Here is a 263,389-nt window from a genome sequence, read left to right on the forward strand (position 1 = left end):
CCTATGTCACAAATGTATCAGTAGTACTAAATACCTATATGTCCCTATGCCATAAATGTCATGTATGTTGTGTATGTCATAAATGTCTATATGAATTGAAAATGGGGGACCCTGATGGAAACAAGACAAACGTCTTTCTCAGGTCTGCATCCCCTTAACAATTGTATGTATTGAGCCGTACTGTATTGTACCCATTCTGCAATCTGTTAAATAAAGTTTTCATTCATTCATTCATTCACAGCCTAGCCATCGAGAAAGGCCACCATAGGCAGACTGTGTGTGTTAGAAAGAGAGAGAGAGAGAGCATGTGTGTTTGTCGTGTGTGTGTGTGTGTGTGTGAAGATCAACACTTAAATCCAAAGAGAGAGAGAGAGAGAGAGAGACACATTGGAAAGAAATTGAAATGCTATTTGGCCCTAAACAGAGAGTACACAGTGGCAGAATACCTGAGCACTGTGACTGAAGATCCTTGACTAGGTACAGACTCAGCGAGCACAGCCTAGCCATCGAGAAAGGCCGCCATAGGCAGACTGTGTGTGTTAGAAAGAGAGAGAGAGAGAGCATGTGTGTTTGTCGTGTGTGTGTGTGTGTTAGAGAGAGAGCATGTATGAGAGATCCAAAAGGACAAAGATCAACACTTAAATCCAAAGAGAAGAGGGTCTATACCAGAGAAAACAAAGCAGCAAGGAGCCAATGGCCGACATCAGCTAAATAGGCTAGCCAGGTACTGTGACACCAGGCCACACACAGCTTTGGCCAATGGCCCAACGCTACCCAAGCTACACAAACGACCAAGACATTCACACACAGCACATGTCATATCTCCAAATGTTGTGAAGTAACATATGTTTTGCCTGGAAAAAAACATCGTTATTAACAAAACATTCGGGAGGGGAAGGAAGGAAGAGTGGGGTAATGTCATTACATTTTCATTCATCTTACCTGCACCAAAAACGCAGGGCGAAAGGCCGCAACACAGGTCTCCACGTTGACGAAAGGCCTCTCGCTGGCGGGACAAAAAGAAGCTATGCTATGGCCGGAGCCTTGTCATGGTGCAGGCCCGACTACATCTTCTGTCAAAGATGATGTCGTAGTCAGAGTGCCAGAACCCCCTGCTATTCTCACGGCTAATGTCAATGGTCGTAGCACAAGCTAACAGCTAACTCTAGGCTAACTGATAGCATCAAACTAACGTGCGCAGCCGGCAGCTAACGTCGTAGCTAAACAGCTAACTGGCTAACAGTTAGCTCAACCCGGCTATCGCTAACCATTAGCTAACGCAGAAGCAAGCTATGCGGCTACCACTGAAACTGTACAACATGAGAAAAGCAATACAGGTGCCGACACCAGGCCACACACCGTTAGCTACTAGTACTACAACAGCTAGTCGGCCAGTTTGGCTCCAGAGAGAGAGAGAGAGAGAGAGAGAGAGATCCACGGCGGGAATAGAATAGGTTGCATGAACTCACCATAACGCAGTATCAATGGTAAAGTTGGAAGGAGACTTTCTTGGCCCACGGTGTAATTTCTTCTGATCCATGCTGCTTTTGAAAAGACATCCACTCGCTCCTCTGAATAGCGCTGAATTAGATCCCTGTACCTCGTGGGTCCGAGAAGAGCACGGAAACACTATTCTAAAATCTGTAGAGCAGCAGAGCCGCAGAAACCGGAACACTGCAGTCTGCAGAGCCGCAGAGGCAGGAACAAGTCAGACACATTCTACAAACGTGTCTAATGTGAAATATATAAGCATATAAGCAAAACTAGATTTTAGGTCTGTGATGAAAAAGGGCCTTGCGGGAAGGGGGGCCTCGCAATTTTTTTTTTAGACATTTAAAAAAATTTAAAAAAAAAAAAAAAAAAATTGCGAGGCCCCCCTTCCCGTGAGGCCCTGTGCGACCGCACTTCTCGCACACCCCCTGAGGCGGCCCTGGTTGTGGACACTCACCTTAGGCATCTTGTTTGAGCAATGCAGGCTTCAGTCTGTGTCAGTCCTGATTGTTCTTCAGAATGAGATCTTCTGAGAGAATTCTTCTTCTTCTTCTTATTTGAATTTCCGGCAGTGTAGACGCATCGTGGCGTATTACTGCCCTCCACAATTCTTGCTTCGCTCACACTTGAGAAAGTTTACACTCCTCTTCTTCTTCTCATCTTCAAAACACATTTCTATCGTCTCTGTCTCCTTCTTCTCTGCTCCTCTTGTCATACAATCACAATACAAACATCATCTCCTCTCTTCTTCTTCTTCTTATTTGAATTTCCGGCAGAGTAGACGCATCGAGGCGTATTACTGCCCTCCGCAATTCTTTTATGGGCTCTTCTTCTTCTCCTTCTTCTCCTTCTTTTTCTTCTTCTACTGGACCCCGTCATCACCTACATTGTCCATTGGAGTGCAGCTACTGCTGCTACTTCCTGTCTGAGCCCCCCTCCGCGGGATTTCTTATACTACACTAGTGGTGTTCCATCTTTAGGCCTCTTCAACTCACACTTTCTCCTTCTTCTCTGCTCCTCTTGCCTGTCCAATACTAATACATACACTAACGCTATATCCTCTGGTACAACTCTGAAGCATGCAGAAATGTCAGCACTGCCTCTGTGATCAACTGGTGGTTCTCATTATCCATGCCAAAGAATGATTTAAGAGAGAAGGAAGATACTCCCAGCTCTACCAGACTTTTATAAAAGATTTCCCTCTCTTTCCTATACCTTTCACATTTTAGGAAGACATGCCCGACAGTTTCAGTCTCTCCACATTCACACACCCCATCTGGATGTTTGCCCACAATGAACAAGCTACTGTTCAACCCACAGTGCCCCAGCCTCAGTCTACACATCTTCACCCTATCACTCCTTGACCCATATCCCTCCACCTTGATCTTGACCCGAGGCTGCAGAGAGAAATAGTGCCTTCCCTTGGTCCCCCTTTCCCACTCATCCTGCCACTCAGCCTCAACTCCTTTCTTTATCTTATCTCTGAGTTCTACTCTTCCCATTGAAATACCTATCTCTTCCTCCCTTCCCAGGCTCTGTTTGGCAAGGGAGTCAGCCATCTCATTCCCCGCAATCCCAGCGTGTCCCGGAATTGTTCTATATATATAGAACACAAATGTTCTAGAATGTTCTATTATGACATCATAATCAGTAGAGATATCCTCTCTCATTGGTCTATGTTGACCACACCCCCATGGTTCAGCTCCTCCCCTTCAGGGGATTTATCTTGATCCTTAGGCCGCGCCCCCTTTTTGTATCTTTTGAACCGCTTGTCGTAGAGTTGACTGAACCACACTTGTAATTAGTGTGGGTGACACTAATGTTCTAGAATGTCTATTATGACATCATACTGTGACAACACTAATGTTCTAGAATGTTCTATAATGATATCCTACTGTGACATCACAAATGTTCTAGAATTGTCGATTATGACATCATACTGTGACATCACAAATGTTCTAGAATGTTCTATTATGACATCATACTGTGCCATTACAAATGTTCTAGAATGTTCAAATATGACATCAATACTATGACATCACAAATGTTCTAGAATGTTCTATTATGACATCATACTGTGACATCACAAATGTTCTAGAATGGTCTGCCATTCATTCCTTATGGACCAAAAGTTCCAGTTTAAATGGTGCGTTCACGTTAGGTGGGAAGAAGCGGACGAACCAGATGACATCTCGTTGCTACAACTAGGAATCATTCACGCGTTGAACTCGAGGAAACGCCCACATCCAAGATGGCGATCGTAAGATCAGTGTTATTTTTGGCGCTCCTTATTGTTATAATAAAATATTTTACCATCAATTCATTCATATTCATTTTCATATGAAGAGTACAGCAGTATGATTGTATTATTCTGATTATGTGATCAAAGTGATCATTTTGATTTGTATTTACCTTGTATTGCAGACATCGCCGTCAAGCTTGCTGCCATGATGGTTGATACTTCCGCATTTCGGGACGCGAAGTGGGAGATATCGGGGTCTATAAAAAACTCCCATATGACCTAGTAGGAATTACCACTAGGAGGCTGACGTGAATGGATTTTCCCAGTCGGAAGCTGGTTCTTCCGCTTCTTCCCACCTAACGTGAACGCACCAAAAGTCAAACGGTGCGGTGAAACTTTCCAAAAAGTAATAGCAACTCGAGTTGGACCAAAAAAAGCTCTGGCAGGAGTTACTGGACAAAAATCGGAAGCATGATGCTGTTGCAACATGGGCTCATCTTAATCCAGTGCTCAAGTCCATCCGGGAGGAACATCCAGAAGTGAAGCACATCCATTTTATTTCAGATGGACCCACCTCCCAGTACCGCAACAAGACAGCGTTCTATCCGGCCTCGACAGTGCCTTTCATGAGAGGGTTTGAATATGTCACCTGAGAGGCGGCTAGGTGGTGCAGTGGGCAAGGCACTCACCACCAATGCTGGAGACGCTGGGTTCGAGCCCAGCGCTCCACATTGCTTTCAGTTTGGCTGGTCGTCCGCACTAATACAATTGGCAGTATTAGGGGGAGGGAAACTGATGGGTGGGGATCGGACGTTGTGGACAGCGACTCCTACAGGTCGGTTGGTGCGCCTGCGCAGTAGAATCAAGAAGCGACGGGGGCGGCGTCCCTCCAAAGCGCAGACCCCTGACGCTGAAAGATCGCGCTGCGCAGGTGAAAAGATGCGACGGCTGCTACCTCGAGTACCGGAGGGGACTCGTGTAATGTATGGCTTCGTCCACACTGCAGCCGGCTTGAGGGAGGCGTTCGAGACAGGGGAGGGTTGAATTGGACGATACGAAATTGGGATGGGAGAAAAATAGAAAATGGGAGAAAAAGTGGATCAAAAAAAATATGTCACCTGGAACTTCTCAGAGGCATCTCATGGCAAGGGTGCCCCTGATGGGGTAGGGGGTGCACTCAAGAACCTAGCAGACCGGCTTGTTGCTTATGGAACTAGCATCCCAGACACCAACACACTGCATGAGCAACTGGCAACACACTCATCTGTAAGGCTATACATGGTAACAGAGGATGAGATCATTTCGGCCCAGGATTTGATTCCTCCATCCCTGAATACAGTGAAGCTATGAAGATTCACCAGGTAAGTCAATGTGACATGAGGTTGAACAAGTTTGATTGATTGATTGATTGAACACAATAGATTGTAGAATGGGTACAATACAGTACGGCTCAATACACACAATTGTTAAGGGGATGCAGACCAGAGAAAGACTTTCGTCTTGTTTACATCAGGGTCCCCCATTTTCAATTCATAATGACATTTATGACATACACAACATACAGATATACAATGGCATTTATGACATACATGACATACAGATATACAGTACAATTGTGACCTACACGATATGCAAATATACAGTACTGTTAAACAAAGATCCTAACAGAAAATATATACATACGAGGGGGAGGAGACTGTACATTGGGAGGTGGTGGGTGGGGGGGGGGGGGTGGGATGGGATGGGAGGGTTTGGACATTTACGGGGGCCAGTTTCAAATTGCAGCCTCCTGTAGGTGCTTTTGAGAACGGTTTTGAAGGTGGGTAGGGATTCAAAAATTTTTACGGCTGTGGGTAGGGCGTTCCACATTGATGTGGCATAATTGCGAAACGTGTTTAGACTCTTGTTTGTGCCGAATCTGGGTTGAACATGATTTGTGGAACTCCCTCTGGTGTTGTGGTTGTGGTATTCACTGACCTTTGGGAAGTATTTTGACATGTACATGGGTACCTTAGTGGTGTAGTCAGTGTATCTTGTAGACCAGGCCCATTGCAAGTTGCTGTACTCTGTCGTCTACTCTAAGCCATCCTAGGTTGTCAAAGTAGGCAGGGGTGAGGTGGGTTCTAGGAGTAAGGTCAAGCAGTAGTCTGACCAGTTTGTTTTGTGATGTTTGTAATCTTGTTTTTAGTGCCTTTGAGGTGCTTTGGTACCATGAGGTGCAAGCATAGTCGTAGTACCCTTGAATGAGTGCTCCTGTTAAGAGTGTTTTAATTAATTAATGAATTGTCATAAGTTGGCTTAACTTGATTGATTCATATGCTTTTTTAATACATTTATTATTTAATTTCTGCTTATAGCTGACATCTACAAAACCAGGGGTAATCCAGACCCGGGACGTATCCTGCTTTTGTGGCAGTGCTCCTTCATAGGAGCGAATGTGGAGTCAGATACGAAAAATGGAGAGCCAGTACCTGTTTTGGAAGTGGGGAAGTGGGTCCTTGTGGAGTATGATGCAGACACGATGAATTGTGCTGGAGAGAACAAATTCTACATTCCATCTCGGAGGTTCGATGGAGAGAAAGTGTGGTATTGTGTAAATGCGTGTTGTGGGGTGGGGGATTCTACAGGTCTAAGCATGTTTTATACATGACAACCATTTTGTCATGATTGTGTCCTTGTTTTTTTTATTTCATTTTGTACAGGCCTACTTGTTTTTAACCAGAATATACACATTTATCTTAGGCCTATATGGATTGTATTATCTAAGCAAGGTTCAGAGTTGCACATTTTGTGGTATCAGGCCTATAATGATATGTGTGATTGTTTGAGTTATTTTTTTGGTATTTAAAGCACTTTTTGAAGTATATGACCTGAACCAATGATTATTCTATGGAAAAGGTTTTATTTGTTTGTGTTATTATTCTCTGTATATTGATTGCATCTTATTGTATTTTTAGTCCCAGAATGTTGTTAAACAGAATAAAGTTGTGAGTTGAGCTGAACAAATGCATTTTTTTCTTAATTTGATTGAGAGGATATGCAAATGCCTTAGTTGCAATTTTATGAAAGCATCCAGTCACTGCAGTCAGTGAGCGTTGGCAAGCCCTGAAATAATCTCTCATTAAAAAGGTTAACTTGACAAAATAGACAGTAAATTAGAGGTTTTCATAATTATGTAATTTGTTGTTACCTAAATTTTGTGATGCAAGTAAAATTACACAAATGTAATTGACTGCTTTGGTGTTTGTGGCTAATCAGACACACCAAGTGGTTTGCTTTGAATAACCAACAGGCTTGCTCTTAAAGCCCAACCTCTAGGTTAAACCCTACTGATCAATTATGGGTAGTTTACATCATTGGTATATAATTTCATTCTTTATTTTTTTCCATTTGACACCGGAAATGCCACTCTGAAAGAGTTAAAAAGGTCCACGCACGAATAACATGCACGCGCGAATCAAAAAAGCTTATCAAACGCTGACGTCACAACAGGTGCATATTAATGAGCCGAATCTAAAAGCTTATCAGACGCTAGCACCTAGCACGGCTGTGACGTCACTTCAGGAAACGTATGCCTTATGTCCGTCCGGGTCATAGTACTAGATCAATGGTGGCTCACTCGGTGCATCATAGTTAGCCTATATCTCCGCCGTCCCTGCTACACTCACTGACGTTAGCCTATAGCCCGCCGTCCCCGTGGTTCTCTCCTCTTTGTGTGCCCCCGTCCCCGCGGAGGAGCTTGTGGACTCGACAACAGCGGCGGCCGCAGGGCGCCGGAGCCCGCAGCGCTAGTTAGCTCATAGCTATCGTTTAACACCAGCCTTTACGGGCTCGAGCACCCTACGGCTGCCGCCGCCGTCGCGTCCATGGGCCCCCCGGCAGGGCACCCGTGGGGACGGGGGTGTACAGAGAGGAGAGAACCATTTTGGGTCGGCCGTTCATGCCGGCCAGCGAGCCGGATGTCGGGATATGTTGTTAGCACAATAGCTACCAAGCTAAGCTATGTTATCTACTAACGTTATAAACACAATATGTGTACAACGACACAATGATTTACATTATTACAAATATGGTAATGTGGTTGTGGCTTTTACAAATAGTGGTTAGCTTTAGAGATGGATGGATGGCTATAATCACGGAGCAATAGTGAGGTGAAACAGATACGTTTTCATTCGGCTAGTAGTAGCAAGCATATATCTATGGTAGCAAGGCTCTCTGCCTGCCACTAGCTGTGTGACTCTCAGCGCCCCCTGGTGACCCCCCTGGTGCCCTGCACCTGTTGTGACGATCATTTCGATTACACACGCACGTTATGAACCATTGATTAAAATATGCACGTGCGATTGTGTTGGGCAGACAAAATGTTTGATAAAAACGCTAAAACTGGGTCAATTTCAATACTTTTTTTTCCCTTCTTCATGAAAGCCACTGTTGGCCTAGTCCACATTGTTTATTGAACAAAAATACAACGTGGAGGTTGACCTTTAAGCCTCGAGTTGTGTCTGGCAACACTTAGCATACTTATTATCATTACCGAAATCATTAATCTCATTTCCGAAACCCATGTATCATTACCACAACAGCTGTTAATTTAATGTTTATTTAATTTAGTGAACAATTATAATTTGATTCTAAAGGCATGTCCATGATCTATTTGTTATGTGCTTTCAGGTTTACAATGACATTTTAAGACAAATTCAGGTTTCCATGAAATATCACAAAAATGAGGTTGACGACTGCAGAAGGTGTTGCGGTAATGAGAGTAATATGACAAACTATTCTAAAAATTATTATTTAAAGATATATATTATCTCATAGTTTCAGGTATGTGTCTATGACTGTTAATAATCAATTCTTAAAACTGTGAAAATGTATACGCTTTTCTTATTATCTTGAAGTTTTAAGACCGTTGCGGTAATGAGAATTTGAAGGACTTATTTTGGAAAATGTGTTCAAAAAGGTGTTAAATTGTAAATAAATATTTTCTAATTATTATTCACATATACTCCAGACCTGGCTTATAGTGCTTGGAAAGGAAATGTGTTGATGCAAGTTTGTTAGAAATTTTTTTTTGAAATTTTGAAATCAAGATTTCATGAGAATCACCCATATATGCTCTGTAAATAACTATGTACAGATACCAAGATGTCACACCATGTTACCTGTTACCTGTTTATTGCACAATGTTTTTTTTTTATTGGATTCTAGTATATGTTGTACCACTGTATTGCACATCGTTGCGGGCAAGACCACCCGCATTTCATTGTATACTTGTATGCCGTGACAATTAAAACTCTTGACTTGACTTGGTGTCTGTCTACCTTCTTGTCTGACTCTGGCGAATACAGTAAGCACATTTCCCATAATGTTTCTTTAACCATTTCTAACAACAAAGATCTTCTCAGATTCCCTGAGACACAATGTTATCAAATGGGGAAATGTGTATCGACGTGGGCGAAGTCCTGGGCATTCTTGACGTGAAAAAGGTTGAGAATCACTGCTCTAGTCTAAGGTACTCCATACGTTATATTCTACAGTGCTGACAATACTCTTGGCAAACTGAATAGACTGTTGCACCACACTAAACACAGCCACAAGGAAAGAAACAATGGATTGCTGTGGAACAGAACTAAACACTCACAGCTTTAGGCTAGCAGTTTAAGAAAATCAGGGTCAATCTTGTTAGATTAGCCTAAACAATAGTCTACAGAATAAGACAGGTTATGAACAGGACCTTAATTTAAAGCCGCACTATGTGTAGTTTGTAGACAGAAATGTTTACCTCCTGAGAAGTCAAAACAGTAGGGCTGGGTATCGACACCGATTAAACCGATTTACATTTCGATTCACAAGGTCCGAATTCTATTTGGATTTAATGTCGTCTCAATTAGGCCTATAGGTGCTGGTTTCAGGAGGCCAGTACCTGCCATTGTTGTCAAAATAGGTAATTTGGTCGACTGAGTTTCTATAGTAGTTCAGCAGAAACTCAGCTCAAGGAACCCTGGGAGGCGTGCTAGAAATAACATTTAGCAGGAAATCTTCACACATCCACTGAAACAAGGCATAGTAAGATCAATTTTAGGATTGTAAGAATTTATTTTTTAACAATTGAGTCGATAACAAAAACAGGTTCCAAGCATTTGTAACTAATTATTCTAGTCATTCTTTCTTCCCAAAACTACGTAGTGAAGCTTTAACACTCGTCACCAGTCGAATTTTGGTAGATTTTTGCCGTAATCATCCATTCCTATTCTAAGAAAATTATATTATTAGCTTTTACATGAAGTTTAAAAACATCTGGAATGAGGCCTTGTGGTTCTACAGAGTCCTCTTCTCTGTAATGGCACTATAATCTACTTACTGTACATGAACCAGCATAGTGTTTCCCAAAGGCTCAAAGATAAGATACATAACACAACACCTTTATACTAATTGTGTCAATTTGGGTAATCTGCTTGTGTTGGGCCAGTCTGGTGTTGTGTTGGTTTGCCACAAATAAATATTGCCTATATGGATATAATAGCCTGTAAAGGAGAAAATGTACTTTTACAACATGGGCCCCTATAGGTTAACACCTCTCAACTATTCTCTAGAGACCTTAAGTGTATTAATTTATCTTAAGCACTGAACTACAATAACCTCCAGTCCTAATACAGTAGAATGTGCACTTTCACCTTTGGCACTCAGGCCTATACTTCTGTAGCCTATACACTAACTTCAGTAGTTTAGAGTAATGTAGAGTAATAATCTACAAGAGGCAATGTAGTTTCTACGTCAAATGTATATATACACTCTTTTCTGGACACTTTTTGTATCACAAACAGTACTGTATTTGCAAATCTGGTATGTCATAAATGTATAGATGTAGCAGTACTGTCTATCTGTATGTCGTGTGTGTCCTATATATCATGATGAATTGAAAATGGGGGACCCTGGTGTAAACAAGACGAAAGTCTTTCTCTGGTCTGCATCCCCTTAACAATTGTATGTATTGAGCTGACGCTACTGTACTGTACCCATTCTGCAATCTGTTAATAAAGTTTTCAGTCAATCAATCAATCAATCAGGCATTTCTTCTTAAATACTTTTGCAAAATGTTAGCCTACTTCCCCCTATGCCTGGAGCATGCTCTTCTCTGGAACACTACTATACCGTTTTAATAACCATGCTCTTGGCAAACAAACTGAACAGACTTGTCTACAGCGAGACAACAAAACCAAACGAGCGTAATAAGAAGCGGCAGCATGCTGATGTTGTCATAAATTATAAAAACAAACATTACGCTACAGTATTGATCATCACTTTAAAGTTGATGTTGTCATAATATAGAAACTATTAACACGACTAGCAGTGCCCATTTAACTGTGCTTTGTGCTCGGATCATGTTGACTGACCACCGCGTCTATATAGAGCAGCCTTTGCAACATTACAGGACTGTGTGATCGTTGATGAGACAGAACAGAAAGACGGAGAAACATATATAGACGGGCTGACGACAATAATAACAAAACACAGGCGGACAGTTTTGCAATTTAACTACGTCTAGCCTGTACGCACGTCGATATAAAACCGAGAATCGACTAATCGATGGCTATTAACTCCCATACACAACTGACATTCATAATAACTCTCCATGTGGGATAGCCTACCTCTTCGAAGCAAAGAGAATACCAGACGGGTTTTATCTGTTAGTTCGGGAACATTGCTTTTTATAATAACCCGTACTACAGCAGATGCCTGCCAGCGGGCTAAACCCTCTGGTCTAGAGCTGCCGTATGGATATAATGGTGACCGACTCGCGTCAAGCCAGCGGCAGAATCACATCAACTTCTACTTCCTTTTTTTTCCAGAATAAAGGTTCTAAATGACAAACCACTAGATGTCGCACTAGAGCACAACCAGCATGTAATTGATCCAATCAGGTGCATTCTTCCACGTGGGGGAAATGGGAAGTAGGGAGGGGATATATAATGCCAGCATTATGAAGTAAACAACAACATTAATTTTGGACCCGCAAAAAACTTTTAAATTATAAATGCATTCATCAATATTTTTTGTGGTGGGGGGGGGGGGGGCAATACTTTTATTCTGCACCTTTCCAAAAGCTCTGTGGATGTATTTTTAAAGATATAAACGATTACTCTACATAAAATGTTTTATCTATAGCACATTTATGTGTATGGATGAGAAAAAAATAGAAACCATGTGTGTGTTTTGATTCTGAGATTCTTAGATTTTACGTGGTTTTTAAAAGAGATCTTCTCACCGACCCCTGAGCTTGCAATGCTCCCCACGTAAAGCCGCTGTGAGAACCACTGCCATTAGAGCCATCCTCAAGTTATGTTTCATGCCCGTGTTCACCTGTACTATGTGTGTCCTCCTGGATCACAACACACTGGACTTCACTGCAACAAGCCGGCAAAATCACTGGCCAAACCACAGGGTGTGAACATTCAAGCTCTACTATTGATGTTGATTCAAACAAAGCAATTGATGAATCATGTTGGAATCCACCACCTCTATAGAATCAAAGGAATGATGGGAAATGTGCTTACTGTCAGACAAGAAGATAGATACCAATTCACTCTCTGTCTGTTCAATAGAAAGCTATCCGGCTGACTGGAGAAGACGGTAAGCACATTTCCCATAATGTTGGCGTGTTCCTCTGAGTCTAAAACACACATCTGAAACTGAAAGAATCTGAATCTGAATCAGCCACATTTTGAATGGAAGTGTTTTGGTGCTGAACAGAGTAGAGGACAGTATATATAAGCAAGCCTTTTGACTTGGGCACTTGAAATCGACTACCCGAAGCAAAACACACTCATATAGTCTGCATGTTTATTACAGGGGGGTGACGTTGTGCATACTTTATGATAATCTTCTGCAGAGATGTCACTGCATTGATTGATTGATTGAAAACTTTATTAACAGATTGCAGAATGGGTACAATACAGTACGGCTCAATACACACAATTGTTAAGGGGATGCAGACCAGAGAAAGACTTTCGTCTTGTTTACATCAGGGTCCCCTATTTTCAATTCATAATGACATATGTGACATACAGATATAGACAGTACTGTTCAACATGGAACCAAGTCAAAGAGGGGTGCGTGGCTGTGACTGCATTCAACATGGAACCAAGAGGTGGGGGAACTCTTTAATCCCAACCACCATCAGACTTTATAATAGGTCAATCTAATATAGCTCTTGTACTTTGGCATAAGTAAGACTAACTTCTAATTTGACACCAGCATTGTGTGTTTGATTATATACATTGTATACCCTTTGGTTTTTATTGTAGGCCTATATCTGTTGAGCTATGTACTTGATAGGGATTATAAACTAAATCTAGTCTGCTTCCATTCAAAGTTCAAACAGATCCCCTTGGATATTTTGATTTGATCAATGGTTTATTGTAAAACGACAATACCCGTACTTTTATTTTGAAAGTAAAAGTGCACAAACGAACGGAACGCAACATCTCGCCAGTTGCTAGTAACTTGACAATAGGTATGGCGATAATGACCAGTCTGTCGATAGCAACTCCGTCGGCACAAAATCCCGATAGTTTGACGTAAGTGACACGGTCCGCACCGGGCCGCCCATTGTTAAGGCTCAATGTCCAGAGAGAGAAGACTGAGTTTGTATTAACAAATCGGTAGCCAATCGTTGCCTAGGCTGTAGTCTCCACTTCATTATGAATTGAAAATGGGGGACCCTGATGTAAACAAGACAAACGTCTTTCTCTGGTCTGCATCCCCTTAACAATTGTGTGTATTGAGCCGTACTAGTATTGTACCCATTCTGCAATCTGTTAAATAAAGTTTTCATTCATTCATCCAACTAGAGGTCTAACTCTAAGCGATATTGCTATAGTGTTGTGAAAACTGATAAGCACTTAGTTTGATTGATTGATTGAAAACTTTATTAACAGATTGCAGAATGGGTACAATACAGTACGGCTCAATACACACAATTGTTAAGGGGATGCAGACCAGAGAAAGACTTTCGTCTTGTTTACATCAGGGTCCCCCATTTTCAATTCATCTGGACATATATGACATACATGACATACAGATAGTCAGTACTGCTACATCTATACATTTATGACATACCAGATTTGCAAATACAGTACTGTTTGTGATACAGAAGGAGTCAGGAAAAGGGAGTATATACATTTGACATAGAAACTGTACATTGGAGGAGGTTGGGTACACTGGGATATTGACAACCATACTGGGTAATCTACATTGGAGGTGGTTGGGGGGCACACTGTATATACAAGCAAAACTGTACATTGAGGGGGGGGGGGGGGGAGACACTGTACAAAGGACACAATTATTATTAGTTTTCAATACATAAATTAGCATGATATCCGAATCAATTTAACCATCATACACTGCTATCTTTTCTGGTTTATATGGCAAATTAAAATGAATGACCAACATATCCAGAAGAAATAAGCATGTCAGCAATTGGAATCAAATGCAACTTGGTCGAAAATAAATTCAAATATCTTAATGTCTATAAAGTCCATTTGATAAGGGCGGCTACGTGGCCAAGGCGCTCGCCAGAAATGCGGAGACGCTGGGCTCGCCTGTTCGAGCCCAGCGCTCCACATTCAGTTTAGCTGGTCGTTCATACTAATACACATTGGCCGTATTAGGGGGTGGGAAACTGATGGGTGGGGATCGGGCGTTGTGGACAGCGACTCCTACAGGTCGGTTGGTGCGTCTGCGCAGTAGAATCAGGAACTGTCGGGGGCAGTGTGAGGCGTGAGCCTCCCATGCGTTACTCCTCGCCACTGAGATCGAGCTGCGCAGGTGAAAAGATGCGACGGCTGTTACCTCAAGTACCGGAGGGGACTTGTGCTATGTATGACTTAGTCCACATTGCAGCCGGCTTGTGGGAGGCAAGAAACAGGGGAGGGTTGAATTGGATGATACGAAATTGGGATGGGAGAAAATATAGAAAATGGGAGAAAAGGTGGACCAAAAAAAAAATCCATTTGATAGAGATTTCCACTTGATATATTTAGAGCAGATTTAGAGGGATTGATCTTCTGGCCCCAACCTTGGAATGGATGAGCAAACAACTCAACCCAATGAGGAACAAGATACCAACTCATCTTTTAACCAAGAATATTTTATTAACAACCAAGACGGACAGATTTAGCGCTTTCCACCAACACGAGGGGCGTTGACCTTCATGGGCTTTTGGGGCTTGGCTTTTGGTGCAGCCTTGGTGGGGGCCTTAGTGCTTGTGGCAGAGGGCTTCTTGGTCGCCTGCTTGGCCTTCTTGGCCTCCTTGGCAGCCCGGATGGCTTGCTCCCGCTGGGCCTTGCGGACCTCTGGCTTCTGGTTCCTCTTGGCCATGATCTCAGCCAGGGAGGCCCCAGTGATGGCCCTCTGGAACTTCACTGCACGACGCGTGCGCTTCTTTGTCACCTCTTCTGACTGGCCCTTCTTGTGTTTGCGCCTGTACAGAACAGTCCAGTTGATCTGCCTAGGGTTCCTCTTGGCGAGGAACGCAGACTCACACTTGGCATTCAAGAACTGGAACACCTTCCCGTCTATCCTGGCGTAGCGGCGGCCATGGCCGGGGTAGATCTTATAGCCGCTGAAACTGCACAACTCGACCTTCATGATGGCTGCGAGAGAGAGCACCGAACCGGAAAGGAAAGTTGGGACACACATTTTAAAATAGACCCATTAGCTCTTGAATACATAGAAGTGGCCCAGTTGTAATGCTCTTATGAAAGGCTCAACATAGAGAGAACGAGCTGTGTGTCAGTAAAAAAAGCATAACCACTTAAAGGATGTAGTTACAAGTTAACACACACAGAGAAAGAAAACGTGCAAAATACAGAAAAGCAACAATCTGTTTGGAATTGTTTTTGAGTAGAGTAGTGTGCACTCTAATCAAGAACTCGCTCCCTAGTTTCTGATGTCCGTGTCTGCATTAAACTGCCATGCAAATACAACATGCAGGGGTGCTGCAACTATGCTTGCACTGCACCTCATGGTACCAAAGCACCTCAAAGGCGCTAAAAACAAAATTACAAACATCACAAAACAAACTGGTCAGACTACTGCTTGACCTTACTCCTAGAACCCACCTCACCCCTGCCCACTTTGACGACCTCGGATGGCTTAGAGTAGACGACAGAGTACAGCAACTTGCAATGGGCCTGGTCTACAAGATACACTATACGACTAAGGTACCCATGTACATGTCAAAATATTTCCCAAAGGTCAGTGAATACCACAACCACAACACCAGAGGGAGCTCCACAAATCATTTTAAACCCAGATTCGGCTCAAACAAGGGACTAAACACGTTTCGCAATTATGCCACATCAATGTGGAACGCCCTACCCACAGCTGTAAAGGAATGTGGATCACTACCCACTTTCAAAGAACACCTACGGGAGACTGCAATTCGAAACTGGCCTCTGTAAATGTCCTAACCCAACCACCTGCAATGTACAGTAAATGACCAAGTATGGTTTTGTAAATATTTCAATGTAGTTTTGCTTGTACAGTTGTACAGTGTTGTTCCTGGAGAGCTCACTCTCGGCCGTGGTTTCTCAGTGTATAATGTATGGTGCTCTCCCTCAACATGTGAGTAGGGTGAGACAACACCATTCTTTAGTCCAAATAATACCCTACTTTATACTATTATTATTGTCATTCGTTTAATGTAAAGTCAGTCTTACATTGGCACTGCTTTAGCGTTGCATTTACCCATAATCCATTGCTGTATTAGACCCATGTGCCAGTATAACTTTTGTAAAGTAATGAAGCGCAAATGTAAAGTTACTCAATACACAATGAAACAATATCTTTATCTATATCACATGTCAAAACTACTTTAATAAAACAAGATTTCCGTTTTTCATTTCTACTCATTCATCCAAAACAAGACAGCAATTATACTTCTGCATGCACCGGGAGAATTGAGCTCATAGCACAGATTTGGAGTTGATAGAATGGACATTGCTGTTCTTAGGAAATGTTGCACATGGTGGAAATAATGGAAATTAACATTTCTAACATTAACATTTAATGTTTAAAGTTGATACATTGAGGCATGGTAGAATTTCACTTTATATTACAGCAGTATCCGTTTTTAACATTACAATTAGTGTCTGACACTATAGACACATGTTTAAAAGTCAAAGTCAACTTTGTCATTTTCCAATTTGTGCAAGACATACAGACAAATTAAATTACGTGCCCCCCTTCCCACGGTGTATATAGAAAGAGACAATAAACACAAAAGTAACATAGGACACAATATACAACACACAGGACTATGTACAATATAAACAGTACCTACAATAAAATTAATGAATGAATTAAATAAGAGGTAAAAGAGAACTTAGTATAAATATTCCTTAATTTGTGTCAACGTTATAAAAATCCTATTGTATTCAACAAATTAATTATGATACACCACAATGTGCCCTTTCTATCTATTCTAAATATATGGCCTTGCGATTCCACGGCTGTGCAGTGCCGACAAGGGCAGGCGTTCCATCTCCTCTACAGAAACACTGACACTTCCATTCATTTAATGCAGGGATGTACACAGCTTTCAACCAGGTATCTGATTAATTTAATGTAGCAATTAGTAGTTCACCCAGTCCTTGGGTACATACAGGTTTTGACCAGTAGATGGCAGCGACGAGGCAGCTCAGCAGAGAGCAGCTGAGCTCTCCCGTTTTTTCAAATCCCAATGTTGACAGCTATGCCCTGATGTAAACAAGACGAAAGTATCTCTCTGGTCTGCATCCCCTTAACAATTGTGTGTATTGAGCTGTACTGTATTGTACCCATTCTGCAATCTGTTAATAAAGTTTTCAATCAATCAATCAATCAAACAGTGCAGACAGCCTTACCTGTTCTTGACAACAGTCGAGTGACTGAAAGAGCGTTGGAGAGTGAATGAATGAATGAATGAAAACTTTATTTAACAGATTGCAGAATGGGTACAATACAGTACGGCTCAATACATACAATTGTTAAGGGGATGCAGACCTGAGAAAGACGTTTGTCTTGTTTCCATCAGGGTCCCCCATTTTCAATTCATATAGACATATATGACATACATGACATACAGATAGTCAGTACTGCTACATCTATACATTTATGACATACCAGATTTGCAAATACAGTACTGTTTGTGATACAGAAGGAGTCAAGAAAAGGGAGTATATACATTTGACGTAGAAAACTGTACATTGGAGGAGGTTGGGTGGGGGGGGTTGGGTACATTGGGATATTGACAACCATACTGGGTAATTTACATTGGAGGTGGTTGGGGGGGGGGGGGCCGGGGGGCACACTGTATCAACAAGTAACACTGTACATTGAGGGGGGGGGGGGTTGGGTTAGGATATTTACAGGGGCCAGTGTTGAATTGCAGTCTCCCGTAGGTGTCTCTTGAGAGAGGTTTTGAAAGTGGGTAGTGATCCACATTCCTTTACAGCTTTGGGTAGGGCGTTCCACATTGATGTGGCATAATTGCGAAACGTGTTTAGTCCCTTATTTGAGCCGAATCTGGGTTTAACATGATTTGTGGAGCTCCCTCTGGTGTTGTGATCGTGGTATTCACTGACCTTTGGGAAGTATTTTGCCATGTACATGGGTACCTTGGTCGTGTAGTGTATCTTGTAGACCAGGCCCATTGCAAGTTGCTGTACTCTGTCATCTACTCTAAGCCATCCTAGGTTGTCAAAGTGGGCAGGGGTGAGGTGGGTTCTAGGAGTAAGGTCAAGCAGTAGTCTGACCAGTTTGTTTTGAGATGTTTGTAATTTTGTTTTTAGCGCCTTTGAGGTGCTTTGGTACCATGAGGTGCAAGCATAGTCGTAGTACCCCTGAATGAGTGCTCCTGCCAGAGTCTTCAGGGTATTCTTGTTTACCAGAGAGGAGATCCGGTACAAGAATCGAGTTCGTTGGTTGACTTTTTTTATTACATTGGATGCCATTTTGTCACAGGAGAGATTAGCCTCTAGGATGGAACCCAGGTAGGTAATTTCATCTTTCCTTGTGACAATATTGTCACCCACTGTAACTGAGAAGCCGTCGGTCTTGCTGAGTTTGTTATTTGAACCGAAGAGAATGGACTCTGTTTTGCCCATGTGTAATGATAGTTTGTTATCAGCGAGCCATATGCAGATTCTGCCTAGTTCCGAGCTGAGGGTTTTTTCAACCTGTAACTTGTTCTTGTCAGAGACCAGCAGGGCTGAGTCGTCCGCAAACAGGAACAAGTTGCAGTCACAAGCTGACGACATGTCATTTGCATAAATTAGGAACAGTAGCGGTCCTAGTATGCTTCCTTGTGGAACACCACAGCTCACTGTGAGAGGGGGGGATAGGGTACCGTTTACCTCCACCATCTGTTCCCTCCCCTCAAGGTAGGATTGCATCCAGCTCACTGATAGACTATCAAAACCAATTGCTTTTAGCTTGTCAATCAGAATGGAGTGATTGACCGTGTCAAAGGCCTTTTGTAGGTCCAGCATGACCATGCCGCAGTATTTGCCTGCGTCCACCTCTTGTTTGATGTGGTCATTCAAATAGAGAAGGCATGTGTCAGTGGAGTGGGATGTTCTGAAGCCAGATTGGAATTCGTAGATTAGATTTTTTTCCGCTAGGTACTTTTCGACCTGTTCGTAGACTATTTTTTCCATGACTTTCGAGATGGAGGTGAGAATAGAAACAGGGCGGTAGTTGCCTGGGTCTAATTTGCTGCCCTTTTTGTGCAGAGGGGTCACCCTAGCAATTTTGAAGTCCTTGGGGACGTGTCCCTGTTTTATGGAGAGGTTTATTATGTGTGTGATGATTGGGGTGATGGCGGCTGCTGAGTCTCTGAGGAATTTGGAGGGGATGTTGTCATGGCCAGTGGCCTTGTTAGGTTGGAGGGCGCTCAGTTTATTGAGTACCTCATCTGTTGTTACCATTTCCAGCTTGAAGTCGTCCTTGCGGACCCCTAGGTTTTTGTAGTAAGCTACTATGTGTTCTACCCCATAAAGCCCTGAGTGGGAGGGTAGTTTGTTTACCAGTGTTGTGGCTATGTTTGTGAAGAAAATGTTTAAGTAATTGGCTACATCCAGCTTGTCTGTGATGAGCGTGTTGTCCGTTTTTATGTTTATGTTTGAGAATCTGGTTTTAAGTTTTTTACTGCATCCTAGTTGATTATTGAGTAATTTCCAAAGTTCACGTGGTTTGTTTTTGTTTTCCTCAGTTTTGTCATTGATGAAATTCTTTTTTGCAGTTTTGATCATGGAGTTTACGTCGTTTCTTAGTCTGTTTCTTTCTAGTTTGAGTTCAGTCACGTGGGCTTGGAGTTCACTGCTCGTGCTTTTAGTAAGCTTTGACTGACTTTTACGAAACTCAGAGCATTTTTTGTCTCTGGTTTTCATAGCGGCCAGTATTTCGGAGTGCATCCACGGCTCAGCGCGATTTTTTACCCTGGTGGTTCTTAGGGGGGCCATGTCGTTTAGTATTGTTGAGAATTTGGTTTTGAAACCAAGCCATGTTTCTTCAACCAGTGTACCATTGAGTTCATCTGACCAGTCCAGGCTCTCCAGTTCAAGGTTAAAGGCCTCGCTAGAGTAGGTTTTAAGGTCTCTAGATGTGACTGTTTTGTGGCAGCCAGCCTTTTGTTTTAGTTTTTTGCGGGTACAGAATATCATATAATGATCACTTAACCCGCATGCTATAACCCCTTTCTTGGAGATCTTGGACTTGTCGGAGGTCAGAATGAGGTCAATGGTAGTCTGAGTTGATTCACATACACGTGTGGGTTGGGTGATTAGCTGGCTGAGGCCGTGCAGATCACAAAACCTACTGAATGACTTGAAGACGGGTGCATCTTTTCGTTGCATATCCGTGTTCCAGTCCAGCCTTCAGAGACCCATGCACGCCTCCCCTAACGTGAATACAAACGAAACTGCGTAAAACCGACTCCATCCTACAAACTGCTGGTGTCTCGTCATATTTATTGACACATTATATTATCATAGATAGATGCACACACGCAGACCCCGACTTTGGACATACGCGGGATCTATAAATAAATAATTTCCACGACCCGTTGCAAAGTTCTAAGAAGCGGCCATGATATAAAAGGGGAGGTACATGGTCTGCTGCACAATGAATGGACGGCAATGTCCAACTTCACTTCAGACAAACACAGTCTCTCTAGAATGGAAAGTCAATCATTAATTTCACTTGCGGGTTGTCCTTATCCAGCAGTATACTACATTTTTAAAGAAAGTACATCAAGCCAGCGAGGCCCATTTGAACAGTGTGCGTCAATGGGGCAGGGAAGGTTTAGATAATGAAAACTATAAGTGAGTCATTATGTCGAGGACAGTTTCATTAGGAAAAAACTAAATTCATTTCCTGAACCGGAGTGTCATTTCACTGTAAATGGAAATTAGATTGCTTGACGAACACAAAAGCAACTTAACATCCGGGATAGACCCCCCCAGAAGCGTTTCAGCTCCACCCGACCAAGGTTACCAGAGCTGAGGCTAAAACTAGGCGTCACAGGACTTTGTTGACTAATAGATTAGTAAATTGAATTGACACATTTTCATGTATTTTTTATTTCTTTCCCACATATTTAAACGTAGTAGTACTACTTAACAGATATGTTCTTCTTCATTTCGACAGCCATCAGACTTTACACTGCAGCACTGAGCACAGGGTGACAGTTACCATCTTCCTGGACTTTTACTTTTAAAACAACATTGTTCAATATTACTTACTGTAGATTGATTGATTGATTGAAAACTTTATTAACAGATAGCAGAATGGGTACAGTACAGTAGGCCTACAGCTCAATACATACAATTGTTAAGGGGATGCAGACCAGAGAAAGACTTTGGTCTTGTTTACATCAGGGTCCCCCATTTTCAATTCATCATAACATAATGACACACACGACATACAGATAGACAGTACTGCTACATCTATACATTTATGACATACCAGATTTGCAAATATAGTACTGTTTGTGATACAAAAAGAGTCCAGAAAAGAGAGTATATACATTTGACGTAGAAACTGAACATTGGAGGAGGTTGGGTAGGGGGAACTGTACATTGGAGGTGGGGGGGTTGGGTAGGAGGGGTGGGGGACACTGTACAAGCAAAACTGTACATTGGAATATTGACAAAACCATACTTGGTAATTTACTGTACATTGGAGGGGGTTGGGTTAGGACATTTACAGGGGCCAGTTTCGAATTGCAGTCTCCCATAGGTCCTCTTTGAGTGGTTTTGAAAGTGGGTAGTGATTCACATTCCTTTACAGCTGTGGGTAGGGCGTTCCACATTGATGTGGCATAATTGCGAAACGTGTTTAGTCCCTTGTTTGAGCCGAATCTGGGTTTAACATGATTTGTGGAGCTCCCTCTGGTGTTGTGGTCGTGGTATTCACTGACCTTTGGGAAGTATTTTGACATGTACATGGGTACCTTGGTCGTATAGTGTATCTTGTAGACCAGGCCCATTGCAAGTTGCTGTACTCTGTCATCTACTCTAAGCCATCCTAGGTTGTCAAAGTGGGCAGGGGTGAGGTGGGTTCTAGGAGTAAGGTTAAACAGTAGTCTGACCAGTTTTTTTTTAGATGTTTGTAATTTTGTTTTTAGCGCCTTTGAGGTGCTTTGGTACCATGAGGTGCAAGCATAGTCGTAGTACCCTTGAATGAGTGCTCCTGTCAGAGTCTTCAGGGTATTCTTGTTTACCAGAGAGGACTTATGTATATATTTTATATAAATAAAGATTGAATGAATATATTTTATACTAGAATGTATACATAATATACGCAGTTCGCGTACAGAGCCAATAGATCCACAGAGGATGCTGTGAACATGGCTCTGCACTATACACTGGAACATCTGGACTGCGCGGGCAACTATGTCAGGATCTTGTATGTGGACTTCAGCTCGGCCTTTAACACCATCCTTCCACCCATCCTGGAGCACCAGCTATCCCTGCTGCAGGTGCCGGCCTCCACTCGCAGGTGGATTGACTTCCTGTCCAACAGGTCTCAGCGGGTGAGGCTGGGGAAGAGCATTTCCAGCTCTAGGTCCAGCAGCACCGGTTCCCCGCAGGGCTGTGTCCTGTCCCCACTACTGTTCTCCCTGTACACCAACAGCTGTGCCTCTCTCCACCCCTCGTTCAAACTCATGAAATTCGCTAACGAAACCACCCTGGTGGGTCTCATCTTCAGGGGGGACGAGTCGGCCTACAGGAGGGAGATCGAGAGGCTGCAGAGCTGGTGCAGCTGCAACAACCTGGAGCTCAATGCGCAAAAGACAGTGGAGATGGTAGTGGACTTCAGGAGGAAAGCAGCCCTGCCCCCTCCCATCATACTGGGAGGCACTCAGGTGGCCTCCGTGGAGTCATGCCGATTCCTTGGCATGACCATCTCCCGGGACTTGAAATGGGAGCTCAGCATCACGGGCCTGCTAAAAAAAGGCCCAGGGGAGGATGTTCTTCCTCCGGCAGTTGAATAAATACAAACTGCCGAGGACCATGATGGCCCAATTTTACACGCCCATCATTGAGTCCATCCTCACCCACTCCATCATCTCCTGGTTCCCCGCTGCAGCAGCAAAATATCTCGCCAAGCTGCAGCGGGTGGTTCGCTCCGCAGAGAGGGTGATCGGCTCTCCCCTGCCCTCCCTCAAGTCACTGCACGACTCCAGGGCGCTGAAGATCATGGCCGACCCCTCCCACAGCCTCTTCACCCTGCTCCTCTGGGAGAAGGCTGAGGATCCCAAAGGCTGTGAAAGCTCGTCACAGACTGAGCTTCTTCCCCTCAGCCGCCAGGCTGATCAATGCCTCAGGTGCCCCCCCCACCCTTTTCTGCCCCCAAGTGACACTGGCACAATGACACGGACTGCACTAGTCTTTACTCTAACTCTGCACTTTACATACAGTATATATATATATATATATGTATTTAAATGATTAATGCTCCACAGCACTGTTTTTTTTTGTCCCGTGTCTGTGTTGTTGTTACTGTGAAAAAAGAAATGAAAAATGCATACACTGTAATGCCGCAACAATTACCAATGTGTTTTTAGACAAATGGCTTAATAAAGGAATCTGAATCTGAATCTGTATACGAAATGTGAATCCCGGACCGTACTTTATTATTATCTTATTCTTTAGGCAAATTTTTTTTGTCTACCTAAATGTTTACTGTGAGCGATTTGTAGTGCTAAATTTCCCTCTGGATGATTAAAGTATTTTTTTTTGTTTACTCATTCAGCATGTGGGGGGGGGGGGGGAATCATTAACATGACAAATCTACTATAGTGAGTTCTTCTAAATCGACAGAGACCAAACCACTGATTAACCGACTAAGAGCAGCCCTATAAGTCAAAATGACTGCTTCCAAAACAAACTGAAATAAACAAACTAAAGCTAGAAAACCTGTATAACTGAAACTAAGGCAAAATGGGTTGTGAAATCAGATTATGAGCGGCATGGTGGTGCAGTGGTTAGCACTGTTGCCTCACAGCAAGAAGGTCCTGAGTTTCAAACCCTATAGTGTGGAGTTTACATTGTTGTCCCAGTGTTTGGGGAGATTCCTCCCACAACAAGACATGTTAGGTTTCCTGCCCGTCGCCCTTGACCAAGGTACTGGCATTATAACTGGAGCTGGTCCCCGGGCGCCGCACTATGTGTGGCTGCCTCACTGCTCCTAAATAGGTAAGATGGGCCAAATGCAGAGGACGAATTTCCCCAAGGGGATTAATAAAGGTTCAACTTAACTTCATAGCTTTTTCCAAATCAAATGATAGGATTTTGACTATAACTATTAACCTGATAGTAGTGCAATTGTTAATCTTTTTGTTGGACAGTTTCTTTGAAAGTCTCAGGTTTTGTTTTGCAAACTTAATGTAACCAGAAAATGTGTTATTTGGGTTGTTACGTCTGTCAAAGGTAACTAGATCTATCTGTAGCCAAACCTGACAATACAGTTTACTGGCTGGAAAAACTAGATTTCCAAAGTAATTTAGGTATAATTTTCCAAAATATGCTACACCTGGAAAACACCTGCACACACACATTTAAACGGCATGCTTTCCATTACCCTGTCTAATAACCCCCCCACTGGACTACACTACTGTGAGTCTATCCCCTTATAAGAAGGACATGACAGAAATATCTGCAATTGTTTACATCACATGAACTTTATGTATAAAAACAACACACGCACACAAAAGAGCTTTTTATATTCAGTCCTGGGTACAAAAAGACAATGTTGCAACCAGTTGGACGCCATGTCATTCACGCATGTGTGATTGAACAATGGGGAGCCAGTGAGTCCGTTTTGGACATTCCCTATTGTAAGCCGGCCTTCGGCGTCTGGCAAAAAATATATAATCCAAGTTAAAATCCCACATAAGTTTTTCCTCCAAGATTTTTCTTGCATTGAAAAAATCGAGGAAATAATGTCTAGAATGGTCCTTTGATCCTTTTGAGGAGCCTGCATGAAATCTTGTGTCAATCCAACCGTAGCACCACATGGAAGTCTGTGGAACATGTGGGACAAGTAACCACCAGGCTTATGTCAAGGATGTGATCAGGTGGACAACAGAAAAATGCAGGAGAATGGGAATGTCCAAAACTTGAGATCCTGAAAGAAAGTAGTTAAAATCCCCTCGACGACTGTGTGTGTGTGTGTGTGTGTGTGTGTGTGTGTGTGTGTGTGTTGGGTCCCTGCTGTGTCTCTCTCAGTGGTCCTTGTGTTCTCCGTCCTCCTCCAGTTTGCGTATTTCGCTCTTCAGATGGTTGATGTTCTCCCTGCTGGCCTTCAGCTTGTCTTTGAGCTCTGTGATCTCCTGACTGGTCCTCTTCTTGGCAGCCTCTACTTTCTCCCGCGTCCTCAGCTCCAGTTCCCCAACTACACACACACAAAAAACACAAATTAGTGTGTGATTAATCTGAGAAACTCTCAGAGGAGTGAAGCCTAAGCTCAGAATAGTCATTCTTATATATTGACTCATTGAGCTAACTTCTAGTGAATTAAATACCGACATTAAAATCACGGGAACCCCCTGGAACCCCTTCAAGCACCCCTGCGGGTCCCTGGACACCCACACTGCTCCAATGTATTCAACTGTCTGTTTATTTCCGGTAGCTGATCTTAGGGACAAACATGCTGCTCACTATTGTGGATATTACCGAGCCGAATGAATAATGCATATATAAGCACAAAACTCATTATTATGGCTATAATATATAAGTCATATTTGTAAAGAAATTGAAATTGAAGTGTCAAAAGCTCATCATAGGAAGTTGAAATACTTGTCTCGTCTCAAGGCGAGTAACATTCCTGAAACGTTGCAGTGAATGCTCACCCACAGGCCAGCAGGACCACTTATGTGCACAACCCGTCAAAAAAGCGGTGGACATGCCTGGTAATAAGGGGTACGCAGGGTTCCCACAGACATTGCAAAATGAAATTCAAGGACTTTTAAGTACTTTTCCAAGCACTATTTTTCATTTTAAAGGATGTCACTCGAAGGATACAATTCACTTTTAAATGCTGTTTTTTTTAAGCATCTTCTTGGCCTGCTTGCCAGTTAGAGCAAGTTAGAGCATCACACGCGAAGAAATGAGGAAAAGCAGTTGGAGCGTGCGAGACAGCAACTCGTCATATTTTATTAAAACGGAACAAAAAGAAAAATATTTCTTGATTCAGAACAAGGAATTTCAGGCCTCCCCTACATGTATCTGACCATTCCTTCATATCCTTCTCACTAACTCTCATGCTTAACCGAAAGTTCTTCACCCCAACTCAAACCGTCTCACTCAGACGCAACCTGCCCTCCCTATCCCCCTCCACCCTCTCCTCTGACATACTATCCGCTCTACCTTTGAGTGACACCTTCACTGCTCTCCCCACAGAGATGGCAACCTCCACCCTCCTCTCAGCCCTTACAACCTCCTTCGACAAGCTCTGTCCCCTCGTTGAGAAACCTGCCCGCCGTTCCCCACCCAGTCCATGGCTGACGGATCCAGTGAGAGGACAAAGACGGTCCTGAGAGCAGCTGAGAGGAAGTATAGAAAGTCACACCTCACTGCTGACATCGACACATATCACAACCTCGTTAACATTCTCCAAAACCATTACTAATGCCAAAGCTTCTTTCTTTCACCATAGGATCGAGGCCTCTGCCAAGAATCTTCGCAAATTGCATGCTACCATGTCCTCCCTCCTCACTCCCCCCCCCACCCCCTCCTCCCTCATCTTTTTCTGCCGAAGACTTTGCGATCTTCTTTGAGGAAAAAGTGGAGAACATCCGCAGCTCCTTCTCCCAACCCCCACCCATTCCAAACACTGAATCGAGAACCTCATCCTTCACTCTGTCATCTTTCTCTCCCATTACAGAAGCCGAGACCCTGACACTGGTAACGTCGAACATGCCAGCTGGACCAGCTACTCTCCCCACTCCTCCAGACCATAGCACCGGACATCCTCCCATTCCTAACTGCAACCATCAACTCCTCACTCAACTCGGGGGTCGTCCCCACCTCCCTAAAACAAGCCAGAGTCACGCCCCTCATAAAAAAACCAACCCTGAACCCCACCGTCATAGGCAACTATCGTCCCGTCTCTCCTTCCTTTCTAAAACACTTGAACGTGATGTATCCAACCAACTTACTGCTTATCTCTTACAGAATGACCTCCTAGACCCTAATCAGTCTGGCTTCCGGAATGGCCACTCCACAGAAACGGCCCTCATTGCGGTCACAGAGGCACTTCACTTAGAAAAAGCGAAAGGCCTCTCCTCTGTCCTGATTCTCCTAGATCTATCTGCAGCCTTCGACAGTCAACCATCAGATCCTCCTCGCGGCCCTCGCAGGAATGGGAGTGGCTGGATCTGCACTGACATGGCTGACATCATACCTCAATGACCGCTCCTACCAAGTGTCATGGAGAGGGACTCTGTCGGCCACCCACCCCCTGCAGACGGGTGTCCCCCAGGGCTCGGTCCTAGGACCCCTTCTCTTCTCCCTCTACACTAAATCACTGGGTAACATTATCACGTCTCATGGCTTCTCATATCATTGTTATGCCGATGATACTCAACTCTTCCTCTCCTTCCCTCCCTCCACGTCTCTGAGCGGATCTCGGCCTGTCTGTCCGACATCTCCGCCTGGATGATGACCAACCACCTCAAACTGAACCTAAGCAAAACAGAATTGCTCCACCTGCCGGCCAAATCCTCCCCCCTGACCGACCTCTCCATCACAGTCGAGAATGAAGCTGTGACCGCATCCCCGACCGCCAAGAACCTTGGTGTTGTCCTCGACGACCAGTTGAACTTCTCTGCTCACATCACAGCGACAACCAGAACCTGCAGATTCCTCCTGAGCAACGTCAGAAGGATCCGCCCCTTCCTGACAAAAGAAGCCACCCAACTCCTCGTCCAATCAACAGTCATCTCCCGCCTCGACTACTGCAACGCACTGCTAGCTGACCTCCCGGCCACTGCCACCAAGCCTCTTCAACTCATTCAAAACGCAGCGGCCCGCCTGATCTCAAACCTACCGAAGTCGGCCCATGTCACCCCACTTCTTAGGGACCTGCACTGGCTCCCCATTGCTGCATGTATCCGCTTCAAGGCCCTCGACCTAGCATACCGTGCGGCAAAGGGAACCGCTCCCGCCTACCTCCGGTCAATGGTCTCTAACTACACACCCTCAAGACCCCTACGCTCTGCACAGGGGAGGAAACTAACTTTTTGGCTTACCAGCCAACTGGCGAGTATCTGATTTTTTTTACCAGCCAAACAGATTTTTTACCAGACAAAAAAAATCGCTAATTGTGATAATTACTTCTTTGTATGTCAAGCCGCGTCAATGTTGTGTATGCATCTGGGTAGGCACACTGTGCCTTTAAGACAGCACGGTGGTCTTACGACAGTGCTGTGAAGTACCGTCAAGTGTTGTGGTAACGTCAGTTGGGTTGGTGTGCTGTTGACGTTGTGCACAGTGCACTGGTTGAGCTAGCCCCTTTCGTGACTGCGATCTGCAAGCCAGGGGCTTTTGAGCATGAAATAAAATGTCTAACCTTACGTCGTAGTCCGGTGCTTTTTTGGAAACATTATAGTCATAACAGATATACACCTAGCTGGCTGCTTTGAGCACACGGGGCTAACGTTAGCTATATCTAAAACGCTAACTAGAAGCTAACCACTGTATACAGTTCCAGTAGACAACATTACACCTCTGTGATTTAAATGTGTCCTTAGTAACTTATACTCGATGGTTGTACTAGGGTTGGATGCAGTTCCCCGTTGGTCAGTCTGTCTGTTTTACATATTCTGCTGTGTTTAACGTTATCTGTTTGCGAGTGCTCCTGATGGCTAGCCTAGTAGTACCGCGGGACTTTTATTATTATATGTCCGCGGGTTGGCCAGTACTGCGCAAACGTTTATTAAACATTATATGTCCGCGGGTGGTCTTGTGCAGTGCTCTCGTGGCACCGTTTGCCTGTGCAGTGATTGCAGAATGTTTAATTTTTTTGTATACTCGCCAGACTGGCGAGTGGTCTTCATGAATCACTCGCCAAACGTAAAAAATACTCGCATTTGGCGAGTAAAGTGGCCTAATTTCCTCCCCTGGCTCTGCATCTTCTGGCTGCCTCAGACCTACTCCTATCCAAGCTCCGGGAGGGTCATCAAAGAGAAGCCGCCTATTCTCAGTCCTTGCCCCACAATGGTGGAATGAACTACCCACCCCAGTTAGGACAGCCGAATCCCGTCCAATCTTTCGCCGTCGACTAATGACGCACTTCTTCAACCATTATCTGAAATAATGAAAAAAAATATATATAATCTAACCCTAACTAACCTTACTGTCATGCACTTGTCCTAATAAACTAACCTACACTGTAACACGCAACACTTTGATGAACATTGTTACTCAGCTGATAGAGTTGTGCCTTCCTGATGACCTGTCGTACAGAACTTGTAAGTCGCTTTGGATAAAAGCGTCAGCTAAATGACTAAATGTAAATGTATGTTCCCAGGATCAGTTGATTAAAAATTAGAAGTTGTCAGTGAAGAGAGAATATGAGTGTGTGTGTGTGTGTGTGTGTGTGTGTGTGTGTGTGTTACATACACTCTGTTTCATGTTTGTAAGCTCCCAGGGTCAGCTGTCTGGATGTCGTCAGCAGCTGCTGCATCATGGCTGTAGGATCCTGAAAGATCTGAGAAGGACAAACACAGCAGTCAGTGCATCTCTCTTGGCAGTGTTTGCGGGTGGGGGTTTGGGGTATGAGTCCTGGTCGTTGGGGTACGAGTCCTGGTCGTTGCAATAGTGATTCCTACTGTTCAGCGGGGAGGGGGTCTGGGGGAGACAGTGTGAACTAGGGCTGCAACTAACGATTATTTTGGTAATCGACTAATCTGTCGATTATTTTTTCAATTAGTCGACTAATCTAACGATTATTTTTGTCATTCGATTAGTCGACTAATCTAACGATTATTTTTGTCACACCCTCAATCTCTGCTTCCTGTGGGCATGGCTCCTTCTCCAATGCTTCTCCTCACATGCTCAAGTCTGCACACCTGTGAATGTCACCCTGTTGTCCAGTCCCTCTGCCTTAACAGTTAACTTAACATAACATGATGATCCCATAGCAAATTAAAATAATGACTCATGAAACATTTGAATTTGGATCTTAAGCAACTTTAAATCAAAATGTATTTGAACAATACAGCAATCTCAATAACAAGATAAATAAATTAAATAATACAAATTAAAGTGGAAGTGTTTAAATAACAAACAAAAAAATATAGCAGACTTAACATCCCAGGGAACTAATGGGATAACTGGGGATGTTGTTTGCTCCTGACAAGAGTCTCAAAGTCTGGGTGATGGTAGACAAAGCAACTCTGAGGTCATGCTCAATGTCCAATCTGTTCCTCTGCTTTGTCTTCAGCTGGACCAGAGCCGAGAAGCCACTTTCACAAAGATAGGTAGTGCAAAAAAAAAATATATATATATATATATATATATATAAATGTAATTTTAATTTATTTTATGACTAATCGACGCAAAAATTCTGCATCGACAAGTTTTTATGATCGACGTTGTCGATTATGTCGACTAATCGTTGCAGCCCTAGTGTGAACCTCTGCACGCTAAGCTCTACCAGCGAAACTCCTAGCTGTCTGTTGAAAAGAAGCGTCTGGCGACTCCATGCGTGTCAGAGGAGGCATGTGGTAGTCTGACCCTCCCCACAATGACCAGGAGGGAATTTGCATAAGGACAAAATTAGGGGAAGGAAGAAAAAGTGCACACTCGTAAAGAATTATGATGATGATGATGATTTCCAAAACTTGATTTTAATTTTCAAAAGATTTTCTATGACCGTAGGAACCCTGGTCTTACCATTTCATCATAAAACTCAGAGACCACAGTCTTCTTGGGCATGGCACTAGAGTCCGACTGGAACAGCTTCAGTAGATGGTACAGTGTCACCTAACACACACAGATGATACAGAAAGACTCAAATGGATTTTTGATCATAGGGTATTTGCACTTGCAGAATATTTAGAGAAAGCTTGGGATAAACGTACGAAAAGAACATATGTGATGTATTCATTTTGGCCTCTGATGGTGTGCATGGTGTAGTTTACAAACCTTGGGAAGTGAATGTTATATTCAATTATTGTTTTTGGTGTCTTATAATCCCCTAAGAGATGGGTCGTCAGACATGACACAAATTAAATGTCATTCATTCACAGATGAAATGTCACTATACACTTGTAGATCAGTATCTAATCTAGAGGACTCACTGATATGGAGTACCAATACATTGTTGGTATTGGCAGATACCTTCAATATCTTTTATGCCTATTGAAGGAAATCTATGTTTTTCAATGTGTATATAATGTATATATATCGGTGGGTGACAGCATCTACTCAGACGGATCTATAGATCTTAAAAGTAGCTGGCAGTCAGAGAGTGTGTTGCAGCAGACTAACAGCAGCAGATGAGATTCGGGCTGTGCTGTTTAACATCAACAGCTGATAGCCACAGCATCAAGGTCATTGTCTACAGCAGCGCTGGGCAGTCGTCACATAGCAGTGTAACCACAGAGGTGCCATTGCTATAGTGATTTGGGTCAAAGAGCCAGGGTGTGTCACGTAGTAGCGGTTACTAGGGGCGGTCAGCCGTTGCTAAGGACTATAGTTTGTAGCTGTGAGTTTCTTGCAGTGTAAGTTAGACTGAGATACGACGCACAGAGGAGAAGAAGCGTTGATCAGAGACTTTGAAACGATTCCCCCCCCCCCCCCCCCTCGCGGGGAGGGGTGGAGGGGAGGAATGAAGTGCCACGACATCGGGGAAGGCTTTTGGATGACAGCTAGGCCGCAACGACCACCGAGCAGGGTAACAGGAGAGATCATTAGAATAATAATTTAGTTTCTTCAAAGACTTTTCAAGGACAATACAGAACCGTTTTCCATCTGGTACAGAGGCTCTGTTTATAGAATAAACAACGTTTTCCAAGAAAGGTACCATCGTCTGGAGTGTCAAATTCTTATGATTACGGATTGCATTAAAGGGGGATGACATCGATGTACAGCCAGTATAAGAAGGTCGACTTCGGAGAGTGAGATAAACACAACGCAGAAACTACACGAACACAGATAAAGAGGTGATACTGGCTGATTCTGGTCGAAATCTATCACTATAAATTGACAGATGCTGAAAATGTGTGATGTCCACCAACAGCCAGCTGTGTGTGTAAAGTTGCAGCACTTACAGGCCTCTCGTTGGGGTCGATGAAGAAGATCTTGATGATGATCTCAAACTCTCCCCAGCCCGTCTCTGTTATCTCGTAGGGAGGCTTTGTAACCACTGGGAGAGAGAGATACAGAGATGAATAGATGGGGAGACAGAAAGAGAGAGAGATACAGAGAGGGGGAGGGGGAATGGGAGACTTTAGAATTGAAATATTGGACTGGAGGACAATTAATTTAATTTTGCCATTTGATGGACACACCGACTGTCAAATCAGGTGGAAATGCAGGTGTCGTACTCGTAGCAGCATTGGGGAGGGGAGGTACAGGCAGGAAAAAGATGCCAATACAAATCATAATAATATAATAAACAAATAACATAAATGGGTGCTGGCCATACCTGTCTCCCCTCTTTTTTTGGTACTATTATTAGTTGTTGTCTTGTCTAACTTTTCATGCTACCAGGTCTCCCTTGCAAAAGAGATCCTTGATCCCAATAGGATTTCTTTCTACCTGGTTAAATAAAAGTTAGTGAGCAACATGTACACTCAAACCACACACACAGATCAAGTCTAAACCACCCTCACACACACACATTAAATTGCCTTCTTCTTATTGAACATTATTTGTATGTGGTTGAGTCAACATGGTTTTCATTTCAAAAGCAGTTCCACACTATGTGAAAATCCGCCTAAAATATATACCTAGGTAAATGGAATATTGATCCACTTCTACAAGGGCTATTTGCATATTCTTGGTATCTAGGTACATCTATGGACCTCAGGGAATGTATTCACAGTGTCAGAAATATTGTGTCTATTACTAGGCTTGCTTAAATTGTGATGAAACAAAGGAGAATATGAATTATTTTTCTTTGCATCTTTGACAGTGAATAACACCATGATAATAATGACCAAACTTAAAAAACTGCCACTGATCTCGTTCAGTACCCTCTTGAGATCGTGTACAAAAAAATCGAAGGAAATTAATAAAGGGAAGATGATTAAACCGAAGGTTCTGTAGATACAGTACTGAATTTTCCCATCCGGACCAATGCAATTTGAAATATTATTATAGAATATAGAATATGATGCTTATACATTACCTTATTATAGCCAATTCGCACATTTATATATATATACATATTATCTTTCAAATGCCCGAGTTCAATTTGGATTTAGTATCACCAGGCGTGCATAAGAACAGATAATGAAATCTACTGTAATCTAGTGTACTTTTTCATTTTCCCCCAGTGCAACCGTTTTGAAACTAATTTCAGATCTAATTGTTCCTACATGCTAACAATAGGGAGGAGAAACTAACTGCGTTTCAATATTTGTCAAAAACTTTACCTTTTGTGGCTTATTATCGCGAATCATAACAGTTATTGATATGATTCATTCAGAAGGCTGAACTTTTAACCCCCACAGTATCTGACAGGAAGTGTAGTTCGGAAAAATTCCAACGCTGGTCGACAGCTATGCATGTCCTCTACAAAATGGCCACAAAAAGGCTACAATTCCCAATGTTCAAAATTTCCATTTCCGTTTCCGTCTTGGAATAGACTCCATAAAATCGAAAACTTAAAACTATCCAACTATCTTTTTTTGTAATCTACTTTTTCTCCCATTTTTCAATTTTTTTCTCCCATCCCAATTTTCGTATCGTCCAATTCTACCCTCCCCTGTCTCGAACGCTGTTAGGCCATGCCTCCCACAAGCCGGCTGCAATGTGGACTAAGCTTTACATCACGTGTCCCCTCCGGTACTCGAGGAAGAAGCGGTCGCATCTTTTCACCTGCACAGCGCAATCTCTCAGCGTCAGGGGTCTGCGTTTGGAGGGCACGCCGCCCCCGTCGCTTCCTGATTCTGCTGTGCAGGCGCACCAACCGACCTGTAGGAGTCGCTGTCCACAACGTCCGATCCCCACCCATCAGCTTCCCACCCCCTAATACTGCCAATTGTATTAGTATGAACGACCAGCCAAGCTGATAGCAATGCGGAGAGCTGGGCTCGAACCCAGCGTCTCCTGCATTGGTGGTGAGTGCCTTCTACATGCTTTTGTGACATGTTAGTGATGTTAATAGTTGTCATTTTTTGGGTCTGTACCGACCCCGTGGGGTGGAACAGGTATACAGCTTTAAAAAATTAAGAAATACATTTACCAAACATACCGATATCGGAAGAAATAATGTCAGTAAGAGATTCATAATGTTTGTATCAGTAAATTGTTGTTTAAATCAGCCAGTCCTACGTGTGGTGTGTGTAACCGGGCTCTACTGACCTCTTAGTGGGTTTCCATAGCTCTCATGTAGCTTGAACTGGATCTTCTTTACATACGCAGACATGTCCTGGAAAAGCAAGTTTATATGAAAAATTAAATCAGAGCGCAATCAGAATTTCTGTCTCAACATCAATATGTGTAACCAGGGATTTCCCTAAACAAAGGTATAGGGGTGCAGCGCCACTATGACAACACGCCAGCACCACCATGTGTTTTATATATATAAATAAATAAATAAATAAATAATAATAATAATAAACTTTGTTTGCAGTGAAAGCTTCGGGCCAGCTTAGAAACGCATCACTGTCTAATACATGATTGCTCAGTCCTCTGTTCCACTGTGTGTCTGTATGCGTGCATGCGTTTTCGTGTTCAACGTTAAACTATTCTGCAACCTTATACATTTGACTTAAATAACTTATTTGTATCTTACCCTTGTGTTTGCTATTTCATTTGAAATTGAAAACTTTCTTTATTGAAAACTTCTCTTTATTTTCTTTATTGCCTCCTGGACAGGGGGGGGCACAACCCCCCTTCGGACCACCCGCTAGTAGGGACTCAGCACCATCTTATTTGAAAATCCTGGGGAAAGCCCTGGTAACTATGAGAATGAGAAATGATAAGAAAGACATGCACCTCCATCCGACTGCCCAATAGGATGGGCGCTGGATCAAAAAAAAGACCATGCAGAGTTGAACAGAGAGATCTTCTGCACACTAACTAAATAGCTCCCATTTAAAAGGGTTTTTATTTTCTGCTGTGATGTTTCGAAACATAAGACCGAGGACCGAGGAAGAGCCTTGTGCTCAAAACGTCACAGCAGAGGCGGATCTCTCTGTTCAACTCTTAAAAAGGAACACACCAAGATTATGGAAAATGCGCTTGCCATCTTTTCCAGAGACAGACAAGAAGATAGATACCAATTTCCTCTCTGTGCATTCAGCACCAGAATGCTATCCGGCTGCAAGCTAGCCTAGTTTAGCACAAATGAATGGAAGCGGATAGGGACCAGCTAGCCTAGCTCTTGGACAAAAACACCTAATTCGGGTAATCCTGTTGAAGGATAAATGCGGCCCTACCTCGTTTCTGTATGGTTTGACATAGACGGACCACTGATGCGTGTGTCCATCCTCCTCTCTCTTCTTTCCAAAGTAGCGGGCCACGTTCCCAAAGACAATAGGCTTCACAATCGTCACACCCTGCGGGTCACACAGAGAGAATGCATTTTGGACATCAGAATCAGATGACCACAGCCGTCCTCCACTAAAGAAATTCTTAGCCGACTAATAAGACATTGAATTTGTTGACTAATCCAATTAGGCCAGTTGATTCTAATCAACAACAAAAAAAAATGATTGCGTTATACGCAGGATCACTTTAAATCTAGTGCTTATACCGGAGATGTCGTTACATAATTTTTCATGAAACAACTCCTTCATCGTGGAGAAAAACAGCATAAAAAGCCACTAATCTACAAAGTCTTGGTCGTCTACGACCAAATCAACCAATGATTCATCGACTAGGAGGGGGCCCAAATAAATATGTAATTTGACAAATACAAGGCTGGCTGTAATGTGGAAAGGTTGCTGGTGGTAGATTCCAGCTGCTAACTAACTGATGACTGGCTAGAGTGCCAACCATCAGGGCCATGCTGAATGAAAACTTTATTTAACAGATTGCAGAATGGGTACAATACAGTACGGCTCAGTTAAGGGGATGCAGACCAGAGAAATACATTTGTCTTGTTTACTCATGATCTAGCCCCTTTCGTGACTGTGATGCACGGAGTGAATCCACAGTCACTTGCTCCTCAATAGGAAACCAACCTAGATTTACCCTGAAGGACTGGTTCTGGCCGAACCGTTCGTTAAACAAGAATCACAGAGAAGTTTCAAAGGTACTCACAGTTGCACGAGGGTTTCGGACATAGATACGGGATGGTTTGAACGCTCGGCGTTGCTAATAAACATTTTAAATCTTTTTTATAAACTGCTCAACACTGCTCAAAACGGCATTATTTCCGTATTTGGCTGCCTGGTGCGCCTGCGCTGTGATCACAGCGCATGCGCATCATGCACCCAACGCCAGAAATAATGCAGTGTTGACCAGTTTATACAAATTATTTAAAATGTTTATTAGCAACGCCGAGCTTTCAAACCATCCCGTATTTTTATCTGAAACCCTGGTGCAACTGTGAGTACATTTGAAATGTCTCTGTGATACTTGTATAACGAACGGTTCGGCCAGAACCAGTCCTTCAGGGTAAATCTAGTTGGTTTCCTATTGAGGAGCAAGTGACTGTGGATTCACTCGGTGCATCACAGTCACGAAAGGGGCTAGTTTACATCAGGGTCCCCCATTTTCAATTCACGTTTGCTCTTGAGCAAGGGACTGAGCTCCAAACTGGTCATGTGCCAGACCGTGTGTGGGTTTGTCTACAAGGAACAAGGTTATGCCAACAGAAAACAATATCAGCAGTGTGCCACAAAAATAATAGTCGGAAAATTAACGTTACTGCACCTTCACTCGCCCACCGGAATCTGGACCAAATTCAGCCATCCTCTTGAACATAGTACAGTACGTAGAATGTGAGGTAAATCCAGTAGCTATCTCAAACGGACTGTTGTTGTGTCATTTGTCTAGTTTCAGTGTCTATTAGACGTGCCATTGAAGCATCAAAACATTAGTTTTACTCGACCAGCGACTCATTTCAAATCGCCGGCCAAACAAGCACCGGAAATGGCCGCTGTGTTACATGTCTGCTGATCCGATGAGAATACACAACAACACAGATACAAATGTTCCGCCGTGGATTGTATTATGCAGACAAACTCAAGCGTCTGAATGAATGAAAACTTTATTTAACAGATTGCAGAATGAGTACAATACAGTACGGCTCAATACACACAATTGTTAAGGGCTTGCAGACCAGAGAAAGACGTTTGTCTTGTTTACATCAGGGTCCCCCATTTTCAATTCATATTGACATTTATGATCGACATACTCAACATACATGACATTTATGGCATAGGGACATACAGGTATTTAGTACTGATACATTTGTGACATATACGGTATTCAAATATACAGTACTGTTACCCATAGATCCTGACAGAGTATATACATATGATTGATTGATTGAAATTGATTGATTGATTGATTGATTGATTGATTGATTGATTGATTGAAACGTTTATTAACAGATTGCAGAATGGGTACAGTACAGTACAGCTCAATACATACAATTGTTAAGAGGATGCAGACCAGAGAAAGACGTTTGTCTTGTTTACATCAGGGTCCCCCATTTTCAATTCATATTGACATTTATGACATACTCAACATACATGACATTTATGGCATAGGGACATACAGGTATTTAGTACTGATACATTTGTGACATATACGGTATTCAAATATACAGTACTGTTACCCATATATCCTGACAGAGTATATACATATGATTGATTGATTGAAATTGAAATTGATTGATTGATTGATTGATTGATTGATTGATTGATTGATTGAAAAGTTTATTAACAGATTGCAGAATGGGTACAGTACAGTACAGCTCAATACATACAATTGTTAAGAGGATGCAGACCTGAGAAAGACTTTCGTCTTGTTTCCATCAGGGTCCCCCATTTTCAATTCATCATATGACACACACGACATACAGATAGACAGTACTGCTACATCTATACATTTATGACATACCAGATTTTCAAATACAGTACTGTTTGTGATACTAAAAAAATCCAGAAAAAGAGTGTATATACATTTGACATAGAAACTGTGCATTGGGGGAGGTTGGGTAGGTGGGGTGGGGCTGTACATTGGAGGTGGGGGGGGGGGGGGCACTGTACATTGGAATACTGACATACATTTGACATAGAAACTGTACATTGGAGGAGGTTGGGTAGGTGGGGTGGGGTTGGGTGGGGCTGTACATTGGAATACTGACAAAGCCATGCTTGGTCTTTATTGTACAACTGGGTTAGGACATTTGTAGGGGCCAGTTTTGAATTGCAGTCTCCCGTAGGTGTTCTTTGAGAGTGTTTTTGAAGGTGGGTAGTGATTCACATTCCTTTACAGCTTTGGGTAGGGCGTTCCACATTGTTGTGGCATAATTGCGAAACGTGTTTAGTCCCTTGTTTGAGCCGAATCTGGGTTTTACATGATTTGTGGAGCTCCCTCTGGTGTTGTGATCGTGGTATTCACTGACCTTTGGGAAGTATTTTGACATGTACATGGGTACCTTGGTCGTGTAGTGTATCTTGTAGACCAGGCCCATTGCAAGTTGCTGTACTCTGTCGTCTACTCTAAGCCATCCTAGGTTGGCAAAGTGTGCAGGGGTGAGGTGGGTTCTAGGAGTCAGGTCAAGCAGTAGTCTGACTAGTTTGTTTTGAGATGTTTGTAATTTGGTTTTTAGTGCCTTTGAGGTGCTTTGGTACCATGAGGTGCAAGCATAGTGGGAGGGATCGAGGGACTGTACATTAGGAGGGGGTGGGTGGGTGGGAGAGATATATACATACAGTGGGGAGAGAATATATACATACGGTGGGGAGGAGACTGTACATTTGGAGGGGGTGGGTGGGTGGGAGAGAAATATACATACGGCGGGGAGAGAATATATACATGCGGTGGGGAGGAGACTGTCTATTAGGAGGGGTGGGGTGGGGGGGGGTTGGACATTTACGGTGGCCAGTTTCGAATTGCAGCCTCCCGTAGTTGCTCTTTAAGAGCGGTTTTGAATGTGGGTAGGGATTCACATTCCTTTACAGCTTTGTGTAGCAACCTGAAAATATGCCTATTATTCAGATGTGCTGACTTGCCTTTTATCTCCCCTTTGTGCACAAAGACATGTTGACTAGTTTCCATTGATATTCTCACGAACAATGACGCGAGCTCCTCCTTCTTCTATCGCTGGAATATGGATTATGAACAGGGTTACTGGACCATATTCATCATCCTTTTCCCTGTGTGACTAGCAGGCGGTACCAGCAGGGGGCGGTGGCAGGCAGAGAGTGTCCGAGAGAGATGGGAAGGAAATAAATGGAGGCGGAAGAGGGGAGACGAGTTCTCTTCTGTTTGGGATGTTGCTGTGAACGGTCGCAGCTGCAACGGGAGGTGCTTTGGAATAGCCCCGTTAAAGAACCCCCAGAGAGCCCCGCCGGAGCGAGCGACGGGTTATCATAGGAGTATCCGTGATAGTGCGTGAGTAAGAGAGACTGAGCCACGGGACTGACGTCCATAGTTGTCGGGTTACAGTAGCAGTGTGACGGTTTAATTAGCGTGAGGCTAACGGCTATATCGACTCCAGTGCAACCCTAGCGCGAGGCGCTGAAGAAGACCGGTGGTATAGTCAACCACGTTGCGCCACAGTATAATCGTGTAGCAGGTGGGCTGTTTGGGACCCAGAGTGTAGCTTCAGTGTGAGTGAGGGCGAGTTTATATATGCGCGCTGTAACTGAGGGGTTACAAAACCCTGACTGTATTAAAGATTGTGATAGATTAAACCACTGCTAGTTATGTACTTTAATTACTGGCCAGACAGTACATCAAATATAGATGGTGAACACCCACAAGAACACGGCATTGACACAGAAATACTATTGGAGGGTAATTTATTATTATTAGGCAACGTTAGGTTACAGAATGAGAATTAGGGTCGCGCTTGTATGGCGAAGAATATACGTAAAGTCAGTCAAGAGCATAAGTCACTAAGAATAGCAGGAATCCTACGATGGGTCTAAGCTGACGCCACCTGTTGTATAGTAGCAATTATATAGGGCAACACCGGTACCAACTGGAGACAATGGGTTCCCTCCGGGGTGTAAGGCCTGGAGGGTAGAGGAATGTTCGGTTACTCCGTCTGATTCAATGGGGAATAAAGAGACTCCAGGTACAGGAGTCGGTGCTTGTACTCCCTTGATCAGCAGCAAAAGCAATAGTTGTAATCCAAGATGCTCGACAGCATTGACGACAGCTAGCCAGCCCCGTCCACGAGGCAGGCCCGAGTGGTAATCCTCACGAGGTTAAATCCCAAACGATAGTGGAAATCAACGGTGCTCTTCTCCGGTAGTCACGTCCCAAATCAATATAATCCAACCAGGAATGGTTCTGCAATCGCCGGCGCCAACGGTTCTCGCCTAGGACGCCTCGGGTGTGGGCGACGTATTTAGGCCACACAGCCTGGATAAGTGCACTAGCTAAAGACACGACGAACCGATGGGTAATGCTACACACGGAAGAACTGTGGCCGCACGATATACAATAAATGATCGACTATTGACTTCACATTAGATTAAGTCGAACTCAACGTTACTTCATTAAACTCTGACACTTTAACATTCTATTCGCACGCGGTTCTCAATGCTCTATTTAGACGCAAGGTTGCTCACTTCACTGCACGTTGACTCGTGGTGAAGGTGGGTAAGGTTTAGGTAAGGTACTGCTGTTTACACCTGCGCCGTATTTATACTTAAGTGAATATCTAGTCCCAACCTCAGTCCTTGTCTCGTATTACTACGCTGACTCTGGGCATGTTCTGACATGCCTGCAGTTGTCTTTGAACTTGCCGTTGGGGGCTTGCGCGTTGGCGCCTGGGGGCGCTGTCCAATAGGAGAGCGAATATTACTCTGGTCTGTACGCAGGTAAAGGGATATTCCGTGTATATATATATAAATAATATACAAAGTATATCAAACGATACATATATCTATTCAGTTTAATCTGGCCCTTCACAACAGCCGCCTCCTAATTAGTCCGCACCTAATTAGTTAAAAGGAAGACAGATTAATAGTCCAGTCAACTGCTCAATGTCTGTTGTGGGGAGTAGGGCAATCTACAAAGTCAGTGGGTCATGATCGTCATCAAGGGAGTCAGGGAGCCTCGGCAACTCTATCAGCCTCGCCACGGGTCGGGTGTAGCGGTGAGGCAGGTCGGCCATCCTGGGTATACTGGGCTGTGCTCGCCACTGGCGACAGTCTGGTCGAGTCCGCTGGAAGCGACGTACTGCTTCTCTTCCGTTCAGTATCCAATAGCGACGTCGGATCTCAGCGAAGACTCTCTCTGCCCCAGCGTGGTGCACATCCTCGTCGTATTTCTTTATGATGAGCTCAGTGACCTTGTGTCGGCTGTTGAGGACTATAGGAAACTTGACGTCATCCGTTAAGTCCGGGGCCCGTCTCAGACGACCACCCACCCTGATGAGGCCATGGGTGTCGCGCTTGGGGGCCAAGTGGAGCAGTCTGCTGTCTGACGGGACTGGCTTTGTTCCCTGCAGGCAGTCTAGCTCGTCGGGGAACAAGTCTCTTTGGGCTCGCTGTAGCAGAAGGAGTTCTGCCTCTTCGTAGTTAGCTGCGTTAATGTCGGTAGTGGGGGGAACCTCAGGGTGGTGCCACAGGAATGTCTTTAACTGCGCACTCTCAAAGGTGAGGCAGTCGTCTATGTTAGGGTCAGTGGGGACTGGGGTGTGCGTCAACCCACAGAACATAGATTTCTTGATCTCTGCCTCCTCTTGACTAGCCTCCCGAGGGGTGGGGTTAGGCCACTCTTCTTCCGGGAGCTTGAGGAACTCAGGACCGTCACTGTAGATATTGTGACGTGTGAGGTCATCTAGGGACATCCCCCGTGTGATGACATCTGCTGGGTTCTGTTTCTTGTCCACGTACCTCCAGCACGCTGATCCCACTAGGTCTTGGATCTCTGTGATTCTGACTCCCACGAAGACCTTGTATCTACAAGAATCGGACTGGATCCATGTGAGTACGGTCATGGAGTCTGACCACAAGATTGTTCTTTGCACCGGGATGGTGAGTTCACGTTGGATTAACGTGGCGAGTTGCGTGCCTACCAGAGCTGCGCAGAGCTCTAGACGCGGGATCGATTGTTGCTTGCGGGGGGCTATCCTTGAGCGAGCCAGGATGAAGGCTGTGTGTATTTCTCCTCCCTCCTCTCGGGCCCGCAAGTAAGCCACCGAGCCGTAGGCCACTTCTGAGGCGTCGCTGAAGACGTGCAGGTCCATCTGGCACGTCTCCAGCCGCACTGTGGGTGGGAAGTAGCTTCGGCGTATGTTCACATTTTGGAGTGAGTTGAGTTCTCTCTCCCACTCTCTCCAGGTGGAAGCGAGGTGGTCGGGTATGGGGTCGTCCCAGCCCTGTTCCTTGTCCCACAGCTCTTGTACAATCATTTTTGCCCGGGTGGTGTAAGGTAGGATACACCCCAGCGGGTCGTATTGCCTTGCGAGTGTTCTGTATACGCTCCGTCTGGTGGTCGGTAGAGGGGTCGACCTTCCCTGCTCCGTGGTCAGGGGTGTGTATTTGTAATGTAGCGAGTCTGTTTTGAAGCGCCAGACTAGGCCTAATGTCATTTCTTGTGCTTCACCTGGGATGGTCGCCATCCAGGTCTCGCTGCTTGCGCTTGCTGCCTTTGTCTCTGGGGAGAGGCTGCGAAGTACTTGAGGGTCACTGCTGGCCCACTGCCGGAGATCAAAGCCGCCTTTGATCAGTGAGGCGCGGAGCTTGAGTAGGAGGGCTTCGGCTTCTTCTGGCGTCGAGACGCTTTGCAGACAGTTGTCCACGTAGAAACTCCTCTCTACACTTTGTCTGACCTCCTCGTCAGCTTCAGGGTCTTCTGTCACATGTTTTTGCAGTGCGAACGTAGCACAGCATGGGCTGCATGTGGTTCCGAAGGGGAGGACCTCCCATTGGTAGATGGATGGTTGCTCATCTTTGATCCTCTCTCTCCATAGGAACCGCAGCAAGGGCTTGTCCTCCTCCACTAGTCGCACCTGCAGGAACATCCCTTTGATGTCGCCGCTGATGGCCACCTTGTCTTGGCGGAAACGTAGTAGTACGCCGAGGAGAGAGGGGCCGAGTGTTGGGCCGGGCAAGAGTTCTTTATTCAGATTCTGTAGTCCGATCTGGTAGCTGCAGTTGAATACAATGCGATCCTTGCCGTTGTGGTGGACCTTGTGGTGGGGCACGTACCATGATTCGATCGTCTGGTCGGCCTCTTGAATGTCAATTTTCTTTATGTGTCCCGCTGTGATCAGCTTGTCGATCTCAGCGCGGTACACAGTGGCTTGAGTGGGGTCTTTGGCTAGACGCCGCTCGGTGTTCAGTAGATATCGCTCTGTCGCTTCTTTTGAGGCGTGGAGGGTGGGCATACCCTCTCGCCTCAAGAGTGGAGTTGCGTATCTCATCACTCCATTGACCTCGACTCTCTTTGTCCTCTGCTCGAGGAGGGTTATGGCATAAGTGTCTTCCTTTGAGCGAACGAGTTTCTTTTCATTCTTAAAGGACATCGCGTCTAATGTCCATAGCCTCTCGACGTGCTGTAAGAGGGTGGTGTCTTCTTCGTTTATCCTTGAGTGGAGGCAGCGAGTGGCTGTCGGTCGGTTGGAAGACCCGGAGAGGGGGCCTTGTAGTGTCCAACCCAGGCGGGTCTCGACCGCTGCTGGACAGCCTCTGGGCCCGATGTGGACCCGGTCCGTTGGGACGATGAGGTGTGCGTGGTCGGATCCTATGAGCAGGGTCGGGGTGGCGTCGTCGATGAGCGGTATAGGTAGTTGACGTAGGTGCACGTATTTTTCCATCAGCTTTGGGATGGAGTAGGTGTACTGTGACAGGCCTATGTCGTGGCTGGTGAAGGCGTTAGTAATGCTATACTGCTTCTCGGGCTGCCCGACCGCTGCTATCGTGAAGGAGACATTTTCACCCTTTATGGTCTTCAGGTCTCTTCTAATGGTACGGATTGTCATTGTTTCTTCGCTCCCCCGCAGACCCAGCCGGGCTACGGCGGATGCGAGGAGGAGAGTCTTTTCTGACCCATCGTCTAGGACGGCGTAAGTGTCCATGACCTTGTCCTCGTAGCTTAATATCACTCGGACCACCTTCAAGAGCACTCGGGAGCTCCCGCTCTTCGCAGGGTCTATGTACATGACGTTCACTCTCGAGCTGCTTGGGGGTACGGGTTTCTTCTTGTTGCTGTCGTGTAGGACCTGGCATATTTGTACGACTCGTCGGGGACGTCGGACATCATAGTCTCCAAACACATGCGTAATTCCGTGTACTGTGCTCTGTCCTTGCGCGTAAAGTCTGGGAACGTCGGTGTGCCAAGGTACGATGCCATGGATGGCTGGCACATTGGTGAACGTAGGGGAAGAGGCCTCCTGGGCGAGTCTCCCCGTACGTGTGGTCGTGGGTTAGTACTTGGTGGGTACCAGAGGCCGGGTCCCCAGGTGCTGTTCCTCGGTGCTGACTGTACGTCAAACTCACCCGTGAGTTGAGTCGGGGGTTTGTAGTGCAGTGACTCGGGGCTGAAGTCGGGGCTGTACTGGGCCTCCTGGTCCAGAGTACGTTGCTGCTGGTGGGCTTGACATTCCTCCTCTTCCTCTTCCTCTTCTAGGTCCTGGAGTCTTCTAGTCAGTCTCTCGGCGACGTAGGCCGGTTCTTCCCGTTGGCTGGGTCTCGTATGGACCGGTCGGGGAGGGGGGTCGGAGACGTAGACAGGTTCCTCCTGTTGGCCGGGTCCCGGGTCGCTTTGTCGGGTAGGGGAAGGTGCCCTAGACCCTTGTCGTGATGATCTCCGGGAGCTCCGTGCGGAGAGAGGGGGTGTCGCCCTGGCAATCAATTGTTCTATCATCTGCGCCTGCAGCCGGTCACGCTCTGCTTCGCGCTGGGCATTGGCGGCGTCGCGCTGTGCATTGGCGCGGTCTCGTTCGATGTTCTCTTCCGTCTGAAGGCGCCTCTCCTCCAGTCTTATGCGGTCGTCCTCACTCCTTTGCTGCGCCTGGAAGCGTTCTCGTTCAGTTGCAGAGTGTTCGCGCTCACTAAGGGCTTGCGCTTGGAGTTGCGCGTGAAGGCGCTCTCGTTCCGCTGCAGAGTGTTCGCGCTCGCTTAATTGTTGCGCCGTTCCGCTGCAGAGTGTTCACGCTCGCTTACTTGTTGCGCCTGGAGGCGCTCTCGTTGTTCGCGCTCGCTCATCTGTTGAGCCTGGAGGCGCTCTCGTTCCATGGCAGAGTGTTCGCGCTCACTTAATTGTTGCGCCCGGAGGCGCTCTCGTTCCACGGCAGAGTGTTCGCGCTCACTAAGGGCTTGCGCTTGGAGTTGCGCGTGGAGGCACTCTCTTTCCGTGGCGGAGTGTTCGCGCTCACTAAGCGTCTTTGCTTGAAGCCGGTCGCGTTCGGTGGAGGCTGTCAGTGTGGCGATCAAGGCTTGCGCCAGTATCTGGTCCGCCTCACTGGGGGATGACACTGACGGAGGTGATCGGGTGCTGACAGGGCTTGTTGGAGATCTGTTCTCCTGGCGCGCTCCGAGGTCTATCTCCTGGGCGCGGTTCTCTTCTCTTGGTTGTGTGTCGGGTTCTATCCCTGGAGCGCTTTCTTTATCCTGGAGCGCTCCGGGGTCTATCCCGGTGACGCTGTCTGGAGGTATAGTCATGTCATGTCCCACCTGGTCCCCCCCGTGAGCTGAGTCAGTTTCGTTTGAACCCACTGGGGTCTCTACTGGCAGGGTCGCCAAGTCGATAGGATTGGACATGCTTAGACTATCCGCTTTATCCGTATTTAACATCTGTTTAGATAAGCTAGGGGGTAGAACGAAAGCGAATTCCTCCAGATATGGAGGTGGCTGACGTTTGCGCTGCAGGCGTTCTAGCTTAGGAGAGCCGCTTGGGGAGTGTTCACCGCTGGCCATGGTTAATATTAATATTATATTAAATATTACACTGATACCATCCGGCTCGAAGGACCAATTGTAACTGAGGGGTTACAAAACCCTGACTGTATTAAAGATTGTGATAGATTAAACCACTGCTAGTTATGTACTTTAATTACTGGCCAGACAGTACATCAAATATAGATGGTGAACACCCACAAGAACACGGCATTGACACAGAAATACTATTGGAGGGTAATTTATTATTATTAGGCAACGTTAGGTTACAGAATGAGAATTAGGGTCGCGCTTGTATGGCGAAGAATATACGTAAAGTCAGTCAAGAGCATAAGTCACTAAGAATAGCAGGAATCCTACGATGGGTCTAAGCTGACGCCACCTGTTGTATAGTAGCAATTATATAGGGCAACACCGGTACCAACTGGAGACAATGGGTTCCCTCCGGGGTGTAAGGCCTGGAGGGTAGAGGAATGTTCGGGTACTCCGTCTGATTCAATGGGGAATAAAGAGACTCCAGGTACAGGAGTCGGTGCTTGTACTCCCTTGATCAGCAGCAAAAGCAATAGTTGTAATCCAAGATGCTCGACAGCATTGACGACAGCTAGCCAGCCCCGTCCACGAGGCAGGCCCGAGTGGTAATCCTCACGAGGTTAAATCCCAAACGATAGTGGAAATCAACGGTGCTCTTCTCCGGTAGTCACGTCCCAAATCAATATAATCCAACCAGGAATGGTTCTGCAATCGCCGGCGCCGATTCTCCTGTGTACATGTCCAACGGTTCTCGCCTAGGACTCCTCGGGTGTGGGCGACGTATTTAGGCCACACAGCCTGGATAAGTACACTAGCTAAAGACACGACGAACCGATGGGTAATGCTACACACGGAAGAACTGTGGCCGCACGATATACAATAAATGATCGACTATTGACTTCACATTAGATTAAGTCGAACTCAACGTTACTTCATTAAACTCTGACACTTTAACATTCTATTCGCACGCGGTTCTCAATGCTCTATTTAGACGCAAGGTTGCTCACTTCACTGCACGTTGACTCGTGGTGAAGGTGGGTAAGGTTTAGGTAAGGTTTAGGTAAGGTACTGCCGTTTACACCTGCGCCGTATTTATACTTAAGTGAATATCTAGTCCCAACCTCAGTCTTTGTCTCGTATTACTACGCAGACTCTGGGCATGTTCTGACATGCCTGCAGTTGTCTTTGAACTTGCCGTTGGGGGCTTGCGCGTTGGCGCCTGGGGGCGCTGTCCAATAGGAGAGTGAATATTACTCTGGTCTGTACGCAGGTAAAGGGATATTCCGTGTATATATATAAATAATATACAAAGTATATCAAACGATACATATATCTATTCAGTTTAATCTGGCCCTTCACAACACGCGCCGTCGACTCTGCACCGGCTGTTTACAACCGTTCTGCACCGGCTGACTTCAGGCCAACACGGGAGATCGTCCCGACCGGCAGAGGTCGCCAACACCCAGCACACGCTCTCAGCTCACTACTGCTCCTGCTCCAGCCCCGCCTGCTAGCACCCGCGACGAGAGCGCTCGACGCCATCTTGCCACCCGGACGGTGGTGGTGCGGCGCGGCCGCCATTTTGGGTTGAGTACAATGGACCTGTCTCAAAACCCTGCCCTCTTTTCTTGATCCTCCAATCACAGCTGTCGCTTACCTCTGACTTCCTCGTACAAACAAAGTTTGTACGAGGAAGTCGGAGGTAAGCGACAACTGTGATTGGAGGATCAAGAAAAGGGGCAGGGTTTGAGACAGGTCTATTGAGCATCAATGCTCCGGATCTATTACACAGTACACAGTGTGGTGCAGCCTGCGGGCGAAGCTAACGTTGCTAACCACAGTTCTAGGGGTACCCCATTAACAATACATGCCGGCATTAGCATAGGACTTGGTTAGGTATTTGTGGGCCCACCTTGTGATTTCTTTTCATTTTCTTTGAGTGTGATAACGTGTTTGTGTTTAATAATATTTTTCCATCTAATTAACCCTTTCCCTGTGGGGAGGTTAGGTTACAGACCTGGTGTATTATAAATAAAGCCTAGAGAGGTATTATTCTTGCCGTATAATTAAAGCCTGTCAGAGGTATTATACAGGGTGAAGACCCAGACATGGGCGATGAGTCAAACACATTGAAGTATATTATCCCTGATATTAACCCAGAGGTGGGTGTATAATATACGTGTTTATGAGGTATGGAGTTACAAACGGAACTATAGTGGGACTTCAGTCCATTTGGTCACTATTATTAAATCATTGTAACTGACCAGTAGAATTAACATTAAAGAATTAGATGGGAGTTCTGTGTGCATGTCCATTCATGAGCCGTTTAACAACTCTTTTGGTGTGGGTAACGTTAATACAATTAACCCCTTCATACCCAACTCTCCCCTTTTCATTGTAAGGTTTCTAGTGGTCATCAAGGGAGGGTACTGCTTGCGGGAGGGACAAATCTATTTAGGCATATCAGTCACTAGGTGTGGGAGGGCCCAAGGAGGTAATCAGGGAAGTGAGAGCGAGTTGGGGAGTACTGCTGACCGCCCCGGAGAGGCTAGGAGGACCAGAGTACCAAACCAGGTTGGTAAATCCCGGGCCCCATTCACTCCCACTACCGGGTCCCAGGTTGACGCTCCAGGCCCAAAGACGAGGGTGCAGTCAGACGGAGCTCTACTGTGTCCAGCTACCTTGTGACTGCCAGCAACCGTTCCCACGAAGCAGGGATAATCCACCCTGCTACATTTGGGTAGGGCGTTCCACATTGATGTGGCATAATTGCGAAACGTGTTTAGTCCCTTGTTTGAGCCGAATCTGGGTTTAACATGATTTGTTGAGCTTCCTCTGGTGTTGTGGTTGTGGTATTCACTGACCTTTGGGAAGTATTTTGACATGTACATGGGTACCTTAGTCGTATAATGTATCTTGTAGACCAGGCCCATTGCAAGTTGCTGTACTCTGTTGTCTACTCTAAGCGATCCTAGGTTGTCAAAGTGGGCAGGGGTGAGGTGGGTTCTGGGGGTAAGGTCAAGTAGAAGTCTGACCAGTTTGTTTTGTGATGTTTGTAATCTTGTTTTTAGCGCCTTTGAGGTGCTTTGGTACCATGAGGTGCAAGCATAGTCGTAGTACCCTTGAATGAGTGCTCCTGCCAGAGTCTTCAGGGTATTCTTGTTTACCAGAGAGGAGATCCGGTACAAGAATCTAGTTCGTTGGTTGACTTTTTGTATTACCTTGCTTGGATGCCATTTTGTCACAGGAAAGATTTGCCCTGTCAGGTAGAGGTTGGAAATTATATTTCTGAGCCTATATAACGTCGAATGTAATTAAAACAATGGTAACACATCCTGTCAGATAGGTAAAATCCACCATCCGCAATGTTAAAACAATGTGAATGGTAGAAAATATATCAGAATTGGCTAACAACAAAATAATAAAATAACGTTATTCAATATAAACTTGTATTTCATATTAAACGTTATCCTCAGGCCATCAGAATGCTAAATGACAATAACACTATGTAACTAACAACCATCAAATGCACTCACAGCACACACATCCACACACACACACACACACTCACTTTAAACAAACAACTCACTGCAGCACCCACTTTACACACTTTAGACACCTAAACACACTTTATATTTATTGGTAAAGAATTTGCACCACAACCCATACCTCATTACACCTTACTGTAAATTGTACCTCATCCCATTTCTGCACTGTACAGTATATAGTATTGTAACTCAGTTACTTTTCTACTCTGCATTATACATACATTGTATATATGTATATATTGAACACATTTTTATACTTACTATTCTTATTTTATACTTATCTATTTTTATCTAGTACAATCTCTGGAGCAAAACAGAAGGGAGCATTTTATATAAAAGTATTCTGTACTTCTGTATGACACAAATAATAAAAAGAAACTTGGAAGCTGAACTTGAAACAATTGAAGCTTTTATTTTGAAAAACAAATCCGACCGGAAGTCCCCTTCTTGTCCTCGCCGGCGGGACGCGGGTCTCTCTGTCTGCCTGCCGCTCACCGAGAGAGAAGAAGAAGGAGGAGAGAGAGAGAAGGAGGCCGAATGGAAAATGGCGGACGGCGTGGATCACATCGACATTTACGCCGATGTAGAGGAGGAATTCAACCAGGTATTTCACGCAGAATAATGACTAAACCTCCCGCTATGGTGCCGTTTTATTAATACATGAAATGTAAACACGTGCTCGGCCGAGCAAAGGGATAATAATAAGAACGCTCGCTCTCATCCAGTCTCCAGGCCCCGCGCGGCGGCACAGCCCTCTTCGGTTTTAAAAAAGCGGCTGTTGTAAAACCGCCTAACCAGATCTGTAAAGCTTGGAAATTCTGGCCTTCTATTTGTCTCCACGTTGTCGATTATAATATATATATAATGTTTTCATGTGATTTTATAATGTGCACGCCGGCGCTAAGTAGGTGGTTTGGCTATAAGCGAATTAAGCCACCGAGCCATTGTTGAGCCGCGGACTCGAGGCCTCGCGCCGCCGCAGCTGCAGAGCTCAGCGTGGCCTGGTCGGTGTCGGGCGCCAGCTAGCCGTTAGCTCCTGAGCTAGTAGTGACGTCACGTGTGTCAGATGTAGGGGTGCTACTTAATAAACACGTTGGACGAAACCCTAGGTTAGATGCACCTCCTCCAATGTACAGTTTCTACGTCAAATGTATATACACTCTTTTCTGGACACTTTTTGTATCACAAACCGTACTGGATTTGCAAATCTGGTATGTCATAAATGTATAGATGTAGGCGTAGCAGTACTGTCTATCTGTATGTCGTGTGTGTCATGTATGTAATATGATGAATTGAAAATGGGGGACCCTGATGTAAACAAGACGAAAGTCTTTCTCTGGTCTGCATCCCCTTAACAATTGTGTGTATTGAGCTGTACTGTACCCATTCTGCAATCTGTTAATACAATTATCAATCAATCAATCAAGGTAACTAGGAAATCGAAAACAACGTCTCTGTGGAAAAAGTGGCCTATTATTAAAGAGGGCTATCTATAAAAGCGCTAGGATACTGTGTCGTTTTGACCAAACTGTTGTTTTCCCTCTACGCCCCTTCCATAACGCAAGGTATTGCGAGATATTATTATGTTTTTTCATTAGTTCGAATTTCGTGTTATTTAATAGTACAACGCAAATTCTACAATTCTCGGATCACTTTAATGTCTAGGAATGTGTGAAGACCTAGCTAGTAGTAGTAGTACAGATCCGAGCCATTCGTATTGTCGAGATACAATAAACTCCATTAAACAGAGCGAATATACTTGTATCTGTCAACGATCTAGTAAATCAAGTCACTTTGCTTCTTTTCTGCCATGCACATAGCGCTTGGTATGAGATGTACCTGAACTGAAATGATTTAGACTAAAAATAGATAAGGTTTGAAATAGGGATTGCTATTTCTTTTTTTGAATTTTACCAGTGGGCAATGGCCACTAGATAAATTATTTGGTACACATCAGGTAACAGAGTGAGCAGAAGTTGGGGAGGAAAGAGGGGGGGAAGGAGAGAAAGAGGGAAGGGGTGGGGGTGACAAAAAGAGAAGAAGAAAACATAAAAGATAAAATAAAAGAAACAAAAATAAGATTCAATAATAAAAACAAGGACAAAATCAAATTTAAATTAAGATAAAAAAAAAAGGGGGACATCACATAGGGTCAGACATAAGACGGAACATAAAACAATAATACAATATATCAGACAGGCTAGCGGTTGTTCCTGGGGAGGATCCTTTACATTAGATCGTTATTACTTTTAGCAGAAGTCAGATCGTGTGTGTTTGACATATTCTGTCCATTTCGACCAGATCCGGTAGAACTTCTCCTGCTGAATTTGTATTGAAAATGACATCTTTTCCATTATGTAGATGTCATGAGTTACGTATATCCAATCTTCTACTGTAGGTGCCAGGCTCTGGTTTTAACCATCTTCTTGTGATAGCTTTCTTGCTTGCTATCAGAAGTATCTATCAATTTTTTGTCGTTGAAGTCCCATTTTTCAAAGGGAATATTTCCTAGGTATAGGGTGTCAAATTTGAAGGGGATGTCAATCTAAAAAATTGCTTCTAGGTTCTTGTGTATCTCTTGCCAGTATGGTACCAGGGTTTGGCATTCCCAGAATATATGTGAATGATTGGCTTCGTTTAGCCCACAGGATCGCCAGCATTTTTCCCCGGTCCCCTGATGTTTTTTTTGCCATGGGGTGATTGCTATTCTTTCACCTAGATAATTTAATTGAGCTGTAATGAACATAACACAAGGATTCAGTGTCCTCTGGTGACACCACAGGAAGAGATATTCAAACGAAATTAATGTGTGCATAACAGTTTAGAGCCTTGGGATATGGTTCAAGTTTGTTTATTAATTGTCATAGTAAAATACAGAATACTTTATCATGAAATTCTTTTTTCTGTACAAGCCCCTGGGAGTATAAAATAGAAAAATATGTGAGATTATATGCTAAATATATCGCCAATGTGCCTTTTTAATTGATTATTTTCTTTAAAGAGTTTAATATGCAGCTGTACCAAGCTTTCTCATTCAATAACTGACCACATTCTCTTCTCCTGCCCGTTTTGTCCAATAGGAATCCGATTACCCTGTCCACGACCAGATCGACCTGTATGATGATGTCATATCCCCATCAGCCAATAACGGTGACGCTCCAGAGGACCGAGACTACCTGGACTCGCTGCCTACCCCGGGTGGCACAGAGGGGGGCAAGAGTGCTCCTCCCAACGTGGTCTATACCTACACTGGCAAGAGGATCGCTTTGTACATTGGAAACCTGACATGGGTAAGTCACAAAGATGTCTGTTATGTTGCCACGACGTGGTCCTGTTTGGCTCAATGGGTTGAATGCTTGGTACTCTCACTGTCAGGGTTAGAGGTTCAATTCCCACAGGGATCACCGGAAGGTTAGAGAAGTGGGCCTGTGACGGAAGTGGATGAATAATACTCTCCCGTCCCTCAGTACCAACTGCTGTAATGCCCCTGAGCAAGGCATTACAACTAGGCATGCCCGATCACGTTTTTTGCCACCGATAGTCTATGAGCCATATCGGCCGACACCGATAGTTTTTGGTTTTGTTATACTGTAAAAAAAATGGGATTAAGGTTAATTAATATTTATTAAATAATTATTAGTAACCTATACATAATAAAAAAGACTGTGCCGTTTGAAATCGAATTGAGCTGAATTCAATGAATTTGAACCATTTATTAATTACATTGATTTTACACAGTTTTAGTTGAATAAAATTAGCCGAAGTGACGAGAGGACGCTCAGTTTTTACCAGCTGGCAGTATTATACTGTAGGTCTAACACAGGCATTCTAAAAGTCCGCACTCTGGTCCACATCCAGACCGAACCACAACTGTCTCTGGACTCTGAGCAAATGATACTTTTCATATCGCTGCTGGCGGGACAAAACCTCATAACTCTAAAAACCCAACTTTTCAGCAGATGAAAAAAAAACGAACACAGATTTGAGGGCGAATAGAGTTAGGAGATTTAGACAGATGATCGGTTTAATGCTTTCCCATTGTTTAAACTTTGTAAAACCCACACACGCATATGGAGGATGATCTACGGAGTTGATTTATATAAAAAAATAAATAAAAAAAAAAGGTGGAGTTATGAGGTTTTGTCCTGCCAGCAGTGATATGTATTATCTGCGAGACAGCGCCAACATGCAACGAGTCGAAATTCTCCACTATCCCGACTGCAAGCAGGAGCAGCGTCTGTCTGCATGTCGACTGCTCCACTGTCTGTGTGTGTCTGTCAACTCTGCTTTGGTCCAATCACATTCCCCCACCCACAGTCTGCGAATCAGAGGCAGAGTAGGGCGGGTCTTCACGTAGGGCTGGGCGATATGGCCTAAATATGATATCACGATATTTTCTGACCTTTCGGCGATACACGATACGCATCACGATGTTTTTCTTTTTTCCCCCAAACAATTCATTATGAGGCTTACCAAGACAGTATTTGAGTTTGCAAGCTAACATTAAAGACAAAATAAAATACCCATGCATTTAGCATTTTTATATTATATATTAGATTTAGATTATTGGATTATTAGATTATATATTGCATATATTTAGCAATGAGATATTATATGATTTAGATATGAAAGATGATGAATTGAAAATGGGGGACCCTGATGTAAACAAGACGAAAGTCTCTCTGGTCTGCATCCTCCAGTCCACTGTTGACTGTTGTTGTATTGAGCTGTACTGTATTGTACCCATGCTGCAATCTGTTAATAACGTTTTTCATTCAGTCGGCAAACAGAATCATTTTGATTGACAGTCGCGTCTGCCAATTACGTCACATCGCTTGCACCCGCCCTGCTGTTCTTAGCACCAATTGGCAAGCGCGTATTCATTTTTTACTTCCGCCATTGGAGAGCTCAATGACAACAACAATGGCAGCGGTAGCTCGCCGCGGCCGACGTTTAGCTTTTAGCTCCGCAGGAAGACTAAACGACTGGAGGCATAATGATTTTACTGCAGCAACGGATGTTATAATAAAAGCCTTTCCATACATCTGTCTGATTGAAAACGTTATTAACAGACCGCAGAATGGGCACAACCGAGTCAGCACGGGCTGAGATATGAACGACTAATGCTTGCTATATCTAGGTCGACCTCGGTCGTTGCTATGTAAATACGCTGATGTTATTGAGAGTGTAACTATATAACGTTAATGCCACAAAACGAATGCCTTTGTTATCATAAGTAGTCACTTTTGATGCAGTAGTGTGTGTGTGTGGCGGCGCTGTTCAAAAGTGTCAACGTGTGGACCAGATTGACGCGACACAAGCCTCTTGGTCAAAACATCACGATATCCACGATACGTTTAAAAAGCGTATCGTTAATGAACTGTACCCGATATTTATATAATATCGTCATATCGCCCAGCCCTATCTTCACGTTAGGGGTGGGCGATATGACTATATTAAATCCTCCGTGTGTCGCGGTGAAGATGATGTCACGCCGCCCCAGCTACACTGACGGAGGGGGGGGGGGGGGGGTACTGTCTTTATATCTATCTAATCTATGGGGGGTACTACCGAGCAGAGTAGGTACCGTGCAGACTGTGGAAAAGTGGCATAAGGGAGTACTTCATAATGTTTCATGCAATTAAAAAGTAAATATATATATGATGATGATGCACACGCACCTTTACAGTGTTTCGTTTTCCAGTAGCAGGGCTGTACAGTGCGATGATATGATCACAAATTGCCCCCTAATTTGGTCCGTGCGAGTTTAAAATAATATCTGGGGGCAAGCTTGCGAGTGGTGATTTCAACCCTTCATTCGCATTTCACTCCTAAATTAATCCATACAAATTGTAGTAAAACATTAGCCTACAACCAGGGCTGTACAGTGCAATATAATGTTGCGGTTGTAATTTCATTAGACAGACCAGCACGGACCTTTAATAACATGCAATTTAATTGACACGAGCAATGAGCTAACGGTAGCTTCTAACCAAGGTATCCATTAGGATTATGCTAAGCTAACTAGCAATCTCTGCTAACCCTGGAAAACGGTCAAAGCGGACTCCACAAGACTAGTTCCATTCATGAGGAAAGGGGGTGGGTTATATTGACAACGCTTGACAACAGAAGTTTAAACATAACTTCATATTTATTGGTTATTCACTTCTGTATATCATTCAATTTCGATCTCCGTGTGTCTCCATCTCCATCTCTTCCTGTTTACATTCGAGTGTGACGTCATCACCTACGGCAGCTTAGACGATCAAAACGCGAACCTAGAACAAAACCTGAAGGGGGGGGGGCTGGCTCTCTTGTTCGTTCTCGCCCCCCCCCCTCTCTCTCTCTCTCTCTCTCTCGCTCTCTCTCTACATTCAATGATTTAAAGTAGCCAAATGTTACACACAGTATAAATACTAACTGGATAGTTGATGATATAAACATTTAATTTCATTATCTGAAATATTCTAAAATCATTAAGTCTGTGTGATTATTATTTTCTCACAGTAGTGTGTGTGTATATATATAATATATATATATATATGTGTGTGTTTGGCTAAAGTGGATAGAAAACACAGTACTGTGTAAAAGGCAAGAGTTTTTATATAAATTGTCTTAGATGTAAATAATTTTTTTTATTAGTGTGTCAGTAGACTACTCTTAGTACATTTTCATTAAATTATTTTTTAAAGCATCTTCATGGTTTAATAATGCAAACATATGTTGCAGGGACTTATTATAATCATCATATTGGCGTGACTGTATGCATCAAAGGGTTAAATCAAGCATTTTTATGTGCTTTAGAGGAAATGTCAAAATATCGCGATATCATTTAGAGGCCATATCGCCCAGCCCTACTATAATGGTAAAATAGTTATTTAAATATTTGCCCCTAAAAATATTCTTTGCCCCTAAATTTCTCATTTAGGGGCAAGTGTGCCCCTAGTGAAAAAGCTTAGCGTACAGCCCTGAGTAGGATGTTATAACATTGCTGATAATAAAAATCATAAGTCTAAGCTATCAAGTCTCCCGTGATTTTATATTAAAAGTATAGGCGGACCATTCCTCGGTTACATGATTATTTTCTCCAGTAGTGTGTGTATTTTTGGCTAAAGTGGATAGAAAACAGTACTGTGCAAAAGTCTTAGGCACCCAAGAGTTTTTATATAAATTGTCTTAGATGGGGTGGCGCAGTGGGCAAGGCGCTCGCCACTAACGCAGGATATGCTGGGTTCGAGCCCAGCTCTTGGCGTTGCTACCAGCTTGGCTGGTCGTTCATACTAACACAATTGGCAGTGTTAGGGGTGGGAAAGCTGGTGGGTGGGGATTGGACGTTGTGGACAGCGACTCCTACAGGTCGGTTGGTGCGCCTGTACAGCAGAATCGGGAAGCATCGGGGGCAGCGTGAGCCTCCCACGCGTTACTCCTCGCCACTGAGAGATCGCGCTGTACAGGTGAAAAGATGCGACAGCTGCCTCCTCGTGTACCGGAGGGGACACGTGATGCAAGGCTTTGTCCTCACTGCAGCCGACCAGTGGGAGGCATAGTCTAGCAACGTTTGAGACAGGGGAGGGGATAATTGGCGAGGCGAAATTGGGATGGGAGAAAAATAAGGAGAAAGTGGATTTAAAAAAAAAAAGTCTTTTTCTGTATTACTGTGTCAGTAGACTACTCTTTTAGAAACGTTTAAGTAAATAATTTTTTAAAGCATCTGCATGGTTTAATGCAAACATATGTTGCAGGGACTATTTTAATTGTCATGTTGGCGTGACTGTATGCTTTTAAAGGGTTAAATCAAGCATTTTTAAGGGCTTTAGAGGACATTTCAAAATATCATGATGTACATTGTGTATCGTAACATAGCCAAAAAATATCGTGATATCATTTAGAGGCCATATCGCCCAGCCCTACTTCACGGCATGTTTGGTTGTCTCTCCGCAACCTGGGGCAGTGTAGCGCATATGTTTATTATATATATCTATTAGGGTTGTCTTAAATACTTCGAAGTTTAGTTCGATGGGCATGGGATGCGAATATGAAAAAAAAAATCAAAAAAATTATATACATGTATTATTTTGTGTGTGCAAAATCAACTCTGCCTCTCTTTGTTAATTACAACAAGCAATGCTGTTTGTTATTTAAGATGAGGTCAGACTTGGCACTGACAGATTTGTGTTCATTGTGCTGCTTTTATAAAGCCTCAAATTAGTGATGCACGATGTGAAAATTGTGGCCGATACCGATAACCGATATTAATATTGCTCTTCTGGCCGATACCGATATTTACCGATGTCGATATCTCTGTATAGAAAACACTTTTTATGATAATCAAATAAAGAGCTATTTTCCAAACCGCATTTTATTTTTTTATTTTTTACCTTTGTAACTTATTTTCAGAAATGACTGATATTTTGAACCTATTTAAGGCCAAAACATGTTAAAAAAAATATATATATATATAAAAATAAGATTTTTTAAATATCGGCCCTATATTGATATCGGACCAATACCGATGTGTAAAATATTATATCAGCAGCCGATATATCGTGCATCACTACCTCAAATGACGGCTTACAATATTTCATGAAAGAAGTGTTTCGTTTGTCTAAGATTTAAAAAGGTTTAAACTTTACAGCACTGACAAAGTTGAACAAAGTGATGTACAAGTCCCACAACATAAAAAAAATAAAAAAGTTAACCCATTCTCCGCCACCACTTTGATTCGTCCTAATCCATTCTCTGCCAGCTCCATTTGTCTATGGAGATGTTCATCTACTTTGCAGGGCTATAACTTTCTAAATTGTATTGCTAAATTGACATTACTATGGCCCATTCAACATCAAGTATCTATCGTTTAGGATGTAGCAACGTTCTACTTTTTCATTCATACTAAAATACGGTCTAAAGTATAAATATGTTTTTATCGTTTTCTGCAGCATTCTGCAGAACGTGAGTTATAGCCATAAATGCATATATTGATGATCAAATACAGTTTGATAGCGATCAACGCCAGATAAAAAATGTCAACTGTACATGATCCTAGACATTATGACTTATCATCTGATGTTGACCGGAGGGGGGGGAGGGGGTCGTTTATAATTCCGTGACCCACGTTAAATCATTTATGTAGTATGGGTGATATATAGATCAGAGCAGTTTGTATGTATAAAAATAATCAAACACGCTGAAACTCACCGCAGCTTCCTCGTAGTGTTGGGCGATGAGAGTGGAGCAAAAAGATTGTTATTATGGGATGTCGATCTAGGCGACCCAGTTCCAGGTTGTATAATACTAATATACGTCCAATCATGTTTGTTTATCGAGTTATGGCAACGGATCCATGTCCAGTGTGTCAAGATGGAGTCCCGCAAGCGATAGCGAGTGGCCGGACCGAATATGGATGAGCACCACTTCCGGCCACTCACTTCCGGTTTTGGCAACTCGCCGATCGGCCACCAGGTGGCGGTCTTGAACCGTTGGAGAGTTGAGCGGAGATCTACAGGACCAGCCAAGTCTCTGTGGGTGAAATATGATTGCCATGACAGAAATTTGAAATATTGATCTCGATGACGGCGTAATCCGTCATTGGCAGATTAAGCATGGCGAGGAATGACGGCTTAATCCGTCATTGGCGAAAAAAGGGTTAAAAGTAAAAGAAAAAAATCAAAATTTTTCTTTTTATTTATCTCGAAGCTTCGAATTAAAATCGAATCTCGGCCCCGAAGCTTCGAATTCCAAAAAAAATTGTATCCTGAAAGACAGTGGTATCCTGAGGTAACATTAAATACAGACGTTTGCTAGTCGAAAGGACTGGACACAGGGACAAGTTAAACATCAATCAATTAATTTAATACAACAGGTATCATATTATATACAGCAGGGTTAGAAATAAAAAAAAAATTCAAGGGCTTTTTTTGCCCCCCTTAATTGATTTTCGGGGGCATTTTTTTATTTTTTTATTTTCAGGGGCACTGAATTTTTATGATAAACGGTAGGGTGGGACGGTTCACAAAATGGAAGATTCGGTTCGTATCACGGTTTTGGGGTCACGGTTTTCGGTTTGGTTCGATATACGTAAATTTTTATTTAAAAAAAATTAACACTAAAAAATCTAAACATGCTTCTCATTTATTAAAAAATAAATAAAAGGTTTACAGTGTTTACAGCCTTAAATAATGTTTGGCACACAAAGACCAAACTGACTGAAAAATATAGGCTACATTTGTCAAAGTATTAACTTAGTGCAAACAAACCATATGCTCAGCCAGCACTAGACTTTCCTTTCTTTAATATAAACACAAAAAAACAATGTCAACCATGTTTAAATTCCCTGATGGAAAGATTCGTTTTGTGCTTGAAATTATTATGTATCTGTCTACATTTATTTAGACTAACATTATTTAAATATTGAGTGCAACTGTGGTGAATTACGTAATTCGGTGACTTGGAACTATCTATGGGTTGGTGCCGGGTCCCCACGGACATTTTAGCGTCACGGACCGCCAGCTCAGGCAATGTTATCAGCTCCGGAGGAGTTCATAACATCAACATGCAGTGGGACAGCGGCAATAGTCCCGGTTGGAGTTAGTAAAACACAGATGTATGTTAGCCTTCTTGGATGTTGAATAAACACCTATCATTGTCTTTAAACACCCCGCCTCTCAGACTCCCATTTCCTCCTCTGCTAGCTACGGTAACATTTCATTGACTGTACAGTATTAGCTTGCGGGCTGCGTCGGGCTACCATAGTTAAAACGTGCGTTGTGTTGTACAAACTGCTAACGCTATGGCAAGATGTGTGTAGGCCTATGTAATGTTAATGGCTATGTTTTTAAAGTCGTAATGAAGAGTGATTTATATTGTGCTTGCCATTTTTACACAAACTGACTAGCACCTGGCTGCAGTGCTGCTGCTGCCTGCAGCCAGCGCTCGCCTCTCCCGGCTCCGCCAAATGAATTTTTTTATTTGCGCGTCATCTGAACCGTACAATACACAGACACTCCATTACCGGATAAATATATATATATATAATTAGTAAACTGTCGGGGGCATTTTGTGCCCCCCTTAACTGATTTTCGAGGGCATTTTGTCCATTTTCAAGGGCAGTATGCCCCAAGCCCCGTTAATTTCGAACCCTGATATATACGACTTTGACACGCTCTGCTGCCGATTAAAATCCTCATCGATTGCTTGTAGATGCATTTTGCGCATGTGAGCTGCGGTGTCTCTCCTCTCCTTTGGAAAACTAGCGTGCACTCAAAAGCACAGATCCGACGGCACAAGTTGTTCCGCTAGTGATGACACTTCCGGTCGGGGGTTTCAAAATAAAAGAGCGACGTCTAAAACAGGAAAGACATTTATTTTGTACATTTGTGGCACACATTTATTTCTTGAGACCATTTTGTTTTATGGAAAACTTAATAATAAAAAAATGAAAACGAAAAAGATCAAAATAGTTTTCGTCTGGACATGGCCTTACTCTAATGCTTGCTCGCACACACACACTCGCTCTCGTTCCAACTCCGCTGGATCATCATTTTCACTTGCTGTGGTTGTACTGGGCAGCTCCCAGGTGTGGATGAATGTAACAGTGTGAAGCAGGGCTCAGTGAACCTATCCTGGATAAATAAAGGTTCAAAGGGTATAATATAATAATACAGAAAATGTATGGTGTCATTCATAGGGATGGGTACCGAATTCGGTACTTTTAAAGGTACCTACCGAAACACGTCGGTACTACCGAGTATCGATTCACGTGAGATCCACCGGTGCCAACTTTCGGTATAATGCGCAAAAAAAAGTCCTGACGTCATGTTTTGTTGACCGCAAAAACCGAACCTGCGTGTTAACACTTTGATTGCCAGCGTGGCGTGCACTATTTATCGTTGGATGCCACCACCCACTTCAATGATGGCGCTCTAAACGCATAATCGCTGTCTTAAATTATGGCTATGTGTCTAATCTGCCCGTCGTTTATCAATGACTTGTTTGCAGTCGACATTGTCGAGACGGATTGTTTTTTAATCGGTTCATTTAAGTTTTATAGCATTTTGAAAAGCCCTTATAGATTCCGTGATAATCGCCCTTTACTGGAATATTCTGGCATACACAAAAAACATTGTAATTTTTCTGCCTATTTATGAATCGTTTTCAAATAAACACTAGATTATCGATATGTGTTAGGGGTGGGACGATACATCGATCCAGATCGATATATCGATCTATTATCAATAATCAAATAGGATCGATGCAACGTAAAAAGATCGATTCATATTGCGATACTCTTATTTTGAAAATCCGGCGACGTCATATCCGCCCGTGCCCAGTAGTGTGAAACTCCGTGTAGACATTACAGCGCTACAGAGTCAGAGCGTCTATTTTGCGACCCGATATAAGTGTGCAGTCTTTTCCCCGCAACGTGTCAAATGCATCTAACATGCTTTGAATCGTCGCCATTCCTTTATGCGCACGTCGCGTGGGCAGACCTAAATTAACGTTATGTTGGCTGCTTAAGCTAAGCAGCTAACCGTGAGAGAGAAGAGGAGAGGGGGGGGGGAAGTCTACCTTTCTGTGGGGGACTGGGGGAGGGGCATTCTGTGTGTGTGTTACTGAGGATGGACAGATAATGTTGATATTTAAACTACATGAATACATAATAAATATTCATGATCATCATGCAACATAAAACAATTGTAGGAACAGTTTGGGAGAGGAAGGGGTTTTAGCTTGCGTGTTGTGAGTTCCAAAACATTTTACTTAAAGTTTAAAGCTCTATATATAAAAACGTGGCACTTTACAGTGAACAGGAGGTCTATTTGTATTAAAAACAATAGATTGTTTTTCATTTAAATGTCTGGAAGAGCTCAAAAATAAAAAGTCAATTGATATTTCCGTAGCCTTTTTTTAGTTGATCTAAATGTGACTGATTGTGTTAAATGGGCACATAATATCGCCTCATATCGATCGCAGGCACCTGAATCGTATCGTATCGTATCGTGGCAGACTTTGTGATATCGGCAAATATCGTATCGTTGTCCAAAGAATCGATATTGTATCGTGATAAAACTGGTGATTCCCACCCCTAATATGTGTACTTATGCACGCTAGAGAAGCGATTTGAAAAATATATTCTCATTTCCTGATCAGCGCGCACACACAGACACACACACATAGGGCACACGTTGATATATAGGTCAAAATAGATCCGATTACCCCAAGACTGGTAAAATAAATTGCTTACCTCAGATCAGATGTTATCCAAAAAGATTATTCCAATTCCTGATCGCCATTCCAAATATCGATCGCGTTTATTGATTCAGCGTTGGGTACTGGAAATACATAATCCACGCTGTTCTGTGGGTCGGCGATCAACTTGGGTCTCTTGAGATGCCCCCCCAGAGAGAGTCTGCAACACTAGCGTGAGGCTCAATTGATAAAATATGAATTCAAATCGCCAATAAAAAAAAACGACAAACAAACGCTATATGGGGCGGCTAGGTGGTGCAGTGGGCAAGGCGCTCACCACCAATGCAGGAGACGCTGGGTTCGAGCCCAGCTCTCCGCATTGCTATCAGCTTGGCTGGTCGTTCATACTAATACAATTGGCAGTATTAGGGGGTGGGAAGCTGATGGGTGGGGATCGGACGTTGTGGACAGCGACTCCTACAGGTCGGTTGGTGCGCCTGCGCAGCAGAATCAGGAAGCGACGGGCGGCGTGCCCTCCAAACTAGGGATGTCCGATATTATCGGCCGACCGATATTACCGGCCGATATCGGCAGTAAAATGTGATATCGGAAAATATCGTTATCGGTTTAAAAAAAAAAACAATAACAATATTTGTTATATATATATCCAGTGAAATTATTAGTTACCTGAAATTATTCAGTTTTTTGGGGGGGGGGGGGGGGGGGGGGGGGGGAAACCTGCATATATCGGTATCGGTTGATATCGGTATCGGAAATTAAGAGTTGGACAATATCGGAATATCGGTATCGGTAAAAAAGCCAATATCGAGCATCCCTACTCCAAACGCAGACCCCCGACGCTGAGAGATTGCGCTGTGCAGGTGAAAAGATGCGACTGCTGCTTCCTCGAGTCCACATTGCAGCCGGCTTGTGGGAGGCATGGCCTAACAATGTTCGAGACAGGGGAGGGTAGAATTGGACTATACGAAATTGGGATGGGAGAGAAAATGGGAGAAAAAAGTAGATAAAAAAAAAACGCTATATGTCGTTGGTGGCACTCAACTGGCGGCATGAACTAACGACAAATCGCGTCCCTGGCACTCAAAGTGTTAAGGCACAATACATGTTTTCAAACTCTCTTTGGGTGTTTGCAATTCATGGCGACTGGGGAGTATATGTCTCTGATATCTATCTTGGTAGTGGGCAGGTTGTTAGAAAGTGTAGCTCAGTTTCCACATCTGCTCTGTCTGACATGGCTAGCCACGGAGCACCTTTAGAGGAGAGGAGATTGAATCCGGGACACAATGGGACACTGGCTCTGTTCATGGTCACGAATGGATTCCAGCTTCATTTATTTACTACAGATGACAAACGTGTTGTTTCTGTTTTTCTTTTTTACATACTTGCGCCACACGGAACAACTGATCACTACAGCCCAGCATCATATTACTGTAGCCAGTCTCTTGAAACACCACTATCTCCAAACTTCCACTCCGCTCGAAACGTTCTTTTGCTATGTGCTCGCGCTGCCGCGTGGGTTTTATTTTTTATCATAGTCTTACTCCTTCCATAGTTTCACATGTTTGTAACCCATTTGACGTTCTTAAGCTGACGTTAGCTAAGCTAACCGTCGGACATACCGTTAGCTCCTAGGGCTACAGTGCAAGCCGGCACAACTCAGGACAGAAGAGTAGAGGATGTGACGTCGGTAAACAAGCCACACACACCGCAGAGCGGGTCTTCTCCAAGCGGGGGTGGAGCGAAAATAACTGCTAGAATACTCAATCAGCAGCAGCGTAGTTCATTGCTGCTAGATTGTTTGTTTGTTTAATCAGTTGTAAAATACTTTACATCAGTAAGATGTAAATTATAATAAAGTAATAATAATACATTATTTATTTATTAAATATTAAGTTTGGATTTTTTTTCTTTCTTTTTTACAACTGAGGTAGGTAGATACAATTTTGAGACTAAAGTACAGAAAAAAGGTACCGTTGGGTACCGGTATTGATGTACCGGTTCAAATGTGAAAGGTACCCATCCCTAGTCATTCATTTGTGTCCCAGTACTAGAAAAGTGATATAATACAGAAATGCGGTAATTCACAAGAACTTAATGTCACACAAAAAAAAGTATAATTTGAAGGAGCAATGCAAGGGACACGCCATGCTAGTATGAAAATATACATAGGCAGATAAATTGTTACTTTGTGAAATTGTGCAAAAAAATATTTAGGCTATATTGGAAGAAACAATGAGCCTTTGCGTTGATGGTGATGAGCACGATGACAGTAATTCCGGTACTGATCATGATGATGATGGCAACATTAGCGTGTCACTGTGATAATGACTGACGATGAAGAAGATGATAAATTGAACATCTATGTATTGCAGTGGACAACGGATGAAGACCTGACGGATGCCATCCGATCGATAGGCATCAGTGATGTTCTGGAGATCAAGTTCTTTGAGAACAGAGCCAATGGACAGTCTAAAGGGTGAGCTCAGTGTGTGTGTGTGTGTGTGTGTGGAGATTACAACCTGTATATCAGAGGCGCTTGAGCAAAATCGGGCCAATCTCAATGAATGGACGGGTGCCTTTTTTTAATAGCTATTAGTTGTACATTGATACTGATCCCAGTATTGGGTGGGGCTGGGTGATATCAAAGAAATCATGACATATGTCATATAATTTCTTCCGTTATCGATGTCACGATTTCTAGGTTTGCAAAATCCCAAATTAAATAATCCAATTGCTGTTCATAGCATTGATCTGCATGATACTGTGAAGTGTACATGGATGATAAAAAATCATGATAAAAAAATATTCATGACATTTATTTTTAATATATTTTTTCTTTTTACCGGTATATCAAAACGTGGCACTTTACAGTGAACAGGAGGTCTATTTGTATTAAAAACAATAGATTGTTTTTCCTTAAAGTCTGGAAGAGGTCAAAATCAAATGATATTTCCGTTGCCTTTTTGAGTTGATCTAAATGTTACTGATTGTGTTAAATGGGCTTATGATATCGTCTCATATCGATTGCAGGCACCTGCATCGTATCGTGGCAGATATCGGCAAATATTGTATCGTTGTCCAAAGAATCAATATCGTATCGTATCGTGATGAAACTGGTGATTCCCACCCCTAGTAGAGTCCATACACCCAACACCAAATCCCATAATTCCTTACATGTAACGTGTCTGGCTGTGTGACGTCAACTTGTCAGCATGAAAATGACAGCCAAACATGGCACTGCAACTAAATAACACAAATACAATAGGCACATTTGTGACTGTTACAAATATAACATGCTTTATACTTGTGCTACACGTTTTTGGCCTGTGCAATGTGCAAAAAAAGTTAACGTACACCCTAGGGCTGGGCGATTAATCGATTTTATCGATTAATTCGAATGAATGATTTCGGACGATTTTGAAAAATGTAAATAAAAAAATTCAAGGGTCACATTTATTTTACAAAAAGTGCCGTTTGGTGAAAGTTAGATTTGCACTCTATTAATCCCAATAGGGACATTCATCTTTGTTTGATCAAGAGTAACCTTTTATATATATATATATATATATATATATATATATATATATATATATATATATATATATATATATATATAATCTTTTTTTTTTTAAGTGTAGCTTGGTGAAAGTTAGGTTTGCACTTCAATCCCAATAGGGAAATTCATCTTGGATTTATATATTTTTTTGTGTGAAATAAAAACAAAGGTTATTTGAATGATTTCTAGTTTTCAAGAGAAAAAAATCGATTAAAATCGTAAATCGGATTAAAAAATAAATAAATCTGAGATTTTATTTTTAGGCCATATCGCCCAGCCCTGATTTAAGGTTACGACTGACTGTTCTACCATGCATATTTGAAGTGAAAAGGGTTATTGATTTGGGGACAATGGGGATTCTGGCTAGCAAGCCAGCCTTTTTGTCAAACATACTCTTAGAACATGTCATCATATTCATTGTTTGTTAGCCATAGGCAAAGTTATTGACAGGCTTGCTGGCATAAAGCTTTCTGGGTCATTGTCAAATGGCACACGAGAAGTTTTCCTTCAGGGGATTCTGCCAGAAAGCTAAACGAGCACATCGATTTTTACTGCAGTATGTAGAAAAACTCCCCCCAGCCAATCGGAATTGAGTACTCAACCAGGCCATGGTATAACGAAACAATATATGAGTATTTACTCTTATTATTATTATTATTATTATTATTATTATTATTATTATTATTATTATTATTATTATTATTATTATTATTATTATTATTATTATTATTATTATTATTATTATTATTATTATTATTATTATTATTATTATTATTATAATATTTATATTATTATATATATAATTATTTATGACTGAATGTAACTGAACTTGTGAAGCTAGTCAAGCTACCTCTGTGTTACTGCACTACCTTTGTTATTGCACTATTCTGCACATCATTTATTTGAGTTTACGTGGTTATTTTGTGGTGCACCACTGATAAGCTTTATTTTGTTTTGAATTTTGATCAAATGCTGCAATAAGTGAAAAAAATAAGCTATATATATATCCATGTTGGATATAATGGATATACTGTTAAAAAAGCCATATCCATGTTGGATATAATGGATAGTTGGATACTGTTAAATAAAAAACAACGGTAACTCATTCAGCGCCGGGGATTAGCCAGGTCCCGTTGTAGCTATGCCACGCTTTAACCTCTTCCACCCGGAGCCTATTTTCTGAAAATCTGCCTAAATTACATACCTTAGTAACTGGAATATTGCTCCACTTCTACAGGGCCATTTGCATATTCTTGTATCTAGGGACATCTATGGACCTCAGTGAATGTCTTCCCAGTGTCAGAAATATTGTGTCTATTACTAGGCTTGCTTAAATTGTGATGAAACGAAGGAGAATATGAATTATGGTTTTTCTTTGCATCTTTGACAGTGAATAACACCATGACCATGGCCCATGACTAATAATGACCAAACATTAAAAACTGCCACTGATCTCGTTCAGTACCTTCTTGAGATCATGTGTACAAAAAAATCTAAGGAAATGAATAAAGGGAAGATGATTAAACAGAAGGTTCTGTAGATACAGTACTGAATTCTCCCATCCGGACCAATGCAATTTGAAATATTATTATAGTAAGCAGGCTTATAAATTACCTTATTATAGCCAATTTATTCGCACATATATATATATACATACATATGGGGTGCACGATATAGATTTTTTGATAACGATAACTTTCTGCTCAAGGCTGATACCGATAAACGATTTTTTTTTTTTTTTTTTTTAATAATGTATATTCCTGTAGTTTTGACCTAACCAGATTTATCATGACATGAGTGTTACTACTATGAACAAAACAAAGCCAAGACAACAGTTTTGACTGATAAAGTGACCATATTTATTTTTCCAAATAAATATAATTTGAATCAGAAAATTCACAATCCGTCTACAACTTATAATACATCCAACCTAACAAGTCACCTGCAACATCACCACCGCTACAATGGTGTGTTACGATGACGCGCGAGCAGCTAAACCTGCTGTGAATCCAAAGCCAGCTACAAAGGAACCCGCAGCGCTTGTACCTATTGACGAGGCGTTTGCTAAATTAAAGAAGTTTGACAGAAATGACCCAAGGGCTCAAGCCGCTAGCTTTTAAGCAGTGCTTGGTGGTGCAAATTAACCTGGCTACTACGGAGCAATAAGCTTTAGCTGCTCGCGCGTCGTCGTAGGCTTTTAACACACCATCGTAGCGGTGGTGATGTTGCAGGTGACTTGTTAGGTTGGATGTATTATAAGTTGTTGCCCTTTTCCCTCCTCGTGGAACTTCTGCATTGCATTTGTTACAAATAGCAAGCAAATTTTTTCATCTGAAACTATTCCCACACTACTGACGCCATCTTTGTTGACATCCGCGCTGCTTCTGAAACTTACGTGGCTACGTCACAGCCAAGAAAGGGAGCGCTGGATTTGTGTAAAACGCCCTCTTCCTAAACCACACGCTATCAGTCGTACCACTGTACTGGCGAAACGGGAGGAGCCTACAGTAAAAACAAACGCCCTTCATCCCAATTCACCCACACGCATTTCTTTTTTACCAAAAAATATATTATATTATCGTTATCGGAGCTATCAATAACGTTATCGGGTTTATCGGGATGACGTCATAATTGCTGATATCGGCCCGATAATTATCGTGCACCCCTAATATACATATATTATCTTTCAAATGCCCAAGTTCAATTTGGATTTAGTATCACCAGGTGTTCATAAGAACAGATAATGAAATCTACTGTAATCTACTGTACTTTTTTATTTTCACCACAGTACAACCGTTTTGAAACTAATTTCAGATCCAATTGTTGCTGCATGCTAACAATATGGAAGAGAAACTAACTGCGTTTCAATATTTGTCAAAAACGTTACCTTTTGTGGTAGAATTATCCCGAATAATAAGAGTTATTGAAATAATTCATACAGAACTCTGAACCTTGAACCCCATAGAACCTTACAGGAAGTGTAGTTTAGAAAAATTCCAACGCAGATCCATAGCTCTGGATGTCCGCTACAAAATGGCCGCAAAAAAAGGAGGAAAATCTATCTAATACACACTTTAACCTATCCCTAAACTAACGTATTGATGATAATATACATTCTAAATGCTGTTGTGACATGGTTATGATGTTTATACTTGAATACGTTTGAAATAAAAATCGCTACTTTTATCCAAGTCTGGAAATATTGATTTATGACCAGATGTCATTTGCGGTCCGCCGACGGACCGCACGGACGGAAGAGGTTAAAGATAGGAGCGCGTCACCTTGTTTGTAGAGCTATATCTATATACTATATTATAGCTATGGAGACAATAAATACTATAGTCATTTGACACTGACTTTCTTCCGCCCAAGATGCAAAAAATAGATAATTTCTTCATGCATATGTTCACGTGTTATCCCGTGGTAAATATAAGTATAATTTCAGAGTGATCCGGGATCATTCCTGGGAAGCGAGTAATAGGCGCAATGTGAATTCTACTATAAGCGTTGGCGTTTCTTTCTTGGACATGCTACTATTTCCAAACCAAACCACCTGGCAGGATCTGTCCGGTACTGCACCCTCTGCGTCCCAGTATGCCTTTTAACGGCAACATACAGGTCGGTGACATTGAATAGAATATTAAAATCGAAAGGAAAAACGATCAAATAACTAGTATACTTGTTGGCGTTCAAAGGATGGCGCCCAATAACGAGTATAATCGTTGGCGGGAATGAGTTAAAGGTCAACTTGATTGCATTTTTTTCTTTTCTTCTTTCTTAATACATTGCCGAAAGATCGGATCGGGGAAAATCGGTATCGGCAGATACTCAAAATCACATGATCGGATAGGGAGCAAAAAAATTCGATCGGGACATCCCTAATTTTAAGCGTTATTAGCAAAATATGAGTATTAAGAATCTCTGCGCATTGCACTGGAAAACGGACGATTTAGACATGAGAAGAAATCGTTGTAGTCCTAAGAAAGAGGAGACCCAGGGCTTTCGTTAGACTGCAAAATTTCATAAAACTACACTACCCAGCTCACACCAGCCAACTATTTTTCTTTTACAAATATTGATGTGTTTTAGTCTTGTTTATATCTTTATATATTGAACAAACCTCAACGTTATTGCCATAAAATACAACGTATATTGTTTCTTTACCCTTCTGTCAACGTCTAGAGAGAAAAAAATCTGGTAAAGAAATTCAGTACTGTTATCTACCGGTAATAATCTAAACGAATAATCATTTATAGTCTCCTTTGGTTCATTACAATTTACTCAAGCATAGTAGCAGACAATGGGAATACATTCCCTGAGGTCCATAGATGTCCCTAGATACTTAAGAACATGCAAATGGTCCTTGTAGAAGTGGAGCAATCTTCCATTTACTTGGGTATGTACTTTTAGGCATATTTTCTGAAAATATGGCTAGGGCTTAAGAAGTTAAATAGCCTACTTCAGCATTAACAATAAATGCCCCCTTTGGGAACACGAGGCACGTTACATTGGAGTGATTACATTATGGGTGTCTCATATCCACCCGTGTGTTTCCAGGTTTGCCCTGGTGTGTGTGGGCTCGGAGTCGTCGTCCAGGAAGCTGATGGAGCTGCTGTCAAAGAGAGAGCTTCACGGGCAGAACCCCATCGTCACGCCCTGCAACAAACAGTCACTCAGTCAGTTCGAGATGCAGTCGAGAAAAAGTAGGTCTCACGGTATCATGAACACACACACAAATGCACATACTTTCACAATCGGTTTCACACACGCACACACACACAATTCCCAATGGTGCAAATCAATGCACCCTGATGGAATGTTCCATATATATTTCCAGGCAACACAATCGCATACAGTTAAAGCTTGTCATCAAAGTTGTTGCTAGTAGCTGACATTTGCATGACATTTATAAAAAATAATTTAGTTTCAGGAAGTATTGTTATGGCGGCTGGGTGGCGCGGCGGTCTAAGTGCTCGTCACCAAACGCAGGGGACACCGGTATCGAATCCGGCTGTCGGCGTTGCCTCCGGCTTGGCCGGCCGTCATACTGGCTCAATTGGCAGTGTCAGCGGGAGGGAAGCCAGTGGGTGGTATTCTGGTCGTTGTAAACAGCGACTCCTACAGGTCGGTCAGGACGCCTGCACAGCAAAGAAGGGATATGTTGATGGTACTGTGACCTCCCATGTGTTACACTTCACCAATGAGAGTCCGTGCTGGCAGGTGAAAAGAGGTTGCTGGCTGTCTCCTATGTGACGGAGGAAACATCTGATAGACTTCAGGACTCCCTAGACCGACCAGTGGGGGGCACATGCGAGCAACGACCAGGAAGGGGAGGGGGGAAATTGGCATAACGACCAAATTGGTATGGGAGAAAAATCTGAGAAAAAATAGGAGAAAAAGTGGATATATAAAAAAGGGTATTGAGTTGAGTCCTCCTCATTGCTGCAGCTTTTTCAGATGCACAACTTGGAAAATGACATACCATTTTTGTTTGTGTTTTGAGTTTGATGTCCTTATTATAATGTAAATAATCAAATGTAACAGTGCTATAGATAATCATTAAAAAAAGTGGGATAAAAGTATTGCTTTCCCCGCTAAAGTATTATCGATTTAATCATTTAAAAAAAGTGTTGGTCCAAAATTAATGTTGTTGTTTACATGTTGCAGGCATGTATCCTCTCCCCACATGGAATGCACCTGATTGGATAATGCTGGTGCTCTAGTGCGACATCTAGTGGCTGAATGTTATCTATAGCACCTTTTTAATTAATAAATGTTTTGATAATGAAGTGATGTCACAGAAATAAAGTCAAATTAAAGGTTGACCTTGTAATGCCATCAAACGACCAACTCTAGGCAAAAGAGCCTCGCTTTGTTTGTATACTTTTTTTGTTTTGGTCTGATGGAGGAGGGTCGGAGTTCAGTAACTTGGGGGGGAAAGGCGCAGCTTATAGTCCGAAAATTACGGTACTAACACTGTTGTGAAGACGTGCTAGTGAGTATGGTCTCAACGCTGTTGACGTGTGCAAAAACCAGACCATTTCTAAATGTAACCTATTCAATACATTCATAGCAGAGCATTCATAGCAGTCTATTTCATATTAATTGTTAAAGATCTATCTACCCATATTTGCTCCATCACGCCTGGCACATTTCCAAATACCGCCTTCGCCCCGTAGTGAAGTCGTGTCTGTCCACCTCCATTTGCACTTGTATTCATTTCACGTTGTATTTGAACGGACAGTTATTTTTTTTGCCTACTTGATATGAGCAATAAGCAAAACTCTACAATCAATATTGATTGTTGATTGTGCTTTTAAAGCCAATATTATTGGCCAATAACGATTTTCTGCTGATGTAGTAAGTAATCCATTGTTTTTTTCCCTTCCATGTTCAATACATTTGATTTATTTTCCTTATTTGAATAATAAAAGTTTAAAGGTGCTATAGAAAACGTTTTTTTAAAGAGTACCGGTAATAATATATATATAAAAAAACTTTATATTTAGGAAGGTACAGAATAATAGTGTTGATTTCCCCCCCAAACAAATGTTGTTGTTTACGTATTGCGTGCATGTACCCCCCAATTTTCACATCGGTGCATCACTAAATGTAAGCAATTCCTTCCTGTTACCTTAGGATATCCCTCCACGGGTGCACAAGCAGGCCAGATGTCCGGCGAGGGCAAGGCCGGCCCCCCAGGTATTGGCGGCCCCCGAGGGTTCCCCATGGGAGGTCGAGGCAGAGGGAGGTTCCCCGGACCCCCGGGACCAGGAGGAGACAGATTCCCCGGGCCCATCGGACCTGGAGGGCCCATGGGCCCACACTTCCCTGGTCAGTTTGGTAACGCCGACGTACTAACACCACCGGGGAGGAGGTTCAATGAAATAAAGTCATTTATTTTTAATATATATAAATTAATTCAAGTTAAAGAAGAAGCTTTAAATATTAGCAAATATTTTTTTTTTTATTATATATTTTAACTTTTATTTTAACCCAGAAGGACGACTAAATCTAGAATACAAGATACAAGAATGTCGTCGTCCAAAGAGTAAATTCAAACGGGACGTATCGATGGTATCCACTACCAAAATCAAACTAAAGCTGTGAATAAGTCACATCTATTTATTAAAAAAGGGTACATTGAAACTAGTCCCAAATTGAGACCGGACGTAGATTATTTAAGAAACGCTTCTTTCTTTCTTCTAGTTCAAAATGATGTTCACCTCTAGTGGTGATTTGAAAGGAACATTGAGCCCCTCCCCTCGCCGCCGTGATGGATTCTAACGGGACATGGTAGAGACGTCTATTTAGAAGAGTTCTGTCGTCAGTCTTTCTCATCAACTCGAATGGTTCCCGAATTTTATTTCATTTTTTTTTTTTTTTTTTTTTTTTTACTAGTCTTATGTTGCCTGGTAACGGATACTGTTCTAGGAAGCGAACTGGGCAGTTTCGATGACTGAACTCTTTTGATTTAGACGTCTCTGATCCCCTAGACTTGGGTCAATTACTTGTTGAAATATATATATTTTCCAGTTACTAGCAAATGCTTTGCTGCAATGCAAGGTAGGTCGATTGGTCACTTGGTTTGGTTGTGCAACGCATTATCAGTCGACCTTAGATGACCAGGGATGTGATTTCGCAGGTTTTTTCCCCCCTTCTTCAGGAACTCTCATCCACTTAAATTCCATTCCTGCTTCGATTCACTATTCGTCTCCATGTTGCCGAAATCACATCCCTGAGTAAAGAACAGGAACTGAATCCATTTAGACTACTAGCAAACTAATTGAACTAGAGTAATTCGATCCAGGTCTGATTTGATGGGAGAGTTTGGCTTTTACCAAACCTTGGCTCCAGGTTTGACCAACTCTTGTTAAAAGGAACGCTTTGATGTGTTTGGGATTAATTTAGTTATTTTCTTCACCAGGCACTCGTCGTCACATTTTCTTTCTTTTGTTGTAATGTTACTATAAAATGGCTTGCTGGTCATTTTTAATCTTTAGATTTGGCTCATTGCCTGGCATCAAACCGCACTAGTCCAAACCGCTGTGGGGACTTTTAACATGCATACATACCGCTTCTCCATTTCTCATCTGTCTCATTTCAGCTTTACCATTATATTCCAAACTCCAAAAAATACTTGCACAGACATACCTTACTTCTTGCTTCAGAGGCGCAATCCATCATCGTAAAAACAGGGAATAGGATGAATATAACCAATGTTAGCCTGTTCCCCCCCCCCCCATTGAATTCTTTCTCTAGCGTGGACCATTTTAGGTGGTGCACTGGTGCTCCCATTGTTTTCACTAGTTTTAAAGTTGAATTGTATGGAAACCACACTGTGACAAGTGCCTCACGGAGGAGGAGGAGGAGGGGGTAGTGTATGTAACTGAAGAACTAACATTTGAAATGTTATGGAATCAATTAAAATGTTTTACTTTATTTGCATTCATATATCGTTTTCAAATTTAATTTGAATGGCTTGGAATAATTATCTTTTTAAATAAATACATAAATAAAATCCATCGCCTCCTAAGGAGTGATCCAATATTGTAAATGGTAGCATTGATATTTACCAGGAATTCCAAGTTGGGCTTTCTGTGCATGCTGAAGCTAAAGGTGTCATGTTGTGACACATTGCACCACAAGAGGTGCAACCAATTAGTGACATCACACATCATGCAAATCTGATTTCTTGGAAGTACAGAGAAGCTCTTCTTCTCCAGTGGAAGGAGGAGCACTCCGGTGACAAGTTTTGCACAAATAACAATCTGTATACCAGTCAAAAGTCATGCCTCCAGTTAACCATGAAAAAAACATATTTTTGAGTGGAGGGATCTTTTAAGGTAATTATACCAAGCTATCAAATTAGTTTCTATTATATGTTAAAATTCTACCCATAGCTGCTTAAACCTCTGCTTGACTATGTTGGTCTGCTCCTCACCGACAGCATGCTGTCGGCTGGTTGGGCGTGGGGAAGAGTTGTGATTGGTCTGTTTTCTCCCCCTATTAGGCCCGGGCATGAGACCAGATCTGATTAGGCACCAAGATGGCCATATGATGGATATGAATTTCAACCCCTTCCCACCGGGCGGCAGGGACGGGAACTGGCGACCCAGAGGTAAAACTGACTCCTCATCCTAACTCTGAGTCGTCTGTTTTTAAGAATGAGTTGTGGCATTGAAGTCACTTAACACGTTCTTTGCCACGCTTATGTACATCCTTATACCATCCTCTGCCAGCTCTATTTGTCTATGGAGAAGTTCCCCTTCTTTGCAGGGCTATAACTTTTTTAATTGTATTGCTAAATTGACATTACTATGGCCCATTCAACGTCAATTATCTATCGTTCAGGATGTAGGAACGTTATACTTTTTCATTCACATATTCATACTAAAATACGGTCTAAAGTATAAATATGTTTTTATCGTTTTCTGCAGCATTCTGCAGAACGTGATTTATAGCCCTAAATGCATTATATTGATGATCAAATACAGTTTGATAGCGATCGGTGCCAGATAAAAAATTTCAAATGGACGTGCTTCTAGAAGTTACTACTTATCATCTGATGTTGACCGGATGGGTGGGGGGGGGGGTCGTTTATAATTCCGTGGCCAACGTTAGATGATTCAAGTAGTGTCGGTGATATGATCATTAGAGCAGTTTGTATCGAACACGGTAAAAATAAACGCTGAAACTTACCCCAGTCTCCTCGGGCCGTTGGGCGATGAGCGTGGAGCAAACAGATTCCTATTATGGGATGTTGAAATATGCGATCCATCTCCAGGTTGTATAATAGTATATACGTCCAAATCATGTTGTTTATCGAGTTATTGGTAACTGATCGCTATCCATTGTGTCTAGCTCGAGTCCCGGGATCTATAGCGAGTGATCGGACCGAATTTGGATGAGCACCAGTTTCCGCTTTGGGCGATCCGCCGATCGGCCACCAGATGGCGCTCTTGAGCCGTTGGAGAGTTGAGAGGGGATCAACAGTAGATCTCAAGTCTCCGCGGGAGAAATATGATTGCGATCACAGATTTTTGAAATATTGATCTCAATGACGTGTTACGGCGTCATTGGCAGAATTAGCATGGCGGGGAATGACGTGTTAAGGTGTCCTTGGCAATTAAAGTGTTAACACTTTGGTCGCCAGGCTTATATTCTTAATATACCATCCTCCGCCAGCTCTATTTGTCTATGGGGATGTTTACCTTCTTTGCAGGGCTATAACTTTTTAAATTGTATTGCTAAATTGACATTACTATGGCCCATTCAACGTCCTATATCTATTGTTCAGGGTGTAGCAACGTTATACTTTTTCATTCACATATTCATACTAAAATAAGGTCTAAAGTATAAGTATGTTTTTATCGTTTTCTGCAGCTTTCTCCAGAACGTGATTTATAGCCCCAAATGCATTATATTGCACCACATAGTGCCTCGCACACCTCCACGGCCGTCCCGGGTTCGCCTCCAGGGGCGGAGCTAGGGGGTGGCTACCTGGGCTCAAGCCCCGGATGTATTCTGAAAAGCCCTGAATCTATTTAAAAAAAAATATATATATATTTTTTTAATAAACAATTCATCATTGTTACATGAAAATATGTTTGCACCAGATTTAGCAGAAGCTAATTTCCATCTGTGGTCTATCCAGCTGCTAACTGTATTTGAGTGAGTTAAGTCTTGGTGTTATGGTAGACTCAGACCTAAGCTTTAAATCACAATCAACAAGTTGACAAAAACTTAATTCTTCCACCTTAGAAACATAGCTAAAGTACGGCCATTTATAAATCAAAAGGACGCTGAAAACCAGATCCATGCCTTTATCTCAAGCCAACTCGACTACTGTAATGCACTCCTTACCGGCCTCCCGAAAAAATACGATGATAACTATTTTATTGCAATGCACTATTGCATTATTTTATTCTATTTTACTAACTATTTTATTGCACTGCACTATTTTACTTTGTATCAGTGAATCATAGACGCCTGGCCATAAGAGCATTCGGAGCATCTCTGCTCTCCCACTATTGAACTTGGGGGAGCAAAGGTATGATCTTGCTCCACCACTTTTTGATTATATGAAAAATATGATATATCCCCCCCCCAATATATATATAAATATATATATATTTTATTTATATATATATATAAATCTAACCATAACTACGTAATGGTTAACTGAGTTTTATAGTGAAAAGAGCAGCTTTATTGGTCAAGATTGAAGGCTCTATATTGCAGGAAATTGCACGTACAGGTTCATTAAATTCAAAAAAAAAAAATGTCGTGGAGGGGGTCGTGCCTCACTCCCTGCAAACCACCCCTTGCATGCCCCCCCCCCCAAAAAAAATAAAAAATTATCTCCTACAATCCTAAATCCGCCCCTGTTCGCCTCGCGCTCCCGGAGATGATCTGTCGCATGTCCTCCCCACGTCTTCTCCCGTTCTCCCTCTCCTCTGTCGGTCATGTCCTCCCCACGTCTTCTCCCGTTCTCCCTCTCCTCTGTGGGGCATGTCCTCCCCAAGTCTCCTCCCGTTCTCCCTCTCCTCTGTCGCTCTTGTATGGCCATAAAAAGGAAGCTGTAAAAATGCAAAAATAAATCTAAAAAAAAAGAAGAAATTGGTAAATAACACTGAATAGAATGTTTAAAGAGATTACTGAGTAGTAGTAGCATTCTTAAGTTACTACATACAAATCTTCATACTGCATATTATCTATTAAGTAGCATTTTTATTACATACTACCTACTAAAAATTCTTCATACTGCATATTATCTACTAAGTAGCATTTTTATTACATACTACCTACTAAAAATTCTTCATACTGCATATTATCTACTAAGTAGCATTTTTATTACATACTACCTACTAAAATTGTTTGGGGTGATTGTGTTGGAATCCTATAACTCTACGTTTCCAGGACCGGCAGGCGGCAGCCATTATTACCGTAATTCCTCTAATAGTGACCGGTATTCAAATACAAGCCGGGTCTCTATTAATCGCCGGGTGCGCTCTTGAGCTAAGTAATTATAAGCCGACCTCCTAATACAAGCCGGGTTACTAATATACTGAGCTGCATACTGAGCTAGTTACTTGATTTCACTTTGAAAACGTTGAAATGACCAGTGACCACCTGTAATTGCACTGTTTACTATTTCATACAGTACTTGGTTTCAATAAATGAACCCAGTACATTTTACTGGGTTCAAACTGACACAAAATGTTGATTTATTCATTATGATCTGTTTGAAAATTAGAAATATAGGCCTCTCTCTTATACATGCCTCCTCCTAATACAAGCCTGGTACCCGCTACAGTTTAAGCAAATACAAGCCCGGGTCACTATTGGAGGAATTACGGTACATCATTAGAATGTTGAATTCTCAATATTCTTATCACACCAGATTGATAATACACCTCAAATCACATTAGCTAGAATAGTGTTGTTGAACCCTGTTGGGCTGTGCAATATATCAAGGTTCGGATCAATTAACTTTTAAAGCCCAACCTCCAGGTTAAACCCTACTGATCAATTATGGGTAGTTTACATCATTGGTATATAATTTCATTATTTATTTTTTTCCATTTGACACCGGAAATGCCACTCTGAAAGAGTTAAAAAGGTCCACGCACGAATAACATGCACGCGCGAATCAAAAAAGCTTATCAAACGCCGACGTCACAACAGGTCAACAGGACAACAGGTGCATATTAATGAGCCAAATCTAAAAGCTTATCAGACGCTAGCACCTAGCACGGCCGTGACGTCACTTCAGGAAACGTATGCCTTATGTCCGTCCGGGTCTTAGTACTAGATCAATGGTGGCTCACTCGGTGCATCACAGTTAGCCTATATCTCCGCCGTCCCTGCTACACGCAGCCGGGACCACTACACTCACTGACGTTAGCCTATAGCCCGCCGTCCCTGCGGGTGGTTCTCTCCTCTTTGTGTGCCCCCGTCCCCGCGGAGGAGCTTGTGGACTCGACGGCGGCCGCGGGGCGCCGGAGCCCGCAGCGCTAGTTAGCTCATAGCTATCGTGTAACACTAGCCTTTGCGGGCTCGGGCGCCCTGCAGCTGCCGCCGCCGTCGCGTCCATGGGCCCCCGGCAGGGCACCCGTGGGGACGGGGTGTACAGAGAGGAGAGAACCATTTTGGGTCGGCCGTTCATGCCGGCCAGCGAGCCGGATGTCGGGATGCGTGTAGCTTTATGCCAAGCAAGCAGTGCAAAAATTTACCGTAGTGGCGTGCAGTAATGCGCCTTTCATTTTCCGCCGCCCAGCGCCCAGGTCGCGCGGAAATAGGCTGTCTATTGCCATTCTCTTTGACAAACTCTAACCTTAACCAGCTCCTTAACAGCGCCTAAACTTAACCGTTCTAACCTTAACCAACTCCGAAACAATGCCTAACCTTAACCTTAACCTTAATCATGCCTAACCTTAACCGGCGAAAGAATACACGTTAAAAAAAAATCACGTTAAAAAATATTTTCGATGGGATTCGAACTCGCCAGCAAACGAGCCATAGGATCCACAGCCATGTGGCCTTGCCAATTGAGCTATTTCTAGATACTGAATAAGGGGCGGTGACTTATATATATTGAGCTCCGCTCGTGTCGAACCAAGGCGGGATCTCATGCGCATGCGCGGGCACCTCGCGCGAGCACGCCGGCGCACGCACGCACCTGAGCGAGCACGCCGCCGCCGGTGCACGCACGGTAGCATTTGTCTAAGCGGGGCCTGAAAAGAAGGGCGCTTTACCGCACTGGCGTGCGGTGACGAATGCGGAAGCATTTTTGCACTGCTTGCTTGGCATTAAGGAAAACGCTGTCGGGATATGTTGTTAGCACAATAGCTACCAAGCTAAGCTATGTTATCTACTAACGTTATAAACACAATATGTGTACAACGACACAATGATTTACATTATTACAAATATGGTAACGTGTTTGTGGCTTTTACAAATAGTGGTTCGCTTTAGAGATGGATGGATGGCTATAATCACGGAGCAATAGTGAGGTGAAACAGATACATTTCCATTCGGCTAGTAGTAGCAAGCATAATATGGTAGCAAGGCTCTCTGCCTGCCACTAGCTGTGTGACTCTCAGCGCCCCCTGGTGAGCCCCCTGTTGTCCTGCACCTGTTGTGACGATTACACACGCACGTTATGAACCATTGATTAAAATATGCACGTGCGTGGTGATTGTGTTGGGCAGACAAAATGTTTGATAAAAACACTAAAACTGGGTCAATTTCAATACTTTTTTTCCCCTTCATGAAAGCCACTGTTGGCCTAGTCCACATTTTTTTTTTTTTTTTTTAAACTTTATTTTTTAGCGTTTATCGCTTTCCTGGTCAAGCTTGACCGACAGTTGCAGGGTGAAACGGGAGAGAGAGCAGGGGGAGATATTCGGCAAATGACGGCGAGTCCGGGAATCGAACTCGGAGTCAACCAGATCTGTGACGCAGCACGGAGTCCCGCGCGAGCGCGGTAACATGGTGTGCTACTGGAGCACCCCTAGTCCACATTGTTTATTGAACAAAAATACAACGTGGAGGTTGACCTTTAAATAAAAAATTTAGCTGCAATTGTCATTTACTTGCTGCTGATGACATTATTTTTTTTATTTACTTAGAAGTATTTGAATTTAAAGAAAATCCACTTCCTGAATCCATTGAGTTGAGTTGCCTTTGCAGAGGGATGTAAAATGTGTGTTCTTAAATGGCCACAGAGAGGAGCTATGACATCACGTGAGAGTAAAGGAGAATGTATTATGTTGCCCTTAGTTCCTCTTTGGAAGTACGGCCAGTCAGGGTTAGCATTAGCAAGTCTTATGTATGCAGCATTCCAAACATGTGACAGTGACCAACACTGTTTAATGAAATCCAGTCAAGTCAGTATTCCTCACCAACACCATTTTGCATCCCATTTTAAACGGAAGGTAAACGTTGTGTAGTTAAATAATTAGTTTGTTTGTTTTTCAGGTGGTATGCAGGGCCCCCCACGGGGCCCTCCCCTCGGTCCTCCTGGGCCCCCTGGGCCCCCTGGCCCTCCAGGCCCCCTCGGTCCTCCTGGGCAGATCCTCGGTCCTCCTCTTTCTGGCCCTCCCAACCGCGGTGACCGCCCCCCTCCCCCGGTCATGTTCCAAGGCCCGTTCCAAGGCCCGCCCATGGGACCCCTCGGTCCTCCTGGCCCACCTCCCCCGGGTTATGGCCCACCTATCGGCCCCCCGCCCCCTCAACAAGGCCCCCCACCTCCGGGACCATTCCCCCTTCGTCCTCCCGGACCCATTGGGCCCCCGATGGTTATGGCTCCCCCTCCACATATGCCGGGCCCCCCGCCTGGCGGTCCCCCTCCTGCTCCCCACGTCAATCCAGCCTTCTTCCCCCCGCCTGGGAACAACAACATGCCCCCTGGCGATGGCCGCGGAGGACCCCCAGGACCAAACGACCCTTACGGACGGCCGCCACCCTATGAGAGGGGCGAATATGGCCCTGGAGGAAGGTGAGGATGCATGGGGTGGATAGAGGGATGAGATGGAGGAAGGGGTTCTTACTAGGGGTGCACCATATTGATTTTTTTTATATCGATACCGATAACTTTCTGCTCCTCAAGGTCGATACCGATAATATATATATATTTATTGTATTATTATTAAAAAAAAAATTATTCCTGTAGTTTTGACTACCGGTAACCAGATTTATCATGACGTGAGCGTTACTACTATGAACAAAACAAAGCCAAGACAGCCAACAGTTTTGACTCTTCAAATAAAGTGACTACCGGTATATTTATTTTTAAATAAATAAATAAGCTACTGAAACAAGTTCCACACAGTAACAAACAGTCATTTTACGGAACAAAGGATTAATTATATTACTTATAATAATCCATATAAATGACAGTGAGTGAACCCTTTTTTTCCACTAAACTACTAAAGCATTGAGGTTTCAAACTTTAAAATTGTTTTTGTTTTTTTCTCAAAGAGAGAGAGAGAGACAGATAGATTCACGTTTGACCCTGTATTGTTGTTTTATTTATTTTTATAACTCTTCTACTGTTTTTTTTTAATTCTGGTCCAATCAGTGGGAATTATGTACCTGGGCTCTAAATGACGAAGTAGCTAACAGAATCCTTTGTCTTCAACGAGGGAAAAGGGCTGGTCGTCAAGTGCCATCATTTCTGTGATCAAGTTAGAGATCGCTTGAGCCCTTGGGTCATTTCTGTCAAACGTCTTTAATTTAGCAAACGCCTCGTCAATAGGTACGAGCCCCGCCGGTTCCTTTGCAGCTGGCTTTGGATTCCCAGCAGCTTAGCCTTTAGCTGCTCGGCGGCGTCGTAGGCTTTTAACACACCATCGTAGCTAGCAGTGGTGATGTTTCAGGTGACTTATTAGGTTGGATGTGTTCTAGCTTGTTGCCCTTTTCCCTCCTCGTGGAACTTCTGCATTTGTTACAAATAGCAAGCAAACTGTTTTCCTCTGAAACTTTGAAAAAGTCCCACACTACCGACGCCATATTTGTTTACTATGCGTGCTGCTTCTGAGACTCACGTGACTACGTCACAGCCAGGCGTGAGGAACGGAGCGCTGGATTTGTGAAAAACTCCCTCTTCCTAAACCACACGCTATCAGTCGTACCACAGTACTGGCAAAACGGGAGGAGCCTACAGTGAAAACAAACGCCCTTCATCCCAATCCACCCACACCGCATATTCTTTTTAACAAAAAATATATTATATATTATCGGAGCTATCAATAATTTTATCGGGATGACGTCATAATTGCTTGCTGATATCGGCCCGATAATTATCGTGCATCCCTAGTTCTTACCCATTGAAACCGGGAAACACATTTGTGTTTGTATATTAAGGCTATACAGTGGTTTCCATAAAAAAAAAATTGCCGCTAGGTTTTTTTTTTTCTTTTTAAAGTTAAATGCATCAATCTGGTGCACTTTGAGAGCAAAATAAAGAGGCTAGATCTATGATGAACTTTGTGCTCAAAATCGACTAGACTGCAGTGCTTTCTCCCCTGCAGCCTTTTCCTCAGGTCAGTCTTTTACATTAAGCACCCCCCACAGCCCAAATGAAATGATGGGGGGGAAAAAAAAAATATATATATATATATATATATTTTTTTATATATATATAATTTTTTTTAATAGTCTAGTTCATAGCAGCGGCGGTCCTACATATAGGGGAAACACTGGGCTATATAATGCATTATTAGCAGGCGTTTTAGGTCTAAATGGGTTAATTAAAGGGATAGTTGTGAATTTTGGAACCCTAAGCCTATTTGCTACTTAACAATGATGTTCATCGGTGCCGTCCTTCCTCGGCACCATTCCTCTGCCACAAACCATTTCAAAGTCAATGGGGTCCAGAAGCTCCCGTCTACTCTGTACAAACGACTGAAAACTACTTTCCAGACGGGAACCATACTCCATTGATTTTGCATTTGTTTGCCAAAGCTAGTATGAGGAACAGCATGGAGTGGGGCCGAGAAAGAACTCTACAACCATCGTCATTGTTCAAATAGGACCCCAGGGTTCCAAGAATCACAACGCATCTCCTTTTTAAGCTGCTCTTAAAACTAAATTGACTTGACCACCTACACGTTCTGTCTTCTTTCACTCCGCAGGGAGATGGAGCCGTCGCGGACACCGCTGAGCGAGGCGGAGTTTGAGGAGATCATGAACCGCAACCGAGCCATCTCCTCCAGCGCCATCTCCAGGGCTGTGTCGGACGCCAGCGCAGGTAACCCATGTACGCACGCATACCATCACACGCTTCCTACTTTTTATGGAAAAACCCTGGAAAAATGTTATGTTGTTCATAATGTTCATAATCTTTGTTTCCACACAAATGATAAATGTCGAGGCTTGGCTGTTGCCTGTAGATCTACTCGTCTTTCGAAGGAATAATTACCTAAATAATTTGGATTACTTGAGTCCCAAGTGACTGAACTGGCCAAAATAAAGCCTGGGACGTTCAAGTCAACTATTTAACTTATATAATAACTAGGGATGTCCCGATCCGATCACGTGATCGGGATCGGGGCCGATCACGTGATTTTCCGAAGATCGGGATCGGCAAAAAAAAAAAAAAAACGTTTTTTTTTTTTTTTTTTTTTTATAACTTTTTTTTTTTTTATTCAACAAACATGACCATGTTCACGTCTTAAACTCATACTGAGGCCTTAGTTTTGGTTTTAAATTGCATATCATCATTCATTTATTTATTGTCACAGAGCAGAAGAATTTTGCCAAAACAAACCAATAGTATCCAGCTGCAGAACGGCAGACCAGCCACAATCTCAGACCCAAATAATTTTTTTTTATCCCAATTTCTCACATTACATTCACCCTGAATGTTGACGTTATCCAGGTGAAAAGTTAACTTCATAAATCATTTGATGTATAATTAAATCAAAGGAAATGCGTTTGGGTCTGAGTGTGGCTGGTCTGCTGTTCTGCAGCTGGATACTATTGGTTTGTTTTGGCAAAATTCTTCTGCTCTGTGTGACAATAAATAAATGAATGATGATATGCAATTTAAAACCAAAACTAAGGCCTCAGTATGAGTTTAAGACGTGAACATTGTCATGTTTGTTGAATAAAAAAAAAAAAAAAAAAAAAATTGATCGGATCGGGAAATATCGGTATCGGTAGATACTCAAAATCACATGATCGGGATCGGATCGGGAGCAAAAAAACGTGATCGGGACATCCCTAATAATAACTATTAATTTATATATACTGTTTTAACCGACAAATATCTATTCAGTGGCAACTTATGAACTTCATGAATATCATGCACTGTTACCATGTATAATAATAATGTATATCTCCATAATGATGTTCCGAGTGATAACGGCTCCGATTTTCTCTCCTATTTCTTTCTTTCTTTCTCTCTCATCTCTTTCGGTCTCTTCTTCTTTTTTCTTCTCACTCGCACTGTCCCTCTTTCTGTTTCTCTCTCTGTGTCTCTCTCACTGTCTCTCTCATTGTCTCTATCTCTCTCTCACTGTCTCTCTCTCTCTCTCTCTCTCTCTCTCTCTCTCTCTCTCTCTCTCTCTCTCTCTCTCTCACTGTCTCTCACTCACTGTCTATCTATCTCACTGTGTCACTGTCTCTCTCTCTCTCTCTCTCTCTCTCACTGTCTCTGTCTCTCACTGTCTCTCTCTCTCTCTCACTGTCTCTCTCTCACTATCTCACTGTCTCTGTCTCACTGTCTCTCTCTCTGTCTCTCACTGTCTCTCTCTCTGTCTCTCACTGTCTCTCACTGTCTCTCTCTCTGTCTCTCACTGCCTCTCACTGTCTCTCTCTCTGTCTCTCACTGTCTCTCTCTCTCTCACTGTCTCTCTCTCACTGTCTCTCCAAGTTCTTCTCTGTCTCTCACTGTCTCTCTTTCCTGTCTCTCACTCTCTCTCTCTCTCTGTCTCTCTCTTCTTTCTCTGTCTCTTACTGTCTCTCTCTCTCTGTCTCTCACTGTCTCTCTCACTGTCTCTCTCTGTCTCTCACTGTCTCTCTCACTGTCTCTCTCTGTCTCTCACTTCTCTCTCTCACTCTCACTCACTCTCTCTGTGTCTCTCTCACTGTCTCTGTGTGTCTCTCACTCTCTCTCACTCTCTCTGTGTGTCTCTCACTGTCTCTCTCACTCTCTCTCACTGTCTCTCACTGTCTCTCTCACTGTCTCACTCTCACTGTCTGTCTCTCACTGTCTTCCTTTTCTCCACTGTCTCTCTCTCTCTCACTGTCTCTCACTGTCTGTCTTTTTCTCTCACTGTCTCTCACTGTCTCTCACTGTCTCTCTCTCTCACTGTCTCTCTGTCTCTCACTGTCTCTCTCTCACTGTCTCTCACTGTCTCTCTCTCTGTCTCTCACTGTTCTCTCTCTGTCTCTCACTGTCTCTGTCTCTCTGTCTCTCACTGTCTCTCTTCTCTGTCTCTCAACTGTCTCTCTCACTGTCTCTCTCTCTTCTCTCACTGTCTCTCTCTGTCTCTCACTGTCTCTCTCTCTCTCTCTCTCTCTCTCACTCTCTCTGTGTGTCTCTCTCACTGTCTCTGTGTGTCTCTCACTCTCTCTCACTCTCTCTGTGTGTCTCTCTCACTCTCACTGTCTCTCACTGTCTCACTCCACTGTCTGTCTCTCACTGTCTTTCTCTCTCTCTCACTGTCTCTCTATCTCTCTCTCTCACTGTCTCTCTCACTGTCTGTCTTTTTCTCTCACTGTCTCTCACTGTCTCTCACTGTCTCTCTCTCTCACTGTCTCTCTCTCACTGTCTCTCTCACTGTCTCACTCACTGAGTCTCTGTCTCTCTCTCTCACTGTCTCTCTCACTGTCTCACTCACGGGGTCTCTCTGTCTCTCTCACTGTCTGTCGTCTCTCTCTCTCACTCTCTCTCACTGTCTGTCTGTCTCTCTCTCACTGTCTCTCTCTCTCTCTCTCTCTGTCTTTCTCTCTCACTGTCTCTCACCCACTCACTTCCTGTCTCTCTCTCTCTCTCTCTCTCTGTCTCTCTCCTCTGTCTCTCTGTCTCTCTGTCTCTCTGTCTCTCTGTCTCTCTGTCTCTCTGTCTCTCTGTCTCTCTCTCTCTCTCTCTCTCTCTCTCTCTCTCTCTCACTGTCTCTGTCTCTGTCTCTCACTTTCTCTCTCTCTCTCTCTCTCTCTCTCTCTCTCTCTCTCTCTCTCTCTCTCTCTCTCTCTCCTCTCTCTCTGTCTCTGTCTCTGTCTCTGTCTGTCTCTGTCTCTGTCTCTGTCTCTCTCTCTCTCTCTCTCTCTCTCTCTCTTCTCTCTCTCTCTCTCTCTCTCTCTCTCTCTCTTCTCTCTCTGTCTCTGTCTCTCACTTCTCTCTCTCTCACTCTCTCTCTCTCTTCTCTCTCTCTCTCTCCACTCACTCTCTCGTGTGTCTCTCTCACTGTCTCTGTCTCTGTGTGCTCTCACTCTCTCTCACTCTCTCTGTGTGTCTCTCACTGTCTCTCTCACTGTCTCTCTCACTGTCTCTCTCACTCTCTCTCTCACTGTCTCTCTCCACTGTCTCTCTCACTCTCTCTCTCTCACTGTCTCACGGTTCTGTCTCTCACTGTCTTTCTCTCTCCCTCACTGTCTCTCACTGTCTTTCTCTCTCTCTCACTGTCTCTCACTGTCTTTCTCTCTCTCTCACTGTCTCTATCTCTCTCACTCTCATGTCTCATCTCCTGTCTGTCTCTCACTGTCTTTCTCTCTCTCTCACTGTCTCTCACTGTCTTTCTCTCTCTCTCACTGTCTCTCTATCTCTCACTCTCACTGTCTCTCTCACTGTCTGTCTTTTTCTCTCACTGTCTCTCTCACTGTCTGTCTGTCTCACTGTCTCTCTCACTGTCTCTCCTCTCACTGTCTCTCTCTCTCTCTGTCTGTCTGTCTCTCTCTCACTGTCTCTCTCTCTCACTGTCTCTCTCTCACTGTCTCTCACTGTCTCTCACTGTCCATGTCTCTCTCTCTGTCTTTCCTCTCGAGCCTGTCTCTCACCCCCTCACTTCTGTCTCCTCTCTCTCTCTCTCTCTCTCTCTCTCTCTCGGTCTCTCTGTCTCTGTCTCTGTCTCTCTCTCTCTCTCTCTCTCTCTCTCTCTCTCTCTCTCTCTCTCTTCTCTCTCTCTCTCTCTCTCTCTCTCTCTCTCTCTCTCTCTCTCTCTCTCTCTCTCTCTCTCTCTCTCTCTCTCTCTCTCTCTCACTGTGTGTCTCTCTCTCTCTCTTTCTCCAGCTGACTATGGCAGTGCTATAGAGACCTTGGTGACGGCCATCAGTCTGATAAAACAGTCCAAAGTGTCTGCTGACGACCGCTGTAAGGTCCTGATCAGCTCGCTGCAGACTGCCTGCACGGCATCGAGTCCAAGAGCTACGGCTCCGCGTCCAGGTGAGCAGCGCACCGTCCACATCCTAACTGCTTATGGAAAGTCACTGGCGTACACTCTAGGCTTGCCGCGGTAGTTGGTGATACCGGTGTCTTCCACTGAGTAAATTATTACATAATTTCTGTTATTTCTGATTATTACATATTAATAAAAAATTAATTAAATTTAAAATACTAAGTGTTATCAATACTTAGTCAGACAACATTATAAACTGAACATGTCTGTGGACAGCAGATCTATTTTTATAGGTTGCAGTACAGAGTAGCGTAAGTTTCACTTTGATTTAGTGTAGATTTAACTGCGTGAAGGGGCTCTAGAGCAGCGGTTCTCAAACTACGGGTTGCGACCCAAAGTGGGGTCGTGGGTAGGTGACAGCGCATGGCAAGTAAAAAATAAAAAATTTACTTTTTGGCAGCATATTTTGGCTAAATATGCTAGTTTTTATAAATGTGTATTGATAACATAGTGCTGTAATAAAATTTCTAATAAATATGCATGATCAAGTTCAACAACGTGTGCTTTTATTTTGATATTTATTATATTATATATATTTATATATTATATTATATTATATATAAAATGGGGTCCTGGTATAAAAAAGTTTGAGAACCCCTGCTCTAGAGAGACCACATAATGGAGAGAAGTTGAGGACCAGTCCAGACCAGCAACAGTATGTTTGCGCGGTGCTTAAATAAGGTTGCCAGCTACATTGATCTGTCGAAGAAAATTGGCAGAAGGTATTACTGTCCGTTGGTTTATTTTTTAAATTGGAACATAATTGTAAAATGTCTGGTCATGAGTCATTAAAGAATAATATTTATATAAAAACAAAATAAAAATGTCAGATCACCGCGGCAACCCTAATACACACAAACACGCATGTATGTATCTCTGATGTACACACACTTGCATTTGTGCTTGCATTTTGTCTCTTTAACACGCACTGTGCCTAGTAGTGCTGTCGAGTTCCCAGTATTCCTCCTACGGTCATGGGATTACAAAATTGTCAAAATTATTTGGCTTTTATTTATTTATTTATTTATTTATTATTGGGTTGTTGGAAAAGCCAGGGTCAAATTTACTGATTGAAAGAATATTTTGTGAATGAGACAAACGGGAGTAACATCCTGACCTCTCACTGTCTCCGCGCACCCTGATTTCATTATGTGCTGCATCCGTTATATGGAATGCTAATTATTACTTAAAAAGTTCAATTTTAAGCAATAATTTGCTTGAATAATTTGGTGACCCGTTTTAATCTTCCAGCGACCCTCCTCTGCGCCCCGAACACGAAACACGCTGGCTCAGTCCACAGCAGCTGTTCAGCGGAAGGTGAAGCACACTGCCTCTGCTCCCCACCCCTGGCTGTTCAGCCCCCACCTAATTCAGCCCGGCCCCAGCTGTTCAGCCCGGCCCCAGCTGTTCAGCGGAAGGTGAACCACGGCGCATATGGACTGACGTTTCCCCCCCCCTCCCCCATTTTGTGTCTCCCTGAAGACGCGAGCGGTCCAGAGAGCGCGACCACAGCCGGTCCAGGGAGAAGAGCCGCCGCCACAAATCCCGCAGCCGCGAACGACACGAGGACTACTACCGGGAGCGCAGCCGCGAGCGAGACCGCCACCGTGAACGGGACCGCGACCGTGACCGCGAGAGGGAAAGGGAGAGGGAGTACCGCCACCGCTAGAGGCGCAGGGAGGAGGAAGAGGGGGAGGTGTGTATTACCAACGCTGCCTTTTACTGTGTTTCTCTCTCTTTCTCTGTCTGTTTCCGTTTGTCTCTTTCCATCCCCGTCCTTCTCTCCGCTCGTTAATTTCATTCCCCAGAGTCGAGCTGAATTGTGAGGCGAGTTCGGCTGAATAAGCACCAGGACGAGAGAGACGGCGATCATCTTCGTTCCCGGATGTTCTACTTTTGTTTCCTCACCTCGTCTCTCTTGAATCTGACCCAAAGCACATTAGGTTGATGGAATTAGTAACATAGAACATGGGTGTTTGGCACGGCGCCATAGCCAACTGTATTCTAGAACGTTTTCAAGTGGGCTTTTGCACAATGAGCTATTCCTTCTTTTAGCACCAGGTTAGCTAGACCTGCCCTCGACAGGGTTAGCCCCAATTTGGTAGAGTTACGAATATGATTGGTTGGAAACTATTATACAAGAGATGAAGCAGGAAGGTGCAAACGATTTACATAGAATAACGAGATGTGGATCGGTGGATCCAAGTCGAGATACAACAACACAGAAGAGATTGGATGCTAGAACTTAGCCCTATAGGATAACTGGTGCTTTATATATATATATATATATATATATATATACAATTTCTTTTTTAAAGAATATAATATTAATATAATGTAGTTTGAAAATGGAGAGAAGAGATGAGGAAACAAAATGTTTTTTTGCAGACATGGCTCTTCAATGGCTTCAGGTGAGTGTCCGGTAAGTCTGTTCTCTTACATGCGGCTTATAGTGCCACATATCCATCACTGCTGCGTCAATGGTGTACCTTTGTGTTGTCTTGTCAAGAGAATGTGTATTTTCCACACCCATGTATTGTACAGTACTTTGAAATTGCTACTGTGAACACATGTGAGCTTATGTAATCTGACGGTCCCTGTATCAACTCTCCTCCCGAAGCTGGAAACCATAGAACAAAGGTGCTGGTGCTGTCATCAAGAGATTAAAGTTGGGAGCCGCTCCTTTGATAGTGAATTGGAGAAGGACTTTGTTAACTCGTAGAATATTTAAGCTTTTACACCCAAATGAGCTTGGTTTTATTGTAGTGCTTTTACACCCAAATGAGCTTGGTTTTATTGTAGTGCTAATAGTATCAACTAAAAAACTACCCTTTTGGGTGCGTTGTCAAAAAAGCATCATTCACGACCAACGGAACTGCTCCGCGATTTCTCAGTTGATGACATCATCAACAGACATGTCCTCCGGTTTCTAGCTTCGAGAGAGTCTTGTTCACATGCTCAAATCTAAACCGATTACAGTGAAAACACATGTAAATTGTTATAAGGTGGATCTTTCATTTGAACTGTGGTGATGTTTTATACTAAGTGTGTTGGTTCCCTGGTAAAGTGGCTTGCTTTGTCATTGTGTTGATATATGCAAGGTTGGTTCAAATTGGCTGTCAGGTTTAAGATATTGTACAGCATTTTTCTGTATGTTTGTCACAGTACAGGTGAAGCTCATTGCCAAAGTTGAATATTTTCCATTGTTTCTAATTGTACTAATTTATCACAAATGGTCCAATTTAAATCTAGGTAGAAATCAAACTGTCTGGTAGACCAATCTTTTTTTTTTCTCCAATATTGTCAGGTTTTTATTTATACATGTAAGGTTTTTTAAACTACCAGTAATAAATTGGAATGCTTCTTTGAACATGCCTAAAGCATAAGAAGTTGCCTTATGTTTATATGTGGTACAGTCTACATGGAAGCCAGAAAGGTAGCTTAGATTTCAGCTGATTTGTTAGACATTTTTTTTTCTTTTTTGAAAACTTGACAAATGTATTTGTTTGCCATGTTTTGTATTTCTTTCCACCAATTTAAATAGAATATCTTTCATGTTATGTCAGGAAACGGCTATTCGTTGCACCATTATTAATGTTTCATGGTTTGACATGAGTTTTTAGAAAAGTTGGGATATTGTAATGCTACATCCCCATGTTTTGTCGTGATCTGGTCATATGGATCGTTGATTGTTGCTAGTGTCGCCACCGAGTTGTCCTTGTAAGCAAAACAAAATGTTGCTTTCACTGCAACCATTATTTCTGAAGTCCAAAGGGTCGAGGTCCAGTTTAAAGCGAGGTTTTGCGTCCCTGTGTCTGGTCATACCTTGAGCTGAAATCTTAATGCTGGTCTTCCTTGAGTCTTGTAGAAATGCAGGTCACATTGCAACCATTCATTATTTATTCAAAACCGGTGGTTATGGTCATTTACACCTTTTTCTAATGGACTGAATTGACTATTTGAATGTGATCTATTCAATACCAGAGACATTCTTAGGTACTTAAGTACTGAAGGAGCAGCAAAGCAAAAGTGTACTTCCTAGTCTTACATTTTGCCACGGGGTGAACTGATATTTTGTATTGTGATTTGTTTATTATATGGTGCATTTGTAGTGTTTTACTTGGTTTAAGCTTCAGGTGATCAAGTCAATAAATTATAATATTGGAGACTAAAGATGGAACGTGTGTCAGTTACTAATTAAAATCACTTCACTTACTTTGGTCGCTTGCCTAGAGGTCAACATTGGTTTCTGTTTTTAGGACAATCTGATTGGTTACATTTTGTCAAATGATCACAATCAACCCCATAAAAATTATTTAAGCCATTTTAAAATGGTAATTTGATCCAGGTTCAGCTAATTATATATATAACCAAATCTTAATTTAACACTTGCATGTGTCAAGATTTTCCTCACAAAAACTGGTATGTAGATACTTGCGTCTAATGTTGTGATATTAAATTGTGTGTCTGCTATTCTTATTGGTTCTTCGGGGTTCACAGGTTGTTGTATTAGAATGTTCTTTGGGCTAGTTGAGTAACCTCTCAAGTAATCGAACAGAGGCGAACCTTCAAATCTGTTATTTGCCTGCTTTGGCCAAGTTAAGATCCGTTCTGTTGGATCGCACCCAGAAGTCATTTGGTTTGGTTTTGAAGCAGTGGGCTGAGCTCCCATTGTGAATATGTTATGGCTTCCTAGCAATAACAGGCAACACAATGACTAATATTGAATATCCACTTAGGCTGCTTTATTCACAAAATCAAAATACATTTTATGACAATGCTGTTAACTGCAATTTCAGAGACTTAGGTGCTATAGAATAGATGACATTCAGCCACTAGATGTCGCACTAGAGCATCATGTAATTGATCCAATCGGGTGCATTCCACTCTGGAAATGGGGTGTAAGGAGGGGATACATGCAGGCAGTTGCGTTCATTAATACAGTAGGATACAATTAGAAAATATCAGATCCATGTACATTATCTGTAAATGGGAGAACAGAGAAGCAACACAGTGATTACATTCTCAGGACAACATTACTCATACACTATAGCAAGATAGATAAATAACCTTTCACCTGTATTTCTCTCCCAAATTATGATTATAATGCTAGGCTATGTGAATTAAGCCACTGTTCCATTCCTTGAGAGGTTGTTATCTTGTTTTACTAGGCTGTCTAACACGGTTAAGCTCTATTAAGCTGAGTTGGCTTAGTCCAATTCTTAATGGCGCTCCTACAGAAACCTTGTATCTCAAGTTAACAATTGTGGAATTGAGAGATCAATATCCACTATCGATACCTGCATTAGTGACATTTTCCACTACATTAATAACGGTTTCATTGTTGCAAAACATGTCGGTTCTGGACAAAACCCGAAAAACAAAAATGGAGATATAAGTTTTCCGTAGGATGCAAACCTCTTATTACCGATTGCTGTCCGTGATGTGCCTCTTGTGTCCACAGATGTGTTTTAACACTGTTTTATCTGTTCATATAGCCATGGGGGAAGTGTACAGTGTGTGTACCCGCCAGAGAAATGACTTGATGATGCTATCTCTCCAGTCTGTCTGTAGGTTTATGTGTGCTGGGGATCGCTGTGCTGCTGTCCTGACAAAACAAAAACAAACATACCCCTTTGCTTACATCGCACCTGGGTCAAACGGTCTCTGGAGTCCTCGCCGATACTGGAGCCGTTGGTTTAGATTACCCCGGGGTGGCAAGTCGGTTGGATGTAGTCTCCGTTCGTCAGGTTTCCGATGAGTGTCGGAAAACTCGTGTTCATGCTCCTTTTGAGCTCGTTTCCAGCATCTGAAAGGATTTGATGGGACTGTTTGACCCTCGTTTGATTCCAATATGTCTGTCTGTATTGACTGATGACATTGCGACGTGGCTTAATGTTTATTATTATGAATCCCTCACCACTGGTCTCAGCATCCACAGGGCAGCCATGTTGAAATGGGTATCAGCTCTGTGACTTGGATGACTCATCATTATCCTAAAAATGATGTTCTGTTTCGGTAGCTTCACAGGCAAACTGCCCTTTTATACAAACAACCCTAATATGATTGCAGCCGGTGAATGACGGAACGTTGGAAAACCATGTTAGAAATGGTTTCTCATCACGGCTAAACCTAAACATATTTTTTTCTCCCCCAAAATCCTAAGTCCAAATGATGCCTATTGCTCTTGTGTTGCGTTGGATGCTGTAGTGAGATGTTATTTATGCAGTAGGAGCTGGGAACTTCGTTCCCTGTCCGTAATCATGATTTTTCCATTTGCAATAACATGCCATTAACATTGATGATGATGATGATGCTTTTTCTAATTACCTGTACTGTGCATGCTGGAGTTATCCCCTCTTTGGAACAGTAGACCGTAGACACATTATCTGGGTGCTCTACAGTTCTTAACTCCAATCCACATGGAGCCGCTGTGGATCTGGATCCAGGCTTTCCTTCCAACCAACTGACAGGACATGTGAATTTATGTCAATGGGATCATCGGGTTGGATCTCGGTAGTCTAAGCCCCGCCCCCTTGGTATCGGTGATGGTTTCCTCCGAAGGAGCCAATGAAATTGGTGGGAGAAGTATACTGAAATTCAACGTGGACTTTTAAGTTGTTTTGCAGCTAGTTTTCTAGTGCTTGGTTGGAAGGAAATCCAGAATTTGATCTCCACTCGCTCTGTGTAGACTGGACTGCGTTTTCCAAAAGCATTACGATGGTTATTTGGCAGAAAAGACTCTTGGTCCTAAATGCGAACCCCCCCCCCCCCCAATTCTAGTAGAGAAGTCTCACTTCCTGTGTGTCTGTGTTTTAGATCTTCACATGTTTTCTATAGTTTTAGTTTGTGTAGCTCTATAGTCCCTTCCTGTCCATTCTGCCTCTCCTGTTTCTATGAAACCTAATATCCTGATAACTAGTCGGTGGAGTCGCGATCCAGATGGGACGCTCCCTCCCACATTGCCTAGATACCGTGACATTGTGAATTTCACTAGTCTTTTCTGCGCCTGACGCATCTCACAATTTGGGGGTGGAGGGGGCTTAAAGTTTGTCGGCAGATTTGCCTCGCTAAAGTTCCCCCATTCAAACCAATGCAATACCGCAAGCTAGCTTGACAGCTTCTCCGTCTCATTTGGGATAAATGTACAATTAATTTCCCATAGTGTTTGACTAACTGAAATTAGGCTAAAGTTTCATATGACCAGTTAACCCTTCGGTGAACAATGGCGGGGAGCGTCTCAGATTGAGCTGCAGCTGACGACTGCCCTTTAGAGTTCTCGTCCATCTCTATATACGTCACATTCACTCTGGTGTGATGTCCAGGTGGTGTAGTCTTGTCTGAAGTCGATAGCATTTTAGAGATGCAACCACCTGGAAGGTGTCCTCTTCTCCAAATGTAAAACTTGGTCAAACCCAGTTATTTGGTCCCTTCAAATGTAAAAGACCCTGCACACGAATGAGCATATGTCGTATTAGTAATGATTAATGGCTAAATGGATTTTTAATGCAGTTGGGTGTAGGCAGTAGGTGATGTGGTGGACAAGGAAATAGTGGCCCCACCCCCCTGGTTGGTTAACAAGGATGATAAACTTTATTTATCATGCTCTCCATAATTTGGGACTTAGGTCATCCTCCGTCTAATTGTAATTGTACCTTAGGCATATTGATATGGATATCACAAGGAAAGATTTGGACAATTTACACATGGCATAGAACTACTATCTGAATATCACGGCATATAACTACTATCTGAATATCACACGGCATAGAACTACTATCTGAATATCACGGCATAGAACTACTATCTGAATATCGCGGCATAGAACTACTTAACTATCTGAATATCACAGCATAGAACTATCTGAATATCACGGCATAGAACTATCTGAATATCACGGAAGCAATTGGCAGTAAATCAATGTGTAGTGCACGGCACATTGGAGTACATTTCGTTACAAGGTGTAGACGCCACTAAAATTGGTTATATATGCATGGACACCGTTTTCAGTGCAGTTATAAAGTATCCGTTTGTTGGACAATATACATAGCTTCTTGACACTCTACTACCGCTACCTGAGCCAAACCTAGCATGACATGTCTGTCTACTGTCAATGTGAAGTACATGTGTAGTCTTAGAGCGGGGTTTCTTAAACTATGGGCCGTTAATGGTGGGTGCTCAGTTGACACGGGACCTAAATAATGTCTCAAGGACCTTGTGTCCCAGGGTGACGCTTAAAAGGAATGGTTCTTGATATTTGGAACGCTAGCCCCTATTTCTTACTCTCCAATGATGTTGTCGATTGGGAGAATTTTCTTCTCTGCACAATCCATGCTTTTCCCCCTCACACTAGCTCCAGCTAGTTGGCCATAAACCAATGCAAAGTCAATGGGGTCAAGCTCCTGTGTGTACTGTTTTTCAGGCAGCTTGTACAGGCAGGAGCTTGACCCCATTGACTTGACATGGGTTTGTGTCCAACTCGCCAATGCTAGTACGAGGAACGGCGTGGATTGTGCTGAAAAAAGGGACGCTTATCGATCAGCGACATCATTGGGAAAATGGGTGTAGACTTCCAAAGATCCCAACTGTCCCTTCGGGCTCACCTTCCTGGGACTGGTCCCCGGCAACCTGGTACCGTTTTAAGAAGCCCCGGCCTGTTGGGTTTATGGTACAACAAGAAAAGAGTGTTTATTGTTGGGCTGCCTCGAAACCAAACTCCACCCTCCGTTTGACACCTTTCAGCTAACGAAGGGCAAGGGAGGGAAGAGGAAAAGGAAGGAAGGAACTCTGCGCGACACCGACACCACCCGGCACTTCGCTCTGCTCCGTATTGGCTGGAATGGAACACACAGTCAACCACGTCCATCATCCATCCCCTCGACTTCTCCTCCTATCTGTCTCTCCGTCTGTTTGCCTGACTAGGAGTGATTGGACGGGAGCCCCTCAGCTGTGTAAGGCTATGTTAAGAGAGTTGTCTAAAACATCTATACTCAAGGTTAACTAAAGAGAGAGAGAACTTTCCAACACGCTTTTATTTTTCCGATGTTTTATTTGATATAAAAAAAATCCGCGTGGTGGGCATCTGCGATTTTCTCGCAAAGTAACTATAAAATCCCCCGAGATCTCGATCTAAAAAAAAAGAAAAGACACGCGTGCACACACCAACCTCTGGGTTGTCATCCTGTCGTTTTTTTGACTTGCTATAACGTGTACATTTGTCAGTTTAGGAGTTGTTTTTATAGGGAAGCCTCATTTTTGGTTGTATCATTTTTATTTTATTTTCTTCTTTCCCCAGTGTCCAGTTTTATTATTTTTTTTCTCGGTTAGAATAATGTTTGTAAATGTCTTTCTGCTTTTTGATGATTAAAAACTAGATCGTGTTGTAATAAAATGTTTACCGAGGTCCACATACTTCACATTGTGAATTTCTCTCTACATGCTTCTCGCTCATTTATATTAAATGTGTATCCACTGCAAACTTTTTTTTCATTTTTTATTTTTATTTTTTATAATTGTCAACATGTAGGGGTGTATTATCATTTAGCTGTACCGGCAAGTTGCTATTGGTTCTATTTTAGTTCGCTGTTGACCAAATTTCAGCACTATTGACCTAACTTTGCTTTTTGAAGTTTATTTTTTTCTAATTTATTTTATTTTTTATGTTTTTCTTTCCTTCTGATTGAAATGAATTTGGACACTTTAAATTATATGTAACAACCTGGATTCTAGACTGATTCGTGGTTCATAAAGATATTATTTAGTTTTTTGTGCCAAAATCTGTTAATCTATAATTGATTATCCACCTCAAATGTGGCTATGTAGGATTGGAAACATACTTGAAAACAGAATTTCCATGTAAATTGTTTGAATGTGATTTTTAATGCTCGATTCTTGGGAAGTTGCTTTCAAAAGCCCCTTGCCCAGATCATTCTCAGGAAGTTGATTTGAAAAGCCTTTTGCCCAGATCATTCCCAAAACAAATGTCTTAATTTCATGTTTTTGTTTTCACTTTTTGTTTTTATTTTATTAATTAGAAATGCATGCATTCTTATAGTTCTTGGAAAGTCTGCATTCTCGTGGAAGCAACGGCACAATTGTTTAAAAGCCGTGCAATTTGGTTAATTACGAAAATAACATTCATATTTTTACACATTTTAAGGAACAAGTTGGTGGTAATTTGTACTCCTGTTGTGCCAACATAACTGTTCAATGGCTATCAGGCCTTTATCTTCTACCCTCCTCACGCCGTTGAGTGCAGAGCAAATTAAAATTGTAATCTAATATTCTACGGCACAAAAGCAGCACAACCATGGCGTTGGTCAAGCATTCCTCTGTAAAATAATGAACCAATCCACTGACAAGACTGCCACTGAATACAGAGGTCATGTGTTTTCTCTGGCTATGCAAGTAACCAGTCTCTTTAGTAGATGTGAAGCACCTCTATGACCGGCAAAGTCACTAACTCACTCAGTCATTCTTTCAGTCTCACACTGGGAGACTAGTGGCGTCCCACACAAGAATTCGGTCGTCTTCAATGTCAATCACACTTCCACGCAACAGCGACACCGGTTACTTTGAGCTAGCTGTCCTTGTGGGAAAACATTAGGTTGAACACATCACTTTTTACGAACATTCTGGGCTGTGTTTATACGGTAGCACAGTTTTTCCATTTGTACAAAACCAGGTATTTTAAGGTATTTTATACTGTAGCTACATTTGCAAAGTATTTGGAGGAGAGAGAAGGGGCTCACCTACGGTATGTGTAGTTATCTTCAGGGTGCAACCGCTTTGATTGCGCACTAAGTATTTAATTTAATGACATTCATAGTTGTGTTTATACTGTAGCTACGTTAGCTAAGTGTTTGAAGTTACTGACGTTCTGAGTCATGTTTTGCTAGTTTAATCTATATGAGAATGATTAGCATCTATGACTCGCTGTCCTTGAATGGTATACAGCTGTCCATCACAGGTGTATTTCATGACCTAAAATTTACAAAGCGATTCAATTGGTCCAAAAAAATTTTTTGTACAAAACGTGATGAATTCTTGGTTTTCAAAAATGTTCCAAATATATTTGCGGAACCTGGAAAAACATGTGACTTCTCTGTTCTATGGTAGACCATGCAACACACCTTAAACTGAACAGTTGTCGCAGGGAAATATACCAGTCTATTAACATTTGAAACACCCAACAAATCCAGCTATTAATTTTCTTGTTTAGCATACTAAATGCATTGGTTAAGTAGATATGTGTATTATAGTTTAAGTTAGGGGAATTAATGAGGATTGTGATGTCACCAGACCCTGAACTCTGGCTTTATATAAAGTCTCATTATACCTCTCCCAGTTCAGCCTCTCATGACATCACTTTCCTGCCTTGGAGCGCCGGGGGTCACCTTGTCTTACCCTACAGGCCTAGGAGGAGATATTGGGGAGAGGACGGCGATGTCACCAGACCCTGAACTTCGGGTTTCTAAAGTTGCATTCTACCCACACCCCTCCTTATTTCAGCCTTTCATGACATCACCGTCCTGTCCTTTAGATCTGAAAACTTTTTGTGATCAAAACAGCCATTTTGGTGAACGAGAGGTGATGTTAGGGGCTAACTCAAATCAGTCAATGTTTTTCTGTTTGTTAAAGGGAAATACCATTTAGTTTAAGAATTCACATCTGTAAATCTGCTTTGTGGCGTTATAGTGTCGATCTGGTTATGCACTCTTGTCGTCGGGAAGTGATCCTGAACGCTCCAACAGACGTACTCATTCTCTCTCATGACTAGGGCTGTAACAATGCATCGATCCTAAGGGGACGATTCAACTGCATCCATTTGAAAATGTTAGAATTTATTTTTATTTAAAAAAAAAAAAAAATTATAGGTCGCTTTTTTTATTGATCTATAGTCCATTCATGCTGAGTGAATCAGTTCCCCCAGCCACATAATTATGTATATTCCAAATGTTTGGGGAAATTAACTGATCGAATTTTTTTTTACTTGAATCGTGGTAAAATGAAGAGATTTCATGATGCATTGAATCATTGCCTGAAGAATCATAATCGAATCGTTGTGGGGTCAAATATTTACACCCCTAATGACAGAAAAGCTTGTTTTCTAGCAACGTAATGTCTGAATTCTGAAATTGAGTGGTATACCCCTTTCAACAGCCGGTAGCTCTCTCTTCAGTGTCTGTCCTACTTGCTGCTGCCTGCCTGCCACACTTTGGTAATGGATTCTCAAGTGAGTACAACGCGACTAGAGAGTCGATCAGTGAAACTAGGCCTTTACTATCAAATGGCTATTATGCGATGTTTTTGTAGATTCAATTGTGAGGGGTTTCAGATCTTGCATTTCCAATCAAGGTATGCATTTGTCAGCAGGATGTATGCTATTCCCAATGGGGAAACATTAACATCAGGGTTAATGAAAACATTACGCTTGTTTTTAAATGCAGAAGTGCTCAGATTTTTTTGGCCAGGTTTAACTTTAGCTCACGGGTCTCAGGTTTATTAGAGAACAACCTCAGGTTTGTCAAGTCTGAAACCACCTGTTTTTTAATGCACTGAAGGATGTCATTGCCGGTATTATAGCAATTGAGAGAATAATTTATTAGTATGTTTGACGGGGTAAAATATTCATGTCTGGTTTATGTCTGAATATATTTGAGAAAACGGTTCCATCGGCTTCAATAGTGGATTTGAGTCTTTAAAGCAGTTTGTTTCCTCATCGCATACAGATGAGCAATTTCATCTTGTGGCTCGAACGGTCCTTATTTTTCCAGTACTTGCAAATAGAAGAATGAGGTCTATGAAAATTGTGTTTGCTGCGACTTACCTTTCCACTACACATCTTGTTGTACTCTCGTATCCCAAGTTACACCTTGGGGAGAAAATGGATCTCTCGTCCCGTTTTTATCAAGTTTGTATAAAAGTGTTAGCCTGTGAGCGTAAACACACCTTTCATACGCAGGGTCCGGAAACCCCCTTTTACCTCATGTCATGTTTTAAGGAAATGAACCAATTTTTTATTAAACGGTGCACTGAGCTGTTCTGAATGTACAATAAAAATGTACTGTATGTCTTATCAAAGTCTCCCCTGCCCTAATGATGATGAATAGACATGTGCATTAGAGCACATGGTACTCGAATTGTTATGACCAATTAAGTGAATATTGAGAGTTTTTAAATCAGTTTGTATGTATTATACATATTGAACACAGTGTGTGTATTATTGTTCAGGTTGAATTCAATACACCTTTCTTACCAGAAAAAACTCATTCCTAACGGACCTTTTTTGCTGATTGGATCACTTGATTATATGTTTGAATAGTTGGATTTATACTAGTAAATAGTTTTGTGGGCACATAGAATGTCCATTCCCTGATTCGATTGAGTCATGGTGCTGGTTTTGGAGAAACTACAATAATGGAGTAGTGGTTCTCAACCTTATTGGTTCGCGAGTCGACCCCTAAAAACAGGGACGCCTTGCAACCTCCAGACATAGTCGATCATAGACGGAGTGGTGACGTAAAATAATGATTGGAGGATGGCTTTAAACTTGATCTATGACAAAGATTATGAACAAAGTATCACCAAAACCACCCCTTGGGTTGAGAACCACTGATCTAGGGCCTGTTTGTTCTTCTCTCGCTACTCCACAGCTCTGAAAGGTAAGTGTTTTGAGCTCCAGCGATGCTGAAGATCAGTGTGGTCAGCGAGGAGGTGAGTACTATAGATATACTATACTATAGGACCTATAGGTCACAGAGGAGGAGTATATCATTTAATATAACATTTAAAGGGTAATTTCTGAGATTTATTTACCACTGGCTCTACTTCCTACTTAATGTTGTCAATCGGTGAAGTCCATGCTGTTCTTCATATTGCATACTAATTGGACACAGAACTTAATGCAAAGTCGATGGGGCCACACTAGTATGTACAAGAAGAATGGAAGAATCACAGAAACCTACTTGAGCTGCACTGTTTACTTCTGGGCTTGTACAGATTGGAGTGTGGCCCCATTGACGAGTAGGAAATAGGGCTAGGGGTCCAAAATTATGAATTTGCCATTTAAATTACTTTTGTTAAATGACTGATAAAATAGTATTAATTTTGTAATTGAGTGCAAATTTGTTGGTTGTAAAGACGAAATATTGACCATTAGTCACAATAGATTTACATGGATATTTCCTGCCAGGTTGAGAGCCAGGCCGGACTACTGGGACAGTGCCGTCTTTACTGGTATTTAAATGATAGTAAGGCCTGATAGATGAGAAAACTCTTACTACCCACAAAAAACACTGTTGAAGAGGACAATCCAGGCTGGAGAAAATGACTGCTCTACACTGACATGAAACCATTCTTCCAGTATGATTTAATGCTGTGTCCAATGCAAGTCTGCACTGGGAACCTTTACAATCCTCCCAACGTTAAACTACAGGGAGGAGGTGTCGTCCCCAGAGCCTGAAGTGCAGACAAACTACTGGTTCTATAACCCACAGAGTTCCATTATGTCCCTAAGTGCACAGTTCAGCCTCCTGTGACATCACTGTCCCCTCCGCGTCTATTCGAATGGCAACCGGTTCGCGTTTTGCGCTCTGATTGGCCACTGCTGTTTCTGGTCGCACCAATCGTGTGACGGCAAGTTCTTTCGTCGGTTAAGCTTAGGCGCTCTTTTGAAGTTGGTTAAGGTTAGAGTTTGTCTTAGAGCATGGCGATAGAACACCAGCCCTGATTCCAAACTCTAACCGTAACCAACTTCGAAAGAGTCGCCTAAGCTTAACCAGTGATAAACTAGGCGTTAGGTAGTTTGCTGCTGGTCGAGGCGGAAATGGGCACGTCACGCGATTGGGCGCACATGTCACATGACCAGAAACGTCAGTGGCCAATCAGATTAGCAAAACGCATGAACTGGTTGCCTTTCGAATAGACGTGTCCCCTCCATCTTCCCCGTCGCACCTGTAATGAACAAGGGCACTAAAAATAAAAAAAATTTATTCATGATCTTGGTTTCCCATTTTCTTTTATGTTTAATTGGCTCTATACATTTTCGTCATGTTCTGTTATCAGTGGCTCTCAGTTCCTTTAACTGATGCATGTTAGGCTGTTGATCCCCATTATGATTACTGGTAGTTGTCTCAGGGACCTCATCTGAGAAGATGTTTGGCGTTCGATATGACTGAGAATTTCATAGCTGTCTACTGTTCAGACAGCAGTGGAGACGTGAAACATGGTCTTTCAGTCTCATCGGGCTAACTTCTTGTGAATGAAATGGTGTTATTTCACTATACCCCATTCTTCTGGGGACACTGGAACACCCTCAGGGACCCCTGGGGGTCCCCTGCCCTTGTGTTAAGTACCACTGATTATTATTATACAAAAGGACCACTAAATATCTAGGCCTGTATTTCTCTTACTTATGAGTGTGTATATAGCCATGTGACCTGACCTGTAGTCCTATTAGAAGTGTGATGAATATAGGCCCTGTTTTGATCTTTTTCTAGTTGGTGGACATGGCCATCAACGATCGCCGTGTCGGAAGCGATCCAAATCAACATTTATTTTGCCTAGATCTATGACAAAGATCTGATTTTCTTTCAGTGAAATCAGATTTAATATAAATATCTGATCCCTGGCTGTGCGACCACAGCGTGAACTCTTGGATCAGAATTCATGATTTTCTTTTACACATCACACTGCAGAGATAAGTTATCCATATTATTCCATTACATAACCACCAGATATCTCTGTAATCAATGTTCGTTACGGCATTGCACCGTATTGGTATAACACATATCATTAGAGGGGGTATACCGAAGATGAAGGTATATCGTGATGGATGCATAAAATGGATTTGAACTGATATCATTGTCCACGACATATACATATTGTAATTATTTTTTTATGGATATATACATAGTCTATCATTTCAAGTTAATAAAAATAAATCCTTTGCAGCAGTATTAAAAAGTAAAAGAGAATAGACCATATTTAATGAAATGGCACCATGACAACTATCACAAGATAAAGACAAATGTCTGAAAAACGAAATACCATTATACTGTCTAAAACTACGACCTACATAGATGTACTAAGGTGAGTACACTAGTAGAAACTAGTGAGCACCGACTAGATGTCAAATGAAAGGACTAGGGGCAAGTGAGGACCTTGTAGACTAAACCAAAATGATGATATACCTCTTCCGCCAAACAATTACAATTTTCTCAGACCATCTAAGGGTGGGGCCCTTTGATATTTGGCTTGTGTGAGCTAGTGATTGGCAGAAGCCCAAACCCCTGTTGCAATGGTATCATCCACTCTTCAATGGTGTCTCTATACCCAGTGTCAATGCCGCTTGCTGACTCCATTTGGATTGTTATAGTCTTCAACGTTGCCTCTACTCCAGTAGGAGACAATGCTTTCACACGTAATGCTGCTTTGTTTTTGAGAACAGCCTTCTTCACAGGGGTAGCGGTTGATGAGGTATGGCCCTTGCCATTTCGCCAAGAGCTTGCTGTTGGATGAAGGGGGGAGCAACAGGACTTTTTGGCCAGCCTGTAGCTCTTGGTGCCTGGCCTGTTGGTCATACCAGCCTGTAGGTCATGGTGCCTGGCCTGTTGGTCATACCAGCCTGTAGGTCATGGTGCCTGGCCTGTTGGTCATACCAGCCTGTAGGTCATGGTGCCTGGCCTGTTGGTCATACCAGCCTGTAGGTCATGGTGCCTGACCTGTTGGTCATACCAGCCTGTAGGTCATGGTGCCTGGCCTGTTGGTCATACCAGCCTGTAGGTCATGGTGCCTGACCTGTTGGTCATACCAGGCCTTCTGACATTTCTGGGCCTCACGCAGGTCAGACGGTCGCCATGGTAACAAAACAAAATAACGGTTGCTATGGTAACGGTCACCATGGCAACCAAAAAAACGGTCGCCATGGCAACCAAAAATCTTAATCTAAACCTAACTCTTACTGACATGGGCCCCCAAACCTTAACTCAATGGACGCCAAGGGGGCGCCGTTTACCTTCTGGTTAGAACGCCATCACTAATGCAATGGGGAGAATGCCGCGTTTTGCGAGTGCTAAAACTATATTAAAATATTATAGCTATGGATCTAATAAACACGCCGATTGTCAGTGAGTTTCTTCCAGTCAACATGCAAAAAACAAAACTTTTTTCATACATACATTTCCGTTTTATACCGTGGTGAATATGAATATAGTTCCAGAGCGATTCTGTCTAATCTCAAGAAACTCTAGCAAACCGCGCTTCAATGTATTTCCTTCAAAATCATTTGTCGCTTGATTTATGAATCGTTCTGAAAATAACGCTAGATTATCGGTATTATGTGTCCGCACGATACAGAAGCGGGGCTGAAAAATCGCTTCTCCGTGCTTTGGTCGCAGCCAACCGTACGCACACACACATGGTCGTTACAAAAGAAACATCTGATTAACCCAAGATTGGTAACATAGAGCCCTTACCTCACATCTGATGTACTGCAAAAAGATTAATCCAATTCCTGATCGCCATTCCAAATATTGATCACGTTTATTGATCCAACGTTATATGTCCAAAACGCATAATCCACGCTGCTCCCAGTCTCCCCAGGCAATGTGTTATAACGAGACTGCATGCCCGAGAAGGAAAACCTGGACCGGACTTGTTAGATCAGTGTACAGCCCAAGGGGGAGGGATTTCAATGATGTGCAATACCGTCCGGAAGGCATTAGGCGGCGGTATTGGCCTTTTGCGAGCTCAGACCCATTCCCAATGATAACATCAGGCTGGATAGATGAAAAATGAATGGATATAGCGAATAAAAGAAATAACGATTAAAACCCGACTTTTCTCGTGATTGGCGCTCAACGCATGGCGAGTTAACCTGACTTTTTTCGTCATTGGCGCTGACAGTTAATTTAAACCTAACTTGCTGACATGGGGCCCCAAACCTTAATCTAAACCTAATTTACTGACATGGGCCCCTGAACCTTAATCTAAGCCTAACTTGCTGGCATGGGGCCCCAAACCTTCATCTAAACCTAACTTGGATTTAAGTGCCAGCCCCAGATGTTACATCCAGGTGACATCACAAATCAGAAGGTTCTCTCTTTGATTTCTAGCCTTTTAAGAAAGAGTGGTTCTTGTCCTCAAATAATCAACTGAGCTTTACTGGGGCACAGGAATATAATGTGTGAATTCATTCCCCATAGTGATTTACCTTCAGTCAGGATTATGTGATGTCATACTGTTGATCTACATAGGTGATGACAAACAGGTGTGCAGGACTAATGGTCTGCAACCCATGATGCTATGTGGTGTGTAGGATGACCAGAAGGAATTATAATTTTAAAACAACCCTATGTCCGCACTACTCTTAAAGGTTTATGTATTTCAGTTTGTTTCTTTAGTTTCAAATTGTTATTGTATTTTTTATATGGTTGATTGTTCGAGATAAAAGAAACTCAACTCACCAGACACATCAGTTCTGCTTTAGTGTTAAAGGATAAATGACTGCAACGCAGCTGTATTTTTTCAATTATATATTCTGACAAAAAAACATGAGATTTGTTCTTAGCTATGGGTCAGTTGAATGCAGGTTTTTTCTTCTCACCATGAATCAGATTTAGTTCCGAGGGCAGATTGTTTGAATTTCAGTATTGCATATAGCTTGTGGCCTATTGCTAAACCTCCACACTTGTATCTCATCACATACGCAAATATGATTAATCATACTAAATCTTAAAACAATCAGTTATGCAACTCAAGTCATTGTCTAGACTACTAGTACAGTTTTGCATGTTGTCCAGGGGTGCAGGAATAAGGTAGGAGAGTTCCTATAATGGGTCGCCTACCCCTTTAAGAGATGCAGTGCAAGGTGCACCCTGCGGTGTTGGGTGAGGGGGGTTTGTAATTAGTTAACTAAACAATATTTACTATACATGTAATTCTTAAACTTATTATTTTTATGTCATAATCATATATCTAAACAAAACATTTTGAGGCACTGTGAACCAAACGTATGCCAATTACTTCTAGGAACAGAAAATCTATTAAAACAAAATTAAATATATTACAAACACAATTGTATTAATTGTAAACAGTGAAATAGTAACTCTTCAGGTATCTCTCTATATTCAGACAGCGTTCCAAGGACAGTTAGTTTATTCAGTTGTGAAAATACACCAGAGTTTTAAAATGTCCTTCCCCCAAACAACACTGTGCACCTTTAAAACGTAGCAGTAGCCCATCGTCATATGGCAGGTGTTCAATTACCCAGCCTGGGTTCCCAATACAAAAAGGACAATGTATACGACACCTAAATGCATTGTGTAAATCGTTATAATTCTTCTATTATCTTTACAAAACACTTTACACTAGCAGTTTAAAAAAATTACATTTCCAGAAATGTGTTTTCTTTTTTCACCCACTTTTTTTTTTTTCATTTTACAATCATGACCAGAGCTACTGTACATGGTTTTTCTTCCTCTACACCTGTGTGTTGGTTCCCAAAAGCCTGTAAAAGCAGATAAAATATCCAATACGCTTTGTACAATGTTTTGTTGCCATCGTCGTCGTCGTTATAACAGAGCCAAGTCACCACAGACAACAGGACTGGAATCTACCCACTTTTCAATTCAGTTACGTTTTTCAACCAATTTGAAAAACGAAAAAGCTCACATCTAGGGCAATTATGACGACTTATAATTATAGTTATTATGACAAGTTTATGCTCCATATCAATAACCCAGATAATCGTATATGTTGAAGCCGTTGCAGATTTACTTCACAAAATAGCATACCATGTGACCCAGTCTCAGGAGCGTCCAGTGGCGTATACACAACCCATCACTGACATTAGTAATCCATCACTAACATTAGTAATCCATTAGGCCTTTACTGCTTAAAAAGGATACTTTGACATTTTAAATCTTCTACCAGTTGTCTCTTTGTGGGGAAACGTTTCTACATTTATCCTTAAGTTTCCGATGGAATGTTGGCATCGTACTAGCATCCTTCATTGAAAACCACCATGAGGCATAGCTAGCTGATAGCCAACAATGCTATCAGGCCATTTTAAGGAGACAAAAATAAACAAGTGTCTTGGTAGAGAACAATAAAAGTTTCAAATTCAAAATGTCTCGAGTATAACTTTTAAGTGTTACTGAAAATCCATTTAAAAAAAATGACTTTAATGAAGTGACAGACAGCTGAAGGAATTCATTGAGACACAGGAGGCCAGTGCAAAACTCTGCAGCAACCAAGACCACAGAGAGAGAGAGAGATGAATGTGGCGTAAAAAGGTGGAGAGAAAGGGGGAGGTAGAGGAGAAGGGAGGGGGTAGAGAAGAGAGAAAGACAAATGTAGAAGAGAAAAAGAAAAGAGGGAGGTAGAGAAGGAGAGAGACCTCAGCATGAGAGAAGGAGAGAGAGAGAGAGAGACCTCAGCGCAGTATAATGGTACAGAGAAAACCATTTCAATTGTTGGACACATTTCCATCATCACCACATGTAGATAAGTTATTAAATAATAATAGCGATTACATTTTTTTATTATTATTATTATTATCATTATCATTATATATATTTTTTAAGTAAAACAAATGAGGAAGCCTTTACAGAAATCAAGCAAACATGCACAGTATTATTACTCTCTGCCAAGAAAAGTCGTAAAAATCTGTGTATGGTGGTGGTAGTATGTGTGCAAGTATGACTATGTATGTATGTATGTCTGAATACACTTGTAGACAGTATGTATGTATATGAAGATGAGGAGGGAGAGAAGGAGAACAGAGAAAGGAGGACAAGGCGTAGGTGATGGAATGGGGACAGTTGGTGGGGAAGTCTCATTCTTAATTTCCTTTGCACCATGTGGTCAAAGTAGGAAAGGGGGGAAATTAAATGTATTTCTTCTTTTCAGTTTTTCAGTCTCTTTATTAAAAAAAATCTCTTTCTACTCGTTTAAAAATTATTTATTCCCCTTTCATTCAATAAACATGGAGCCATCACAGAAAGCCTCACTTCTGCAACACTGATACGGGGAGGGGGGGGGGGGGGTCTTCTATGACTACTACAGCTGGACAGATGGATGGATGGATGAACGGACTTATAGTGAGAGAAGGAGCAAAGGGATGTAGGGGGAAAGGAGCAGAGAGAGAGGAAGACATAGGTAGGTACAGTAGGTAGAGAGATGGTAATGTTGGAGAGAGACATAGGTAGGTACAGTAGGTAGAGAGAGATGGTAATGTTGGAGAGAGACATAGGTAGGTACAGTAGGTAGAGAGAGAGACATAGGTAGGTACAGTAGGTAGAGAGAGATGGTAATGTTGGAAAATGAATGATATTACCAAACTCGTTTTTGTGTTCGTTTGTATGTGTGCATGCATGAGTGTGTGTGTGTCAAGATGGGGTCAATTCACTTCCAGTCCAAACCGTTGTTTTGCTCTTTAGTCAATAATAAGAGCGTTCATTCTCCACCAACTCTTTAACAGGTTAGATCTCATGCCAACATGTCTTCAATATCTGAAAAACATGACCTAAATCCACTTCCTTATATGATTGGAGTGAAAGTGAACTCTGTGTACCCAGTTCTGTTTTGTGTGTATGAGCGTGTGCGTGTGCATGTGTGTATGTGTTAGCCGGACGAGCAGCAACCCCCAGCGGCCGTCGCTTGTGGTTCGTCGTCGACGATCTGTACTCCCCGCCTACTCGATGCCGATTGGCTGGCGCCATTGCCCTTCAACCTCTCCTCTGCCTGAGCCGTCTCCATCATTCCTGTACAGAGATGAAAGATGGGACCAATGAGATAATCTTTTAAAGGGCGGGAGGCGGGTGTAGTGTAGTGGGTCTACCACTAGTATGTTGTTTTGACGTTTTATAGGGTGTAGATTTTATATATGCCCTCTAGTGGTGGACGGCTCAGCGACAACAAAATAAACTATTTTCTGGTTAAAAAGAATAATGGAATTTTTATATAAACACCGGCCTTCAAACTAAAAGGTAATTAAACGTGCTATAGATAACATTTCTGTGTAGTCATGTTTTTTAGTTTTTCCCCCCGTCAATAATAGAGCCTTTAGAAAGGTGCGGAATAAATGATCTAACAAGGACAGTCACATAGACGTGGCAATGAGTTAGTATGATCTAACAAGGACAGTCACATAGACGTGGCAATGAGTTAGTATGATCTAACAAGGACAGTTACATAGACGTGACGATGAGTTAATATGATCTAACAAGGACAGTTACATAGACGTGACGATGAGTTAATATGATCTAACAAGGACAGTCACATAGACGTGACGATGAGTTAATATGATCTAACAAGGACAGTCACATAGACGTGACGATGAGTTAGTATGATCTAACAAGGACAGTCACATAGACGTGAAGATGAGTTAATATGATCTAACAAGGACAGTCACATAGACGTGACGATGAGTTAGTATGATCTAACAAGGACAGTCACATAGACCGTCGTGAAGATGAGTTAGTATGATCTAACAAGGACAGTCACATAGACGTGAAGATGAGTTAATATGATCTAACAAGGACAGTCACATAGACGTGACGATGAGTTAGTATGATCTAACAAGGACAGTCACATAGACGTGACGATGAGTTAATATGATCTAACAAGGACAGTCACATAGACGTGACGATGAGTTAATATGATCTAACAAGGACAGTCACATAGACGTGACGATGAGTTAGTATGATCTAACAAGGACAGTCACATAGACGTGGCGATGAGTTAATATGATCTAACAAGGACAGTCACATAGACGTGGCGATGAGTTAATATGATCTAACAAGGACAGTCACATAGACGTGAAGATGAGTTAATATGATCTAACAAGGACAGTCACATAGACGTGGCGATGAGTTAATATGATCCAACAAGGACACAGCTAACTCTTCTTACATTAAGTGCAGTACCTGTAAGACACCAGTAGAGGCAGAGTGGCTAACAGTGAGTGAGTGCCTGTAAGCCGCCAGTAGAGGCAGCTAACATTGACTGACTGACATTGCCAGTCTATGAGGTGTTTTGCATCTAATAAAAATATGTACTTTTTAATATTTCATCATGTCTTACTTTTACACAGATCCAGGAACAGCTCCTCGATGCCTTTATTTAGTTTGGCAGACGTGAGGTAGTGCTTGGCCCCCACAGATTCTGAATAGCTACACAGAGAAGATGTGAGAAGAGAGTCAAAACAATCACATAAAACCATTCCAGGGAGCATTTCAAAAGCCTCAAATAAGTCTGTTCTTTCTTTTGTTTCAATACAAACATGGTAGAGATATCATTCATCATTTCATATTTCACATTAGATTCCAATGCAAGTTAGCCAGATAATTTTAGATTGAACAAGATCTCGATGTTTTGGATTTGAATCTGTATAACTAAACTTGAATATATCAGGTTTAGGAATGTGATTCAGTCGTACACACAGTGTTGGTAATGGACCCATCTCAAACCCTGCTCTCTTTTCTTGATCCTCCAATCACAACTGTCGCTTCGTCTGACGGGACAAACCAACAGTTGTGATTGGAGGACCAAGAAAAGAGGGTGGGATTTTTAGGTCAATTATTAACAAGGAACAAAAATATCAGAAGATATTCAGTGATATTTTTGGAAAGCCATCTGAGGCTAACTGCATAAGCCAGCTTGGTCAGACACCCAGTGTTCTGATAACGTCACTATGTACACCAACAAGGCAGAGACGGTGTCCTTCAAATGAGTTTCAAAGTGCGTCACAGAACAGTCTAGTCAGGGCAAATCAAGACCTTGGAACCTAGTTTACTCTAGTTTCAGATCATGGGAAAGATGTTGCTCAATAAAAAAAAAGAAACTACCAACTTGAATCAATAAACTAAACTGAAACGTAGGAAAATCAGCAACCTGTAAAACTCTGAAAACCTTCTACTTATAAGTGAACATTCAAATAATGATGTAACATACTTCCGATAAGCGCCCGTCATCCATTAACTCCTGTCTGACTGTAGTGCAAACAATTGTGCCGTCAATGAGCTGTCATTTGTCCTCATTCTCGAACGGACATGCGTGAAAGTTACCAAGGAATTCCTTCGTAACTTGATTTACGAACTTATTCGGCATTCTCGAACAGCTTCGTATTGTAAATTCATTGTAGGATTTATGAACTCGAAAAGGCAGTCATAAGTCGGACGTAAGTCGGACAGACCGGTGTGCGCCCGTGTTTTCAACAGCGTTCTTTGGGACAAGTGCTTGTGGATTGCCGTCACTTCGATTCCACAGACATCCGCGCGCGATTGGGTTACTTCTTATTTATTTAGTTTACAGTGTGTGTGTAATTCTCACAATGCCTCATCGAGTCAGGACTCTAAATGCAAAACGTTACGTTTATTTTTTTTTTCCACTTTTTCTCCCATTTTCTATTTTCCACCTGCACGGCTCGATCTTTCAGCGTCAGGGGTCTGGGCTTTGGAGGGGCCCCGCCCCCGTCGCTTCCTGATTCTACTGCGCAGGCGCACCAACCGACCTGTAGGAGTTGCTGTCCACAACGCCCGATCCCCACCCATTAGTTTCCCTCCCCCTAATACTGCCAATGTGTATTAGTGCGGACGACCAGCTAAACTGAAAGCAATGTGGAGCGCTGGGCTCGAACAGGGAGGCGTACCTGTTCGAGCCCAGTCTCCAGTATTCGTGGTGAATACTTGCCCACTGCACCACATAGTCGCCCGCAAAACGTTATTGTTAATGATACAAATGTTTAATTATCATTATTTAATTCCGAGGAACTGCTGGTATTCCAAGGTGGCTCCTCGCTCTAGACGTTAGAGTCGTCTCTCGCTCTAGACCAGTGGTTCTCAACTGGTCTCGCCTCGGGACCCAACATTTTCCTTAGTCATTAAGTCGCGACTCAAATTTTTTAACCACTGATTTATTTCAAAAAAATATTTGTGGAGTAATACACAATCGTTCATGCACTGTTAAAAACATGAAATAAACACAAAAAGTGCAACAAAAGTGCAACTAGGGCTAAAAACCCAATGAAATAAAATAATAATAAATAATATGCTTCTTAGGAGATTTCTTAGCATACCAGACCTAAGTTTGGGGGAACTAATGGGATAACTGGGGTTGCAACAAAAGTGCAACTAGGGCTAAAAACCCAATGAATGAAAATAATAATAATAATAAATAATTATGCTTCTTAGCAGACTTCTTAGCTTAACATAACAGACCTACAGTAAGTTTGGGGGAACTAATGGGATAACTGGGGTTGCAACAAAAGTGCAACTAGGGCTAAAAACACAATGAAATAAAATAATAATAATAATAATAATAATAATAATAATAATAATAATAATAATAATAATAATAATAATAATAATAATAAATAATAATATATCCTTCTTAGCAGACTTAACATCCCAGGGAACTAATGGGATAACTGGGGATGTTGTTTGCTCCTGACAAGAGTCTCAAAGTCTGGGGTGATGGTAGACAAAGCAACTCTGAGGTCATGCTCAATGTCCAATCTGTTCCTCTGCTTTGTCTTCAGCTGGACCAGAGCTGAGAAGCCACTTTCACTTTTTATACACCCACCAGTTGAGAAACACTGCTCTAGACCAGATGATTAAAAAAAATAAAAATAAAATGAAAAACCAAAAAAAAGGCCACTGAACTTAGAAGCAGGCCAGGACAGTGTTTCTAGTTGCAGCAGTGCAATAGTTAAGATAACCTAGGTGGGGAACAACCAGGAGATCACTGCAACTCACACAAGTTGGAGAACTATCTCTCTCTCTTGCTCTCACACACACACACACACACACAAAAGGAGCCGCATGTGATTGGTGGAGGCGGGACCCTTACAAAAAACTGTTGTTGCTAATCATTGACACATGCTAGCCTGTAATAATCCCCCCCAGAAAAATCTACTTTGCATTTGATATATTGCAAATATATGCCATCACACACACTGGCATTTAAAGGGTTAGAATTATAAAATTAATATGTGGTGTTATGATCAGGGCTGAAGTTGAATAAAAGATTGTATTATTTTCAATCTGACATTACAAAAAAACTGAAAATCCATCAAAATCAGTGTTGTTGCTAATCATACATAGCCTGTTTTTAACAATAATTTGTGATGCCATCACAAACACTGGCATTTAAAGGGTACAAATAAAAAAATGCCTGTACCAGAATGCAGGAAATGAAGTCTTTGTAACAAGAAATGTCCTGGTGGGGGACCCCCAGACCCCCTGCTTAAAAAGTGGCCTGACTGGGGCTATATTTTGCACTATATTTCCTGGCCTGAATGATTTCCCCAGTCCGGCCCTGGTTAAAAGCCTCCAATGCTTATTAGTGTGTGTGCGTTTGAACGTGTGCATGTTTCAACCATACATTTCCATTTATAATTTTAAAAATAATTTTTTTTAACCTCCTCTAATAGTGCGGGTCGCGGCTCTCTGACCCCGTTATTTTTGGGTCGCGGCCTGAAAAGTTTGGGAACCCCTTGAGAGAAAATGGTGGTTTTTCAATGTATGTGATGTATAGATTGGGGGGAGTGACCACAGCTAAAACGGTGCCGGGTCAGAGAGGTCGAAGTGCATGCGGACGGTGGAAGCAGGAGACGGTGGTTCAGTAGCAGGGTGATTGTTGTGAGCCACACTGCCAGCGAGAGAATGTTTGTTGACATTCCTCATTAGAACATCTGAGATTAGAGTGTACTGTCTCGACGAGCAGGAGGGAGAGAGGTTCATCTTAATGCAACAGTGAATGAAACTGCATTTTAATGTGTGAAAGGTTAAACGCAGTTGTCATGACAACACGTCACATGACAACCAGAATGCGGGGCCGTCGTTGCGACGACGAACATCTATAAGTCGAACGGTGTTTCCGGGTGTTGAGCAGACGATAATCTGACCGAGAGCGAGTAGGACTGAGATCACACAGAGGACTCTCTCTCTCCTCTTATCACGAGAGAGGGGGGGGGGGGGAGGAGGAAGAATGCCACGACATCATTAGCTTCGGCTAACACGAGGAGGGTTCAGGCTAACGACTAGGCCTGACCACTATTGGACTGAATAACAAAAGGACAATCTGAACACACCGAGAGATCATTAGAATAGACTCTTCAAGGACGATACAATTTGATAACATCTGATAACATCTGATTATGGTTCTGTTTATAGCAATAAAACAACGCTTCTCCTCATAAGGTATCTCACAGTGTCGAAGTGTCGAATTCTTACGGAAGTGGAGAAGTATTATGGTTTATGGATTGCACTAACGGGGGAAGATAAGGATCTTATCTACCAGTATCGGAGACGTCAGGACCATTAAAAGTACACAACGCAGAGGAATTGGATGGAGAGCCAAACAGACGAAGACGTGATACTGGCCAGTTTGATCAGAATCTTACAGTTGGTGCCGTGACCCGGATTTGCAAGAGATTAAAACAACGGGAACAGTTGGTTGTTGATGACAGCCGGATTTGCAAGAGATAAGAACAACGGATAAAGACTTTTTCAATAATGGGGCGACAGTGGACAACAGTCATCAATGTGTGGGAGAATCATGATCGAAGCAAGGCCGGCCAGCCCTGGGAGAGAGCGGCGAGTCGAGCGGTCAGGAGGCGAACCAGCGCTGTAGGGGAAACAGCGCTCCGATCAAAAATGTGAGTTCACTGTGCACACGGTTGTTTTGATTTTAAGCCAAATAAAAACGAACAGATAGTGAATCCGTAAACGTAAACATTTCTAGTTCGACAGAGAGAATGCCAGCTGTAATAATATGAGCAGAGAACCATGGTGAAAATCGAGGGTGTTATCTACAGAGAATGAAAAGCAAACGAGGCAGGCTGCACAGTTTTGGTTTAAGGAGGGTAAATGCGAGATGAGGAAAGGGGGGGGGGGGGGGGCGCTTGAATCAGATCGAAAAATTGTTATGGCGGGACTGTTTTCATAACAGAAGGAAAGTCGAAAGGAGATTGTACCAGTGTGTATTATGTCCGATCAGGCAAGAGTATTAGTCTGAGAAAGCGTCCCCTGATAATGGAGAGGAAAGAGAGGAAAAACAGCTGTGTTTTTAGGCCTTGGAAGGAAGGGCAGCGTTCGTTTGTTGAGAGAGTAGCCATTTGCACCGAGTCAAAATGGCCGCAGAGCCACGAGGGGTTTAGAATCAGGAAGTGACACGTCAACTAAACCACCATAGAGGAGGAGTAGGTCGCCACCTAGTGGTGGAGGGGGGGTAGTGCTGGGGAGTTTCCATTACCCATAGGGGAATATTTAGAGTTTAATTCAATTAAGGAGTTTAATTGCGGAGGGGGGGGGGGGTAGTGCTGGGGAGTTTCCATTACCCATAGGGGAATATTTAGAGTTTAATTCAATTAAGGAGTTTAATTGCGGAGGGGGGGGGGGGTAGTGCTGGGGAGTTTCCATTACCCATAGGGGAATATTTAGAGTTTAATTCAATTAAGGAGTTTAATTGCGGAGGGGGGGGGGGGGGTAGTGCTGGGGAGTTTCCATTACCCATAGGCGAATATGTAGAGTTTAAGTTAATTAAGGAGTTGAATTTTTTCAAAATTACCAACTGCTTGTGTGTATACACGGTGGTGTATGTGAGAACTTTGTAAAGGAACTCAAAGTGTGGTATATAGAGCGACGGGACAGCTCCAGGGCGATGGTAGACAGCCCCGTAGGGTATATAGAGCGACGTGACAGCTCCAGGGCGACGGTAGACAGCCCCGTAGGGTATAGAGCGACGGTGACAGCTCCAGGGCGACGGTAGACAGCCCCGTAGGGTATAGAGCGACGGTGACAGCTCCAGGGCGATGGTAGACAGCCCCGTAGGGTATAGAGCGACGGTGACAGCTCCAGGGCGACGGTAGACAGCCCCGTAGGGTATAGAGCAACGGTGACAGCTCCAGGGCGACGGTAGACAGCCCCGTAGGGTATAGGGCGACGGACAGCTCTGTTGTATGTTAGATGATAGTACGAGTACGTATGTGAGTTAGGAGCAGGGAACCAACCTGCTCTGTTGTATGTTAGAGCGATGCTCGGTTGTATGTTATTATCATAATAATAAGATCGATATACAGGTTAATTAAATAAGTTTAATTATGAAATAAGAGGGAGTTCGATCTCCAGTGGGGCCTTCTCACACCTAATAAATAGGCAGAGTCTTGAGGGGACACGTCACCAGAAAGAACTGGCGCGCGCTGGGGGTCAACCGTGGGACAAACGTAGAGCGCCGAGTGGGTATCGTTTAGCTGCTGGTGTCACACCGGAAGACAACAAAACAGGGAACAGCCCTGTAGGATTAGATATGGGTGTTGAGAAGGTGGGGGACTAATAGAGAACAAATAGCGCCATGGGCTGTAGGACACTCACACCGTCCAACAGTCTGAAAGGGCGTGGCCATGGCAGGGGCTTGCAGAGGAAAAAAAATATATAGAGAACGAGCTGCAGGCCCAAAGTCACGGTAGACTAATAGAAAACACAGGGTCGAGTGTACAGAAAGACTGCCGGTGTTGTGTTTCTGCTTTCAAGGGGGGAATGACACCGACAGCGATGGAGATGGCCAGGAGACAGACTGGAGGAGGAGGAAGCCGCAGGGGCCAGGCACGGCAGCCTGGTACACAGACCGTCCACGACGAGAGAGAGGGCCAACGGCGGTGGAGATGAGCCTCAACCAAGATGACCGACAGGGCGGAGATGACCGACGGGGCGGAGATGACCGACGGGGCGGAGACGGCCGACGAGGCGGAGTCCAGCGGTCGCAGGCGGTGTTGCCCAGGGGAGAACGAGGCGGACATCGGAGGGGCCTTCCCGGCGGAGACGCTGTTTAGAGAGCGTTTTGAAACAACAGAGCACGGGCGGTGAATCATGAACAAACAGGGACTTCCTTTCAGAGTCAATCAGGAGATCGAGAGACGAGACAACAGCGAGAAGTCCTGTGTTCATTGATTAGGAGTATGAGATATAAATGGAGGATTCATATATAAGATATATGTATAGAAGGATATATATATATATAGAAGGTAGATAAGAGGGAGAACAGTAGAACAACAGGATATAATTATTGGGAGCAGACAGGGGGGCTCCAATGGTTATGAGTCGTTGGATGTTGTTGGTTTTGGTGGTCGGTTTCGGTTCCCTTTGTGCACGAAGGGGGGCGCAAACAGACATCAGGCAGCAGGATCACTGGGTTGACCGTGGGCCGTCTTCGTTTCTTGTGCACGAGAGACGAGGTTGGTTTGCTTCAACCACAGGCTATTTTTGGCATAATTAATTAAAAAACCAAATAATGATTTATGATTCTGAAGGGGTGATAAGAATCAAGGGGGGATTGAGAGAAAATGGTGGTTTTTCAATGTATGTGATGTATAGATTGGGGGGAGTGACCACAGCTAAAACGGTGCCGGGTCAGAGAGGTCGAAGTGCATGCGGACGGTGGAAGCAGGAGACGGTGGTTCAGTAGCAGGGTGATTGTTGTGAGCCACACTGCCAGCGAGAGAATGTTTGTTGACATTCCTCATTAGAACATCTGAGATTAGAGTGTACTGTCTCGACGAGCAGGAGGGAGAGAGGTTCATCTTAATGCAACAGTGAATGAAACTGCATTTTAATGTGTGAAAGGTTAAACGCAGTTGTCATGACAACACGTCACATGACAACCAGAATGCGGGGCCGTCGTTGCGACGACGAACATCTATAAGTCGAACGGTGTTTCCGGGTGTTGAGCAGACGATAATCTGACCGAGAGCGAGTAGGACTGAGATCACACAGAGGACTCTCTCTCTCCTCTTATCACGAGAGAGGGGGGGGGGGGGAGGAGGAAGAATGCCACGACATCATTAGCTTCGGCTAACACGAGGAGGGTTCAGGCTAACGACTAGGCCTGACCACTATTGGACTGAATAACAAAAGGACAATCTGAACACACCGAGAGATCATTAGAATAGACTCTTCAAGGACGATACAATTTGATAACATCTGATAACATCTGATTATGGTTCTGTTTATAGCAATAAAACAACGCTTCTCCTCATAAGGTATCTCACAGTGTCGAAGTGTCGAATTCTTACGGAAGTGGAGAAGTATTATGGTTTATGGATTGCACTAACGGGGGAAGATAAGGATCTTATCTACCAGTATCGGAGACGTCAGGACCATTAAAAGTACACAACGCAGAGGAATTGGATGGAGAGCCAAACAGACGAAGACGTGATACTGGCCAGTTTGATCAGAATCTTACACCCTGCTCTAGACGACTTGAACGTCTAGAGCGAGAGATGACTCCAACATCTAGAGCGAGAGACGACTCCAACGGCAGTGTTTCTCAACTGGTGGGTTTACTTTATTTATATATTTTTTTTACACACACATCCGCGACCCACTCAAAAAAAAAAAAAAAAAATTGGATTTTTTTTTTTACTACCTATCTTTGTGAACATGGCTTCTCAGCTCTGGTCCAGCTGAAGACAAAGCAGAGGAACAGATTGGACATTGAGCATGACCTCAGAGTTGCTTTGTCTACCATCACCCCAGACTTTGAGACTCTTGTCAGGAGCAAACAACATCCCCAGTTATCCCATTAGTTCCCTGGGATGTTAAGCTAAGAAGTCTGCTAAGAAGGATATATTATTTATTATTATTATTTTATTTCATTGTGTTTTTAGCCCTAGTTGCACTTTTGTTGCAACCCCAGTTATCCCATTAGTTCCCCCAAACTTACTGTAGGTCTGTTATGTTAAGCTAAGAAGTCTGCTAAGAAGCATAATTATTATTTATTATTATTATTATTATTATTTTATTTCATTGGGTTTTTAGTAGGGATGCTCGATATTGGCTTTTTTACCGATACCGATATTCCGATATTGTCCAACTCTTAATTTCGATACCGATACCGATACCGATATCAACCGATACCGATATATGCATGGTTTTCCCCCAAAAAAACTGAATAATTTCAGGTAATTAATAATTTCACTGGATGCATTCAAAAGGCTTTCTAAATGTAAGCATTATCTGTGCAAAATATGATAATTAAAAAAGTAAAAATTAACATTACATATCTCTTGTTGTTGAATTAAACCAACATGCATACTTTTGACAATAAATAAAATAAGAATTGGTTCTTACTTGCTTGCCTGGGTAAATAAAGGCTAAATAAATGTAAAAAAAAAAAAAAAAAAAAAAGATTTTTTTTTTTTTTACCGATACCGATATTTTCCGATATCACATTTTACTGCCGATATCGGCCGATAATATCGGTCGGCCGATAATATCGGACATCCCTAGTTTTTAGCCCTAGTGCACTTTTGTTGCAACCCCAGTTATCCTATTAGTTCCCCCAAACTTAGATATGTTATGTTAAGCTAAGAAATCTGCTAAGAAGCATATATTATTTATTATTATTTTATTTCATTGGGTTTGTAGCCCTAGTTGCACTTTTGTTGCACTTTTTTGTGTTTATTTCATGTTTTTAACAGTGCATGAAAGATTGCGTATTACTGCAAAAAATAAAATAAAAATTGAAATAAATCATAGTGGTTAAAAAATGTTGGGTCGCGACTTAATGACTAAGGAAAATGTTGGGTCCCGAGGCGAGACCAGTTGAGAACCACTGGTCTAGAGCGAGGAGCCACCTTGGAATACAAGCAGTTACACAGGAGGACGAGACACTCTTCTCAGGTTAAAAACAGCCGATTTATTAATACGGATCTCAAAACAAGGGGAGACGTTTCAGTCGGTCGACCTTCATCGGAACTCAGTTCGTAGGTTTAATACGGTCGACCCGAGAGTCTCCCGTCTCGTCCTCCTACGTCAGAAATCAGACTGGAATGTCAAGTGGGACGACAGCAGCTCTCGGTGACTCACCTCTCCGCCTCCTCCACCGAAACATGCCTGTCCTTATCCAGGTCTATTTTATTACCTTAGGAGGAGGAGAGAAGAGAGGGAGGAGAAAAAGAAGGGGATGGGGGAGGCAGAACAGAGAGAAGGGAGAAAACATAGAATTATAAATTAACATTTTTAGGTGATGTACGTTTTTTTGTTTTGTTAAAAATCAATGTTAAATAGCTCTACATTCTGACAGCCATCACTGATATAGTGTTTGGTCAGTAACATGAGTCTCCCAGTCCCTCCACTCTGCAGTAAACAGGAAAATACTCACCACAAATGGACTGCATTTATCCAAAACGCTGTACAACTTACGCCTCTCATTCACTCCCACATTCACACACCGACATCAGAGGCAACCATGCAAGGTGCCAACCTGCTCAGCAGGAGCAGTTAGGGGTTAAGTGTCTTGCTCAAGGACGGAATCGAACCGGGAACCTTCTGATTACCAGACAACCGCTCTACCTCCTGAGCCACTGTCGCCCCAATGCACTCACCATATTCTCCAGAATCAGACGAGAAGACACAGTAGATACCAATGTGCATTCAGTAGAAAGCTATCCGGCAGCAAGCTAGCCTAGCACAGCACAAATTAATGGAAGTGGATACAGAATAGCTAGCCTAGCAGTTGGCCATAAAACACCTCCGCCAGAGACTCACGCTAGGCTAGTGGTCCGTATCCGCTTCCATTCATTTGTGCTAAGCTAGCCTTCTACTGAACGCACAGAGATGAAATTGGTATCCATCTTCTCGTCCGACTCTGGAGAAGACGGTAAGTGCATTTCCTATAATGTTGTGATGGACTGTGGCTGGTGGACAAAGAACATGTCTGGCCTGCGTCAAGTCAATAGCATCATAATAACAATATGAACAGAGACTCTCTGACTCATTGGCGACCATTTCAGTATGAGTAGATATGACTGAAAGTAAAAACTCTGTACATTGTTATCTCACCTCTCCTACGCTACTAACCCCATATCTGTACAAAGCACCCACTTAGTTTTGTCTACTCCCTGTATAAATACTGGAAAAGAGTTGTTGAGTCAATGTTTTTTATCTGTTCTTGATTATGGAGTTGTCATTTATCGTCATGCTTCAGCTTCCACCCTGAAACCCTTGGACTCCGTGTACCACTCTGCACATAGATTTATTACTGGAGATAGGTATGATACACACACCATTGTATCCTTTACAGTAAGGTTGGTTGGCCATCCCTGGCATCATTGGCTCTTGTAAATTTTCAAGGCATTGGCCGGCAAACAGCCACCGTATATAGCTGCCCTGTTGGACAGGAATGCTCCAGCCCATCAAACACGATTAGTAAGTGGATCACATTTAAAGTTCCACGGACTAGTACAGGACTCGGCAGGACAGCATTCTCTTATGCAGCCCCAAAGTCCTGGAATGACATTCAGTCAAAGTTAAAAGTTCTTCCTTCCCTTACGGAATTTAAACGTCTGATTTAATTTCTCTATGATTCATGTTGTAACTGTTTTTAACTGATTGCACTGCACATTGTTTTGTTGTTTTATCTTGTTGTACACTCAGCAGTTCTGTAAATGAGGTGGCCTCACCTCAGAGCTCACCTGAGTATCAACAAAAGGTTTCAACGTTGTTAGCTCGCCACTCTACAGTGATCCAGGGTGGTGCATTCATGGCTGTACTCTCAATCTCTCCGTGCTGCAACATGTGCTTTCATTAAATTCCACCCTCAACCAAAGACTCTTGTCCGCCTCTGTGAATAATCTTTTTAGGCTTAACAAGATTATTCCCCATCAGAGAGTGAGTAAATGCCGTTATGTTATTGGTGTATTGCTGGAATACACAGGGGAATTGTAGACTAGTGTAGTGTTTTTTTTTTATCTAGTGTAGTATCTGGTATACCTGTCGGCAGTGTTGTAACTCGTATTGGCCTCTCAGCGACCACAGCCAGCAGAGTGCTAGCCTAGGCATAAATTACATGAATCCTTGTAAGCTACATTTATACTAAAAAAAAAAATATATATATATATATATATATATATATATATACATACTTTAAATAAATAAAAGGGAAAATAGAAGAAAAACTGTTCCGAGTCCATTCTGGTTGTTTAGATGCAGAGCACATCTGTATGACCTGTGATGTCACTCACTCACTGTTTTTTTTATGTGTCCGAGAACTGGATGCAAGACAAGTTTCCAGGCAAACAGACCCTCAACATCCAACCCCAAAACATGAGCTTGCAGATGCTGATATTTCGAATGCTGACATTCCACTTAAATTTCCGGAAGTGGATATCATATGATTCCATATGGTTAGAATATTCCAAAAATATAACAGCAGCGAACATATAACCTCTCTGAAAAAAATGGTGCTTGGTTACAGAGAAGATCATCAAGTTAAAATCTAAAAATCCCCCTAATCCAAAAAGCCTGCTTGGTCCAAAAGGAATTCTGGCTCCCGTGGTTGCTAAAACTTCTAGGAAACATACTCGCTTTGTCTAGACCTCAATAATCTTAAAAACCTTGGGCAGAGCTATGCAAAAATACATACTATCTTTTTACACACACATACACGTTTTAAAAACTTTTTATATAATATATTTTGAATGTACAAATACACATACATTATATGCCCATATACATACATGATCTTGATGATCAAACCAACTTTGTATTTATGCAATTTAATATTTTTTAAACAATTTTATTGCCTATATCCGTCTTTCTTCCATTAGCCTGCCCTTAACTGTAGATGGGGCAGAATAGGAAAAGGCTGTTTTTCAGAGTTCTGTACGGGCAAATGGTACAGAGAGAGTTCAAAGATCCCGTGACCGCAGGCCAAAACTACTCTGTTTCTGCACCATGAGGGATAATAGGTAAGAGGGGAACAGACCGAGGAGAGATTTATAGATGAAGCAGTACCAGTGGAGAGTCCTACGTAAGTGTAGAGATGTCCAATTCAGAAGTGAGTAGAGGGTACAATGATGTGTAAAGGGGCTTACAACCAGTGAAGAATCTAAACGCCCCATGGTAGACAGCGTCTAACAAGTGAAGAGTGTTGAGATGCATTCTTGTACAGAACATCACCGTGATCTAAAACAGGCAAGAAGGTGGCAGCAACAAGACGTTTCCTGGCATTAAAAGAAAAACACTACTTATTTCAACAACAAAAAAAGCCTAACTTTAACTTTGATTTCTTAAAAAGGTGGTCAATATGGGACTTAAAAGAAAGGTTGTCAATGAAGGTTATAATGAAATGCAGTAAAAACGCTGGCTGGCGGCGTTTCCTGGGATTACACAGAATCTCTCTAAAACTACTCATATTCACCACAGTATAAAACAGAAATGTATGGATGAAAAAATTATTCGTTTTTTGCATCTTGACCAGAAGAAACTCAATGACAATCGACTATGTTATTAGATCCATAGCTATAATATTTAATATGGTTTTAGCACTGCAAACACCTGCATTTATCCCCATTGAACAAAGCGCCACCACCCACTTCAATGATAGCGCTCTAAACGCATAATCTCCGTCTTAAATTATGGCTATGTGTCTAATCTGCCCGTCTGTTGAATGACTTGTTTGCAGTCAACATTGTCGAGACTGATCTTTATTTTATTTAATTTTTTATTTATTTTTTTAAATCGGTTCATTTCCATTTTATAGCATTTTAAAAAGCCCTCGTTTTTTAGGAAAATATAAAGATTCCGTGATAATCGCCCTTTACTGGAATATTCTGGCATACACAAAAAACGTTGACATTTGTCTGCCTATTTATGAATAGTTTTCAAATAAACGCTAGATTATCGATAGTATATGTGTACTTATGCACGCTAGAGAAGCGATCTGAAAAATATATTCCCTCATTTCCTGATCAGCGTGCACACACAGACACACACACACAGGGCACACGTTGATATATAGGTCAAAATAGATTACCACAAGACTGGTGAAATAAATTGCTTACCTCAGATCAGATGTTATCCAAAAAGATTATTCCAATTCCTGATCGCCATTCCAAATATCGATCGCGTTTATTGATTCAGCATTGGGTACTGGAAATACATAATCCACGCTGTTCTGAGGGTCGGCGATCAACTTGGGTCTCTTCAGATGCCTTGCCGGAAAAGTAACATGAGGAGGCTGGACGTACAGGTAGCCTTCGGGAGAGGTGTTAGTTGGACAATGCGTAGGCTACCCGTACATGTCCGCTTCCATTCATTGTGCTAAGCTAGGCTAACATGAGTAACTTCCAGAGTAACTTGCCCAACACTGGTCATAGATGCAAAGCATTCTCCTATATATTGAACTGGTATTACACAAATTGTCTCCCTCTTCCAAATCAACCAAAGCCAATAGCATAACACGACTCATAATGTCAGTAACTTAACATTCATGGCCATTTGGATCAGTCTAAAATCACTGTAGACGGCCAGCATTTCTAAACAGACTAGCATAGTCCGTGGGGCTGTTTGTAGAGCTAAATCTATACTTTATAGTATTGCTATCTGTCCATTCTCATTGTCAATTGAGACCATAAACCGTCACTTCAAAATGGCTTAAAGAAATAATTTTTTCATCAATACGTTCTCATTTTATAGCGTCTTGAATATAAGCGTTATAAGGGATTTCGGCTGGGATATTTCCTGGAACGCGAGATACAGGGCTAATAGCTACTAACGTTAAATCCAATGGCATTTCGGTTATACAGAAGCTACAGTTAAAACTCAAACTGCATATGATCGGTATGATGGTCCACCATGAATGCATGAAAGGGGGGGGGGGCGGGGGACGTCGTTTCTGATTATTGATTACCAATAACCGCGTTAGCCTCATTAGCCTCATTCGCTGATCGGGTGGATGGCTATCATAACAAGCCCTGATCAGCATGTAATTTACGTGAAAAAGATCTTACCATGGGCCGGTTGGATCCCCCAAAGCATTTCCCAGTTATCGATCGCCATCTGGTAGATCCATATGTCCATTGGCTGATGATATATTCCTTTACTGCATAGTGAATTCGGCGTCGCAAAAGGTATTCCAAGCTACAGGCTACACATATAGGATCCAGCTAAATGGAAACTCCATTGAAAGTAAAAAAAAAAGATTGCACCGTTCTGCCACAGGGCACACTGCATTATCGAGACAGCGCCCCTAAGAGGATCTGGCCGGTAATGCACTTTTCAGAATTCGAAGAGGAGGGTAGATCTGCAGTGAAGCTTGGTGACATAGAGTAGGTTATTACAATGGAATAAAAGCCAAAACAACCTTGCCACGGACATGTCCGTGGTTGGTCCTCAACCGTTGGATTCGAAACACGGATTTATCCGTGGTTGGCCCGGAAACGGTTAAATACTTAGCTAACGTAGCTACAGTATAAACACGACTCAGAATGTCAGTAACTTAAATGCTTAGCTAATGTAGCTACAGTATACGACTCAGAATGTCATTGTTTAAATACTTAGCTAACGTAGCTACAGTATAAACACGACTCGGAACGTCAGTAACTTAAATGCTTAGCTAATGTAGCTACTAGGGATGGGCGTGAGTACTCGTAGCTATAAAAAATAATAAAAAATCGAAATAAGAGTATAAAGAGTATAACTGTTTGTTGGTTTCCTTAAACATATATACGTGAATGAACAAAAATAAGTAAAAAAAATTTAAATAAAAAAAAAAATTATTTAATTTTTTAAAGTTTGTCCCCCCTTTTCGAGTAATACACGATCAATCGAGTATAGCATGCGATCAATCGATCTGGATTTTTCTTTAAAATGCCCATCCCTAGTAGTTACAGTTAAGTATAAACACGACTCAGAATGTCAGTAGCTTAAATCCTTAGCTAACGTAGCTACAGTATAAACACGACTCAGAATGTCATTGTTTAAATACTTAGCTAACGTAGCTACAGTATAAACACGACTCAGAATGTCAGTAACTTAAATACTTAGCTAATGTAGCTACAGTATAAACACGACTCAGAATGTCATTGTTTAAATACTTAGCTAACGTAGCTACAGTATAAACACGACTCAGAATGTCATTGTTTAAATACTTAGCTAACGTAGCTACAGTATAAACACGACTCAGAATGTCAGTAACTTAAATACTTAGCTAACGTAGCTACAGTATAAACACGACTCAGAATGTCAGTAACTTAAATACTTAGCTAACGTAGCTACAGTATAAACACGACTCAGAATGTCAGTAACTTAAATACTTAGCTAACGTAGCTACAGTATAAACACGACTCAGAATGTCAGTAACTTAAATACTTAGCTAACGTAGCTACAGTATAAACACGACTCAGAATGTCAGTAACTTAAATACTTCGCTAACGTAGCTACAGTATAAACACGACTCAGAATGTCAGTAACTTAAATACTTAGCTAACGTAGCTACAGTATAAACACGACTCAGAATGTCAGTAGCTTAAATACTTAGCTAACGTAGCTACAGTATAAACACGACTCAGAATGTCAGTAACTTAAATACTTCACTAACGTAGCTACTGTAGAAATCTGTGGTGCAACGGTAGCGCGTCTGACTCCAGATCAGAAGGTTGCGTGTTCAAATCACTTCAGGGTCACCAATGTAGAAATCGTCGGAAAGGAGAAACGCACAATTTCTATCTTGCGACAACACAAAGCCATGTGTCATTTATTATATTTTTAGCACAAGTGACAGCTGTCAGATCTATGCCGTGCTAGCCTCTCACAGCTCGTAGTAACCAAACATTTTATCAATGACATCCCACCAGCGCGTCTTCTCTAAGCCCAACCCCAAAACCAACCTCCTTAAAGTGACAGTGCCCCAGCAATACATCAAAACAATACAATGGTGAATTATGTCCATAGCACCCACTACACTACAGTATAAACACGACTCAGAATGTCAGTGACTTAAATACTTCGCTAACGTAGCTACAGTATAAACATGACTCAGATTGTCAGTAACTTAAATACTTAGCTAATGTAGCTACAGTATAAACACAATTCAGAATGTCAGTAACTTAAATCCTTAGCGCACAATCAAAGCGGTTGCATCACAAAGATAAGCTACAATGTAACTAAGTAGCAACTAAATACACATGCCATAAGCGACTGAGCCATTTCTCTCTCTCTCTCCTCCAAATACTCAGCTAACGTAACTACAGTATAAACACAGCTCAGAATGTCACTAACTTAAATAAATCCTGGTTTTGGACAAATGGAACAACGCGTTGCCCTATTAACACGGCTCAGAATGCCAGTAAAATGTAATGGGTGTTCAACCTAATGTTTTCCTACCAGGAGTGTTCATACCGTAGTCTGGGTAACCTGTGTCGATGTTGTGTGGAAGTGCGATTGACATTGATGCCAGCTTGTGGGACGCCACTAGGGAAAAGAGTGGTGTAAGTGACAATGAATGAATGAATCAGTGAGTGAGTGAGTGAGTGAGTGAGTGAGTGAGTGAGTGAGTGAGTGAGTGAGTGAGTGAGTGAGTGAGTGAGTGAGTGAGTGAGTGACATTGCCGGTCACAGGAGATGCTTTGCATCTAAAAACCAGAAGAGGAGCTCTTTTTTCTGTAGCTTTCAAGGATTCCCATCATTCATGCCTAGCACTCTCTGTGCTGGCTGTGCTCACTGAGTGGCAGTCAACAGGAGCTGGACTGCACCTTCTTAGCTGACTTATTGGCTGTTAAGAGTTATGACTTTATTATTTTATTATCATTATTATTAGTAGTATTATTTCTTTATCTGGAATGAGTTACTTCCTGAATATAACTGAAGATAACAATATCTCTGGCATCAAACTAATATTCACCTATGTGCTTTGGTTGTTCATAAGCAATAAAGAAATATATATTTTAGTATGATTGCAGTAATTTGCAGAAAAACAACAATGTAGAAACAATTGACAGATTTCTTTGTTATTTATTATACAGGATGTTTTCTTTCTGCTATAAGGGTACCAAGACTTTCTGAAATAGAGGGCAGCCCTTCATAAAAGAGAAGACGGAGAAGAGAATCAGTATCATTTGTAAACAAGATGTGATTCTTACCTACTATACATAAACAAATCTCATTCCCCAGCATTTTCCGCAACTCTTTCACCCAGTTCTTCACCTGCGAAAACAAAAGCAAAAAGAAGAAAAAAAAACACACCATCACTAAGATGAGACGTTCACCGAGACAGCAGGAGGGGTTCTATATAAAGGACAAGTAAGGTGTCGGGAGGAGAGGTGAGAGGAGAGGGGATCGGAGTGAGGATGGTGAGAGGAAACGATGGGTGAGATGAGAGGAGGGGAGGGAGGTATCAGAGTTATGACAGTGAGATGGAGGGATGGGTGAGAAGAGGAGAGGAAAAAGGAGAAGAGGTGAGGAGAGATGTACATCAAAGGGACGCACACAGACTCTACTTTTAATCCACCGACACTGATTCAGAGGCTTAAACAAGTATCAGACGATACAGAGTAATGATCCAATCCATCACTTTCAACTGTATTCACCTTATTCACTCTGCTGCCCTATTGGTCAAGTTTGATGCAATGAGGGATACAAAGTCCCCATTCACTTCCACAGGGTTCTCAGACATTGTTAAATGAAATTCAAGGACTTTTAAAGGGGACATGCATTATAAATGGCTTTGTTCAGTATTTACCATTGTTTTATAGCAATAGGGGTTAGTATCATTGGGTCTGTGTCTCTAATTACCATATTGACTCATCAGTCTAGTCTCGAGTTCACGAGGATCTTCCCTCACTCAACTAGGGATGCCCCCCGGACCCCGGTTTTAAACGGGAACCGGTACTATATTAGAAAATACCGGAGTATTTATAAGCTCTGACGTCCTCGGTACTGCTATCGATACTCTAGAGAAATTATTATTATTATTATTATTATTTAAAAGTTGCGAACGATCCTCTCTGTCTCTGCACGAGAAGCGAGCCGCAGCCAGCGAGTCAATTATTACACACACACTCCTCGCGAGTCGCTCGCTAGTGCTACACATAGACATACGGGTACTACATACGGGTACTCCTTAATGAAAGTCCCCAACGCCCCGTGCTATAGCGCTCTGCACACAGACAGCAGCTCTGCATGCACTGAGTCGTGATCATGGCGGATAGAGCGAAGCGTTCTAAAGTATGGATATACTTTACAAGGGTCAATGCCGACAATGCATGTTGCCACAAGTGCAACAAAACATTTGCCAGTAAGGGTGGCAATACGAGCAAATCAATTTATCAAAACATCTGTTGGCAAAACATGATATTAGTGTGCAGAAATGCGCGTATTCGACTGCCTTGCGCGCAGTGTTCCATCTGCATCCACTGCAGCCGTAACCGTAAGCCAAGATACGGAGTTGCCTAGGCTAATAACGAATTATTACAAATAGGCTAATAAACAAAACAATTGTTTAGCTACAAATACTACAATCTAAACTTTTTATAGATCGTCAAGCTGAGGCGTCAGCCACCAATGTGTCCCAGGCCAGTGAGCCCAGGGCCACCTACACATCCTCCCTCTACCTCCCTCCACCACCCAAAGTCCTTTATCCCTAGCAGCTAGAGGAAGGATGACAGAGGATAGGGTGAACGAGTGTCACAGTTCTGTTAGCCTTTTGCATTTGTTGTTTATTATAAAAAGTCTATAATTCAGAGTCAGACACATTTAAAACATTGTTGCTGCTGTTGCTGAAGAAATTATATTAATTTATTATATTTATTTATAAAGTTATATAAAAGAACATTGCTGCTGCTGTTGCTGAAGAAATTATATTTATTTATAATACTTATTTATAAAGTTGTATTTATAAATAATAAAGCAATGTTGATTCTGTTCTTAATTAATTGTCTTTTTTTCTTGCAAAAAAAGAACCAAAAAGAACCGATAAGAGTATCGATAAAGTACCGAACCGTTAAGCAGTATCGATAAGAGTAGTAGTATCGATAAAATCCTAACGATACCCATCCCTACACTCAACTAAGCCGTTCTGATTTGACGGTATTCCTGATGTGAATAGGGTACTGATCTGCAGTAACGCCCCCTCTATGGTTGTAGTGCAGTGTAACCTGACACTTCCTCAAACAGGGTTTGACAGGCAGAGAACGAGCGAGAGGGAGAGAGAGAGAGAGATAGAGAGAGAGAGAGGGACGGCGGGAGGGACTGCAGAAGTGTGTAAATGTGTGTGCGCCATCTCTCTCCCTCGTCGGGGACACACACACACAAACTTGACTGCGTGTGTCGGGGACGTAGGCATAGTGTAACCCGACACTTCCTCAAACGGGGTTTGACAGGCAGAGAACGAGCGAGGAGAGAGAGGGAGACGGCGGGAGGGACTGCAGAAGTGTGTGTAAATGTGTGTGCGCCATCTCTCTCCCTCGTCGGCACACACACAAACTTGACTGCGTGTGTGTCGGGGACGCATCTCTCTCTTGTTCGTTCGTTCTCTCTCTCGTTCTCTCTCTCGCTCGCTCTCTCTCGTATGTATGCCGCTGTGTGGGTGACTGTCACTGAAAGCGCTTATGGGCGGAGCCCATCCAATAACAGCCTGAAATCCTGCGGCTGGATTAAAATTATGCTTTTGAGTACTACATTAGAAATACAAAACAATGATTTTTTTTTTAATAAACCTTACAGATGTGTTCAATAGACTCACAGGAATTGTGTAAAGTTGCCCAAATAGTGCAAGGAATAGCAATGCATGTCCCCTTTAAGTACTTTTCCAAGCACTATTTCTCATTTTCAAGGACGTCACTCGAAGGATACAATTTACTTTTAAATGCCGTTTTTTTTACCTCTTAACACCCCCGCCAACAACGATTATACCCGTTATTGGGCGCCATCGCTTGAGGCACACGGACTCGGGGTTAACATGGGGAATCATCCTGAGAATGCCAAAGTGCAATACCGGCCGCATCCTCCCAGTATCGAGCACCCTTTGAAACCTTATATCTTGGCCTGTGCAACGGTCAAATGTCTCCGGGCGCATGTGGGCCGTTGCATGCTAAGAGGTTTTAAACATCTTCTTGGCCTGCTTGCTAGCTAGAGCAAGCTAGAGCATCACACGTGAAGAAATGAGGAAAAGCAGTTGGATCGTGCGACGATTTCTTGATTCAGAAAAACGATTTCTTGATTCAGAACAATTTGATCATGGATGAAAAAAAACATTCAATGCGAATGGTTGATTTGAATTTCAAGGACTTTTTAAGCACCTTGTTAAAAATGGGCTGTTTTCAAGGAATCCCAGTAAAAATTGTATTTATATATATTTTTTTTAATCAAGCACTGCACTTGAAGGATCTTGTGCGAACGCTGCTTCCAATGTTAACATTTCACTATGGAAATGCCACGTCAAGAACCAAAATAGTAAAAAAGTGATTACTTTTTCACCACCGTAGTTTTTGTGCTTTGAAATACATGGAAGTGAATTAGTCATCAGCTCATTGAAAAGCGTTCTTAGCTAAAAGTGAATGAGGTGAATAATAGACTTTAGCCAACAGTATTGACTTGGACCATCAGTTTGGGACAAAGATGATGAATGACAAAGACGATATATAATCCACCATTCTCCAGGCTGCTGGTGTCAGGTTTTAATGAAGGGGATAAGACAGATACCCTATATTAACCTGGTACCAGATCTATTTTAAGGAGGAATGTGCGTGGTGTGAAACAAAGGAAAAAATAAACTGACAAACACAAAGATGTTGACTGGTGGAATAAGTGTTTTTGAACCTTCTGAAAAGAATCTTCGTCTGTGATGTCGTAGACTAATATGGCTCCGTTGGAGTCTCTGTAGTAGATGGGACCTAACGCATGGAACCTCTCCTGTCCCGCTGTGTCCTGGAGGGAGAAAGAAAGAGAGAGAGGGGGGAAGAGAGATAGGAGAGAGGGGGGAGGGAGAGAGATAGGAGAGAGGGGGGAAGAGAGATAGGAGAGAGGGAAGCACAGTGAGATAGCGAGAGAGGAGAGAGGGAAGCATAGTGAGAGAGGGAAGCACAGAGAGAGATAGGAGAGAGAGGGGGGAAGAGAGATAGGAGGGAGAGAGAGATAGAAGAGAGGGAAGCACACAGAGAGAGCGAGAGAGAGAGAGAGAGAGAGAGAGCGAGAGAGAGATGGAAAGAGACAGAGACAGAGCCATTAAAAATGTGTTTCTCCTCACAACCTCACATTAGTGAAACCATCATTGGCAACAGCACAACACACACAGGGCAGGGATTGGGAGGAATGGGAGTCGGTGTTTGTGTGCATGGAATAAGACTTAAAAGTGTGTGTGTGTGTGTGTGTGTGTGTGTGTGTGTGTGCGAGCGAGAGCTTGCTTGCATTAGGGTTGCCACGGTGATGTGGAATTTCCCATGACTAATAAACTCACACCGCCGGTATTACCAGACATTTTACAAAATTACGCTCAATATCTGTATAGCGCTTACTTTGATCTTTAATGTTATGCGGCTACATTGATCCGCTGTGTCTGTCTGTCTTCATTAGGGATGGGTACCGAATTCTGTACTTTTGAGGTACCGAACCGAAACACGTCGGTAGTACCGAGTATCGAATCAAGTGAGAAACAAAAAAAAAAAATAAAAAAAAATATTTTTTATTAATCTTTTTTTTTTTTTACCTTTTTTTTTTCATGTCAACTTTCACACGCACAATATATGCTTACCTAGGATTTGACTTGATTCAACAACAAAGCAGTCGGAGCAATGACAAGCCGAAAACTGTCAAAATTGTAGTTATTTGAAGTTTGGATTTTTTTTTTCGACTGAGGTAGGTAAATTACATTTCTTGAGACTAAAGTACCGAAAAAAGGTACCGTTGGGTACCGGTATCGATTCACAGGTACCGGTACCGGTTCAAATGTGAAAGGTACCCATCCCTAGTCTTCATCCGTTTTTTAATACATTTTCAATAATCAGTATCCATTTGTTGGACAGACGGAGTTGATGTCAGGTTCTAATTAAAACAGTAATACCATCAGTCACTTTTCTATCTGTTCATTGACGGATGGACCAATGTAGCTGCAGCCTTATTTAGCGCATCGCGCAACAAACGTACTTTTGCTGGTCTGGACTGGTCCTCTGAGCTCTTCTCCTCCAGATGAGCTCTCGCTGCTGCACGGTTTAATAAGAATCCTCTGCTATCGTTGTGCAACTTGTCATCTCTAGAGCCTTCTTTCTCTCCTTCACGGGAAGTTAAAACTAGGGCTGACCTTCGAATTTTTTTTGGCAATCGAAGCTTCGGGGCCGAGCTTCGATTTTAATTCGAAGCTTCGAATAAAAAAATAACTAATTAATAAAAAAAAAAAAAGAATTATATATATATATATATATATATATTTTTTTATCTTATGTTGTGGGACTTGTACAGCACTTTGGTAAACTTTGTTGTTTTTAAATGTGCTCTATAAATAAAGTGGATTGGATTAATGAATTAAGTAGCCCCTTTCGTGACTGTGACGCAGCCAACACAGTGTGATTTAATTCAAGGTGGATCGCTGTTGTCGTTTGAACAACTTCAGATTTCATGGGAACTACCAATCCCCCAAATCAAGAATGTTTAAGATGAATGAAGTAAGATTTTGATTATTTGAAATATGGCCTGTGTAGACTAAACTATGCACAGAATTATGTCAGTCTACAAGGTCCGGATTCTACATGGTCTGGCAATGTAGACCTTGTAGACTCCACTACAGACCAATTATCAGTGAATGTTCATGCATTTTTAAGAAGGGCTACTTCACAAAAAAACAAAGAACTCACCAAAACATCTCAGTAGCACCTTATCTAAATGTTCTATTTCATATATGGAGATTCATATTTATTTATTATTGCATGCATTTCTACATTTTATTTCCTATTTTGTTTATTCATCCCAGTATCTTTCTTTCTTATGTGTGGAACTTTTTACATTCACATTTAGTCATTTAGCTGACGCTTTTATCCAAAGCGACTTACAAGTTCTGTACGACAGGTCATCAGGAAGGATACAACTCTATCAGCTGAGTAACAATATTCATCAAAGTGTTGCGTGTTACAGTGTAGGTTAGTTTATTAGGACAAGTGCATGACAGTAAGGTTAGTTAGGGTTAGATATTTTTTATTTTATTTTTAAAATTTTATTTCAGATAATGGTTGAAGAAGTGCGTCTTTAGTCGACGGCGAAAGATGGGATTCGGCTGTCCTAACTGGGGTGGGTAGTTCATTCCACCATTGTGGGGCAAGGACTGAGAATAGGCGTGTAGGTGGTGTATATGTGTTTGAGGATGATATCCTTCAAACAGGCAATAGTGATGATATAATTTGGGCAGTGCTGATCTGGGTTACTTTCCTCCAATGTATTTGTCCCCCGGCCCCACCCAATGGCCCCATGCACACGCACACACGGAAGTAAAAATAAAAATAAAATAAAAAATTTGAAAAAAAAAGTATTACTTTATTTTTTTAAACTTAGATTTTTTTTTTATGTTCGAAGCTTGTGCCATCGAACAAAGCTTCGAAGTATTTAAGACAGCCCTAGTTAAAACTAAGTGAAAGTGAAACCTAAAAATAGCCGCTGTCTGCAAGTTCAGTTTATAATGTAGTCTGATTTACATGCTTGATAAACACGTTTATAACACGCGCTACTGAAACTGCCCGCACTATGCGTCGGAGCCTCTCCAAAGAATATGTGGTGTGTGTGTGTGTGTGTGTGTGTGTGTGTGTGTGTGTGTGTGCGTGCGTGTGTGTGCACTGCCCGCAGTCAGTGACGGGAGCCGCTCCGTCACACAGGGTTCCCACAGACATTGCAATATGAAATTCAAGGACTTTCAAGTACTTTTCCAAGCACTATTTTTCATTTTAACACTTTGTGCCAAAGTCGTTTTTGGATCGTTTGATCTTTTTACTTTGATCCTCGCTCTACAGACTTGCCCAGAGCGATCTGCATCATTTTCGACCATCCCCATACATTAGAACTGCAATGCCGATCGACTATCACCAGGTGGCGGTATCGTCCGTGTCTGAACTGTGATGGCTTGGGTTGAATCACACTAACTTTCATTTCTGCTTGGCCAGTGGCCACTCCTCCTGCTGGGACATAGATTCACACTGATCGCCTAGAAAATTCCGTCGCCTAAGCGTATTTGACCATGGAAACGTGTATAGACATAGACATATACACTGGTAATCGCGATGGCGACGCGATCACTTGGAATTCTTCTTCTTGGAATATGTCTATTTTACCGATTCTGAAACGTGTTTTTCTAACCATCACAGTTCTGTGTTTCACTGGACGAAAAACATGCTCGGCAAACAGGATCATAGTTTTGAGTTAAAATGACCCCTCCCCCCTTGATGATTTTGTGATGATACATGTCATATACCTTTGATTTGGGAGTATTCAGGGTTTCAGGGGATCAGCCAGAACGGTTTGGGCTTATTGCACATAACACGTTTTATTTCGCGATCTATGAAAAAATACTATTATCTTGGAAATGCGTGATGTTTAGAGTGTAATAAACTACAAACTACAGCGTGTGGAAACAAACTATTATGCCCATGCTGGACTACAAGTAATGTTTGTCAAAATGAGCCACACCGGGTCTCTACAGCTATAATACAGAACACACACAGCTTCGCAAACATAGTGCAACGACCACGGAAACTACTAGAAGGCTGGCATTCTAAGGGTAATGATAACCGAATAGCGTGGCAGTGAAAGTGTTAAAAGGGTACTTTTAAACGCTGTTTTTATAGACAATGGCAAACTGGTTTTTATGGCTTAAAAACCAATTTCCGACAATTAGTTGCACTTTAAATAAAAAAATATCTATTTCTCGATTCAGAACAAAACGTTCAATGCGAATGGTTGATTTGAATTTCAATTACTTTTTAAGCACCTTGTTAAGAAAATTGGCTGTTTTCAAGGAATTCCAGGCCTCGAGTTTTTTTTTGTAAAAATAATCAAGCACTTCAAGCACTTCAAGGACCTTGTGCAAACCCTGGTCACAGTATTTTACAAATTAGCATTTTTTTTATTTGAATGTGGGCACCGATATGCGAAAATTAACTAAGTAGGTTTTTATTTCTAAAAGAAGTATACACAGTGGGCAGGTAATGTACTTGGTGAGCCTGAACACACAGTAACACTGGTATCACAGGTAATGTACTTGGTGAGCCTGAACACACAGTAACACTGGTATCACAGGTAATGTACTTGGTGAGCCTGAACACAGTGTAACACTGGTATCACAGGTAATGTACTTGGTGAGCCTGAACACACAGTAACACTGGTATCACAGGTAATGTACTTGGTGAGCCTGAACACACAGTAACACTGGTATCACAGGTAATGTACTGGGTGAGCCTGAACACAGAGTAACACTGGTATCACAGGTAATGTACTTGGTGATAGAGCTGCCGCGGTATTGATTATTTCCTTACCGCACAAATTTGCAAAATATTTCCTACCGCCGCGGTTATTAAAAAAATTTAAAAAAAAAGTTTGAATGCATTTTTTTTTAGTAGTAGTCTACTCTTTATAGCATATGCCTCTAGTCTAAATGTCTATTTTTAGAGGATGACTTTGCAGCATGAATATTGTTTGGGATTCGGCAAGCACGCATTAGTTATTGAAAGTGAAACACGGATTCGAAGTTTCCACTCTGGTCGTGCGCCGTTCACTCGGTGTCGCGGGCAGGGGTGGTTACCCCTAACCCCCCCGACCCTTTCTTATTATTATTACTATAAAGTTACTACTTTATAATAAAGGCATTCGTTTTGTGGCATTAACATTATATAGTTATACGTTCAATAACATCAGCGTATTTACCGGACAATAGCAAGGCAAGCAATACTCTATTCATATCTCAGTTCCTTTCTTTGCTCAGAGCGTGCTGAGTTGTCCCATTCTGCATTCTGTTAATAAAGTTTTCAATCAGACAAGTGTATAGAACGAAGGGCTTTTATTATAACATTCGTTGCAGACAGTAAAATCATTATGTCTCGTTTAGTACTCCTTAGGAGCGATGTAGTCCACTCCGGCGGAGAGTTAAAGCTAACGTTATTAGCCGTGTTGTGATGATCTGACATTCAGGAAGTAAAAACCTAATACGCGCTTGCCGATTGGTGGTAACACACTGCATGACGCTACAACGTGTGACGCGTCTCTCTTCTGACCAATCAGTGGTCTGCAATGTTTCACGTGACTTTTCTGGTACCCAATAGGGTCGCTTGGAACCTCGATAGATGAGTAGGGTATATCTGCAGAGCCGCAAGCCCAACGAGAGGAGGGTAATTTATTATTATTATTATAAAAAACAGCGGTGACGCGGTATTCAGCCTACTCTGCGGTGGCCGTGATGTACCAGCGATACCGCGGTAATGCGGTAATCGCGGCAGCTCTACTTGGTGAGCCTGAACACAGTGTAACACTGGTATCACAGGTAATGTACTTGGTGAGCCTGAACACAGTGTAACACTGGTATCACAGGTAATGTACTTGGTGAGCCTGAACACACAGTAACACTGGTATCACAGGTAATGTACTTGGTGAGCCTGAACACACAGTAACACTGGTATCACAGGTAATGTACTTGGTGAGCCTGAACACACAGTAACACTGGTATCACAGGTAATGTACTTGGTGAGCCTGAACACAGTAACACTGGTATCACAGGTAATGTACTTGGTGAGCCTGAACACAGAGTAACACTGGTATCACAGGTAATGTACTTGGTGAGCCTGAACACAGAGTAACACTGGTATCACAGGTGATGTACTTGGTGAGCCTGAACACAGTGTAACACTGGTATCACAGGTAATGTACTTGGTGAGCCTGAACACAGAGTAACACTGGTATCACAGGTAATGTACTTGGTGAGCCTGAACACACAGTAACACTGGTATCACAGGTAATGTACGTGGTGAGCCTGAACACAGTAACACTGGTATCACAGATAATGTACTTGGTGAGCCTGAACACAGAGTAACACTGGTATCACAGGTAATGTACTTGGTGAGCCTGAACACAGTAACACTGGTATCACAGGTAATGTACTTGGTGAGCCTGAACACAGTAACACTGGTATCACAGGTAATGTACTTGGTGAGCCTGAACACAGTGTAACACTGGTATCAGGGTTTCCGTTAGAATTCTTTTTTTGCAGGTCTGAGTGTCCGGTAGATTTCAATCTACCGGACAAATGGGATAAATTCCGGTCAGAGTTTATTGAGCTTAAAAACAATTGATAGGCCTATATAAAGAATGACATCATCAAGGCATTTATAATATTTTAACTTAAAACTATGCTACTTTTGCGTATATACAGTCATTAATATATTCCAAATAAAATAAGTCCCTCGAGACTGCGTGCTGCTGCCGACTTGAGGTGTCGGTGGGCAGTCTGCCCGACATTAATAAACAGCAGTCTGTTATAATCACATTTTTATGAGCTAACGAATTCCGTTATATTGGACATTTGTATTAATTATATCAAGCGAAGAACTGAGAAATTTGGCAGAGAGACGGCAACATTATCGTGGGTTTGCGCCGTGATGTATATCTCCACCTCCCAACGACTTGGTGCTGCTCATAATGTCCGGTGAAAATAATTCCCTCTAAGCACAATTAGATTATTTGAATTGTATTAAAATAGGCTAAAATTAAATAGCCTATGCGATGAACGAAACAATCATTACATTTGTCGTTGCTTCACCAAGCAGCCGGTCAATGACATCCTGTGTCAGCGAGCTGGCAGCTGATATATTTACGTGAAGCATGGAGCACTGGAGCAGGCAGAGCAGAGCAGCGGTGTCAGCAGCGCCCCCACCCAACAGCTGAATTGCCAATGGCTGAATTGGAGTACTGCACCCTGCCAAGCCATGCTTCACGTAAATATATCAGCTGCCAGCTCGCTGACACAGGATGTCATTGACCGGCTGCTTGGTGAAGCAACGACAAATGTAATGATTGTTTCGTTCATCGCATAGGCTATTTAATTTTAGCCTATTTTAATACAATTCAAATAATCTAATTGTGTTTAGAGGGAATTATTTTCACCGGACATTATGACCGGAGAGATTAGATTTGTCGGACTTCAACAGATTTTGCCGGTCAAAAACCGGTAATTACCGGCTAACGGAAACGCTGACTGGTATCACAGGTAATGTACTTGGTGAGCCTGAACACAGTAACACTGGTATCACAGGTAATGTACTTGGTGAGCCTGAACACAGTGTAACACTGGTATCACAGGTAATGTACTTGGTGAGCCTGAACACAGTGTAACACTGGTATCACAGGTAATGTACTTGGTGAGCCTGAACACAGTAACACTGGTATCACAGGTAATGTACTTGGTGAGCCTGAACACACAGTAACACTGGTATCACAGGTAATGTACTTGGTGAGCCTGAACACAGTGTAACACTGGTATCACAGGTAATGTACTTGGTGAGCCTGAACACAGTAACACTGGTATCACAGGTAATGTACTTGGTGAGCCTGAACACAGAGTAACACTGGTATCACAGGTAATGTACTTGGTGAGCCTGAACACAGAGTAACACTGGTATCACAGTCTACTGCGGCAAGCCTAGTGTGCATGCATGCGTGTGTTGTGTACGTGTGGAATGACTCAGCAAAACATCGTTTTTGTGTGTGTAATTAGACCAAGCTATAAAAATGTATACGACAATGATATCATATTCCACCAGCCTCATAAGCACTTCTTTTAGAACCATGTCAGCATTCAGTGTAACATAACTTAAAAAGCGTGAATCAGTGCTTAGTAGTGCTTACCCATATCGCCAAGTTGACCCTCTTCCCTGTTATGTTGAGCTTCTTTGTGAGAAAAGATGCCTAGAGAGAGAGAGAAAGAGAGAGAGAGAGAGAGAGAGAGAGAGAGAGTTTAATACTAAACAGAGAGTACACAGTGGCAGAATACCTGAGCACTGTGACTGACCCAAAACTAAGGAGATCCTTGACGAGGTACAGACTCAGCGAGCACAGCCTAGCCATCGAGAAAGGCTGCCATAGGCAGACCTGGCTCCCAAGCGAAGACAGACTGTGCCCACTATACCAAGACATCAGAGACATATACTTCATACAAATTGCAAACACCCAAAGAGACTTTGAAAACATGGAAAATAACACAAAACGCCCATACCTACTGGGAGAAATACAACAATGTGCAAACACAGCAGCAAGGACATCCAACGGAATACAACCACCATAAAGACTGTGTCAATCATACAAAAAAATGCCTTCTGTAATGTACTGATTTCTTACGATTTCTCTGTTTGATTGTTTTGTTTTGTTTGGCTTTGGCAATGTAAACGTATGTTTCCCATGTCAATAAAGCCCATTTTAATTGAATTGAATTGAGATGGAAATAAACAGAGAGTGAGAGAGAGAAATGGAGAGATGGATAGAAAGAGAGTGGGAGAGAGAGGGAGAAATGGAGATGGATAGAAAGAGAGACCAAGTTGAGCAATTTAATAGTTCAGACTGCGACTTATCCTTCAGTCACCACCAGTCTTCTTTCTCTCTGCTTTCACCAGAGAACTCAAAGGGGGTTGATGATTACCAGCTTATTCAATGAAAATATTCAATCACGTTTTTGCCATTTCAGCCAAATGTCAAGGCGACTACTGATGAAATCACTACAGTCCAGTATTTGTGAACACATGCCACTCTCTCCTAAAGCCAGAGAGCGAGAGAGCGAGAGAACCCTCCAATAAGTGATAATAATAACTTCATTTTATATAGCGCCTTTCAGAAGACCCAAGGTCGCTTTACATAGGGGGAGAAAATAACAAAAGTAAGAAACATAGTGGACAGACACAACATACAAAGTGAGAAATTAGGGGTTAAAGGCCAAGTTGAAGAGGTGGGTTTTGAGGATTTTCTTTAACGAGTCCAGAGTTGGGGCGTTGCGGAGTTCTGCAGGGAGGGAGTTCCAGAGGGTGGGAGCTGCCAAAAAGCTGAAAGCTCCGTCCCCGAAGGTCCGCAGTCTGGTTCGGGGGATGGAGAGCTGACCAGTGTCCGTGGATCGCAGGGACCGTGACTGAGTGTGGGGGTGGAGGAGGTCAGTGAGGTGCTGAGGTGCCAGAGTGTGGAGGGATTTCACTGGTGATGATGTCACTGGGATGTAAAATCTGGGGCTGCTCCATAGACAACGAATGGGGCTCTGACTTTATGAGGCCATAACATGTTTGAGTGAACATAATGAAGTCTAATGAAAATCAGTGGTATTCCCCTATAGTTTTTGGCCTGTTTGTTATTACAGTGGCCTTGTTAAAGGGATGAGAAGATGATGATGATGGGCCAGTCAGTGTTTCGCCATAGAAACGTTCAAGACAAATTGCGTTGTAAGAAGTAGCTTAGTCTTCCAGTTATAAATCTGGGTCACGTGATCCCATGAACCAGGAAGTTCCTCACTGTGGCGGCATCGTCATCTGGGGCCTAAAAGAAGAAATGGTTTGGTTCCGGTTGCCGACCGACCCTGCCGATTTAGGTGCGACCAGATTAATTGTATGAGTTAAAAAAAACGATATAGTATTATGGATATTAAACATGCTGGCAGAGTACATGCATCCATGTTGTCGTGAACATTTTAATTAAATAAAGAAATTCCCTATCCATAGTCGCCATGGAAAAAAATTAAATAAAAAATTAAATAAATTCCCTACCTACCCATGGCCTTAACTGACAACCAACAGGAACCAAACTATATTTTTTTTTATATGCCTAGGCCCTCTTGTAATTGGCTCAAGAGAAAGAGAAAGAGAAAGAGAGAGAGAGAGAGAAAATTGATTCACTCTTCTCTCTCATTGTTTCTCTTCGTCCCTCTTTCACCCCCCCCCCCCCCATAGATTAAGGCCCCAGGCCCCCATATGGTCGACTAGATCCTCACATATGACAGAGAAACCACCTAAAATCCTTACAAATAATGTACGCCCCCATCTGTCCTTTTTCTCTCTCCCTCCCTCTCTCCCCCATACCCAGTCTGTCTGTCCGTCTCTCTCTTAGTTATCAATCTATCTCTCCCTCCTTCCCTCTCCCTCTCTCTGCCCCCCCCCCCCCTCTCACGAGGTCAGATTAGAGGCCCCTGGGGGCCTCCAACATCACAGCGCAGACTTTCCTGCTTACGTCATTACCATCCCTCACGGTTCTAAGTGTGTATGTGTGTGTGTATATGTGTGTGTGTGTGTGTGTGTATGTATGTATGTATGTATGTATGTATGTATGTATGTATGTATGTATGTATGTATGTATGTATGTATGTATGTATGTATGTATGTACAGTATGTATATGTATGTACAGTATGTATATGTATGTACAGTATGTGTGTGTGTGTGTGTGTGTGTGTGTGTGTTCTCTCACTCCCAGGGTCAGTTGACTGAGGAAAGGCTGTGGTCACAGTAGTTTGTAGACGTATGAGAGAAAGACCCAACTTCCTTCCTTCCTGTTTTTTTCCTTCTATGACTTTCTTTTTTCTCTCTCTCTCCCTCCCTGTCTTTCGCTCTCTCCCCGTCTCTTTCTCTCCCTCTGTCTCTCTCTCCATGCCTCTCTCTGCCGTATTTCTCTCTCCCTGCCTCTCTCTCCCCCAGTCTCTCTCTCTCTCTGCATGTATGTATTATAAAGCCTATATTGACTATTAAATGTATTATATTCATGATTGTTAGTATTATATTAGTTAACTTATATTGGTTGTATACCGTTAGGCCCTGGGCTTGCAACCTGACAAAAAGAGAGATATTGAGTTTATATATATATAATATATCTCTTTTTGTCAGGTTGCAAGCCCATATCAATGAATAACATGTACTAAAGTTAACTATACCGCCCTTAATCCTTAACACTTTCAGTGCCACGCTATTTCCCCATCTGCACTGCCTGTGGCCACGCTTAAGAATATGGTCATTTTCACGATGTTTGCAGAGCTATATCTATATTCTATATTATAGCTATGGAGACAATACTATGGCTCTATGGCTTCAGAGTGATGCGGGCTAATGCCTGGAAGCTGAGTTTTTAATAATAATGCAGGACCTGCTCAGAGGTCTTTAATTGGCATTGGCTATTATCCACAACACACACACACACACCGGAACACACACGCATGCATTGTCTGTAGGATCGCTGATGCGATTCGTCTCTGCGATTAACCCATCCCGTCGTCCTTCCCCCCAAGGGCAGCCGGGAGCAGACAGGCGTCAACGTGAGCCGCGCCAGGGGACCAATCCAAGTGCTCCTGTCCGTCTTCGTCAAGGACGCCACAGCGTTAGCGATCTGTTGTTGTGCATGTTTTTCCATTGGGTTTATCTTATCGGGGGGGAAACCCTTGCGAGCACGGGGAGAACATGCAAACTCCACACAGAAAGGCCTGGGAGATACCCCACCTGGGTACCTGGCATCATGGAAACCTGGTCCCCAAGCGGGAATCGAACCCTGGACCTTCTTGCTGTGAGGCGACAGTGTTAACCACTACACCACCGTGCCGCTACAGTTATGGAGCGATATGTGCATTTTGCGAAAGTCGTTCACGTTGCTTGCCTGGACACGATACTATTTCCAAATCAAAAGGTATATAATAGGTATTATGTTTCATCATAACCCAGTTCTGTGATCTAGGTCATGTAAAGTTAGGAATGGGTGATGCTGCATGGTAATACAGAAATTATTTTGTCAGAAATCCGACTTGTTATATCCTCCTGAGACCCAGCAATAAATTATTGTACACTGTAGTGCCCATTGGTTTTTGCTTAGTTGCTCTAATACTATACATGTCACTATTGAGTTCTGACATTCCTTACAGAGGACAACCGTAGATTTCCAATGACATATCATGTGTTGGGGTGTGACCATGCAAACTTGCCCTTTTTGTCTTTTCAAAATGGCTGCCAACACAAAAGGCACATTGCATGGAAAAAATTAAGATACGCATGATATTCATATTTATATGTTTTTGAATGTTATATTTTGCGACGATGGGACAATCACTGGAAAGACTGGGACCGACATTCGTTTTGGACTGGCTGTAGGAAGGCTGAGAGGGAGACAGTAGAGAGACAAAGACAGTAGGAAGGCTGAGAGGGAGACAGTAGAGAGACAAAGACAGTAGGAAGGCTGAGAGGGAGACAGTAGAGAGACAAAGACAGTAGGAAGGCTGAGAGGGAGACAGTAGAGAGACAAAGACAGTAGGAAGGCTGAGAGGGAGACAGTAGAGAGACAAAGACAGTAGGAAGGCTGAGAGGGAGACAGTAGAGAGACAAAGACAGTAGGAACTGGAAGGCTGAGAGGGAGACAGTAGAGAGACAAAGAGTCAAAGACAGTAGGAACTGGAAGGCTGAGAGGGAGACAGTAGACAGACACGGGAGAGAAGGTTCTGGTAGGATTTGATCCCAAGCCATTGGATACTTGTGGCCTTGAGGAGTTGAGGTCTAACCATTACATCTCTGCGTACATACAAGATTTATTTCTGCACATTATGACTCAACCTCATTATTTATAGACCTTGCCCTTGGTATCAACAAGTAGTCAACAACCAAGTTATCCGGACTCAGAACTAAGGCCAAGCAAACACCATGTCGCACCATCATGGGGTCAAACTAGGGATGGGAGCAGGACATTCAAATATCGGACTGTAAAATGAAATGACGTAGCCGGTATTCCGACTACAGCTGCTGGTTTAGCTCTGCATCAACTGTACCGATTCAACCTTCCGATTGAGGTTTTCTTTTCTCTTCTATGTTCAGTAAACTGAACCAGATTGGATTTCGCTTCCTAATTCATTTGTACTCTTTGGATAAAGCATGGGAGGGAGGGGATGCATCAGATAACAGCGTCCTCCAGACAGCCACCTGGCTTTAGAAAGAGCACAGACTGACCCGTGACCAGACACCTCTCTCAACATGACATTACATCAATCACACAGGGCAGACCAGACGGCCACTGCCCAAATAGGCAGTCCACTGTTCAAAAAGCAAAAATTAATGAATCGTCAAAGGGTGCATTACAGACCAGACGCGATAGAGATCATAGGGTGTATGAATCATCTCCCAAAAGTGCAGAATCATGTCGCCATCAGTAGAGAAAGTTAACTTGCATCTCTCAAGAAAGTAGGGATGCACCCATATGTTTATTTTTTAAGGCCGATACCATGGTAATCCATTAGCACTGTTGCCTCACAGCAAGAAGGTCCTGGGTTCAAACCCCGGCAGGGGGCCTTTCTGGGTGGAGTTTGCATGTTCACGCCGTGTTTGTGTGGTACTCCAGTTACCTCCCACACCATAATGCTTTATGCATACTAGAGATAATATACATTATATATATATATTATACTCCTGTCATCGCCCTTGACCAAGGTACTGGCAGTACGGCTGGAGTTGGTCCCCGTACGCCACACTGGGTGGCTGCCCACTGCTCCTAAAATAGCAAATAGGATCATGGGTCAAATGCAGAGGACAAATTTCCCCAAGGGGATAATAAAGTATAACCTAGAACCAATATCCGCTTGACTGCTTTTGCCCAACATATCGGCCGTTGCGGATTATTATAAACATTTGAGTACAAATGTAGTCTTCCGATAGGCAAGGGATCTGTCTCATGAGTGTGCAGGCAGGGAACAAAATTAACTTTTTGACTTACCAGCCATTTGGCTGGTAGATTTTAAAAACTACCAGCCAGGCAGATTTTTTACCAGCCAAAAATTATAAATAGCTTTTTAGTATATCGCCATGTGTTATTATTACTATATAATACTCTCATATGCTATTTTCAATTAATATCATAAACAACATAAGGTATATTAGCATAATTTTGAGTGGACTGAAGGAATGAGTCAGCGTTAATAGTTTTAAATGCAAATAATTTATTAAAACATAGAAGTGGGGTCGGGGACACACACACTGTTTCAACTCACCACCCCCGCATCATATTGTAGTCTAGTCTGTCTTCAAACTTCCACTCCTCTCGAAAACCTTTTTATATTTGAATATCAACATTATCTGTGCATCCTCAGTAATCCTCAGTTTACTACAATATACTCCTCTCCTGAGTCCTGACTAGTGACTTCATCGTCTTTCCAAATGCACGCACACACACAGAGAAAGGGAGAGTGCCCCCCCCCCCCCCCCCATTTCCCTTTCCCCAGTCCACACTGTCTGCTGTTCTCTATGGCTCTGCCGCTGATCAGGATTAGCTTGTTAGCTTACGCTAACATAACGTTCATTTCGGGCGATGTGGGCATAAAGGAATGGGGACGATGCAATGCATGTTAGATGCATTTGACCCGTTGTGAGAAGAAGAAAAAACCACAGACTTATTTCGGCTCGCAAAATAGGCGCACTGCTGTGTAGCTCTGCTCTCAGGGAACAAACTTAACTTTTTGACTTACCAGCCATTTGGCTGGTAGATTTTAAAAACTACCAGCCAGGCAGATTTTTTACCAGCCATTGGCGGTTGGCTGGTACTTATTTTGTTCCCTGTGTGCAGGTGACAATGACAACATTCCCCACAACAAAATAGACAGTTCCGTGTAAATGAAAAGGGGAAGTTAACTGAAATTCACTGCAATCCCAGTGAAAATGTCACAAGAATGTCAATTCTACTATCAGCCAAATGTAAAAATAAAATCCCAGAACAATCCTGGTTGTGCTTCAAAAGCTTGTATTGGCCACGACCAGCTGTAGATAGTGCAGATTAGAAATGTGCAGATAGTAGACAATTTTTTCCTTTCCGATCCAATTCCGATACCTGAGATTTGGGTATCGTCCGATACAGAGTACTGATCCGATACCAGTGCATAAACAAAAGAAAAATATATTATATGAATTATAAAATTTTATAAAAAACGTATTTTTATTTTTTAACAGATACGGTTTTACATGTACTGTTTTTTTTTGTAATAACTAGAAAGTAATGGTATTTATTCAACAACAGGTGATTGTATAGATTCGTATCATTAATTGACAACCGTCAATAAAGTTATTATTATAACTGTGCTCAATGAGTTAGGGCATTTGCCATGTTGTATGGCAAAACACATCATGGGAATACTATGACTAGCTTGTGGTGATTAGACATAATTCACCCACGGAACTGTTGTTGGGACATCCGGGTTGTACAGTAGGTGGCGGTAGGGCTGCACGATTTTGGGAAATAATCTAATTGCGATTATTCTGACAGATATTGCGATTGCGATTTGCGATGCGATTATAACATATTTGATTTGATTTGATTTTAAGTCTTTATTTCGAACATGCAATGAATACAACAAACAATAACAAAAAAGAAAAACAACTCAATCTGCATGTTCGAAAAGGAGTAGGAAGAAGTATACACTTATTTAATCCTACCCCTTTTCCACTACTCAAATGAGTGTACTATTTTAAACATAAAAAAGAAAAGAAAAGAAAAAAAAATATATATATATATATATATGCAAAACAAAAACTATATATGTATAAAATAAAATAAAATAGAAAACAAAATAAAAATGTAAACACCCGTGAATATCAAGTCCCTTCTTCATCCCTGTACCTTGTGAACATAATTTCCTTATACATCAGTTTGAATTGTCTCATGTTTGGACATTGCTTTAGCACCACATTTAGACTGTTCCACAGTTTCACTCCACATATTGAGATGCAGTGTTTTCTCATGGTAGTGCGTACGTTTATTTAAAAAAAAATTTACAAGAAGAATGTTGCTGCTTTCTGTAATCGGGTCCCAACTGCAAAATTACTGTATTACCCTGTATTATACACTTTTACTATCATGTAGACTATTCTGCTTTGTGTTTACATGTGATGTATTGTATACATGCATATTTATTATGTTCTTGTGTGATGTATCGCACATTTTATTGCTGTGTGATGTATTGCAAATGTTATTGCTGTCATCTTGGCCAGGTCTACCTTGCAAAGGAGATCTTGTATCTCAATGGGACTTCCTGGTTAAATACATTTTTATTTTTATTTTTATTTATTTTTTTTAATTGCAGGCTTGGCGATTTGATAATTGCATCATTCCAAATCGCGATTTCGATAAAAAAACGATTAATCGTGCAGCCCTAGGTGGCGGTATGCGCATTTCTGTGGTTGCGACCCGCCATTAACCCCCATAGAAGAAGAAGAAGTTGTTGGGACCTATGGTTGGGACATTGTATGTTGGACTATCCTGAAGGCACCGGTTCAGTTAACGTTAGCTAGTAACGAGACGGGTGTATGTTGTGAATTTCGATGCCCAATAAATATTCAACATTCTCTTTTGAGACTCCGCCTCAGACTCTTATTCTTTGGCACTTGGAACTTGGTGTACTTTGCTTGCAGGTCTGCAGCCATTATTGCTGGATTATGAATAGCCCCAACTTTAGCCAAGGTACCGTTATCAAGCTAAGCTAGCTGACCTAGCTAGTCTTCCCCGCAAGGTTTTCACATTGACATTTGATAACGTTAAGTCAGCTATATAATGTTCTAATTCACCAAATGTTAAATAAATATATCTGTCAATTGTGTCGTGGGTTTTCAATGCAAAAATCTTCCAACCACCACAAATAACCTCCGCTCCAACCACCACAGACAACCATCTACCACCACAAACAACCTCCTACCACCACAGATAACCATCTACCACCACAAACAACCTCCTACCACCACAGATAACCATCTACCACCACTAACAACCTCCTACCACCACAAATAAGTTTACAACATGTGGGAAACACTGGGATGAATAATGAAGGCTCAGCTTCTTCCCCCAGGCCATCAGAACATTGAACACTGATCTCTCTACGCACACAAGCACACATGAACACACACATGACATCATACATCTGCACTCTCACACACAAACACACCACAGATCACTTTAATCACATGAGAAGAGGTCACTTTAAAGGAAAAAGAAAAAAAAACATAACTGGATGTTTTTGTATAGTATAGTTAGGATAGCATAGTGACATAGGGCAGAACTGTATATTGTATAGAAAGTGTACATAGGACTCATTGCCTTTTGTATTTTATCTTTATTTTTATCATGTCTATTTTATTTCCATTCTATTATTTTATTCTATTATTATTTGTATTTTTTGCACAATCGAAGCGGGCATGGCCACCTTCATTTCACTATATGTCTTGTGTATGTATGTATGTATGTATGTATGTATGTATGTATGCATGTATGTATGTGATGAATAAACCTCTTGAATCGTGAATCTGAAGAACTGGTTTGTGTCGTGAGCTGTAACCTAGTAGCTCTGGATGGCGGTCGGGTCAATCCATCTGGCGACCAACCGGTCAATCAATAAGGATAAAATCAACATAGCTGACAAAGTCATGGTACAGTGTTGCTGGCGGCTGTTGGCTTAGGATAGAATCTGTCTATGATACATACATCGATGGAAATAAGTCCTGGACTTTTCGTTTTATCCCTGACAAGGCTAATACAAATGTTGATCTGTCAATGTTGTTATGTTTGTTGTCAATAAAACCAAATCAAATCACAAATGCATTGTGTTATTATCATCAATATAGTATAGCCTACATGTCACCTGTCCAACTGACCAGACTCTCCAATTATTGTTTTCTATTCAGTATTCATATTTTTTTTTTTTTTTATTAATTTTAGGCTTATATTTTTTATTCTCATGTATTTATATTCTCATTTCTATTACCCTGCCTGTACCTCCTCTCGCCCCTGTGCTCTTATGACCCCTGCATTTCCCCAAGGGGATTAACAAAGGATGTTATCTTATGGGAAGCTTTATGCTGTTAGTCTTGGCCAGTCCGACTCCTAGGCCTATCACAGTTCTAATCGAAGTAATATGGCTGTTGACATGTTGGGAACAACATGTTTCATAATAGTGTGTAGAGGCCAGGGTTTGTTCTTTGTATAAACTAGGGCTGGGCGATTATGCCCAAAATATCATATCACTATTCTTTTGGTTTGTAGTTTGACGGTATAACAGTATTTGACGGTATAGTTTTTCAGTATAATACAGTTGTCATGGTGCTATTCCAATCAAAATGGTCTTATTTTCTTTTACTTTTGCTGCAAGGAATCTTTTTTTGATTAACTTAAAAATATACAGTATGTATATTATATTTTCTTTTTCTATATGTGTACTGTATATACTGTGGATGATGGTATAGTATAGTAAACCTCAGCATGGATCCATGATGACGGTACAGTATACCATCATATTCTGTGTACACCTTCCAGTCCTAGTTTAAGCCAATGCATTCTAAAATGACAAACCACTTTGAATGAAATAGCACCATGATCAAGACGATGACATGTGTCATAATATGTGATGGGAAACAAAATAACGTCACATTTTGTTGTACCATCAAAACTAAGAAACATATTGTGATATGATATTCTGGCCACATCACCCAGCCCTACACAGATATGTATGACTAATGTTTACAGGAAGCATCATAATAAAATAGGTAAATCAGAAAAGCTTTAGTGCTACAGTATAAGACCTGGGCTGCAGGCTTCCCGCCCGCATTGGACAATGTGCATTTATAATTGTTTTACTTAACACTGCAATAGTGCTCACCATTTATTTATTTATTCATTGGAACTTTATAAATGTCAGCGCTGACCTTCATTGTTTGTTTGTTGTATTAGTTTTTTGTATTTATTGTCTGTCAACTGCACTGAGCTACTGGATACCTGAATTTCCCCAAGGGGATGAATAAAGTATCTATCTATCTATCCATCTATCCAGGGCTTGACATTAACTTTTTGGCTCACTAGCCACTGCTGTGGCTAGTGGTTTTCCAAAGTCACTAGCCACTCAGCATTTACCAGCCAAAAATCACCACACTAAATAATTTTCTCATCAATACGTTCCCATTTTATAGTATCATGTTCCACCATGAATGCATGAAAGGAGGGGGGGGGGGTCATTTCTGATTATTGATTACCAATAACGGCATTCGTTATTGTAGCATCATACACTGATCGGCTGGTTGGCTAATACTAACGAGGCCTGATCAGCATGAAATCTACGTGAAATCGTTCTTACCTGTGGCCGGTTGGATCCCAAAAAGGATTTCCCAGTTATTGATCGCCATCTGGTAGATCGATATGTCCATTGGCTGATGCTATATTCCTTTACTGCATACTGAATTCGGCGTCGCAAAAGGTATTCCATGCGATCTGATGAAGGCATAGCTTCAGGCTAATAGAAAAAGTAGGCCTGAATGAAAAAAAAATTTACATCCGGTCTGAAAACAAGGAGTACTCCATTCTCGAGACAGCACCACTACCAGGATCTGGCCGGTAATGCACTTTTCCGAATTATTGTGGGAGTTGTAGTATTATGTAGTATCACTTGGATTGACTTAATTATTGCTGTTGTGTGTGCCCACACTTGACCTGAAAGTGTCCCGTCACACAGCCCCCATGGTCGGATATTTATTCAAAATCAGCGTTGAAATAAAATGTTTCCGCTGCATAGCTTGTAGAAGGCAGCCTTGTGGCTGGACTGCACCCGGGCCTAATGTGACATTCCAATCACGATGCAAGTCAAACCATCTCCGGCTCCTCGGGCCCTGGAGGATCTGATAGCAATGCAGAGGAAATCCATTTTTGTGCGGTTGTGCCCGTGACATAACTGATGGCATAAGTATCGAGTGTAAATCAGGGTCCATAAGGCTTTCGGAATTCAGATACAATCAATCGTCAAATCGTTAATGTGTCCGGGCCGTCAGTTACAAAAAGTTCAAAACGGGTTGAATTTCCTGTCCACCTATGTGGATATAAATGAGGACAAAGTATTTATAAAATGGACCTGGACCGGTCCACTTCCACCACCCACTGACCCATCGACCCTCATACAAACACACTAAGCCCCTTAATACCATCACTTACTGTATGAGCACGATGGATGGATACTTTAGGCCAATGGTACTCAGGAACCACGTTGACAAGAAATATTTGTTGAAAAAGTCACATTACAAAAAACAGGCTACTAATCGGCGATTTACAAGCTATGAAAAAGCATGATCATGTGCCGCGTGCTGCATCAGTAGGCTGCTGACACGTGTTACCATGGCAACCTTAACTAGTATTGATACAAAATCACAAGCGGAAGCGGTGTATGATTAGTCATTAATGGTTTCCCCAGGCAATTAAAATGCTTTAAGTGTCCCCCAGGCTACCGACAGCCCATCAGAACAAAGTCCATTTATGTAGTAATGTCCAAAACAAGTGTAGTAACCATATAACCATAGAAATATAATAATGTAGTAGCCTAGGGCCCTAGGCTACAGTCAGCTCATCATCAGCACAAAGTCCATTTATGTAGTAAAGTCCAACAAAACTGTTAAAAAAATAAATAGAATAATGTAGTAGTAGACTACAGAGCCTGATGACGGGGTAGATAAATGCTACAGAGTGACAGAGAGAAGAGTGACAGAGAGAGTGAGAGAGAGAGAGAGTGAGAGAGTGAGAGTGAGACACACACAGAGTTCTCCAGGTGTGAGAACACAAGTGACAGAGAGAGGAGTGAGGGAGAGAGAGAGAGAGAGAGAGAGAGAGAGAGAGAGAGAGAGAGAGAGAGAGAGAGAGAGAGAGACACACACACAGAGTTCTCCAGGTGTGAGAACACAAGTGACAGAGAGAGGAGTGAGGGGGGGAGAGAGAGAGAGAGCGAGGAGAGAGAGAGAGAGACACACACAGAGTTCTCCAGGTGTGAGAACACAAGTGACAGAGAGAGGAGTGAGGGGGGGAGAGAGAGAGAGAGCGAGGAGAGAGAGAGAGAGAGAGAGAGACACACACAGAGTTCTCCAGGTGTGAGAACACAAGTGACAGAGAGAGGAGTGAGGGGGGGAGAGAGAGAGAGAGAGAGAGAGACACAGTTCTCCAGGTGGGAGAAGAACATGAGTGACGGAGAGAGGAGAGAGGAGGGGGGAGAGAGAGAGAGAGCGAGCGAGAGAGGAAATAGAGACACACACACAGAGGGCGAGAAGTCATGTCATCAACCCTGTCCAACCGACAGAGACTCCTCGTTGACAAACAACCTAATCAAACACAGATGAGTACGTCGATAGAAAGATACAAAAGATCAACATGGACCCTTTAAGATAGTCGTGACGATCCCCACGTCAAAGTTTTACTTTCAGTTTCTGGGTGCGGTTGTTGCCTCTGATCGGCAACCTTAATAATCCCATCGTTCTGTTGTGAGGAGGACAGACGCGTGTCACCAAATAAAACTCTTGATTCTTGATTCAATGTGTTCTGCGTCTCGAGAGCTCAGCCGCACGTGACACGTTCCTCCGGGCGACGTCACCGAGAGGAGAGCAGACCTCTTGCGAACTGCAGACACTTGTTTCCTCCGGTTGGGCCTCTACTGCAGTTGGAAATAGTTTTTGAGGAAATAGTGTCTGCAGTTTGCAAATATACTCTACTCTTAAAGATGGGATGAACAGTTCCTGTCGCGATGTTCATGCAAGTGCCACTGCCAACTTTAACACTATTATATATTTGATATCTGGTTTAATCACCTGTACATTGTATACTGCGTCTGCTATTGCACTTTACTGTTACATTTGCACTCTGGATGCCAAACTTCTTTTCATTGTACTGTACCTGTATTCATTCAAACCTTGATTTATTCTCCAATGACAATACAGTAAATTAACATAATCATAACATAATCTAATCTAACTGTGCATTCACCAGGTCCTTGTCAACTCGCAAAGTCAGATATTTATCATGTGAACAAATCATATTATACACAAGGTGATTGCGTTGGCCAGTTAGGTCGTAAAGTCAGGACAAATCAGAAACAAGGTAGTAGATTGAGTCAGATTATTCAACATTTCTTTCTTGATGCAGGTAGTTTGGGCAATTCTTTGGAATCCCAGCATGTCAACATCACATGTGCTACTCCATGTCCATAATAAAGTATGTTTGCGCCACAAAAGGTGAAAGGTCAGTGAAACGTCACACAACTCATAAACTCTGGTATCATGGAACCTGCCAGAGTTTACCACTGGTATTTACCACTTTGGTCAGCCGTTTTGAATGTGATTTCCTGGTGATAAACTTGGAAATGTCAAGACTTTACGACTTGACGAGGACCTGCCAACCGCACGATTAGAAGGAACTTAGTGATCTAAAAACACATTCCAGCCTACTCTTTCACGTCATATTATTATTAACCCTTTCAGGCGTTCAATCTCACACATGAGATTAGAATTTAGAGAATGGGACATTCTAATGATGGCGTCACAGCGGCCATAGACCACCGCAACACTTCCGGGATTCTGAAATCATGGAGGAGAGAGCGGGGGGGAGAAAATGAATGAATCTGGATGAGAGCCTCGAATTTTTTTTGGACATGTCTGCTAACCAAACACATTGCTCTTGACCTGTTGTTTACAATTCCTTTTTTTATTATGTTTTTTAATGTTTTTTAATAATAAAAAATGTTGTTATGATTGTTTGTTTTGACGGAGCTAGATACCGTGATTTGTTTGGAGGAATATGGAGAATTACATGTTCAAAAATAAACTTTTCATTCATTCATAAGTGGTTCTAGCTACGGCTGAGTCTCCTGAACACGGAGAGAACAATTCCAAGACGATCAGCACTTTCTCCCCCGAGCTATAGTCACTTTTCCGCACTCAGCAACAGACCGTGAATTAGTGACATTATAGCCGATTTACTTATGGTCAGAGTTTGATATTTTTAATGCTTGGAGCTTTCAGTTTTGCCAGACATGTCTGATGAGATTTAATTAATGTAATTCATTTGTGATTAGCGATTAGGCTAATTGTAGGCAACTGTTGGCTGTCGATAGGATCTGTGGCCATTTTTCCACCCGAGAGGATAATTATAAACACTAGCTGCTACACAGTTACAGACACAGACACAGACACACACCACACACACACACGACAGCCCCGCCTCCTCCCATCACAGTGCTGACTGCTACTCTCCCCTCTCGTCTTGAAGATAGTTTTGCAGGTCTCGTCACTGTTAGCTTGTTTTGATCAGACCTTGTACACCTCTGTGTGCGTTCTGGTGCTAGATCAGACGCCTCGGGTGATATTCACGTGACCCGTGACGTAGCCTAAAACTCTGAGATTGTTTGGCCAGTTAGATCTCTAATGTTTGGCCACTTGAGGAACTCCACAGCCCTCTGGTGCACCAGGTGTTTCTCCTGTAGTCGCACAGGTCTGGCAGGCTGCTAGGCCAACGAGAACACCCGCCAGTAGGGCTGCAACGATTAGTCGGCATAATCGACGGCGTCGATCATAGAAACTCGTCGACACCGAATTTTTGCGTCGATGCGTAGTAAAAAAAATGTATAATACATTTTTGACCTCAGAGTTACTTCACCCCAGACTTTGAGACTCTTATCAGGAGCAAACAACATCCCCAGTTATCCCATTAGTTCCCTGGGATGTTAATCTAAGAAGTCTGCTAAGAAGGATATATTATTTATTATTATTATTTTATTTCATTGTGTTTTTAGCCCTAGTTGCACTTTTGTTGCAACCCCAGTTATCCCATTAGTTCCCCCAAACTTACTGTCGGTCTGTTATGTTAAGCTAAGAAGTCTGCTAAGAGCCCGGAAAAGGAGCCGCGCCCACAGGAAGCAGATATGGAGGGTGTGACAGAAATAATCGTTAGATTAGTCGACTAATCGAAAAAATTAGACAGATTAGTCGACTACCAAAATAATCGTTAGTTGCAGCCCTACCCGCCAGACAAACAAAAATATTTAAATGTAATATTAAATCAAATGTATACCATAAATAACGCCAATTAATATCCATTAATTTGGAAATCAATAATAATTTGTTTGGGAGCCTCTGTGTGGTGCTGTTCCATGATGTGAGGCGACCTCCATGTCATTGCCTGGGAAACTCGACGAGATGAGATCAGTATTACATCCTACAAGATGAAGTGACCCCACCCCCGCTGCATTGAGATGAAATATTTGTTGTTGCTTTGATCGTCACCAACGGCATACGTTGTGGAGTAACGTTACACACACACACACGTTGCGATCAAGGTGAAATCATGGTTGGATCAAAGCAGGATTGATATTATTTATTCCTTACCTTCACTAGGAGGTACCCCAAAAAGAATATTCCAATTGTCTGATCGCGAGTCCAAGTACCGGTGTCCATCGTGTCGCCAACATAATCCACCACAACAGATGCATCGGAGGCATTCGACGCTTCTCAATGGGATCGAGATACCCGCCTCGCCCGACAAAGAAAAGTGCCCCCGGAGACATTTGATCGACGCACAGGCCAAGATATGATTTGCAGCTTGATTTGCCCCGCTTTAAGGAGATCTTTTATTTTTAGAGCATTAACTCTTTGGAATAACCTGCTTCAAAACCTCTGCTGCATTTACAGTAGATTCACTTTTTTAAATAATATTATTGTATTTAACACTGTAAAGTATTTTGTTTTGTTTTCCGTTTCTGTGCTTGCATGTCATTTTTTCCATCTTAATTGTTAGTTTCATTATGCATTGTGTGTTGAGTACTGACTTTTAATAATTTTGTTTTGCAATAATAATTAGGGATGCTCGATATTGGCTTTTTTACCGATACCGATATTCCGACATTGTCCAACTCTTAATTTCCGATACCGATATCGATATATCCAGGGTCCCCCCCCCCCCCCCAAAAAACTGAATAATTTCAGGTAACTAATAATTTCACTGGATATATATATAACAAATATTGTTAGTTTTTTTTTTTTTTTTAAACCGATACCGATATTTTCCGATATCACATTTTACTGCCGATAATATCGGACATCCCTAATAATAATTGTTTTTGTATGTTTTTTTTGTGTGGACCCCAGGAAGACTAGCTGGTTGCTATGGCACTAGCTAATGGGGATCCGTAATAAAAATCAAATCAAATATAATGTTTTAAAGGGTGCTCGATACTGCCACCTGGATGGATGCGGCCGGTATTGCACTTTGGCATTCTCAGGCTGATTCCCCATGTTAACCCCGAGTCCCTGTAATGGAAATATCGAATAAAAGAAATAATGATGAAAACCCGACTATACTCGGGTCTGGTGCTGAACGGTTGGCGAGTTAACCCGACTTTACTCCGGTCTGGCGTCCATTGAGTTAATAAGCTTGTTTTGCTGTAAGAGAGTTCTACAACCCTGTTATGCAAACCTCTCTCAGAGCTACGTGGGGGACTAGCCTTCTGAGCAGGGAAGTCAGAAATGGCAACGTTGGACAGAGTTTCTCAAAATTGGACTTTTAATTTGTAATTCTAATTTCAAGACTGTATATTCTTGTATTTTGTATTCTTTGTACTTTTACTGTATATGACTATATGGTACCTATTAGTTTACGGTCAAGGACTACAGATGGAAATGGTAAAGCTTCTTGCTAAATCTGGTGCACATATCTTCTTGTTTACCACAAGTGATTAATGTATGTTTACACTGTACTTTTCATAAACTAAACATGCATGCCAACCACTGTATCAAAACAGGCCCGCCGCAGACAGATTGCACAAAACCACATTAATAGTCTCGTCTTACAAAGTCCTCTCTCCACTACTGTGCTAAAATAAACCTTTGTTTACACACTCGAAGAATCGCAGAGGTTTGCCCTCGTTTACAATGATGTCGGGTGCAGACAAGTCCAAATACATACTACTGTGTTCAAAACACTGATGAAAAAATAAAGAACAGTTACATGTTGAAGGCAGGGAGGTTTGTAGTCATGGTTTTAAATTGAGTATTGATTTTTAGCCCTATAATTCGGGGCATTAAATTTAAAGGCTGACTTTCCAGATTCTGACCGTGGCTCATGGGACCTGGAGCGTTCAGCGAGTTTGAGCGAGTTAGATGGTTGTTCCAACCCAGCGTTATAGATTTAATGCCAATGTTTATTACACCTCTCTCGCCTCGCTCAAGGCCTGTCCCGGCTTGCCACCACCACCAATTACCTAAGAACCTGTGGGAAGCTAGGCATAAAAGAAAATATTGTTTGTTTCCTGTTGGTTGTCAGTTAAGGCCATGGGTAGGTAGGGAATTTATTCAATTTAATTTTTTATTTTATTCTTTCCCACAGCGACTATGGATAGGGAATTTCTTTATTTAATAAAAATGTTCACAACAACATGGATGCATGTACTCTGCCAGCATGTTTAATATCCATAATACTAAGGTTTGACTAAGATTTCTATGAAACTTTATTGCAATTTTTTTTTTAATATTATATATTTTTTTACTCGTAAAATAAATTGGGTCACACCTAAATCGGCAGGGTCGGTCGGCAACCGGAAACACATTTTCCTTTTTCTTTTAGGCCCTATGAGTAACAAAGGCCTGCCAGTTGATTGTGAAACTCAAACTGGTATTGCTGTGTCTCTCCACCTATATCTTTTCTCTTTTTAAAGTGGTGATTGAGGGGAATTTTCCCACTATATCTGTTCTCTTTTTAAGTGGTGATTGAGGAGAGTTTTTGCATTTCAGTTTCAGCACACACTCCTACGCAGATGGTTGGATGACGTTCCAGTGGTTCCACTGTCAAACATCTCTGCCTAAACAGTAGGGCTGCAACTAACGATTATTTTGGTAGTCGACTAATCTAACGATTATTTCTGTCACACCCTCCATCTCTGCTTCCTGTGGGCACGGCTCCTTTTCCGGGCTCTTAGCCGACTTCTTAGCTTAACATAACAGACCTACAGTAAGTTTGGGGGAACTAATGGGATAACTGGGGTTGCAACAAAAGTGCAACTAGGGCTAAAAACACAATGAAATGAAATAAAATAATAATAATAAATAATATATCCTTCTTAGCAGACTTCTTAGCTTAACATCACAGGGAACTAATGGGATAACTGGGGATGTTGTTTGCTCCTGACAAGAGTCTCAAAGTCTGGGGTGATGGTAGACAAAGCAACTCTGAGGTTGTGCTCAATGTCCAATCTGTTCCTCTGCTTTGTCTTCAGCTGGACCAGAGCTGAGAAGCCACTTTCACAAAGATAAAGACAAAGGTAGTGCAAAAAATATATATTTTTAGTAGTAATGCAAAAAAAATGTGCACTACGCATCGATGCAAAAAATCTGCGTCAACGAGTTTTTATGATCGACGTCGTCTATTATGTCGACTAATCATTGCAGCCCTACTTTACAGACCGACAACATTGACACTAACTTGGGCTCATTAAATACACTTGTTAATCTGTTTAACTACATCATAACATTGTAGTGAAGTAGATCAATTGTAGCTAATAGGGCTGCAACGATTAGTCGACATAATAGACGACGTCGATCATAAAAATTCGTCGACGCGGAATTTTTGTGTCGTGGCGTCGTATAAAAAGTAAACAGAGAGCCGGTAACGTTCATTCAAAACTGCGCAAATGCACTACAGGAAGTGCTGGGGCAGTATCATTTCCCTCGTCTGCCATGACTGCATTCTGTGTACTAACGACAAAGAAGAAGAAAGCAGTGATGCACGAGCAAGCACCATGGAACCGTGATGACAGCTACTCGGATTATACGTTTTAACTTACATGTTGGAAAACAGAAAGTCTCATGGATAATGCTTGCTAAGCTAACGCTATTTCAGTTAATATGTTGTTGAGGCTGCGTGTCCACCAACTACTATGTAACGTTAGCTAACGTTAAACAGCGCCAAGCTTACAGCCTACTAGAGCACACTAGAGCTTGGCTAGGCTACCGGTGTTTACAGCTCCGTGAATTAGCACCAAGTGTCGTATTTTTGCAGACTGGAGTATTAATTAGGTAGCTAGTGCCAACGTCCACTGTCTATATAGCGGCATGGTCTAGACTAGGCTGCTTTTTTTTCTCAGTTGAAAAAAGTTGAACTTTTTGGGCTAAGACTGCAGAGACAGGGGAACGTTAGTGCTAGTTATCTTATATCTGATGATTTATAAGTTTGCTATAGCAATGCAATCACAGGTTCCTTTATGGACGCTGTCATTTGTAAATGGTGTGTTCCTCTGCAGGAGATCAGAGTAAGACACACGCATACACACACACAGCTCCTCTCACTCACACACAGCAAACAAAAGACCTAGAAGTCTGTCTGATCTGACTCGTCCTCCTCTCCTCTCCCCCTACAGCTGTTGGAGATGGTGGAGCCTAGTGAGTGGATCCACGTCACCCTCCTGGACCAGGTTAACAGCCCCATCAGAACCACAGTGCTGGGGCAGAGGCTGCTACTTTAAACATTTGCACATTATCTTTACATGTTGACTGCAAGCAAGTCATTGATAAGCGAGGGGTGTTTTAGACCCATAGCCATAATTTAAGATATAGTTTAAGCGTTCGCAAATATCCCCGACCTCCCATTGACTAAAGCGCTGGCACTCAAGGGGTTATCTGGGCAAAGGGGCATAGCACCCAATGTGTTAAACTTGCACTTTAATTTGTATTATTTAATTTGTTTTCATTATGATTGATTATTGTATTTGTTATTCAAATACATTTGATTAAGCAAGTAGCTTAATTAAGATCCAAATTCAAATGTTTCATGAGTCCTTATTTAAATTTGCTATGGGATCATGTTAAGGCAGAGGGAGGGTGACATTCACAGGTGTGCAGACTTGAGCATGTGAGGTCAAACATGCACTGGAGTCCTGAAAATGAGCCGCGCCCACAGGAAGCAGAGATGGAGGGTGTGACAGAAATAATCGTTAGATTAGTCGACTAATCGAAAAAAGAATCGACAGATTAGTCGACTACCAAAATAATCATTAGTTGCAGCCCTAGTAGCTAAACATCTAGTCAGTTGTGTCATGAATTACTCTCATGTTCAATAAAGAAATCAAAAGACAACTGCTCACGTTACCTCTCCTAACATTACAACTTAAGTGGTTACAGCATTATAGCATAAAGAAAACAGGCTGTGTCACATGGTTAAGTTGGCACTTGGGCTGAGGAGCTCAACTGTAACTTATGTCGTCATTGTCGGGTTCCACCGGGGCAAGACAAGTAGACAACACTAAGTCACTAACGTTCGTTAATGAGTAGGCTCGGACCCAACGCGGGGGAACGCTGGTCAAGTTAAACTAGCAGTTTGGAATAAGATTAGCTATCTAACGTTAGACTCCATTGAAACAGCTACATCCAAATTGTGATGGTTAACATAATCAAAACAACTCCGGCTAATTAGAAGTCCCAATCTTGACATACCGTTGGACATTATGATAATCTTAACTGGCTTAATATCTAACAGACTATAAGAGATTCTTATAAAAGCTGACCTCCGCCCCCAGCCTGCCTTCTTCACTCCTCTCAGGTGATTGGCAGTCGTACTGCTGCCAGGCAGGGCCTGTGTCGACCGGGGACGTTTTATGAGTTGTCAGCTCCTTTCTGTCATTCATTTCTGTGCTACAGACGCGACAGACGCGCTCCTTTTCCCAGCGCCGCGCCTCGCGTTTGAGTGCTTCTGGACGGCCAGCGTCTTTGGGCGGAGCGCTCCCAGCGCCTAAAGTTGAAACTAGTTCAACTGTTGGAGAGGAGCACCCGCTCATCAAGGTAACTTTTTTCGACCGACCAATCAACATCGAGCAAGTGGCGGAGTCACGAGACTCAGGACAACGCTCTGAGCGTGCATATTTTTGCTTTTCAAAGCGGTCCGCCTTGAAAAAAACGTCCCCGGTGGACACAAAGGAGACCTTTGGTTAAAAGAATGTTAGAAAAGCCTTCTGCAGTAGTTAGGAGGTTATGTGCGAAACCCTTGAGTCACTCTTGCAGAGCATTGTGTAGTATGCTAGAGCTTCTGGGCACAGTCTCTATAAGCAGGAAGTTACAGTCCTCTAATGAGGTCTTCAGTGTTTCCCATGCACACCGTTATTTGTGGTGGCTGCCCACTAGATGATCGAACAGACCCACCACCACAAATAGATACGATTACAGATTCACAGAACTCTGTGTGCACGGTATTTATTCATTCTGCTGTTCAATTGTGTGTCTCTTAGCCTCCCAAGTTTCCTACCACCACAAATAACCTTAACAAGCTGTGGGAAAAGCCTATTAAACCACTCCTTTTTCTGAAATGTCACTGTGACATAGATGTGCAATAGATGGTTTCACTGGAGCTGTGTTGCTAGGGAACCGCTTGGACCCTTGGATGTTTATTTACTGTCAGTTATTGATATTAGCAAACACTGCCAACAGGAAGTCAATTTAGATTTTCTTTTATGTTGTCATGTTGGAAACCATCTATAGGCCAGTAGTGTTTACACACTGTCCAACCCTGCCCCCGTGATTCGCTTCAAAAACCTTTTTTTCTTTTCTTTTTTATGTCATGAAATTGAAACGTCTTCTCTACACTACGTTTAGACAAGTCTACCATCAAACTCTTGATATTAACACAACATTGCCTCTTGAGATGAACAATATGACTGACGCTCTGTAGTAGCTCCTATCAGATGGGCAGGTAAACAAATGTTCGGTGACAGCTAGCTAGGAGCCACTGCACTTCCTCTACACTTGTTCGTCAGCATTGCCAGGAGGGCAGACAATACAATCTCCATGACGTCTGAGTGACATGGGGCCTACACGGGGTTAAACAATCCTTTATAGCAGTGTGAAACCTTGGCCATTTGAAACACCACCTGACAAGGGAATTTCCCAAAATACTTGACCTGACTACCAATGCTGACTTGACTACCAATGCCCACTTCAAAGTGTGAGACTTAACACATGCACTGAATGTCAATAGGTCAGACTATGTTCAAAAATGTCACATGGAATAGTTTCAAGGCCGGTTTGATTTTAATTTCAAATTCCATCAGCATCGAAAGGGAACTATTCTGGTATCGCTGTCCAAATCGCTGAATTGGTATAGGACTAAACAAACAACACAAAAACAAACAAACTTGTGTCATATAGCCTCTACCTTGATGAATAGGCTTTGTGTGGCGTTTGGCCAGTTCAACCAGACATGTCTTTATTTGAATATATTTGGTTCTGTGTGAGAGAGGGTGTTTCCTCCAGCTAGGCCAACTGAAGTAAGATGTTCATTGTACGGCAAACGGTCTGTGTAACTGTGCACATGACAATAAACAATCTTGAATCTTGAGATCTGACCAACATTGATGACTGTGACAGATTCGACGCGCATGTTTTGCAGCAGCACCTCGGATAATCCCGGGTGGGCGGAGACAGAGTTCATACTTGGGCCAACACCAGAAGATCTGGGTTTTTTCGTTAACGACCCCGCTCCCCCGGAATGAAACGGTCGGACCAAGTAAGCGCACCCTCCCACAATGACAGCCAGAACTAAAAAAGCGAATAGCTATCTCAAAAAAACAACATTGGGATAAAAAAAAAAAAAAAAAAAAAAAACCTTCGTTATATATTAGTATCCTTAATTGTGGTTCAATTCTAGGCCGGGCTAGTTTAGCGACACGGTCCCCACTCCCCAACAAGCCTCTCTTACCTGTAAAGTTGTGATGTGTTTGTCGTTGAATTTGTTCTCACAGTACCGCAGTACCAGGGACGTCTTGCCCACACAGCCCTCGCCCAGCAGAACCACCTTGAAGGAGTACGTCTTGTTGCCCCCACCGCCCGGCCCTCCAGACGCCATGGTTCTCTTCTAGCAGGAGGAGACGTCAGGAGAAGAAATCCTTCTTGGCTTCGACACCGGTCTGTTGCTACTATAGCTAAGCTAGCTAGCTCAATGCTAACCCCCGCGAAGTGAAGTCTGGCGCAGATCACATCAGATCGTCCTCGAGAGAAAGCGAGAGGCAGGAAGAATCGAGGATCGACGAGTCCCCCCTTTCTCTACAAATAACTGCCGACGAATGTCAAAGAGATATGCGCTGATATAAAGACGATTTCCCCTCCTCCTCCTCACCCTGATATGCGACTGGCAGCCCTTTCCCAACTAATGGCGTCTCTCTCGTCTCCACTAGCTAGCCTGCTAGCTCCCACGTGACGTCATCATGCTTTGATCATATGATGAAAGGGCCACAGTGTGTGTCTCACTCTGACACAATTCTTGGGATTGTTTTTAATGTTGACACACTACAGGGGGGAATTCAATTTACAGAAAGATCATGAATTGTGACACAGCGGATGCTGCGGCGGTGTTATTGTTTTGTGGGTATTTATATATAATGCAGAATGCATTACATATTGATTGATTGATTGATTGATTGATTGAAAACTTTATTTAACAGCAGAATGGGTACAGTACAGTACAGGGGGGGGGTAGGAGGGGTGGGTGGGTGGGGGACACTGTACAAGCAGGTGCACAATGTCATTATGAATTGAACTGACGTAAAAACAAGACTAAAGTCTTTCTCTGGTCTGCATCCCCCCACTTAACAATTGTGTGTATTGAGCCATACTGTATTGTACCCATTCTGCAATCTGTTAATAAAGTTTTCAATCAATCACAATCACATCCCTCGCATGCACACTTTACAATTCGCACCTATAGGCACACACTGATACCTCTGTGATAGTAATTATACAAAATGCATTTTTAACATTTTCTTCTCATTCTGAATAGGCTTGTCTTAATTCAATCGCCAGTTATATTGGGAACCAAATTCAGGTTGAATGATCTTATCCTGGGACCTGCAGGCGCCACTCTTCGTGTGGGGACTCGCCAGAGATAGACTATAGTTATAGGCTTGCATCCCCATCTGTGTTCCAAATAGTATGGGATGTATTCAATATTGAATATGCATTTTTTTTCAGCATGAATAATGACGTTAATGAATTGATTAGGCTGATACCCAACATGTAGGCTAACACTGCATTTGAATATAATCTATAATATATACAAAAAAAAATACAGGCAAAGCTGATTACATTGTACATTTTCTTTCATTTGTAGATTTATCTGCATAGGCAGACAGTTTAGTAACTTTAATCCTTCATTCCATAAATTTTTTTATACTACTATTGGATGGTGTTTCGCGTGAAGGTGAAGGGTACCGTATACGTATGTTTGTGTGAGCAACACACAGGATTACATCAGACAAAAAAGCTAGAGTAAAAATAGATTAGCAGTTTTATGTTGATGGTTTCTACTGATCTGATGTTTGGGGGGGGGGGGGTTCCACAGTTGCTGGCAGTGCACTAGTTAGTCAGGGAATATGATCTGATATTTGGTCAATCTTGGAATAAATTCCTTACCAAGAAATCTTTTCACCAATGTGTTTGTAAAGGTGTCTAATAATAACACATATAAAAAGATTTAAATTCAACTCCCATAGGAAAAGCTGTGACAGCTGGAGTACCGGCCGGAACCTTATATCTGTGAAAAATGTCAAATGTTTATTTTTGCCTTAAGTACCTTGTGAGGTGTCAAACGAGGGTTTTTCATGATTCTGAGAATCGATTGCAACCATTTACTTTGCACTAAATAAAAGCACGTCCTTGGTGGAAAAATGGTCACACCCAGCTTTCCCATGCCCACCCCTTTTTTTGTGAAAATAAATATGGCTGGGTGCATGTAAATTAAAAAGTAGCTTTATTTGTTTATTCACGTACTTGCCATGGTAACTACTCATTGTTTACTGCTGGTAACTGTTGTAGTTGGTTGGCATTTGCAGCAAGTGAGTGGTACAGTAGGTGTCAGACATGCTCAAGCCATTTGCAACCCTCTCCTGTGTGGATCATGGACAGACGCACAATAGACTCCACACATATCAAATAGCAATGGTTATTTTCGAGGAGAACAAACCCTTCGACCACAACCAAGACAAGCGATTGCTTGTGTCCTTCTCAACAGGATTCACAAGCACTGCAGATGACGCAGTCGAAAGAGCGGCTGAAAGTAGGGAGGGAGATGCAGATAAGGCTGGATGGACAGTAACATCGACCATGGAGGTGAGGTACTACAAGGTACAGGCCCTGTCATCACATTCACAAGGTCAATGAGAAGATTCACCTAAACTCATTCAAGTTGCTCAACCGAATGATAATTTTCGCCCCAACGGTATACGACAATCGAGACAAGCTTAAGAGTATGAGCTGACCCCCTTCCCCTTGTTCAGTAACAAAGACCAGCAAATTAACAAGGCAAACAAGGCAGGCTTTTCCAAGACCAGTCTGAAGGAGTTGACCGATCCACTTGACCTCACTAACCAGCCCGGTAGCGGATGTCTTCGCTACATGGTGAAGTGGGAACAAGGTCAGACTTGGCAGGAGATTGCTGACAGTTACCTGAGCTATACATGCAGTGTCTTGGCAGAAGATCATTGTGGTTATTTGATGGCTATACCAGCTCGGCAAAAGATCATGACCACATTCAACGTTCAACTGCTGTGATCTACAAATTTGCCCGGATATGATACATTTCACACCAGGGGCAGGTTTTGTGCAGGGGACCTTAAACACATTGACATCTTCCTCGACATACATGCTACTAAGGATGCGGTGACCAGGGCTGGGATTGCAATTTTCCAGCACATTATCACACACCACCAGGTACTACTTTGGGTGAAATACGATACAAAATCTTTTCAAGGAAGGCCGCGGCCGGGCTGATCAAACCGGAGACTCTATACCTCCAACAGACAGGTGCAGCTGCACAGCATTCTCTCCAAACCCGGGACTGGATGCTGCTGCAGAGCATGTCTTTGGACCCCAGTGACTATGGATGAATGGTAGGGGTTCATGGTGAGCCACTAGACCCCATGGCTCCTTAGTAGCTACTCCGGTTCAAAAGCTGTAATTGCAATGGAGATTGCAGCAACTTGTGATGCAGCTGCAAGAAGAATGGTGTCAAGTGTATCTCAGCATGTGGAAATCTTAAAGGCATTACTGTGCATGCAATAATTGTATTCCTGATGGTGAGTAGAGTCTGGAGAAGACTCAGACCTTGACTCATGAAGCATTTGACATTGAGGATCAGTGTTGTTTTCTAACTTAATATTCGAGATATTGAAATAAACAAATAAAGCTACTTTTTAATTTACATGTAAAAGTGGGCGTGGCCATTTTTCCACAAAGGAGTGGTTTCAGTACAAAATAAATGTTTGCAATCGATCATGAAAAACACCTAGTTTGACACCTCACAAGGTGCTTAAGGCAAAAATAAACATTTAAAACTTTTCACAGATAAGGTTCCGGGTACTCATTTAGGAAGGAAATTTCAGCAGCTGTCACAGGTTTTCTTATGGGAGTTGAATTTAAATCTTTTTATATGTGTTATTATTATTAGACACCTTTACAAACACATTGGTGAAGAAATTTCTTGGTATGGAATTTATTCCAAGATCTTTTTATATTTGCCTGACTATGTGCCTTCCAGGGCCGGTTGTAAGCATGGGGTGCCAAAAATAATAATTATAATCAATAATTGGTACGATGCCAGCTGGCAATGAAGGTTACAGAGTATATTGGTACGATGCCAGCTGGCAATGAAGGTTACAGAGTATATTGGTACGATGCCAGCTGGCAATGAAGGTTACAGAGTATATTGGTACGATGCCAGCTGGTAATGAAGGTTACAGAGTATATTGGTATGATGCCAGCTGGTAATGAAGGTTACAGAGCATATTGGTATGATGCCAGCTGGCAATGAAGGTTACAGAGTATATTGGTATGATGCCAGCTGGCAATGAAGGTTACAGAGTATATTGGTATGATGCCAGCTGGTAATGGAGGTTACAGAGTATATTGGTACGATGCCAGCTGGTAATGAAGGTTACAGAGTATATTGGTATGATGCCAGCTGGTAATGGAGGTTACATAGCATAATGGTATGATGCCAGCTAGCTTTTCCTCGGTCAAGCTAAGAGCGGGTGGATCTTGTAATGGTCTCAGTATACTTTGGTCTTGGTAGTTGGTATATTCTTCTCCTATAATTTTATGTGTTGGCCAGGGAGGATTCGGTCCTGATCTGCCCCCTGGCCTAGTGGATAGACTTTTCAACCCTCCAGCTCCATGCAAAATATGCAGTGAACAGTGGCGTTCACAAAGCAGCCACTTGTCTACTCGTACACATGGTTAAAAGCAATGCCAAAATATTGAGTAAATAATCCAAAACATCTCTTTTCCCATGTTGTCATGACTGTACTAATAGGCCTGAATAAAGGCAAACAAACAAGGCAAAACATTGTTCAATTAGATGAGATTATAGGCATTTCAGCTATTTCATATTATGATGTGTGTGTGTATCCCTACATGTATAGACCTCATAAACATTCCATTTAGGCCCCAGTGTATTGCCTGTTGTAATGTTTGCTAATACAGTATAGCTGACAGGAAGTATACAGAGTACCAAGATGTTACCCTAGCAACAGAATTATTTTGAAAAGGTCTATAGGTTACATTATGTGTGTAGGGTCAATTGACTTTCAATATATTTCAGTTCAAGTCCAAAATTCTTTCCGTCACATACAAAAGTGCAGGTGCACGTGCAGTAAAAGGATTCCTCTGTGCGACCAGACTAAACGTAAATGTCTGAAAGAGGCTGTCCATGTGGGTAGACATCAATATGATTTATAATTATTTATATTGGTTTGAAAAAAGTAAAAGTTTTACAAAACAAACAAAGAAATAAAACAAACAAGGATAATGACAAAACATCAAAACAAAAACAACTCATCCACCCAGGGTTCCCCCAGGGTCTTCAAGCAAGATGGTGCTGAGTCGCAAATAGCAATTTCCTGCAACTTAAAAACACAATTGCAATAAAATAGCAAACAAAAGTTACAAATAAGTTATTAATTTTAGTACAGTGTATAACATATACGCTGGCCCTAAGCTTTCACTGCAAATATATATATTTATATTTATCTTTTTAAATTTATGACAGCGGTGGTCATTGTCATTGTTTAGGGAAATGTAATATATAGTTATATTTCATACTGGCCAATCGCGTCTCGCTCTGCCATTATGAGATATCATCTCCAGCACCTATTGTGCGCGTGAAAAATTGCACATGCACCTCACTTGCACGTGACCATGCCTACTCCTGTGCGTGCTTCTACAAGACACAGGAAGTGGTCACGTCCACGCCCTTCCAAGTTTGAATTCCATATGCCCTTCCTTATTTTTTTCCATCCGTGGATCTGCTATATGCACTTCAACCAGGTGGAATGTTGTTATGAAGCAAAGGGAGAAATTTCGCAATGTTGGACTTTCGCCAGAGGTTCGCCAGCCCCCAGACACTTGGCACGTCCGGACGGAACGTCGGTCCTATTCTGAACTTTCCTCGTCTCTTGGCAGTGGACCGATGGACTACGCGCAGCGTTTGGCAGTCGAGCCACGCCGCGCTCAGGTAGGACCGACAACGCCAGGCGTTGGTACTAGCGTATTCAATACTACTCGTTGTCTCGTGAGACGACCGGGCGATGTATTGGCGCGGGGGCTGGGTATTTGGATAAATGTGGTCATCATGACTCGTTGTTGAATGTTTTTCCAATTATCTTGGCGCGCGCAGCTACTGCTAATGTTTTTGGGGCGCCGTTCCCATGTGTCCCGCCGGGACTGTCTCCAGTTTTACCTCCTCTTAACCATTTCATTGCTGACGGTCAATCGGTGTCTAATGTTGGGGGTTTGGCTGAGGCTTATTTACCCTTTACACAGGTGGATGGTCTGACGACAGGGCCCAGGACAGGTGTGCCATGCTTAGAGAAGCAGGTGGCATCGGTTCTTTGCCCTGGCATGGTAGAACGGTATCCCGCCCGGAAGCCGACGCCAGAGGGCGAGTCGGCCCGGCAGGTGGCTGAGTGGGCTGATGAAGTTTACACCGCCGCAGTACAGAATTTAGCAGCAACTAATAACATTGCTCAATTGGCTGCTTTTCTGTCAAAAATGGTGTCGGGTGGTGGGGCCTTAGGGCCAGCCGACGTCAAAACCATCGCACGAGGTTTTGAGGTTATTCAGCTTTTGACCCAGCCGCAAGCTATAACCGCAGGGAGGGCTAGGATGCTGTCGACACTTGTTCACAGGCATCTTTGGTTGGAGCAATCTCCCCTTGAGGAGGAGAGGAGAGTTCTCCTCCTCAGGGCTCCCCTCTCCGCGGATGGACTTTTTGGTCTGTCCACGGAGGCACGGGCGGTATTTGACCTGGGCTCCACGCCGCCCCACACCACGCAGCCAGAGGTGAGAGCACGGCCTCGCCAGCGGCTGCGGCGAGGCCCCCGACCGGCGGCCATGTGTCCCCCACCTGGGATAACCTGGACACAAAGAGAACAGGTTGTCACGGTGCCGACAGCCTCGGCGGCCGAGGGATCGGCTATATTAGATGGGCACGCCCTGAAAAACCGTTGCCATCTAGCTGTGTCTAGCACGCTCTCCGGTTACTCACCCCCGCTACACTACGGGACTCAAGGCTCTGATTTGTCCCCTTTGGCTGCGGGCCGCGTTATTCCAGTGAAGCGCAAGCGGCCCCACATAACGCTTCTCATGGAGACAGGGGCTGACACCCAGTTGCTAGCTAGGCCTGGGTCTGTCTATGAGAATGCTGTGCTGTCAGGAGGCTCCCACGCCACACATCCTGCGGTTGTGTTTGGTGAGCCTGGTGTTGTATCTGTCGACGGAGCAGGGTTCCCTGTATCTAAACAATTTTGTCAGAGGGGGAACCCTAGGCCCAGGAGGTCGTAGCGCGGGTTCCCCCAGCCCCGCCCTCTCCAGGCCGGGTATTACGTTAGTGCCTCCCCCGGCCGGACGTCCGGCGGTGGTCAGTCAGGCATGCGTAATTTGGGTGGTAGTAATATCACTACAGGGCTACGGTGTGTAGGGACCCTATCGGGCAGCGTGGGGACCACACACCATGCATGTCCAGCCGCAGAGCAGGCTGTCCCCATCAAGCTAAGCCGGGAAGATGCTCAGCGGGGGAGCCACTTTCACCAGGGGTGATGGCCGCTCCCCCCGTATCAGACCGCCCCTTTCTGTCGGGGTCCCCCCTTGGGTGCGATTGCCTCGTTGGTAGAGTCAGGGTGCGATATCCCGGCTCCGCGAGACACCCTGATTGCGCGGTTGGCAAGACCAGGGTTGACAATGCACAGCGGGAGGGACCGGGCCACCTATCTACGAGTCCTAGCAGACCAGCGCCAGTTGGCTGCGGGGGCGCTTTGGGATTATCACCACGTATGGTTACAGAAGTGCCATATGTCGGCGTGGATGGAGAGAACGCTGAGGGCGGGGCTTGTGTTGCAGTTTGCACATCCCCACCTTCCGTTTTCGGGTTTAGTACAGACTCTATTGTCAGGGTCCACGGCAGTGACAGCCCTGGCCAAAGAGATTCGTTCTCTGGTGGCGAAGCAGGCCGTTGTCGTGGTCCCAAGGGAGGATGTGATGAGTGGCGTTTACTCCCGGTATTTTCTGGTGCCCAAGAAATCGGGAGGTGTCAGACCCATACTGGACCTGTCTGCGTTCAATCGGTTGATTGTGGCGAGAAGGTTCAGAATGTTGACTGTCAAACACCTGTTAAGCGCTGTCAGAGTGGGAGACTGGTTCACCTCCATAGACCTGAAGGATGCGTATTTTCACATTCCGATCTTCCCTCCTCACAGGAGATACCTACGCTTCCTGTTTCAGGGCATAGCGTATATGAGTGCCAGAGGCTGCCGTTCAGCTACTCTCTGGCTCTTCGCACATTCACCAAGTGCGTGGAGATCGCGCTGGGACCTCTGCGTCATCAGGGGATACGAATTTTATTCTATCTCTGCGACATTCTGGTCCTCAGCCGGTCAGAGGAGATCGCCAGGTCTCATACCAGGCAGGTGGTGGAATTCCTCACCAGTCTGGGTTTTGCTGTGAACTGGAAGAAGAGTACCCCTCTTCCCAGTCAACGGGTGGAGTACTTGGGCTTGGTTCTAAGCTCAAGGTCTATGAGGGCAACCCTCTCAGAGCGACGGCGAGAGGATATTCTCGGCGCGCTCGGGAGGTTCCGTCCTGGCAGGACGGTTACGGCGCTGTCCGTGATGTGCCTGCTCGGTATGATGGCATCTGCTCAACCTGTGGTCCCTCTTGGCCTCCTCTTCATGAGGAGGATACAGAGGTGGTTTTTCAGTATGAAAATAGACCCTGTGAGAGACAAGTGGAAGCGGCTGAAGGTTCCCGTGTCTGTACTGGGGGATCTCAACCACTGGGGGGGGCCTGGGGCCCTCACCAGTGGGGTCCCCATGGGCAGCAGGCTATCACACGTTACGGTCTTCACCGACGCCTCCCTCACGGGATGGGGGGGGACGTGTCGGACAGACGCAGTAGGGGGCAGCTGGCAAGACCATGCTGCCCGGTCTGCACTACATATCAATGTGTTGGAATTGAAGGCAGTGCTTCTAGTCCTCAAGCGGCTCGGCCACCTTGTGGTGGGCGAGCATGTTTTGATCAGGACGGACAACATGACGTCAGCGGCGTATATCAACAGACAGGGAGGAGTATGCTCCCCCTGTCTACACCGGGCGGCGGTTGAACTCTGGCTATGGGCATCTCGCAATCTGCGCAGCCTGAGGGCTCTCCACATCCCCGGCAGGGAGAATGTGGGTGCAGAGTGGGGACTACATCCAGACATAGTCAGACAGGTCTGGGACCGATTCGGGGAGGCCGCGGTGGACCTGTTTGCGAGCAGACAGTCCCACCAGTGCCCCTTGTGGTTCTCGGTCAGTCGGAAGGACAACCCTTCTCTGGGAGTGGATGCCTTCTCGATGTATCCGTGGCCGGCCGGGATTCTGTACGCGTTCCCCCCCATACACCTGATAGCGCAGCTGTTGGAGCGGGTATGTCGGGAGCACAGGACTTTGATCCTGGTCGCGCCGGACCGGGGCACAGCTGTGTGGTTCCCGGCCCTGATTCAGCTCTTGGTGGCCCCGCCGTGGCCTGTTCCGTGGTCACCGCGGGCCCTCTCTCAGGCTTGGGGTTGGGGGCCTGGACCCGGTGTCATGCCCCCTGGACTCGGTTCTTTCCTTCCTCCAGTCTATCCTGAATAGGCTGTCGGCCTCGACAGTGAAGGTGTACGCCGCAGCTATATCTTCTTGTCATCTGGGCTTTGAGGGCAGAACACTGTTCAGCCACCCTCTCGTGAGACGTTTTCCTGCTTGGCGCATGGCGTCTCAAGCCTGTGGAACGTTCTCTGTCTCCGAGTTGGGACTTCCAACTGGTCCTGGGATGGTTGTCGGAGGCCCCGCTTGAGCCTCTTGAGCAAGCGCCATTGGATCGACTGTCCTTTAAGACCGCGTTCCTTTTGGCCATCACCTCCGCTAAGCGCGTGGGTGAGCTGTGTGCTCTCTCAGTGCGGTCAGAGTGCCTGTCTACTCTGGCCGGTAGCAGTGTGACTCTGAGGCCTAATCCGGTCTTCGTGCCAAAGAATATCCGGGCTCTGTCTCCCAGGCAGTCCTGAGGTCCGGGACTTCTCCTGCATCCCACCATCAGGTGGGCTAGCAGGTGTGTGTGGGTGTGGACCGCGGAGTGCTGTGTCACACGTGGTCCCGCTTGCACTGTGCGTTCTGGGGTGCCTGGTTCCCTTTTTCGCACATTGGTTGTAGTTGACTGCCTCCCCCCCTTCGTTAGGACGGGCGGGTGCACGGTACTCCCCTCCTCCCTGGCAGGGGCTTTCGGGGCCCTCAGGGGGTGCATTTGACGTGGCCACGCGTCCGCTCTGCCCCTTTTTATCTCATAATGGCAGAGCGAGACGCAATTGGCCAGTATGAAATATAACGAAGGTTATCCTATAACCCTAGTTATATGAATACTGGCTGAGCGTCTCGCTCTTCAGCGCCCTGAGGTCCCTTGGATGTTTTTCACGTATGGAATTCAAACTCGGAAGGGCGTGGACATGACCACTTCCTGTGTCTTGTAGAGGCACGCACGGGAGTAGGCATGGTCACGTGCAAGTGAGGTGCATGTGCAATTTTTCACGTGCACAGTAGGTGCTGGAGATGATATCTGATAATGGCAGAGCGAGGTGCTCAGCCAGTATTAATATAACTAGGGTTATAGGATAACCTTCGTTATATATATTATTAGTTCATATTTAAGGAGCAGCAAGAAATACAGTAGTTAATACTTTAGGACCAGCTAAACACAAAAAACGAGTCCACTGAAACATAGATATATATAAAGACTAGATGGCTGATGGCGCAAGGCGGAGTCTCCCGCATAGTTCACCGGCGGCCATCTTGCTACAGTTAACTACTGCTTTAAGGTGAGTGATCTGCACAAACAAAAATACTCTTAACTTGCTGAAATCTTGACGGATTTACAAACGGTTTGGTTTATTACAAACATTATTAACGTGGCTATGGTCCTTGCTTGGAAGAATTTTATTTAAATAAAATTTATTTCATATGAAAGTCCATTATAAGTAGCCTATGCAGTATGATAACTACATCTCTGACGTATTTAACAAACCAAACGGTTGAAAATTTAGCAAGCTATGGTTATTTCAATAGTACATGCACTATAGACATTCATGTTATGAGTGGGCGCGCTACCCTGTAGCAAGATGGCCGCCATGTGGCAACGTCGGTCTCCGTTGGCCAGCAGCGCGGGTGAGTCATCTAGTCTTTATATCTATGCACTGAAAGACCACCGTCAATAATCCAGTGCAAACCGCCATCGGCCAACGACCGGCACCCCGCGGTGCAGTCTTCCTGGCTACTAATGTGCGGTGACTCTCACTCTGCCCGGCAACATGATCAGCCAATCAGCACCTGCAACTTCCTCCTCCAGATGTCAGTCCCCCGTAAACCAGTCCCACGCATAGATATATATAACTAGATGGTGCAAGGCGGAGTCTCCAGCGTAGTTCATCGGCAGGTGGCAGCAGTGTAAAGTATGCCGAGCTGATTTCAATGTCTCACACGGAGGAAAAGGAAAACACGACGTCAGTCAGCATGACAAATCGGCGAAACACAAGCGAATATTATGTGTTTAGAATATGTTGCGACGGTCGGATTGTTATTAAAAACGGAGGGATACTAGCTATGATGTGTAGGAGTTGGCGAATATGAATTGATTGCTTTAAAAACGAAGAGAAATGTCGTATTTACGCTGTTTAAAACGGGATGGCGGACGAAAATCTTCGGTTTTGGCTTAACGTGTGACGTTAGATTCAATTTACATGCGGGGAAGTGGTTTACGTAAAGGATTAATGACATGAACTAACTAAGGTTGGGTGAGAGGTGTGAATGTAACTGTGAAAGCAGATAAAAAAAAATCAAGCTGGTTTGGCATATAATGAGGAAGGTTGCCGATAAGAATGAAAGTTTTTTACTTCCTGTTTTGGATGACTGGGGAGTTTGGTTGAATATCGACGTCTCTCATTGGTCTGTGTGGTATGACTGAACAATGTGACCTCCCATTGGCTTAGATGAATGAATGACGTCAGCAGAATAGTGACGTGCTGCACTGGTTTGCGTGAAAGCAAGTCAGATAAAGTTTGGATGAATGTTTTGTGACTGTTGATTGATTGATGAATGAAGAAATATGTTTGTCTCTCGTGGTATGTGAAGAATGATTGTTTACAGTTAAGATGTGATGTGAGAGTGTCTGGCTGTGGAAGAGTGCAATAGATGTATAAATGAGGGAATTCCGTTTTCACCACAAGGTGGGAGCAAATCAATTACAATGGCTTGTTTTTAGCAGAGAAGGACTTCTTCCCCCATTTTCAATTCATCATAACATTTACAGTAAAATCAAATACATTTACAGATTACAACCTTTATTTAATGGTTAATATTTTGATAAAAGGTAATTTGCTATATTTTTATAGCATTTACACTTAAAGTAGGAAAACAAAAGTAATCTGTAAAATAATACAGTGAATTTCCTGTAAAAAAACATTTACAGTTTACCCATAAACTTCAGATTTGAGAATGGCTGGGTACATACAGGTTTTGACCAGCAGATGGCAGCGACGAGGCAGCTCCATTGGGAGGGGGCGGGGCCGGGTGGGAGGGGGTGGGGCAGAGGGGCGGGCCGGGGGAAGGGGCGGGGCTAAAGTGTACACGTTTTTTCTCCTGCCAATGTTGACAGATATGCCCCCACTGCCTCGTCCTCCCTCTCCTCCTCCTCCTCATCCTCCTCCCTCTCCTCCTCCTCCTCCTCCTCCTGCCTCTCCTCCTCCTCCTCCTCCTCCTCCCTCTCCTCCTCCTCCTCCTCCTCCCTCCCCTCCTCCTCCTCCTCCCTCCCCTCCTCCTACTCCTCCTCTCCTCCTCCTCCTCCTCCTCCTCTGCAGGGAGCTACGGGGAGCAGTGTACTGGCTCATGTTAGGCAGGCCATACATTATGCAGCAGCTTAGGCCACTGCAGTGGATCTTCATGTCCTCGGCTACAGTCCACCTGTCGCTGCTCTGGTCGTAGCGCTCCACCTTGGAGAGGGTGGTGAAGCCATTGGAACCTCCGACCACGAAGAGCAGGTCGTCCAGCACCCCGATGCCAAAGTGGCTGCGGGGGGTGAGCATGTCGGGCAGGGCGCTCCAGGAGTCAGTCAAGGGGCTGTAGGCCTCCGCGCTACGCACGTTGTTTCCACGGTCAAACCCTCCCACCTGAGGACAGGACACATGAGAGGAATGTTTTAGTATGTGGTTAACGCAGGCAGACACGTTATTAATCCACTTAGGGAAATGAGGGCATCACAGCAGCATTGCAAGTCAAATGATACATATCTATACAAATATCTAGTATAAAGCATTTGTCTCCGTGGGGGAGTCCACCGTGGGGGAGTCTTCTAGGCCAGGGGGGAGAGTCATCACCATACAGGTACTGGATCACAGCTGGAGCAACATCTCCTCTAGGGTTGGTCGGTCTGCAGGGTCTTTAGAGAGACAGCTCTGCAACAGGTGCTGGCATCCTGGAGGGCGAGAGAGAGAGACAGAGAGAGATTTTGGTGAAAATTTGCAATATGTCTGCATTTACATGTTAAGCTCTTATCTAGAGCAACTATAAGTGCTTAAGTGCTCCAGTAAAGTTTGCACAAATTCCAGTATTGGCAACATAGCAAGTAGGCAGAGAAAGCAGCACTAAGAGCATGTTAACAGCCCAGTCAACAGCCTGAGCACAGGAAGCCTAAAATAAAGATGTTCCACATCTCTGTGTGTGTGTGTGTGTGTGTGTGTGTGTGTGTGTGTGTGTGTGTGTGTGTGTGTGTGTGTGTGTGTGTGTGTGTGTGTGTGTGTGGGTGTGTGTGTGTGTGGGTGAGCGTGTGGGTGAGCGTGTGTGTGATTGATTGATTGAAAACTTTATTAACAGATTGCAGAATGGGTACGGTACAGTACAGCTCAATACATACAATTGTTAAGGGGATGCAGACCAGAGAAAGACTTTTGTCTTGTTTACATCAGGGTCCCCCATTTTCAATTCATCATAACATATATGACATACACGACATACAGATAGACAGTACTGCTACATCTATACATTTATGACATATCAGATTTGCAAATACAGTACTGTTTGTGATACAAAAAGAGTCCAGAAAAGAGAGTATATACATTTGACGTAGAAACTGTACATTGGAGGGTAGGTGGGGGTGGGGGGGGGGGGGGGGGGGGGGGGGGTAGGGCACTGTACAATTGTACAAGCAAAACTGTACATTGGAATATTGACAAAACCATACTTGGTCATTTACTGTACATTGGGTTGGGTTAGGACATTTACAGGGGCCAGTTTCGAATTGCAGTCTCCCGTAGGTGTTCTTTGAGAGTGTTTTTGAAAGTGGGTAGTGATTAACATTCCTTTACAGCTTTGGGTAGGGCGTTCCACATTGATGTGGCATAATTGCGAAACGTGTTTAGTCCCTTGTTTGAGCCAAATCTGGGTTTAACATGATTTGTGTTGTGGTGTTGTGATCGTGGTATTCACTGACCTTTGGGAAGTATTTTGACATGTACATGGGTACCTTGGTCGTGTAGTGTATCTTGTAGACCAGGCCCATTGCAAGTTGCTGTACTCTGTCGTCTACTCTAAGCCATCCTAGTTTATCAAAGTGGGCAGGGGTGAGGTGGGTTCTAGGAGTAAGGTCAAGCAGTAGTGTGACCAGTCTGTTTTGAGATGTTTGTAATTTTGTTTTTAGCGCCTTTGAGGTGCTTTGGTACCATGAGGTGCAAGCATAGTCGTAGTACCCATGAATGAGTGCTCCTGCCAGAGTCTTCAGGGTATTCTTGTTTACCAGTGAGGAGATCCGGTACAAGAATCGAGTTTGTTGGTTGACTGGTGAGCGCGTGTGTGAGCGTGTGTGAGCGTGTGTGTGTGTGTGGGGTGTGAGTGTGTGTGTGTGTGTGTGTGTGTGGGTGAGCGTGTGTGTGTCTGTGTGTGTGAACGTGTGTGGGTGTGCGTGTGCGTGTGTGGGTGAGCGTGTGTGAGTGTGTGCCTTACCAATGTTGGGATGAATGTAGGGATCAAGGGTGAGAATGTCGTCGGGGCTCTTGAAGGGGTCGTCACCATATAGCATGCTGTACAGCACCTCCCCCAACTGCCACACTGTGAGCTCCACTGCCTTGTAGGCCTTAGTGAGATGGCACTCTGGAGGAAAGAACCCACCTGCAGAGAGACAGAGAAAGAAAACAATATGAAGAGAAGAAGAGAGAGAGAGAGACAGAGAGAGAAACAATATGGAGAGAGAGAAACAATATGGAGAGAGAGAAACAATGTGGAGAGAGATAGAGAGACTACACTTCTTAACAACCTGCCCCCTATACCAAGACATCAGAGACATGCTTCCCACAAATTGCAAACACCCAAAGAGACTTTGAAATCATTGGCAAATAACTCAAAACTCCAAATATACAACAATGTGCAAACACAGCAGCAAGATGTGTGAGCTGCTGTGACAAGAAAAGGACATCCAATGGAATGCAACCACCATAAAGACTGTCAATCACACAAATAATTCCTTCTGTACTACATGTAAACGTATGTTTCCCATGTCAATAACGCAATAAAGAGATCGAGAGACAAAGGGCTGGGTAGTGAAGGGTCAGAACAGAACAGGGCAGCATACCTTCAACACCTGTATGATACAGTCCATCATGCAGGTCGCAGCCACAGCCAAAGTCTATGAGCCTGAGGCGCGGGACATCAGAACCGGTTTCTACCAGGATGTTATCCAGTTTAATATCCCGGTGCAGAACTCCTCTAGAGTGGACCTCTATTACAGCCTGAACCAGCTGCCTCATGAGGACCTGGAACATACAGAGAGAATGTTGATGAAACAGAGACACACACACACTTACACAAACACAAACACACACACACACACACACACACACACACACACACACACACACACACACACACACACACACACACACACACACACACACACACACACACACACACACACACACACACACACACAGACACACACACACACACACACACACACACAACACACACACACACACACACAACACAAACCACCTACCTTGGCTTGGAGCTCCGGCAGCACCTCAGCTTTACTGTTGACGTAATCGAGGAGGGTGGTGCACGGGACGGGTCTCTCCAGGACTAGCAGTACCTCCTTCTCCAGGTTGTACCAGTCCAACAGGGCCACGGCTGCGCTCTGTCCCGGCTCCCCTGCTAACCTCAGCAGGAGCTGCACCTCCAGGGGGACCTCATCCATTGTTGAGCCTGTCACCTGGGTGTTGGTGACATTGTGCTTGGGGATGTGTTTTATCGCCACCTACAGGACAGACACAAAAACACTATTCTATTGTCTGCAACACTTCAAGCAAATGTTCTGTGTGTGTGTGTGTGTGTGTGTGTGTGTGTGTGTGTGTGTGTGTGTGTGTGTGTGTGTGTGTGTGTGTGTGTGTGTGTGTGTCAATTAACTTTGAATCTAATCAATTCAAAATGTAAACTGAAATAGTAATTTACATGTTAACACATTCGGGACGGGCCACGTATATATCCGTGTTTTGAATCCATGCTTAACACATCCCACGCCGGAAATGGCTTACGACGTGTTTCAAGTTCATGCGAATTCTGCCATTCCACGGCGTACGACGTTATTGAGATCATATTTCATTTTTTCGCCATGTTATTCATAATTCCCTCACAGAGCCTGGTCTGATGCAGTGGGAGCATGCACAACTCTGCAACGCTTCAATACTGCCGCCTGGTGGATGATCGGCGAGTTGCCAAACCGGAAATGGACGAGTCGATCTCGGTGCGTCTGGGAAATGCGTCCGACATTCGCATATTGTTGCAGGACTGTATACACACGTCCATGTGTAGCGATCGCTGCCATAACGCAATAATCTATACGATTTGGCCGTTTATTATGATTATACAAACCGGAAATGGATTTAGGAGATCACGTCAAATAAGTGGGATCTTTTTCCTCCAGTCTCATCGTCGAACGGTAAGAGGACGCTGACGTCATTTTCAGCGCGTTTGTTTATTATTATCCATGCAAACTGCTCCGATCAATATATCACCCATACTAGCATTTACTGACGTTCACGGAATTATAAACGACCCCCCCCCCCCCGTTCATCCGCGCATGATCAGTCATAACGTTTAGGATCATGCAGTGGCGGACTGGGACACAAATTCAGCCCGGGACATTCAGACGCACCAGCCCACACACCGGCCCACGCACCGGCCCACGCACCGGCCCCGAAACCGGCCCACACAACGGCCGTTATGAAACACTTGTCCAGTATTAAACAACCCAAGGCTGTGGCTAAGGAGTCAACATCAGGGAGACCAAATCTACACACCGCCCCTAGATGTGCACTCATGCACAGTGCACACACACACACACACACACAGAGACACACACATACATATACCGTTACTTCCTGTCATTGGCATATGTTTTTTTTTTACTAACATCTTAGTGCCTCATTAGCCTAGGGATTAAGGATACATGAAGTATTAACTACACCATAATAATATTGAGGTTTTGATCAATAGAAAAGGTCTGTGCTACACAATTTCAGTTAGATTGGATTTATTGTCCTTTAATTTGGCACTCATGACATTAGTTGCTTGCCGTTTAATCAACATCGAAAGACCCCCCACTTCCTCCCAGACACCCATTCCAAGAGCTTGTTTTCTCTCTCTCTGTGTATGTGTCTCTCTGTGTGTGTGTGTGTGTGTGTGTGTGTCTCTCTCTGTGTCTCTCCCTCTCTCTGTGTGTCTCTCTCTGTGTCTCTCTCTCTGTGTCTCTCTCTCTCTCTTTCTCTCTCTGTGTGTCTGTCTGTCTGTCTGGACTGGGCTCTCTCTCTCCCCTCAGGGTCAGCTGTGCTGGACTGGGCACTCTCTCTCCCCTCAGGGTCAGCTGTGCTGGACTGGGCTCTCTCTCTTCCCTCAGGGTCAGCTGTGCTGGACTGGGCTCTCTCTCTCCCCTCAGGGTCAGCTGTGCTGGACTGGGCGCTCTCTCTCCCCTCAGGGTCAGCTGTGCTGGACTGGGCTCTCTCTCTCCCCTCAGGGTCAGCTGTGCTGGACTGGGCTCTCTCTCTCCCCTCAGGGTCAGCTGTGCTGGACTGGGCTCTCTCTCTCCCCTCAGGGTCAGCTGTGCTGGACTGGGCGCTCTCTCTCCCCTCAGGGTCAGCTGTGCTGGACTGGGCGCTCTCTCTTTCCTCAGAGTCAACTGCATAAGAAGAACATCAGCAATCAATAATAATGGCTTGAATTCATACAGCGTTTTTCAGCCTTTTGAAAACACCCAAAGTAGTAGTAGTAGTAGTAGTAGTAGTAGTAGTAGTAGTAGTAGTAGTAGTAGTAGTAGTAGTAGTAGTAGTAGTAGTAGTAGTAGTAGTTTATTCAGTCATCATCTCACACAATACAATATACACCATCATTTAACAATATTTGATTTTACAGTGACTGAGAAGGTACAGACTGAAGCAATGCTTATATAGCCTATGCCTGTCCTATATTCTTAACAAAAAAAAAAAAAAATTAAGACTCCAAAACAGTATTATAAAAGAAAATAGCAAAAAAAAACAGTATTATTCACCCTTGTAGTTTTCAAAAATAGCTTTACAAACCATTTTCTTAAAAACCAAAAGCGAATTACTCATTCTTAACTGTATATCAGCATTGTTCCACAAAGCGCTTCACAGAAACCATCAAGCATTCACACTCACACAGTCATACGCTACTGGTGGTCGTGAGCAGCATCAGCAAACACAGCTTCCCTGTGGCAGACTGACGGAATCATGTCTGCTATTCAGCGCCAACCACCATCAACAACCTTCATAAATACATTCAACATTAATGGAATAGGCTAACTACCAACTTAGCTGTAGCAGTTAGCTGTTATATGCAATCACATTTGTTTAACAACTAGTAGTTGACCTAGTTGTTAGCTTAAGCTAGTTAGCTGTGGTTATCTACAAACATGTAGATGAGACTAATCGAGAACATGGCTAACTGTTGGGAATTCTAAGGTACATCTTATTTAAGCATGTAAAATGGCAACTAATCAATTCAATCAATTAGATTACCAATATTATATCAACATGAAAATTTGAAAGGGAACATAATAGTATTTTATTTGAGTATTTACTATTATAATATTAGTAGCCAATTAATTTGCAGCCCGTCCTAGGTTCTGATTGGCTCTCTAGGTTCGCACTTTAGCTTCTGATGCTGTGGTGGGCACTAGTCCTAACATTGCTAACTAAACTTTTAGTCAGAGAAAAAACTTCACGAGTCACAACTATTTACGTCCACGTGCTGTAAGGAATCAGGAATACGGAAAGCACATTGTCTTGTAATAGAATGACTGAAATCACTGCAAGAACTAGTATAGGCTAGCTAGCCCTCATGAACCGGCACACACCAACAGTAGAATATGCACTAGGCTACTGCACGCACCTGTCATGTTACTGTTGGTTCCTTCCACTTGAACTTCATCATCATTAGCAGCAGCAGCTACTCTAACGCCAGCCCTTCCTCTACTAAACATGTCTGTAATTTTAGAACATTGTTCTGCGTCTTTTACTAGCAATTCTAGCTTTTTCAGCTCCACCCTTTCTTTTTTTGCATTCTCCATTTCTGCGCTTCTAGGCCTACTCGCGGTTGGGAGGAAACGTGAATCTCATTCACTGATGTCTCATGTCTCATTCAAGACTGGCTAACAAAAGCATGTCTTTCACTTAACACCAATAAAACAGTGTGTATGATGTTCACAAAGTCACCAGTAGAGGTCACTCACTCTAATGTGTTTCTGGGAGAGGCGGAGCTGGACATTGTACATTAATTCAAGTATCTTGGGGTCACATTGGACTCTACATTGACCTTCAAAAAGTAATGTGAAGAAAGTGACAAACACAGTCAAGTTTAACATCGAAAACTTCAGGCAGATCAGGCCTTGCCTGCCAGTTAATGCTGCAAGGATGTTTCTGCATTCAATGATTTTATCACACATCGAGTACTGTTTTATCAACTGGTCTCTTTCATATGTCACTACTCTTACACCAATAGAATTACTCTACAAAAAAGCCATAAAAGTATTTGATAGGAAACCAATTTCATTTCATCACTGTAATGTTTTAGAAAAACATAACATGCTAAGTTTCGAGAATTTCCAAGTTTTCAAATATACTTGCTTCATGTACAAGGTTCTGCATGGACTTGCCCCTCCCCCATTGAATGAGTTCATCCAACAGAAAGCAGACACTGGCATTACCACCAGGGCCATCAGTAGAGGGGACTGTAAGGTGCCTTTTCGGTATACTACCATTGCAAAAACTGTGTTCTCTGTTAAAAGTGGTAACTACTGGAATAGCCTACCAGTTGTGATTAGAGAGTGCCCTACATACTCCATGTTCAAGACCCATCTTAAACTGCATCTTAAGGCAAACCAGAACTGTGATCATTTTTAATCTGATTTAGTTTATGCAACTTGTTTATTGTTTTATTGCCGGCCCACACACTGGCCCACACACCGGCCCACATAATGGCCCACACACCGGCCCACATACGGCCCACACACTGGCCCACACACTACACCGGCCCACACACTACACCGGCCCACACACTGGCCCACACACTGGCCCACACACCGGCCCACACACTGGCCCACACACCGGCCCACACACTGGCCCACACACCGGCTCACACACCGGCCCACATACTGGCCCACACACTGGCCCACACACCGGCACACACACTGGCCCACATTAGTGGCCCACACACCGACTCACACACCGGCCCACACACTGGCCCACAGACTGGCCCACATACTGGCCCACACACCGGCCCACATACTGGCCCACACACCGGCCCACAGACTGGCCCACATACTGGCCCACACACCGGCCCACATACTGGCCCACACACTGGCCCACATACTGGCCCACACACTGGCCCACATACTGGCCCACACACCGGCCCACATACTGGCCCACACACCGGCCCACATACTGGCCCACACACTGGCCCACACACCGGCACACACACTGGCCCACATTAGTGGCCCACACACCGGCCCACAGACTGGCCCACATACTGGCCCACACACCGGCCCACACACCGGCCCACACACTGGCCCACATACTGGCCCACACACCGACTCACACACTGGCCCACACACCGGCACACACACTGGCCCACATACTGGCCCACACACTGGCCCACACACCGGCCCACACACTGGCCCACATTAGTGGCCCACACACCGACTCACACACTGGCACACACACTGGCCCACACACTGGCCCACACACCGGCCCACATTAGTGGCCCACACACTGGCCCACACACTGGCACAAAAAAAAAGTTAAAAAAAAAAGTTAAAAAATAAAAGATTTTTTTTTTTTTTTTTTTTGGACCAGCCCACTTTGGTTCCGGCCCATCGGGATTCGTCCCGAACGTCCCGATGGCCAGTCCGCCACTGGGATCATGTACAGTTGAAATGTTTAATATAGCGTGTATCGCCAACAAACGCCATTTGATAATCTATATATGCGTTTATGCCTATATCTCACGTTCTAGGAATTACTGCAGAAAACGATAAAAACATATTTATATTCTAGACGGTATTTTCGTATGAATCTATGAATGAAAAAGTTAAACGTTCCTACATCCTGAACGATAGATAATCGATGTTGAATGGGCCATAGTAATGTCAATTTAGCAATACAATTTAAAAAGTTATAGCCCTGCAAAGAAGGTGAACATCTCCATAGGCTTACAGTGCTGGCAGAGAGTGGTATAAGATGCTCAAATTGCGTGGCAGGGAATGTGTTAAGGGACCAATGAAGGATATGTCCGTGGCAAGGTTTTTTGGCTTTTATTCCATTTTAATAACCTATTCAAGGTCGCCGAGCTGCACTGCAGATGTACCCTACTCTTTGAATTCGAAAAAGTGCATTACCTGCCAGATCCTCTTAGGGGCGCTGTATCGATAATGCAGTGTTCCCTGTGACAGAAGTTGTCTTTTTTTTTCTGGATTTCCAATGTAGTTTTCTACTCACCTGAAGCAATCGCTATTGCGTGTTGCACGGAATACGTTTTGGATTGCGGATTTCACGATGCAGTAAAGGAATTTATCATCAGCCAATGGACATATCGATCTACCAGATGGCGATCGATAACTGGGAAATGGTGTGGGGGATCCAACCGGCTCATGGTAAGATCTTTTTCACGTAAATTACATGCTGATCAGAGCTTGTTATGATACTCAGCTACTGAGACGAACACGGTTATTGGTAATCAATAATCAGAAACGACGTCCCCCCCCCCCCCTCTTCCATGCATTCATGCTTGAGGATCGTACCGATCATATGCAGTTTGAGTTTTAACTGTAGCTTCTGTATAACCGAAATGCCATTGGATATAACGTTAGTAGCTATTAGCCCTTTATCCAGCCTTCCAGGAAATATACTAGACCAAATCCCGTATAACGCTTATATTCACGGCGCTATAAAATGAGAACGTATTGATGAAAAAATTATTTCTTTAAGCCATTTTGAAGGGACGGTTTATGGACTCAATTGACAATGAGAATGGACAGATAGCAATACTATAAAGTATAGATTTAGCTCTACAAACAGCCCCACGGACTGTGCAAGTCTGTTTACATATGCTGGCCGTCTACAGTGATTTTAGACGCATCCAAATGGCCGCCAATGTGTTAATGATGGGACATCCATTCTCATGTATTGTCAATAGGCTACATAATTCAACCTTCTCGTGCCTGAAAGTGTTTACATTTTTTACTTTGAATACAAATCAACTTTCTTTCATTGAACTGATCCCAACCCAGGTGTATATGACTCACAGGTAGCTTGTCCTCTTTGCGATAGCCAGCAAACACGGTTGCAAAGGCTCCGCTCCCCAGAACGTCTTGTTCCTCATACCGGAGCTCAAAAGCCGATTTGACCTCCTCCTCCTTCTTCTTGTTCTCCTCCTTAGTAGTAGTAGTAGTTTATTCAGTCATCATATACACCATCATTTAACAATATTTGATTTTACAGTGACTGAAAAGGTACAGACTGAAGCATAATGCTTATATATGCATGTCCTATATTCTTAACAAAAATTAAGACTCAAACAGTATTCTAAAAGAAAATAGCAAAAAAAACTGTATTATTCACCCTTGTAGTTTTCAAAAATAGCTTTACAAACCATTTTCTTAAAAACGAATTACTCATTCTTAACTGTATATCAGCATTGTTCCACAAGTTAACCCCAATAATAGAAATACACCTCCTTTTAATCCCTTTCTTAGCTTTTTGAACAGTAAATTTACAAATATCTCTCAAATCATATTTTCTTTCATGTATTGAAAAAAACCTTTGCACCCTGTCTGGGAGAAACTTTGCTTTAGTTCTGTACATTATCTCCCCTCCTCCCTGGTAGTGGGGCTTACGGGCCCTCAGGGGGTACACTTGTCGGGTCACGTGTCCGCTCTGTCCCATATCTCATAATGGCAAAGAGCGAGACACGATGACAAGTATGATAATATAACGAAAGGTTATCCTATAACCTAGTTATATGAATACTGGCAGAGCGTCTCGCTCTTAGCGCCCTGAGGTCCCTTGGTTAGGTTTTCAATGTTGGAAACTTTTTTTCCCTAGGAAGGTAGAGTGTGACTAGGGCTGGGTGATTTAAAAAAAAAAATAAATAAATAAAAATAAGGGCGGCTACGTGCTGCAGTGGGCAAGGCGCTCACCACGAATACTGGAGACGCTGGGTTCGCCTGTTCGAGCCCAGTGCTCCACATTGCTTTCACTTTAGCTGGTCGTCCATACTAATACACATTGGCAGTATTAGGGGGTGGGAAACTGATGGGTGGGGATCGGGCGTTGTGGACAGCGACTCCTACAGGTCGGTTGGTGCGCCTGCGCAGTAGAATCAGGAAGCGATGGGGGCGGCGCCCCTCCAAAGCGGAGACCCCTGACGCTGAAAGATCGCGCCGCGCAGGTGAAAAGATGCGACTGCTGTTACCTCGAGTATCGGAGGGGACTCGTGCTATAATGTATGACTTAGTCCACATTGCAGCCGGCTTGTGGGAGGCAAGAAACAGCGTTCGAGACAGGGGAGGGTTGAATTGGATGGTACGAAATTGGGATGGGAGAAAAAATTAAAAAATTGGAGAAAAAGTGGATAAAAAAAAATATATATAAAAATTAAGCGCGGCTACGTGGTGCAGTGGGCAAGGCGCTCACCACGAATACTGGAGACGCTGGGTTCGCCTGTTCGAGCCCAGCGCTCCACATTGCTTTCACTTTAGCTGGTCGTCCATACTAATACACATTGGCAGTATTACGGGGTGGGAAACTGATGGGTGGGGATCGGGCGTTGTGGACAGCGACTCCTACAGGTCGGTTGGTGCGCCTGCGCAGTAGAATCAGGAAGCGATGGGGGCGGCGCCACTCCAAAGCGCAGACCCCTGACGCTGAAAGATCGCTCCGTGCAGGTGAAAAGATGCGACTGCTGTTACCTCGAGTATCGGAGGGGACTCGTGCTATAATGTATGACTTAGTCCACATTGCAGCCGGCTTGTGGGAGGCAAGAAACAGCGTTCGAGACAGGGGAGGGTTGAATTGGATGGTACGAAATTGGGATGGGAGAAAAAATTGTAAAATGGGAGAAAAAGTGGATCAAAAAAATATATATATAAAAATTAAGCGCGGCTACGTGGTGCAGTGGCAAGGCGCTCACCACGAATACTGGAGATGCTGGGTTCGCCTGTTCGAGCCCAGCGTTCCACATTGCTTTCACTTTAGCTGGTCGTCCATACTAATACACATTGGCAGTATTAGGGGGTGGGAAACTGATGGGTGGGGATCGGGCGTTGTGGACAGCGACTCCTACAGGTCGGTTGGTGCGCCTGCGCAGTAGAATCAGGAAGCGATGGGGGCGGCGCCCCTCCAAAGCGCAGACCCCTGACGCTGAAAGATCGCGCCGCGCAGGTGAAAAGATGCGACTGCTGTTACCTCGAGTATCGGAGGGGACTCGTGCTATAATGTATGACTTAGTCCACATTGCAGCCGGCTTGTGGGAGGCAAGAAACAGCGTTCGAGACAGGGGAGGGTTGAATTGGATGGTACGAAATTGGGATGGGAGAAAAAATTGTAAAATGGGAGAAAAAGTGGATCAAAAAAATATATATATAAAAATTAAGCGCGGCTACGTGGTGCAGTGGCAAGGCGCTCACCACGAATACTGGAGATGCTGGGTTCGCCTGTTCGAGCCCAGCGCTCCACATTGCTTTCACTTTAGCTGGTCGTCCATACTAATACACATTGGCAGTATTAGGGGGTGGGAAACTGATGGGTGGGGATCGGGCGTTGTGGACAGCGACTCCTACAGGTCGGTTGGTGCGCCTGCGCAGTAGAATCAGGAAGCGATGGGGGCGGCGCCCCTCCAAAGCGCAGACCCCTGACGCTGAAAGATCGCGCCGCGCAGGTGAAAAGATGCGACTGCTGTTACCTCGAGTATCGGAGGGGACTCGTGCTATGTATGACTTAGTCCACATTGCAGCTGGCTTGTGGGAGGCAAGAAACAGCGTTCGAGACAGGGGAGGGTTGAATTGGATGATACGAAATTGGGATGGGAGAAAAAATAGAAAAATGGGAGAAAAGGTGGATAAAAGAATTGTCAAAAAATAAAAAATAAAAAATTTCTTTTTTTACTTATAACAATTTCGATACTTATCGATATAGAGTAATATGATAACATTATCATATCGTTATCGCGATATAATTTTTTGCCATATCGCCCAGTGTGACCATGTCCGGCGTCTTATAGCAGGACGTGGGGCGTGGCCTGGTCACATGCATGAGTGCAAATTGTTTGTTCATGAGCACAGTAGGTGCTAGGAGATAAGAGTTCTCATAATGGCAAAGAGCGAGACGCTCTGCCAGTATTCATATAACTAGGTTATAGGATAACCTTTCGATATGTAAGGAAGTATAAGTGAGCAGTAAATGATGTGCAAGGCTTTGTAGTTTAATATATCCTTACATTTATACAATATTGCTACTGACTTATGATATTTTTCCTTGAATATAGTTAACATGTTGTTTCCATGCTAATTTCTGGTCAATAACTACCCCTAGAAATGTTATCTCAGAAACTCTTTCTATTTTTACATCACATATTTTTTACTCTATATCCCCCTCTATTTTTTTTTCGATTACCAAAAACCATACATTTTGTTTTCTTAATATTGAGAGACAATTTTGCACTCTCATGCACGTGACCAGGCCACGCCCCCGCATCCTACTATATGACGCCGGACATGGTCACACTCCCCCTTCCTCTTTTTTTGTTTCCAACATGGACGCTGCAGTGCACTCCATGAACTAGTTGTTATGAAACGCAGAGAGAAATTAAACAATGTTGGGTTTTCGCCTGAGATTTTCCAGACCCTGGAATCTTCTCGGCACATCCTAACAGCGCATCGGGCCTGGCCTGGGGTTTCCTCGTCTCGTGACAGCGGATCGAGGGACGTCGCGCGGCGGCTAGCTGTCGGGCTAGGTCGCGCACAGGTAGGGCCTGCGCTACCAGGCATCAATGCTAGCGTTTGTGATACTGCTCGTTGTCCCGTGAGACAACCGAGTTGTGTATTGGCGCAAGGGGCAGGATATCTGGGTAAACGTTGTCGTCATGACTCTGAGTTGGATGTTTTCCCAGCTATCCTGGAGCGCGCGGCTAATGCTAATGCTACGATGCTGGGTCACTGTTCCTTTGTTCCCCGCCATGGGCTGTCACCACTTTTCCCTCCTCTTAACCGGTTCATTGATGAAGGTCAGTCGGTAGCTTATGTGGGGGGTTTTGCTGAGGCTTATTTACCCTTTTTATGGGTGAATGGGCTGACAACAGGGCGCAAGGCAGGTGTGCCCTGGCTTGAGAGCCAGGTAGCATCGATCCTTTGCCCTGGCATGGTTGAACGGTGTCCCACCCGGAAGCCGACGCCTGAGGGCGAGTCGGCCCGGCAGGTGGCGGTATGGGCTCATGAAGTTTATACCGCCACAGAATGGAATTTAGCGACCAGTGTCATTGCTCAGTTGACTGTTTTTGGGGTTATAGAACTTTTAACTCAGTCGCAGGCTATAACCGCAGGGAGGATCAGGATGCTATCAACTCTTATTCACAGGCATCTCTGGTTGGAGCAGTCTTCCCTTGAGGAGGAGAAAAGGTTTCTCCTCCTTAGGGCTCCCCTTTCCGCAGAGGGACTCTTTGGTCTTTCAGCGGAAACGCGGGCGGTATTTGACCTGGTCCCCACACCGCCTCGCACCATGCAGCCAGAGGTGAGAGCGCGGCCTCGTCAATGACTGTGGCGAGGCCCTCAACCAGCGGCCATGTTTCCCCCGCCTGAGGTACCCTGGACACAACGAAAACAGGTGATCGCAAGGCCGACAGCCTTGGCGGCCGAGGGATCGGCTACATTAGATGACCACGCCCTAAAAAACCATTGCCGTCTAGCTGTGTCTAGCTCGCTCTCCGGTCACTCCCCCCCCCCAACACCAGCGGGATAAGGGCTCTTATTTGTTTCCTTTGGTTGCGGGCCGCGTGCTTTCAATGAAGCGCAAGCGGCCCCACGTTTTGCTTCTCATGGGGACAGGGGCTGACACCCAGTTGATGGCTAGGCCTGGGTCTGTCCGTGAGAATGTTGTGCTGTCAAGCGGCTCCCACGCCACGCGTTCTGTGTCTGTGGTTGGTGAGCCTGGTGTTACGTCTGTCAACAACAAAGGTTGTCAGCAGGGGGGCTCGAGGCCTCTTGAGGCACAGCGCGGGTTCCCCCAACCTCGCCTTCGCCAGGCCGGGTATCACGTTAGTGCCTCCCACGGCCGGATGACCGGCAGTGGTCTGGCAGGCGCGCGTGATTTGGGTGGTAGTAATATCACTGCAGGGCTACGGTGTGTAGGAACCCACCCTATCGGGCAATGTGGGGGCCTCACACCTTGCATGTCCAGCTGTAGAACAGTTCCTCAGCAATCCATGCTGGCGAGGTGTTCAGTGGGGGAGCTTTTGTCACCCAGTGTGATGTCAGCTTCCCCTGTATCAAACCGGCCCTTTCTGTCGGGGTCCCCCCTTGGGTGCGATTGCTTCGTTGGTAGTGTCAGGGTCCGATATCCCGACTCCACGAGACACCCTGCTCGCGCGGTTGGTGGGTCCAGGGTTGGCAACGCACAGTGGGTGGGACCGGGCTATCTACGGTTCCTAGCGGACCAGCGCCAAGTGGCGGCGGGTGCGCTTTGGGATTATCATCACATATGGCTACAGCAGTGCCGTATGTCGAGGTGGTTGGAGAGAATGCTGTGGAGGGGGCTTGTGTTGCAGTTTGCGCTACCCCACCCTCCGTTTTCAGGTTTGGTGCAGACCTTGTTGTCAGGGTCAGCAGCAGTGACAGCTCTGGCCGACGAGATCCAATCTCTGTTAGCGAAGCAGGCCATAGTCGTGGTCCCAAGGGAGGACGCGATGTGTGGCGTTTACTCCCGGTATTTTCTGGTGCCCAAGAAATCAGGAGGTGTCAGACCTATTCTGGATCTGTCTGCGTTCAATCGGCTGATTGTGATGAGGCGGTTCAGGATGTTGACCGTCAAACACCTGATAAACTCCGTCAGAGTGGGAGACTGGTTCACCTCCATAGACCTGTATTTTCAGATCCTCTTTCGGGGTGTGGCGTACGAATACCAGAGGCTGCCGGTCGGCTACTCTCTGGCCCCCCGCACATTCACCAAGTGCGTAGAGACCGCACTGGAGCCTCTACGTCGTCAGGGGATACAAGTTATTTTCTATCTCGACGACATTCTGCTCCTCAGTCGGTCGGAGGAGGTCGCCAGGTCTCATACCAGGCTGGTGGTGGAATTCCTCACCAGTCTGGGTTTTGCTGTGAACTGGGAGAAGAGTACTCCTCTTCCCAGTCAACAGGTGGAGTACTTGGGCTTGGTTCTAAGCTCAAGGCCCATGAGGGCAACCCTCTCGGAGCGGTGGCGAGTGGCTATTCTCGACGCGCTCAGGGGGCTCCGTCCTGGCAGGACGGTTACGGCGCTGTCCGTGATGCGCCTACTCGGTATGATGGCATCTGCTCACTCTGTGGTCCCTCTTGGCCTCCTCTTCATGAGGAGGATACAGAGGTGGTTTTCCAGTATGGGAATAGACCTGGTGAGAGGCAAGTGGAAACGACTGAAGGTTCCCATGTCAATACTGGGGGATCTCGACCACTGGGGGAGGCCTGGTGCCCTCACCAGCGGGATTTCCATGGGCAGCAGGCTATCACACGTCACGGTCTTCACCGACGCCTCCCTCACGGGATGGGGGGGGACATGTCGGACCAACGCAGTAGGGGGCAGCTGGACGTGCCATGCTACCCGGTCTGCACTGCATATCAATGTGTTGGAATTGAAGGCGGTCCATCTGGTCCTCACGTGGCTCGGCCACTTGGTGGAGTACACTCCATCCGTCTGCACCGGGCGCCGGTCGAGCTCTGGCTATGGGTGTCTCTCAATCTGCGCAGCCTGAGGGCGCTCCACATCCCTGGCAAGCAGAATGTGGGCGCGGATGCGATGTCGCGGGCGGTCCACGTTCTGATGAATGGGGACTACGTCCAGACATAGTCAGACAAGTCTGGGACCGGTTCGGGGAAGCCATGGTGGATCTGTTTGCGAGCAGACAGTCTCACCGGTGCCCCTTATGGTTCTCGGTCAGTCGGGGGGACAATCCTCCCTTGGGGGTGGATGCCTTCTCGATGTATCCATGGCCGCCCGGGATTTTGTACGCGTTCCCCCCCATACATCTGATAGCTCAGCTGTTGGAGCGGATACGTCGGGAGCACAGGACCTTGATCCTGATCGCGCCGGACCGGGGCACGGCTGTGTGGTTCCCGGTTCTGATCCAGCTCTTGGTAGCCCCGCCGTGGCCTGTTCCTTGGTCATCGCGGGCCCTCTCTCAGGCGCACGGGTCTCTGTGGCTGTTCCGGGACAGCCGCTGATGGTTTGGCTGTTGAGAGGGTGAGTCTGGAGGGGATGGGTCTTTACCCTTCTTTGGTCGACACCATCCGAAACGCGCATGCTCCCTCCACTATCGCGGTTTACGCGGGTAAGTGGCGTACTTTTCAAGAGTGGTGTAAGGTGGGGGGCTGGGACCCGGTGTCCTGCCCCCTGGACGCTGTCCTTTCCTTCCTTCAGTCTATTCCTACTGGCCATCACCTCCTCCAAGCGCGTGGGTGAGCTGTGTGCTCTCTCGGTGCGGCCTGAGTGCTTGTCTATTCGTGCCAATAGCGGTGCGACTCTCAGGCATAATCCAGTCTTCGTGCCAAAGAATATAAATCTCTTTATTTATAATATAAATCTCTTGACTTGAAAAAAAAAATAAAAAAAATATCCGGAGCTCTTTTCACTCCAGGGATATCGTGATTCAGGCGTTTCATCCACCTCCTCACGCTAGTGGGTTAGAGGCGAGCCTTCATCTGTCGTGTCCTGTCCGTGCTTTGGGGGTTTACCTCAGTCGGACTCGGGACCTCAGGGCTACCGATCAACTTTTTGTTTGTTATGGTGGCCCTCGTGCTGGTAAGGCACTGTCCAAGCAGCGCCTGTCACATTGGTTGTGCGAGGGCATTGCCCTTTGCTACACGTTGGCTGGACAGGCCCCCCCTGGGGGTGTCAGGGCGCACTCCACTCGTGGAGTGGCGGCCTCTGCCGCCTTGTTAGGGGGGACTCGGTGGAGGACATCTGTGCTGCGGCCTCCTGGTCCTCCCCGGGTCCCTAAGTTAAGTTTTACCTCATGGACATGACTGGTTCCCTCTTTTTCGCACTTTGGTGGAGTTGACTGCCTCCCCCCCTTCGTTAGGACGGGCGGGTGGACGGGACTCCCCTCCCCCCTGGTAGTAGGGCTTGCGGGTCCTCAGGGGGTACATTTGTCGGGCCACGCGTCTGCTCTGCCCCATATCTCATTATGGCAAAGAGCGAGACGCGATTGGCCAGTATGATAATATAACGAAAGGTTATTCTATAACCTAGTTATATGAATACTGGCTGAGTGTCTCGCTCTTAGCGCCCTGAGGTCCCTTGGTTGGGTTTTCAGTGTTGGAAACTTTTCTGAGGAAGGGGGAGTGTGACCATGTCCGGCGTCATATAGTAGGACGCTGGGGCGTGGCCTGGTCACGTGCATGAGAGTGCAATTGTTTTGTTCATGAGCACAGTAGCAGGTACTGTAGATAAGAGATATCTCATTATGGCGAAGAGCAAGACGCTGAGCTAGTATTCATATAACTAGGTTATAGGATAACCTTTCGTTATTTCTTCTAAGTTCTACCATCTCCATCACTGCATATTCGTTCCGTTACATATTCATAATCATGAGAAGGATAGGAGTCTGAGGCTGGATGTCAAAAGACAACGCCAAACATTTATTAATGTTAAACTCTGTTGACGTTGAGCTAGTGTGCTGACAGGAAAGTAACAAACAATATGGTCCGTGCGGAACCCTTATCCCCAACACATAGTTCCGTGGGTGGTTGTTAAGAGTTGTTGATCTTCCACAAAAGATGAATTGTTTAAATGTATGTTTAATCCAGTAAGAATAGGCTATATAACATACATCTGTGCAAGTAGATTACATTACATTAACAAAACGTATTGCCCTTTTGACATGTAGCCTTTTCATAATCATGAAAGTTTATTTGGAAGTATTTTTTATTCTGTACTTAGTTTGAAAGTGGTCAGACAGTTCCCTCTGTGTGTAATACAGAGTCTTCACACATTCATAAATAACACTACAGAAAAGCTGGTTTGTGCACTGTAATAAAAGAGGTTTTGTTCAATGGTTTTTTTTTTTTTTTACAGAATACCGTGATATAGCTACCATGAACCGTGGTATTTTTGCCCAAGGTTATCATACCTTAAAAATGTCATACCGGCACAGTACTGTTATATTGTCGTTTAAATTTTTTATCAATAAAAAATATATATTACATATTGTTGGTGCTCCTTACATTTTGGTGGGTGCTCCTAAATCTTTGCTGGTGCTCCCAAGAGCTAACGTTGCTACCTACTGTACCGGGCGCTGCTAACTGGCTAACGTTATGAGAGCTAACGTTGCTACCTACTGTACCGGGCGCTGCTAACTGGCTAACGTTATGAGAGCTAACGTTGCTACCTACTGTACCCGGCGCTGCTAACTGGCTAACGTTATGAGAGCTAACATTGCTACCTACTGTACCCGGAGCTGCAAACTGGGAGCTGCTAACCGCCTACTGTAGGGGTCTGGGGGACAGGTGCTCCTCACAGCTTGGTCTGGGGGACAGGTGCTCCTCACAGCTTGGTCTGGGGGATAGGTGCTCCTCACAGCTTGGCCTGGAGGACGGTGGTGGGGTCTGGGGGACAGGTGCTCCTCACAGCTTGGTCTGGAGGACGGTGGAGGGGTCTGGGGGACAGGTACTCCTCACAGCTTGGCCTGGAGGACGTTGCTACCTACTGTACCCGGCGCTGCTAACTGGCTATCGTTATGAGAGCTAACGTTGCTACCTACTGTACCCGGAGCTGCTAACTGGCTAACGTTATGAGAGCTAACGTTGCTACCTACTGTACCCGGAGCTGCTAACTGGCTATCGTTATGAGAGCTAACGTTGCTACCTACTGTACCCGGCGCTGCTAACTGGCTAACGTTATGAGAGCTAACGTTGCTACCTACTGTACCCGGAGCTGCTAACTGGCTATCGTTATGAGAGCTAACGTTGCTACCTACTGTACCCGGAGCTGCTAACTGGCTATCGTTATGAGAGCTAACATTGCTACCTACTGTACCCGGAGCTGCTAACTGGCTAACGTTATGAGAGCTAACGTTGCTACCTACTGTACCCGGAGCTGCTAACTGGCTAACGTTATGAGAGCTAACGTTGCTACCTACTATACCCGGAGCTGCTAACTGGCTAACGTTATGAGAGCTAACGTTGCTACCTACTGTACCCGGAGCTGCTAACTGGCTAACGTTATGAGAGCTAACGTTGCTACCTACTGTACCCGGAGCTGCTAACTGGCTATCGTTCCTGTTTAAACAAAAATGTTAATAAATGGGAGCTTCCTCAAACAGCCATCTCTTTCCTGACAATCCCCTCTGTGCACGAACCCTTACATATGGTAATTAAACATTAAAACACCTGCAGCTTATAGTCCAGTGCGGCTTATATATGTACACATCATTCGATTTAGCTGCTGCGGCTTATATTCAGGTGCGGCTTATAGTGCGAAAAGTACGGTAATCTGATTTTTATTTTTTATTTGATCAACTCTGCCTCTATTTGGTAATTACAACAAGCAATGCTGTTTGTTATTTAAGATGAGGTCGGACTCGGCACTGACAGATTTGTGTTCATTGTGCTGCTTTTATAAAGCCTCAAATGACGGCTTACAATATTTCATGAAAGCAAAGTGTTTCGTTTGTCTAAGACTTTAAAAGGTTTAAACTTTACAGCACTGACAAAGTTGAACAAAGTGATGTACAAGTCCCAAATTTTTATAATTTCGAAGCTTCGAATTAAAATCAAATCTCGGCCCCGAAACTTCGAAATCAAAAAAGAATTCTAAGGTCAGCCCTAGAGGATGCAGACCCGAAAAAGACTTCCGTCTTGTTTACATCAGGGTCCCCCATTTTCAATTCATCAAGACATGTATAACATACATGACATACAGATATACAGTGATACAATTAGTTACCTTGGACAACAGCAAAGGGATGTGTGTTTTACGCTCCTCACGGGAGTGGTCGATCCAACGGAGGACGGCCTCGAACACCATCTCCTCGTTCTTCACGTTCAGGTCATCCCTCTCGATGACGTCCACCAGTTGCCTCCAGACGCAGCTCATTAAGGATTGTACAGGACATTGCTTCCTTTTCCATGTGGGGATTTTAAATTGTATCTACAGTATATATTAAAGCTTACAGACAAGTAGCCGGAAATAACAAGTGATATCTTCACTTGGTCTTCTGAGATCTGAGAGAATTGCTGAATATACTGTACACAAATGTTCTGGAATGTTCTATTATGACATCATACTGTGCCATACACAAATGTTCTAGAATGTTCTATTATGACATCATACTGTGCCATACACAAATGTTCTCGAATGTTCTATTATGACATCATACTGTGACTTCACAAATATTCTAGAATGTTTGATTATGACATCATACTGTGACATCACAAATGTTCTAGAATGTTTGCTTATGACATCATACTGTGACGTCACAAATGTTCATAGGCAATACAATAGACCTATCGCTACGCCACGCCCCCTTTGAAAAGTCGGACAAACAAAGTCGACCGTGAATGACTGTTGACGATGGCCGCAGGTAGCCCCTTTCCTGACTGTGATGCAAGCCTTGCTTCACAGTCACGAAAGGGGCTAGGCCGCGGGAGATTTACCACAGCAGGTAATAGACCTGTTTTTTAAAGATAACACAAATATTTTATCTAGAAGCAGACAGAGGGTTACAATATGCAGTGGAAAATTACGTTCATGAGATACACATTTACCTTAGACCTCCATGGTGATGCAAGCATTAGCTATATATAACCTTAGCTAGCTACTCTCAAGCATTACTTACAGTTGACTTGATTGAAGATTACAAGAACTATGACGATAATCCATGATTACTACTATTGCTGATACATTTTAGTGGAGAGGGGAGCTATATTCAAGTAGCAGCTAGTACGAGCAGTGTTCAACAGTAGCCTATTTATTTCCTCCCCTTCTCATTTTTGTTGAAACCATAGGGCACCAGGGTACTGTGCACACATCATTGGGCTCGTGTACAGTTTAGACATTTCTCGTGCATAAAATGAAGACACTGCCTCCTGTACAAGTCGGCCACAGCAGTGGCATAAACCCACAGGGAAGAAGGTAGCAGGCCAGCCTATAACCTCTGCAGTCATAACATGAATGTGCATGTACTATTGAAATAATCATAGCTTGCAAAGTTTTCAACCGACTTTCAAACGGTTTGGTTTATTACAAACGTTATTAACGTGGCTATGATTCAGGATGCTTGGACATGTTGAAATTATTTTCATATGAAATTCCATTATAAGTATGCAGTATGATAACTACATCTCTGACGTTTATAACAAACCAAACCGTTTGAAAATGTATTTCAATAGTACATGCAGCACCATAGACATTAATGTGGGTGTGCTGTCTGTGGCAACATCTGTCTCCATTGGCCAGCAGCGCTTTAAACAGCCACACGTCGCTCCATTTTCAAGATAATGTAACATGTATGTTTTCCAATGAAATATTATAAGGAGGTCTTGAATTCTCCTAGTAATGCAGTATGAGCTTATTCATGACAAGTGATGCTAAAAGTATTATCCATCCCATGGGATAGACACTGAGGCCCTCTTGAAGGACCTCCTGACGTCGTGTTCTGTAATCCAGAACATGCACTCCTGACCGGAGGGGGCCCTCGTTTCAAACACATTAGCCTTGAAGCACGCATAAGAGAATTAGGAAGCAAGTGTTCTCTAACATTCTAAATATTGAGAACCTTTTGGCATGAAAAGGTCTCATCCAACCTTTTTACAAGTAATTGACTTCGTTCTCAAATTATCAGCAAAAGAAAAAAGATTCATATTAATGTGTGTACATTCTTTATTGATTGAATTTAAAGTAAATTAACAGCGGCCCGGGTGGCCTATGCATATTACTGGAACAGCATTAGCAGTTATTTCAGTGTCTATCAACATTCAGAGTTTTTTCCTTGAATAAATATAGTTCTTCATGGAATAATTTTTGGCAAAGGCCAAGCAGTTCTTTGGCATAAAACATAAAACCAGCCAACCACTCATATTTTCCCCTTAGTTGACAAGTTCAAACCAAAGTAATGATTCAGCAAAAGTTCCCTTGGAGAACAAGGGCTTGTCATCTCAATACATTTAGACCAGAACCAACTGACTTGATGAATAAAATAAAATACAGTGGGGAAAAACCCAAGACGTGAAAAGAATAAATAAAACTATAGAGCTTTGTAAAATGATGTACAATATTCAGTAACTTAAAGGAACATTATGGGAAATTCTCTTATCGTCTTCTCCAGAGTCAGACAAGAAGATAGATACTGACTGTGAAACTCTCCAGCTACAAGCTAGCCTAGCTTAGCACAAATTAAGCGAATACCGACCAGCTAACACCTCTCCCGGAGTTTTAAGCTAGGCTAGTGGTCCGTATCTGCTTCCATTAATTTACGCTAAGCTAGGCTAGTTTGCAGCTGGATAACCTTCTACTGAACCCACAGAGAGGAAATTGGTGTCTATCTCCTTGTCAGGAGAAGACGGTATACGCATTTCCCATGATGTTGCCATGTTCCTTTTAAAAGGAAAAGTCCCCCCTGAAATACAGAGAGCTAGCTTGTGTAGCGTTTCATGGATCTGATGTGTCAGGCTAGTTCACTATTAATTTTAGACATAAAAAAATAGATACAGCCACCATGACACGTTGATTTATCACCAGTTTGCATAAATTGTCCATTTTAATTTCTCTAAAGCATCAATAGGCAGCTGCCAATCTTTGGCAACATTTTAGATGTCTAGGCCTGCTGCTAACACATAGCTAGCTACCTAGCGGGGCATGGCTTTGGAGGCATACTGATTCATTCTGATTGGGAAGGACGTTTAAAATATTTCTGCCCAAAATCAATGGCCGCTTATTGCTTCTTTACCATGAGATAATAACTTTATTTGTATTAGCACCTTTCATACAGGGGATTGCAGTTCAAAGTGCTTGATACCCCTCCTATCAATCTGTTATGAGGCTGCCCTGGACTTTTCTACTCCTAGGCTCGAACTGGACATACTAACAAAGGTTTGATTGATTGCAGAATGGGTACAATACAGTACAGCTCAATACAAACAATTGTTAAGGGGATGCAGACCAGAGAAAGACTTTCGTCTTGTTTACATCAGGGTCCCCCATTTTCAATTCATCATTCAGGTCCTCACGCTCGAACAGACTTACAAGAAAGTTGCAATTTTCTTTTTTCGTAACTGCACTTACAAACTTTTCGGGGCGATTTTGACATGAAGTTCGTTGGTAGCTACGAACAGGATTTACGAACGCGTAACGGCAGTCGTAAATAGAATAGACTGGTGTGCGGCTGTGTTCTTAAGGGCTTCATTTGGGAGAAATCTTTGGTGATTGCATTCACATCGATTCTACAGACATCCTCGGAATTAAATAATAATAATAATAAATACGACAATATTTGTATCATTAACAATTACGTTTTACATTTAAAGTCATGACTCAACGAGGCATCGTGATGTCCAAAAATAAATAAAAGCACTATACACAAACACTGCAAATGACAGTGAATAAATAAACAAGAACTAAACTCAATCGCGCGGATATAGAGCTATAGTGGAATAGACTGTATTAATATTCCATATACCGTCTGGCTCTCTATTGTTATTATTTATTGTTGGTTTTATTTATTTATTACATTGCTTAGTGTGCACATCGTAAGAGCCTGTGGAGAAACATTCCACTGCTCATCTTACACTGCTCATCTTACACACATCACACAAATGACAAGACACAAAGGATAAGTTTAACAAATTCCATATAAATATATTTAGCTTATTAGCAACGATGCAGCAGCCTGATGCAGGTGGCTTGGTGAGGATGCATATGGCGCTGCGCGCTCCTGGGCAGCTGCGCGCACTCACGCACGCACACACGCACGCACGGGTTTCGGCTGTCCTAACTGTGGTGGGAAGTTCGTTCCACCATTGTGGGGCAAGGGCCGAGAATAGTATTTGTATTGTAGTAGTAATGCATTTGTAGATCTGGTATGTCATAAATGTCTAGATGTAGCAGTACTGTCTATCTGTATGTCATGTATGTCATATATGTTATGATGAATTGAAAATGGGGGACCCTGATGTAAACCAGACGAAAGTCTTTCTCTGGTCTTCATCCCCTTAACAATTGTGTGTATTGAGCTGTACTGTATTGTACCCATTCTGCAATCTGTTAATAAAATGTTCAATCAATCAATCAATCAATCAACCAATCAATCAATCAATCAATAGGTGACTTCTCTTTGATGACCCTCCCGGAGCTCGGATAGGAGTAGGTCTCAGGCGGCCAGAAGATGCAGAGCGTAGGGGTCTTGAGGGTGTGTAGTTAGAGACCATTGACCGGAGGTAGGCGGGAGCCGTTCCCTTCACCACACGATATGCCAGGGGGCCTTGAAGCGGATTTATGCGGCCATGGGGAGCCAGTGCAGGTCCCTGAGAAGTGGGGTGACATGGGCCGACTTCGGTAGGTTTGAGATCAGGCGGGCCGCTGCGTTCTGAATGAGTTGAAGAGGCTTGGTGGCGGCGGTCAGAAGGCCAGCAAGCAGTGCGTTGCAGTAGTCGAGGCGGGAGATGACTGTTGATTGGACGAGGAGTTGGGTGGCTTATTTTGTCAGGAAGGGGCGGATCCTGGGGCGCCCCAGTGGCGAACCACATAGCGCGTTCAGCCGCGACACGGCCGACCCGGGTTCGACTCCCGAACCCGTCGTTATTTGCCGAATGTCTTCCCCCCACTCTGTCTCCCATTCCTCCTCTGTCTCTCTCTACTGGACTGCCCAGTAGCAATAAAGCGATAAAACGGCAAAAAAGAAATCTTTAAAAAAAAAAAAAAAAAAAAAAAGGAAGGAAGGGGCGGATCCTTCTGACGTTGCTCAGGAGGAATCTGCAGGTTCTGGTTGTCGCTGCGATGTGAGCGGAGAAGTTCAACTGGTCGTCAAGGACAACACCAAGGTTCTTGGCGGTCGGGGACGCGGTCACAGTTGAATTCTCGACTGTGATGGAAAGGTCGGTCAGGGAGGAGGATTTGGCCGGCAGGTGAAGCAATTCTGTTTTGCTTAGGTTCAGTTTGAGGTGGTTGGACGTCATCCAGGCGGAGATGTCAGACAGACAGGCCGAGATCCGCTCAGAGACGTGGATATCTGAGGGGGGGGAGGAGAGGAAGAGTTGAGTATCATCGGCATAGCAATGATACGAGAAGGCATGAGACGTGATAATGTTACCCAGAAATTTAGTGTAGAGGGAGAAGAGAAGGGGACCAAGGACCGAGCCCTGGGGGACACCCGTCCGCAGGGGGCGGGTGGCAGACAGGGTCCCTCTCCATGACACTTGGTAGGAGCGGTCATTGAGGTATGATGTCAGCCATGTCAGCGCAGAGCCAGCCACTCCCATTCCTGCGAGGGCCGCGAGGAGGATCTGATGGTTGACTGTGTCGAAGGCTGCAGATAGATCTAGGAGAATCAGGACAGAGGAGAGGCCTTTCGCTTTTGCCATGTGAAGTGCCTCTGTGACCGCAATGAGGGCTGTTTCTGTGGAGTGGCCAGTCCGGAAGCCAGACTGATTAGGGTCTAGGAGGTCATTCTGTAAGAGATAATCATTGAGTTGGTTGGATACAGCACGTTCAAGTGTTTTAGAAAGGAAGGAGAGAAGAGAGACAGGACGATAGTTGCCTATATGACGGTGGGTTTCAAGGTTGGTTTTTTTTATGAGCGGTGTGACTCTGGCTTGTTTTAAAGGTGGGGACCACCCCCGAGTTGAGTGAGGAGTTGATGGTTGCAGTTAGGAATGGGAGGATGTCTGGTGCTATGGTCTGGAGGAGTGGGGAGGGTAACTGATCCAGCTGGCATGTAGTGGGACGGTTCAACGTTACTAGTTTCAGGGTCTCGGCGTCTGTAATGGGAGAGAAAGATGACAGAGTGAAGGATGAGGTTCTCAATTCAGTATTTGGAATGGGTGGGGGTCATGTTGTCCTTGGGCAAGGCACCACACAGTGCCGGGCCGTGCAGACAGGCAGGCCCTGGTCCCCCAGCTGCTCTCTGGTAGCTTACTGCAGGGGTTCCCAAACTTTTCAGGCCGGGACCCAGAAAATAAGGCGTCAGAGAGCCGCGGCCCAATGCACATCGTCAGGCTTTCTTTTTCTTTTTTTTTGCCAGGCGGCCGATTTTTTAAGCCAAATATCACTTCAATCCTATTAAGTTAGTTCAAGTTAGTTATTCATTTATATGTGCTATTTATGAGAGGGCTAACTTGTTGCAAAATAATAATGATAATAATAATAGCCTCATTAAAATACTATTGTTGCTTCGGTTGTTTTCAGCGTTTTATGTGCATAATCTGTTATTTAGTTTGAAATGTTCGTTGAAATAAGTAGATTTTCCGTTTTTGTTTATTTATTAAGTTAATATAAAACCATATAGTCACATTTTAGAATACAATAGAATAGAATTTTAGAATACAACTAGAAACACTGTCCTGGCCTGCTTCTAAGTTCAGTGGCCTGAAATTTCCTTTTATTTTTATTTATTTTTTATTTTTTTGGAAATCATATCGCGGCCCACCCGTGGCTGCTCGCGGCCCACCTTTGGGTACCACTGGCTTACTGTATATTCTTTCAAGACATGTCAATACCTACTCAGCTTTCTGTGTAGCTGAAGATAAAGGTGTCAAGTTACCACATATTGAACCGTGTGAGGTTCAACCTATTAGCGACATCACACATGCAACTCAGATTTCAGGGAAGTGGAGAAGCTCTCCCTCTCCAGGGGAAGAATGTGACAAAAGTTCTGCACAAATAATAATCCGTCATGCCTCCAAGAGGAGCTACTGTAACCATAAACACACCTGTTTTTGAGTGGAAATGAGCTTTAACCAAAACTATCATTTAATTAAAACTAGGGATGAAGGGATACCTTCTCTTTCTCCTATTTTTCTCTGATTTTCTCCCCGTCGCAATTTAGTCGTTGTGCCAATTCCCCGCCTCCCCTACCTGGTTGTTGTACGCATGTTCTCCCACAAGTCGGTACAAGGGTGTCCTGATGTCGAACGCACGCTTCCTCCAAGACGTGCGCCGTCAAGCCAGTGATGCTCTTTCCACTTGGTAGCGAGGACTCGCATTAGGTGATGTGTAACGCATGGGAGGGCACGCTATCTCCACCAAGTCCTCCCCCCGCTTAGCAAGCGCCGAGACCTGACCTGTAGGCGTCGCTGTCCACAACGCCAGCTTTCCCACCCGCCAGCTTTCCCACCCCCTAATACTGCCAATTGTATTAGTATGAACGGCCAGCCAAGCTGGTAGCAACGCTGAGAGCTGGGCTCGAACCCAGCGTCTCCTGTGTTGGTGACGAGCGCAATCTCCGCTACGCCACCTGACCGCCCTGGGATGAAGGGATGTTTAACGTGGTATCTGGTGCTGAACCACATGTTGGGACTTTGATGTCTAAAACAAAGACACAGGAACAGGGTTTTCCCTCCAGCTGTGACCGTCATTTACAGCTGAAGTGTAATCCCTGGCCATCCGCCACATCAGCCCTACAAGACAGAGGTAGAGGAGTTATAGCCTACTCTACCTCTGTATATATTTTATATATAACTATTCTACCTCTGTATATATAACTCCTCTACCTCTGTATATATTTTGTATATAACCCCTCTACCTCTGTATATATTATGTATATAGCTATTCTACCTCTATACATATTCTGTATATAACCACTCTACCTCTGTATATATCCAATCTATCTCTGTATATAACTCATCTACCTCTATATATATTCTCTATACAACCCCTCTACCTCTGTATATATAACTCCTCTACCTCTGTATATATCTCATCTATCTCTGTATAAATGATGTATATAACTCATCTACCTCTATATATATTCTATATACAACTCCTCTACCTCTATATATTCTGTATAACTCTACCTCTCTATATATAAGTAATCCACCTCTGTATAGATTCTGTATTATATAACCCCTCTATCTCTGTATATATTTTTGTATATAGCCCCTCTACCTCTGTATATATTTTTGTATATAACCCCTCTACCTCTGTATATATTTTGTATATAACCCCTCTACCTCTGTATATATTCTGTATATAACTATTCTACCTCTCTACATATTCTGTATATAACCCCTCTACCTCTGTATATATCTAATCTATCTCTGTATAAATTATGTATATAACTCATCTACCTCTGTATTATATAACTCATCTACCTCTATATATATTCTATATACAACTCCTCTTCCTCTATATATTCTGTATAACTCTACCTCTATATATACTCTACCTCTGTATATTCTGTATATATAACCCCTCTACCTCTGTATATAACTCATCCACCTCTGTAGATTCTGTATATAACCCCTCTACCTCTGTATATAACTCTACCTCTGTATATACTCTACCTCTGTATATTCTGTATATATAACCCCTCTACCTCTGTATATAACTCATCCACCTCTGTAGATTCTGTATATAACCCCTCTACCTCTGTATATAACTCTACCTCTGTATATATATAACTCTGTATGTAGATTATGTATATACCCCTGACTTCACCACATCCTCAATTGCAGTAGTTCAGGCTCATACAAAGACTGTATAAACTGTACAGCAACAAGATATTCCTTCCTGCAAATTCTCTGTATATTCTATTTATTACGCTCTCGATGGTATATGTACCGTCCGTCACCTCTCGTTTATTTACTTTACATTTGTATTACCATTTAAAATAGTTAAGATTTATATTTATATTACTCTAGATGTGTTTTTTTTTGTCTTTGTGCGAGCAAACACCAAGACAAATTCCTTGTCTGATTCTGAATCCCATTGACCCAATTATATATATATTGCAGTACCCATTCAAAACATTGCGATTGCTCGGTCCCCAGAAGTGCTGCTTAGAGCATAGTGGAGAACCGCACAGCCGACACGGCACTCACTCTCTGTAATAAATATATATAACATACACACACACAACCACCAAATGTGGTTGGAATAGCACAACGCATTCAGGAGATATGACATTCCTTGTAATATAAGCCCTGCCCACAATATTTGAGCACATTTTGAAGGCCAGCTATACTGTAGCACGTGATACAGACCTTGAGGACTGTCTGACTCTGGCACACTGTGCTGCTATGGATACCATTATCTATACTAGAATACACATTGTCATTCTATTATGATTATGTTCCATTTAGGGCTGTCCCCGACTAAGGATTTGGATGGTCGACTAGGATTGGCCAAAATTTGCAGTTAGTCGACTATTGGTCGACTTAAAAAAAAGAAAAAAAACATAATATTTTTAAACTTTTTTTTTTTGTATCATTCCATTTGGGCTGTGGGGGGGGGGGGGCTTAATGTCTGAAGGAGTCGACTGAAGGCTTCTTGTCCTCTGCAAAAGCATGCAATTGGTCCACTGATGGATACATCTTGATATTTGTCTAGTATAGTGTGTTCATTAGATGGGTGAAATCCTCTTTCAGTGCCTCTGTGCCTGTTTACGTAGGCAGTTAGCCTCTGGTATGTGTGCCATTAGCGTTAGCCACGCTTCTAGGCCTCTTTGCTTTTGGAAAGAATGATAAAAAAAAATTAAATAAAAAATTTAAATTATATTCTACTAAGAGGTTGGCCAGTCGACTACGGCTCCTTTCGACTGATTAGTCGAATAATCGATTAATAGGGGTCAGCCCTAGTTCCATTATATCGTTCCTGCCTGTAACTCCCCTCCTTCATGCTACTATGACACCTGCATTTCACAAAGAGGTTTAGTAAAGGAACGCTCGACTTGACTCGCCCTTACCAAACTGAACTAGAAACAGATGTGTTAAAGCTTTTTATTAAAGAATACTGCTTTTCCTCTACATCGTCAGAAAGAAACATCAAACAAGTACAGATTTCAACATGTGCAAAGATAATGTGAGCTACAGTGGACCGAGTAGGCACTACATACAAGAGATTAACACTCAAAGTCAAAACATATTGCACAACAATATACTTTAAAAAGCAGCAACAGGTCCCATGACAAAAACTAAATCAAACAAAACAGTCATGATGTCCCGATTTGGTACAAATTGTTACCCTCTTGGGCAGAGGTGTAATCTCCTTTGGTACCATAGAATTTTGATAAATGTTGTCGTCGGTTGAATTAGCATTGCTGCTTGTGAATAATTCCCATGACAACATTAAACATTCACTGGCAGAAAAAAGTATAACACCCAATAGCTTTGAATGGGAATGACCACTCTTTTCTTGTTCCACTCACGGAGGAGATAAAACTTGGAACAAGCTTATTGTTCCACCAATCTGGAGGGAAGCAAGAATTGTGATTGGGGAATCAAGAAAGGAGGGTGGGGCTTGATAGCTCAATTATACACATCCTGTTTTGTGGTGGATTTTCTCACCCACTGAACAAAATATGTACGTTACCAACAATTAAAGTGCAAATAGCAGAATACATTCACCAAAAAAGAAGCAGCAGAGTTAGATATGACTAGAATCTAAATCACATCAAATATACGATACAAAATGACTAGAAGCGATGAGATACCGTATATTTCCCAGTTCTACAGTAACATTATAGGAGCTTTCGGAAGGCTTATATGAGAAATAGTACAACTAAGATCAGTGTTGTCTAAAGACTGTCGGGAACCAAACACGTAACATGGGTAAATTAAAATGCAAACCACTCCCAAGAAAACTAGTATCTAGTAAAGCGGTTAGTCATGTTATGTCGCCAAAGCCTTCCTGAATTTCTGCAATGTAGCATACAATCAAATACTGTGAAATAAAACCGGGTACAATTAAATTTTCTTCCCCCATGTGCAGTCACTGTGGGAAGAACATGCATCTTGTATATCCCTCCAACATCATGTTTGCTGGATTGCATAGCAAACACAAAAACAGGATCATTCACAGGGGAAATGTGGGATTTGTGTGGAGGTGGTGTGAGCAGGTTGATCCTCGGTTTAGTTGCGTGTTGTGCTGGACTACCTCTGGGGGGCGGTGCCGTTCTCCTTGTCTTCCCTGCTGCCGATAGGCGGAGAGGAGGACCTGCAGACAAGAGAGCAGAGGAAAACAGTTCAACCCTTTCAGCCAGGTGTATGTTTTTGGAGTGTTTCCTCATAATTCCATCTAGGGAGTTCTAGGACTCCGTAGCTTTCGGTGACAAAATAGTCGTTGTGAGAGTGACATCATCTTTAGAACAGTGGCGTCGTTTGGGGTGAAGGGGGGGTTTCGCCCCCTTGGTGGATTTTTTTTGTCAAATCAGTTGTGCAATAGTCACTTTTGGTGAGTTGTTTCTATACAATTCAGTTATATGACATTTAGGTATGACACAAGCATTTTTTGTATAGAAATGTGTCAACAGACTAAAGCAGGGAACCACAATATTTTGCATACGAATTATGCAGAACGTAATATCATAACTGTCTATTATTTTTCTTGCAATTGAGCCAATTTTCCTTAGGTACGGTTTTGAGGTGTGTGTTCAACAGAATGTAGTATCAAAAACACATTCACAAAAAGTTTGGGTTACTGAATGCTGAACTGCACTGTTATAATCACTAAGCCATTGTAAGACCTTACCTGTGTCCCTGTATCACTCGTCTCTGCTGCCCTTTGATTAAACCTATGTCCATTTTCCTTTTTTTTGTGGCATATTTCAGTTAGTCACAGTAAAAGTCACCTAGTAAAAGTGAGATAATTGACAATATCAAAACATGCTAGGGCTGTACCGAATAGTTCGAAGCTTCGTTCATAATGTTGACATTCGAATTCTAAATAAACATAAAAAATTGCAATTATAAAAAAAATATTATTTTTTTGGCCATACCTTGGCATAACAGAACGACACCCCTGCTTTAGAATGTTCGGTTCTCAAAATTCTCACCTCAAGTGTGAGATCAGACCCAGAGAAGCTAGCCATGTTTTCATGCAATGTGACAATCCATTGACATTATACATTCCCTTACCCTAAAATAGCTCCTTGTGAGGTCTGACCATTGTCCACACAAGTACAGAAATGTTCTTGTTTTCCTTCCTTGTGGCATGCCCCCACAAGGACATGAAAACAAGGACACACAGACACTGGAGGTATAGGGCATTCACACACACATTACCCAAATGAACACAAGCACAAAAACACAGGCATTATGCACACATTTGCACATGCGCGCACACATTGAAAATGGGGGACCCTGATGTAAACAAGACGAAAGTCTTTCTCTGGTCTGCATCCCCTTAACAATTGTATGTATTGAGCTGTACTGTACTGTACCCATTCTGCAATCTGTTAATAAAGTTTTCAATCAATCAATCAATCACACACACACAAAGAGCATGTGACGGGCATGTGCACACACATCTTACTTGTAAGCACACATTCCATTGATTCACATTAATTCCCCTCCCGCCTCACAGCTAAGTATACAAGAATGCTGTGCACGCACACAGTGCCTTCTAATATCCACCCACATTTCTCTCTGCGTTTTCCTCTGTAGCTGTTTGGAGCAGGGAGACAACAGACTGTCTGTAGGACTGCAGGTATCACACCTAGAGAGGGAATGTGAGAGGAAAGGAGAGGGAGGCAAGGGGGAGGAGATTAGAGAAAGATTATCACCACAACAGTTCAGACGAATGCAGGCCGATGCTGGCAGATATAATAAATAATTATTAATAAATTACTTACTGGTAAAATTATACCAAAAACAGATTTGTTGTTACTTAGTAGCCTACTTACTTTTCTTGGGTCTTCTTCCTCTTCGCCAGGGAAGGAGTTGGAGGCTGCTGGTTAGAAAAGGATGCAGTCCTCATTGCCATTGCCCTCTCCATTCTGCAAAGAATACAACATGCACATATTCATCACCTGATAGGCATAGCTTTGCTAATGATAACCATGCCGTTTGTAGATCATAGCACTTCTTTAAACAAACTAAATATTTCCTCACCCCATTCCATCTGTCACGCTCAAGATTAAATGTGAGATAATAAAGTACTAGAACATTGGCCAGTCAAGACAGGTCACTCAATGCAGTTGTATTGGTAACCAAAACATACACTGTGCTCAGTAGTAATATTAGGAGTAGTATGAGGTTGGGTGAAAATAGCATAGACCAGTAAACAAATGTAAAGACGTAAATTACTTTGTTGGTCTCGTTATCATTACACTACCTTGCCATACTCAGTCGATCGTGTGTGTAAAGTGCAATGTTTATTATAAACCCAGCACTGTTTGCGTGTGGCTTTTCCTCAAACTGAGCTAACTGTCGTCGTCGCCTGGAAACGTAACGTTATCTCTCGGTTTGCATTTTACATGTTGCAACTTTGCGCCACCATGTAAGATGTACGTTAGTGTAACAATAACAAAGTCACGCCAAAAAAAATGCGACAGTATTGAGCCGTACTGTATTGTACCCATTCTGCAATCTGTTAATAAAGTTTTCAATCAATCATCGAGATCAGATTCACTGTCCCATTCGAATCACAACCGACCTCTTTCCAAAATAAGTAACCTTAACTTACCTGTTGTGGTTTCTTCGGAGAACAAAAAGAAAATTCGTTTGCGAGCTTTGTGGAAGATCCACAACTATGACTTCTTCTCAGCTGATTCTTGTTCACCTTCGTCGGAAGGAGTACATTTCAAAGACGGCGCCTCTGACGTTTTTCCAAATGGGGACTTTTCATTGCTGCAATAGGGGATATCTGCAGAGCCGCAAGCCCAACGTCTGGGCGGGGCTTCGTGGCTTGGACGAGGTTTGTGGCAGCATTTAATTGATTGATTGATTGAAAACTTTATTAACAGATTGCAGAATGGGTACAATACAGTACAGCTCAATACACACAATTGTTAAGGGGATGCAGACCAGAGAAAGACTTTCGTCTTGTTTACATCAGGGTCCCCCATTTTCAATTCATCAGGACATGTCATACAGATAGACAAGATAGACAAGCTAAGATAGACAAGCTAAAAGCAATTGGTTTTGATAGCCTATCAGTGAGCTGGATGCAATCCTACCTGGAGGGGAGAGAACAGATGGTAGAGGTAAACGGTACTCTATCCCCCCCCCCTCACAGTGAGCTGTGGTGTTCCACAAGGAAGCATACTAGGACCGCTACTCTTCCTAATTTATGCAAATGACATGTCGTCAGCCTGTGACTGCAACTTGTTCCTGTTTGCGGACGACTCAGCCCTGCTGGTCTCTGACAAGAACAAATTGCAGGTTGAAAAAACCCTCAGCACGGAACTAGGCAAAATCTGCATATGGCTCGCTGATAACAAACTATCATTACACATGGGCAAAACAGAGTCCATTCTCTTCGGTTCAAATAACAAACTCAGCAAGACCGACGGTTTCTCAGTTACAGTGGGTGACAATATTGTCACAAGGAAAGACGAAATTACCTACCTGGGTTCCATCCTAGAGGCAAATCTTTCCTGTGACAAAATGGCATCCAATGTAATAAAAAAAGTCAACCAACGAACTAGATTCTTGTACCGGATCTCCTCTCTGGTAAACAAGAATACCCTGAAGACTCTGGCAGGAGCACTCATTCAAGGGTACTATGACTATGCGTGCACCTCATGGTACCAAAGCACCTCAAAGGCGCTTAAAACAAAATTACAAACATCACAAAACAAACTGGTCAGACTACTACTTGACCTGAACCCCAGAACCCACCTCACCCCTGCCCACTTTGCCAACCTAGGATGGCTTAGAGTAGACGACAGAGTACAGCAACTTGCAATGGGCCTGGTCTACAAGATACACTATACGACCGGGGTGCCCATGTACATGTCAAAATACTTCCCAAAGGTCAGTGAATACCACAACCACTACACCAGAGGAAGCTCAACAAATCATGTTAAACCCAGATTCGGCTCAAACAAGGGACTAAACACGTTCCGCAATTATGCCACAACAATGTGGAACGCCCTACCCAAAGCTGTAAAGGAATGTGAATCCCTGCCCACATTCAAAACCGCCCTTAAAGAGCACCTACGGGAGGCTGCAATTCGAAACTGGCCACCGTAAATGCCCAAAACCCCCACCACCTCCTAATAGACAGTCTCCTCCCCACCGCATGTATATATTCCCTCCCCGCCGTATGTATATTTCCCTCCCACCCACCCACCCCCTCCTAATGTACAGTCCCCTCCCCATCATATGTATATACTCTGTCAGGATCTAGGGGTAACAGTACTGTATATTTGAATACCGCCTATGTCACAAATGTATCAGTACTAAATACCTATATGTCCCTATGCCATAAATGTCATGTATGTTGTGTATGTCATAAATGTCTATATGAATTGAAAATGGGGGACCCTGATGGAAACAAGACAAACGTCTTTCTCAGGTCTGCATCCCCTTAACAATTGTATGTATTGAGCCGTACTGTATTGTACCCATTCTGCAATCTGTTAAATAAAGTTTTCATTCATTCATTCATTCATTCACAGTACTGCTACATCTATACATTTATGACATACCAGATTTGCAAATACAGTACTGTTTGTGGTACAAAAAGAGTCCATAAAAGGGAGTATATACATTTGACGTAGAAACTGTACATTGGAGGGGACTGGGGGGGGGGGGGGGGGGGGGGTAGGAGGGGTTGGGGGGGGGGGGGAAACACTGTACAACTGTACAAGCAAAACTGTACATGAATGAATGAATGAATGAATGAATGAATGAAAACTTTATTTAACAGATTGTGGAATGGGTACAATACAGTACGGCTCAATATATTCCAAAACATTGGAATATTGACAACCATACTAGGTAATTTACTGTACATTGGGGGGGGGGGGGCTAGGTGGCTTGCACTAGGTTTGACTGTGCGTTCGGGCTTGTACTCGGTTTGACTGTGCAGTAGTCAGTTTGTGCTGTTTATTTTTACAAGCAGTGAAGACTCGACAGCATTTGCATTTCTGTGTTCCGTGTTGCAGGTTAGGGTTAAGGTTAGGGTTAGGGTTAGGGTTAAGGTTAGGGTTAGGGTTAAAAATAAACAGCACAAACTGACTACTTCCGGGTTTTACAGGAAACAAAACAAGGTACAAGCCACGACGCCCCGCTAGGGTGACCAGGTGTCCCCCTTTTGGTTGTACTGTCCCACCATTTGACCAAATGTCCTGCGTCCCTCATATTGAGAGGATGTCCCTCTTTTCGAAGCCAAAAAAAACATGCATCTAAAAGCCCCTCCCTACAGACAGTAAACGTAGCAACCCGCCTCTTGTCCACACACATTGCTCTGATTGGTTATAGTACTTTAGCGTGCTGCTTGCCTGCTTGTGACGTGACTGAGACTGAGTCGTGACGCTACCTCATATCGCAAATCTGATTGGTCAAAAAAAACACAACAACATTACAAGCGAACTAGCTCAAGATGGAAAGCAGTAAAAAGAAACGGACCTGCAGTTACAACCAAGACTGGCAAACGACACATGACTGGGTGAGGCAGATGGCAGGCAATCCGCAGCAGGCTTTCTGTGTTTTGTGTCATAGTTCGTTTTCAATTGCGCATGGAGGAGAATACAACTTGAAGCGCCACAGTGGACGTGAGTCTCACTTGAAAGTGGCTCACCAAAAAGAAACATCCAGATCTATGGATACGTTTCTTTTTAAACCAAACAATGATAGCCAGACAGACAAGGTCACTGCAGCTGAGATAACAAGTGTCTATCACACAGTACAACACTCCCATTCATACAGGTCAGCCGACTGTGGTAACCTTTAACCTTTGATTTAAATCTATTCGGTGAAGACCATGGCAGTTACTCTAATATAGAAACACAATTTATTTGTATTATTATTTTTGTATTATACTACACTGTTCCCTAGTTCTGTGTTAACAGGGAATATCAAACACAAGACATTCCTGTCAAGTGATGACGTTTGAATATTTAAAACAGATGTTAGGTGGTATTTAATTTGTATTTATTTTGATTTAACCTTTAACCTTTGATTTAAATCTATTCAGTGAAGACCATGGCAGTTATTCTAATAAAAAAAATTACATTATCTATCTGTCCCACTTTGTCCCACCAAAATCGTACTGTTGTCCCACTTTGTCCCACCAAAATCTTACTGTTGTCCCACTTTTGGACTTTTTGCATCTGGTCACCCTACGCCCCGCCCACGCACAGTCAAACGTAGTCCAAGCCACGAAGTCTCAACCTCAAACCTAGTACAAGCCACGAAGCCCCGCCCAGACGTTGGGCTTGCGGCTCTGCAGATATACCCTACTCAGCGGCATGGTCATAACAACAACTCCTCCTGCTTGGGAAACTAGCGTCACATTCCGGTGACATTCCTCAACTTGTTTTTCCACTAACTGACTGTAAAACACCAACCGAACTCACACAGTGCAAGCATTGTGATTTTCAAAAATATACGGATTTCAATCATTTGTCTGGACAAAATACGAGGTTGTACTAGGCTACTTTTCCTTTTTTTTATGGTATATAAGCAGACACAAACAAACTAGTCAAACCCAAACGTATGGGGACGTATTATGGTAAATGGGGTTTGTCCAGTCTGTATGGATTTGTCATTCTGAACTGTTTATTAAAGTGCTGGGGAAAATGTACTGCTCTTTGCTGTTTGGCCAGGGTTTGAATTATTCAGATTAATAACACGCCTAAACAATTGCTGTTCAGAATTATTGCTCGTTGTGATGTCACAAGGAGGACACAAGCCATAAATGGTACACTACCACAAAGCACCTCAAAGGCCCTAAAAACAACTTTATTCCTACCAACTAACTACATAAAGTGAATTTCTGCAGCAAGTGTACTGCCAGCTTCTCTCACTCACACCTCGGACATTATTCAGCAATGAGATGATTACGCAACAACGACACGGGTACAGGTTGTCGTGGCCGAGTGGTTAAGGCGATAGACTAGAAATCTATTGGGGTCTCCCCGCGCAGGTTCAAATCCTGCCGACAACGGGAATTCTTTTAGGCTGGTAAATATTGGTATTGAATCAATGTATTATCAATGAAATATAAAGTAATATAATAAGGGTTCAGTTGCATGGGAACTTCATAACAAATGTTGAGTGGCTTTTGTGTTTTCATCTAAACTTAAGGTACATTTAATGGTACTTAGTTGTGTGTGTGGTATAAAAAGGTTTCCTGGGCTTAGGGGGAAAAAACTATAGAAATCCATTGTAGTTGAAATAGGCATTGGTGTCATTTTAAAAGAATGTTATTTTTCTTATTTCCTGGAAAGCTTATTTTTGGGAGAAATTTGGTGACTCAACAGTTTCAATGTTGCATATACCTACAGTATACTATTTTGTATCATGTGTAGTAAGTTGTAAATTCACAAGCCAGCTGTACTCACTCGTTCGTCTCTCTATCTTCTCTTTCTTGCCTTAGATCAAAAGTGTGCATGTACTTTTTAGAGACTATAAAGTACAGAAAAAAGATACCGTTGGGTACCGGTATCGATTCACAGGTACCGGTAGCGGTTTAAATGTGAACGGTACCCAACCCTAATAATAACAATACATTTGAATCTAATCTCATTTTGAGATCAGTCGCAAATCACTTCTGGCTACCTGTAGAATGGGTCAGCATGGTGCAGATGCAATGACGAACCTCTCAAGCTGTTTTGCACATGGCCCTTGCTGTTTTGCACACACCTCCTCCACCTAAAAAGGAGCTGGCGGGGCAAAAAAAAAAGGTGTTCCTGAGATATCACGTTGGAGAGAAATAAAGGTATATTTAATTGTAATTTTACGCTTTCAGCCCCTAATTTATTTTCTCTAAAGTCTCAGATTAAAAACTTGAGCCCAACGTGGGGCTCGAACCCACGACCCTGAGATTAAGAGTCTCATGCTCTACCGACTGAGCTAGCCGGGCTGCTTAGAGATATAAGACACTCAAAGAAGAACTCCACCGAAATATTTGTTTTCTTTTTGTGTGTTTGTCTGTGTGTCTGGTGTGCCTGGTGGAGATTTGCACTCTATTGTTTGTACGTACCTTTCTAGTTATGTTGTATTTTCACTTTAACTCTGGCTCCCCTTCACTCTCTCTCTAACACACTCACTCACACACACACGCGCCTATATCAGATTACTCAGCAAGCTGCGCGTGATATGGAAAAGGTTTTATGTTGTCGTGGCCGAGTGGTTAAGGCGATAGACTAGAAATCTATTGGGGTCTCCCCGCGCAGGTTCGAATCCTGCCGACAACGGAGTTACTTTTTAGGTGAATATTGATTTGATAGATTTGTCTATCTATTGTGATATATAGGCAATGCTTCAATCGCTGCCATGGTAATCCACACCAAAATCAAAATTATTTTTTTCACCATTCCAAAAAGTTGCCTACACCAGCATAAGAAATATCTTGAGCAACATAATGAGCCAATTTTCATTTTGAAAATCAGTTCTTCTGGTGGATATAATTAAAAGATAGTTTAAAGTTTATCATATCCCTCCCCTTAATAAGGAAGTGACTTATGGACTCTGTAGTGTAGGCGTGATTACACAAACAAGCCGCATTTCTCGGAGACGCTCTCTGATTGGCCGGCACTCTTTCGAAGTTGGTTAAGGTTAGAGTTTGTCTTAGAGCATGGCGATAGAACGCCAGGCAGTTTGCAGGCTGTTTGACGAGGAAATGGGCAAAGACACAGCTCTATCAGTGAGCTGGATACAATCCTACCTGGAGGGGAGAGAACAGATGGTGGAGGTAAACGGTACCCTACCCCCCCCCCCCCCCCTCACAGTGAACTGTGGTGTTCCACAAGGAAGCATACTAGGACCGCTACTATTCCTAATTTATGCAAATGACATATGTTGTCAGCTTGTGACTGCAACTTGTTCCTGTTTGCGGACGACTCAGCCCTGCTGGTCTCTGACAAGAACAAGCTATAGGTTGAAAAAGCCCTCAGCTCAGAACTAGGCAAAATCTGCATATGGCTCTCCGACAACAAACTATCATTACACATGGGCAAAACAGAGTCCATTCTCTTCGGTAATAACAAACTCAGCAAGACCGACGGCTTCTCGGTTACAGTGGGTGACAATATTGTCACAAGGAAAGAAGAAATTACCTACCTGGGTTCCATCCTAGAGGCTAATCTTTCCTGTGACAAAATGGCATCCAATGTAATAAAAAAAGTCAACCAACAAACTCGATTCTTGTACCGGATCTCCTCTCTGGTAAACAAGAATACCCTGAAGACTCTGGCAGGAGCACTCATTCAAGGGTACTACGACTATGCGTGCACCTCATGGTACCAAAGCACCTCAAAGGCGCTAAAAACAAAATTACAAACATCTCAAAACAAACTGGTCAGACTACTGCTTGACCTTACTCCTAGAACCCACCTCACCCCTGCCCACTTTGACAACCTAGGATGGCTTAGAGTAGACGACAGAGTACAGCAAATTGCAATGGGCTTGGTCTACAAGATACACTACGCTACCAAGGTACCCATGTACATGTCAAAATACTTCCCAAAGGTCAGTGAATACCACGATCACAACACCAGAGGGAGCTCCACAAATCATGTTAAACCCAGATTCGGCTCAAACAAGGGACTAAACACGTATTGCAATTATGCCACATCAATGTGGAACGCCCTACCCAAAGCTGTAAAGGAATGTGAATCACTACCCACTTTCAAAAACACTCTCAAAGAACACCTACGGGAGACTGCAATTTGAAACTGGCCCCTACAAATGTCCTAACCCAGTTGTACAGTAAATGACCAAGTATGGCTTTGTCAGTATTCCAATGTACAGTGTACAGTGCCCCCCCCCCCCCTCCAATGTACAGCCCCCACCCACCTAACCCACCCAAATGTACAGTTTCTATGTCAAATGATACACTCTTTTTCTGGACACTTTTTGTATCACAAACAGTACTGTATTTGCAAATCTGATATGTCATAAATGTATAGATGTAGCAGTACTGTCTATCTGTATGTCATGTATGTCATATATGTTATGATGAATTGAAAATGGGGGACCCTGATGTAAACAAGACAAAAGTCTTTCTTTGGTCTGCATCCCCTTAACAATTGTATGTATTGAGCTGTACTGTACTGTACCCATTCTGCAATCTGTTAATAAACGTTTCAATCAATCAATCAATCAATCAATCAATCAATCAATCAATCAATCAATCAATCAATCAATCAATCAATCAATCGGATTGGCCAAACGCGTCAGTGGCCAATCAGAGAGCGTCAGTCAGTGCCAATCAGAGAGCGTCTCCGAGAAATGCGGCTTGTTTGTGTAATCACGCGTAGTGTAGTGCTACTGGGGAGGGATCAGACAACACGCTCATCACAGAAAAGCTGGATGTAGCCAATTACTTAAATAGTTTCTTCACAAACATAGCCACAACACTGGTAAACAAACTACCCTCCCACTCAGGGCATTATGGGGTAGAACACATAGTAGCATACTACAAGAACCTAGGGGTCCACAAAGACGACTTCAAACTGGAAATGGTAACAACAGATGAGGTACTCAAAAAACTGAGCGCCCTCCAACCTAACAAGGCCACTGGCCATGACAACATCCCCTCCAAATTCCTCAGAGACTCAGCAGCCGCCATCACCCCAGTCATCACACACATAATAAACCTCTCCATAAAACAGGGACACGTCCCCAAGGACTTCAAAATTGCGAGAGTGACCCCTCTGCACAAAAAAGGCAGTAAATTAGACCCAGGCAACTACCGCCCTGTTTCTATCCTTACCTCCATCTCGAAAGTCATTGAAAAAATTGTATACGAACAGGTCGAAAAATACCTTGCTGAAAAAAATCTAATCTACGAATTCCAATCTGGCTTCAGAACATCCCACTCCACTGACACATGCCTTCTCTATTTAAACGACCACATCAAACAAGAGGTGGACGCGGGCAAATACTGCGGCATGGTCATGCTGGACCTACAAAAGGCCTTCGACACTGTCAATCACACCATTCTGATTGACAAGCTAAAAGCAATTGGTTTTGATAGTCTATCAGTGAGCTGGATGCAATCCTACCTGGAGGGGAGAGAGCAGATGGTGGAGGTAAACGGTACCCTATCCCCCCCCCCCCTCACAGTAAGCTGTGGTGTTCCACAAGGAAGCATACTAGGTCCGCTACTGTTCCTAATTTATGCAAATGACATATGTTGTCAGCTTGTGACTGCAACTTGTTCCTGTTTGCGGACGACTCAGCCCTGCTGGTCTCTGACAAGAACAAGTTACAGGTTGAAAAAACCCTCAGCTCAGAACTAGGCAAAATCTGCATATGGCTCGCTGATAAGTGATAACAAACTATCATTACACATGGGCAAAACAGAGTCCATTCTCTTCGGTTCAAATAACAAACTCAGCAAGACCGACGGCTTCTCAGTTACAGTGGGTGACAATATTGTCACAAGGAAAGAAGATATTACCTACCTGGGTTCCATCCTAGAGGCAAATCTTTCCTGTGACAAAATGGCATCCAATGTAATAAAAAAAGTCAACCAACGAACTCGATTCTTGTACCGGATCTCCTCACTGGTAAACAGGAATACCCTGAAGACTCTGGCAGGAGCACTCATTCAAGGGTACTACGACTATGCTTGTACCTCATGGTACCAAAGCACCTCAAAGGCGCTAAAAACAAAATTACAAACATCTCAAAACAAACTGGTCAGACTACTGCTTGACCTTACTCCTAGAACCCACCTCACCCCTGCCCACTTTGACAACCTAGGATGGCTTAGAGTAGACGACAGAGTACAGCAACTTGCAATGGGCCTGGTCTACAAGATACACTACATGACCAAGGTACCCATGTACATGTCAAAATACTTCCCAAAGGTCAGTGAATACCACGATCACAACACCAGAGGGAGCTCCACAAATCATGTTAAACCCAGATTCGGCTCAAACAAGGGACTAAACACGTTTCGCAATTATGCCACATCAATGTGGAACGCCCTACCCAAAGCTGTAAAGGAATGTGAATCACTACCCACTTTCAAAAACACTCTCAAAAAACACCTAAGGGAGACTGCAATTCGAAACTGGCCACTGTAAATGTCCGAACACAACCCCCTCCAATGTACAGTAAATTACCAAGTATGGTCTTGTCAATATTCCAATGTACAGTTTTGTTTGTACAGTTGTACAGTGTACCCCACTCCTACCCAACCTCCCCCCCCACCCAACCACCTCCAATGTACAGCCCCCCCCCCCCCCCAATCCAATGTACAGTTTCTACGTCAAATGTATATACTTTTGTGTGTACAGTGCCCCCCCCCCCTCCAATGTACAGCCCCCACCCACCTAACCCACCCAAATGTACAGTTTCTATGTCAAATGATACACTCTTTTTCTGGACTCTTTTTGTATCACAAACAGTACTGTATTTGCAAATCTGGTATGTCATAAATGTATAGATGTAGCAGTACTGTCTATCTGTATGTCATGTATGTCATATATATTACGATGAATTGAAAATGGGGGACCCTGATGTAAACAAGACGAAAGTCTTTCTCTGGTCTGTATCCCCTTAACAATTGTATGTATTGAGCTGTACTGTACTGTACCCATTCTGCAATCTGTTAATAAAGTTTTCAATCAATCGCCCTGCTCTAAGACAAACAAACTCTAACCTTAACCAACTTCGAAAGAGTGCCTAAGTTTAAGGCTTAACCAGCGAAAGAAACAGGCGTCACACGATTGGGCGCACATGTCACATGACCAGAAACGTCAGTGGCCAATCAGAGAGCGTCTCCGCAAAATGCGGCTACGAAAGAAATAACGCGGAGGAGAGGCCACATGTCACACACTGAACTCTGGCTCCCTCTGGGGGTCATCTCTCTCTCAGACTCGCTCCTCCTCACACGCCCTCTGTCACATTACTCAGCAATGGCAGGATGATGCAACACATATCTTGCTCTATGTTGTCGTGGCCGAGTGGTTAAGGCGATAGACTAGAAATCTATTGGGGTCTCCCCGCGCAGGTTCAAATCCTGCCGACAACGGGAAAGCTTTTTCAATGTATTATCTATGAAATATAAAGTAATAATATGAGCCCATGCATAAAGGTTCATTTGCATGGAAACTACATAACAAATTTTGGTGGCTGTCGTGTTTCCATTTTTTTTTTTACATATAGAAATAAAATAGACAATGCAATTATAATAATACATTAAATAAAATAAAATCCATGTCCAACTGTCATTGACTCACAAAGTGATTAAGTACACATTCCGCCCTCCTCGGCTCTAGTTTCACATCCAATGCCTGGCACACAACTCATTCTCTACCAGTTGAGCGACGCAGGCCAGGAGGAGAGGCCACATGTCACACACTGAACCCTGGCTCCCTCTGGGGGTCATCTCTCTCTCAGACTCGCTCCTCCTCACAGTCCTCTGTCACATTACTCAGCAATGGCAGGATGATGCAACACTTTTATTGCTATATGTTGTCGTGGCCGAGTGGTTAAGGCGATAGACTAGAAATCTATTGGGGTCTCCCCGCGCAGGTTCAAATCCTGCCGACAACGGGAATTGTTTTAGGCTGGTAAATATGCTTATGCACTCTTTCGAAGTTGGTTAAGGTTAGAGTTTGTCTTAGAGCATGGCGATAGAACACCAGCCCTGATTCCAAACTCTAACCTTAACCAACTTCGAAAGAGTCGCCTAAGCTTAACCAGTGATAAACTAGGCGTTAGGTAGTTTGCAGGCTGTTAGACCCGGAAATGGGCAAAGACACAGCTCGTCACGCGATTGGGCGCACATGTCACATGACCAGAAACGTCAGTGGCCAATCAGATCGCACCAGAAACGTCCGTGGCCAATCAGATCGCAGAACGCGCACGCGGAACTGGCCACATGTCACACACTGAACTCTGGCTCCCTCTGGGGGTCATCTCTCTCAGACTCGCTCCTCCTCACACGCCCTCTGTCACATTACTCAGCAATGGCAGGATGATGCAACACATATCTTGCCCTATGTTGTCGTGGCCGAGTGGTTAAGGCGATAGACTAGAAATCTATTGGGGTCTCCCCGCGCAGGTTCAAATCCTGCCGACAACGGGAAAACTTTTAGGCTGGTAAATATTGTTATTAGATCAATGTATTATCTATGAAATATAAAGTAATATAATATGCTTCCATGCATAAGGGTTTAGTTGCATGGAAACTACATAACACATTTTGGTGGCTGTCGTGTTTTCATCTAAAATCCCCCCCATTTTTATTGGAAATTAGGAATTATTCATTTCACTTCTGTAAGAGTTGTTTTTCTCTCTTTTTGAAATTGTTTTATACATATAGAAATAAAATAGACAATGCAATTATAATAATACATTAAATAAAATAAAATACAGAAAACGGGAGAGGAGAAAAGGAAGCAGAGAAGGAGAGGTAGAAGAAGAGAGGGAGAGAGAGGTGGGGGGGGGGGGCTCGATCATTCGGTGAGGTGGGATTAAATGGAGTGACTCGAAGTAAATCAGGAGTGGGTCCCATTTTTAAATTTTTTATGTATTTAGATTACCTCTGGTGGAATATCTGATTCTTTCCAATTTTTAAAAGGACATCACTTCTCAGCCATTGGGCGCTAGAGGGTGGTTTAGTAAGTTGATTTCCATTGGGGAAGGAGATGGCGTCTCACTTAGGGCTGGGCGATAAAATGATAATGATAATTATCGCGATATATTTTAATAATCGATATCGATTGATAATAAAAGAAATATCAATACAATTCTTTTTATTTTATAATTTTTTTTGTGACCTGCAACAGGGCAGTTTTAAAACCATGTGGACAGACTTGTCTTTCTTGCCTGCAACTTAAAGTAATGGCTTTGCTTGTCCAAATGACAATACTGACCAAATTGAGATGAATTTTTCTCTTGTCCATTTATTTTGTTTGCTTTCTAATTTAAAATACAGTTTGAAACCGTCTGTACACAGTAGGCCATGTGTGTTAGCAGAGCTAGTCTCCAGTCGCGAATCACGGTGCACATGTGCGGTGGTTTGTCCACCAAAAAAGCGCCAAAAGATAGAAAAGAAACTAGCAGAGCCAGAACTATTCAACTCCCCTGGAGCCACAGCCAGCAGAGAAGCCTGTTTACTTTCGCTTTCAAACCAGCTGCAGCCTGAGAACTGGCGTGTGAGGGGATGTAACACTAAAGATGGCGGCAACGACAAAGAATTGCTGCAAAATAAACATACATAAAAAAAAATATATATATATATATATATATATATATATTTTTTTAATACTTATAACAATATCGATAATTATCGATATCGAGTGATATGATAACATTATCATATCATTATCGTGATATCATTTTTGGCCATATCGCCCCCCAGTAGTCTCACTATCAAGGAGGTAAAAGCCAGAACCCCTAATTGTCTGGAAGTGAACCGTGTATATAGTCTTCTGGAACACCAAAGATGGCGGTATGTGGAGAAATATTTACAGAGAGTGTGACATTGTGTCAAAGTAATTTTTCCAGAGGTTAGTCAAGAGCGGACATGTGTAAAACATATGGGTTAAGTTACAGGGGGAGGTATTACATTTGTCACACCAGCTTTCATCAAATGTCAGCCTGAGTTCGGCCTCCCAGTCCTCCTTGATTCTATTGTTGGGGGTGTCATCCATAGATAGAAGACTATCATATATCCTAGATATATATATATTTTTTGGAATGGGTCATGCTGGATGAGCCTCTCCCATGTTTGCGTCAGGGGCAGTTGGGGAAAGCCTGGGAATAGAGATTGGGCACAGTGTCTGACTTGGAAATAACGGAAGAGATGTGAGGCGGGGAGACCAAACCTAGTTGATAGATCGGTAAAGCTACAGAAGATATCATTTTTATATAGATTTTTAAAGGATTTCAGACCTTTGTCATGCCAGATTGAAAAACCTGAGTCCGAGGTTGATGGTTTGAATAGGTGGTTCCTCATTAACGGACTTGAGGTGGACAAAGGTTTATATATTTAAAGTGACTTCTGAATTGGTACCAGATTTTGAGAGTGGAGTGAAACACTGGGTTCTGTGTAAAGGGGTTGGTTGGAATAGTGGAGGTAATTAGAGCTGGCAGTGAAGATGAGCTACAATGCTACATGATCTTGATTCAAACTCACACCAAAGTGGATTTGCTGATGCATACCAGTAGGATATTTTATGAATATGTGCAGCCCAATAGTACCATTGGAAATTTGGTAACAATAGCCCTCCACTGAACTTAAAGTAAAGGGCTACATCTGCTCCTCCCTCCCCATCAACATGGACCCCCTGCAATTTGCATACCGCCCCAACAGGTCCACGGAGGACGCCATATCCCATGTGCTGCACACAGCAGCATCACACCTGGACAAGAGGCAGGGGAACTATGTGAGAATGCTATTCATCGACTACAGCTCGGCATTCAATACCATAGTCCCCTCCATACTCATAGCCAAGCTCAGGGACCTGGGCTTGGGCTATGACCTCTGCCAGTGGGTCTTGGACTTCCTGACTGGCAGACCCCAGGTGGTGAGAGCAGGCAACTGCACCTCCTCATCCATCACCCTCAACATAGGGGCCCCCCAGGGCTGTGTTCTGAGTCCCCTCCTCTACTCCCTGTACACACACGACTGTGTGGCTCAGCGGAGTAGCAATACAATCGTCAAATTTGCTGACGACACAGTGGTGGTGGGCCTGATCTCTGCCAACGACGAGAGGGCCTACCTGGAAGAGGTCAAGGTCCTGGCGGGATGGTGCCAGGAAAACAGCCTCTCCCTGAACGTCAGCAAAACAAAGGAGATGATTGTGGACTTCAGGAGGTCGGGGGTCAAGGACTACAGCCCCCTCAGCATCGACGGGGCACCGGTTGAGAGAGTCAACAGCTTCAAGTACCTCGGAGCCTACATATCCGAGGACTTGACATGGACCACACACATTAACAGTGTGGTGAAGAAGGCACGACAACGCCTCTACTTCCTCAGGCGCCTAAGGAAGTTCCAAGTCAGCCAGAAGATCCTTAAGAACTTCTACTCATGTACAATAGAGAGCATCTTGACCGGCAACATCACCTCCTGGTTTGGGAATAGCACTGCAAAAGACCAAAGCAGACTACAAAGAGTGACACGTTCAGCCGAACGCACAATTGGAGGGGGGCTCCCCACCCTCCAGAACATTTACTACAAGCGTTGCAAGGGGAAGGCTAAGAGAATTATTAAGGACTCGAGCCACCCGAACAACTGCCTCTTTGAACTGCTGCCGTCAGGCAAGCGATACAGGAGTCTCAAGGCGAGCACAGAAAGACTCAGAAGTAGCTTCTATCCCCAGGCCATCAGGCTGCTAAACGAACAATGAATGAACACTACACAACAACAACAACCACCAAACACACATAGCACACACATCCACATGCACACACTCACTTTAAACAAACACACTGTAGCACCCACTCCACACACTTTATAGCACACACCCACTTTAAACAAACACACTGTAGCACCCACTCCCCACACTTTATATTTATGGATGAAGGATTGCACTACAACTCGTACACCTTACTGTAAATTGTACCTAAAATTGTACCTCATCCCATTTCTGCTTTGCACTAGATAGTACTGTACATTAGTACACTGCATAGTATTGTGTATTGTATATTATATGGTAACTCAGAACATTGTACATATGTCTATACCGAACACTGTGACCTCATTTTCTTCTTCTAAATTCATGCTATATTATGTTATTATGTTATTTGATACTATCTTGTCTAGCACAGTCTCTGGAGCGTAACAGTAAGAAGCATTTTGTATGAAAGTATTCTGTACTTCTGTATGACAACTATTAAAGAACTTGAACTTGAACTTGCACCTCTGAAGTACAGATTTACGGATCCTGGGTATTTTACCACTCCAACGGAAGTTAGAGATTGTTTGATCAATATTTTTAAAGAATTTCTTGGTCAGAAAAATGAGGAGACGTTGAAATAGGAATAGAAACTTAGAAAGGATGTTCATTTTGATTGTGTTGATTTTTCCTATTAATGATGAGGGTAAACTTTCCCATTTCTGAAGGTCGGCCTTAAAGAAAAACTCCAACATTTTGGGAAATTAGCTTATTTAACATCTTCCCTGGAGTTAGACAAGAAGATACATACCCTTTTTGTCTCTCTGCATGCATTGGGCTTAGGGAACGCCTGGACCATTAGCCTAGCTTAGCTTCATCACTGGAAGTGGGGCAGACATCTAGCCTAGTTCACTACAGTCAGGAAATATACTCCAAATACAATCAAAATACAACTCCCAAACGTTCCTGTAAACATGTTGTGACCTGTTTTTTTAGTTGGCCTTTTTGGTTTTCTGTGAATTGCTCTCCCTCAAAATGTGCCTGCAGAATCATTCCAGTCTTTACCCCATAATTGTCAATCACAAATTCATTCTAGTCATGTACATATTACAGTAAAACACATTGAACCTGTTGTGGAATATTTTAAATGAGCCAAACAGTGAAACTGTAGAAATGCAGATGAGTCAAATTGTATCAAAAATAGAATATAGTTTATCTGTTTTCTATTGCCATAGAAAGATTATGCACAGTTTAAAATTTGACAAATTAAGATGACAAATTAATAACAGATAATGACAAGAAAGGTAAACAAAGATGAGATTATGGATTTTGTCGTATCTGTCACAAGATTGATATGAAAACAACGAGAAAAAGAACAAGATGTGATTTACTTGGACATGTCATATCTAAGTCAAGCTGGCCTGACCTTTAAGTTGTTGTCTGAGCTGTATACTAGTTAAACTATATGAACTAGTCAACCTTTTTCTTCTCCTGTCTGTGTCTTTTGGGAAGCCAATAAGCCATACATCCGGATCCCTTTCTCTGACCGATTGGTGCATCCAAATGCTGCACAACCAACCATGGTTAGACGTCGATCTATAAAAGTTAGATGTTATGATTAAGCAAGCAAAATATGTATACTAAAATACCAAGTTTCCCACAGCAGAAACTGGTGGGTGAACTCTAAACCCTCTAAAATATTGAAATCAAATCGAGTTTTATTGTCACATACACAATCATACACCTCTTGAAGCAGGATGTTTGCATGCTGTGGAATGGAAATGTTAGAGATGAGAAGAGATACAAGATGTGTGTTGTTGTAGAGTGCATGAGGAACTCCATAACTCTCTCCCTGTTTTGTTTTCTAGGATAAATTACCACTATAATGACCGTGCGTGTGTCCAGTCTGAGGTTTGTGAGCAGCAGTCGTGACAGCAAGGCCTGAATCTAGCACTACCAACAACAGGAGTGGAAGACTGGACCTCTACCTGGACATATTATAGGCCTATAATAATAAAAAATGTGTGGAATGCAATTGCTTGCCTTGTATTTTTTCTACTGTTGACCAAACTTATTTCTTGGCTTAATTGAGTAGTTTCTGGCATGATTGATATTTAGATTAGATTAGATTCAACTTTATTGTCATTTGCACAGACTACAAGTACTGAGACAACGAAATGCAGTTTAGCATCGAACCAGAAGTGCAAAAGAACCAGTAAAGTGGAGTGTAATTTAACTTACATATTATGTTTGTATAATATATAGAATAAACAGTAAAGGTAGGTATGAATGTGCTAAGATACAGTATGAACATTAACAGAATGAACTGTATGAAAAGAGTGGTATGAATACGCTAAGATATACAGTGTGAACACTAGTAACAGTATGAACAGTATGAAATGTAGCATTTAAGTTAGTCATGGATGTATTAGAGCTCTTATAATACATCAATGGTTACAGTATGAAATGCAAATGCTAAGAAATGCAGAGTTATAACAGCTTGAGGTATGATATTCACTGCATTTCCATATTCACTTTGTGCATGTATAATATATGTGAATGTCTTAACATAAGATAACATTAGGATGTGTGTGTATTTATGACTAGAAGCACAAGAAAAATATGAATGCATACATACTGTAAATGAGTAAAATTAATATTTTTCGTAACTTATCCTAGGTTATGGGACAGTCCCCACAGACAACAGAAAAAATTTCTGCCACCCCCCAGAAATGCTATTATATATATATTGAATATAAAGTGTTGTCAACATAGTAACTGTAATGTGGGCTGATTAATAAAATTATGCTTGAGTGTTTAACAACTGCCGTTAAATGGCTAATGTAAAGTAAAACAATACTAGTCCTCAGTAGCTAGCATAGTAACGTTCGATATTGCCGCCAGCGCCTAGTGATATAAAGAAAGTATTATAAATGTAAATAATAAAGTAGCAGACATATAAATGGTAGAACACAACAGTGATCAATGCACATTATGTGTTCATATTTACCGAAAATTGCTGTAACAGTAGTAGTCGCTGCTGCTATGTCTCGCTAAAATCAGGTTGACAGCGCTGAGTGCAGGAACTATGGCTAGCTACATGAACCACGTGATCGCATGGCGGCGAGATCACAGAGTGTCGCAACTCTCTTTTAGAAGGCTCTGGGTATGTGTAATCTGAGAAGGCGGTAATGTTCACACTGGTCCAACAGGAGGGGTTGATGAGCTAAATAACATGCCCGGCTAGCTCAGTCGGTGCATGAGACTCTTAATCTCAGGGTCGTGGGTTCGAGCCCCACGTTGGGCGACAGTGTTTTAGATGGAGTTTGCATGTAGGAGAAGAGAAATGTGTATGTGGAGACCACGCTCTACTAGCTATATGGACTGTTAAAGCCGCCTGCTGACATGCTTCTGAAGTCCAGAAAAGGTTTATAGGTGTTTACAGGCTATTTTATCAAGGAAGTGGTTAGTGTGTGTGTGTGTGTGTGTGTGCGTGTGTGTGTGTGTGTGTGTGTGTGTGAGTGTGTGTGTGTGTGTGTGTGTGTGTGTGTGTGTGTGGGTGTGTGTGTGTGTGTGTGTGTGTGTGTGTGTGTGTGGGTGTGTGTGTGTGTGTATGTATGTGAGAGAGAGAGTAAGAAAGAAGTACACAGTTTCTTTACTTCCTGTAACTAGAAGTAGAAATACTCAGTAACACTGATAAAAGTACAAGTCCTCCATTCAGAAGTATTTGATATTGATATTAAAAGTACACATTCTATATGATGTTTGCTTAGTCCAGCGCTTGGGAGCATTCAACCCTTGACCCATTGACCTCTAAAGGTCATGTTAAAGTCCAGTTACCCTGCTCTGATTATGTCCCCTGGAGGTTGGCAGGCTTCACATTTGAAAATACATGATCGTCATCATTTGCCATGTTTCCTATACAAAATATGTTTCTTCAAAGTACGTAACTGATGGGTTCAGATCAATGTAGTGGAGTAAAAAGTACAAAGTTCCCTAATATGAAAATACACATGGTACAAGTACCTCAAAATTGTACTTACATACAGTACTTCAGTATAAATACTTAGTTACTTTCCACCACTGACAGAGAAAAAGAGCAGGCAGAGTTGAAGGTTAGTGTCTTGTAAACAAATTTTGTGTTGTGTACAGACAGTTTTGAAGGACAATTCAAGCGTATTCTGCTCAAACAGATGCCAGCAGATACCCAGACAAGTATATACAGTCTATTATGCTGACAGCTGACTCGAGGCCACTCCATGATGCAACACGATCTATGTATGTATTATGTATGTATGTATGTATGTATGTATGTATGTATGTATGTATGTATGTATGTATGTATGTATGTATGTATGTATGTATGTATGTATGTATGTATGTAAGTATGTATGTATGTACGTACGTACGTACGTACGTACGTACGTACGTACGTACGTATGTATGTATGTATGTGATGTATTTTACATAATATCTTACTGTTGCAACAGTAATATATTATAATAAAATATCTTAAACAAATCAATAATAATAATATACATCAAAGTTCTATAGTGCTTTTCTAGGTACTCAAAGACGTGGAAGTGGGAGCCTTATCACCTCAAGCATACAAACTGCTTATAACAATCAGGAAGCCTAGCAGGTTTTATCTATGTTTAATGAGGGTTTGACCTCGTAACCTCGTAATCATTCAAATCAAATCAAATCAAATCAAATCAAATTTATTTGTAAGGGCCGACAACACACGTTAATGTCCCCATGGGCCGGACACGTCTTCTTTAAACGAGTCAAGAAGAAACATCACAATAAATCAAGAACAAAACAAAAACACCATAAAGTCCAAAAAATGTAAAATAAATGAATGCAACACTCCCAGACATACCCCACGCAAAGGTAAGTAAAAACTCACTAAAACCATAGCAATAGGAAAAAATGCACCACAGGCAATGTGGAGGAGAGAAACCTTAGAAGGGCCGTTCAAGGGGGGATCTCCCTTCTTAGATGTCGTGATAGTAGTGTTGCAATAAAACAGGCAAACAGTTGGCGATTCATTTGAATTCAAATACTGGTGTCCAGTCCAGCCTGGGGACATAAACAGTATCATTGCCACTGTGACGATACAATGTCAACAGAATGGCTGGCAGAGGGAGGTTATCTAGTTCAGTGGTTCTCAAACTGTGGTACGCGTACCACTAGTGGTACTTGGTGGTACTGCTGGTGGTACTTGACATTTTTATTTTTTATTTTTTATTTTTGTGTGCAGTCAGGCCACTGAACTTAGAAGCAGGCCAGGCCAGTGTTTCTGGTTGCGGTGGCGCGATAGTTAGATAACCTAAGTGGGGAACAACCAGGAGATCAATGTGACAGAGTAATGCAGTCTAAAAACAGTCATAAATCTTTTATTCAACTTCAGCCCTGATCATAACCATTTTTATTTTTAGATTTTTTTGTAATGTCAGATACAAAATGAATTACTCCCACTTTTCTGAAAAGAGTTGTTGTTAAATCTGACATTACAAAAAATTCATCAAAATCTGTGTTGTTCCTAATCATTGACACATGCCTAGCCTGTAATAATCCCCCCCAGAAAAATGTACTTTGCATTTGATATATTGAAAATATTTTACTTTTTGTATGTTTTTTAACAATAATTTGTGATGCCATCACACAAACTGGCATTTAAAGGGTTACAATTCGAAAATGTATTGAATATGTGTTTAAAAAATAAATAAAAAATTTACAATAATTTGTGATGCCCATCACAAACACTGGAATTTAAAGGGTAAAATTTAAAAAAAAATCCTGCACCAGAATGCAGGAAATTAATTCTTTGTAACAAAATAATTCCTGATGGGGGACCCCCACTTAGAAAGTGGCCTGACTGGGGCTATATTTCACACTATATCTCCCAGCCTGAATTATTTCCCCAGTCCGGCCCTGCTTATGTGAGTTGTCAATGGACAACAACATGCTGTGTGTGTGTGTGTGTGTGTGTGTGTGTGTGTATGTGTGTGTGTGTGTGTGTGAGAGAGAGAGAGAATGAAGGACAATTGCTTGCTGTGTGAGAGAGAGAGAGAGAGAGAGAGAGAGAGAGAGAGAGAGAGAGAGAATTAAGTACATTTGCTGAAATGCAGTTGTTCTTAATTTTTTTTGAGAACGTTAGTTATTATGTTCTCAATGCCCCTTGCATTGTATGAGTTGTGTGGAAGAGTTTGCTAGTTCTAGTGCTACCCCTTTGTACATTGTGGCTGTGTCTGACAAAAGTTAACAATTAGGAATACATTTGCCTCCTGCGTGTACTGTGCATAGCTGAATAGACTGTATTTTAACGTCGACCATATGGTGGTACTTGGAGAGCCAGCTATGTTCTCAGGTGGTACTTGGTGTAAAAAGTTTGAGAACCACTGATCTATGAAATATAAATTAATATAATATGAGTCCATGCATAAAGGTTCAGTTGCATGGAAACTAGATAACAAATTTTGGTGGCTGTCATGTTTTCATCTAACCCCCCCCCCCCCCCCATTTTTATTGGAAATGAGGAATTAGTCATTTCACTTCTTTAAGAGTTGTTTTTATCTTTCTTTTTTTCTTTTCTTTTCTTTTTACATATAGAAATAAAATAGACAATGCAATTATAATAATACATTAAATAAAATAAAATCCATGTCCATGTGTCATTGACTCACAAAGTGATTAAGTACACATTCCGCCCTCCCTCTAGTTTCACATCCAATGCCTGGCACACAACTCATTCTCTACCAGTTGAGCAAGGCAGGCCAGGAGGAGAGGCCACATGTCACACACTGAACTCTGGCTCCCTCTGGGGGTCATATCTCTCTCAGACTCGCTCCTCCTCACACGCCCTCTGTCACATTACTCAGCAATGGCAGGATGATGCAACACATATCTTGCTCTATGTTGTCGTGGCCGAGTGGTTAAGGCGATAGACTAGAAATCTATTGGGGTCTCCCCGCGCAGGTTCAAATCCTGCCGACAACGGGAAAGCTTTTAGGCTGGTAAATATTGGTATTAAATCAATGTATTATCTATGAAATATAAAGTAAACTATGAGTCCATGCATAAAGTCCATGCAAGTCCATGCATAAAGGTTCAGTTGCATGGAAACTACATAACAAATTTTGGTGGCTGTCATGTTTTCATCTAACCCCCCCCCCCCCCCCCCCCCATTTTTATTGGAAATTTCTGTAAGAGTTGTTTTTCTCTCTCTCTCTTTTTTTTTTTTTTTCTTTTTTTTTTTTTTACATATAGAAATAAAATAGATGTAATTTGAATAAATTACATTCAGGTGTTCCTGAGATATCACGTTGGAGAGAAATGGACGTATAGATTATTGTCATTTTACGCTTTCAGACCCTAATTTTTCTTCTATAAAGTCTCAGATTAAAAGATTGAGCACAACGTGGGGCTCGAACCCACGACCCTGAAATTAAGAGTCTCATGCTCTACCGACTGAGCTAGCCGGGCCTTAAAAGCCAATAATTAACCCCTCTTTTGGAACCAGTGGGACAGTGTGAACATTAGCACCATCTCAGATTACACATACCAACACAGGCAGTTGAAGGAGCATCAACCAGTAGCCAATGGAGGTTTAGAAGTAGGAGGCAGGACAAACATTGACCAATAATAGTTCCAGCCGTAACCTCGTTCCCAGCTTTATCTCATTCCAGCCGTGAGTCTCTACAACAAACGATTCTTGAGATACAAAAGGGTATAGCCAGAGCTTAAGCATGGGTGTGTGGTTAAACTAGACCAGCGGTTCTAAAACTATGGGTTAACTTGCGACCCAAAGTGGGGTCGTGGGTAGGTGACACTGTGGTCGCGCATTGGCAAGTAAAAACATAATCTATACTTTCATTTGTTTTGTTCTGTCAACATATTTTGGCTAAATATGCCTTGTTTTATAAATGTGTATTGATAACATAGTGCTGTAATAAAAGTGTCTAATAAATATGCATGATATAATAATAATAATTAATAATTTAGGACCTACTCAGAGGTCATTAATTGGCATGCATGCGATGCATGTATGCGATTCGTCTCTGCGATTAACCCATCCCGTCGTCCTTCCCCCCCAAGGGCAGCCGGGAGCAGACAGGCGTCAACGTGAGCCGCGCCAGGGGACCAATCCAAGTGCTCCTGTCCGTCTTCGTCAAGGACGCCACAGCGTTAGCGATCTGTTGTTGTGCATGTTTTTCCATTGGGTCTTATCTTATCGGGGGGGGGAAACCCTTGCGAGCACGGGGAGAACATGCAAACTCCACACAGAAAGGCCTGGGACTGGCATCATGGAAACCTGGTCCCCAAGCGGGAACAAAAGTCTTTTTCACGTTCACGTATTATCAGCCCCACAGACTTTCAACAGACATTCCCAGTCAAATCAACATCCTCACAATAACTCGACTGCCACAGAATGTTGGACAAGCCGCCATGGAAATGAGAATTGCTTTGCACACGGGCTGACATGAATGCTAGTTGTAAAAGTGGCCAATCAGCGAAAACAATGGATTCACATGGAGGACAGCGGACAAGTTTCATGCATTTCCCCCCCTATGTGCAACAACTCTCAATTCCATATTATTTAAATGGCTGCATTTATATAATGCTTTTATCCAATGCGCTTTACAATTTATGCCTCACATTCACCCATGCACTCTCATGCTGCCAGCAGAGAGGACCATGCAAGGCGTCGATCGGCTCATCAGGAGCAATTAGGGGTTAGGTGGTGTCTTGCTGGGAGGAGGTAGAATCGAACCGTGAACCTTCAGAATACCAGACGACCGCTCTACCTCTGCCACCCCCGTGGCTACTGTGGTAGTCAAGGAAACTATAAAAGAAGGAGGGGTCATCATGTCAGAATACCAGCGTTCTATGCTCTGCTTGGTGTTTCTATTGAAGCCTGTATTAAAATGCAACATAATAACCGATGGTATCGTGAACAGTGATGCCACAGATTGCGTGTGAAAATAATCTGATTACTCCTTTAAAAAGTAATCTAGTTACTTTACTGATTACTTGATTATCAAGTAACTAGGTTACGAAGTCGTCGTCGTCCCCCCTGCTGCTGCCACAACATAAGAATGACAACAGTTTATTTTTTTTAAATAATGCTTTATTGACCGTAGCAAGTCGCTTCCCAGCCAGGAGGCGTCTATATTAATCCCAGCCGAAGAGTGCAAGAGCGCTTCCGCATTTTGCCCTGATTGGCCCCGGTAACGGCCTCCAAATGCGCATTTTCTTTTTCCCCGCTCAGACGCCGAAATGGAATACATGTATATTATCGCGACGCGATTCACTCGCAACGCCATAACGTTTTCCCTGTACATTGCAACGTTAACACAACGCAGCTGTCAACTGTACTTTACATATTATCCAAATGAGGACCACATGTACTTTACATATTATGGAATACATGTCAATCAATCAATCGCGTACCTCTTAGTTAGCTCAGTTAGCTGCATGTTAGCTCCATGTTAGCTCAGTTAGCTCAGCAGTTAGCTCATGTTAGCTCAGTAGTTAGCTTCATGTTAGCTACATGTTAGCTCAGCAGTTAGCTCATGTTAGCTCAGTAGTTAGCTCCATGTTAGCTCAGTAGTTAGCTCAGCAGTTAGCTTCAAGTTAGCTCAGTAGTTAGCTTCATGTTAGCTCAGTAGTTGGGATAAAGGAGTCGGAGGCGGTGTATCGAAGTTGAACCTAATTCCTTTATTCAACAGCAGCATAACAACAATGTCAACGTAGTCGAATCGATAGGTAGAAGGATGTATCGAAGTTGAACCTAATTCCTTTATTCAACAGCAGCATAACAACAATGTCAACGTAGTCGAATCGATAGGTAGAATGAGCCGGCTGAGAGGTACTGTGGAGCCTCGCTCTGAAGGCTGTGCGTGGCCCGCGAGAGTTCCGCGCCTCGTCTCGTCAGATTTTCAGAGCAAGTCGGACAACATTCTAACCGTCATGCAACGCGCTTGGCGAGGCCGTAGTAAAACCTGCGCAGATCTGCGTCCGCCTATCCCATCTCGAACACGCCTATTGACTCACAAAGTGATTAAGTACACATTCCGCCCTCCCTCTAGTTTCACATCCAATGCCTGGCACACAACTCATTCTCTACCAGTTGAGCAAGCCAGGCCGCCTGTATCAGTTCCGCAACCGTTTCCATTTCCGGGGTAGGCCTGATTGGCCGAGACGGCCACGTGACGCGCGTGGCACGAACCCGCGGCAGCAAGCGCGCTACTGCTGGAGTTCGCCTCGCCTTTCACATCGCTGCCGTTGGCGAAAGCAGGATGAGGCGAGAGTGTAGATTTCGCTGTGTATCATTTAATCATTTATCATTTAACATTTGAAAGGCATACATTGTTGTCATACAGAAGTACAGAATACTTTTATCCAAAATGCTTCTTACTGTTACACTGTTAGAGACTGTGCTAGACAAATGAATGACTAATTCGGTCAGAAATAACGTAACTAATAACGTTAGTAAGCACTGCTTATATGCTTATTATGTCTGCGGGGTACAGTAAACGTTTCTCCCGGTACATTCTGAAGAGCACACCGCTGTATGTTGGAGAACCAGCGGTCTTCCGCTCCTCCTCACTCGAGTGAGAGCTCGAGATAAGCCCCAATAAGACCGTCACCAGAGCTCAGCGATGCCGCTCGCGTGAGCATATTCTCCCCGCTGGTGATCGCAGCACGGAGGGTCGCGGACCAGCCTGGCAGCATAGCTATAAAGACATATTCATAATCCAACATATGTGTAAAGAAACAACATATTCCGATTGGAAGGACTCCCATCTCCTCCTCGCGTCTCACACAGGGCTGAGCTGTGCACGGCTTTGCTCTCACTCGAGTGAGGAGGAGCGGAAGACCGCTGGTTCTCCAACATACAGCGGTGTGCTCTTCAGAATGTACCGGGAGAAACGTTTACTGTACCCCGCAGACATAATAAGCATATAAGCAGTGCTTACTAACGTTATTAGTTACGTTATTTCTGACCGAATTAGTCATTCATTTGTCTAGCACAGTCTCTAACAGTGTAACAGTAAAAGTAAAAGTATTCTGTACTTCTGTATGACAACAATGTATGCCTTTCAAATGTTAGATGATAAATGATTAAATGATACACAGCGAAATCTACGCTCTCGCCTCATCCTGCTTTCGCCAACGGCAGCGATGTGAAAGGCGAGGCGAACTCCAGCAGTAGCGCGCTTGCTGCCGCGGGGGCGTGCCACGCGCGTCACGTGGCCGTCTCGGCCAATCAGGCCTACCCCGGAAATGGAAACGGTTGCGGAACTGATACAGGCAGCCAGGCCAGAAGGAGAGGCCGCGTCTATTCGTTTCCTAACGCATTTATGCTTCTGCGTTCGCGTTTTGCGCTCTGATTGGCCACTGATGTTTCTGGTTGCACCAATCGTGTGACGGCAAGTTCTTTCGCCGGTTAAGCTTAGGCACTCTTTCGAAGTTGGTTAAGGTTAGAGTTTGTCTTAGAGCAGGGCGATAGAACACCAGCCCTGATTCCAAACTCTAACCTTAACCAACTTCGAAAGAGTCGCAACCAGTGATAAACTAGGCGTTAGGTAGTTTGCTGCTGGTCGAGGCGGAAATGGGGGCGTCACGCGATTGGGCGCACATGTCACATGACCAGAAACGTCAGTGGCCAATCAGATCGCACCAGAAACGGCAGTGGCCAATCAGATTCGCAAAACGCGAACGCGGAAGCATAAATGCGTTAGGAAACGAATAGCCGCGGAGAGGCCACATGTCACACACTGAACTCTGGCTCCCTCTGGGGGTCATCTCTCTCTCAAACTCGCTCCTCCTCACACACCCTCTGTCACATTACTCAGCAATGGCAGGATGATGCAACAAATATCTATGTTGTCGTGGCCGAGTGGTTAAGGCGATAGACTAGAAATTTATTGGGGTCTCCCCGCGCAGGTTCAAATCCTGCCGACAACGGGAAAGCTTTTTAGGCTGGTAAATATTGGTATTAAATCAATGTATTATCTATGAAATATAAAGTAATATAATATGAGTCTATGCATAAAGTTTCAGTTGCATGGAAACTACATAACAAATTTTGGTGGCTGTCGTGTTTTCATCTAACCCCCCCCCCCCCCCCCATTTTTATTGTTAATTAGGAATTATTCATTTCACTTCTGTAAGAGTTGTTTTTCTCTCTTTTTATTTTTTTTTACATATAGAAATAAAATAGACAATGCAATTATAATAATACATTAAATAAAATAAAATACAGAAAACTGGAGAGGAGAAAAGGAAGCAGAGAAGGAGAGGTAGAGGGAAAGAGAGAGGTGGGGGGGGGGCCTCGATCATTCGGTGAGGTGGGATTAAATGGAGTCCAAGTAAATCAGGAGTGGGTCCCATTATTATTATTTTTTTTAAATGTACTTAGATTACCTCAGAGTCTGGTGGAATATCTGATTCTTTCCAATTTAAAAAAGGACATCACTTCTCTCAGCCATTGGGCGCTAGAGGGTGGTTTAGTTGCTTTCCATTGGGGAAGGAGATGGCCACTGCTTGGGAGCATTCAACCCTTGACCCATTGACCTCTAAAGGTTATGTTAAAGTCCAGTTACCCTGCTCTGATTATGTCCCCTGGAGGTTGGCAGTTGTATGTATGTATGTATGTATGTATGTATGTATGTATGTATGTATGTATGTATGTATGTATGTATGTATGTATGTATGTATGTATGTATGTATGTATGTATGTATGTATGTATGTATGTATGTATGTATGTATGTATGTATGTATGTATGTATGTATGTATGTATGTATGTATGTATGTGTGTATGTATGTATGTATGTGATGTATTTTACATAATATCTTACTGTTGCAACAGTAATATATTATAATATAATATCTTAAACAAATCAATAATAATAATATACATCAAAGTTACATAGTGCTTTTCTAGATACTCAAAGACGTGGAAGTGGGAGCCTTATCACCTCAAGCATACAAACTGCTTATAACAATCAGGAAGCCTAGCAGGTTTTATCTATGTTTAATGAGGGTTTGACCTCGTAACCTCGTAATCATTCAAATCAAATCAAATCAAATCAAATGTATTTGTAAGGGCCGACAACACACGTTAATGTCCCCATGGGCCGGACACGTCTTCTTTAAACAAGTCAAGAAGAAACATCACAATAAATCAAGAACAAGACAAAAACACCATAAAGTCCAAAAAATGTAAAATAAATGAATGCAACACTCCCAGACATACCCCACGCAAAGGTAAGTAAAAACTCACTAAAACCATAGCAATAGGAAAAAATGCACCACAGGCAATGTGGAGGAGAGAAACCTTAGAAGGGCCGTTCAAGGGGGGATCTCCCTTCTTAGATGTCGTGATAGTAGTGTTGCAATAAAACAGGCAGACAGTTGGCGATTCATTTGAATTCAAATACTGGTGTCCAGTCCAGCCTGGGGACATAAACAGTATCATTGCCACTGTGACGATACAATGTCAACAGAATGGCTGGCAGAGGGAGGTTATCTAGTTCAGTGGTTCTCAAACTGTGGTACGCGTACCACTAGTGGTACTTGGTGGTACTGCTGGTGGTACTTGACATTTTAATTTTTAATTTTTAATTTTTGTGTGCAGTCAGGCCACTGAACTTAGAAGCAGGCCAGGCCAGTGTTTCTGGTTGCGGTGGCGCGATAGTTAGATAACCTAAGTGGGGAACAACCAGGAGATCAATGTGACAGAGAGTAATGCAGTCTAAACAGTCATAAATCTTTTATTCAACTTCAGCCCTGATCATAACCATTTTTATTTTTAGATTTTTTTGTAATGTCAGATAAAAAATGAATTACTCCCACTTTTCCGAAAAGAGTTGTTGTTAAATCTGACATTACAAAAAATCCATCAAAATCTGTGTTGTTGCTAATCATTGACACATGCCTAGCCTGTAATAATCCCCCCCAGACAAATGTACTTTGCATTTGATATATTGAAAATATTTTACTTTTTGTGTTTTTTTTAACAATAATTTCTGATGCCATCACACAAACTGGCATTTAAAGGGTTACAATTCGAAAATGTATTGAATATGTGTTTAAAAAAATAATAAAAAAATGTACAATAATTTGTGATGCCCATCACAAACACTGGAATTTAAAGTGGAGATGAAGCAGTGAACAATGTGATCCTAGTTTGTTTGTTGTGTACCTTGTGTAAGACAGGGTTCTATAATCAAATGTGAAATCTATCTTATTTGTCTGAAAAATCAAATATAATATCCCTGTTTTCAACATGGGCGCCGCCATTTTGTTGCTGACGTCATGGCTGACGTCATGGGGCTTGTTTGGTGTATACACTGCTGGTTAGCTGCCTATAGTGAATGGGTCAGTCAGTAAATAAAATGTTGCCTACAAAACAACGGGACCGCGGTGGTTCTGTTTGTATTGCTCCTGGCTGTTCAAACTAATTTTACCATGTGAGAGAGAGGAAAGTTGGTTAATTTCCACAAACTACCAGTAAAACAGCGTCGGGAGCTCCAGCAGCTTGTCGATGTGCTAATAGCCTGGAGCCAGCTACCGTTAGCTTGCCGAGGCTCCAGCACACCGACAAGCTGTGTAGCCAGCTACCGTTAGCTTGCCGAGGCTCCAGCACACCGACAAGTTGTGTAGCCAGCTACCGTTCAGCCTGCTGGCTACCTAGATCCACTTCAACCAGCGTTGCGGAGCATTCAGCCTGCTGGCTACACAGCTTGTCGGTGTGCTAATAGCCTCTGCAAGCTAACGGTAGCTGGCTACACAGCTTGTCGGTGTGCTAATAGCCTCGGCAAGCTAACGGTAGCTGGCTACACAGCTTGTCGGTGTGCTGGAGCCTCGGCAAGCTAACGGTAGCTGGCTCCAGGCTATTAGCACATCGACAAGCTGCTGGAGCTCCCGACGCTCGGCTGGTTGAAGTGGATCTAGGTAGCCAGCAGGCTGAATGCTCCGCGACGCTGAACTGCCGGGGCCGGTCTGTCTGTCGAAGACTGAGGGAACCGCGTCCGGCTTCAGCTGCAGATCCTCCTTCCCTGTCCAACAGGCTGGTCGCGCCGCCTGAGTGCAGCCAGCCTGAGCCAACGTGCCAACAACACTGTTTTTTTCACTGGTAGTTTGTGGAAATTAACCAACTTTCCTCTCTCTCACATGGTAAAATTAGTTTGAACAGCCAGGAGCAATACAAACAGAACCACCGCGGTCCCGTTGTTTTGTAGGCAACATTTTATTTACTGACTGACCCATTCACTATAGGCAGCTAACCAGCAGTGTATACACCAAACAAGCCCCATGACGTCAGCAACAAAATGGCCGCGCCCATAATGATAAATGCTTCAAAAATGCACATAATAAATCGTTTTTTCTTAGAAACTGCTTATTTTTATAACGTGATTTTTTCTGTGTGTAACTGAGGGGTACAATTCCCTGACTGTATTACTAGATATGATACTTACTACCACTACCTTTGTACTTAATATTCGGCCACCCAGTACACGGCATAAATATATTATGATGAACACTGTCACGTAGATGAAACGGATCCAACACAAATGTACGAATTAGAAATAGGTCTTTATTTCTACACAGCGATGGTGTGTAGAGCAAGCACTTAATCAAATCAATCACATTTATGAATGGAAATTAGTATGCACTTTTATGGCAAGAGTATTCGTCGGTATATCAATAGAGAATGTCCAATCTCTGAAGGCGCAGGTGGTACATATACGACCTGGAATAGTTTAAGGAATAACAGCAATGATACTTTAATGATTATATACTGGACACACTAGGGGGGGTTAATCCGGTCGCTTGTAAGCCGACAGGAGTAGGAAGGGGGGGGGGGTAGAATCCGGCTGCCTCATCCGGCCAAGGGTATCCCAGGTGAACCCACTGTAGTGCCGTTCAATGCGCCGGCGATCCTTGGACCACAGATGAAAGCAGGTGGACTCTTTGTGGGCCGGCGACCTCCGGTCCACGGAGGAGAGACGTGAAGCGACCTCGTCTTGCAGAGCGTCTCCTCACCTTGCGTCCTCTCCAGGGGGGGGGGGGTTCCAACACACGGCAGTGTCGGGGGTCTTTATCCATGGAATAATCAAAGTATACAAAGCATAATCCGTGCCTGGGAAGGCGGGCTGTCGTCGGTAGAATAATCCGGTATACAGGTCCACTCGCTCGTCGGCTCTGGGGCTCCTCGGGTGCAGCTTCACGTGGGGTCAACCACCCTGGATAAGCAGCCAGTTCTCTGCCCGAAACGATGGGGTACTGACTACGGTAGTATTCTCACCGCACGAAGCACTATATATTAACAGACTATTATTAGCTTAATAGACTACGTCCAACTCGACGATATAGTGCCAAATATGACTATTCAAATATTAATATACACGATGTCTCAATACCGATGGTAGGCGAACTTGGCCTTACTCCCACACGTGGCGTCGCGGGGAGGCTTTACGTCTGTGACTCTATTGGAGGGTAAGAAACTGAACTGAAAAGAAAGTCCTACTTTAGTAGCGCAGTATATATACGCACTATGAACAAATAGTCCCATTAGTGGTGCGGTAGCCAGATTCCTACGCGGAACTAGGACTTGTTCGTACATGTGGAGCGGTACGTTTGAACTGGGTCTGAGGGGTATGGTAGCCTGGCACCAAGGTCTCGACCAATAGTAGAATGGAGACTATTATGGGATGTTCAGTAGGCTAGAATGGATATTCAATGCATATTGTACAAGGAATATACAAGGGATATCAGGGAATATTAGAGAATATACAAATACAATTAAATATATATAAATAAATATATATATTTGGTTTAATCTGGCCCTTCACAACAGCCACCCCCTGATTGGTCCCAGACCTAATCAGTTAAACAGAGACAGATTAATCGCGTTGTCTATTTACACATAAGGGTTTGCTGTAGGGGTCAGTCAACTTCACAAAGTCATAGGGTTATAGGGTCATGGTCATCATCGATTGTGTCTGGGAGTCGGGGCAGTTCTATGAGCCTCGCCACGGGACGGGTGTAAGTGCGACCCTGGACGAGCACTTCAGCTGCTCGGACCTTGCCGTCGGCACCGGTGATCACTTTGCTTACGCGGCCGGCCGGCCACATAGCTCTGGGCAGTGATTGATCAATAATCATGACGACTGTTCCTTCTGTCAAATTGTCTCTCTCCTTTACCCACTTCTGGCGGGTCTGTAGGGACGGTAGGTAGTGCAGTAGGAAACTGCTCCAAAACTTGTCGGCTAATACTTGGCTGTACCTCCACATTCGTCGGCCGTTCGCTTCTTCAGGCCGGTACATTGTCTGGGGTAATGCAGGATCTAGCCGCCCCATCAGGAGTGTGTTGGGGGTAACTGGGTCGATATCCGCCACATCACTGGAGACATATCCGAGGGGCTTCGAGTTAAGTACTCCCTCAATCTCCGTGAGGACTGTCATTAGGACTTCTTCCGCCACAGTCTGGGCCCCAAGTACTGCGTACAGGGCTGTCTTTATGGAGCGCACTTCTCGTTCCCAAGTGCCACCGAAGTGGGGTGCGTTTGGGGGGTTGAATTGGAAATCAACCTGTGCTGGAGCGAGGTGGGTCTTAAGTTCTGGGCCCATAGCTTGGAAGCTCTCTCTCAGCTCTCTTTCGCCGCCTTTGAAGTTTGTCCCATGATCGGACAATAGGGTAGACGGTCTTCCTTTCCGTGATGTGAATCTACGGAAGGCCATAAGGAATGAGTCTGTGCTCATGGTCGGGAGAAGCTCGATGTGTATCGCTCTGGTGGTCATGCATTTGAATACAATACCCCACCGCTTCTCGGTTCCTCTTCCTTTCTTTATGTGCAGCGGGCCAAAGCAGTCCATACCCGTTGAGTGGAATGGCTTGTCACCGATTCGGAGGCGACATGGAGGAAGGTCAGCCATCCTTGGTATGCTGGGCTGCGCGCGCCACTTGCGGCAGTCTAGACATGTTCGCTGGAAGCGTCGTACCGCCTCTCTTCCTTGTAGGATCCAGTAACGACGTCTGATTTCCGCGAAGACTCTTTCTGCTCCTGCGTGATGTACATCCTCATCGTATTTCTTTATAATCAGCTCTGTGACCTTGTGTCGGCTGTTCAATACGATCGGGTATTTAATGTCATCCGGTAGATTGGGGGCTCTGCGTAGGCGACCACCCACTCTGATGAGGGTATGAGCGTCGCTCTCGGGGGCCAGATGAATTAATCTGCTGTCGGATGGGACGGGCTTTCCTCCCTGTAGACAGGCCAATTCATCGGGGAACGAGTCTCTCTGGGCTCGCTGCAGTAGAAGCAATTCTGCTTCCTCGTAGTTAGCTGCTGACATATCAGCGGGGGACTTGCACTCCGGGTGGTACCGCAGGAATGTTCTTTGTTGTGCACTCTCTATGGACGTGCAATCGTCTATGTTAGGGTCGGTGGAGGCTACGGTGCTCAATCCACAGAACACAGACTTCTTATTTTCCACCTCCTCTGGACTTGCTTCCCTCGGGATAGGCATGGGCCACTGTCCTTCCGGGAGTCTTAGGAATGCGGGGCCGTCACTGTAGACATTGCGACAGGTGAGGTCATCCAGGGGCATCCCCCGGGTGATGACGTCAGCTGGGTTTTGTTTTGTATCAACGTAGCGCCACTCTGTTTCTCCGGTTAACTCTTCGGTTAAGTCTTGAATCTCGGTGACTCTGACTCCCACGAAGACTTTGTACTTGCATGAGTCCGATTTGATCCAGGCGAGTACCGTCGTGGAATCTGACCACAGGATTGTTCTAGACACCGGTATGGTGAGCTCACGTTGGATGAGCGTGGCTAGGTGCGCTCCGGCTAGGGCTGCGCAGAGCTCTAGACGTGGGATAGATTGTTGCTTGCGTGGGGCTATTCTCGAGCGGGCGAGGACAAATGCTGTGTAGATCTCTCCCCCCTTCTCTTGGGCCCGCAAGTAGGCTACTGATCCGTATGCGACCTCTGAGGCGTCACTGAAGACGTGTAAGTCCATTTTACATGTCTCTGGCCTCACCGTGGGTGGGAAGTAGCTTCGGCGCATATTAACGCCTGGGAGTGAGTGGAGCTCCATCTCCCACTCTCTCCAGGTGGATGCAAGGTGTGCGGGAATGGGGTCGTCCCAGCCCTGGTCCTTGTCCCACAATGCTCGTACAATCATTTTTGCCCTGGTGGTGTACGGTAGAATACATCCTAGCGGGTCATATTGTCGGGCGAGTGTTGTGTACACACTCCGTCTGGTGGTCGGCGCCGCCGCCGGCCTTCCCTGCTCCGTAGTCAGGGGCTTGTGTCTGTAGTGAAGCGAATCTGTTTTGAATCGCCACACCAATCCCAGGGTCATCTCCTGGGCTTCTCCCGGGATTGTAGCCATCCAGGTCTCGCTGCTGGCTGCCTTGTCCTCGGAGGAGAGGCTGCGCAGTACTTGCGGATCGCTGCTGGCCCACTGCCTGAGATCAAAGCCGCCTTTGATCAATGAGGCGCGGAGTTTAATCAGGAGAGCCTCGGCTTCTTCCTGGGTTGAAAGGCTTTGTAGACAGTTGTCTACGTAGAAGCTGTTCTTTACGCTGTGTCGGACCTCTTCGTCCGCTGCTGGGTCCTCTGCTACATGTTTCTGTAGTGCAAATGTAGCACAGCAGGGGCTGCACGTCGTTCCGAAGGGGAGGACTTCCCATTGGTAGATGGCTGGGTGCTCATCTCCTGGCTTCTCTCTCCATAGGAACCGTAACAGGGGCTTGTCCGCCTCTACTAATCTCACCTGCAGGAACATTCCTTTAATGTCCCCGCTGATGGCCACCTTTTCCTGGCGGAAGCGGAGTAGAACGCCGAGTAGGGAGGGGCCGAGTGTGGGACCGGGCAGTAACTCTTTATTCAGATTTTGGGATCCGATCTGGTAGCTGCAGTTAAATACTATGCGGTCTTTACCGTTGTGATGGACCTTGTGGTGAGGCACGTACCACGATTCAGTGGTCTGGTCAGCCTCTTTAATGTCCATCTTTGTGACGTGTCCCGCTGTGATGAGCTTCTCAATCTCAGCGCGGTATACACTCTCTTGGGCGGGGTTCTTGGCTAAGCGCCGCTCCGTGTTCAGCAGGTACCGTTCTGTGGCGTCTGTCTTGGCGTGGAAAGTAGGCATTCCTTCTCGCCGCAGGAGTGGCGTGGCGTATCTCAACACGCCGTTGACCGGGACTCTCTTGGTCCCTGTCTCGAGGAGGTGAATGGCGTAAATGTCATCTTTAGAGCGAATGTCTTTCTTTCCGTTCTTAAAGGGCATTTGTTCCAAGGTCCATAGCCGCTCTACGTGTTGCAGGAGTGCGGTTTCTCCCTCTGTGACTCGGGAGTGGAGACATCTAGTGGCTGTACTTCGGTTGAGAGATTTGGCGAGCGGGCCTTGGAGAGTCCATCCCAAACGGGTCTCGACTGCTGCAGGACAGCCTCGGGGTCCGGTATGAACCCGGTCCATCGGGACAATGAGGTCTGCATGGTCGGAGCCTATCAACAGGGTCGGCATAGCATTGTCTATGAGCGGGATCGGTAACTTGCGCAGATGTGCATATTTCTCCATCAGCTTGGCGACGGGGTATGTGTACCGCGACAGTCCTATTTCTTGGCTGGTGAAAGCGTCTGTAATCTGGTACCGTCGCTCAGGCTGGCCGCTTGCTGCGATAGAGAATGAGACATTCTCGCCCTTTATCGTCTTCAAATCTCGTCTTATTGTCCGAATTGTCATTTGGGTTTCGCTTCCCCGCAGCCCTAGCTGGGCCGCAGCGGAGGCGAGCAGAAGGGTCTTCTCGGACCCGTCATCGAGGACGGCGTAAGTGTCCAGGACTTTATTCTGGTAGCTTAGTGTCACACGCACTACTTTTAGGAGTACTCAGGCTCCACTGCTGCTGGCGGGATCGATGTACATGACGCTCGCTTTGCTGCTGGATGGTGCGGGTGAAGGGCGCCGTCTGTTACTGTCGTGAAGTATGTCCAGATGGGCTCCATCGCACTTGGTGCACCTTTTCTTTAAGCGGCATTCGGCTGCCATGTGTGAGCGCGCACAGCGAAAACAGCGCTTGTTGGACTTTATCCATTGACTTGCTTCCTCCGCGTTCAGCTTGGGGAAGGAGTCACATTGCGCTAGCCAGTGTTCTTTCTCACAGTAGGGGCACACTATCTTCCACTTCTCCGTTCTGGAGGGGGTACTGTGGCTCCTGCTGCTCGGTACTGACTCCGATTGGTGCATCACAGTCACCGATCTTCTTCCATCATTTAGTCGTCTGGTTCCTTCTCTGGAGCCAGGGGTGCTCCGTCCGAATGTATCTAGCCGTAGGCTGCTGACTTCTCTCGCCAGGAAGTCGGCTAGATCGAGGAGGTTCGGTTCGGGGCCATTCGGGTCTCTGTGGTCCCTCTGTCGCTCCTGTCGAGCGGGCGGCAGCTTCTCCAAGATCCTTTCCACATTTGAGTTGGCGTAAAGTTCATGCCTCCCCTTCTCTCTCTGCGCTCCCAACATCCCTACCAGGGACTGCACTCTGATGGACAGGTCGTCCAGTGCTCGATTGTCTATTGCTGGGGGTAAGCGGTCGATGTGTCGGATCTCCTGGATCACGTAATCCCATATGCGCCCATACCTCTGGTCCAATGCTACCAGCGCTGCTGTGTATGGGGTGGTGGAAGTCGCGTAGGCGAGCGCTATATTATGTGCGCGGGGTACCTTTAAGTGCTTCAGTAGGATGGCGTATTTATGGCGTTCATCCAATACATCCACCAACATGGTCTCCAGACACATGCGGAGTTCCGTATACTGGGCCCGGTTCTCTTGGGTGAAGTCGGGTACCATAGGCGTGCCAATGTATGACGCTGACTGTGGATACATCGGCGAGCGTTGGGGGAGAGGCCTCCTAGGCGAGTCTCCTCCCGCTCCTTGGTATGGGCTGGTACCGGCAGTGTACCATGGCCCGCTTGTCCAGGTGCTGTTCTTCGGTGCGGGTCGTGCGTCGTGCTCACCCGTGTATAGAGTCGGGGGTCTGTAGCGCAGCTCCGCGGGAGTATAGCCTGGGCTGTACCGGACCTCCTGGTCCGGTAGAGTACTGTGCTGTCGTCGGGCGTGGTTCTCCTCCTCTTCCTCTTCGTCTTCAGTTAGGTCATCCAGTGCTTGTAGTCTCTGGTTTAGCCTCTCCACAGGATATGCTGCTCCTTCCCGGTTGCTAGGTCTCGCTTGGACCGGTGGGGGGAGGTGGTCTGTGGGGGGTATAGACCTCGTCTGTTGGTCAAGTTCAGGGTTGTTTACTCGGCTAGGGGATGCCGCCCTGGAGGTGTGTCTAGACGAGTTCCTGGAGCCTCTGGCGGAGGGAGAGGGTGTTGTCCGTCTGATCAGCTGTTCTATTAGTTGCGCTTGCTGTCTGTCGCGCTCTGCGTCCCGTAGAGCACCAGCAGCTGCTCGCTGGCTGTCTGCTCGGTCTCGGGCCACATTCTCTTCTCTCTGAATGCGTCTTAGTTCTAGACGTATATGCTCTTCTTCGCTCCGCTGCTGGATCTGCAGTCGGTCGCGTTCAGCAGCGGCGTTCAGGCTGATGAGGAAGGCCTGCTGTAGGGTCCTCTCTGCCTCGCTGGGGGAAGGCGGTTGTATAGGGGAGCCTTCCCTCGGGGTACTCCTTGCGGAGCCTTGGAGCTCTATCTCCACGGTGCTCTCCCCGTCTTCTTCCGTGCCGAGTTCTCTCTCGGTAGCGTTGTATTCCTCCCGGGACTCATCGGGGACTACTTCTTCAGTACTGGCGGGGTGTGAAGTCATGTCTGGTTCCCACTGGTCCCCACCGTGAACTTGGTCAGTTACATTAGAGCCCGTAGGGGCCTCTATGGTCGGGGTAGTCTGGGCGTTGGGGTTAGACATACTTTTACTTTCTAGTTTTACCGCGTTTACTGTTAGTAGAAGACTAGGTTGTTGACTGACAGCGTAGGCCTCTAAGTACTGAGGGAGCCGTCGTTCGCGCTGCGGGCGTTGGTTAGGAGGATCGTTTCGTGGAGTGTTCATCATAGGCCATTTCAATATTAATAACACTATATTAATATTACACTAATTACCCTCCGGCTCGAAGGACCAATTGTAACTGAGGGGTACAATTCCCTGACTGTATTACTAGATATGATACTTACTACCACTACCTTTGTACTTAATATTCGGCCACCCAGTACACGGCATAAATATATTATGATGAACACTGTCACGTAGATGAAACGGATCCAACACAAATGTACGAATTAGAAATAGGTCTTTATTTCTACACAGCGATGGTGTGTAGAGCAAGCACTTAATCAAATCAATCACATTTATGAATGGAAATTAGTATGCACTTTTATGGCAAGAGTATTCGTCGGTATATCAATAGAGAATGTCCAATCTCTGAAGGCGCAGGTGGTACATATACGACCTGGAATAGTTTAAGGAATAACAGCAATGATACTTTAATGATTATATACTGGACACACTAGGGGGGGTTAATCCGGTCGCTTGTAAGCCGACAGGAGTAGGAAGGGGGGGGGGGTAGAATCCGGCTGCCTCATCCGGCCAAGGGTATCCCAGGTGAACCCACTGTAGTGCCGTTCAATGCGCCGGCGATCCTTGGACCACAGATGAAAGCAGGTGGACTCTTTGTGGGCCGGCGACCTCCGGTCCACGGAGGAGAGACGTGAAGCGACTTCGTCTTGCAGAGCGTCTCCTCACCTTGCGTCCTCTCCAGGGGGGGGGGGTTCCAACACACGGCAGTGTCGGGGGTCTTTATCCATGGAATAATCAAAGTATACAAAGCATAATCCGTGCCTGGGAAGGCGGGCTGTCGTCGGTAGAATAATCCGGTATACAGGTCCACTCGCTCGTCGGCTCTGGGGCTCCTCGGGTGCAGCTTCACGTGGGGTCAACCACCCTGGATAAGCAGCCAGTTCTCTGCCCGAAACGATGGGGTACTGACTACGGTAGTATTCTCACCGCACGAAGCACTATATATTAACAGACTATTATTAGCTTAATAGACTACGTCCAACTCGACGATATAGTGCCAAATATGACTATTCAAATATTAATATACACGATGTCTCAATACCGATGGTAGGCGAACTTGGCCTTACTCCCACACGTGGCGTCGCGGGGAGGCTTTACGTCTGTGACTCTATTGGAGGGTAAGAAACTGAACTGAAAAGAAAGTCCTACTTTAGTAGCGCAGTATATATACGCACTATGAACAAATAGTCCCATTAGTGGTGCGGTAGCCAGATTCCTACGCGGAACTAGGACTTGTTCGTACATGTGGAGCGGTACGTTTGAACTGGGTCTGAGGGGTATGGCAGCCTGGCACCAAGGTCTCGACCAATAGTAGAATGGAGACTATTATGGGATGTTCAGTAGGCTAGAATGGATATTCAATGCATATTGTACAAGGAATATACAAGGGATATCAGGGAATATTAGAGAATATACAAATACAATTAAATATATATATATATAAATAAATATATATATTCGGTTTAATCTGGCCCTTCACAACACTGTGGCTTATCTAAATACTAATGTGATGCTATGAATATGTATTTATCGCACTGCTTCATCTCCACTTTAAAGGGTAAAATTTAAAAAAAAATCCTGCACCAGAATGCAGGAAATTAAGTCTTTGTAACAAAATAATTCCTGGTGGGGGACCCCCACTTAGAAAGTGGCCTGACTGGGGCTATATTTCACACTATACCTCCCAGCCTGAATTATTTCCCCAGTCCGGCCCTGCTTATGTGAGTTGTCAATGGACAACAACATGCTGTGTGTGTGTGTGTGTGTGTGTGTGTGTGTGTGTGTGTGTGTGTGTGTGTGTGTGTGTGTGTGTGTGTGTGTGTGTGTGTGTGTGTGTGTGTGTGAGAGAGAGAGAGAGAGAGAGAGAGAGAGAGAATGAAGGACAATTGCTTGCTCAAGTTCAAGTTTCAAGTTTCTTTAATAGTTGTCATACAGAAGTACAGAATACTTTTATACAAAATGCTTCTTACTGTTATGCTCCAGAGACTGTGCTAGACAAGATAGTATGAAATAAAATAGTATAGCATGTAAAATAGAAGTAAAAAAAAAGTCACAGTGTTCAGTATAGACATATGTACAATGTTCGATGCAGAATAGAAGTAACTGAGTTACCATACAATATACAATATACTATGCAATGTACTAATACAATACTATATAGTGCAGAGCAGAAATGGGATGAGGTACAATTTAGGTACAATTTACAGTAAGGTGTACGAGTTGTAGTGCAAATCCTTTACCAATAAATATAAAGTGTAAAGTGTGTTTAGGTGATCTAAAGTGTGGAGAGTGGGTGCTGTAGTGTGTTGTTTGTTTAAGGCCCTGTCCACACGAGCGTTTGGATTTAATATGACCGAAGTTTGAAAAAATAAAACTCCGTCCACACGGTGAACACAGGTGAACAACCGTGTATAACTGCGTACTCACGGCAGAGCTGGGAACCCAGCAACCGATACATTTAGTACAATGCCAAAACAGTAGGCGGCGATGTTGTTCAGACATGAAGGCCATTTCAACCAATCAGAAAAGGCTGAACGCTCACTAAACTTCCTGTTGGGTCGCGATCTGCCATTAATTCACTGAAGAAGAAGTAAACTTCCTGTTTAGAAGCACAGCTGGACCCTATTGATCATTTTGCCAACGGAACATATATTTTCAGCAAAGAAAGAAACTGCAATAAACAAACGGATACATTCACTGTGTTCTGCCTCTCATTTTGTTGATGAAACAAAACCATCAGCAACAGAATTTACCACCAAGAGCGGATAGTTTAGTCTCACAAAAGACCGCCGGTGTTGTTAGCTACATGCTAATGTGAATGGCTATATCCATGTATAGTATATAGCTTAAATGCTAACGTAATGTGGTAACGTTACCGATATGAAATGGATGTAAACGTTATTTAACACATTGCAGAATGGGTACAATACAATACGGCTCAATACAAACAATTGTTAAGGGGATGCAGTCTGGACTGGGTTCCTTATAACAATAACTTGACAACACATGAGTTTAGTTTAGCTGCAGCTACATGTTTACTCTCAGCGTCAGGTCAGGAACTATGTCAGGATCCTGTATGTGGACTTCAGCTCGGCCTTCAACACCATCCTTCCACCCATCCTGGAGCACCAGCTATCCCTGCTGCAGGTGCCGGCCTCCACTCGCAGGTGGATTACCGACTTCCTGTCCAACAGGTCTCAGCGGGTGAGGCTGGGGAAGAGCATTTCCAGCTCTAGGTCCACCAGCACCGGTTCCCCGCAGGGCTGCGTTCTATCCCCACTACTGTTCTCCCTGTACACAAACAGCTGTGCCTCTCTGCACCCCTCGGTCAAACTCCTGAAATTCGCTGACGACACCACCCTGGTGGGTCTCATCTCCAGGGGGGACGAGTCGGCCTATAGGAGGGAGATCGAGAGGCTGCAGAGCTGGTGCAGCTGCAACAACCTGGAGCTCAATGCTCAAAAGACAGTGGAGATGGTAGTGGATTTCAGGAAGAAAGCAGCCCTGCCCCCTCCCATCATACTGGGAGGCACTCAGGTGACCTCCGTGGAGTCATGCCGATTCCTCGGCATGACCATCTCCCGGGATTTGAAGTGGGAGCTCAACATCACGGGCCTGCTCAAGAAGGCCCAGGGGAGGATGTTCTTCCTCCGGCAGTTGAAGAAATATAAACTGCCGAGGACCATGATGGCCCAATTCTACACGGCCATCATTGAGTCCATCCTCACCCACTCCATCATCTCCTGGTTCCCTGCTGCAGCGGCAAAAGATCTTGCCAAGCTGCAGCGGGTGATTCGCTCCGCGGAGAGGGTGATCGGCTGTCCCCTGCCCTCCCTCAGGTCCCTGCACGACTCCAGGGCGCTGAAGAGGGCGAGAAAGATCATGGCCGACCCATCCCACCCCGGTCACAGCCTCTTCACCCTGCTCCCCTCTGGGAGAAGGCTGAGGATCCCAAAGGCTGTGAAAGCTCGACACAGACTGAGCTTCTTCCCCTCAGCCGCCAGGCTGATCAATGCCTCAGGCCCCCCCCCCCCTCGGTACCCCCCCCCCCCCCCCCCTCTGCCCCCAAGTGACACTGGCTCAATGACATTGACTGCACTGCACTAGTCCGTACTGGATCTCTGCACACTTCACTTTATATATATATATATGTATTTTATTTATTGATTAATCCCCCACTGCACTGTTTTCGTTTCTTGTCTGTGTTGGTGTTTGTTTACTGTGAAAAAAGAAAGAATGCATACACTGTATTGCTGCAACAATTACCAATGTGTTTTACACAAATGGCTCAATAAAGGAATCTGAATCTGAATCTGACAAGACATCAGTCGATCACAACACTCTTCAACACAGACGATACGTTTCGAACAAAAGTTTGTTACAATCATTTTCATATAACGCTACTTGGGACAGCTCTGCTGTAAACACTGGTGTAGTTGGCTCTGCTATAATCTCTCTACCCCGCGGTCTGCCGTGAACATGGGAAATAATTGCGACAGCTCTGCTGTAAACACTGGGAATAACCTCGGTTGCTATGCCCACACGCAACTGCAAAACCGCACAACTTCACCCTGGCCACCGGTTTCAAAGACCACGGTTGCAGTGTAGCAAATCCCCGGTTGTGTGTGGCCGAACAGTGCAACTGCGCACATACAATCATGGTTATATTAAAACCAGCGTTCGTGTGGACGGGGCCTAAGTGAGTGTGTGCGTGTGGGTGTGTGTGCTGTGTGCATTTGATGGTTGTTGAGTTAGTGTTTATTGTTCGTTGAGCAGCCTGATGGCCTGGGGATAGAAGCTTGCTGTGTGAGAGAGAGAGAGAGAGAGAGAGAGAGAGAGAGAGAGAGAGAGAGAGAGAGAGAGAGAGAGAGAGAGAGAGAGAGAGAGAGAGAGAGAGAGAGAGAGAGAGAGAATTAAGTACATTTGCTGAAATACAGTTGTTCTTAATTTTTTTTTGAGAACGTTAGTTATTATGTTCTCAATGCCCCTTGCATTGTATGAGTTGTGTGGAAGAGTTTGCTAGTTCTAGTGCTACCCCTTTGTACATTGTGGCTGTGTCTGACAAAAGTTAACAATTAGGAATACATTTGCCTCCTGCGTGTACTGTGCATAGCTGAATAGACTGTATTTTAACCAGTGGTGCAGTCGTAATATGGGAACTGGTAACACGCCACGCCACGTGCACGCGCACGCGCGCGCGGGTACGTGCATGCGCACAGAACTGATTTATACACACACACGCACGCACACACACGCACACACACACACAAGCGCATATACGCAAGTGCAATCTTTCTATCATACAAGCTCTTCTTGCTCTCTATTTGTGTGAATGTGCGCGTGGAAAGCAGGCGCGCAGCACAGACGCTTGATTCAATATCATAAGCAGGTAGACCCCCATCACGAATTCCGAGCCACATTAGTATTCACCTCCACTGCCTGTGTCACACAGAATGAAGGGGGAGATGCATTCAGATAGCCAACACCCAGACACTTAGTCTACCTGCGCTTTTTGTTATGTAAAACGGTGGCCGGGTACTTAGTCACAACGAATGGATACAGCACATTTTTGTGTGCGCGTACACGCGAGTACACATCCGTGCGCGATCGCGCGTACTTCTGCCTCAGTGATCTGGTAACACGCCGTGTGACCACGACTGCACCACTGATTTTAACGTCGACCATATGGTGGTACTTGGAGAGCCAGCTATGTTCTCAGGTGGTACTTGGTGTAAAAAGTTTGAGAACCACTGATCTATGAAATATAAAGTAATATAATATGAGTCCATGCATAAAGGTTCAGTTGCATGGAAACTAGATAACAAATTTTGGTGGCTGTCATGTTTTCATCTAAACTCCCCCCCCCCCCATTTTTATTGGAAATGAGGAATTATTCATTTCACTTCGGTAAGAGTTGTTTTTCTCTCTCTTTTTTTCTTTTCTTTTCTTTTTACATATAGAAATAAAATAGACAATGCAATTATAATAATACATTAAATAAAATAAAATCCATGTCCGTGTGTCATTGACTCACAAAGTGAATAAGTACACATTCCGCCCTCCTCGGCTCTAGTTTCACATCCAATGCCTGGCACACAACTCATTCTCTACCAGTTGAGCGACGCAGGCCAGGAGGAGAGGCCACATGTCACACACTGAACTCTGGCTCCCTCTGGGGGTCATCTCTCTCTCAGACTCGCTCCTCCTCACACGCCCTCTGTCACATTACTCAGCAATGGCAGGATGATGCAACACATAACTTGCTCTATGTTGTCGTGGCCGAGTGGTTAAGGCGATAGACTAGAAATCTATTGGGGTCTCCCCGCGCAGGTTCAAATCCTGCCGACAACGGGAAAACTTTTAGGCTGATAAATATTGGTATTAAATCAATGTATTATCGATGAAATATAAAATAATATAATATGAGTCCATGCATAAAGGTTCAGTTGCATGGAAACTACATAACACATTTTGGTGGCTGTCGTGTTTTCATCTAAACCCCCCCCATTTTATTGGAAATGAGGAATTAATCATTTCACTTCTGTAAGAGTTGTTTTTCTCTCTCTTTTTCTCCTTTTTTATTTTTTACACATAGAAATAAAATAGATGTAATTTGAAGAAATTACATCCAGGTGTTCCTGAGATATCACGTTGGAGAGAAATGGACGTATAGATTTCAGACCCTAATTTTTCTTCTATAAAGTCTCAGATTAAAAGACTGAGCCCAACGTGGGGCTCGAACCCACGACCCTGAGATTAAGAGTCTCATGCTCTACCGACTGAGCTAGCCGGGCCTTTTAAAGCCACTAATTAACCCCTCTTTTGGAACCAGTGGGACAGTGTGAACATTAGCACCATCTCAGATTACACGTACCAACACAGGCAGTTGAAGGAGCATTGCGTCTCTGCCAACCAATAGCCAATGGAGGTTTAGAAGTAGGAGGCAGGACAAACATTGACCAATAATAGTGGATCTTCCTGCTGAGTTTAACGGTTCCAGCCGTGAGTCTCTACAACAAACGATGCTTGAGATACAAAAGGGTATACTATAGGGTTTAAGCATGGGTGTGTAGTTAAACTAGACCAGCAGTTCTAAAACTATGGGTTGCGAACTTGCGACCCAAAGTGGGGTCGTGGGTAGGTGACACTGTGGTCGCGCATTGGCAAGTAAAAACAAAATCTATACTTTTTTTTGTTTTGTTCTGTCAACATATTTTGGCTAAATATGCCGTGTTTTATAAATGTGTATTGATAACATAGTGCTGTAATAAAAAGGTCTAATAAATATGCATGATCAAGTTCAACGTGTGCTTTTATTTTGATATTCCTTAATTCCACGTTGAAATTACGTGATACATTAAAAGTGTGGGGTTGCCAAAAAAAATCCTAAATAAAATGGGGTTGTGGTATAAAAAAGTTTGAGAACCCCTGAACTAGACTAACTCTGTTGAAGGAGGATTTTGCTCAGAATCCAAACAGGGGGTGCTCCTGTGTCAGTTACAACAAATAGGCTTGTCAGACTCTTTCTCTCTAACAATCAATCTAGGATGTTCTTCACATGAATGTTTTATCCCATTTAGAAAACCTCCAGCACTGGCAAAAGTCTTTTTCACGTTCACGTATTATCAGCCCCACAGACTTCCAACAGACAGTCAAATCAACATCCTCACAATTCTCCACTTGCACAATCTTAAAGTAGCCACTTCCGGCTGACTTCCGGTTGCCAATGGCACTTCCTGTCCCATCCAAATACATTGGTTTTAGCTACTTTTCTCCCCGTATTTAAACAACTTTGTCGTCACAGAGAGGCAATGAAACGTTTGTATTATTATAGTATAGAATGTATTTAATAAGCAAACGTTTGTCAGCAGGGTTTTTGGGCTGTATTTCATGTAAAAACGTTTACTGTTAGTTTCCTTGCTCAGCCAGCATTAGCTAACAGAAGCTAGTGGTTAAACAGGCCGGATTAGCTTTGAGCTAACTATCTTTCCCGACCCATGTATTCATTCCATTCTAAACATAACGTTAGTTTACAAAACATGACCTGTCTATATAACGTTGAGGAACAAATTATAAGTGTGTGGGTGTGTGTTTTGGTGAACATTGGACTGCAAACAGAAAATGCATCACAGTTACAGACAGTAGCTACTGTTAGCTGCACTCAGGCTGGCTGCACTCAGGCGGCGCGATCAGCCTGTTGGACAGGGAATGAAGATCTCCAGTGAACACTTCATTGCCTCAGATTATGTTGTTGGGGGTGGAAGGTTTGTCCAGAAGACCACTAATCAGCTGAAGCCTGATGCGGTTCCCTCGGTCTTCGACAGACAGACCGGCGTCAGCTGCCGGGAGCGATGGCTAGCTAGTTAGCACCAGCCGGGGACCTGGAGCGATGGCTAGCTAGTTAGCACCAGTCGGGGACCGGCGTCAGCTCCCGGGAGCGATGGCTAGCTAGTTAGCACCAGCCGGGGACCTGGAGCGATGGCTAGCTAGTTAGCACCAGTCGGGGACCGGCGTCAGCTCCCGGGAGCGATGGCTAGCTAGTTAGCACCAGCCGGGGACCTGGAGCGATGGCTAGCTAGTTAGCACCAGTCGGGGACCGGCGTTAGCTGCCGGGAGCGATGGCTAGCTAGTTAGCACCAGCCAGGGACCGGCGTCAGCTCCCGGGAGCGATGGCTAGCTAGTTAGCACCAGTCCATTGGTCCCCGGCTGGTGCTAACTAGCTAGCCATCGCTCCCGGCAGCTAACGCCGGTCCCCGACTGGTGCTAACTAGCTAGCCATCGCTCCCGGCAGCTAACGCCGGTCCCCGGCTGGTGCTAACTAGCTAGCCATCGCTCCCGGCAGCTAACGCCGGTCCTCGGCTGGTGCTAACTAGCTAGCCATCGCTCCCGGGAGCCTGCGCCGGTCTGTCTGTCGAAGACCGAGGGAACCGCATCAGGCTTCAGCTGATTAGTGGTCTTCTGGACAAACCTTCCACCCCCAACAACATAATCCGAGGCAATGAAGTGTTCACTGGAGATCTTCATTCCCTGTCCAACAGGCTGATCGCGCCGCCTGAGTGCAGCCAGCCTGAGTGCAGCTAACAGTAGCTACTGTCTGTAACTGTGATGCATTTTCTGTTTGCAGTCCAATGTTCACCAAAACACACACCCACACACTTATAATTTGTTCCTCAACGTTATATAGACAGGTCATGTTTTGTAAACTAACGTTATGTTTAGAATGGAATGAATACATGGGTCGGGAAAGATAGTTAGCTCAAAGCTAATCCGGCCTGTTTAACCACTAGCTTCTGTTAGCTAATGCTGGCTGAGCAAGGAAACTAACAGTAAACGTTTTTACATGAAATACAGCCCAAAAACCCTGCTGACAAACGTTTGCTTATTAAATACATTCTATACTATAATAATACAAACGTTTCATTGCCTCTCTGTGACGACAAAGTTGTTTAAATAAGGGGAGAAAAGTAGCTAAAACCAATGTATTTGGATGGGACAGGAAGTGCCATTGGCAACCGGAAGTCAGCCGGAAGTGGCTACTTTCAGATTGTGCAAGTGGAGAATAACTCGACTGCCACAGAATGTTTGACAAGCCGCCATGGAAATGAGAATTGCTTTGCACACGGGCTGACATGAATGCTAGTTGTAAAAGTGGCCAATCAGCGAAAACAATGGATGTTGTTCACATGGAGGACAGCGGACAAGTTACATGCATTTCCCCCCTATGTGCAACTACTCTCAATTCCATATGATTTAAAGGGGAACTATTTTGCTATTTCTTTCACTATTTGGGCACTTTTACACAATTCCTGTGAGTCTATGGAACGCCTCTCTAATTTTTTATTTTTTTTATTCATTGTTTTGTATTTCTAATCAAGTCCTCAAAAACAGCATTTTTCTACCTCAAGATCTTAAGCCGTTTTGAGCCTGGGCTCCAACCACTGTGTGCAGCTCATCATGTACCTGATGCCACACAGCCACATTATCATGCAGCGGTGTCTCTCTGACATCGCAAATCAGCAAATTTTCAGATGACTCAGTTCAGTGAGGGTGAATATTGTGAGAGGAGAATTGGAAGAATGCGCCAATATGAGAATTAGAGACATAGATCATATTAATATAAGTTCACATAGCTAGGAAACGATGCTAAACACTCAAAAAGGCCATTTATAAGATAGTTCCCCTTTAAATGGACTGCATTTATCCAATGCGCTTTACAACTTATGCCTCACATTCACCCATGCTGCCAGCAGAGAGGACCATGCATTTACATTTACATTTGACATTTAGTCATTTAGCTGACGCTTTTATCCAAAGCGACTTACAAGTTCTGTACGACAAGACAGCAAGAAGGGTACAACTCTATCAGCTGAGTAACAATGTTTATCAAGTGTTGCGTGTTACAGTGTAGGTTAGTTTATTAGGACAAGTGCATGAAAGTAAGGTTAGTCAGGGTTAGATTTTTTTTTTTTTCCCTCCTTTTTTTTTTTATAAATCATTTCAGATAATGGTTGAAGAAGTGAGTCTTTAGTCGACGGCGAAAGATTGGACGGGATTCGGCTGTCCTAACTGGGATGGGTAGTTCATTCCACCATTGTGGGGCAAGGACTGAGAATAGGCGGCTGTCCACAGCTGTCCACTGCTCAGGCACTCTAGGACAGTGGTTCCCAACTAAATAAAATAGAAAATGTATATAATATAATTTTAATTAAAAATAAAATTGTAAAACCGTTGTGTAATATAAAACATGCACTAGCGCACGTCCCATCTCCGGTCTAGCTGATTGTACCCCTGGCTCTCTTATCATCAGCATTATGAGATAGTAACTAAATAGTAACGCACAGCCACTTGAAAAAGTAACTGTAATCAGATTACTGGCTTGTAAAAAGTAACAAGTTAGATGACTATTTACTGAAAAAAGTAATCAGATTAGAGTAACTAGTGCGAGGTTTGAGGCTGTGAATAACAACACCAGCCTACAAACCACAGCAATGGGGGGGGGGGGGGGTCTGCTGATGGAGACTCAGTGTTCAGGGTAACAGAGCATGAGATGAGACGGATCTTTAAAAAAGTGAATATCAGGAAGGCAGCAGGACCGGACGGCATCCCCGGCCGCGTCCTAAAAGTCTGTGCCGACCAACTGGCCCCGGTATTCACTGACATCTTCAACCTGTCCTTGGAACAGGCTGTCATCCCCACCTGTCTGAAGAAGTCCACCGTCATCCCTGTACCCAACAAATCTACGCCCGCTTGCCTCAACGACTACCGCCCTGTAGCCCTCACCTCCATAGCCATGAAGTGCTTTGAGAAGCTAGTGAAGGGCTACATCTGTTCCTCCCTCCCCATCAACCTGGACCCCCTGCAATTTGCATATCGCCCCAACAGGTCCACGGAGGACGCCATAGCCCATGTGCTGCACACAGCAGCATCACACCTGGACAAGAGGCAGGGGAACTATGTGAGAATGCTGTTCATCGACTACAGCTCAGCATTCAATACCATAGTCCCCTCCAAACTCATAGCCAAGCTCAGGGACCCTCTGCCAGTGGGTCTTGGACTTCCTGACGGGCAGACCCCAGGTGGTAAGAGCAGGCAACTGCACCTCCTCATCCATCACGCTCAACATAGGGGCCCCCCAGGGCTGTGTTCTGAGCCCCCTCCTCTACTCCCTGTACACACATGACTGAGTGGCACAGCGGAACAACAACACAATCATCAAATTTGCTGATGACACAGTAGTGGTGGGCCTGATCTCTGCCAACGACGAGAGGGCCTACCTGGAAGAGGTAGAAAATCTGTCACAGTGGTGTCAGGAGAACTGCCTCTCCCTGAACGTCAGCAAAACAAAAGAGATGATTGTGGACTTCAGGAGGTCGGGGGTCAAGGACTACAGCCCCCTCAGCATCGACGGGGCACCGATCGATCGGAGCCCACATATCCGAGGACTTGACATGGACCACACACATTGACAGTGTTGTGAAGAAGGCACGACAACACCTCTACTTCCTCAGGCGCCTAAGGAAGTTCCAAATCAGTCAGAAGATCCTTAAGAACTTCTACTCATGTACAATAGAGAGCATCCTGACTGGCAACATCACCTCCTGGTTTGGGAATAGCACTGCACAAGACCGTAGCAGACTACAAAGAGTGACACGTTCAGCCGAACGCACAATTGGAGGGGGGCTTCCCACCCTCCAGAACATTTACAACAAGCGGTGCAGGGGGAAGGCTAAGAGAATTATTAAGGACTCGAGCCACCCGAACAACTGCCTCTTTGAACTGCTGCGGTCAGGCAAGCGATACCGGAGTCTTAAGGCGAGCACAGAAAGACTCAGAAGAAGCTTCTATCCCCAGGCCATCAGGCTGCTAAACGAACAATAAACACTATGCAACAACCATCAAATGCACACAGCACACACACCCACACGCACGCACTCACTTAAAAACAACACACTGCAGCACCCACTCTCCACACTTTAGATCACACAAACACACTTTATATTTATTGATAAAGGATTTGCACTACAACTCGTACACCTACTGTAAATTGTACCTAAATTGCACCTCATCCCATTTCTGCCTTGCACTATATAGTATTGTATATTAGTACACCGCATAGTATTGTATATTATATGGTAACTCAGTTACGTCTATTCTGCATCGAACATTGTACATATGTCTATACTGAACACTGTGACCTCATTTTTTTACTTCTAATTTACATACTATACTACGTTATTTTATTTCATACTTATCTTGTCTTGCACAGTCTCTGGAGCGTAACAGTAAGAAGCATTTTGTATAAAAGTATTCTGTACTTCTGTATGACAACTATTAAAGAAACTTGAGAAACTTGAAACTTGAGTTACTGGCATCACTGATCGTGAAGCGCAGTCAAGAAGGACTGGGGTGAGTAGCGGTGCTATGGGTTAAACTCACTCTCACATCCTCAAAAGACGCATAGACACGGTACAAAGAAGTGAATTCACCTCTTGGTATAGCGGTCTGTGTTGTTGCAAGCGGCGTGGCAGACCAGTGTTCGAATCTCCCTCGGGGCATCGAAGTTTGAGGTGACGTTGTCACAACCGTTATACAATGGTGCCTTGGGTGGAGTGGAGTGAGTTTAAGGAGGGTGAGTGTAACGGATGGTATTGTGAAGTGCAGTCAAGAAGGGCTGAGGTGAGTAGCGTTTACAAGCTATCTGAGGAAATAATATACATCAAAC

At 43.6% G+C, this 263,389-nt stretch overlaps 5 protein-coding genes across 6 annotated transcripts in view; 1 reads left to right on the plus strand and 4 right to left on the minus strand.

The window, feature by feature from the left end:
• The window catches only part of napepld (N-acyl phosphatidylethanolamine phospholipase D), a 53,623-nt gene extending 35,946 nt beyond the window's left edge, over positions 1 to 17,677 (minus strand). The window contains exon 1 of one of the 2 annotated variants that reach the window (XM_084331182.1): positions 17,641 to 17,677. The gene's annotated coding sequence lies outside the window, so the exon portion shown is untranslated. Of the gene's footprint in view, positions 1 to 11,382; positions 11,518 to 17,640 lie in introns of those variants that run through there. The other variant, XM_084331181.1, reaches the window with a different exon arrangement.
• On the minus strand, positions 14,862 to 15,410 carry LOC311241527 (large ribosomal subunit protein eL24-like). Its single transcript, XM_084330375.1, has one exon. The coding sequence runs from the start codon at positions 15,380 to 15,382 to the stop codon at positions 14,909 to 14,911; it is 474 nt and encodes a 157-aa protein (XP_084186501.1). The 5' UTR covers positions 15,383 to 15,410; the 3' UTR covers positions 14,862 to 14,908.
• Positions 17,678 to 24,963: 7,286 nt separating the features above from the next.
• Positions 24,964 to 37,552, minus strand: yeats4 (YEATS domain containing 4). Its single transcript, XM_084330586.1, has 7 exons — positions 37,339 to 37,552; positions 35,898 to 36,017; positions 34,819 to 34,885; positions 32,559 to 32,653; positions 31,180 to 31,269; positions 29,905 to 29,992; positions 24,964 to 25,675 (listed from the first exon to the last, which is right to left on the minus strand). Exons 1-7 carry the CDS (start codon positions 37,387 to 37,389, stop codon positions 25,506 to 25,508), a joined length of 681 nt encoding a protein of 226 aa, XP_084186712.1. The 5' UTR covers positions 37,390 to 37,552; the 3' UTR covers positions 24,964 to 25,505.
• Positions 37,553 to 50,572: 13,020 nt separating this feature from the next.
• cpsf6 (cleavage and polyadenylation specific factor 6) lies at positions 50,573 to 98,154 on the plus strand. The gene is given in 12 exon segments (XM_084330074.1): positions 50,573 to 50,681; positions 53,158 to 53,367; positions 65,656 to 65,759; positions 71,397 to 71,542; positions 73,479 to 73,673; positions 75,853 to 75,960; positions 81,825 to 82,344; positions 84,482 to 84,597; positions 88,582 to 88,683; positions 88,686 to 88,734; positions 90,230 to 90,443; positions 97,490 to 98,154. Coding segments are annotated over 11 exon segments (1,797 nt in total). The 5' UTR covers positions 50,573 to 50,621; the 3' UTR covers positions 90,417 to 90,443; positions 97,490 to 98,154.
• An 11,747-nt stretch (positions 98,155 to 109,901) lies between these two features.
• rab21 (RAB21, member RAS oncogene family) lies at positions 109,902 to 165,500 on the minus strand. Its single transcript, XM_084330469.1, has 7 exons — positions 165,037 to 165,500; positions 141,393 to 141,452; positions 133,347 to 133,454; positions 129,671 to 129,734; positions 121,618 to 121,672; positions 111,836 to 111,924; positions 109,902 to 110,514 (listed from the first exon to the last, which is right to left on the minus strand). The coding sequence occupies exons 1-7, from the start codon at positions 165,181 to 165,183 to the stop codon at positions 110,375 to 110,377; spliced, it is 663 nt and encodes a 220-aa protein (XP_084186595.1). The 5' UTR covers positions 165,184 to 165,500; the 3' UTR covers positions 109,902 to 110,374.
• Positions 165,501 to 263,389: the final 97,889 nt, after the last annotated feature.

The sequence above is a fragment of the Notolepis coatsorum genome (genome assembly GCF_963971535.1).
Source record: "Notolepis coatsorum genome assembly, chromosome: 15".
In the NCBI taxonomy this organism is placed as follows: domain Eukaryota; kingdom Metazoa; phylum Chordata; class Actinopteri; order Aulopiformes; family Paralepididae; genus Notolepis; species Notolepis coatsorum.

What these genes read in the sequence shown, in the direction of transcription:
- rab21 (XM_084330469.1), bottom strand. Translation starts at nt 165,183, where the DNA reads ATGGCGTCTGGAGGGCCGGGCGGTGGGGGCAACAAGACGTACTCCTTC. An exon ending in GGGTCAACTTGGCGATATGG is followed by an intron (nt 133,455 to 141,392) that starts GTAAGCACTACT and finishes TTCTCCCTCCAG; the next exon opens with GACACAGCGGGACAGGAGAG. An exon ending in TCGGTGGAGGAGGCGGAGAG is followed by an intron (nt 111,925 to 121,617) that starts GTGAGTCACCGA and finishes TTCTCTGTGTAG; the next exon opens with CTATTCAGAATCTGTGGGGG.
- LOC311241527 (XM_084330375.1), bottom strand. Translation starts at nt 15,382, where the DNA reads ATGAAGGTCGAGTTGTGCAGTTTCAGCGGCTATAAGATCTACCCCGGC.
- yeats4 (XM_084330586.1), bottom strand. Translation starts at nt 37,389, where the DNA reads ATGTTCAAGAGGATGGCTGAATTTGGTCCAGATTCCGGTGGGCGAGTG. An exon ending in TCAAACCATACAGAAACGAG is followed by an intron (nt 34,886 to 35,897) that starts GTAGGGCCGCAT and finishes TTGCTTTTCCAG; the next exon opens with GACATGTCTGCGTATGTAAA. An exon ending in TCGACCCCAACGAGAGGCCT is followed by an intron (nt 31,270 to 32,558) that starts GTAAGTGCTGCA and finishes TGTGTGTGTTAG; the next exon opens with GTGACACTGTACCATCTACT.